Genomic DNA, 288,358 nt, shown 5'->3' with positions numbered 1-288,358 from the left:
TAGATCAACATATTCCCCAAATTACCTTGAATAACATAATACAAAGGTGTGCCTTTAAAAGACTTATTTTCCAGATGTCCACCACCCCTCATATTGAACTTTGCCATAAGACAATTAGACATCATTCTGTGAAAGAAATGTAAGATTACTTCACCTTAGACAAATTACCTTAATGGTCAATAAATTACAATTAACAGTAATGTGCAACATAGCAATTGCATGCAATGTTCAAACATACTCACAACTACTCATCTACCATGTAACATGTGCTATAAACAATATCCTCATCCATAGGTTTTGGTGACAAGTAATGGCTTACACCAGGGGTGTCAAACTCAGTTCCTGGAGGGCCGGTGTCCTACACAGTTTAGCTCCAACCAACTCCAACACACCTGTTTGGAAGTTTCTAGTAATCCTGAAGACCTTGATTAAACGCATCAGGTGTTTTTGATTAGGGCTGGATCTAAACTCTGCAGGGACACCGGCCCTCCAGGAACTGAGTTTGACACCACTGGCTTACACTGAAATTATGATTTGATTTCTTGTTTTCAGTATGGCTGACTGTTTGAGCCACTACGAACTTTAATAGTTCTGAACAAGTGATGTGTGACAGATTAAATCCTGAATTTAAGTAATATAAATTGCTGGGTTAATTATGGTTGTAATCAATATTCCTGCAATATTATGCAGGATTACACAATTCAAGGGAAACACATACCTGTTCATAACGTTGTTCATGCAGTCTCTGATAGAATATCCACCAGCTCAGAAAGTTGCTGGACCTAAATGTGAAAACAATTGAAATAATGTTATAGAAAGATAGATGGAAATATATATACATATTCTTTATATCACAACTTACACAGATCAACTTGTTATCAACATCTTTGATGTATTCATAATGCATTCATAATGCAGAATACACGTCATATAGCATTTCTTACTTCTTGCATTTGAAGCTAAGGCCATAGGTGAAGAATCAGGTAGTCTCCATCCTGTTATTTTTTCGTTGTGTTACCTCACCTGTACAAATATAGTTAATTATATGGTAGTGTAAAATATTAACAGTAAATCACTTCACAGTGTAATACTGCATTAGTTATGAAATCAGATGGCTGTACTTTAGGTCTTTGTGGTTGAGCAATGACAGACATTATAAGCTCTGTATTTGTAACTATTAACTGAAATTCAGAGAAATGTACATGTTTATACTCTAAGCTGTGTTGTCACTAATGTAGTTTCCAGCGATGCATGATAAATCGCATGCGATATCATGCGCATCTCGTCATTGAAGCCGGTGCCTTGATTAGTAGTAAATTGCCATCACCTGCTTTCAGATGGAGCAGCATTTACTACACAAAGCTGAGGTTAACTGACAAGCTGGTCCATATCGCATGTATTGCAGGAGATGCGTCCTCGATAATTAATGCGAAATTGCCCCAATTGTCAGTGAACTAAGGCTTTGTGTAGTAAATGCCGCTCCATCTGAAAGCAGGTGATCGCGATCATGGAACCAGCTTCACTGACAAGATGTGCAATGACAATCACATGCGATATATTGTGCATCCCTAGTAGAATCTGCTTAAAATAAGATGTGACTGTAAAGTTCTCACATACAATGGGATGCTCTCTGGGATTGGAGTGCCTTCTGGTACTGGGGCGTCAATCCAGAATTTGGTATTGTAGACAATACTATATAGACATTAAAAACAAAAGGAGTGAAAAATGACAAGTTATTTAAGGTAATAAAGGACACATTAATGAATGAATAACGCCATAACTGTACAATTACAAAAAATCCTCTTTAGGTGTATGACAATACACAAGAAAACAATACTCTGCCTGTTTCGGTTGTCTGGAAGATGGCTGTTCATTATGTCACCCTGCAAAACAAATTACACCTTGCATGTAATTTCATTAAGTACAATAAACATACACACGCACAATGTATTTAAAAAAAACTTAGTAGTGTAAAATATTAAAATAAATCACTTTTTATATCAAAGTTTTGGGATATTATGTTGACATTCAGGCAAAACCCTGATGGAATAAATGTTTACCTATAAATGAGAATGACATTATAAAGTCAAAAGTGTATGCACTTTGGAGCCAAGCAACGTGTTTGTATAGTGTGGGAATGCACCAAAAAAATAACAAAAAGCATCAGTAGCACGTACGTCTCATAGTGTCACAGCTTATTCTAGGGTATAGATCAATCACATCATCTTGATACCAATGTTTACTGTCATGAAGTGTGCCATCACCTGTGTAAACAAAATACACCAAAACAATTTATATAAATTTTTGAGTTTCATATCGAAATATATAAAAGTCCTTTTTGAAAGCATGATTCTTTTTCAAAGTAAAGCAAAGCAGTCAAAAACTTACAACTTAATGTAGGGTAGACAAAGTCAGGGGTCGGGCACGTCTCATCCAAGTGTGTTGGACACAAAACTTGATCTTTAGCACAAACAAGAAGATATGACACATTAGAACATTAACAAATATGTAGACTGACTGTTTAAACCATATCTACAGTTTGCCATACCTTCTTTTTTATTGTTTGTGGAATGTGCAACATCTTCATTTGGTTTGTGTTGACCACCTTCAACTGTAAACAAAATGAAATTGTAATTACTGATATTAACCCCACAAATACCAACTCCTATGTGTTTAAGTGTATAAAACTGAGGCATTTACCTGGCTTTTAACAGCTTGTTTATTTTTATTTGGATTAGGTTCTGCTCTTCCTTTGTACAAAACAAAAGCAAAGGAAGTTAATCAAACACTTATGCTGAGCTTTTAATACAGAACAGTATTTAACATTTTACATGTGCAATGTGTAGGCAATCAAATCATTCCATCATGCCAAATAACTTTTCTCTTTCAGATGTTTTAATTTCTGAAATAAATTCTCAAAGGCTACATATATAAGCTAAAGTAATAACTTTGACTCTATCATTAAATATATTTTATACTATGGTATAACATGTGTAAGTTCAAAGTACCTTTTAGCCTATTAGCTAATTTTAGCCATACTCAGTGTGGACAATTCTGGCAATGTTTATTTTGGTTCATTTGTGTCAAACAAGTAAAACTTAACCACGTTAATCAAATAATACAAAATGTACTTACCCAACAGTAGATTTTATATAATATATAGACAAAACTCCTTAGTAAATTCCCCCTCTCCTCGTGGTTGCATGCAGAGGATTTTTTATGTCATGATGGACTATAAATGCACCTGTAAAAGACATGCATCCAATTCACATCAGGGTATATATTGAAGTACACGTAGCTAAAAGTCAAAGTAACAATTATACATGTAACCCCATAGAACTATAGACATGTACAAATGTATCTGAATGCATTTTTATGACATGGTTTTTTTTTTTTTTTTTTTATACATATTTTCACCGATTTATGCCGATCATACCGCGACTATTTTTGGCCAGGGCCACGACGTTGCCGTCGGACCAATGTTTGCTGGGTAACTAGAAAAATGTATAAATTTCTATTTTTCTTTTTTCATTTTATAAATGGAAACGATAAATGAAAATTCGATTTGTTTTTTCATTTTTGGTTTTTAATTTTAAAACGAATATGGAATGGACGGAAGATACCCTGATTCACAACGCGTGTCAGACGAACATTTGGAAACCCAAACAAAACAGCACACGCAGTAAAAGACAGAATATAATGCATGCACATTGCACCGTGAAAGCTTTAGCCAGAAACCTTTATGCTGATATTACTCAAACAGAAAGCTGCATCCTCCGCAGGTCGCATATGCAGGATGCATACAGTACGTCATCAAGCCTGCTTTATTTCAGTTAATTAATCATTACATTCGCAAGTCATAAGCATATTACAACAATTAACTAAATTTAAATACAGCTACGATTAACTAAATATAATAGTGTAAAACTTTATAATTGTTAATATTCTGTAACAAGACAGTCTTTATGACGTATGCAGTTTACAAATGCGACCTCCTATGCAGCCTTTTGTTTAAGAAACCTCCAAGAGAAAGGTTCATTTATCAAATGTTATTTTAAAGTATTAAAAACATCGTTGTTTTAGAATTTTTCGAACGAAATGGTTGGTAATTACTTCACGATAGCTGATAGCGGGATGGGGCAAACTGTTCTAGGATTTCATTCTTATGGGGGCTTAGCCCTCAGTGATTATGTGAAGAGAGCATTATGATGCCTTTTTGCAAATTGGGACCAGTATTATTATATTAATAAATTCATGTAGGCTACATATACATTACTCTTCTATATAGTTCCAAGCCCTTATTATTATTAACCTAATACAAATAAATAAAAATTCTCTTGAACAGATATAAAAGGTATAAAAGTTATTTATTACTATTATTTATTATTGTGTATCTTGAATTCAAGTTCATGTATACTATATGTATATTCAAAGTTTAATGAATACTAACAATTTATATGAGAATTTATATTTATACGAGTCAGACTTTTCGGTATACATTATAAATCAGTTTTACTTTCCAGATGTATCATGCATGCTTCTAGCATGCATAACCATATTCATAAACTTACTAACAACAACCTGCAGTGATTCTAAATATGACTGTAATAAATCATACATGACCCCTTTAGTTTCTGATCGGAAAATAAAAGCTGTTATGTTTTAAAACAACATAAGGGTAAGTAAATAATGGAATGATGTATATTTTAGGGGCTAATAATAATAACATTACCATGATGACTATGAAACTGCAACAATCACTTTATCATCTCTTAACGTTACCTGTCTCTGACCTCAGTCTCTCTAACTCTTTCTCCACCTGTTTGCTCTCCTTTCCAGCATTTAAAAAACGTTATATATCCATCTATAAAAGCGAACAAGTCACTGAATGTTGTTTATAGTCTATCTTATTTGTGTGTTTAATTTCGTGGGTTAAACTCATATGACATATTTCTCAATTGCACATTCGATAACTTAGCATCATATTATTCACAGCTGGTATTACTGTTAACTAGAAAAAGGTACAAATATAGACCTTGTAGTATTGCAAAATGTCATGACAACGGCAAACTTTAAACGGCACGGCTTCGGTATGCAAAGCAGTTTTGAATTATAAACAGAGGATACCAACCTATTATTATCTCATTTAAGACGGCAAATATTCTTATATATTTTGTAGACATGACTGCACTCATACAGGTTAGCAAACAAATTAAAACATTAGCGAAAATACCTTCTGAGCTTCCACGCTGGATATTTTATGAAACAACTGCTCCCTCTGTGTGACCTGAAGCACAGGCGCTCGAGCTCTCCTCCACTGACGGTTACGACGCATGCGCAGAACAGCAAAGCTAATCAAATGCCTCATAAACTCGTAATTTTTTTCTAAATGTCTTGCATTTTGCGTTTTTTTAATAATTATCTTCGAATTAATTGTTTTTACAAATAAATAAAACTTCAGAAAAATATATTTGATAGTTTGGTAGAAATATTAAGACTAATTTTAGGGGGGCTAAGATGACGGCAGGGTGGCTGGAGCCCCACTTAAAAGGGTCTAGAACCGCCCCTGGGGCAAATTAAAACTTAAAGCAGAAACTTGCAGTCCCATAACACTATATTCACCATAATCACACCATTGCCAACGAAATATAGTATTAAAAAATCAATATACGTACCCATGCTGCCATCCATTATGTGCGCCAGTGCCGTTTTTTCACACGATGTTCGCGACTTTTTTTCTTCCCAGGATGGCAATACAGCTTGGACCATTGCACTTGGATAGTGGACAGTTGCTAATGTATTATTTTGTTATGTGGTAAATCTTCCATTTTGAGACAAGCCTATTACTTTGTTAGTGAATTAATCATTTTTGTGTAGGCTACGTGCAAGTGTTCCATTGTAAGATTTAACAAATCAGGATTTAATAACGAAATATGGCATGGGCACCCCCACAAAAGTTTCATTTGATCTATTCCAACGGTTTCTGGCTATAATCCGTGGTACGGATGAGGGCCAGATCAGCATAACGTCTCTCAGACAGACGGACCTCACTCACTTCGCGCGTTCGGCTCTGTTCAGTAAACCAGAGTGGAACACACAAGTTTGGAGGTGGTTTGGGTCAATATTACAGATGTGGGCCACATCAGGGAACTGTCTTTCTGGAAGCTTTGGTTCTGATGTGGTAAGTGGATCTGGCCCAAATCTGCTGACTGTAGAAAAACAGCACTGAAAAGTCTAACTGGCACATATACTGAGCCAATTAGCTTAAATTTAGTGTAGAAATGAAGTGGCCATGGGCACATAGTGCACCCTCATGTTTCTAAATTTGTGCCATTACAAAATACTTTTATTCTACAGCAGCCAGCTAGTTGACTTCTCTGTTCAATTACCACCTGCTCCTTCTGCCCATATCCGTATCACAGGTTTGGGCCAAATTAGTGTTTTGTATTTTAAACGCATCTCCTGACTTCCGGTTGAGTTGCGGAAACCGGAACAAATCTGTAAATCGATGAAAAAACAGCTTTGCTAGCAGAGCTGAAATCTTATCAGGTGCAGATCTGGCCCACAGTCAGATACCGTATGTCCGCTACAGACGGATCTAAAGGCTTTCATGCGGATCCGGTCCAAAGGAAATTGCTATCTGGGTACCCACACAAGTTGACACATCACTGATTCTTGAAACTTTGGCAAAAACATGTCTCACTAAGAAAAGTGCTAATTCTGTTGGAAATGAATTAAATTTTCATGAAGAAAAAGAATCAATGTTATAATCAGGGGGTCCTTTGCACATATGTACGGTTCTTTTATAGTTTTATTTTATTTTTGATTAATTTAATGATTATATGCTGGCCCATTGCCTACAAAATCAGCTGTCCTCAGTTAAGAGATAATCATTTCAACTTGATTAAAAATGCCAAAAGTAATAATTGAATTGAATAATATATTTACCACATGAAAGGGTACAATGTACTATGTATTAGAAACTACCAACAGTGAGTTTTGATCAATATTTACTATTATTTTGTGATTGCTCAAAATGTGTCCCACATATTCTTCACCACCGTCAGATATTTATAAAAAGCAATAAAATCAGACAACTACAGGGTCAACTGCATTCCTGAGGAAGCCATTTTCAAACTTTCACCTCTACTGCATGCTTTAAGATCACTCAAGCTCCTGTATGTTTGCTATTTTCTCTTAAACTTGTTCATAATTTTGGACACTGTTACTGTGACAACCATAACATGTCAACACTGTCATCTTTGTAAAAAAAATTATTAGATTAGATTATGAAATAAATGTATAATTTTTAAGAAGAGGTCTGAAGTAGCTAGCAACAGAGGGGAAACAAGATGGCTAATGTGACCCAATCATCTATTTTTATATATATTAGGTTTTTGTCACCACCGTCAGATGTCACCCCCGTCAGGTTTTCTGTCTTTTCTGTCAGGTTTCATGTATTTTAGGAAGTTATGATTTGATATTTGTTCATCACAATTCTCAGGATTGTTATTTTTTTAGACCAAATATTTACATAAAGTGTAAGCAAGAAGCCAATGACTTGAGTGGTATACATTTTGGAATAATGAGGCCAATGTCACCACCGTCAGATTAGTGTCACCACCGTCAAACAGAGTTTTATTTGTTTTAAATTAATATGCTTACAATATGTTACTTCAGTGCTGTTGAGTTATTAAATTAATAGTCTCGGTTAATTATAAAATATGTTTATTAAATAAAAAATCATTACTTTTTCTATTTAGGCTTAAAGTAAATGTTGTATGAGTAATAACTGGAAAAACGCCTATTTTATGAAAAAAATACGAACAGGGGAGGTTGCACCAGTCAATTGCTGAACAGCCAAGACCTTGGTCTATAATGATATACATTAAAATTTTGTAATTTAACTAACTTTTTTTTCAAAGATTTAACCTGTTTTATCCAAATTCCCAAGAATCACTGACATAAATGAATACATTTTGCTTGAAATCACTAAACGTTTTGGGACACTATCTTAAATTTCATAACATATGTTCAGCAGAAGCCTTAATCCCACATCAGAAAAGAAGACTGCTTCAGTTTCCATAGGAACAGTGATAAAAGGATCAATCTACTCGCTTTGGGAAGGGAAATGAAAAATTCCAAGCAAGAAACCCACAAACTATCAGATCTAAAGAAGATTTGATTGCTTCTTTCAAAACCCAAAGAGACTGTTGGCATCTGCTGTATTGTATGCTAATTGTATGTACAGGACTCTTCCTTAAATTTAATATCAAATGTCCAGCAGAAAACTTAATGTATGAAGACTGCTTCAGGAGCCATAGGAACTAGGGATGTCCCGATCCGATCACGTGATCGGAAATCGGCCCCGATCACGTGGTTTCAGACTCGATCGGAATCGGACGTTACCTCCCGATCAGGACTCGGATACATATGCAGGGTTTAAAATCCGGCGTCAAGGTCTCGCTCTGCTCCGCGCCAGTGTACGTGCTGCGCTGGTGCGTGTGAACTGACGAGAAGAGAATAGGCTTGTTCGACTTCATGTGGCGCCACAAGAACCGGCAGCCGGATGACGTCAGAGTTTCGCGAGAGCGATTTAAAAGCAAACTCCTTCATATGATTTCGCGGCTCACTCTCGCGGTAGTTTGACGTCACCCGGCTGTCGATCTTTGAGGCGCCGCATGAAGTCGAACAAGCCTATTGACATGTTTTCATTCATAGGCTTCAAACTTGTGCGTGCAGGGAACCCACGACAAAACCGGGTTTTTCCCGCTCATTTAAATGACGCGTTGGTCGTTTTTGTCATCATGTGCTCAGACGCAGCTCCGCGTCTCACTCAGAACCAAGAACGCGCATTCGCGCAGGGTCATTTGACATTACTCTAGAGATGAGAGATAGATAGAGAGAGGTAAGAATGGTGCCCACGTCGAAAAAACTTAACAGAAGTCTAGAAACAAAGTATTAAAGTATGTATAGCCATGTCACTCATCTCTTTACACTAGATAACTGGATACAACTTATTGTATAGTTTAATAAAATAATGTTTTTTGATTATACAAGTTAATTACAACCTAACTATAGGTATTTTTTAACTAACTGCTGACCAGCTTAGGGAATCTCTATGGCTATTTTATAAGACATATTGCTGAATCAGTATGTTGTTTTTCTTGTAAAATTAGTATTTTTGGGAAGCTTATCTTATGCCTAGAATTAGTCAAGGAGGTTGAGTCTTATAACTTCCTTCAAAGTTTGATCAATTGTGCATAATGACATGTGCAACAAATGCATATAGGGTGTCAGACTCATAGATTTGCATAATTTAAAGTTCAGGTTTTAAAGTTTGGGTCAACATGTGGCACAGCTTTAAAACTGAAACTTAAAATCATATCAGAGGTACAAAATGTCATTGAAACTCACAAGTGGCTTTGCTGTCATCAGGATTAAACATGTTACCCCTCGAACCCTCCCTCCTAACAGAGCATCCCCACAAAACAAATCCCAATTTAACCCTTGTACATATACTATATATATTCTCATAATTTTTTAACACATCTGTAGTTATGCGCTGGCACAGAGTTAGACTCTTTTGACTCCACACAAAAACAGCAACGCGTGCGGCATGACATAAGGAACATCCTAGATCTGTTTTTCGCTCTTCTTTATTCTATTTTTATGTATAATAGAAGTATCGGATCGGGACTCGGTATCGGCAGATACTCAAAATCAAATGACTCGGACTCGAGGGCAAAAAAACCTGATTGGGACATCCCTAATAGGAACAGTAATGAAATGATCAACCTACTCATTTTGTAAAGGCAGAAGAGAATTTGCAGGCAAGAAGCTGCCCACAAAGTCTATGAGGGCAAAGTAAGTGCCTACTTGCCAATGGAGAAGGCCATTGTACCTTGAGGTATTCAAAACTGGGTCGCCCCGATGGGAGAGTTAGTGCTCTAACCACTAGACCACAGAGAATGAGTTGACAGTGGCCAGCCAAAAACAGGTCCTGTGTATTGCTGTTTACAATCAAACTGTTTGCTGGCTTGTACTGTCAGTCACACCCACACAAGTTGACACATACATGAATAAGTTTTGCTTGAAAGCACTAAACGTTTTGGGAAACTATCTTAAATTTCATAACATATGTTCAGCAGAAGCCTTAATCCCACATCAGAAAAGAAGACTGCTTCAGTATCCATAGGATTAAAGGATCAATCTATTGCCTTGGGTAGGGAAACAAAAAATTCCAAGCAAGAAACCCACAAACTATCAGATCTAAAGAATATTTGATTGCATCTGTCAAAACCCTAAGAGACTGTTGGCATCTGCTGTATTGTATGCTAATATTATGTACAGGACTCTTTCTTAAATTTAATAACAAATGTCCAGCAGAAACCTTAAGCCCACATCAAACTACTCCCTTTGTACAGGCAGAAGAGAATTTGCAGGCAAGAAGCTGCCCACAAACTCCATCAGGGCAAAGTAAGTGCCTACTTGTTAATGGAGAAGGCCATTGTACCTTGAGGGATTCAAACCTGGGTCTCCCCGATGGGAGAGTTAATACTCGAACCACTAGACCACAGAGATTGTGTTGAAACCGGCCGGGCAAAAACTGGTCCTGTGTATTGCTGTATACAATCAAACTGTTGGCTGTCTTGTACAGTCAGAGTCACACCCACACAAGTTGACACATACATGAATACATTTTGCTTGAAATAACTAAATATTTTGAGACTGTATATTAAATTTCATAATATATGTTCAGCAGAAGCTTTAAGCCCACATCAGAAAAGAAGACTGCTTCAGTATCCATAGTAACACTGAACAAGAAGCTGCCAACAAACTCTATCAGGGCAAAGTAAGTGCCTACTTGTCAACGGAGAAGGACACTTAAAGCTTGTGGCTATATCTTAAATTTTCATCACAAATGTTCAACAGAATCTTAAAGCCCACATCAGAAAAGAAGGCTGCTTAAGTATCCATAGGAACACTGATAAAAGGATCAATCGACTCGCTTTGGGAAAGGAACAGAAAAATTCCCAGCAGGAAACCCACAAACTATCAGATCTAAAGAAGATTTGATTGCTTCTTTCAAAACCCATAGAGACTATTAGCATCTGCTGTATTGTATGCTAATAGTATGTCCAGGACTCTTTCTTAAATTGAATAGCAAATGTCCAGCAGAAACCTTAAGCCCACATAAACTATGAAGACTGCTTCAGGAGCCATAGGAACAGTAATAAAATGATCAACCTACTCATTTTGTGAGGGCAAAAGAGAGTTTGCAGGCTAGAAGCTGCCCACAAACTCTATGAAGGCAAAGTAAGTGCCTACTTGCCAATGGAGAAGGCCATTGTACCTTGAGGGATTCGAACCTGGGAGTAAGTACAATCAGTTTGCTTGAAAGCACTAAATATTTTGAGACTGTATATTACATTTCATAATACATGTTCAGCAAAAGCCTTAAGCCCACATCAGAAATAAGGCTACTTAAGAAAGAGTTCTGGACATAAAATTAGCAAATAATACAGCAGATGCCAACAGTGTCTTTGGGTTTTGAAAGAAGCAAACAAATCTTCTTTAGATCTGATAGTTTTCATGTATTTGTGGGTTTTGAGTCTGACTGTACCAGCCAGCCAACAGTTTGAACATAGGCAGCAATACATAGGACCAGATTTTGGCAGCCTTGCTTCAACACATCCTCTGTAATCTAGGGGTTAGAGCACTAGTTCTCCCATATGGGAGACCCAGGTTCAATTCCAACAAGTCTCAAGAGGCCTTCTCCATTGACAAGTAATCACTTCTTTATCTCTGATAGAGTTTGTGGGCAACTTCAAGCCTCCAAACTCACTTTTGCCTTTCCAAAGCCAGTAGGTTGTTCATTTTATTACTGTTCCTATGTCTCCTGAAGCAGTCTTCATAGCTGATGTGGGCTTAAGGTTTTTGCTGGACATTTGAGATCAAATTTAAGAAAGATTCCTGGACATAAAATTAGCAAATAATACAGCAGATGCCAACAGTGTCTTTGGGTTTTGAAAGAAGCAAACAAATCTTCTTTAGATCTGGTAGATTTCATGTTTAGAACAATTGCCTCCTCCACAACAATAGCAAAGTTTTGAAAGGTTGGTAATTCGCTAGAGGCGACATCATCCTAAGTTATAGCCAGAATTCCCATTTTAATCCCTCTGGTCTGTCTGTCTATACGTCATTGTCACAAAAGTTGTACATTAAAGGACATCCACTGAGGTGACAAAATAAAAGTAAAAGGGATAGTTCACCTAAAAATGTAAATTCTGTGATAATTTCCTCACTCTCATGTTGTTACAAAACTGTACTATTTTCTTTCTTCTGATAACACAAAAGATATTTTGAGAAATGTTTGTAACAAAACCAATCATGGACCCCATTTACGTCAATAGTATTATTTTTCCTACTATGAAAAGTGAATCGGGTCCACCACATGATGTGTGTTCATCAGAACAAAATAAATCTATACATGAGAGTAAATAACAGAATTTTCATCTTTGGGTGAACTATTCCTTTAACTTTTTCAGATTTCTTCTGAATGTCCAATATAGACGTTGATAAATACTTTGTTCAAGGTTTATTAAAAAATAAATAAATAAATAATTAAATAACAGCCACAGATCCATTCACATGTAGTAAAACACATGTTCACACCTTTGGACAACGTTGCATCTGTAATTCACACATCTTTGTATTGTGAGAGACACCAGATCGGAAGGAAATACTTTTTGGCTTAGCTGGAACACAAACAAAAGACAATGGCCCTCATTTATCAAAAGTGCGTACACCAAATTTCCAGCGTACACCTTGCGTACACCCAAAACCACGGTGACTTTGAGATTTATCAATATGGACGTTGGCGTACGGCACGCTCAAATCCTACGCCAGCTCAGGAGGTGGTGTACGCACATTTTGAGTTAGTGCAGAAATGGGCAAAAACTTCCTAACACCACAAAACGTACTGAAAAACTAAAATATATGATATATTATGACCCACTGTAAAAAACATAGTAATTATAAACTTCAGTGTTTATTTTTATGCAACAATGTTCAATGTTTAATTTGTGAGACTTTACCAAAGCATTTGATTTGTATGCATATGTATTCCTTCAGTTGAGAGCCTGTGCGCTTTACCTGATGTTTCAGAGCGAGCATGTGAACGGAGCTTAGTGGGAGCGGAGCGTTGAGCGGTGCGGTAATATTACCATCAAAGCGCCTTTCCGAAAATTCCACTCCCTCAGCACCGCTCGTTGAACCCAGAACGCCCTTTGATAATTTGCTAGTTCGAGAATCTGTAAAAACGTCTAGCAATAAGTTATGGAATTCAAGCCTTATACAAAAATGTAAAGTAAAAATCAAAGTTAAGATTGAGCAGGAAGAAAAAATTGAAAGGGACTGCGGAGAGACTGTAAAGAGTTAGCAAATATTCTTCCTGGAATCTGAAGCGGCACATTGCAAGAAAGCACAAGGATGTGCTACGAAAACATGGTAATGCAATAAAAGGTAAGCTAGTTACGTACCATTCGATGATAAATAAATACAGATGAGGTAAGGTAAAATGCTTGTGTTGAATGGAGCCGTAAATCCGATCATGATCACATGCGGACAAAATTATGGCCACGAATAATTTTTTATGCTATAGACACTTCTTTTTCTTATTTAGTCTAAAGTATGGCCATAAATTTAGAATTTGTTCCCAATATTCAACAGTTTGTTCCTTGGAATTAATTATTATAATATTTAGAATATTTCGTAATTACTATTACAATTATTATTACTTCAAATTATGAATTAGCTTAGCTAAAACATGTGGATGTCGTGGAAACAAATTGTTGATTTGAATTATATCCGGAGCTCCGTATCAAACTGGATCTAAGATACAGCTAACAAACAACTGTATGTAAATACAGAACAACACACTACAAAAGTTACTACATCATTTTAAAATATTATATAAAAAAAATTAACTGAACCATTAAGCAGACATAGAATTTAGATGTAGGCAACAGTAAATAATAATAATAATAAATAATTATTCTTCTAAATATCAATTAATAATAAAAATAATAAAAAGAATATTACAAATTGTCATCCAATTATTAATGTGTCTTTAATCCCACTCTTTAAACTGCCAAATAAAACAATTTTGTTTCTTTTCACTTCCCCGGATTCTCTTCTTTGCCGTCTTTCGTGTGTCAATGGCGTAAAATGAGGGCGTGGGGGAGGCGGAGACTTGAATTTATATGGGCTTGTTATTCTAATGACGCTCGTTTTCGGCCGCGGCATTTATGAAGGGCAGATATTGCGTACACCTGAATATCAACGGTACGCACAGTTTCATAAATCAGGCGGTGAGAGGAGTGTAAGCATAATCTTACGCCAACATATACGCCCGTTTCTACGCAAGAATGATAAATGAGGGCCATTGTTTCCCACTGAGCCACAATTGGTGATCTTTGCAGATATTTGTTTATGTTTATATGTAAAATAAGATGAAAAAAATTACATCTTACATCTAAACCCCTTTTAATTGTCTATTTCTGTCAGACATCTACTGAATTTCTTATAAAGTCAATCTGGTTAGTAGTAAGTGAAGCTGGTAATGCTGTTTACGGCATTGTAATCGCCCTCTGCTGAAATCTTGAGAGATTTAATGTCTTTTACTTGCAATTAATTTGACAAAATGCTTAATCATCATTTACAGTTTTTTACAATTGTGTGGATTGGAAACAGTCTGAGAGGCAGATGAAGAGTATGAGGAAGAAAAGGACACCAGACACAATGCAATTGGCAAAATTTGCAGTTGGATTGCTGACTTTTTACAAAATACAAGTGATGCTTACAGTAATATTGAAAACTGATTATTACTTGCAGTACTTACAGTAAAGTATTCGCTATATTCACTGAACTAAACTTGTGATTACAGTAATAGAGATTTTTAACAGTATTTGTCAAGTGTGTTGTTATGTACAATAAACATGTATTTTTCTGTAAGCAGATCTCCTGGATGTTGTGTTTTCCATTTTTTAAGGTAGTGTCTAATGGATGCTCTGTAGTGTTTTATATTATAGACTTATGTGTGTATGATTTGAAAGCTTAGTTTGATTTTGAGTACAAGTGAAATGGTTTTGAGGGAATTGTTTGATTTTGCTAGAAGAGTCAGGGGTTCTGTGAATTTTGTTTAAAATTGGGATTTGTGTTTAAGGTTTTGAGAAAATGAGTGATGGTTTAAAAAAATGTGTTTTAGCAATTCAGAAAAACTGTAACTTCAACATGGTTTCCATGGTTTTTATCATTGTGTAGATTGGACTCATAAACACTGAGCGGTGTTCACTGAGGATTTTTGTCCCTGCAATTTTTTTCATCTTATTTTACATTAAAAAAAAAAAAAAAAGAGTCTGCAAAAATCGAACATCACTTGTGGTTCAGTGGGAAACACCGTCTCCTTCAGATCTGGTGTCTCTCACAATACAAAGATGTGTGAATTACAGATGCTATGTTGTCTATAGGTGTAAACGTGTTTTACTGCCTGCGAATTTAACCTTGTACGAAAGTTCCATGACATCTATATTGGTTGGTCAGAAGACGTAAAAAAAAAAAAGTATTCCCGCTCCTCATGTACAGATGATGTCTTTTCAACGTGTTTGTCACAAGTTGTATGTTGAAAAGACGTCTTACAGACATGAGTTTGTTTAGTGGGTTATTTATCCTAAGGTTATGTGCCAATACGTTGTCAAGACTTGACATCTGCAGAAGAATTAATGAAACATACTCACCAGACATTTTTTGAAAAGTGCAGAAGGATCTTCACGAAGAGAAAAAAAGGCAGACCTTCCAGAACTGTTTGCTTTCGGTGATTCACAATATTTGAGGTCTTGAACGTGTCTAAAACGCCGAAAACATCGCGGAGGATTCGTTGCTCAACAGGATCGCAGAGGATTCATTGCTCAATGCGATCACAGAGGATTTGTTGCTCAACTTTCCATAAACAGAGGAGAACAGCTGCGCTGGGGAACAGCGCGGACTGACGAGAACCTTTCCCAACATCCACGTTGTGTCTGTTGCTTCCTCCATTACACGGTAGGCCTGAACTGTTTCAATAAACGCGTCACAAAGGACACGGATGATCGTTCGCTTAATTGTTCTTACTATTTCATAGACTGTTAAGTTGATATGGACATAAATAATTGAACTGTGAACTGATTGCATTTAAACAATTGAGCTGTGAACTGATTGCATTTAAAAGTGAAAGTTATTTTGTTGTTTATTGAACTGTAACACTGTGATTCGGTTGACAACGTGTTGCCTTTGTTATTGTGTTAAAGATCTAAACGGTATCATTTTATTTTATTTTTGGTAACTAAACTGTAAATTTGGGTACTTCACTTGAATTTGAAGTAAAAGAGAAGAATGCTAAAGAGTTTAAAACAAACTAACTGAGACTACTAATAGGAGATAAGTAGAAATAAATAATTAAGCTATATTAGTGATACATTTTATTAAGCATTATAAAATCAGAGGATAACATACCATAAGGAGATCTGAAAATTATAAAGTCAGCTTAAAAAGTCAGTTTAAATAAGAAAAAGTTAAATTAGATTCCAAATAGGAGTAAAAAAACAATAAATAGGTTCCAAATAGGAATAAAGCACATAATATGGAATAAAATTCCTTAAGATAAACAAAGAGACAACACAAAAAGATACGTTTTGATAATTGTTTTTTCCATTTTATTTGTTCTTGTAATTCAGTGATTTAATTATTTCATTTTATTTTTTCCTTTTTGTATTTCTTTTGTTTTTCCATCCATTTCCCTGAAAGAAAAAGAGAAAAGTAAATTTAAAAGACTCAAACACACAAAAATGTATATAAACATTTTCAGTTTACCTTATACTTACCGTGTCTGTCTGTTCATTGATCTCTCTCATTTGGCTCCACACGAACCTAGCAAAACCTGGCCTAAGATTTCCCTCAACATCTATCGCCCTGTATGCATGTCTGTCCGTGGTGTGTGGTGCTCTGAGGGAAAGGGTGGTTAGAACGTGGCGAGCCAGCCAGGAGTCAATTAGTAGAGATATATCCTTGAACAGAGAACAGACAGGCATTAATTTACAGTAATTCATAAAAAGAAAATGGAGGTTATTGAGCATGAAAATGTCAAAGTCCCAAACTCGCTCATTGTGAACGGTGTTACGAATACAGAAAGAGATAATGATTTGAGTGAACATCTCTGCAAATACGGACGTATTGGCAGACTCATTCACATTGATAGCACAAAAATGTGATAATTGAGTTTGACCAGTGCCATTAACTGATGCTAATAGTGAAGCTGCATTTGTTCCACTAACAAGACTGTCAGTACCCAAAGTTACTCCTCCAGAGGTACAACGTTTTGTGGTCAAGCACATTGTGAAAAGTGAGGACACTGCTTCTAGCATGCATGTACCTGTTAAGTTAAGGTTCTTTTCTGGAAAGTCTCCTTGCCCGGGTAATGAAGTGGATTATGATGTGGGGCACAATAGTGTTGAGCTAATGTTACAAGATCCTTCCATCTCTGATCTGGCCCGTTCCAGAAAAATTCTAGACAGCCTTCTGCCTCCGGCGGCAGACATTGTCAGAACGTTGGGCCCACGGGCAACACCCAGGGCTTATCTTGATCTTTTAGACTCAGCATTTGGTAAAGTCGAAGATGGCGACGAGTTGTTTGCCAAATTTTTGAGTACTCTGCAGGACACAGGGGAGAAACCATCCCACTATTTAAAGCGACTGCAGGTAACCTTGACGTTGGCTATAAAAAGAGGTGGGGTGTCCTCTAATGAGGCTGACCGGCACTTGCTGAGACAGTTTTGTAGGGGATGCTGGGACAATGCCCTTATTTCCGAGCTCCGGCTGGAGCAAAGAAAAACAGATCCCCCTCTTTTCTCAGAACTTTTACTGCTGTTGCGAACAGCAGAAGATAAACAAAGCACAAAGGAGTTGCGTATGAGAAAACATCTTGGCTCATGTCTAAGCAGCGTACATCCTCTTATTCTTTGAGTGCTTCCACAGACGAAACATCGACAACTCAGGCTATTGTTTTAGACTTGAAAAAGCAAATTACGGAGCTTCAAGGTCAGGTTAATAGCAAAAAGAAGGCAAAAGAGTAAACTAAAGGTCCTCTAGAAAGTATGGCTCATAGCTTGCAAAATCAAGTAGCCGAGTTGCAGACACAAATGATTGCTGTTAAGCCCACAAAAGCCGAAAAAGCGAAATCTGCGGTAAAGATGAGTAAATCACAATATGTGCAAACAAACCTTGGTGAGACCCCCCATGGTGCACCCTTGACTAAGATGAGTAGACCAAAGCCGTGGTACTGCTTCCAATGTGGCGAGGATGGCCATATTGCGTCCTCATGTGGTAATGTTGCAAACCCTGCCATGGTAGCTTCTAAAAGAAAACTTCTAAAAGAGTGACAGTCTGCTTGGGACACCCAAATGAGATTACTCCGCTCTTCCCCTTTAAACTAGAATCAGCTCTGGTTGCGGGACAAACGGGGGCTGAGAAATGTACCAGGGGTCCCAAAAAGTATAAGAGCAGAGGTCACAACTTCCATATTAACACAAGAACTAAACCTTTTGTCCTGCCTAAGGGCTTGGTTGGAGCAAAATGTACTGCTGAGATTTTTATTTCAGGAAAAAAGTGTAATTGCCTACTAGACACTGGTTCATAAGTGACCACTGTTTCTCAGACGTTTTACAAGCAGAATCTGTCCCATTTGGAAATTAAACCCCTCAAACATCTTCTCGAGGTTGAAGCAGCAAATGGTCAGCTTGCTCCATATCTTGGGTATATAGAAATTGATGTAGTGTTTCCTGAGGCTTTTCTTGGTTCTGAGAGAAAACTTTCCACACTTGCTCTTGTCACTACAGACACAAGTAATAGGAGTCAATGTTCCGCGCTCATAGATTTGTTTAAAGCCAGGCTGCCAAAATCTGGTCCTATGTATTGCTGCCTATGTTCAAACTTTTGGCTGGCTGGTACAGTCAGAGTCAAACCCACAAATACATGAAAACCATCAGATCCAAAGAAGATTTGTTTGCTTCTTTCAAAACCCCAAAACACTGTTGGCATCTGCTGTATTATTTGCTAATTTTATGTCCAGGAATCTTTCTCAAATTTGATCTCAAATGTCCAGAAAAAACCTTAAGCCCACATCAGCTATGAAGACTGCTTCAGGAGACATCGGAACAGTAATAAAATGAACAACCTACTGGCTTTGGAAAGGCAAAAGTGAGTTTGCAGGCTAGAACCTGCCCACAAACTCTATCAGAGATAAAGAAGTGATTATCAGACAATGGAGAACTCCACGTGAGCCTTGTTGGAATTGAACCTGGTTCTCCCATAGGGGAGAACTAGTGATCTAACCCCAAGACTACAGAGGATGTGTTGAAGACACTGCCAAAATCTGGTCCTATGTATTGCTGCCTATGTTCGAACTGTTGGCTGGCTGGTACAGTCAGAGTCAAACCCACAAATACATGAAAACTATCAGATCTAAAGAAGATTAGTTTGCTTCTTTCAAAACCCAAAGACATTGTTGGCATCTGTTGTATTATTTGCTAATTTTATGTCCAGGAATCTTTCTCAAATTTGATCTCAAATGTCCAGCAAAAACCTTAAGCCCACATCAGCTATGAAGACTGCTTCAGGAGACATCGGAACAGTAATAAAATGAACAACCTACTGGCTTTGGAAAGGCAAAAGTGAGTTTGCAGGCTAGAACCTGCCCACAAACTCTATCAGAGATAAAGAAGTGATTATCAGACAATGGAGAACTCCACGTGAGCCTTGTTGGAATTGAACCTGGTTCTCCCATAGGGGAGAACTAGTGATCTAACCCCAAGACTACAGAGGATGTGTTGAAGACACTGCCAAAATCTGGTCCTATGTATTGCTGCCTATGTTCGAACTGTTGGCTGGCTGGTACAGTCAGAGTCAAACCCACAAATACATGAAAACTATCAGATCTAAAGAAGATTAGTTTGCTTCTTTCAAAACCCAAAGACATTGTTGGCATCTGTTGTATTATTTGCTAATTTTATGTCCAGGAATCTTTCTCAAATTTGATCTCAAATGTCCAGCAAAAACCTTAAGCCCACATCAGCTATGAAGACTGCTTCAGGAGACATCGGAACAGTAATAAAATGAACAACCTACTGGCTTTGGAAAGGCAAAAGTGAGTTTGCATAGAAGCTGCCCACAAACTCTATGAAAGATAAAGAAGTGACTACTTGACAATGGAGAAGGCCACTTGAGCCTTGTTGGAATTGAACCTGGGTCTCCCACATGGGAGAACTAGTGCTCTACCCTCTAGACTACAGAGGATGTGTTGAAGTAAGGCTGCCAAAAGCTGGTCCTATGTATTGCTGCCTATGTTCAAACTGTTGGCTGGCTGGTACAGTCAGAGTCAAACCCACAAATACATGAAAACTATCAGATCTAAAGAAGATTTGTTTGCTTCTTTCAAAACCCCAAAACACTGTTGGCATCTGCTGTATTATTTGCTAATTTTATGTCCAGGAATCTTTCTCAAATTCGATCTCAAATGTCCAGCAAAAACCTTAAGCCCACATCAGCTATGAAGACTGCTTCAGGAGAAATCGGAACAGTAATAAAATGAAGAACCTACTGGCTTTGGAAAGGCAAAAGTGAGTTTGCAGGCTAGAACCTGCCCACAAACTCTATCAGAGATAAAGAAGTGATTACGTGACAATGGAGAACTCCACGTGAGCCTTGTTGGAATTGAACCTGGGTCTCCCATATGGGAGAACTAGTGCTCTAACCACAAGACTATAGAGGATGTGTTGAAGACACTGCCAAAATCTGGTCCTATGTATTGCTGCCTATGTTCAAACTGTTGGCTGGCTGGTACAGTCAGAGTCAAACCCACAAATACATGAAAACTATCAGATCAAAATGATTTCAAATGTTCAGCAGAAACCTTAAGCCCACATCAGCTATGAAAACTGATTTAGGAGACATAGGACCAGTGATTAAATTAACAACCTACTGGCTTTGTGAAGGTAAAATAGAATTTGCAGGCTAGAAGCTGCCCACAAACTCTATCAGAGATAAAGAATTGACTACTTGACAATGGAGAAGGCCACTTGGACCTTGAGGGATTCAAACCTGGGTCTCCCCATTGGGATAGTTAGTGCTCTAACGCCTGGACCACAGTGAACGTGTTGAAACCAGCCAGCCAAAAACTGGTCCTGTGTATTGCTGTATACAATCAAACTGTTGGTTGGCTTGTACAGTCAGAGTCACATCCACACATACATGAATACATTTTGCTTGAAAGCACTAAATGTTTTGGGACTGTATATTAAATTTCATAACATATGTTCAGCAGAAGCCATCGGGAGTTCGCCACCTAGTGGCAGTCGTAATGAAATTGTAGTTTAATCGTAAATCTGTCATGGGAGTGAACCTATAATCTACGAATATATTTATAGTTAATAATTTACTTACCAGTAATCAATCGTTTTTAAAGTATTCAAGTGTTACTGATAAAGTGAAACAAAAAATAAGTGAAACAAAGTAAGTGCCTACTTGTCAATGGAGAAAGCTATTGTAGCTATGGAGCTCCCAGATGGGTGAGTTTGTGCTCTAACCCCTAGACCACAGAGAATGTGTTGAAACCAGCCAGACAAAAACTGGTCCTGTGTATTGCGGTATACAATCAAACTGTTGGCTGTCTTGTCAGTCAGAGATACACCCACACAGGTTGACACATACATGAATACATTTTGCTTGAAAGCACTAAACGTTTTGGGACACTATCTTAAATTTCATAACGCATGTTCAACAGAAGTAGTTATAGAGAGCGGTTACTGTCAAAATATGATTTATGACCCCCTGTCCTTCACATTTTGACAGGTAGTGTCTGAGCAGCTGTGCAAGCTGTCCAGTTTTGAGTGACCTATTTTTATGTTTTTTTAGCCGGCGTTCCGAAGCTGCGCGTGTTTTACCACGTGTCAATCAACGTGTTGGTTTTCCTGTGCGTGTGTTTTTTGTCACGCGAATGTTTGTCATATTTATTGATGTGAAAAAAAGTTTGTTGTTTTGGATGTCCAGTTTCTGAACTGTCAGTTTTTACGACCGGTGCTTCTCCGTCCTGTGTGCTCTCCCCACAGACATGCATTCCTTCACAGCGGGGTGTTCAGCGGATCTGTTTCTTTAAACTAAAGCCTTTTTATTTTAAACTAAGTAAAAGTTTAATCGTTTTACGAACTCCACGAGTTTTTTCATGCCCCACTCTCTATGTTCACGCCTTTAAAGCTCGCTCACAGGCGGTGCCAGAGAACTCGCCGGGTGCGTGTCATATCTGTGTCAATATTCAGTATGTGTATAGTTTAAGCAATGCCCTATGCCATAAACTTCGGGGCTGTCAATACTACTTTCTTTAGACTAAAGCCTATTTATTAAAAACTAAATAAAAGTTTAATCGCTTTACGTACTCCGTGCATCTTTTCATGCTCCGCATTCTATTGTTCACGCGCCTTAAAGAATGTGAGCACCGACGGTGGTAGAGAACATACGCGGATGCTAGCTCATATCTGTGGTTTTAAAAGAAACATTTTTATCTCATCTTCTGGTTTGTTTTCATCATGTCTCCTTAAACCCATCTGTGAATATGTGTATACAATAAAGCTAATTCTGTCCGTATTTTAGATTTTAGGATTCATTACACAGATAAACATGTGAATGTTCACTCCATTAAAGATTGCGCACTCAAATATCTGTGGTTTTAAAAGAAACTTTTTAAAAGTTTTATCCCATCGTCTGGGTTGTTTTTAATTAATGTCTCCTAACCTCCAAGTGTGTATATGTGTATTTACGATCAATGTAATTCTGTCCGCATTTTAGATTTAGATTTAGAACCATGTGTCTGATTAAAAGGTGAAACAGACACGCGTATTTATGACAAATACTGCTGAATCTAAACTTTTGTTTGTAACATCAAAAGTTTCTTATAGACAATCAAAAATCAAACATTTAGACGTGTCTGAGTAAACTTATATCTGATAGCACATGAACCACACTGTGTCATGAGTCATATGAATTCATGCATGAATTACAGCCACCTTAACTACACATTAATACATGTTTGTTAGTTAATGCATTAAAGGGGAATTGAAGACTAGACAGTCCAGCCTGTTATCATGGGTAATTTATTTCTATTTTGTATTTTACTTGAGAAAAAAATGAAAATTTGCACGATTTCGATAAATTAGATTGGTAGTGTGTTGAAGCGGAATTTTCGTAACGTCTTTGATTGACTCATTTAACCAGAATGCACTGCGCGAAACGGAGTCAAAAGCTCCACCCACTAACCGTTGAAGACGCAGCCTTCAGCTTCTTTTGTGCTTTCTACATCGCTAAAATATGACTAGAACCTGTGCATTATGTGGATGTAAGGACAACAAATCCAGGCCACCGGGAGTTAGTTTTTATAGTTTACCTCAACGCAACCCTCAACTCTGCACCCAGTGGTTAACTGCAATAAATCTTCCACTTGACACGCCCCCAACACGTTACTCAAAAATTAGAATATGTAGCCAGCACTTTTGTCAGGAGGACTTCGACTACTGTTTTTCAGCTAAGTTTTTGGGAAATGCAGTGTCACATGCAAAAAAACTAAAGCCAGGTGCGTTACCAAGGAACACTACAGTTAGCAGCTCAACCCTGACTGAGTCTCCATCCTTCGACACTGACGTGGAAAGTCTACGCGATGAGCCAACCACCTCCACGCCTCAGAAAGTCTCGCGGACTCAGGTAATGTAAAATGGTCAAAATATCTTAAACATAATTTGGCTTAGTTGTTGTTTGTTTTGTGTAACTACCAACATACTACGTAGAGTAGAGAGGACACTGAGAACAGTGTTTCGCCAAACATAGACGAATTCGTGGCGATTCGCCACAGATTCAACACCGGTCACCACATATGTTTTTTTTAACGCTATTTAAAACACGTAGCGTATTCTTCAGCTGCATTTACTTTCCCTGCTCTCCTGTCTCTCTGTCACTCACGCGTTTCTCACACACACACACACGCACGTCACTCACGCGTTTCTTTCACACACACGCGTCACGCGTTTCTTTCACACACACACACACACACACACACACACACACACACACACACACACACACACACACACACACACACACACACACACACGTCACTCACGCGTTTCTTACACACACACACGTTCTCTTGGTGTGAGTCTATCTGTGTGAGCTCTCTCCCTAGTCGTAACCCTGTGTAACTCTTACATTTCTGATTTTTCACTGAATTATCTGCACTTTACACAATATACAATAAAACTATCACTTGTATTTAAAAAAAAAATACAAGTGATAGTTTTATTGTATATCGTGTAAAGTGCAGATAATTCAAAACAGCGCTCATAACGCAACAATACATTGATGAGAAAAGCCACCGCAGTAAATGCTGATCACCTCATATATCATATATATATGTGTGTGTGTGTGTGTGTGCGCGCGTGCGTGTAATATATTGACAATGATTTAAATTCATTACCTTCTTTTAAATAAAAATTAAAAGATGTTTACACAGGCTATATCATGTATTATCTGTTTATCACTATATTATCTGTTTGGTATGGAGTGTTTACTGTGTTGTCTTTCTGCAGCAGAGAAACACGGGACCTTCAAGAAACCCAGCAGTGCTACTTTCAGAAGATATGAATATCAGCTTTTCCAGTATTGAGACTTTGGAAGCCACTCAAACCACCTACAAACCAGACACAGACTGTACCTCTTCCGCCAGCAGTGTCACAGACGTGGGAATTGCACAGATAAGCTGGCAGGAGAAAAAAGTTGTAGTGCCAGAGTCCAAGGTACTAGAACTGTTCAGATTCTGCCAAACATGTGCCACCATCATAGAAAAAAGAGAAGTGTCCTATCTTGGGTCCCAGATGAGGGTCAAGTGGGAGTGTGCAGAAGGTCACAGTGGAAATTCCCTGCTGAAAAAAACAGCATACCAGCAAGACCAGCATATGTTGTGTTTTGGTACTGGTTTGCTAGTGAAGACCAGCTAAACCAGCATCAGCACCAGCATTAGCACCAGCTAAACCAGCAACAAACCAGCATTAGCACCAGCTAAACCAGTATTAGCACCAGCATCCCATGCTGGTCATACCAGCATATGTTGTGTTTTGGTGCTGGTATGCTGTGACCACCAGCTAAACCAGCATAGACCAGCATATTTCCCATGCTGGTCCATGCTGGTTTGATGCTGTTTTTTTCAGCAGTGTTCAACGTCATGTCCCTCTGAACGTGGAATGCCACAGTCTAACCTCCTCCTTGCTGCTGCCATACTATTTACTGGAAGCACATTCACCAAGTTGGAAGAGTGGGCCAAACTCATTAATCTTCAGATCTTTAGCAGCAGCACATTCTATGACATACAAAACTCTTACTTGCATCCAGTCATTCAGGCTGAATTTGAACTACAGAAAAGCATTGTATTGGCAAAGTTGTTCATGGAGCAGCAAGATGGAAAAATGACACACCTTTCTTCTGATGGCTGGTCAGACAGCCCTGGGTTCAACGCAAAATATACAACTTATACTTTCATGGCTGACCCCGGCAGGGAAATTGTACATTCAGAGTTGGTCCAGGTACGTTACATTAATCAAAATTCAATCAATAATAATAATCTTATCATTATTATTATTATTATTATTATTATTACTATAATTTTAAGAAGATATTTTATTTGTATGTGCTCAAACTTTGTCACTTCTATCTCTTATTATGCCCCTTTTTAGGTGACCAAGACCACAAGCTCAGGGGCTATGGAGACTGTTGCGCTCAGGCGTGGATTGGACCATCTACTTGACAACGGCCTACATGTGGAAGTCTTGGCAACTGATCGTTCCACAAGTGTCAAAAAAATAATGCGCGAGGAATATGAAGAGATCGAACATGGTTCGTTTCAAACACACAGGTCAGTGGTTATGTCTGCCAAATTTTGTCACGGCCGTTCAATAGTCTAGCTTCCTCCCTCACTTGTCTAAGGGGTGTAACCAGCCCTAATAAACATTGTTGTAGCAAGCTCTGCTATTTTAAGGCTTTTATTTGTTAACAATAAAGGTAATCTAATATATATTACATCTCTGCTGAACAAGCAGGTGCCTTTGAAGTATTTCCCAGTTCCCTCTTAAAATATGCTCCAAAGAGACAGTGCTTTTCCTACCAGAGTATGAAGCAGAGAACAAACTTGGCCATCATGCATCACAATGAGAACCTGACTCAGAAACCAAAGCTGGATTCAGAAGGTCAGTGTTAAAATTGCATTTGTGTGTGTGAAAAATATACACTGCCTGTCAAAAGTTTGGGGTCACTCACTCGTTCTTTATTGATATTTTTTCCATATTGCAGAATAATAATTAACTCGTCCAAACTACGTCATAACACAAATGTAACACTGAGAATTATGTTAAAAATTAAAAGCATCCAAAATAAATTAAAACTGTTGTATTTTATCATTTGAAGGGCAGTCACCCTTTGCCTAGAAATTACAAAACCATATGCGTGTAATTTTTTCAAGAAGCTTCTAAAATTTTTAATTAAGGATGAATTTTAAAACATATAGGAGTTTATATTTGATCTGGGCTCTTATTGGGTGCTTTTTCTTCAATTTTCAGTGTAAGTCATCTAATTCAAAAAAATATTTTAAAATACAATTTTAGTTCTCCAATAACAGAAATTAATCTGTTTGGCACAGGTATATTTCTGTCTACAAAAGTAATCTCAAGCATTTAACCATACACATTCAGATTACCGGTAAATTATTTTTAAGATCATAGTTAACATTTTAGGCAAGTGACACTAAACTTTTGAACAGTAGTGTATATATTAAACAGACTCTAATTGCTCTCATTATCCTTTCATGTCTTACAGGAAAACCTGTGATCATTCAAGAATGGAGCAAGCGTTCAAAAGAATGGTTCACAAGAAAGAGGTATCAGCAAACCACAGTCAACTTCAGAACTGGATTGATGCAGTTGGTGTTGGAGAGGCGGAATGATCCTACTGTCATCTTCAGGGACACATCTTCAACTCTTCTTACACCTGACCTGCCTGCTAACATAGGAACAGTCCCCAAACCATCCAAAGATGATGCAGGCCGTAAACACAAGAGTCGTTTTGCTAAATGATTAACTCATTAACCACCAGTGTCAGTGTCTATTTATAATACAAGCCTCTTGTAAAAAATGTCTTGCAATTTGTGTGATTCTCATTACCGTTTGCTAATGCATCAGTTCAGTCATCAGTTTTTTATATAAGCTCTGTATGTGTGGCCTTTTAATAAATATTTATTGAACCGGCAATATGTTTCACATATGGTTACAGAAGTGAAAATAGCTTAGGTTTACAGTCATGTGTATTTACATGAGTAAAATGGTTTTGGCTTACAGTAATTTGTCCTAGATATAAACATATGTCCACATTTTCTAATAATTGTGTGTAGCGCAAATCCAAAGGTGAATGTGAATTCCTTCAAATTAGAGCTGTGTAGTCAAAAACAAAGGTTTTCACATGTGGGCTAACCTAAAGTTTGTTATGCAGAATTTGTCTTAGTTACTTTTGGGGCTAAATGATCAGAGATATATAATTAGTGCATTTGCCGACCGATCTCCTGATTATGAAATAACTTTTCAGGTAAGTGTATTAAAGAAAATAAACACAGGGTCCAAGAACAAAATACATTTTTATTAACAGCACCCAGAAGTATTTACATTTGTTGAGCAGTAACTTAGTCTACTCGATTCCTTCTGCTGCCTCTTTCACTTCGAGGAAACCAGTGTATTGGCCGTCAGGGGATGCATACCGTTGCCTTACAGCATCCACAACGCAGGCGGAAAGAACTGCTCGGCTGTGTCTCCCCAAACGCTCGCCTCTTGGCACCCATTCCACAATTATTCGATAGCCAACCAAACGCAACTGCATAGAAGAAAATGTCTACATTAAACTAGCTTCCTAGCACTAGCTGAATTACATTTCATGTCAAAAATTAGAGATAGTAGCCCTGTAACCGCCTCTGTTTCAGAACATGCACTGTATCACTAGTTTTGCTCAGGTGGCTCAGCAAGTCGTGTAACGTTAATTGTTTTGATATGGGCTTAGCAGCTAACTACATCATCTATTAGCAATCAGCAGACGTAACAGAAATATGATTTACTTACTTGTCTAGTTGACAGTTGTCTTCCTGGGCCCTGTGATCTTCTCTGTTTCCTCCAATTAATTCTCTCCAAGTGGAAAAACGTTTCCAGGACCCCTCTGTCCAGATGAGCTTGAAAGCTGCTGTGTTGGGTTAGGCAGGACAGCTCGGATCCGTCTTCCATCTCCTCTGCCTCTCTCAGCAAAAACTGACCGCGGTTCCATTCCTGACAACAAAGTGACTCCACTTCTGTTCGTTGTTGTGGGCAATGTTGACAGGAGCACCACCAACTGCTGTCAGCTCGAGGACGGTCAGACGCAACGATGGCGCTACTAGCCAGAGCTGCCTGCTGTTGTTCCCTCCGTTGCATTATTTCATCGGGAGAATATTCTGGCTCAAATAAATAGCCTTCATATTCTCCGGCATTATTCTCCTCAGCAACCAAAAAACTGCGGTCGGTATCGTCCATCATTTTTTGTGATGCTCACCTGTCAATCATTTCGCCTTAAGACCCGCCCCCATTTAGAACGTTCAGAACTTGTAGTCTTGCATTTTTCTTCCAGTGATTTGGTGACACGTCAAATCACCATTATTGTAGCAGTTAAAAGCTTTATTTTTTTATATGGAGTTAGTACATTTGATGGAAGCACAACCAACTATATATATGTGATGAAATATAGTGTTGGAGCATAATGTTGTTTTATGGTGGAGTTCCGCTTTAATGAACGCTTTGCGTAACCCAAATCAAACACGCTCTCTAGAACAGTGGTTCCCAAACTTGTGTACGGTGCATTCCTTCGCGGCCCCACAAAGAAAATTTGTGACAAAAAAATGTTCTAAAAATCAACATTTTAATAAAAAAAACATACAATTATACAAAAAAGTAGTGCTTTTGGTTAGTAGCCTTATTTTTTTAGGTTTAATTACACAGAATTCATGATAAATTATTGAGTGCGTTTACATGCACAGTCTTACGCTGATTATGCTTAATAAACTGATAAGATATGGGGTCATGTAAACGCGTTAAACGGGTTTCCTTTATCGGGGAAAGCCCATAAACGGCGTAAGCAAAAACCGATCGGCACAGGTAGTTTTTTGCTCATTACGCCGATTTCACGTGGCATGTAAACACCTTAACTGGCTTTCTCACGGTTTTGTCCATGTGCGCATGTCTCAGCGTGTGAAAGATAAACATCAGACGCGGAAGTAAGCGCAAAGTAACGCATAAAAGTCTCCGCTCGACTAAAGCAGATGGCAGAGAAAATGTTAAAATAGAAGCTCATGTTACATTTACAGGTTCTGCAGACACGAGAAGAGATACAACAGTACAGCTTAGGACAGATATGGCGTTGGCTTTTTGATCGACTATTGTGTACCACAGGTGGTGACGTCACTGCCTGCGAGAAAACTGATAATTCTTCAAGTCCCATGTAAACGCAGTTGTCTGCATAGCCGGCTTATTGATTTCCGCTTATTCTGTGCATGTAAACGTACTCAATGTATTTCATAAAATGTCATAAAACTGGGCCCCCCTGGCACCATCTCGCGGCCCCCAGTTTGAAAACCATTGCTCTAGAAGAACGAAAATAACTTGTTTATGCAAAATGTTTAGGTTTGTAATGCAAAACTGTTTACATTTGCTCCTGCAGCTGAGCTACAAACATAATTGAGTGGCACTGGATTTCTTGCAATATTTACAGTTAACCTTAATCATTAAATGTGCAATTATGCATTAATAATTAAAATGAGTTATTCCACTGCTGCCAGTAAGAGTGATGGAAGCGATTCTTTATCAATTTAAATCAGTGTTAGCCTACAGATGATGGCTATTGTGTGAACTGGCTCGTCTTATTATCAAAATGCACATACAGTATCTGTCTTGTGTTCTTGTTCTTCTTTTAAGCAATTATTGCCCCTTCAAAATGCCTGCACAATTTTCACCTCTGCTCCTCCCCTTTACAAACCACCAAAAATTTGGATTTAGATGAGCTGAATATGTATATAATGTGTACTTGATAACTTTTTAACAATGTACCCCTCCAAGAAATGTCATTACCTACACAATAATACAGTAACAAGTCATTAATTTATGTTAGTTTATTATAAGTTAATGATGAGTTATTAATGATGTGCCCCTTAAAGTAAAGTCTTGACCTAATCATACTTAACAAATCATTAATTTATGTTCGTTTATTATAAGTTAATGATGAGTTACTATTGATGTGTCCCTTGAAGTAAAGTCATGACCTAATCATACTTAACAAATCATGAATTTATGTTAGTTTATAAGTAGTCTGTTTCTCAGTTTGCTGCAGCTATAAGTTACCCAGTGGCGGAGGGAGAAAGTGTTGCGTCCCAAAAAAATTCAAATCGTTTTTTTTTTAAACTTAATTGGGAGAATAAAATGACTCTGTTCTGTCCGTCAGTTGTGTCAATTCAAGTTCAAATGACGTTATTCAATCTAACCGTATTACAATGGCTGAAACAGAAGGCTACATCCTCCGGAGGTCGAATATACAGGCTGCATACATCATTAAGCCTGGTTTATTTCAGTTAAATAAGCATTACATTCGCAAGGCATAAGCATATTACAACATTTTACGATTAACTATTTAAGCATTAAGCGTTTATTTAATTAGCTAAACGCCAGTGGCTTACCTACTGGTTCTGAAACATAGAGGACCCAGAAGCAAAAAATTCAACACTGCTTTATTGAAAATCAACTTAAACAGTCCAGTCGGGCCGTCGAGTCCCGATCTACAAACAGCGAGATAACATCAGTGTTACTGGTGCACACCGTTTTTATTTACAAGGCTTTTCTTTTACACAGTGATCCACACGTTCTTACTCCACACGAATCTGCTCATTGCACCTAATTTCCGTGCTTTGTACAAACCCGCCCCTTCCGCTCTAGATAACAGCAGCGATTGGTGGATGGAAAGCAAGACATTACCGTAATAAACCATATAATGCCAAAAAAGCATGATAGGAGCAATTCAATTTTTTATATCCCCAATGGTTGGAGAGTTACGGTCGATTCAAAGCACTTTCCATGGAAATGATTGGTTGGGCAAGCTGTCAATCCACCCGTAGATCCGCCACTGGCTGAACACTGATCCTGATGCAATAAGAAAAAAAAGAAATAAATATTGTTTAAAATAACATCAAGATAATATCGCAGAGGTTCTCATTTTAATGGGTTTCACAAATAAACTGGTATGATTTGGCGGTTTGATGGTCTCTATATGAGCACTATACATTTGGCATTGTGACTTTGGTTAACGCGTTTGTCTGAGGACTGGTCATAGTGATTTTAACTGGAATATTTTGACAGCGCAAAAAGCAGCAGACTACGGAGCCCCAACGAGCGCGCAGCCTGTTAGGCTCTAAAGCAGGGGTCTCCAACCTTTTGTGAGCAAGTGCTACCACAATGGATAAAACAATCTGGATGGCTACTTTTGGATATTGTCTACTCAAAACCTTTTTGTTTTACTTGTTAATTTTATTTTATTTTACTTGTTGATGTTTTAGTATTGTTTAAAAATAAACCAGGCCAAACTAATACAAAAATCTGTAATGAATAAATATTACAATTGAGACAAGTAATAGAATGTGCTTTGATGAGCACCTCACAAACGTTGTTGGAGACCGCTGCTCTAAAGATTACATTCACCTTTCTTTTGATTTTGCATCAACATTGACAAGCACGTAAGCAAAAAAGGGAACAATTACATAATAAAATACTTTAACAACCTTCTATCTTGGTATTGTGAGCATATGCATTTTAAAAATATATTGTGCATATAAAATTATTAGTTTAACATTTTATGCATCTTTATGTGACCTCAAAGCATCAGATCCTGCAGACCCAAGGTTGAGAACCATTGTTCTAAAGCATGTTTGATTTTGGTTACCCAAAGTGTTAATTAATGCATTAACAAACATGTATTAATGTGTAGTTAAGGAGGCGGTTATTCATGCATGAATTTATATGACTCATGACATAGTTATGGTTAGTTATTGATAAGTCATCATTAGTTCATAGTAAAGTGATTGTTAATTTATGTATTAGTACATGATTATTCATGTACCATTATTGTAAAGTGTTACCAATGATGTTTCCTGAAAATGTGAGGTAGCAGAAAGTTTTCTGTGATGGTTGACAAATCCTGCATGATCTAAACTTTTGTTTAGTAACATCAAAAGTTTCTTTATAGTCAATCAAATAAATAAAACATTTAGGTATGTATGGCAGATTCATACCTGATATATGTCAAATCTAGGTTTTCACTAACGTGACAACAAAGGTTTGACAACGAGGTTTGTGCCTCAGTGATACTTGTGGTTATGTTATCAGATGTCTTTTAAAGTTTTAAATAATTTTTACATAACAAAATGACAGGTCCATCTGTCTTTTCTCACCCATAATTAACTCATTCTTATTTTATGACACTGAACTGTTGCACAGACACTGCTCTAGATGCAGTCTTGTTAAACATGATTGTGTGCTTCCATAAAACTATCTATATTCACAACATCAGCTAGGATGTGGCTCTACATAACATTAAAAGCATGTACTTGCATTAAATAGGTAAACCTTAATTTTTACTAAATAAAATAAAAATATACTATTTGAACATCTTAACCTGGTATTAGGGTAGGTTTAAGATGAATCACTGTCTATAGCTTTAGGACTTACAGCACAGACCCCAGTGGATATGTAGGGGTGTGTGTGGTCTGGTAGTTATCATGTGGTGGGGGCCAAACGACAACTTGTGGGGGTTGAGAAGCGGGACAAGTCCTGCACAGATGAGAAGCTCTTCGTCTGAGCACAGGAGCTTTACCAAAAACGTAACATGGATTAACACAACACAGAACAATTTTTGAAGAACTGTGGATGATTCGCAAACCCCAGAGCCTTGTTTTAGGTTTTCAGGAACTGTGGACACTATTTGCACAAATTAAGGCACGATCCTTTTGTTGCTGCGAAGGTGATCGAACTCGCAAACAAACAATCAAACGCTGTGCAAAAGTTGTCTACGACACTGTGGATTCTTGAAAAAGATGGCACAAAGATCATTTGAATGACTTCGCAATGGCCAGAAGGGGTATGTGTATGGTACCGAACTTTTTAAAGATATGCTTAAAGAGAACTACAAGTGGAAGATGACCAATATTCTATGTATGACAATATACAAAGAAGCCAAGGTGTGCCTGCCACCAAATTATTGCGAAGCTAATGCAGAGTGTGTAACCAGACTCAAGAAGAAAACAGATGGGGTGAAAAGTATAGATGAATCTTTCAATAACATGGTTCAGATGGCTGTTCAGGCCAAAGAGACACCCTGTGTGTTCATTAGAAAAGCCCTAGAGATATTTTATGAATGTGATGATGAAGAGTTTTACATTGTTAACATCATCCTCATGTCTGCATTTGTAATTGATGTATGCGTTGATATGCTTGTAAAGAAACGAGAAATTAATGTTTATGAAATTACAGGAAACGCCATTGATTTCATGTTTGGCAAGGGTCTTGGTTCCTGCAAACACTTTCTATGGTATCTAGACAACATCATAACATTTAATGATGATTAAAAACATGCATGTGAGCCAGTGGTAACTCTTACGCAAGTTTTTACATGATATGTTTTTAGTTTTCCAAAAGTTTTTATCTATGATATTTTCACTCGCCACAATGGGTGTACAATCAATCCATGTCCATCAATAATTGTATACTTTAACAAAAACTACGTTTTAGTAGTTTCAATGTTTTGTCACTGTGGTTTTCTGCATTAAAAATGTTTACTGCATATGTTTTCTTGCTGCTCCGATTTCATGACAACAAAAATATACATGGTTTCTTTGTCTTAATGTCGTGATGTTACCATTAGATGCAGTCATTAGAACATTTAGACATCTTGTTCAGACAATGCGTGACATTGGTCATTTTCATATGTTTTTTCGATTACGCACAGAAAACGTGAAACATTAATAGAAATTACACATGCCTACTTCTCATGTCTTTCAGCGGTGTAAAAAAAAAGTCATCAGCGTTAGTCTGAAAAGCTAAAACCCCACAGGCACAACCTGATCCTAATTCTGTAATTTTGTTGGGGTATCATCAAACATTACTCACTTTTTAGTGTCCGAAAGGTTTTTGTTTATTTTAGTTTAACTCATCACACTAATTCATGCAAACAGAAATTGTCAGGTTTTACGTTTTCAGGTTTCATGTGCACAACACATTGCGATTACTGTCTCAACTCGTTCTCTGATTTATCTAGAATATCTACAAAGTAACGTTTGTTAAGATCTTCATGCTTAGGGCTTACCCACAGAGTGTTTGCTCTGGTCTCATAAAAACAACCATTTACACTCGGTCTTAATGACATCAATTTATTATTTTGTCTACATCATAACCAAAATGTTTTACTATAAGAGCGTGCAAACTGTTTTACTTCGGTCTAGATTTTTATAGAAAGCTTCAGAAAATGTTGGGGTGGTAACATGTACAAGATTGATGAAGCATTTTACCTTTAAATGGCCCAAAGAGTATGCGTTGGTGTACAAGCACTATTTTTATATAAGCACTTATAAAATTTATATGGCCCCTGATTTTAAAAAACAGCAAGCTGTACCCAGTGTTTCTAACACACAGTTCTAATCATATCACAAGCCTAAATGTTTAGAAACAAAACAAAAACTTTTTGAAGACCTCTCACAATAGTGATTTCATCGATCTGGAAAACTTAAAAAAATATACGCACATGAGCTCAAATAGTAAAATCAGTTGCAAGATATCCTAATAATGCTCAACTAGTACATTGTATAAACTAATAGTTTGTATAAATGACATGGCATGTTTGCAGAGGTTTGTTGACATATTTTAGACGCACGTTGTTTATTCTAATCTTTAAACAATTGTGCTTGCCAAAAATTTACAAACTCACATCAGATGGCGTGACACGGAAAAAGAAAATGCAATTACTCCCGAGAGGCACTTTCAATCTCAGTGCATTGATGAAAAAATTGGCATATTTGCAGTTATTTGCAACACCCATACATGTAATAAAAAATACTTGGGGCCCAAACTATCGCTCAGCATGTGAACTTGACCAGTGTATTTTGCATTCAGAGTTCGCCCATAACACTGGGATATTGCCTTTTGAGTGCTGCCATGTCAAATCCCTGTCTTTTTGTAAACAAGTTGCCAACCTCAATGATGCATTGGCAGAGAACAGTCTCTCTCCGCTGGTACAGCAGAAGTGGTTTGGTGAGGCAAGGAAAGTCCAGCTTGTAAAGTTGCAGCAAGAGGCAAATAATGCAGAGACGCCTTTGTCTTTTCATGTCACTGTTGGAGGTCCATCAACAAAGCATTTAATTTCTGTATTTGAACCAACAGTGTCCTATTACAGCAGGATGGGAAGAGTCATGGTGGCTTATGATAAAAAGAAAAATAACTGGCACTTTCCTTGTGCACGACATCGCCAATCATGCATTCACAAGGCTACAGCAAAGTGGCATCTTTTCCAGATGATGCAACAACTCTTCAAAAGGGTCAAGAGTTCAGAGGAGGTTTTCGACACTGCTCATACATGTAATGATGATGCCAGCTGTCAAGATCTTTCATATCACCCCAACTCTCCTACTGTTAGAAGGATGATGAAATATATGCTGGAAAATAAGAAAATTCCAGTGGAAATTCCACATACCATTATGCAAAATTCAAAACATGAAAAGGCTTTTTAATAAATTCCCCAAGCATCTTGTGCCTGAGGAAGTTGAATGCAGAATATGCAGAGGAGTTTTGAGTGACCCAATCAGACCCGGCGTCATGGGCGGGCTTTAGGGGGCCGGGCCCGCCCCCTGAGTCAGCTGTGCCCGCCCTGGCCGAACGAGCCCTTTTTTTAAACTGAGAGCCTGCCACCAATCACAACTTTTGTTTTATACATTTAAAAAAATATAACAAAACAATAAAAAAATATATAATAAAATAATGGATTTGATTGGTTTGTTAAAACTGACGCGTTTAAAACATGCAGCCTGCATGTCAGGCAGCTATCGGAGTTTTGATCTGAGAATATGTAGCTTAAGCGATCATTTAGGCTATGGATATAAGGCGTTTCCTTAATTTGAATCAACGAGCTCCACGATTGGTGGAAGAGAGTGACAAAGACGGCGAAAGTAAGCCTATAGTGAGTAACCTGCCTAACATTAGTTCTAAAGTTGTCACTTCCGACGAAGCTAGCATTAGCCATGGTGCTAGCCGACACTGTAACGCAAAGCAAGGGTCTTCATCACAGGCGGCAGAACCAGGAGACCCTACAGGAACAGAAAATATTTAAATAATTGTGCGTTTCGTCAATGAACTGTATGAGCCAACTGAGCGTCTTCTGATCATTTCCACGACTGACAAGGGGGATGCAGCTACATTGACTGACACAATTATTGAGGAATTAACAAAAGCAGGACTGAGTACCGAAAAAATCATCAGTCAGGTGTATGACGGTGCCTCCCTGATGTCGGGCAAACACGGAGGAGTGCAAAAACTTCTGCAACAAAAACTACACCGAGACATACCATATGTCCACTGTTTTAATCATCAACTTCATTTGGTCGTCATTCATGCTTTGGCAACTGAGCAAGCCTTATCGGATTTTTTCACAATGTGCAACATGCTTTACAAATTCTGCAGAAAACCTACAGTCTCGTTTCTCTATAAAGGACAGACTCTGAAGCGACTCTTAGATCATCGCTGGACTGGTAATCTTGGCACGGTCTCTGTTATTTTAAGATCATTTGATGACCTTGCCAACCTTTTGAGCGAAGTCAACAGCACCACAGCCTATCCCAAAGATGTGCGAGTTGAAGCAACAGGTTTACTGCAGGCCATGTCTGAACCAAGTTTCAGATTCATCGCTGAGATGGTACACAAAATCTTGTCATATCTCGCCCCCCCAAACACAATGCTACAGGCAGAGGACATGGATCTGTTTACAGGTTTGCAACTTGTAAACGCAGCATGTACGTGTGTTGAAAATCTGCGCTCTGAGACAGATTTCATGGCCCTCTTTAAGTGCTGCAAGAATCAAACAGAGCCCGCACAAAAGAGACAGCGCACACCAAACACATCCTTTGCCATGTATGTAGTTGAGGAAAGAATTACACACGAAGATCCCAACAACGAAACTGAGATGCGCAGGTTATATTTCAGTTGTATTGATGCAGTTTGTGGGGAAATGAAGGAGCATTTTGGGGAGCGCAACTGTGCGCTAATGGATGCGCTCAAATCTCTCAACCCGGAGGATTCTACTTTTTTGGATGTGTCCAAAGTGAAACCTTTACTGGACCTTTCAAATACAGGCATTGTGGAGTCGGAAAATACAGTGGCTCGCAGCTTCCTAAATGAGCAAATGAAGGTATCATCCCCACCTGAGGGGGGTAAATGGACAATGAAAAAAGTTTTAAAACACTTCCACAAACCTCTCGAAGCAATGCCGAGCGTGATTGCAGCGCTGAAACACGCTTTGACTTTTGGTGCAAGTAGTGCACTTTGTGAGAACTCATTTTCCACATTAAAGAACATTCTTACTGATCATCGTCTGAGCATGCTTCATCACAGAAAGGCCAATTTAATTAAATTGGCATTTGAAAAGGACTTAACAAAGAAATTCAGGGATGAGTGGAAGGACAGCCTTTTGAGAAGATTTCACTCTGCAGCAAAGTGTCGCCTGCCCCTCTACTAATGGTGAGCTTGTATTATAGAGACAGTTAAAACAAACAGCCTAAAAAAAAAATGAAATAATACTTTTGATTGAGATGTTTAATGATTGCCATGGCATACATTATTTTCCCTTTTATTTATCCTTTTTATCGTTTTATTTATTATCTGTATGGTGGTTGTGCGCAATAGTTGTAAATGTTCAGTGTTAATACTGCGCAGTGAAAATTAATTAACTCTGCTGTTATGCTGTTAAAATACCAAATAAAATCGGTTAAACGTGTAAACTTGTATGCATACATTTAATGCTCATTTGCAATGTAATTAGGATAATGATACATGATGAGGTTTTTATAATTTGTGCCCCCCCAAAAATAACGGCATGCCCGTCTATGAATTTGTGTCTGGCGCCGGGTCTGGACCCAATGATGATAACTTGCCGGGCGAAGATTGCTACATTCAATGGAGTGATTCAGGGTATGACATTTGTTTCATATTACTTTGATAAATATTTTTTGATAGTTGTTGCTTTGATATATGTCAGTTTATTTATTTATTTTTTCAGGTGTATCTACTTACTACAAACTGTGCCATACATGCAACCTCACAAACAGATACCAAGAATGGTGTGATGGTTTGCACAACTTCAACGATAATGTAATCCTCTCGTTACATTTGTGTGTGGTTTTGCGAAATTCTCTACAGGTACAATATTAGAAAATAATATATGTGCTATTTTACTTGCGACTAGCAGGACTCTTTAACTTTTGTTTAAACACTTGTAGTATTATTATTGCTAATGACTCAGATAAGACATATATTTGATACTCGCTTGGGCTTTAAATGACTAGAACTTAACATATAAGTTGAGGGCTCTTATTTTTATTTTTATTTATTTTAACCATTTGCCCTCCTCCTTTCTGTTGTCCTTTCAGAATCACACAGCTGGTTGTGCAGACAATTGAAGTCACAGAGGGAGAGTCCTTGCCCAAAGGTGACCTAATCATGCAGGCGTATCTTCATTTGAAGCGTTATGTGTATAGGAGCCATTAATTTAATTTTGGTTATTATAAAAGTTCTAAATGCATTGTGATAAATTTAAGTTGAAATTATATACCTTTTATTTTATATTAATTATCCTGAATTTGTGTTGTGTCAGTGTGCATGGGTTTCCCTCTGTAGGTAGCAGTGTCGTGTTATCTATTTAAGGTGGTGCAGTGACGCATACCTGGAAGCGTAGCGGGTGTTTCAGAAACAGTCATTGACTGTGTCACCACCGGGTCATCACCCGGTTACCGTGTCAACGTGTCAATGGGGCACGTCTAGCCACGACTTGGGACAAAATAACATTAATTTCAAGGACTCTCTTAAGTTTACTTTGTCAGCATTATGTTTTTTTTTCTCATTTTGGCAATAAATCCACTCATCAAGAGGAAAGAAATAACGTTTTTATCATCCTCATTTAAACACGTGTCAGACACCAGCTAAACACCAGCTACACTCAAGGAAGTGAACAAACATAAGGAAAGTTTAATGGACACAGGAAACATAAAGACTTAACCTGTTTTTATCACTACAATTTGATTTAGACTACATTTACTCCTGTGTGTCCTGTGGATACAATCCATCTACTGTGAATATGGACCTTCATAAAAAAGGAGTGTTCAGCATCCCAGGTAAGTAAAGTTATTGTAGTTGCATTGGTTCCTATTATAGTTTTATGTTTTGGTGTCATGATTTCGGTTTTATTGGCTGCTTTGTCTTTGTTTCACTTGTGTTGTGTTTTTGTTTGGACAGCTCCACACGTGCGCGCCTTCCACCTGGTGATCTCATTATCTTTGACTCTTCTCACCGGCGTCCCACACCTGATCCTTGTTATTGCCCAATCCGGTTTGATTTAAATTCCCCTCGTTCCTTTGTTCTTTGCAAGTTCGTCTTTGTATGTTCCTGCCCACTAGCTTGTCTAGTTCTAGTCCTAGTCCTGTCGTGTCTTAGGATCTGTCTCCAATTATAGATTTTGGATTACTCACCGTGCTCTCTGCTGCCTTTACCCCTTTAGATCCCCCGCCCCGCTGTCAGTCTCTCCCGAGTGGTGTGTCCACCGTCAAGCCTCTGTGTACTCTCTGTCTGTGGATTCTCCGAGCGCCTGTCTACTTCTAGCGCTGTCCAGCCGCAGTGCGCTCTCGGGCGCGTAATTCTGCGTAAGACTCGGACTCCCGCTGTGCGCTGTCCAGCACAGACTCTGCTGAAGACTCTGACCGCCTCTCTCTCTCTCTGTGCCCCGCCAGGATTTCATCTTAGAGGAGTTCGGATGTGCGAGTGGACGTTCTACGGCTGCGCTGTGTTTCCCACTTTGAGCCTTTCCCGAGAAGGATTCCGTTGAGTCTGTCTCTCCTGTGTTGTCTCCTCCTCGCATACATCCCCACGAACACAGAGTGTCTTCTTATATACATATTGACTTTCACAGAGTGTCTTCTATTATACATTATCACTGAGTGTCATCTCCTAAACATCTCTTGCATCTAATAAACACCTCTGCGCTGGGATCCTTGTGTTTGTCGTTCCTAACAGGATGAACTTGCCAGTTATGGATCCTGCGGAGGTTGACGCGCTCCGGAAGGCTCTTACTCAGCAAGGCTCATAGTTAGGCCAACACTCGGCCCGTCTCACCACCACTTCACAAGAGGTCGAGGATTTATCCACACGCATGTCCGACCTTTCCTCCCGTCTTGACCAGGTTCAGCAGAGCACCTCGCAAACCAGTCAGCAGTTAGAGACGGAGCCTCATGCCTCAGCCCCTCCACCGTATGATGGCAATCCAGCCTCCTGTCGAGCGTTTCTTTCACAATGCTCCCTGGTATTTGCCCTCCAGCCATGCCGCTATTCCTCTGAGCGCACCCGAGTGGCGTACGTAATCACCCTTCTGGTTGGCAGGGCACGTGACTGGGCTACGGCCGTGTGGGATGCCCGTGATCCTTGTTGCCGGTCCTTCGAGGAATTCCGCGAGGAGATGGAGAAGCTCTTCGACCGCTCAGTGCGCGGGGACGCCGCCGCGGCTCGGTTGGCTCACTTGGTTCAGGGAAGACAAACAGTCACCGAGTACGCCATAGAATTCAAGACCTTAGCGGCTGCCTGCCACTGGAATGAAGTGGCTCTTCGAGCGCAGTTCGTTGAGGGGCTGTCTGAGGCTCTCCAGGACGAGATCGCTGTCCATGATCTTCCTCCCTCTCTAGAGGCCATCATTGATTTAGCTCTACGGGTCGAGGGCCGGAGGCTACTTCGTAATCAGCGCCGCTCTCTCCGCCAGCCGGTCTTCATGGACGAGCCCACTGTGTCGTCCTCTTCCTCGATCTCACCACCCATTGAGCCTGAGCCTATGCAACTGGGGCGCATGCGCCTGTCACAGAGAGAGAGAGAGAGGCGGCTGCAGAATGCCCTCTGCCTCTACTGCGGGAAACCCGGACATTTTGCTAGGACCTGCCCGTTAAAAGCCGCTGCCCACCAGTGAGTCCGGGAGTCCTGGTGGGCGCCACTTCTAAACTCTCCCCTGTTTTCAGCACCCAGCTCCCCGTCATGCTGTCCTTCGCTGGGCGTGATCATCCGTCCACCGCCCTTCTCGACTCTGGTGCGGAGGGCAACTTCATTGATGATGCTCTGGCTCGTTCCTGGGATCTCCCGGCTGACCCTCTCCAATCCCCTTTGGATGTCTGGTCCCTTCAGGGGCAGCAGATGGCGCGGATCACACATTGCACTCCCCCTGTGAGTCTCTCTGTGTCTGGTAATCATCGTGAGGAGATTGTGTTGCATATTCTTCATGCTTCTCTGTCTCCCATTATTTTGGGGCATGGTTGGCTAGCGCAACACAATCCTCACGTCGATTGGCAGCATAGTGTTATTTTGTCTTGGTCTCAGTCTTGTCATGTGTCTTGTCTTGGTTCTGCTGTTTCTGGTTCTGTTCTCTCTCTTCCTCAGGTTCCGGCGGTCGATTTGACCGGAGTCCCAGCGGAGTATGCGGATATCGCTCAGGTGCTTAGTAAAGCCCGGGCCACCTCCCTTCCTCCTCACCGGCCATATGATTGTGCTATTGATCTCCTCCCCGGCACTTCTCCGCCTAAGGGTAGACTTTATTCGTTATCGGGTCCTGAGAGAGAGGCTATGGACCAGTATATTAATGATGCCCTGTGTGCCGGTCTCATCCGTCCCTCCACCTCGCCCGCAGGGGCGGGGTTTTTCTTTGTTGGCAAGAAAGACGGCTCCCTGCGCCCTTGTATTGATTATAGGGGTTTAAATGACATTACTGTTAAGAATAGGTACCCCCTTCCTTTAATGTCTACTGCGTTTGAGCTCCTGCAGGGGGCGCAGTTCTTTACTAAGCTAGATTTACGCAACGCCTATCATCTGGTGCGAATAAGAGAGGGAGATGAATGGAAGACAGCCTTTAACACCCTACCGGACATTTCGAGTACTGCGTTCTGCCGTTCGGCCTTTGTAACGCCCCCTCTGTCTTCCAGACTCTGGTCAATGATGTGCTGAGAGACACGATTAACAAGTTTGTCTTTGTGTACATAGATGATATCCTCATCTTTTCTCCCTCTATGCAGGAACACACTCAGCATGTCCGCCGAGTCTTACGCCGGTTGTTAGAGAATAAGCTGTATGTCAAGGTGGAGAAGTGCGAATTCCATCGTAAGTCAGTTTCGTTCCTGGGTTTTGTTGTTGCCCCCGGTGAGATCCGTCCAGACCCAGCCAAGATCAAATCGGTGGCCGAATGGCCAGTCCCCGACTCCCGTAAGGATTTATTAAGATTTCTGGGTTTCGCCAATTTTTACCGGCGGTTTATCAGAAATTATGGTCAGATTGCTCAACCTCTTACTGCTCTCACTTCCACTAAGGAGAGGTTTGTCTGGAATTCCAGTGCTCAGGAGGCCTTTGATAATTTAAAGTCCCGGTTTATCTCTGCTCCTGTTCTCTCTATTCCAGATCCGGCTGCATAATTTATTGTGGAGGTGGATGCTTCAGATGTTGGGGTAGGCGCCGTTTTGTCTCAGCGGTCTGCTAAGGATGGCAAGGTGCATCCCTGTGCCTTTTTCTCCCATCGGTTAAACCCAGCAGAGCGAAATTATGACATAGGCAACCGGGAGCTGCTGGCGGTCAGACTGGCTTTGGGTGAGTGGCGTCACTGGTTAGAGGGGACCTCGGAGCCCTTCCTGGTCTGGACGGATCATAAGAATCTCGAATACATCCGTTCAGCCAGGAGGTTATCTTCTCGTCAGGCTCGTTGGGCGCTCTTCTTTGACAGATTTAACTTCACCCTCTCGTACCGGCCCGGTTCCAAGAATACTAAGCCCGATGCACTCTCTCGTTTGTTCGAAAGCCCCGGTTCCGGTGAACCTGATGCGGTGGTCCCGTCTGCGCTGGCCTTCGTCCGTCGTTGCAAACGCACCTGGAGGAAAGCTAGATTTACATTACGTCAGGTTTCCAGACGAACCAAAGCCGCGGCCGACCGTCACCGTAGACCTCCGCCCCGTTTTATCTGTGGGCAGAAAGTATGGCTTTCGTCCAAGGATTTACCTCTCCGTGAGCCCTCTCGCAAGCTGGCTCCACGATTCCTTGGGCCATACAGCATAGTGAAGGTTATTAATCCCGTGACGGTACGGCTCAGATTGCCCCCAGCACTCGGTCGGGTTCACCCGGTTTTCCATGTTTCCAAGCTGAAACCGGTTCTTTTATCCCACCTTAACCCTGTTCCTTGTCGTTCCTAACATTTGGTTATTATTTAATAATTCCTATATTTGGCTTTGAATTAAGTTTCTTTATATCACAGTTAGTGAAATTCAGTCTCCACCTGCGACAAATGATGGTCATGTTAACATAGAAGAATTTTGGGATGCAGTGGCAATGGACATGTTAAGTAGAGGGTTTTACCCAAGTAAGTATTGTTTCTTATTTGTGTCTCACTGTAAGGCTGCATTATATTGTGATTGATATTGTGATATGGCTTACTGCAATTTATTAATTAAATTATTGAAATGATAAGATTATTATTTCCATATTAACAATGCAATATTGAGCTTGATTGGAATTTTGGAATTAGACTTACAGTTTTGGTTTTCTACCAAATGTGTCTGAATGCAAGTTTTTTTTTACATTTAAACTGGAAAACAAGATAAAAAAAGTGTGTGTGTGTGTGCGTGTACCTGGTAATTATCACGTTATGGGGACCAATTGTCCCCACAAAGATAGGAATACCAGTGTTTTTGTGACCTTGTGGGGACATTTTGATGTCCCCATGAGGAAACAAGCTTATAAATCCAACAGAATGATGTTTATTGAAAATGTGAAGTAGCAGAAAGGTTTCTGTGATGGTTGGGGTTAGGGAATGCCCAGATAGCATGGTTACATTGATCCAATGTTGAGTTTTGATCCAAACCATTATTTTGGTTGAGATTGAAATGTCAATGTTTAAAGTATGTTGGATCAGCATTGAAATTTAGATGAAAGTGAACAGCACACATGGGTGAAGACAGTGACAATGAACTAACAGTGATTTGTAGTTGACCAGAAGATCATTCAGGCATGTATCAGTGGAGAACACTAGTGGGTGTTTCCCATTTAGTGGGGTGTGTCAAACCACTTTCAACGGCTTTACCCTATTTGCTGTAAATTAATGGGGGCTTGGTTTAGGGGTGGGGCTTCATAATTTCAGCAGTTCCATTGAAAAACTTCAAAAATTCACACTATAAAACCCATTTTGTTTCTGAATGTGTACATCTCTGTCTAATTGATGCTTCCTTCGAAAATAAAACACACATTTAACAGAAGTGTTATTGATGAACCACCTAACATGCATGATTTCTCTGTTTCATACATTGTGGCATCTATTTTTTATCTTATGTTTTCTTTTGTGAGCTTGTTATTTGCATTAGATTTATTGTTAATGAATTTAATGATTCATTAATTAAGTAAACTATGCAGAAATTAACATTTTTGCAACGTTGTATTTTTATCCACACCATAATTTTCATTGAGACTGAATTTTGAAGTTTAATGTATGTTGAATCAACATTAATATCTTAATGAAACTTAACAGCCAAATGGTTCATAACATAATACAACTTTGCTCAAAGGGCAGCATAAATTCTGCACCCCTTTCAAAAGTGTCAAAGAATTTAAAATCTTAGTTGATCAACAACGATAGCACTTGAAGTAATGCTGGAGTGAGAGGTATTTCAAATTATGAATACATCTCAGGGCCGGCGTCAAGGGGGGGCATTCGCGGGCAGTGCCCCCCCGAACAGGTTTTTTATTACTTTAATATATATCAAGAATAATTAAAATAAATTAAACATTGAATGTTTCATGACTTATATTGTAATCAAATGAGGAAAATATAGTTGATATATGTTTTCTTTAATTAAAATAGACCAGTTTCTCTGATTTGATGTATTGCCGCGTCTCACCCGTCTGACGTCTTTAGCATATTTGTGACTAGATACTAGCAACGTGTTTTTTTCGCGGCATTTTATGGATCGTGTAAAATGTGGATATTAGAACATTATGGTGATTATGGTAAAGCAGCTTTTTTAAAGCTAGGATGCGGTGTTCGCTGCGCTATGAAACCCATTCATTTCAATGGCTTGCACCGCGCGAGGGCGGTTTGTTGTTGCGTCGAGTTTGCGCGAGCGCAGCGGAGCTCAGCTTGCGCTCACGCCGCGGTCGAAGTTCAATAGTTTTGCGCATAGTTTGTGGTCTTTTGCACTTTATACGGGAAATGAGCTGACAGTCTGTACCAGTTGTATGAGTGTGTGCTTGCTGTATTTGTTGTTTTAATGCCTTGTTTTTGCAAGTTATTGTTGCTATTGCGTGCCCCCCTGTTGGAAGCCAAGTGCCCCCCTGTTAGTTATGGTCTGGCATCGGCTCTGATACATCTTCATTTATTCTCTTTTGTCCTTATGTTTCAATCCCTTTGAGAAGACAGAGAAGACAAACACAGATACATCCTATGACATCATGTTTGTTGAAACAATATTCTCTTCCACAATTTTAATCATAATGTTATTTATCAGTTCCTTTTCTTACCATTTAAAAGTGCATAAAGATTTGGTTTTTAGTTTTAACAAAATCTGTTACGTTAAGCTGACGTTTAGAAAACCCATTAGCATGTTTATGATAGTTTAGCCTATGTTTCTGTTCCTCTTTAAATTAGTTTCAAGGCTTCAGTAGGAGGAGTTAAGGCTGATTAGGATGGATAATTAGAGAAATGAGAAGCAGCCTCTTAATGATGGTGATGTTGATCTACTGCTTGACAAACCATTATGCTGTATTGCTTGCAAACTTATCAGGTGATCATTTATATTCCCTCAAAAAGGATCAAATGTGCTGTAAGTAACTCTTTATTAAATTCAAAATCCAAAACATTATTTTATTTAAAGAGATTAATTGGTTTGCATTAGGTAAATGTTCAGCTTTAATTAAATTACTTTAACTAAAAATAATTTATTTCTTCTCACAGTCTGACATATACAATAAGCCAGTTTTTAAAAACTTGAACAGATGCACCACTTGTAGAAATTATGACTTTGCGGTGGTCAAAGAGGCATAAATTTAAATCAATGGTTAAGTCCACAGAGTAATTTGTAATTTGTACGTTTATTTATAAAGCACATTTAAATTCAGCTCTAGCTGACCAAAGTGCTGTACATAACAGGAAGTCAATACACAATAAATAATAAAAAAAGCACATCATAATAAGTAAAATAAAACCATAAAAACAGAAAGAAAGAAAGAAAGAAAGAAAGAAAGAAAAAAAAGTAATTAAAACTCGGCAGGAAAGGCCTTAAGATACAGATGAGTTTTAAGTTGTTTTTTAAAAACCCCAATAGATGACGCGTTTTTTATATTGAGGGGAAGCTGGTTCCAAAGAACGGGCGCAACTGTAGAAAAAGCTCTATCCCCGTTAGATTTAAGCCTTGAGCGAGGGACACAGAGAAGAGATAGATCATTAGACCTTAGAGATCTGGGTGCTGTATAAGGGTGGATGATTTCAGAAATATAAATGGGTGTTTTACCATTTAGAGCTTTAAAAACAGTTAAAAGAATTTTAAACTGTATTCTAAAATTAACTGGAAGCCAGTGTAGAGAGGCTAGCACTGGCGATATGTGATCAAACTTTTTCTTACCTGACAAGAGCCTAGCGGCTGCATTTTGAACTAACTGTAGACGATTTAAAGAGGAGTGTGGAAGACCAACATAAAGAGAATTACAATAATCTAATCGAGATGAGATAAACACATGTATTACCTTTTCTAGATCATTAAAGCTTAGCATTGGTTTCAATTTGGAGATAGTTCGTAATTGATAAAAACTGCTCTTGACAACAGTACTAATTGTTTCTCAAAATTGAGCTCAGAATCAAAGATGACCCCCAAATTTTTTACAGAAGGCTTTACATAAGATGAATAAGGGCCCAAATTATTTCTCAGACCGGTGCGTTTTTTTTGTGGACCAAAAATAATGACCTCAGTTTTATCACGGTTCATTTGGAGGAAGTTATTTTCCATCCATGTCTTAATGCTGTCCAGGCAATTTAATAGGGGCTGTAAAGAGACATTGGATTTTAATGGGATATACAATTGTGAGTCATCAGCGTACAGGTGAAAATAGATATTAAAACTTCGAATGATATTCCCCAAAGGTAGCATATACAAATTGAAAAGAAGTGGGGCTAAAATTGATCCCTGTGGAACCCCGTGAGCAAGAGAAGCAGTAGAAGAGGAATACTGACCTATCGATACTGAGAAAGTCCTAGATTGGAGATATGAACGGAACCAATCAAGAGCTGAATCTCTAATGCCCACCCAGTTCTCTAAACGAGATAGCAAAATGTCGTGGTTCACTGTGTCAAAGGCCGCTGTAAGATCTAATAGAATCAGAATTGCATTTTCACCTGAATCAACAGCTGTCAGAAGGTCATTTGTAACTCTTATTAAGGCAGTCTCAGTGCTATGATGTTTTCGGAAACCCGATTGAAAAGGTTCCAGAATATTATTACGATTAAGAAAAGTATACACTTGAGAAAAAAACACCTTCTCCAATACCTTGGAAATAAATGGCAATTTTGAAATGGGTCGATAATTGTTGTAGGAAGAAATATCAAGATTAGGTTTCTTTAATAATGGTTGAACAACAGCATGTTTAAAAGATGCCGGCACAATACCAGAAACTAGCGATGAGTTAATGATAGCCGCAATTATATGACCAAAAATATCAAAGGCCTCCTTAATGATAATAGATGGTATAACATCATGAGGGGAGGAGGTGTTTTTTATCTCCATAACCACATCTCTCAGTTCAGAAATGGAAACAGGTTGAAAATTATTTAACATCATTGTTCTAGATGACACCGGCGGAAATTCACAGAGATCAGGTGCATTAAAAGAGGAATGGATCACATCAATTTTATCAAGAAAGAATTTTAAAAAGTCTTCACAGACAGTATTCGATGACTCAATTTTTAGTATATTACTAGGATTAATAATAGAGTTTATAGTGCTAAAAAGAGTTTTTGGGGAATTATGATGACTAGTAATAACATCAGAAAAAAAATTGTATCTTGCTGTTTTTGCTGCAAGGAGACAGTGAGATGGTCTTTCTTCCACTTTCTCTCAGCCTTCCGGCAGTCTTGTCTGAGATGACGGACAGACTCATTCATCCATGGCTGAGATTTAAGTTTAGGAACCCTAAACTTAACAGGAGCAACAGAGTCCAGAATGGAAGTGCAGGAGGAATTGAAACATTCAAGTAGCTGATCCGGACTAGAAGAGTCCGAGGCTGGGAGTAAAGAGTTTACGGCATTATTATGATAACTGTCAATAAAAAGATTTATAGTTTCAGCATTTATCTTACGCATAGAATAGCCTGAGGATTTTGTAGAACATAGATCATAGAACAATGTAGTGTTGAATATGATAGGTTTATGATCGGAGAATACAATGTTTTCAATATTAATATCTCCAATTGAGAGACCAGAGGACAAAATGAGGTCAAGGGTGTGACCATGGACGTGAGTAGCCTCCTCAACATGTTGAATAAGGCCAAAGGAATCACAGACCCGGCTAAACTCAGCGACCAAAGGCTTACCTGGGCAGTCAATATGAATATTAAAATCACCGAGGATGAGAAGACGATCATATACGGACATAACCCGAGACAGAAAGTCTGCAAAATCCACGGTAAAGTCTTTATCCAGTCTGGGAGGTCTATAGACGAGGGCACACAGAACCGGAGATGTAGTTGACGTAATTTCCACACATTGTAGTTCAAATGAGAAATAGTACTTGGGTGAGACGGTCCTGAGTTGAAAATGATTTTTAAAAACCACAGCGACTCCTCCTCCGCGTCTTCCGTCGCATCTAGGGGTACTATAATAGGAACAATCAGATGGACAAAGTTCGCCGAAAATAGAAAGCTCATTGGATCCAAGCCAAGTTTCAGTTAAAAATAAAAAATCCAAGTGGTGAGAGATAAAAAAGTCATTGAGGATAAAGGACTTATTCAATACTGATCTGGCGTTTATCAAAGCCATTTTGATAGTTGTCGACCGTCGTACAGGTTTGCCAGCATATTTCACCTGTTGGATATTGTGAAAGTTTGTGCCTCTGGCTCTGATGCGTAATCGCGTGGATCGCAGAGTAGCAAATAATCCCGTTGAGGCTGGAAGAGAAGGGAGATTATAACAAAGTCTTAGATTCATCACGCGTCGCGTCGTTTGAGAGCCTAAGAGTTTGTAATGGTGGCAGAGCGACGGCTGTTTATGATGAGCAGTATGAAAGTCTCTCCTTATCCTCACTAGGACACCTCCACGAGTACCCCTCTTTCTGCGACGTTTCTTAATGTATATGCCGCAAGGCGGATGTTGAAGCCATGGTCCAGATCGAAAAGGGAACGAGGAAGAATGGTGAAGAGAAGGGCAAACACTCGTGTTAGTTCCCAATAAATCCAGGGAGTTTCCAATATCGAGTAAAAACTCCCGATTATAAGTTATGCCGCTCATAGTAGGTAAACTTAAATATTGCAATAAAAAGGCCGAAATAAGGAGCCATTTTTGGACAAATTGAAAGGTTTGGAGAAGACGGCATGCCGACAGGTACACTGGCGCCATCTTGACTCTTGAGAGTCAGAAATACTACAACTATTTAATGAAACCATTCGTACAAACAATTGTATGTCACAAGAAAAAAGTGTTGTAGCAGAAAACAATTATGTTGAGTACCCAAAGGATGTCATTGAGTCATTTGATTCAGATGGTAATGATTCAGTCACAGAGGAATTCTCTTATGCAGTGTCTGATGAGGAGCTGTTGCATTCCCCCATTATGCATGACGTTAAAAATGACAGAGTCGACTCTTCAGAGTTTGACTCTGATACTGAATCAGAAGCTCCAACGAGTGAGTTTCTTTTAAGGTCTTTGCGATATTGGGCCTCTACTTTCTCCATCTCACTTGTTGCACTAAGTGCACTTTTGAGTATTTTGCGAACATTTCATCCAGAATTGCCCAGAGATGCCAGGACAGTTCTTGGCACCCAAACCCATGTGTCTACCATGAAGATGGAAGGTGGGGAGTATTATCATTTTGGCTTGACAAAAGGCATAGTGTCATGTTTAAAAAGTTTAATCCTGCCTGAACAATTTCAAACAATTAAATTGCAATTCAATGTAGATGGACTTCCACTGTTTAAGAGTAGCACACTTCAATTCTGGCCAATTCTTGCTATTGTCAATTGTGATTATACCAAACATCCCTTCCTTGTTGGCCTTTACTGTGGTATGAAAAAGCCCAAGTGTGTATTTGAGTTCTTAAAGCCATTTATTGATGATTTAACTTATTTTTTGAAGCATGGTATTCTTTACAATGGCCAAAACCTATTGGTGCAAGTATGCTCTTTCGTATGTGATGCCCCTGCCAGAGCCTTTCTTAAAAATACAAAAAGTCACAATGGCTATTCAGGCTGTGACAAATGTGTTCAAGTGGGTGAGTGGCAAAATAGAATGACATACCCAGAAACTGGCGCAAAGTTAAGGACTGATTCTGATTTTAATCAAATGGTTGATGAAGACCACCACTTGAACCAAACCCTTTCTCCTTTAGCTGGTTTGGTTAAAATGATTACCATGTTTCCAATAGATTATATGCACTTATCCTGTCTAGGCGTCACTAAGAAACTTGTTAATTTATGGATTAGAGTTAAAGCACACATCACTGGGTTGCCCACTCAAACTGTAACTGAAATTTCAGAAAAATTAAAGCTGCTGAGAGCCTACACGCCTGTTGAGTTTAGTCGTAAACCAAGAGGGTTATCAGAAATTGATCGCTGGAAAGCAACAGAGCTGCGATTATTTATGTTATACACGGGCCCTGTTGTGCTTCAAAACAGCATCCCAGTAGAGATGTATGAAAACTTCATGTTGTTTTCTGTTGCTATGCATTTGCTATTATCCCCTGGAACCCCAGAGGCAATGATTAATTGTGCTCATGAATTGCTTCTCTCTTTTGTACGCCACTTTGGACAATTGTATGGTAGACATGAAATAGTCTACAATATACACCAGCTGACTCATCTGGCTGAGAAGTATCAGCTCTTTGGACCTTTGGATAACGTGTCAGCATTTCCATTTGAGAATTATTTACGACAAATAAAATGTCTTTTGCGCAAGCCTCACTTACCCTTACAGCAAGTTGTAACAAGATTATCTGAAATGCCAAATCCAGAGTCACCAAAGCCTCACAAGTGCAACTTGTCTCAACCACATTATGATGGTCCAGTGCTCCATAGCCTCAGTCATGGCAATCAGTTCAGAAAAGCGTTCCTGCGTTTTTTTTTTTTTTTATTTATCTTCAACACTCTTAAAAATAAAGGTTTATACATTTTTTTTCTAAGCCATGCCATAGAAGAACCTTTTTAGTTCCTCAAAGAACCATTTCCTTTTTTCACATTTATATAACCGTTTTTGATACAGAAAGGTTCTTTAGCTGTTAAATGTTCTTTAGATATGCATTAAAGATTTAGAAAGAAATTGTTTTTCTATGGCATTGTGCTGCACCATTTTTAAGAGTGAATGCAAAGTTTAAATTGGTCTTCTCGTGTTCTAGGAGAGATTCTTTAAGACAAAATGAAACAGTGGTGCATTGTTCAGTTTCAAAATGGTGGCACAGAAATTGTGCCACACTGTTGGCTGATGGGAGAGAGGCTTCTTTGGCCACCATATCCACCCAAAGACACAGCCAAGGTACGGGCTGCAGTTAAAAAATATGAGCAGCCTACTGAGGGATGGTTGACATATTGGCAGACACCTTTTAAGTCGTGGTAAGTCTATAAATTAAAATGAGGATAAATTACATCTAAGGTCAAATTAAAATCTTTGTGTTCTTTACACTAACACAATTTAACTTGCAGCCACATATGAAGAAGCAGAGAAGAGTTTGAAAAGATATCTAAAGGAAAACTGCGACACAACTGACATGCAGTCTGATGGAGAAATGGAGGAGTTTGAAAAAAGAAAATCCAAGTAACACATGAAATGCATTTCCTATTAATTTTAGATCGAACCAAATGTATTAAATGACAAGGAAAATGAGTAATAACAAAAATAAAATAAAGATTACTGGATGTTTCTGAAGTTTGCTTTTTCTTCTAGACCCAATCCTGTCTACAACAAACCATCTGATACAGAAGGTGAAGTTAAAAAAAGGAAGCTCCTCTCTGCTCCTAGAATTCGATTTCCAGGTATAACAGGGATATTTATGTCACTAAGACTGAGAGGCGAAAGCTCTGTATACAATTGTTTAATTTATGTGGACATCCAAAAATTTGCAGCAGTTCTCAATACTTGACTGAGTCCAACGACTCACCACCCCTGCCTTCCTTGTACCCTCGCCAGGAGTCATCTTTCAGTGATGGAGAGGGTATGAAATCTAGAAGTGCTATTGTTTTCAAATCTATTAAATTACATAGTGCCCAATGCCACAGTATTACATACAATTCATGATATTTTAAAATGGCAGTTTGCAGTCAGACCAATAATTGCTTTTACACTATCGCTTTATCTTAGAATATATTTTGTGTATAATATACTGTATAATGTGTGAGTCTGTTAGTAATAAAGTTCCTTGTTGCAGATGCAAGGGATTCCGCAAGACTTAATGAATCCTTATTAATGAAAGGCAAGAGCAAAGAAGTTTTTTTTGATATTGTCTACTTTCCTTTTAAGCACGTTAAAAATATATTTTGAACTGTAATCTTTTATTCTTCCCAAGATGTTGTTTTACAAAAGTTGATTGGAACTGTCACAGAACTTGTTAAAGAAGTCAAGGAACTCCGGGAGGAATGTCAAGATTTTATCAGACAGTCTTTACCTACTTCTAAGCAACCTATGCCGGCTTTGCCTGTTTCACTCCCTCTGCACAATAATGATGAGCTTGACAGTGCAGAGGAGATTCTACAATCCAGTGAAGCAAGGCAGATAATGGTTGGTGCTTTTATGAAGACCATTGATTTTATGGGACATTTGACTTATGTTCTCTCTGTTTTATGTACATATTTTGTATGGCAGGTGAGGCGCTTCAGCATAATTGGAGCTACCTCACTGGAAGTAAGGGTTTGTCGCATGCTTTCCTGTGCACTAACCAATGAGTTGGCATCATAAATCAATTGGGCTGGGAAGATGGTTAAAGGACAGTCAAAGCAAAAGCGGGCATTTAAGGATACATTCTTAAATGTGTGTATATTTGGTGAGTGAATGTCAATGATTTGGATTATCCTTCTACCCAGGGCCGGCCCTGGGCATAGGCGGAATAGGCAAATGCTAAGGGCGCCGCCGACCCCTTGGGGTGTCCGTGCGCCCAAATTATTATTTTTTTTAATATATGTATATAAACATTTTACTATAAATATTTAATTCTGCACAAGAAAACAGCAGTTATTAATGAATTATTAGTAGCATAGTATCTCGGAAGATCGTGCTTGTTAAATAGCTCTATACTGCACTGAAGCGGCAGTTTAAAATATAAACCCAGAATTCAGCGAACGTCAAGACAAAGAAAACGGAAACAACAATCAGACCGAGATGCAGAATTTACATAATGTTACACAGACCATTTTTAAATTCAATGTTTCTGGACAGAAATACCAACTTGTTCACTTTAGCTGGATCCCAAACCGCCTACTTCCATACTATATAGTACGTAAAAAGCGCTACTTGCTGGCTGCGGTGCTGAAGACGCGCTCGGACGGAGTACTGGTGGCACATGCACAGATATTTACGTGCAAGCCATTGGAAACTATTATTCGTTATTATATAATTATTAGGGATGCTCCGATCAGGATTTTTGCAGCCGATACCGATCACCGATTTGTAATCTTCTTGATCGGCCGATACCGATTCCGATACCGATATATATTTTTTAAAGCTGATATGCAAGCTCTTTGATGACTGTAACTTTTACATTTTTTCTAGATAAAATAATACCACGGATGTTGCATTTGTTATATTACTTACAGCAGGGACGTGCACAGACATTTTGAGGGGCAGGGGCTCAAGTGAAATAAAGGGCACTTCTCTTCTTATTTTTTTTTTAAACAAAAAGTATATATATTAACGCAATTCTGACTTCCTTTTAAAAAAAAAATATTAAAAAGGTTAATTAATTTTATCTTCCTCAAACTCACGCAATTGTTTAATTTTCAAAAGATGTCTACAAAATAATCAGTTCACACAGACACCATGGTCTCCTTAGTAGTCTAGGTTTATAGAGCAGCAAAGGAAGCCATTACACAATGTGCATGTTTTGAAAACATTAAATTACATTACAATAACATTAATTACAAATTTGTTAAAATGCTAAAAACAAAGTTGTGACTGCTGAGTTAGCGCTACATGCCAATAAATGCTATATCATATGCTAGCGTTTAGCTGATTAGTTGTTAGTTGTTACTCAAAATGTATTTTTGTCTGATAAGGGCTCAAAATATAAGGTCTGTTTACTAATGTGAGCTTCTGGCATGAGCCTCAGAGCAGAGCCAATCAGAGCAGAGCTCAACATTATTATTCATGACCCTTTCAAATAGGGCAAAAATAGACCATTTAATTAAAATGTCAAATTCTAGGGTTGTAAATAGACATGTAAAAACGTTTCTGGATAATTTTTGCACTTAATAAATATAAAAGCAACATACATTCTATGTAATTGTCAAAGAACAATTTAACATATTATGACAACACATCCTATGGCACCTTTAATCTTAGGTTTCATATTTATTAGGGTTACACATGTCAGAAACATCAAATATAGATTAGGCCTATTTTTTTTTGTATTTTATATTTTACTTTTTTGTGATGTCAGTGAAAATTCAGACTGGGCAAGTAAAATACTGAACCATCAGATTTCTTCCCAATCTACTCCAGCACTCCAGTATAAGACATTATACTTATTTAACAGCCATTACAAAAAACGCAAACAAAAAAGCTTACTACTGCAGTTAGCAATTATTTTATTGTTTGTGATTTATTATTTTATGAGCAGTCTGTTTAAACTACATACACTACACTGTTGCAAGTTTGCAACTCTTCAGGTTAATATGGGATTGCCATGTAAAACAATTTCCCTGAATCGTTATGTGTAACAACGTGTCCCATATTTTGTGCATAAAACTGTTGATATAAGAATGCTTTCTTCCTCACACACTTACCGGTAGCCTGCCTGCATAATCATGCACATGATCGCGTCTCGGTCGGGCTGAGCTTTGGCGCTTGAAGCGCGAATGATGCACCACGAGTGTTGACAAACCAATCATAAAGCGAAGTAAGTTAGAGAGGCGGGACTAAGGAAAGGTAAAGCCAATCATATTAGCGATGTGAATTTTGGAGGCGGGACTCATCTGTTAACCGTTTGTGTGCCACAAATAGCGCTATTTTTTATATAAGAGTTTAAATCTCATTTAAATGATTTCTGAATAAATTCATGTTAAATTAAATAAGCAACAAGTAAAAAACACAAGAAACAGACAGACATCAGTTGTTATACGAATAAAGATCATATTATAATTATTATTATTTTTAAAAGCACCCCAGAAAAAAAGGGCACTTTCTCTCCAGGAATAAAAAGGGCAGGTGCTCAAGCCCCCTTTGATGTCTATGTGTGCACGTGCCTGACTTACAGTAATTAGGTATATTATTGTTTTAATAGAGACTCAAATAAATAAGCACAACAAATATTTATTCTGCAAAGAGAAATTTAATATGGCTTTTAAAAGGCTTATGTCTCCTAAAAGTACTGAAAATAAAACACTTCACAGTCTTTACTGTATTAATTAAATATACACGCATTCGTATGAAGTATAAAAGTTCTTTAGTCAAGAGCAGAGAGTGATTTTATTGAGAGTTGAATTAGGTTACTGCAGCTTTAAGACGTGAGAGAGAGAGAGAGAGATCGCTCTGTTCACGTGCACTGATGACAGGCTGCTGTGTGTGGGCGGCGGCTGAACGCAGACAAGAGCAGCTGTGAGGAAAATTTAAGTTTAAACGCTCAAAACTTTCAAACGCATGCAAATAATAAACTTTTAGCATGAGGATGCAATTGTCCGTTATAGATATGTGTTGTATACGCTGTTTGATGGGGATGTGAAGACGCCTCGCGCTGTTGACCGGAGCACGTCTTCATAGAAAATACACATATCTCTGTAAAGGCAAAGAGAGACATACAAATCTCCACGTCGCACGTGAGCAACGGGTTGTAAAAATGCTCGCGCTACGTAAAAAATGTCTTTAATTGCATCCGCATTCAGGATCCTTTTGATGACAAAAGTAAACAGAAAGATCGGTTTATGAGATCGGCAGATTTAGCGAGCACCGATCGAGTCATTTAATGCCATTATCGGCCGATACCGATCGGCAGCCGATCGATCGGAGCATCCCTAATAATTATTATTCGTTATTTTACTTTATTACTTTCACTGAAGAAGAGTTCTGCACTTTTTATTTCAACATTTCTCTTTATATAAATTCAATTTTGTAATTAAATCTATAATTTCGTTACTAACCCAACGAACTCATCAGTGCTTTCCGATAGGTTGCACGTAAGGGGAAAAGTATAGCTTTCTTCCACTTGAGAAGAGTTGTGCATTTTTAAACTTTTTTTAAAAAAATATCTCTTTACCAAAAACATTTTATTTTATAACACAGCTTATTAATACCAAACAAAGTGAACAAGTTGGTATTTCTGTCCAGAAACATTGAAATTTAAACATGGTCCGTGTAACGTTATGTAAATCCCGCGTCTCGGTCTGATTGTTGTTTCCGCTTTGTTGTTCTTGACGTTCGCTAAATTCTGGGTTTGTATTTTAAACTGCCGCTTCAGTGCAGTATAGCCAAGGTATGCGTGCGTGCATGTGTGTTTGTTTCCAAAATATTTTCAAAATAAAGAAAAACAAGACAAAGCTGTGCAGTTTGTGTTTCTGTATAAGTTTATGAGCAAAATGATTGGAACACAATTGTGATTCTGTGATTCTAAAGGGCACCAGGTGAAATCTTGCCTATAACACTCAAAAAAATGATTCATTGGATTAACTCAATAAAATTGTGGGCAGGATTTCCATCCAATATGAATGTGTACCCCTAACTCATAAAAAACTGCTTTAGACAATAAAAATATATTGAGTTGGTCCAACTCAATTTAAAGTAAATGGCAGTACTCAATTAGTTGGCTCAACTCAATTTAGTGTAGTCTGAATAACTCAATTTAGCGTAGTTTGAATAACTCAATTTAGTGTAGTCTTAAGAACTCAATTCTGTTATTTTTATAAATCGTTTTTATATCATACTGATTAGCATAAGCACATGTTAGCTTGCTAATAATAATAACATATACTTTGGATGAGCATGTGAGAAGTAGTGATGGGAAGTTCGGATCATTTTTCTGATTCGGATCTTTGAATCTTGTTCATCAAAATGAACGAATCTTTTTTTGAGTCATTTCGTTCTTTTCGTTCATTTAAAATATGATTACCTATAATTTCACAAATTACCCCAAAATAACCACTTATGCAAACAAATATGACATTTCTAACAAGTTATGAGAAATAAAAATCCTTATTTCATTATTTCTTGACACAAGCTCTGAAACATACACAAGAGATAGAAATTATTAGCTTACTCCTAAGTCAGTCCTCATGTACAAGTCATGGTAATGCAGCCAAAGCCAAAATATAAGAAACGGAACTCCATATTTATCACATTTGTACGCCTCCTCTCGTGTCTAACTTACAGATGTTCGTGGCAACTCGTCAGTGTCTTACTGACTCTCTGTGTTCGGCCAGGCTGTGCCGTATGATATACAGCACAGGACCGGAAAGAGAAATGATTAGTTCATCATTCTCTCGAGTTCGGGACGAGTTCGAGTCTTTCGTTCTTCCTGTCAGCCTCATAGAGGCTATGCTGTCAGTACCGGAAAGATAAATGATTAGTTCATTCAAGTCTTGAGATCGGGTTCGGCCGGGTCCGAGTCCTTATGTCACATGACCGCTGGTATATCACATTAAATACAACATTAGATTCATATTATTGATTGCGTCTGAATGTATCCTATATTGTTTAATATTTAGTAAATTAAATACAAAATGTGTGCAAAAACATTATTTGAAAAATAAAAGTTCCATCTTATTGAAGAACGAAAGACTCGGACCCGACCGAACCCGAAAGGTGAACTAATCATTTCTCTTTCCGGTACTGGTACTGACAGGAAGAACAAAAGACTCGAACCTGTCCCGAACTCGAGACTCGAGAACGATGAACTAATCATTTCTGTTTCAGATTCAGAGCCCATATGTTGCGCAATGCGCATGCGCGGTCAACACATAATGAACGAATCACTCTCTGAGACAACTCGGTAGTCCCGAGTCATATTAAAGATTCGTTCATGAATGACACACCACTAGTGAGAAGAGACTGATCCTCAAACAGGCATTAACACAGTCAGTGCTCATTGAGAGAAATATGTCACATCCACAACCTAACCACAAGCGCCACTCTTCTGCATGATGGTAACCAAACAATTTGAAAAAAATTACACAAACACTTCTAAATCAATAAGATAAACGGACATTAAACACTATTAAGTCTTTCTCTTTACCTAAAAATGCATAAAATAACACTTAATTTAAAAAAATTACTCTCCAAAAGCAGTTGCATACAAAGCATGCTGGGAAATTATTTTTCCAGAACCCAGACTCAAACTAATTGTGTTAACGCAATTAAAAAGAAATCAATAAATTATAGTACATATTTATTTTGTGTTAGACAAATTAAATATATATACTTATTGCTCTTAAAGAGGTATTTTACATTTATTGAACACAATTTTAATGTGTCATTTCTAAGAAGGGCTTGAATCATTTTTTTGAGTGGGGTGTGGGGAAAGTGTCCCAATTTGATTACAATCAGGCAGTCCAAAAATGGCTTCGCTATGCACCATACCGTGTGGGTGGAACTGCACATAAAACAGCTGCAACTACTCCTCATTTGCCTACAGAAACTACATAATTTTTGCGATTTTTGCCTCACTTTTGTTTTGTTCATGAATGCTTTTGTTTTCCAATTAGAAATTAAGTGCTTTCTGTTGACAGAATTAAAAGTAGAAATGTCTTGAAAAATTTAATAAAAATGTGACTGAACTACTGGCGAAGTGTGATTTTTAGTAGTTTTCACCAAACCTTTTCTTTAATGATGTCAATATTGTTTCAACAATGTATGTGTGTTCTAAACTGATGTTGAACAAATATCACTTTGTGATGTTGATTCAACACCATTACAATTGATTTGGGGTTGAAATATCAATATTATATCAATATTAACTGAGGGTGCAAAACTGATATTGAACAAATATCACTTTGTAACATTAATTCACTGCAATTAGCATTGACACATCAACGATGACTCAATGTCGTTTTAAAGATTGCTTGCTATCTGGGTGGGGTAGGTAAGGGGAATAGAATATACAGTTTGTATGGTATAAAATGCATTACGTCTATGGAATGTCCCCACAAAACATGGAAACCAGAATGTGTGCGTATGTGTGCGTGCGTGTGTGTGTGTGTATCAATAAATAGCTGTATATTTCTCTTCAAGGTGGCAAAGAAAACGCTTTTACAGTTTCACCTAGTTACCACAACTGGTCCCCATGGATAGGTCCAAAAACCAGGCAATCAAGCATGGTTTTAAACACAGAGAGTGCAAAGGTTAAATCATCAAACTATGGGGGTGACATTGATGTGCCTTTCACTGAGGAAAGGCTTTGTGATGAGCTGCTCCACCTGGAGGTAAATAGTTGTTTAAATTGTTCAAAAGTGTTTTCGTTTAAGCTATTATTACACTGTTGGCTGCATAGAACAGTGGTATGTATGTATAGGGTCTCTTCATAAATATTATAATTTTATAGTAATTTATTTTTGCTGAATCTACTCACAAATGTGCATATTTGATCAGGTTTTTTATTTGAAAAAGCTATGTCGACAGTGTGGGGTCGACGATGTTGAATCGAAAATAGATCTCATTCTCAGGCTTCGTAATAAAATGTCTGGAATACATTTTCTTTTTTGGTGATGTTTTTTGTTACTCAATGAAGTTAACAATACAATACTACAAAATAAACATAAAAGCTCCTGTTTTTTCTGTGATCTTAAAGATTTGATTGTGTTTATAGTGGGCAATATAACGTTTTCATGTTTCACGTGTAAAAAACGTGTTTTTTTTACACAATTGACTTATCTGTATAGCGCTGTTTTCAGAAATACGTATCGAGTTCTGATTGTGTAGTTTGTTTAGTGTGTTGTGATTTGATAGCAGCTTAGCTTAGCAGAGCCGTTTGAGCCAAAGCTGGCGACTGAAGTATTCTTGTGGGCGGGGTTTAGTAAAAAAAAACGTTTTACTGAGGTCATTAAAGCAGGAAGTAGTGGGCCGTAGTCCAAACCGGCCGCTTGCTGTAGGCTTTGAAAGAGGAAATCTATTGAAGAAAATATTTTATTTATAAACATTTCTATATTTTGTTGAAATGCAGATTCTCAACTGTTGCCTGAAAGTGGTGGAGACCATAGCAAAATCACAGGTGAAATCGCCATATAAATACTCAAAATAATATTTTGTGCTCATTAACTTTAGCTGCTTAAAGGGATATTTTACACAAAAAGAAAAATTTTCATCTTTTAAGTTTTTCTTCTGTTGAAAACAGAAGATGATGACTGTTAACCAAAGAGTTGCTGGTCCCCATTGTCTTCCATTGTATTGTAAAAAATGGAGGTACAGGTATAATCATACACCAAGATTTATTGGTGAACTATACCTTTAAGCAGCCCCTTGGCTGAAATCCCTTACGAAAATTAACCATGGATTTACTACAGTTAAAACCAAAAAACCATGGTTACTGTAGTAAAACCATAGTAACTACAAAATAACCATGGTTTTGACAATTTTCCATACAGAATGTGAATGTTTTTTCGGCCAGTTCACATCGAATGGAAAAATGGCCAGACAGGATTCTTAAAGAGCAACTTCTACACCTGCGTGTATGTATTATACTAGTTTTGTTAAATCTGAAACTCAGTTACATTTTCTAAATTTCCTTGATGACATCAATGATATTATTGAGCTGGATGAAAACATTGACTGGTTTATCTTCCCAACATGGATACCAGGACATTAGCCTCTTTCACACAGTAATTCTAGTAAATTACCATGAATTTACCAGAATGAATTTACCAGTAAATACAAAAATGTGCTGTTCACACATGCAGTGACGTTCCGTCTTTTTACCAGAAAGACATCATTCACACATTAGTATCAAAATACCGGAAAACTCGGAGAGAAAGCGGAAGTTACCTGTGGCGCGCGGCCGCGAGCTCTGTGTCGTATTTGTACACAATGGCGGGTTATGACTTAATATCGTCGGTCCGTATTTTGTTGTTTGCACATCTGTGGCAAACGGTCGCGAAGTTGCTCGTGACCAAACAACATTGCGTTAGGCGGCGTCAAACGGAACCTGTGTTTGCACATTAGGCTTCACCGAGGGTGTGATAAGGACGTCTGCAATTTGGCAAATAGATGGTAAGCTGTTTTAAACAACTTTGAAGAAATGTGGATGTTAACTTCAGTTGTGATCGACTTTTAAGCAGCATGGGTGTGGAAACGAACGTAAACAGTGCGGTGGTAAACGCGTCATCTGTTTAAAAACGCTCTGATTGGCCCGATCTGTCAGCGCGGTCTGACGTCGTCCGTTCTAAATGCCGGTAATCCTATATTTTTCATTCACACATAGCGCTTACCGGTAAATTACTGGTAATCTTACAACCTGTCTTACTGGTAAATTGGGAGCACTGATTTACCGGAAAGGTTCTGTTCACACATGACATGTTAACTGCAATTTACCAGTAAATTACCAGTAAAAACTGTATGTGTGAAAGGGACTAATGGATGGTTTGTGTAAGTCATTCTAAATCTGTGGTGTTTACTTGGGATAACTTATGTCTGTATAATTTTTAGATACTATTTGATATATAAACTGCAATTGTCTTTCGGTGTATATATTGTGAATATCAACAGATTATGAAGCCTGGAGAGCATGACATTTTTTTCCTTGATCCTCTGCATGGCAAAACATTCAATCAGGAAGAATACATGCTCATCTACAGGTTTTTAGTGCACTGTTCAGAGATTGTGGTCGTTCCTAACCACATTTTGATGAGATTGTGGTCGTTCCTAACCACATTTAAATAAAATTCTGGTTCTGCCTCACATTTCGGTTCTCTTGTATTTTGTTTGATGCAGTGCAGTAACTGTTTTGTTTTTGTCATCACAGAAACATTGCACACACCATGTCTCCTGGGCCTTGGCACGAATACCGTGTCAACGACATTACGGTACCAATATTCATTTAAATAAGTGTAAAAGCATTGGAAATTGTTTTATTTTTTTTAGGATGTATTGACATGCATGACAACATTAACAGGGCCTTCCACGACAACATCGAAGCAACAGCTGTGGTGTCTTTGTTCTGATGGTAAGTTTATAAAGGTAGTGTGTTGCTTACTAGTTGTTTATCCAGTATCTGACCAAATGTATTTGTAATGTTTACTTTTTTTTTTGAAGAAGAAGAAGAATTGCACAGTTTACAGAAACTTACATCTTCGTTATAAAAATAACATATTGTGCATTTTTCAATATTGCAAGTGCTTTAACATAAACAAAAACAAAACAAACAAAACACTAACATCATCACATTTTGCCAAGGGAAGTACAGAACTATAAAAAGATATCAAAATGTTTACACACATTCACAGTTTTTATTGCCATTTGATTAAGAGAATACTTAATTGTGTTAACATATTGCTTGATCTCAATGTTAAAAGCAATAAAAGATGTTTTGGAATGCGCAAACTTACATTTATGAATGTAAAATTTTGCCAAGAGAATAATGAGATTGATAATGAAGGTTTCATTAGGCCTAGTTTTAGTTCTGTTGAGGTCATAAAGGCCAAAAATAACATCCTTCCAAAACAGCTTGAAATCTTTCTAAATTTTTCCTGCAATAAAATTACAAACATCAGACCAGAAATTTTGGACTAAAGGGCAGTGCCAAAACAAATGGGTAACTGTTTCAATATTCTTAGAGCAGAAAGTGCACATTACATCAATGTCTTTTTTAAATTTTTTAACAATATGATCATTAGACTGGTAAAACTTATGAATTATTTTAAATTATATTTCTTTAATTTTGTTGGTCAACAAATATCTGTTGGGTAAGAGCCAGACCTTCTTCCAGTCAATGTTATGCACAAATTTATTCCAGTATGGAACAACATATGGGACTGTGGTAATTTCTGCTATGAACAGGGATCTAATTTATTTATTGTTCTTACTATTGTTACAGGAAAAACAAATCTTACCGACTGAAGTGTCAGTCAGCGATAACAAAGTTAGTTGTGCATGTCCAGTCTTGGTTGAGCTCTATATAACATGCAGACACCAGAAGAAATTGCTCCAAAGACATTGGCATAATCTCTAGGAGACACAGGAATTTTGTATTTTTCTAGAAACTCATTATAAGAGTAAAGACAACCATCCCTGTTAAATAATTGGTCAACAAAAATAATGTTATTATTAAACCAGTAATCAATAAATAAAGACTTATGTTTAAACAAAATGTCTTTGTTGTTCCATATGTAATATTTGCCGGGTGAAAAGTTGTGTTTGAAAATAAAAGACCATGAAAGAAAGGCCTGGCGGTGAAAGGATGACAATTTAATCGGGACTTTATCAATATTATAATAACAGGTTAAGAAGTAATTCAACCCACCCAGTTTGCACAGAATATGAGATGGTATGACATTCCAAATAGAATTAGGGTTTTTAAAGAAATTTTTCAACCAATTTACCTTAAAAGTATTATTAAGAGTACAGAAATCAATAAAGTTTAATCCCCCTTTTTCATAGTTATTTGTTATAACAGACTTCTTCACATGATGAGTTCTATTTTTCCATAAGAAATTAAAGAGTAGCTTATCAATCTCAGTAATATGCTTTTTGTCCACATACAGAGATAGAGCTGGATATGTTAACCGTGACAGACCTTCTGCCATAGACAGTAGGGTTCTTCCTCTAAGGGAGAGATGCCGTAACAGCCACTGGTTCAACTTTTTTCTGGTTCTTTGAATAATAGGGTTGAAGTTCAATAAAGATCTTTTTTGTTGGTCCTTAGTAATTGTGATACCTAAATGAACAAGTTCACTTTTAACTGGGATGGTACAAATAGAAGAATTCCTGCAGTCCTTAATAGACATGATTTCACACTTGTTGATATTCAGCCTTAAGCCAGAGGCCATGGAAAATTTTTCTATGGTATTTATTGCAACAGAGACTTGATTTTCATCTCTAAGAAAAAGAGTGGTATCGTCCGCCAGTTGAGATATAATAAGCTCTCTGCCTAATATATTGATGCCATTTATCTCACTTGATTTGATATGATCGGACAAAAGCTGGGCTACAAATAGGTAGAGGTAAGGCGAAGCCGGGCACCCTTGTCGGATGCCTCTAGAAACATTGAACCTGGGAGACATACCACCTGTTAGTCTAATTGAGCTATTACTATTGTTATATAGACTTTTAATAGCGGAGGAAAAAAACTCACCAAAACCAAATTTTTTAAGGGACTGTAAAATGAATGGATGTTCAACGGTGTCAAATGCTTTGTAGAAATCTACAAATAGCATGAGCCCACCCTCCTCTACCATTTCTGGGTAATCTAGAATATCTAAAATAAGCCTAATGTTATTTCCTATGTGCCTTTTGTTCATAAAGCCAGATTGTGTTTCATCTATGATGGAGTCCAAAACAGACCGTAATCTTCTAGCCAATAAAAGAGCTAATATTTTATAGTCATTGTTAAGTAAACAGATTGGGCGCCAATTGTCTAATAATAGTTTGTCCTTATTTGGTTTAGGAATTAGGACTGTTATTCCTTGGGTCAGAGAGGTGGGGAGGCATTCGTTTTCAATGGATTCTATGAAGACTTTCAGTAAAAAAGGGGACAGTTCAGCGACAAAAGATTTATAAAATTCGGAGGATAGCCCATCACACCCAGGCGATTTGTTATTTTTTAGATGGTTTATAGCTTGCTGAACTTCTTCAAGTGCTATAGGCATATCACAGTGGTCTTTATCTAGATCGCTTATCATCTTCACTGAAAGGGAGTTTAAAAAATTATCAGACTCAGTTCGGCTAAATTGAGAGCTATACAAGTTTTTATAAATGTTTGAACAAAACTCTGATATTTTACGTTGATCTTCAGTGATAACTCCATTTATATTCAACTTTCCGACACTATTGTTGGAGGAACGATGTTTCTCTAGATTAAAGAAATAACGAGAGTTTTGTTCACCTTCTTCTAACCATTTAGAGCGAGATCTGATAAAGGCACCCTTTGCTTTTTGCAGATACATTTCATCAAGATTTATTTGTGAGTAAGATAACTCTTCTTTTTCCTCATTCGTTAGGGAGACAGAATCTCTGCAGGATAATTGTGTTATATTAGAAATAATCTTTAACTCCTCCGCTTTCCTGGCTTTGACTGTTTCAGCACCAAACTTTCTTAGATATTTTCCTATCTCATATTTGAGCAGGTCCCAGTTGAGCCCAAAACAATTTTCTTTGTTTGCTTTATACCAATAGAGAGAAATCATATCCTTAATCTTATGTACTACCCCATTTTGCAGTGCAGAACAGTTGAGCTTCCAATAACTTGAACATGTGGCAAGTGTAGAACCAGCTGCAATATTAAGAGATATGTAAATGGCTTTATGATCAGTTAAGGGAGTTGAGTAGATGCTAACATCAACATAATCCTTGTTTAAACTGTCAGATATATGCCAAAAGTCAAGTCTTGATTGCCTAGAGCCTGATTTATTGCTCCAGGTATACAATCTGCTATTAGGATTCTTCTCTCTCCAAATATCTGTAAATTTAAATCTTCTTATGAAGTCATTCAAGAAGGAGTCTGAGCTGTTATGTGGGGAAGGTGGACTTTTAGCAATAGAACCGTCTAAAATAATGTTAAAATCACCTCCTAACAATATAAACGCATGGGGGAATCTGATCAACCAACCTGTAAAAATGTTTTCAATTGACAACAAAAGGTTCAAATTTTCTTTCTTGGTATTGTAACCATAAATGTTAGAAACTAAGAATGTTGAGTCATTGTATTCAATAACTTGGCAGATAAAATGTCCGTCTGGGTCACATTGTGTGGTTAAGACATTTCCATTAAACCTGTTATTTAAAGAGGCTACCCCGGCTGAATGCTCTGTTCCGTGGAAGAACGTCTCGGTTACGTATGTAACCCTCGTTCCCTGAAGGAAGGGAACGGAGACGTCACGTCGTGACCGACGAATTGGGAACTCGCTTAGAGAGACCAATCTGCTTCGTACTCTACTAAAACGCCAATGAACTTGGCATTGAGATATTTGCATAATGCTGGCGCCGCCCCGCCAGGTGCGTATATAAGCCACAGGTGCAAATATGGAAATTAGCTTCATTTCGCTGAGAAAGCCGGAAAGTGTGACCGGCCGATAAACAGCAGGGAGCAGCCCTGTGGCGACGGGACGTGACGTCTCCGTTCCCTTCCTTCAGGGAACGAGGGTTACATACGTAACCGAGACGTTCCCTTTCAGTCGGTCACTACGACGTCACGTCGTGACCGACGAATTGGGAATCCCTACCAAAACGCCACTGAGGGCTGACCTCTTCCAGTGTCTGCGTAAAGCCCTCCGGTTCCACTTAAGGATAAGGAGAATTAGGTTTTAAGGCAGAAGGCCGGGCACTAGATGTTCCTTTAACCCCACAGTAGTGCTAGCAACTGGGAAGCGCCCTATCTGAGCGGTATAGGGACGCTGCGGAAGCCACCGCCCCGTTAAGGGCTATTGGTGGGCGAAAGTCAACCGTAGTTGAGGTAAAAATGACAGCCGTGGCTGTGTAAGCAAAGCAGTGCTCTGCCGAGGGAAACGTGGGCTAGTAGGATTAACCCCACGGAAAATACTCACAAAGGAACCCGGTGGGACGCAATGTGGATGCCCGAGCCAAACACAGGTTCGCGAGGATGCAGCTAGTGAGAGGCTGGCAGCGGATGCTCCGCAACATCAGGCTGCCAAGGCAGCGGAGGAAGGCAAAACAATTTATTACGCGTTTTTGCCTCGAAGGCCTTCCATACTGAGCTCAGTTTGGAGCAGCAGTCGGAGGCTGCAAGCCGACCTGCGAGCCTGTTCTCTGTGCTTCCCCTAACGAGGAAAGAACACGAGAGGAGACAGGCTCGACACGAACACTGTAAAATCTAATGAACGTATTAGGTGTCGCCCAACCAGCAGCTCTGCAGATGTCTGTTAGCGAGGAACCACGAGCGAATGCCCAAAATGAGGCAACACTTCTAGTAGAGTGAGCTCTCAAATTAAATGGACAAGGAATGCCCTGCAGATTATAAGCAAGGGCGATAGTATCAACTATCCAATGAGACATCCTCTGCTTAGTGACAGCTTTCCCTCTCTGCTGACCACCATAACAAACAAAGAGCTGATCTGAGGTCCTAAGGCTTTGTGTGCGATCCACGTAGATGCGTAACGCTACGGGGCATAATAAAGCCATGGTTGGGTCTGCCCTCCTCCGGGGGGCAGCGCTTGCAAGCTCACCACCTTATCTCTGAAGGGAGTGGTGGGAACTTTGGGCACGTAGCCTGGTCTGAGTCTCAGTGAGACAGCAGGACCAAACTGAAGGCACGAATCGTCAACAGAGAATGCATGTAAATTCCTTACTCTCTTCACGGAGACCAATGCTAGCAGGGTCAGAGTTTTCATTGACAAAAACTTCAGACTCGCAGACTGCAAAGGCTCGAACGCGGAACCTGTAGTAGGGCTTCAGCACCATGGACAGGTCTCAGGAGGAATAGAGGGAGGGCGCGAGGGGTTTAGCCTGCGAGCGCCTCTTAAAATCTAATAACCAAATCATGCTGCCAACTGATCTGCCGTTAATAAGCGAGTGATGAGCAGAAATAGCGGCGATATCAACTTTAATGGTGGAGGGTGACAGCCTACCATCTAACCTAAGTTGAAGATATATAAAAGCACAATGTTAAGCATTCTCTGGGGTCCTCGCGTTGCGAAGAGCACCAGGTGACGAAAAGGGTCTCATTTAAGCGCGTAAGCCCGTCTTGTGGGACGGTGCTCGTACCGCGTCGTTGGTGTTAGATACCGCTTGCGATAAATCACCTAAACCTTGCGCGCACTCAACGACCATACATGGAGATCCCACAGGTCGGGGCGCGGGTGCCATAATGTGCCCCTTCCCAAAGAAAGAAAGTCCTTCCTAGGGGAATTCGCCAGGGAAGGGCTGTCGCGAGGAGCATTAACTCTGAAAACCAATTCCTGGTCGTCCAGTATGGGGCGACTAACGAAAGGCTCTCCTCGTCCTGCCTGACTTTGCACAGTGTCTGTGCGATTAAGCTCACTGGAGTGAATGCGTATTTTCGCGTCCCCCGCGGCCAGCTGTGTGCCAACGCATCCACGCCGAGGCTGCCCTCGGTTAGTGAATAAAAACCGGCGACAGTGGGTATCGTCCGGCGACGCAAACAGATATATCTGCGCACGACCGAACTTCTTCTAAATTAGCTGGACCGTCTGGGGGTGGAGTCGCCATTCACCGGGGCGCGCAGCTCGGGAAAGCGCGTCTGCCGCTGTATTGAGCGAACCCGGGATGTAAATGGCACGAAGGGACCTCAGATGCTTCTGACTCCAAAGGAGGAGATGACGAGCGAGATGCGACAGGTGACGAGAGCGCAAAAACCGCCTTAACGGTAAATAACGCAACAGTCGCAATGTTGTCGGTGTCGGCTAATACATCCTTCCCTCGCATCTCCATAGCGGAGCGTACAAGTCCCAGATATACAGCGCACCGCTCGCGGCAGTTGGGGTGCTATGCACACCCCTGAGACTGCAAGCCCGTCATACGTGGCTGCTCATCCCGTGCTGGGGGCATTGTATGTGCTACAGAATGCCAGGAGACCCGACTCAGGGGCATATCTTGCTATCAGAAATGCTGGGTCTGCCACGGGGTAAAATTGAAATGACACGCAGGTGTAATGGTTACACAGTGTATGCCGTTGCGCCACGCTCTCCTCGAGACTCGATCGTAAAGCCAATGCTGAAGCGGTCTCATATGAAGCAGCTCGAGCAGTGTCACAGCCGCAGCATGCTGCCATATGTCCAAGAGCTTCTGAAATTGTTTCAGAGGGACCGCGTACTTCCCTCGAATTAAACCGAGGCAAGTCAGAACTGACTGGTTGCGCGCTCTTGTAAAACACGCCAATAAATCGATCGAGTCTATTTCCATACTGAGAAAAGGATCCTCTGCACGGGGCAAAGTTGCTCTTTTCCCAGCTGACCTGATGACTTAAACGAGCGAGATGCTGAAGCATTAAATCTCTGTGTTCGCGCACGTCTGCCGAGAACGAGCCATTATAGTTGACGTAAATATAAGCAGAACACGAACAACGCTCTCTCTCTCTGAGATTTTAATGCCATGACTAGCACTTTCATGGAGACACGGGGAGAGAGAGACAGCTCGAATGGTGTACTTAGTATTAGTATGTCCACTCCATGAACGCAGAGCGAAAAACGGTCTAAGGCGAGGGGAGATGGACACATAAAGTACACGTCTACAGGTCTATGCTGCAAACCGATTTGAATATTGAAATACGAGCCTCGGCGTATCATCCTAAAGGATCACATTTGTAGAGCCGGTGCGTAAATAAATCGGTCGTAACCCACCGCGTATTTTGGGTACTATGAGATAAAGGCTGGAAAAACCCTATCATCATTCTCGGTAAGAGGGACCGGCTCGAAACGTCCTTCGCCAGCAGGACATCGACTTTTGCACGCAGTACATGTGCATCGGACGCTTTCACTATAGTGAAACGAATGCCCGAGAATTTGGGGGAGTGCCGGTAATTGTATTACGTAACCGAGGCGGATAGTGCGTAAAACCCAACGAGACGGGCTGGGAACTGAAGCGAAGCATCCCGGGACCGTACGAGGAGAATTAACGACACTACCGAAGTACCCGCGGTGGGGCAGCGAAGCGAGACAGGTGATACTGCCGGTGCGTCTGCTGTGACAGCATAAACATCTACAGTATGTGTGTGTGTGAGACACTGACCTGAGCCCGCTGAGGGTGACGGTCGTCTGGTCTCCTCTGCGGAGAGCGCAGGCTCCGATGAGGGTGCTGGTGGTCCGGTCTGCTCAGTGGAGAGCTCGGACTCCTCAGGACACCCGCTGGCGATAGAGGAGAGGTAGAGTGAGCAGGTGTACGCCCACGGCTCTCTCGATCCTCCGGAGAACCGGAGAGGAAAGAGGAATGCACTCTTATGTGTGGTTAAGTGGGTACCGGCTGGACAGCCGGTGGAACATATGCAAACCAAGGATTTTCCACCCGACCCTCTACCGGGGGAAGGAGCGAATCACGGTCTCCTGAAGAGTGATCCTCTGCCACTCCGGGTCGCCCGTCTCTGGCCACTTAAACTCCCGATTTTCACGGGAAGCGGCTAAGCGGGCGGGGCGAGCTGCTGACGACCGGTTCCCCTGCGCTGCCGAGATGGGGTCCGAGGAGGGGAACGGAGGTGGCCGCCGCAGGACGCGGACGGCGAGAGGCAGATTGAGGAGCCGGCGTTGGTGGACCAGGGCAGCTCTCATCCGCCGGGGCACGACCTAGGAGATCGCCTCAGTCTGCGCAGCGGAGCTGTACGACTCCCCGGGCTCGCCGAAGAGGCCGGTCTGTGAGACAGGAGCATTCATGAAGTTGTTCCGTCATATAAGCCAGACATAGCCAAGGGTGGCGATCTTGAACACTGTGGTGGACATCGCACGACTGAAGGTCGCGGCTTCCCTCGTATATCTCTAAAGCCTCGTTTGGTGAACCTGCAGTACGTTAATGCGTGCAGGGCTGAAGCCGCGTCTCCGCATGCCTGATGGGCAGCGCCCGTAACCGGACGACTGTCTATACAAACACGGGAGGGAAGGGTTGGGTGGTCCCTCCAGGAACGCAGCTGCATCGCAACCCCCCGCTCAACTGAAGGGATCCCCCCTTAGCGGCTCCGTTAGTGAGGGAGATGAGGGGTGAAGCTGAACGGCCGAGACGGCCGCAAATCACGTCAGCTCTTCGTGCCGTCGGGAAAGGCAGGCACAGGAGGTGAGGACCATAGAGGCTCGGACAGCTCCGAAGTACCAATCATGTGGGCGGGACGGTTCGGGCGGAGAGGGATTAACCCCTCCAACTCTACCGTTTCCGCCGCTCGAGCGGGCACGGCCGCCATCTCCGGGAAGACTCCGCCTCGGAGGGAAAAAATGGGCACCCCTCTGATGCTGTAGAAGTGACGGGACCAGAAGGAGGTCCAGTGGATTCGGCAGAAATCGCAGAACACGACTCTGCAGTCTCCACCGGAGCCTCAACCGGCTGAGGATGAGAAGGCCGGTAGGTGAAGGACGCATCCTCCGTCCTACTCAGCATAGTGATGCGAAGAGCGTCCTGCGAGCGCTTGACAGCCGCACCATGGCGGCGTTCAGCACTGCAAAGGCGCGGACGCCGTTCCCGTAGAAACGACAGTCGTCTCCGCAATCCAAGAGGGTTATGCTCTCACAGAGAGAGCAAGAGCTCTCCACGAACGCAGCCTCGGAGTGCTCGATGCCATAGCACGAAGACAGCGCTCGTGACCGTCACTGGAATCCCTGTACTTCTCGCATCCAAGATCGCACGGAGGAAAAGCTATCCTGAAAAGGACGCTGATCTCCGAATATACGAGAGAGTGGCTGTCTTTAAAAAGACACAGAGCTCTCACGTATCACTCTTTAGGGAAATCACTCTTTAGGTGCTCAGCTGATGATGCGCACAGGGAGAGGCAACGCACACACTAAACTCAAAACAAAAAATATGCAGAGCAGTGGAATACTGCGAGCGTCCGCTGTGTCAGTACTGCTTGTCAATCAACTTCAGCAACCGTTCCCAGAAGAGCAGAGAGTAGCTTCTCAGTAGCAGATAATGCCGGCTTTCGAAGCGAAAAAAGCTAATTTCCATATTTGCACCTGTGGCTTATATACGCACCTGGCGGGGCGGCGCCAGCATTATGCAAATATCTCAATGCCAAGTTCATTGGCGTTTTAGTAGAGTACGAAGCAGATTGGTCTCTCTAAGCGAGTTCCCAATTCGTCGGTCACGACGTGACGTCGTAGTGACCGACTGAAAGGGAACCATATAGTATTTCCCCATTGAGACCTCCAAAAGTTAGAATTGTCCTCCTTAGAGTGAGATTCTTGAAAATAGACAAAGTCTGATTTGAATTGTTTTGCAAACAAAAATAAAGCTTTTCTCTTAACACTATTACGAAAACCCCTGGCATTTAGTGAGACAAATGACAACATTAATAAAAACAAAAAATAAGAACTATAAAGATAAAGAACTTAACCTTAGAAAGTCTTTTCAGTACTAGTAGTCTTTAACTAAGTAACAGTGGGCTGTCGAGATCGACACCATATTTAGCATTATAACTCAGCACCATAATATAACCTTTATATCACTCACGTAAAAAAGAATAACGTATATCATATAACCGTAGAAGTAAGAAACGTATAAACATTATACCCTTCTTTTTATATATAAACCAGCAGGAACTTCACCTGCCATCTAAGTAACACAGACACTTTACCCTGAGATAATACAATTCAGAGTAATTATCCTAAAATGACCTGAACATAAGGCACTTCGTGGGCAAACCTTCTGATCTAAGCTTGATAGATCACAGATGAATTTCTGAACCGTTCACTAAACCTTTTCCTCCCACGAAATAGGCAGTTTTTCCTTCATCCCGAGCTTTCTTTATGTGTGGCCACAATTTTTGTCTGTTCAATTCAATTCAATTCAATTTTATTTATATAGCGCTTTTCACAATTTGGTAATTGTATCAAAGCAGCTTTACATAATAGATGTAGTGAAAAGCACAGAAAATCGACAGATAGCATAACATAATACACGATAGCACAAGCAGCTAAATTTGCTGCGGCTATAAATCAACATTATAAGCAAACGTATTACTAATGTAACGTATAGAAGTTAAGCCCAAAAAGGCTGCCTCCCCGGGTTGAAAAACCCCCTAGGAGAAAAAACCCCCCCGGAATTTTAGCCGGGGAAGTAAAAAAAGTCCTAGGAGGAAAAAACCCTTGGGAGATATATATATATATATACACATTGAAATGGAAGGAGATTAAGCGGAGATTAAGCGGGTTCTGCCGGTGGTCTTTGGTCAGGCATCAGCTGGACATCACGTTGAAGAACAGCCAGTAGATCAGAGGTGTGCCGACTTTCACATTTACCGGAACTGGATCTGGATCTGTTTGTCTTATTGTCCTCGGGATTGAGGACGAGACAGGGAGAGAGAAACAAAATCTTATTAGCGTAGGGGCCGTTCACATAAAAAGCAGGTGTCACACAGTAATGTGGTTTTAGTCAGCTCGGTTCTGGGCAGGCTAACTATTGCTGGTTAAGTATTACATATAGTCAAGGCCGCCTTAATGCACGGGCTTACCTGGGCTGAAGCCCAGGGGCCTCCCAAGTTCAAATGCCTCCCAAGTTTGCGTTCATGATGAGCTGAAAAGGTCATATTGTTTTGTAACTTGTCAGGTTTTCTGTCAATCACTCTAATTGAACGTTACATGGCTGCTGATTGGTCCGTTGTAACTTAACATGAAATAAAATGTCAGACGTAACATATTTTTTATTCCGCGTAATGTAATTAAGTGCGCGTTGTCAACTTGACATTCCTGCGTATGACAGAGAAACAGGAAATAATCCACCAACAAATGAAAGAGTAATTTCTGAAATTTCATAATAAGCACTAGTGAGGTGCAGGTCTCTCTCTCTTTCATGCGCTCGCTCGCTCGCTCGTTCGCTCTCTCTGTGCTCGTGCAGCTGTCTGAGTCTCTGGCATGCAGAAGTCTCTTCAAACGTGCACAAGAAACTGTGCCGCTAAATTAAGAAAGGAGTTCCCGCACATAATGCTGTTAGTTGTTATAAAGTTTAAGTTTACTCGCGTTTATATCAGTGACGCGTGCGCAGCTGGAGCGATGTTTGACGCGACGTTAGCTCACAGTACATACATCTGTTGGTTTAGAAAGACGAGAAAGAGATGCAACGGTAAAGGTGCAAGTCTAAGAAAGTAAAGAGCGACAAGACCATCTCAAATGATCATCCCCTGATAGCACCATTATAATCTCATTATCTAAAGATCTTATATACAGGTATGTTCCCTGTCTGTCTTGTGCATATTCATACTTGGTCGTTTTACATTCTTATGTATGCATAAATACTAAATACAATGCATACTATATCTTCAATAGCCTACAAAATAAATAACTGATTAAAAAACAAGATTCTGTCTATAAAGACTTATCTTTTGTTATCATTAATGCATTTTTACTTTAAAACTAACTTTAACTTATTATATTTTTAAAACTGTGGTGAGCATTTAAGCATGAGTGGCAATTTTCTGCAAATTTGTATATTCCAAAAACTATATAAATTTAAAGCTTATAAACATATATACTCTCACACATTTTGGTTTTATTATCACCACATGTTGCTGTGTGTGGTTGTTAAATAAACTGTCTTGTGTTTATGCTCAAGTGGGCTCAGTGATATGTTAATAACAATATTATGGTGTTTTCTGGCTCAAAGAGGGAAAACTCACAGTTGTATGTCTCGAAAGAAACTAATGCATTTTGTGATGTAGATTACCTAGATATTACACTTAAAAAAAAAAAATTAGACTATAAATCGAGGGGAAGGGGGGCCTACAAAACCTCTTAGCCCCGGGGCCTCACATTAGGTTAAGGCGGCCCTGCATATAGTTGATGATTTTAGAAACAGAAACAGAACTCGTTTGACTAAGGCCAGAGGCCCCACTGCCGTCGATAATACTAACGTACAGTGGCAAGCGGTTCTATATGACATACTATTTTTAAGGCCATGGGAAAAGGCCAAAAATTGCAAACCGACCATATTTGGCAATTAAGACTCAATCAACAACCAATGCAAAGTTTCAGCATATTACTAAAGAGTATTAATGACATTTACCATGTTTTGGAATGTTGAAGAAAAAAAGGTTTTAGTTTATTCATTAATTTATTTATTTATTAGGATGTACCAGCTAGCTATTGGGAAATAAGTGTATTACATATAGTTGATGATTTTAGAAACAGAAACAGAACTCGTTTGACTAAGGCCAGAGGCCCCACTGCCGTCGTTAATACTAACGTACAGTGGCAAACGGTTCTGTATGACAAACTATTTTTAAGGCCAAGGGGAAAAAAGGCCAAAATTGCAAACCGACCATATTTGGCAATTAAGACTCAATCGACAACCAATTCAAAGTTTCAGCATATTACTAAAGAGTATTAATGACATTTACCATGCTTTGGAGTGTTGACGAAAAAAAGGTTTTAATTTATTCATTAATTTATTTATTTATTAGGTTGTACAAGCTAGCTATTGGGAGATAAGTACTATTGCTAAAACAAACTATGCGAATGCCTTGTTAAAGAGAAAAGTTTTAAGTCTAGATTTAAAGTTGTCTACTGTCTCTGATTTTCGGACGTCGGTTGGTAAATCATTCTATAGCTTAGGGGCTAAGTAGGAAAAGGATCTGCCACCTTTAGACACTTTTGATATTTTAGGGATTATTAAGAGGCCAGAATTTTGTGACCGCAATGCACATGATGGATTGTATTCTGATAATAATTCTCTAAGATATTAGGGTGCTAGGCCATTTAAGGCTTTGTAGGTGATTAGTAATATTTTAAATTGTATAGGATATTTAACTGGTAGCCAGTGTAAAGATGCCAGAATTGGGCTTATGCGGTCATACTTCTTAGATCGAGTAAGAACTCTTGCAGAAGCGTTTTGAACTAGCTGAAGCTTGTTTACCTGATTTGCATGGCATCCTCCGAGTAACGAGTTACAATAGTCTATTCTAGAGGTCATAAAAGCGTGGATAAGCTTCTCTGCATCTGATGCAGACAACATATGGCGTATTTTTGAGATATTTCTAAGGTGGAAGAATGCTGTGCGGCAGACATTGGAGATATGGCTGTCGAAGGATAAATTTCTGTCGAACATCACACCTAAATTCTTAACCGTGGAGGTTGGCACCACAGTGCAGCCATCTATGGGCAACTTGTAGTCTGTCATATTATATTTGTAGCGATTCGGTTCGATAACAAGTATCTCTGTCTTATTGGAGTTTAGCATAAGAAAGTTATGTGCCATCCAGTCACTTATATCGCTGATGCAGTCTGATAGCTTAGAAAAATTGTGTGTTTCGCTAGGATGTGAGGAGATGTAAAGCTGTGTGTCATCTGCGTAGCAGTGAAACTGTATGTTATGATTCCTGATGATATCTCCCAGAGTTAACATATATAACGATGTTCTCTCTGTCCTCGAGTTAAGTCCTCTGAGAAGCGAAGACTGTTTTTGTGGAGATAAGAGTTGTTTTTAGCTGCTTTCCAAACAGCATCCCTGTATCTTCGAGAGATAAATCTCATGATAACGCCTCGGGGCTTCGTCTGATCTTGTCGGAGTTTCCCCGTCCGGTGCGCGACGTCAATAACAGCAGGGAGCCTCTCCTTTTCCTCCGGTAAAATCGCCTGACAAACACGGATTACTCGAGCTCGCACATCCTCCTCCTTGTCCTCTGTCAGCCCTTGGAGCCGCAGGTTCCATCGGCGGCTGTATCGTTCCAGCTCACTAACCCGGTCAATAGTTTTCAGAGCAGAATCCTCGTTCCTTTGCAACCTCTTCTCAATGTATACCACCTTTGCATTTAAGACTTTAATTTCGCCGCGTACAGATTCCACCATTTTTTCGAGGGTGTCGCTCCTGTTGTTTATAAGTTCAGCCAAGGAGCGCACTGCATCGTCTGAGCCGAGCCCGGCTTCTCTAGTAAAAGTTGGTTTCTTATGGAGCGGAGGCTTACTTGGCGTTATGGGCAAGGGCGGGAATTCTTCTTCGAGGCTTGTTTGCTGGTTGAAATCCATTCCGTCGTTGGTATATCCGTGATCGCTAGCTAAGCAGCTAGCCCCCTCCTCGTTGGATATGGAAACGTTATGACGCTTCTGCCCGGACTTTCTAGGCATTGTAGTCGTGTTCGTTTAGTCTTTCGTTGAGAGTTTATGTTAATCCTTTCTTATAAATTTATTTCCGCTGCATTTGCAGAGGCTGGCTGCCTATAAGTGCTTTAAAATCGGTTTGATGCCGAGAGCTCGTGATGTTGCGGCTATTCACTCTGCCATCTTGCCGGAACCCCCTCTCCTTTGTAATGTTTACTATTTCAGTATTCACTGAGCTTTGTGACAGCAGGGGCCTTTGATTTTACAGAGGTAAGTGAAATATGCAATGGAAACCCCCATATTACTAAAAGTAAACTAACTGTGTTTCTTTTTAACTTAAGCTGACATGCCTTGCATCAAGAGGTTGGAATTTTGCTGTGCTGTTACACTATACATACTGTTCATTGAAGCTTCAATTACCAAATGCTTAAAGGCGTTCTAAGCTAATCTGCGAGACGTTCGTTTTTGTTGACGTTTGAATTGTTTTCAAACAGACGGAGCGTAGCTAACTCCTCCCCCTCCCTTCTGTGCTTTCATGAACGCGCCCAACCCCCACCCCCAAATCATTCTTGTCGTTCATTGGCTGGAATACTTTGTTATGGTTTCTGTTTGTAGGTTTGGCCACTGTGTTGTTATTGCCGTTTGTGAAGCCTGGGCTGTCTACAGAGATCACGTTTTTTTACAGTTTGATCAGCGAACAGGCAGCAAGCAGATAGTGAGGAGATGTTTGCTGTATGTAACAAAAAATCTTTTATGGTCTAAAACGCGTCAATTCGCTTAGAGCACCTTTAAATTAAGCAGTTTAAAATAAGTGTTTTCAACTATAGATAAATTCATTGATGCATGTAATCTAAACAAGTGGATTTCAATTATGGTCCTGAGGATGTCATTAAAATCAAAGTCTTTATGGGACTTTATATTTCAAACATTTGAAGGTGAGACGCTGAAAGAAAACAACTCCGGAAAAAGAGGAGAGCAGAAAAAGCAGGTATTGGTTTGCATTTTAAACCTTAAACCTATACAACAGGGATTTGAAAATGATGCTACTCTTGTTGTACTCTTGCCAATGTAGAGGTGATGGAAACCCCACTGCCTGTGAATTATTTGACCAAGGTAAGTGCAGTATAAACTCTTGTCAATCTATCTGTTACCCTTTTTAATAAGTCGTATGTCAAGATACATTTTAAACTGACAGTGTGCTACTTTGGACAGATGCCACCTGACCTCCTCTGGGGCATCCTGATTGGAGTCGTCACAGACGATGGCGATAATCCTTTCTGGAGACTTTCGCTGACGTGCAAGGTTTTCAGGGACATTTTCAGCAGGCCCAAATTTAGAGAAGAGGCACACTTCATATGGCTGGACAGTAAGTTCTTTAAATCTAAGTTGTGAGTACTGTAAAAGGTACTTGAGAACGTCTATCTATCCATCTATCTATGACTTTTTTTTTACTGGTTTTACTTTGTAAATGAACAACATAATCTCTTAGGTGCTGTACTTTACAGACAAAGCCCAATAACACTCAAGCATATCTTGTCTAACATTTTCCTGTAATATATTTAAAATATATAAAAAAAAGAAATTCCTTGTACGACTCAGTACTATGTTAATGCCTTCCTTCAAAATTATTCAATATTGTTTGTTCTGTATTTTATCTAAATTAGGTGTTGTGAACTGGAGTTAATTTTCCAGAAAATATAGGGAAGAGTTCCGGGTGCCCTACTCATTGACTGCGTGCTTGCAATGCACTGAAATATTCAAGGACTGCCCACCTGGGTATGTGGGTGATGACGGAAGGGGAGTCCTGTAAGGATTTTATTCAGAGAAGGAGTTTCAGGGCTTTTGCTCAGTTGACTATTTTTTCATTAATGGAGGGGAATTTCAGGCTGAGTAGAGTGCGTGTCTGCGCCTGTGTGTGTATGTGATTATATGTATGTGTGCATGTGATTATATGTATGTGTGCATTGTCTTTTAAAAATTTTGTTTTAAAATAAAAGCTATCACTGGTTTGAGTTGGTTTTTTGACTGCATGCATACTATGGGATACAGTGATTGACAATGTACTGTATGTAGTAGGTTTAACTTCAAACTAATTTATTGGCATAAATGTTTTATAATAGCCAATGTAATGAACAAATATAAACAATAACTATACAGATGAATAATTAAAGAAATATATAAGGTGCCATTAATGTTTAAAGTTATTTTGTAATTTACACAGTAAAGTACAACAAAAGTATTTTACATTATAAGATATTACACGATACAACATGTCACAGGGTGACTTAGGGCGGAACCAAAAATGGAGAGGAGAGGTTCCGCCCGGAGTGAATTTTTTAAACACAAGTTTACTTCCTGGTTCTCCATGGCGATGAAATCAGGCTTGATTCGCTACAGGTGTGGGAATGAGGCAGCGATCATTAACTGGGCGGGTCATATGATTACGGCAGACTTAAAAGACGGGCTGAAGAAGCAGAAGGAAGTCGATTTCGGGCGAGTGAACTTCCGCCTTGGGCAGCACAACGAAGACCAGCCTCCGAAGAGTCCGCAGGCTCCGCTGATCCGGCGACCGCTAGAAAGCGGGCGGAAAGAGCGGGGCTGGTCCGGGCAAAAGGACAGCGTGGTCGTGTGTGGGAAGTGACTTGTCAGCGAGAACGCTCATTATTGGAGCTGTGAAAGTTGTGCTGGGTGGACAAACCGTTTCGGTGTGGAAGAGAAAGGACCTGGGCACAGTCACGCTGGAAACAGTAAGGAGGTTGGTTACTGGGAACAAAGCAGAAGAGGAAAACAGAGCCAGTGGCTAAGTAAGTGATAACCCTGAAGAGTTTGGATACGAATGGATTTATGTGCATTACTGTTGTGTTTGGAGCATTGAGGAGGAATGACTTACTGCAAGAGTTGCTGATGAAGATCCGAGTCTGTAGGTCTGTAGGAGAAGGAGACAAAGGAGGTCATTGTTAAACCATTGTGAGTACTCAGTGTTTGATACAGTGTGCATTTTGGAGCTGTCTTGTCCAACGTTGTGAGCTCTTAGTATCCAGGTTGACGGCCCTGCCACGGAGCAAAGTGGTGGGAGAGCCGGGGAGTGACGATCCTGGAAGGAACACGGGGGAACCACAGCGACGTCTATCTTGCTGGTTTTCACTTCCAACGCCAACCGGTCCCAGGTGTAACTCAAGGAAGACGGGGTTGCGACCTTAATGTGCACATAAAATGCTGTGGGTGAGTTTGTGCCTTTGCTGTGAGAATACACTTTGAATTAATGCAGTGGTGTGCTGTATCTGTTTTGTCGATAGCCCTTTCCCTTCACTGAATTCGCCGTGGGAGAACGAGAGGCTGTGGAAGCCGGATAAACTACCCATTGTATATGCTGTGTGTGTCCTCTGTGCCCCAGCTAAAAGCCTGCAGAGAGAGAATCTGAATACCATACCTGTGAAGTACTTACCTGCACGTCGACTAGGTGAGAGTTAAAGCCCCAGTGTCTGTGATGAAATCTTCTGTGTTATAGCTAAAAGCCTGTAGAAGGAGAGAGAACCTGAATGCCATACCTGTGAAGCACTTACCTGCACGTTGTCACGAGCTGACTAGCTACGAGCCTGCAGAGAGATGGAGAATCTGAGTATCATACCCGATATACCCTAGTGGAACGCAAAGCGTTAGATCAGCCTGTCACCGGGAAAACACTCAGGTATACTCAACATTGGACCAACACTTACCCATTGTTTTAATCTGCCTCCAGGAGGAAAAGGAGGGCGCCACGAGATCAAAGGAACCAGGCGTAGGAGTCTGGCCTCGTTGTCCCTGCCTTACCTGGAGGACAGACGGAAAGACTTTTATTTTAACTTACCCTTGCCCCTTTCCTTATTTAATTTTAAATAAATTAAATAAAGTGTCTTTTAAATTTTACTTACGCTTGTGTTGTCTGGTCCTTGGGTTGACTTTGGGACCTCCTCGAGGTGAAAACTAGGAAGGAGCGCGCCTTGTTTACATCTGTGGTCCGCCCCGACCTGTGACAAACACACTTAAAACTAATGTGTTAAAATAACACATCTTGTGTCTAATTAAGGATAACACTTTTAATTAGCTGTCTTTACCACATCGCTGTGTTATTTTTTTTTAATACAATCAACTGTTAGGAATCACACAACACAGGAATCCCAGCGCAGAGGTTTTAATCAAAATGTATAAAAGAGAACACTCAATGTCATCTGATGAAAATGTATAAGAGAAAACACTTGGAGAATATGTATAATAGATAACTCTCAGTGTCCGTGTGTGTGATGAATGGATGGAGGAAGAAACACTAGTGAGGCGGACCACAGCGATCTCCTCTGGAAAGTCTCAATGTGGGAAACACAGCTGGGCTGTAGGACATCCACAGAACAGTAAGCAAGAAGATGTAATCCTGGCGGGCAGACAGAGAGGTTCCTGGCGGGCAGACAGAGAGGTTCCTGGCGGGCAGAGAGAGAGAGAGGCGGTCAGAGTCTTCAGCAGTGTCTGTGCTGGACAGCGCACAGCGGCAGTCCGAGTCTTATGCAGAATTACGCGCGGAGAACGCACAGCGGCTGGACAGCGCTAGATGTAGACAGGCACTCGGGAATCCACAGACAGAGTGTACACAGAGGCTTGACGGTAGACACGCCACTCGGGAGAGACTGACAGCGGGGCGGGGATCTAAAGGGCAAGGCAGCAGAGAGCACGGTGAGTAATCCAAAAGAAGCTTGACAAGACAAGAGCTAGACAAGACAGGAACTAGACAGAGCTAGCGGGCACGAACACACTAAGACGAACTTGCAAAGAACAGAGGAAACGAGGGCAATTTAAATCAAACCGGATGGGCAAATAATAAGGATCAGGTGTGGGACGCCGGTGAGAAGAGTCGGAGATAATGAGGTCACCAGGTGGAAGGCGCGCACGTGTGGAGCTGTCAAAACATAAACACAACACAACACATGGTGAAACAAAGACAAAGCGGCCACTAAGACCGAAATCATGACATCAACACGAAATGACACGTGTTAAAATAACATTGTGACTTCCGGTGTGAGCATGTAGCGAACAGTCATGTGAGAAGTGGCTCCTGAAATACTTTTTATTTTTTTAATCGTTCTCGTAGGTCTAATATGCGAGTTGTCGGCATTCCGGAGTATATGGAGGGGCTGGATACAGTTAAGTTCATGACTGAATTTTTCGAAGAAGTCCTGGGTAAGGAATTCTTTCCGCACCCCCTCATTATCACCCGCGCGCACCGAGTGGGACCCAAACCGTCCGCCGACTCCGGCGCTAGCTCCATACGGCCGAGGATATTCCTCGTTCTCTTCCACAATTTCCAAAACAAACACCGCATAATAACGAGAAAACGAGTGCAGTTGTTCTTCAGGGGACACAAGGTATTTTTTCACGAGATGTCAGCGCTGAACTCGGTAAGAAACAAGCTGCTTTTAAAGAAGTGAAATCCCTCCTGTATAAGAAGAACGTCAGGTTCACTCTTATCTATCCGGCCCGGCTCCGGGTCCATCATGACGGACAGATGCTGATTTTCGACACTGCGGAGAAGGCCAGAGAGTTTTATGATCTTCATTGGGGGAAAGTAACCTAAATGATGCTGGAGCATAGAATATTTGACAAAAATGTGAAAGTAAGCCTAACTTTCAGCTAAGACACTTTGATTCCTTGGGACTATTTGTTTTCGTAGTTAATTACAAGCTCACAAGTAGCCTAATGCCTACGTTAATGTGGTTTTCGTACATGTTTACGGTATAATAACAACATAGTGGCCTCTGTAATTTAAATATATAACAGTGTTTTATTTTTCCTTGAGCTGGATACATTTTATTTTTACTAGGTCAGGCATTTTGATTTATTTTACATACTTTAATTGCACAGTGAGCACTGGTAATCCAGATGCAAGTTAGGGACATTTCATATTACTTTAAATTTTATTTATTGATTTAGTTTGGTCCCTTTTTTCTTTATTCTTAAGGTGAGCCGAATAGATAATTGTATATAGGTAGAACATTAATCACTTACTGAGAGAGGAGCCACCCTCAGGTTAGGATTGGAGTTATAGGGGCTGTCCACACGGAGACGCGAATCACTGTATACGTATAAATTTGTTATCGTATTGGCGTTTCATCCACACGGATCCGGCGTTTTGGGAGACTGAATCCGCTATTTTTTGAAACCGGGTCCTAAAGTGGATAAATCTGAAACCGACACCCTTGCGGTTTCGTCTGTACAGCCAATCCATATATTTTGTGAAGCGAAAACGTCATCACATCACGTGTCGGAAGCGTCACACGTAACAGCAACAACAATAACGGCGAACTACGTGATTGTGTTCGTGCTACAGAAGCTACTCCAGCCTACTAGCTTTATTACAGCAAAATCTATTGCTTCTATGCAATTGTGGTGACCAACAAGCGATAATGGACAACACCATACGTTGGTCATGCGCATGCTCAAAGTCTTCTTCTCCGTGTATAGTGTATATCTGTGGCAGAATTACAGCGCCCCATACTGGTCCGGCATATATACTACACCGCTACAGTCGGTTTCAGTGGTTTCGTGTTTACGGATTATTTTTTTAGAGCAAGGAAAAAAATGATCGGATAGGGAATGCACCGGCTTCGTGTGGACATAGCCATAGACAACATTAGATGTCTTGGAAGTTTTTTTTGTCTGGGAATTCCTGCGGTTTTCTTCGTTTGGGGAAGAAGATCTAGGTTTGGGGTGTTCAATGGGTTTTTTTATTTTTTTATTTCAACTTAAGTTTCATGAAAACTGGGGAACATTTTATTTACATGGTAAAATCTTATCTCCGAAGGAGGCACACAGCTATGTTAAACAGTCATTTTAGTTCATTATTATTACTATTTCATTTTTCTTCTACACAACTACACACAGTGTGTGTTGACATCACTTATGGTGGTTCAGGTCAATCGTACACATTTTGGATGTCTCATATGATAAATAATGCAGGCTGTACAGGCCCAGCAGGGGGAGCTGCAGAGCTGCAGTTAGGTTTCTACCCTGGAATGTTAATGGATTGAATGGTCCCGTGAAACGCTCTAGGATTTGTTCCCATCTTAAACAATTGAAAAGTGATATTTTATTCTGGCAGGAGACACATTTACGGTTAGAAGATCACACTAGACTCCGTAAATTATGGGTTAATCACATTTTTCATTCCAAATATAATAATAGATCATGAGGGGTGGCAATTCTGATTAATAAACGAATCCAGTTCTCACCAAACGTAGTTATTGCAGACCCCAAAGGTCGATATGTCATTGTCTCGGGCCTTCTATTTCAAACACCCGTTCTTTTGGTAAATGTGTATGCCCCCAACTGGGACGATGCTGAATTTGCCAATAAGCTTCTGTCATCTCTCCCTAATTTAGATACACACAGACTGATCCTTGCAGGAGATCTTAATTGTACAATTAACCCATTGCTTGATAAATCTAGCCCTAAATCTACCCTACCTTCTGCAATGTCTAGGGTCTTTTCAGACTTTATGAGACAAAATGGCTGTGTAGACCCATGGAGGTTTCAAAATCCGACCTCCAAACAATTCTCCACCATTCTTTCTCAAGAATAGACTTCTTTTTTATAGATAGCTCGTTCATTCCTGCAGTTAAATCGGTTGAATACTTGGCCATCACCATTTCAGATCATGCACCACTCATCTTAGACCTTTCTTTTACTTTGAATGTTAGAGAACAATCCTTCTGGAGACTTAATCTCTGCTACTCTCAAACGAGAAATTTTGTGAACATGTGGCTACTAATATAGATGCTTTTCTAGAAATTAACAAGAAAGAAGGTATATCATATTCCCTACTTTGGGAAACCTTAAAAGCGTACTTAAGAGGACAAATTATCTCCTACAAAACAAGACCTGACAGATTAAATTTTTAATTTAGATCGTAAATATTCTGAAAGCCCCTCCCCAGAATTATACAAAGAACGGATAGCACTACAATCCAAGCTTAATCTTCTTTCCACTAACCAGGCTGAATATTTATTACTGCGGACCCGGAGTACTTACTATGAGTACGGAGAAAAAGCTAGTCGATTGCTGGCTCACCAGCTGAAACGTCAGGAGGCTTCACGGCTCATACCCCAAATAAAAGATCAGGATCAAAACATAGTCACCAACCCAAAGGAAATCAATAATACTATTGCAACATTTTACTCTATACTTTACACGTCCGAATTCCCTTCAGATGTTACGAATATGAATAGTTTTTTAGATAATTTAGAATTACCTACTATTGAGCCTGGAGACAGGGAAGTGTTAGATCGACCTCTTGCACTGACAGAGATCGCTGCAGCTATTGGAGACATGCGAACTGGTAAATCTCCAGGACCCGACGGTTACCCCCCGGAATTTTTCAAGAAGTTTAAAGATAAACTTGCTCCTATTATGCTAGAAGTATTTAACGAATCATTAAGAAATGGCTCCTTGCCCCCAACCCTCACACAAGCTAAGATCACACTACTCCTCAAAAAGGATAAGGACCCCACTAACTGTGGCTCTTACCAGCCTATCTCCCTCCTAAATATTGATATAAGGTGATGGCATACCGTTTAGAATCCGTTCTCCCTAAAGTAATTTCTGAGGACCAGACTGGTTTTATAAGGGGTTGTCACTCTTTTTTTAAATATTCGCCAACTTACTAACGTGATCTACTCCCCCGGTCCCTCCTCGACTGCAGAAGCTGTAATCTCTCTGGATGCGGAGAAGGCTTTTGACCGGGTGGAGTGGAAATAATTGTTTGCCGTGTTGAAGAGGTTTGGGTTTGGTGACAGCTTTCTGGCATGGATTCGTCTGCTCTAATCATCCCCACAAGCATGTATTCAAACTAATCAATCTCATTAAAAATTTTTCCCCTTGACACGTGGGACACGTCAAGGATGTCCTCTATCCCCACTACTATTTGCAGTGGCAATTGAGCCTCTTTCGCTTGCTTTAAAGTCGTTGTTGTTATTTCGGGGGGTTGGATGTGGGACTGAGGAACGTCGCGTCTCTCTGTATGCAGACGATCTTTTAATCTATGTAAGCAACCCAGAAACTAGCACCCCTGTTATTTTCTGGCTATAAACTCAATTATCAGAAAAGTGAATGTTTCCCCATTAATGATTTGGCAATGCAAATGAAGCAAGAAGTAATCCCCTTTCACTTAACACATTCCGGTTTCAAATATCTTGGAATAAATGCTATGCGTTCTTTCACCTCTCTGTTTAGGGCTAATTTTACACCTTTAGTTAACCAAATGAAAGTTGACTTCCAAAGGTGGAGCTGCCTACCTCTGACTATTGCAAGAAGGGTACAAGCGGTGAAGATGAACATACTCCCAAAGTATTTGTATTTGTTTCAATGTCTACCATTATTCCTGACTAAATAATTTTTTTAATCAGTTAACACATCCGTTACCTCCTTTATCATAGAGTTTAGAATAAAGTTCCTAGAGTTAATAAAGGCTTACTTCAGAGGGGTCGCGATGTGGGGGGACTGGCTCTCCCAAGTTTCTATTGGGCAGTTAACTTACAGAAAATATTATTCTGGCTTCATGTGCCAGACACCGATTGGTGTATACTTGAGGCACACTCTTGCCACTCGTCATCTCTTTCTGCTTTGGTGTACTCCTCCCTGCCCACAAAGTGGTCCAGGTATACCTCCAATCCCATAGTACTATCCACCCTTAGAATCTGGGCCCAGTTCAGAAACCATTACAAATTCACCTCTCCCTCTCCCCTTAGCCCTATTTGTAAGAATCACTTATTTCCAGCTTCCTCTCTTGACTTAACATTTGCTCAGTGGGGTAGGAAGCAGCTTTCCTGCTTTAAAAGCTTGTACTGTAAAGAAGGGTTTGATAGTTTTGATAATATATGCCAGAAATATGATCTCTCACGCAGTAACTTTTTTAGATATCTCCAAGTACGCCACTGTGTCAAAACATTGTTCCCTACCTTCCCAATCCTCCCTACTGAGGCACCATGGGAAGAAATGACCCTCCTCTGTCCACAAAAAGGACTGATTTCACAATTATATTCTCAACTTATGTCTCTGGAAAACCATGACCTTTCAAAAATTAAGAACAGGTGGGAGGATGAGTTGATGGTTGAGTTGTCAGACAGACATTAGGAGGATGCACTACAAAGGATTAACTCATCCTCATCGTGTGCACGCTTGGGGCTCATTCAGTTTAAAGTAGTGCATAGGGCTCATTTCAGTAGGGCTGGGCTAGCAGACATATATCCAGGAACGGACGGGAGTTGTAATAGGTGCTCCCTTTCTCCAGCTGAATTAACACACACATTTTGGTTGTGCCCCAGATTAAATCAATATTGGTCATCTGTTTATCAAACTTTATCCGAAGTCATAAAAATCCACATTGAGCCTTGTTCGTTCATTGCAATTTTTGGTATTCCAAAGGAGACTTTTACTTTGACCCGGGACCAATTGGACATTATCACTTTTACATCACTTCTTGCCCGTTGCAGAATCTTACTGGTCTGGACATCCGCCACCCCACCAGCGGTGGCCGCATGGTTAAGGGATGTTTTGTCTTTTCTTAAATTAGAAAAAGTGAAATTCACGCTGAAAGGGTCCATCCAGAAGTTCTACTTAAAATGGCAACCTTTTGTGACATATTTTGAGAATCTCAAAGTATTGCCTGAAGTATGAGTCTCCTTAATACTTTACAATTTAATTCTTCCTGCCTTTGTTTCCATATTTTATTATTTCTTTTTAATTTTTATTTATTTATTTATTTTTATTCAAATTAACGGTCAATTGCCTTAATGTGGTGGGAAATGAGTAACCTGACTGACAATTTCAAAACTGTGAATTCAAAGCCCTGTTAATCAACTGGGGCCGAAATATGGATATTTAGTTGTGTGCTTGCTTTTAATGTGTAGATCCTTCAAATTTTTTGTTATTTGTTTTTTGAAGTACTGTGTAACAAACAAAATGAAAAAAGAGTGTTCTCCCAGAATGTTGTCAAAATATGGGGGGCGGGTAGGGCTGGATAAATGTGTTGGGAGGGTTCTGTTTTTTTTGGGGGGGGGGGTTGTCTAAGGTTTTAGTTGTTTAAGATAAAAAAAACTGGAGCACTGTTTCACTTTCTGTAAAATGTAACATCCTTGATTCTCCAATAAAAAGATTTACAAAAAAAAAACATTGTAATAAATAGGATAACACAAAACAATGTGTTACAAATTAACACATCCTTTTGTGTACAAGTTTACTTTAGATCAACCACAGTTAAAACTATGGTTCCCTTTCACGTGATAACTACCAAACCACACACACCCCTACATATCCACTAGATTTATGAAAGCACACAATCATGTTTAACAAGACTGCATCTAGAGCAGTGTCTGTGCAACAGTTCTGTGTCATAAAATAAGGATGAGTTAATTATGGGTGAGAAAAGATGGATGGACCTGTCATTTTGTTATGTTTTTGTTCTAATGTGAACAAATAAGTTTAAGAGGTAAGCTGTGTACGTATGTCTTTAGACGTGCGCGGTGAAAATCGTTATGTAAAAATTATTTAAAACTTTAAAAGACATCTGATAACATAACCACAAGTATCACTGAGGCATAAACCATACACTATATGATTCTATGTTCAATTTTAAAGCAACCTTTGTTGTCACGTTAGTGGAAACCTAGATTTGACATCTATCAGGTATGAATCTGATCATACATACCTAAAGGTTTTATTTATTTGATTGACTATAAAGAAACTTTTGATGTTTAAAAACAAAAGTTTAGATCATGCAGGATTTGTCATAATACACGCATGGGCTGTTTACCCTTAAAAACATGCCTGTAGCTTACATGTTTTAATCACGACCTATGTGTGGGGTTCACGAGACCCTAAGATAAATCTTTCTTTTGTCAAAGTGTATACATACACACGCACACATTCACACACACACACACACAGGTTTCCATGTTTTGTGGGGACATTCCATAGACATAATGCATTTTATACTGTACAAACTGTATATTCTATTCCCCTTACCATAGATAAACACTTGCTACACAATAAATTGTGCCATTCGGGCTTGGCCCCTAATAATAATACTAACAATTCAAATAGGTGCCTCAGCAACTTCGGTGCTTGGCCCTTAATAATAATACTAACAGAAACAATATGTGCCTAATAAAAAGATAATAGATTGCTGGCATCTTGTTACAAAAAGAATGTCAACATAACAAACTTTGACAGTTACTAACCAAGAGCTTATTGTAAGTCTTGAATACATGAATGTCCACTTTTGCAAATAAAGACAAATCTAGTGGAGACTAGAGTTTAATGTCTTTTATAGCCAGTTACATAGATAGACATACTGTATGGCAGCATATTTATTGTAGCTATTTTGTTTACAAATTAGATGTTTAATAACCACATAGTTATTTGAAATAAGCACAACCTAAATTAAAGCTTTATTTCTTTAAGTTATATGCAACATGAAAGGAGGTGAGTGAGCTAATATCTATCTATTCTTTGCTTTCATTTATTTTTTTTACATAACCAGTAACCTTATTTTTATATTTTTTTCTTAACCTTCCTTGCCCTTTCTCTCTACTTATTTATGATATTTGTATAATATATAAATGCCTTATGCCAATACAGGTCTCTATGGCACATTTGTAATGTGTGTAAAAATATAGGCTTAAAAGCAATTCACCAGAAAACAAAGAAAAAAGCAATTGTGCCCAAAAAGTTAAAACACCCAACATTTACTTTTTTTAGTATTTCATTATCAGTGGCGTAAATGGTGTCATACATCTAGTTTTACACATAAATCACTGCAACTGAATGCACAGAAAATGATATGACAAAAACAGTAAGAGCAAAGATAAACAGAACATCATAAAAACAAGCGCACTACATAACACTGTAATGTGAAAAATATTTCTTTCAGGGTCTGAAAGTCACACAACAGCCCTATTCAATCAGCAGAGGTACCACAGCATCCTCTAATGTCTCTCCATTGACAATGTTCTTACTTTGATAGCAGTACTGTACAGTAGCATTTCACCAGAAAACAAAATTTGCTTCAATAGTGAAGGCTGATCAATATTTCCTCACAGTCTCTATAGCTATGGTGCAGATTTGTGATGGGGTCAGTGTTGATGGGATGGTGTTCTTGATTTTGCCATATAGGTAGCAGTGAGGACATCAGAGGCCAACAAACAGGAAAGTTGTCCCAAATAAGGTTCTTTATGATATAACCTTCTCATTAACCTGGGAATGAGGGACTCATCCATAAAAAGTTGTTCTGTGAGTTTTAGTCAGACTTTGCCAAAAAAGGTCTATTCATGTTCTCTTTGAAGCAGACAGCACATAGTCACACTTTGTTTTAGATAGAAACCAGCGAATAAGTTATTTCTTGTCCCTTCACGTTTCTTGATTTTTATTCACACCGTCACGGATGTAAGCAGAAAGAACGCTGGTGAGGTTTTCAATCTGTGTACGGAGGAACATGCGATCTTCCTGCAGATCCTGCACCTGTTTCTCTAGGGCCTCAATTTTCACCTTATTGCATTCCAGCAAACATTGCTGTTTGGTCATGGTCAGCATCTCACTGGTGAGTAAACTCTCCACCGGAGTCGTCGCTGCTGAGAGAAAAGAAATAATCACGAGTTTTCACGAGTTTAGTTAGATAGTTAGATACTTTGACAAAGGGCACAATGACAGTAGATATAACATCAGATCATCAACAATACCAACTTATTACAATACGAGCCACAAACTTTATTTCATCTTGGCTTTGACAAGGTATTTAAAACCCCATGTTTATTCAAGTATCATCTTAAATGTTGAAGATGCTAATAAGCTATTGATTCAGTAAATAAATAATAACATACTGGAGATGGCATTGCTCAATGTGATGTCCTGTTCAGCATCAGTGTGGACTTCAAAGTTCATATTTTCCCACTCGATTATTTCATTTTTTGGTTCTTGTTTCATCCAGCTGCTCACAGGACTCTCGTGTGTCGCAGAGCTGCAGTCCGTCTCACTGCTGGCTGAGTTTATAACAGATTCCTGCTGACATTGAGAGTTCACCTCAATATGGCCACTGCAAGAGGACAAAATCACACAACAATCATGTTATAATTATAATTATAAAAATAAAATAATATGTATATTATTATATTTACAGATCAAATAAATTATTGATCCAACACTAATAAAATAAATATGTTTAAAATTAAAAAAAAGTTGTTTTGGGAATAAAAAGAACAAAGAGTGAACATTTTTAATGAATGTTCTGGTGACTTTGTAAAGTGTTTAAAGACATCTGACATCCAAATAACATCAACCCCCCCAAAAAAACAATAGCCAGACAATCAGAGGTAATATACCAGGACTGTGATGTTATAGTTCGAATCTTCTCCCTTTGAACTTTCTTGTATCGTCTCCAGTTCTGCCTCATTTCTTGCTGTCTTGTCATAGAAAGTTTTGCTATTGGTGAATGTTTTATCTTTCCCTCTCGCTTTCTTTGTTCATAACTAAGAACAAGAAAGAAAACGTTTACAGTTAAGGTTTCTGTAAAAACTCTTTCATATGCTTTCTCTCTTTCCCTCTTATCCTCTATCTTCTCTATTGGCTGTCTACTTGGACAATAGTTGAATTTACTTAAACTAAAATGTAATAGTTGCTTAGCTAATTAACAATCATTATTCATTGTAATACGCGCACAAAACTATAAACAATATAAGACAAAGATGTTTTGCGATGTATTTAGTAGGGCATAGTATTACCTCTCTCTTCTTCTTGCAAGGTATCTGGCTCTGGAGATGGGATTTGCGTTTATTCTTGCTCTGTGCCGAGCTGCTTTTTCCCTGTTTAATAGCGGTTGCTATAAGAAAAAGCACTTTATTAAAACCAGTTATAATACACTATAATAACAATCATGTTCTTCAAAAGACATTTTCATACTTCATAATGTCTAGGAACCGTAAATTATGATGAACCTTTTTATATATTTTTAAATGACAAAAACAAATATTGAAACTGTGTTAGACACATAGGGCCCTATTTTAACGATCTAAGCGCATTGTCTAAAGCGCACGGTCTAAATGGGTGTGTCAGAATCCACTTTTGAGTGGGGAAAAACCGCAGACTTTCATCTTTCAGCGTGGAAAAAATCCACCAGCCGCTGGCTGTTTACAAAAAACACTGCACTTCCATCGGAAACAATAGAAAACATGCGCCGGGCCGCAGACTTAAATGCTTTGGTGTGTATTCCCCCTTAAGCTGCAATTCATCAACGGGCCACTAGAGGTTGGCTCCAAAATGGAAGCAATCCTATTGATCCCCCATTTTAAAATGGCCAACTTTACACCAGAAATAAATATGTTTACAGACTGGAACAGAAGGGTTGTGTTTTTGGTCTATATAGATAATTTTGCATTTGTGACAACTGTGAGTTTTGTAACCAATCCGTTTAAATTATATTAAGCCTTATTAGGTGTAAACACAAAACACAAAACGCAAATTAAATGATTTGCGTGTGTAGATTACATACAAAGTCAATGCAGAGACACTAATAGAAGTGAACTCGCGTTGGGCTATGCGAATGACACAAACTGGGCTGCGCGATTGCTGTGAAAACTAGGGCTGCAACAATTAATCACATGTTCCATTAAAAATGTTTCATGCACAGCTTGTGCGTGTACTTCGGCATTTGGTCAGAAGAAAGTATTTAGGATGTGCCGGGATTTCATCGTAATTCTTTAAAATTCATTCATTGAGAAAACGCACATTTGCATGATTAATCCTAGTAAAACATGCGCTATTTGCCTCAAACGCCTCTTTGCGCAACACGAAGTAAAATCCCAAGAGTAATCTGGGGCAAGGAACGCGATGCCTCGCATTTGGTGTGTACGCAGTATTAAAGTTCTGCATAATTAAGGGTGTGATCACTTGAGTGACTCTTAAAGTAGGCGTTGCCTGCCGTCACCAATCATTCGCTGTTACGGCTCTTGCCGTGTGTGTGTGATGTTTTTCCTGTTTTCTTACTTGTGTTTTAATTGTAGGTCCATCCCTGCGCACCTGTTTCAAATTAGGTTCGTTGAGGGCGGCTATATTAACTCTTTCCCCGCCATTGACGAGATATCTCGTCAATCAAGAGAAAACGCTTCCCCGCCAATGACGAGATTTTCCGTCTTTCCGCAATACCGCTATTATCCACCAGGTGGCGCCCTTCCGCAACTTTTTAAAACCGGAAGTATTGCCCTATGGCAAGCTGCTGCATGTCCGTGTCTGTTTTAAAGATCGCTCTGAATGTGATCTCTATGAAAAGTCCGTCATAAAAATGGAATTATCTCTGCTTTTTGCTCAAAATGTGGTGTTTTTGCAGAAACCTACCCATATTCAAAAGCTGATTGCAAAAGAACCACTAAAGGTAGGATGAAACGTTTTTTTTTTTTTTTTTTTGAAAGCAGAGGGTCTGTTCTTTCATTTGGTATATTGTATGTTTATATATTTAAAGAAGAAAATTTTCTGGAAGGCATTAAACTTTGATGAAAATCATGAAAAACGCTGGCGCTGGCTGGCAACTTTTTTTTAAAGACGCTGGCGGTGAAAGAGTTAAGGATGCTGGTGGAAATAGCCAGGAGAGCACTCACCAGCAGAATCCGCACCAGCAAACATCTTTTTCCTTGTTTAGTTTTCTTTATTCTTCTTTCGTTATTTGTAAGTTTTATTAGTTGTTTTGGGTTGAGGTTTCAGGTATTTAGTTAATATAATTATTGGGAGTAATTTGATTATTTTTTGTTAATTAAGGACTTAATTTTCAAGGTTGGTTGTTTCTTTTGATGCGTGTTTCCTTTTTAAATAAATATTTTGCAGTAATTTGGTTTCACGTGTCCTTCCTTTATGTTGCTTTTACCCCTTCTTTATGGGTTTACTTAGGGGTTCGTAACACAACAGATAACCGAAAATCGGTAAAGAGGCAGGACATGGGTAAAGCTGAGGTGGCTGGTTGCTGAAATCATGCCCGTCTAGCTCGAAGTGACCACGCCCTTAATTATGAAGAACTTTAAGGCTTAGTAAAATTTAAACGGATGAGTTACAAAAAAATTCACCCCCTCACAGTTGTCATTAAGAATAAAATTAGCTATATAGACCAAAAACACTTTTTGTACCAGGCTGTAAACATTATTTTCTACTGTAAAGCTGGGCATTTTAACATGGAGGTCTATGGGAATTGACTCCCTTTTGGAGCCAGCCTCAAGCGGCTAGTCGATGAATTGCAGTTTAAGTCACTTCCGTATTGGCTTCGTCAGAGGCCCTGTCCCAAATGGCGCACTTCATGTGGACTTTCGGTCTTGTGGCCTTAAATTGCGCGTTCTCGCTTAGTCTACGAGTCCGTAGGGTGTCCCATCTGTCATTTTTACGCTTTGAAGTGTGCTCATCAGCGCCTCCTTTGCCCCCTTGATGCGGTCTTCAGCGAAGCCCGCACTGCAGCAGGCTTCGCGCACTTTGCCAACCCAGAAGTCCTTGCGAAAGGGCAATCAGACCAATCAGACAACGGAAGGGAGGAGTTCACACTGACGAGCAACTTCTCTTCCTGTTTCCCGTGTGATGCTCGAGTCTGTCCCAAAATACGACTCCGGTGCACCCACGTGGACTCGCATCAAGGGTCCCTAAAGTCTGGACTACGTGATGTCATCAAAGTGTGGACTCTGAGGAGGACCACAAGTCCGGAGTGTGCCATTTGGGACAGGGCCAGAGAGATCGGAAGGTTGCCCCTCGGTTTTAACCATAGACAGTAAGGTTTCAACGCGGAATTAATGTATGGATGTGTATACATGCCCCGCCCATTGAAACAGTTTTTCACTGAAACTGAATATCACATAAGACCGTGCCCAAAATTTATTAATATGTTACTTACCCTGTAACTTAATGTAAACAACAATTGAGAAAATTGCTGCTGCTTTTTACGGAGAATACTTGAACAACACCCAGCACCAAATTAAAAGAGACAACGCTGTTTAGGAACACAAAACCTGCAGTTGGGTAAATGAAAGTTTGTGGAAAAACTGCAATTGTAACTTACCAGTAATTCGCTAAATTGCAGTAAGTGATTGTGGCGCAAATGGGTAAACATGTTGGAGGTGTTTCCACGTTTCGCAGCTACTTCCTTGCCACATTCTTTACAAATAGGAAACCCGTCCTCGACTATCGATCCTTGTGCATTTTTCCGATATCCGAAATATTTCCATACTTCGGACTTGACCTTTTTAGCAGGGGGATAAAGACTCGGAAGCGCTGGTTCATCCGCCATATTACCTCACATTGGTTTTGTTTACCTTTTCCGCGGTAGTAGCAGTGGACAGAGGAGTACGCATGCGCCATTTTACTCACCAGTGGAGTCAGTCATGAAGGCAACGTGAAACAGCGCCGCCATATGAGTCCTGCCACTGTGAACGATGAGCTCGCTGCGCTTTTTCTGGATTTAAAGCACAATACCATTTATATTTCTCAACTAAATTTATTTATACATGCAGTGCAAAAATCGTATCTTATTATTTAGTGTTTCGAAAATATAATCATCATTGAAAGGAATTGTGCCTGTTATTTATTTACGGGCACTAGATGGCACTACGACCATAGATATGTATATAAAGGCTAGATGGCTCAAGGCGGAGTCAGCTGTGTCGTCACTTGGCGGCCATCTTAGGTCAGTGCTGCCAAAGTGCTGCTCCCTGCTGCTGTGGACGGAAGGTGAGTGACATACGCCAACTAAAATGCTCGTAACTTGCTGAATTCTTGACGGATTTACAAACGGTTTGGTTTTTTACAAACGTTATTAACGTGGCTATAATTATGGATGCTTTAACATGTTTCATGAATTTTTTATTTATTTTTAGTATACGTATTCAGTGTCATAGGTACATCTTTGACGTTTATAACAAACCAATCCGTTTGAAAATCGGTAAAAAATTAAGCAAGTTATGGTCATTTAAAAGTACCTGCATCATTAAAACTCAATGCTACGAGTGAGCGAGCGCCCTGTCCTAAGATGGCCGCCAAAATGCGGACGTTCAACTCAATTGGCCATCAGCGCGGACGAGCCATCTAGCCTTTATATACATATCTATGACTACGACTACGTGGTAAGAGAAAAACAGACTTCAAAACACATCAAGAAAGTGTGACTTAGCGGATTATTTTTGGTACTTTATTTCACAAAATATCTTTAAAAAATGGGAGGGCTTAACTTTTTGTTGACTTGTAACTTCTCTTCCTCTAAACTCCCTACAAAACTCTCTAAATTCCATGAACAAGTTCTGTTTAGTTCACAATTTCTCCCCACATAAAGTGAAACTATGGAACAACGAAAGCATTTAGTAAACAAGTACATTTTTTAAGAAATGGCATGAGAAAGGTATTGATTATCTTTGTGATATGCTAGATTCACAAGGGGGAATGTTTACTCTTATTATGATTTCATGTCTAAATACAATTTCCCAATTGTCCATAAGGAATTTCTTACAGTAGTTGAAAACAAGAGTATTTTGGACCGAAAATGTAGTAGGCTAACAGAAATATAAGAAATGTGTTTCGGTCGAAGAAAAAATTACTCAGAGTGGAATGTTTTTTTTCTAATTAATATTAATATAAAATTAATTGGGAAAAAGCATGGATACTACCTTAAATGTTGTGTCCCCAACAAAGTTAAAGAATTACATTTAAAAATTTAGCATAACATCTACCCCACTAATGAGATTATATCTAAATTTATTAACACTAATTTGAATTGTATTTTTTGTATTTTTGCCACTGATCAGTTGATCATCTTTTCTTTAAATGCCCCCTTGTAAAATAATTTTGGTCTGATTTGTCAACATTTCTGGGTTCAAAATCCAAACTGATCATTGATTTAACTATATGTCTCAAATTTGTGAATTTTAATAATGATTTGATGAATGTTACATAAGTCACTTATAAACTTTGTATTTTTTTTTTTTGTGCTTTTTCTTTGTTTTCAAATAGTTGCCTTTCATCACTGCTTTATACTTATTGTATCTACGCATCCAAAATTGTTTGATACTGTATCAGTATTTTTGTTTTACACTTGCAATAAAAAAAGGTAAAGGTATTTTATACCTGTTGTCACAAGAGGAATAAGCAAGGACCACAATGGAAATAAGTTTTTTAGTGTTATCCTTGACAAAAAGTGTGGTGCAGATGTACTGCTACTTTCTGTCTAATAAACTCAATTCAACAATGGCTTAGCGGAAACTTATTTTATTCACATTTTGTTATTTTTTTTAAAATTAATAGTTTGTGTTTTTTGTACACAGCAGCAGTTACAAAACTGCTACAACTTAAAGTCTGTACTTAGGAAGTCACTGAATTATTTATCTGACCCCAAATGAGCCAAGAACTGGAAGATCAACTTGACTGTACAAGCCAAAGAGAGAGTTAAAAATGCCGAATTGTACTGTTGATTCCTAAAATAAAACTTAATATAAATAAATACTAAAATAAAATGTGTTTTTGGATAATGCTTGATGAGTAGGATTGAAGTCAGTGTTGGGCAATAAGCAAGTTTATCCAGGCTGTTGCAATCTGAGTTTAGTACAGTTGTGGTTTTTTAGTGCCTTTTTATCAGCAGTGATGTTTAAGCAAAATTTTATATAAAGTAATACTTTAAAAGAGTGTGGTTTTAATCAAAGGCTGTTCTGTTGTTTATTGATATATGATTTTATTGTTCATGTCTGTGATTTTAGTTGGTATTACTAGGGGAGAAGACCAAATTAGTCAAGTGCAAGAGATTTTTCTCTAAAAGATTTACTTTACGTTTTAACTTTATAGAACCCTTACCAGTTTTGTAAATATATATGAAAATTACCCATGGGTAATTTTTTGGCTTTTTGTAGTAAAGCCATAGTATCTGCAAATTTACAATGCTTACAAAAGTAATTTCTTAACCACATGTATCTTTACCATGCTGTTATAAAAACCTGTGCAGAAGACCCATTCAGTGTAAAAATAAATATGCAGTACAAGGAGAAAAACGTCATTACACTTTAATAGAACATTAGCTAATATTAACCCAAGCTACCATGTTAGCAAATATAATGTTACCTAGCTAACAGTCATTGGGGCGGTTTCCCGGATAGGGATTAGACTAGTCCTATACTAAAATAAATGTGAGGGCTTTCCAAACTGAAAACAACTTGCACTGACATATCTTAAAAAACATCAGTGCCCTTTGTTTTGCATCAAAATGCACACAAGTAAAGTTTTAGTAAGGCATGTTTTTTTAAACTAGTTATATTTCCTAATTAAACTAAGGTCTAGTCCTGGTTTATGCTAATCCCTGTCCGGGAAACCACCCCATTATGTTTAAAAGTTAAGTTCAATTTTCATTTCTTGATTGTTAAGAACATTGCAATCAACACATGGTTTTGGAGACCAGACAAATTTTTGTCTGTATTATTTGTGTTTATAATAATTATAATAGGGCTCTTGAGAAATGTCATGTTTATTGTCCCTCCCAACTGTTAGATGAGTTTAACACTTATGGTTGCATTATGGGCCGTTAACATGAGTTGTGCGCGTGATGAGCTTCACTCACAAACTCTGTCACTTCCTAACCAAGCATGGTCAAAACTAAAAATCCTTTGAATGCTACGTGTTATAATTATCACTTGTAACACACACTTGAATTATGAGTAATTTACAATGACACTTTGGTATATAGAAATTTAATGTTCTGACGAGTGACACTAATGTATGTTTTGATAATCAAATTAAACATTTGCTTATTTGCAGATTGTCTGTTAAATGTTTACATCCACTTATGACAATTCATAATAACATCAGACTGAACTCTAACCTACTCGACTTTATTTGTGTACTTCATCAACCCTTGCTATACAGTTACAAATGACCATAATCTGTCCCATAAGCATGTGATTAATATTTCCTTACAGTCTCAGAAGAACAGTCTCTATAGCCTTTAGATTTGTAATGGGGTCTGTGATGGTGTTCTGAAAATATAGGTAACAGTGAGGTCATCAGGGGCAGACAACCATGAGCATTGTTTCAGTGACGGACTTTGACAAAAAGGGTTTTGCATTGTTTAAGGCAGACAGCACAGTTACACGGTTAAAGATAGAAACCAATATATAAGGGAATTCTTGTCCCTTTACTTTTCTTGATTTTTATTAACACCTTCACGGACGTAAGCCGAAAGAACGCTGGTGAGGTTCTCAATCTGTGTACGGAGAAACTTGCGATCCTCCTGCAGATCCTGCACCTGTTTTTCCAGTGCTTCAATCTTCTCCTGTTTGTTTTCAACCTGACCCTGCAGTTTGGTGATGGTCAGCATCTCACTGGTGATTAAACTCTCCACCTGAGTCGTCGATGCTGAAAGAAGATAAATCATCACTTTTCTATACTCCAAATCTTTCCTATCCCTATTAAACCAATACAAACTCATTAGACATGCCGTTTTGACTCTTTGGTTATTCTGATGTCACACTGATAATGCCCCAGCCACAGCTTCTGACAGACTGGTTAATTTACTCCAAAATATTTTCTAAATGTGTATGTTAGCATGTTGTAGTGCTAATGCCGAAACAGTTAAAGGTACACACATGAAGAGAGCTTTTTATAAAAATCAATTAAAGAAATAATTCACCCAAAAATAGAAAATAAGCCTTATATTATATATCCTCAAGTCATCCTAGGTGTATAATAATTTTCATTTTTGGGTAAACTATTCCTTTGAATGAAATTTTGGAGATGCTTATTGATAATTTGTTAGTGAATAATAACATACTGGAGATGACATTGCTCAATGTGATGTCCTGTTCAGCATCAGTGTGGACCTCAGAGTTCATATTTTCCCACTCGATCATTTCATTTTTTGGTTCTTGTTTCAACCAGCTGCTCAAAGGACTCACAGAGCTGCAGTCCGTCTCACTGCTGGCTGAGTTTATAACAGATTCCTGCTGACCCTGGGAGTTCACCTCATTATCATCACTGCTGGAGACAATATTACATGCAATCATGTTAGAAATATTCTGGAAAATTATCCAAAATACATATATAAACATTACATTTAAATATAATAGTATAATGTCTTGTTATGTTAGATAAAATGTATTCATAAACCAATACCATCACAATCGATGACATAAGAAATTTCCTGATAAAAATGCAAGTCGTAAGGTCTGTTTTATTTGTATTCCATTTGCTTTCATATATTTTTGGGATAAAAACAACACAGAATGAACATTTTCAATGAATGTTTGGGAGACTTGTAAACCTTAACGAGTATCAAATGGTGTTTGCACACCAAAAGTGAATTAAATTATTTGCGCGAGTAGATTACATACAAAGTCAACGCCAATTTGGCAATGCGTTTGCCGCAAATATGCAATATTCACCTCAATTACATCTTTTTCAAAAATGTATCAATTAGTAAAAATAGCGTCCATTTAACTCCAACATTTGCGGAGATGTGAGTTCCAGGCGATCAATAATTCTATAATTATTGTCCAGCATGAACAAAACAAGCAATAATGTAAGACAAACATATTCATTCACATCTGCTCCGCTGTGTTTGTGATGACAGTGCTTCACTGACTGAATTTAAATCCAAAAAAATTTATGGAAATCTAGTTGTACTGACGAATGTTTACTAAACATTTATTTCGACAGATACATGTTTTCTATTCATTTTCCATTAAATGATGTGATCTAATGAGTTTAAGGCTCCTTTTTATTTTGATGAGTTTGTTTACTAATTTTTGTACAAATGTTTCCTTAAAGTATACATATGTTAGGCATAAGGATATATTTTATAAGCATTCACAAGCATACACTTTGTCACACACCGTGCTTGGGTCCAGCGCAGGCCTGGTGCCATGGAAGGGGGAAAGGGGGGCTTGACTCCCCCAGAAATAATTTTTAAGCCCCTAGTTTTCTTAACAGACATAAATTAAATTGGAGACCTAAATTCAGTCATATACTTCAATATAGCGATTTTGTTATTAACATATGTAACTGAATTCATCCAATGACTGCAACTACCTAATGTCAGGCGAGTTTCCTTGATGTTTCAATCTGCGAGGTTTTAAACATTCGTTTCTTAAATGCAACTCACACAAAGTTTTCACTATCATCCTCAAACCGAACTGCAAAGATAAATCAGCACTAATAAAGTCGATTACTACAGGAGGGCACAGAGACGAGGATAGAGTCAATCAGGTTCGCTATTTTGGGAGATTAGTCAGAACAGGAAACAATCCAAAGGTAAAAGCAGACGAAGAGTCAGACTGGCAGCAGAGAAATCAAAAAGCCATCCAGGATCAAACCAGGAAGCGCCATCGATGCTGAATAACCTTATAAACAGAGTTTTTCCGTTTTAGTTTGAGAACTCAGAGGTTATGCTTGCAACTGAGAATATGCCCAAAATAGTTCAACCCTCTAGAATAAACGTTATAACAGATTGTTTTAACATATTCTAATAGAGATGTCAGTTTTATATTTATTTTTCAGTATTGTTGTGTTTGAATCATAGACTGTAAAAAATATGGACGTAGTGTCCGTGACGTCACCCATTGGTTTGTGAAGATAGTTTTTGAAGATTAAAGTAGGCGTTGCCTGCTGTCGCCATCTTGGCTTCGCACCGCGAATCACTCGTGGAAAACCGAAAATGGGTAAAGAGGCGGAACATGGATAAAGCTGAGGTGGCTGGTTACTGAAACCATGCCTGCCTAGCTCAATTCTAGTAACAGCAGTGGCTGTACAACCGTCACTCAAGCGGCCACGCCCTTAATTATGCAGAAATTTAAGGCTTAATATAATTTAAACGGATGAGTTACAAAAAAATTCACCCTCCTTACAGTTGTCATGAAGGGCAAATTAAGTTATATAGACCAAAAATACGTTTTGTACCAGGCTGTAAACATTATTTTCTACTGTAAAGTTGGGCTTTTTTAACATGGGAGTCTATGGGAATTGACTCCCTTTTGGAGCCAGCGTCAAGCGGCCAGTCGATGAATTGCAGTTTAAGTCACTTCCGTATTGGCTTCATCAGAGAGATCGGAAGGTTGCCCCTCGGTTTGAATATTGTTTTTTGTAGCTTGTTATGAAAGACAGACTGTAACGTCATATATAGGGCGTTGTTATGGATTGAATGCCAATATGACAGGAGAAACGGTGTGTGCCGTATATGTTGTTAAATTAAGATCTTTACTAATAGCAATAACGCATCTAGTCAACTTACGTTGTTGAAGTTTGGTGTTGCACCACTGGAGTAGACACCATTATCCTTCCCTCTCTCCTTATTTGCTGATAACTAAGAAGAAGAAAGAAATAACACAAAACAAGTGTGTTTTTTTGCAATAGATTATTGTACCTAAATTATTTATGGCGACATGCAGTGTGAACTTAAAATAATATTAACTTACCTCCTTGCCCTGGAGATAGGACTGTTTATTCTTGTTCTGTACTTTTGCTGTAAATATAGTGTAATTCTGCATATAATAACATTCTGCATAGTCTGATCATAACGGACTTCACTTAATCATTTAGAAATGTAAAAATTAATTATAAAACAGTTATTATAACGATATTTGCACACGTTTAAAAAAAAAAAAAACTCTTGGAAAAACAGTATCATTGTTACTTACCATTATCTCTCTGAATTGTATCGGGTGATTTCTGCGGAGATGGGTAAACATGTTGGAGGTGTTTCCATGTTTCGCGGCTATTTCCCTTCCGCACTTTTTACAAATAGGGAAACCGTCCTCAACCACCATTCCCTCTTCATCTTTTTTATAACCAAAATATTTCCATACTTCGGATCTTACCCTTGCAGAAGGGGGATAAAGATTCTGAAGCTTTCCACTTTCCGCCATATTTTCCTCCACGTTGGGTTTGTTGACGTTTTCGCGCTAATAGTAAGCTGGGATACACTGGAATGCGCATGCGTCATATACCCCGCGCCAGGAAGGTGGGGCTCCAATTCATACGTAGGCCGATAAACGTTTGCTAGAAGGGATACAGCTAATGTTTCGACCGAAATCTCGCTTGATGAGCGAAATTTCATCCTAAAAATCCTACCTTCAACCCGACCTTTTACGGTACTTAGGCCGTCCCTTACAATAATTAACCATGTTTTTGTGGTAAAAGTGTAGTAACCATTTTTTGTTTGTGTGTGTTAATAACTATTAGCAAAGTCATGGTTTTACTACACTAACCATGTTTTTATAACTGTAGTAAAACCATGGTTAATTTTCGGAAGAGGTATCTGTATCTTATCTAGCCAATATAACCCTTAGCCCAACATCTCGCGAGATTTGGCCGTGGGTGTATCCCCTCTAGCAAAGAGTGTGCTTCTATACTCTTTGCCTCTATTTAGAATCTGGTCAGATTCGTACGTAAGTCGTCCGCCATATTGGAACGGTCCAAGGCGGTATGTAGTGTTGCCAAGTATATGGTTTCCTGCGGAATCAGACTACTTTAAAACTGTTTACCGCCAGTTAAATGTAACAGGATTTTGTTCATCGACTGTCAATATCAAGATAATACTATTAATGAATGAAAGTAAAATTTTGGTATTTCGGAAAAGATCAATGGGATAGTCAGAGATTTGATTTTTATGCAAATCTGGCAACCCTACGTGAACATATTTGTGTTTATCAATGCTCCAGTGTGTGCTATATATGAACCTAACGCTATGCAGCATGTATATGCTATGTAGTTAAAAAGGTGAGTTGTTAAGTAGGAAGACTTTACCCCTCACTCAACCACAAACTGCTGCAATACGTATTTGTATTATAAATGCAACAATAAAATATATAATGCAACGTAATGTATTATTTTTCTACTTTAACGAGACTTCCTCTTAGTTACACAAACAGTGAATTTTCCTTAATAAATGTAAGATGAATTCCTGTAAAATGGAAAAAAAACAGCAAAAAAAAAAAAAACTTCAGATATAGGGGAGAGTGGGTTGAGTTGTGCCAGTTTGTACTCAAAGTGACTTTAAAGTCAGGCCATGACAGTAATGCCTTCAACTTAAGGATGTACATATATTTCAGGATGTTGTGCATCCCTGAGAACAATAACTTTGGATCTGAAATAAATTGTTTCAGAAATATTGCTTTTGGGGAAAAAGTGGTCTTGTGGCACAACTTGCCCCTGGTGTGGGGTAAGTTGTGCCTTTAGGGAAAATAAGTTAAGTGGGGTAAATTGTGCAGATGATTTCTGAAGTAAAACAGAACATTTTAATGTTATGAACTGTAATGCTATATTAAAGTAAGACCAATTCAATACACAATTACAAATCTAAGGTTTATTTAGATATTGTCACTCTATTAAACTGTTGGAATAAGTCATATTTTGTAGTTTGTGGAAAAACACAACTTAAATACACAATATATGATATTTCTGAATAATTTCAGGCAAAATGGCTTTGGCAATAGATGACTGTTGACATACACAGAACGATGTCTGTCACTTATGTAGTATATAAGAATAAAGTGAATAGACTAACTTCTAAACATCCTATTGTGACTTGGCCACTTAAAAACTTAATAAAACTTCTCTTTAATAACATAGTGCAAACTCAAAACTGAAATCAATGTTAACTAAATGAAACAAATGGCAGGTGGGCCTTAGTCAAACACTAATGAGGCATGTCCATCTCCTCACTTCTCCAGATTATCCCCTGTGATTATGTAGGTCTAGGCGGTCTGGATCTGGCCTTCTATTTAACATCCCACTTGTAAATACTGCAGGGGAATATAAACTTATGCTGTCTTTTGGCTGTACCACCAAGTTTTTGGGGTGTGGGTAGTTTCTTGAGCATATCACCTCTGGCACAACTTAACCCAGGCCCCTTGGCACAACTCACCCCAGACCTACAAGTTTGATCAATTAGCATGATCCAGCAGTTAAGAGCTAACATTATGCTAACTGTATAGACTCATTGTGTATCCTGCTAAAGCATTAAAACGTGTGAAATATTTTCAAACATATCTATAATTGTTTAGAAACTACAATAAAAAAACCTTAATCATAGAAATTTTACTTTGAAAGGAAAAAACAGTTTTTGGAGCTAAAATGTGCTTACCTCTCATGCCATGTGTCTCTCTTTTTGAGGATAAGTAAAATTGATGGCTTTTCAAAATTATGTGGTCACATGACCAATTTCTTCTATGGTTTTCCAGAAAAATGGGTGGAACAACTTCCCCCCTGGCACAAATCACCCCACTCTCCCCTATTCACTAACAAAGAAAATCTTTAGGCCAAAAAACAAGCAGCTTAAAAAGAAGTAAAGGAAAAGAGAAACAGGACAACAGTAGATGGTGGAAATCAGAAAACATCTATAATATACATACAAAACAATATTTACATTTCAGTTACATTTATGGGAGGGGTACTGATTAGGTTTACAAACATATTTTGTGCAATTTATGGAAAAATGACTAAGAACCATATCAAAGAAATTTATACATAACAGATAATCACTAAAATTAGTATTCTGAGCAATAAAGTCATAAAAAGTATACACAAGATTTGATAAAGTACATCCTTGTTAGTGATTGTATGTATGAGAATAAAAAAAACATGCCCAAAATTCACTTTGTCTGCGTTTCGTTACACCACACTCAAAATAATATGTTAAGTTTGAAAAGATCTGTGAATTTATTACAAAGATCACTTTTATGATAAGAAAAGTGTGCATGGTAAATCATTGGATAAAACTCTAAGCATAACAGAATACATCAAAAACATATCAACAAGCATGTTTTATATCACCAATTATTTTCTATATTTCTTTCCAGGACCAGACATGCACAAACAGTCCTGCCCCTTCATATGTTTAATCAGAGCACCGTCTTATGTCCAAGCATGGAAAATGTTCATGCTTCTGTATCAGTACAAGGCAGAGGTTCATCAGAAGCCTTCATCTGCCTCATTGAGATGCATAAACTCAAGTGTGGAGATACTGCTGGACGTAGCTGACCAACATTTCTTTACAGTCCCACCAGAGGAAGAGTGTTGGATACAATTCTGTGTTGATGGTTGCATTCTTGATAATGCCGTACCGGATAAAGTGCAGTCATATAAGAAGGACAACCAGGTGCGCTGTCTCAACTAGGTTCTTTATGACATAACCTTCTCATTAGCCAGGGCACTAGGCTCACCCATAAAAATGTCCTGGGTGCTATGAATTTCAGTGACACTCCCACTCATGCTCCTCTTGTTGAAAGCTGAGATACCTAGTCATACTGTACACATCCTGTTTAGAAAAGATTAAAATAGTTCAGAACAACATCCTTTTATACGAGATTCATTTACCACTTTAACAGCATAGTTCTGTAAGTGTAGAAGTGCTATATGTTGCATACCTCTCTTTTGTTTTTTCTTGTTATGTCTTTTCTTCTTGATACTGTTCAACTCCTCAGATGAATCAGTGCTAATGGACCCATCAAAGCTCTCATCACTGTCATATTGGTTAGACATAGTTTTCTGATGTCTCTTATGTGACCTGGGTTCTAAGAACACAGATGTGCTCGCTGTAGGAACTGAACATAGTAAACAATATAGAGTATGTGATCAAATAGCAGGAAATAGTTGAAAACCATTTAAATAAATACTTGAGTGAAGCAATAATTCTGAATTCATGACCAATAATTAATCTCAATAATGAATTTTAATAAATGCTTTAATTCCTTCAAAAAATACAATCCTATGACCCTACCTTTATCTCTGTGTTGGATTTAAAGCGGGCAAAGTGGCTTTTTTATTTATCTTTTTTATTCGTCCAAACAAAATTAAACACCGCAAACATCAATGGCAGCTTTAACTTGTTTTTTTTTTTACTTGCAAATGAGAATGGTATAAATGGAATAATCCATGGCTAGCTGTGTAATAAAGAGCACATATTAAGCAAAATCCACTTTTACAAGGTTGATATAAATGTGTGTTGGCAGTGTGTAAACACAACAACCCCACAATGAAAAAAATTCCATTAAACCAAAGCAGTCATTAGACATGCTATTTTTATTTTCTTGTTAATGTGTTGTCACATTGAAAAGCCCAGCTACGGCCACTTTTTAATTATAACCCAAAAGCTTTTCTAAATGTGTTTGTTGGCACACAAATGGCAAATCACGTGTTTTGGTAACAGCCCTGACATGTGTAAAGCCGGGTACACACCAAAAGATTTTTTCAATCTTATTAGATATTCAAAATGTGAGAGACCACAAACATGATGAAAAAAACTTTGGACTGTGCATGGTGCACCATTAAGTCGTTATGGTTTTATCTTTCATCTGCTCGCTTTCCGATTTAGTATCATTCGGTTTCTCGCGACAGTTTACAGCATGTGTGCGTTTGTCCTTGGGGCTTCCCCCAAACAACAGGATCTCTGCTTGTAAATATTAAACATGCTGAATATTTATGATTTGCGATCGGAGCAGCCCCGACGTGCTTCTGAGCAGATTCAGACGCTGTTAACGCACCACGCTTCACAGGTACATCTGTTGAGATAATCGGTGCAATCACGAACACGATCGGGACTGTACCTAGGATTGTCGTAAGGGGGGAATCGGCCCAAATTCAGACTGAATATCTTGTGGTGTGTACTAGAGGTCTTCACAGGTCCACTTAGATCTGAAAACCCGAGATCCGACCCGATATAATAGCGGCACCGGGTCTCGGGTAATTTAAAATGAATCAGTTTTTGCTGAACGGACCCAAGAAGACCCGAACTCTCTCGCTTGTGTGTGTCAATGTCCTTTTCAAACCTCTCATCTGTTTGCCAAGAGCGCTTGCGACATTATGTGGCTGGCGGTACGTTCATTTTCATTGAGACAGACATGTCAGTCAAATTTAAATGTAAGTTTTAGCGGTTACCTTGGTGTCGTCGTCAGATAACAAAGTGAAATGAATGGAGCAGCTTGCCAAATTGGTTGCGAGGCCACCGGAGTTTCTTTCTGTCTGACTGCTGCGTGTGAGTCTGCAGAATGCACACACGTCAGTGCCGTTTACATATGGGTCCAGGCGGGTTAAAAAAAAAGCTCGGGTCTAATTTTCTCGGGTTTGTCTCGGGTCGGGTCTTTCTTAAAAAAAAAAAAATTATTCATGCATGTTGGGTTCGGGTATAAAGTGATTCGGGTCATTTCGGGTCGGGTACATTTCTTTGGACCCAAGAAGACCTATAGTGTGTACCCAGCTTTACGTTCATTTACCTGAAGTCAAACCCATGTTAGGCACAGGTAAACCCACCAAATATACACTCATGAGAAACATATAAACAAATTTTAACCTTCTGGGAACTGAACCACCCGAGCACTGGTGAGGTTCTCGATCTGCGAGCGAAGGAACCTGCGATCTTCCTGCAGGTCCTGCACCTGTTTCTCCAGTGCATCAATCTTCTCCTGTTTGCTCTCCACAAGGCACTGAAGTTTGGTGATGGTCAGCATCACACTGGGGGGTAAACCCTCTATCGAGGTTGCTGCTGCTAAGAAAAATAACTTGTCACGTCTTAATTTTGCATATAAATATTAAATACTGCGGTATTTTTATACATAAATACACTTAAAGTGCACTGACTCTGTAAATGAATGACATACCAGGGATGGCGTTGCTCGCACTGCTCAACATGTTTTCCTGCTCGGCTTCAGCGGGAGCTTCAGTGTTTATATTTTCCCACTCGATTATTTCGTTTTCTGGTTCCTGTTTCATCCAGCTGTTGCTGCTGACGGGACTCTCCTGTGTCATAGAGCTGGAGTCAATCTCACTGCTGGCTGAATAAGGAGCAGATTCCTGCTGCCATTGAGAGTTTGTCTCAATATGACCACTATAGTGGAACAACATCACACAACATTTATGTTAACATTGCTCTTTCAAAAGTTTTAATATCTACATTACGCTTTAGTCATGTGACGCATTAAAGCCACTAAACAGTGTCCTTTGACTCAACTGGTAAAGCAAAGTGTTAGCAACCAAAAGATTGTAGGTTTGATTCCCAAAGAACACACATACTGAGTACTGACACAATGTATAGCTTGAATGCACTGTATAATCTCTTTGGATATAAGTAAATGACCAAGAAAAATGTAATGATATTTGATGGTATATATACGTTTGATTTGGGATGTGTATAATAGAGCCTGAGCGATATGGGTTTTGGGGGGCGCTGCAGATACTGATATTAGAGTCTGATACTGATATATTGCTCAATATTCTTTGTTTGTATATAAAAGTACAGTACCGGTGAAAAGATTGGACCACTTCTCATTCGTGTGTCCAAATGTTTGACTGGTACTGTACATAGGATACAGTATATAAATAAACAGAACATATACATACATAAACACATTTTCTGTGCAATGGTCAATTAAATGTGGTGATCAAAAACTTGAATAATGATGTGACAGAAATATGTAAGCACAAAATCCTAGCGGAAAGACTGTTTCTGGAAAAAAATAGCTAGTGATGGCAGAATACTCAAATACATTCTGTTGTGCTCCTATGCATGGTGTTTAAATATTGTATGTTGTGCTGTGGTTGCTAAGACTATTAAGAAGTAGTACTGATAACAGTATAGATAAGAACTGGAATTGATAATGAATTGTGAATGAACAAATTAATGAACATAACACATTGGGTGACCTGGGTCGCCAGTAGCAAAGAAAGCAAAACAAAGCAAAGCATGCTCTGCTGGACAAACTTGTGTAATTACCCATTTACAAGCATTTTTATCTGTGTATATGTTCTGTAAAACAAAAAATTATATTGGTGGCATATAATGGTGAATATTCGCTAATGCAGATATATCTGCAACAGGATCATATCGGCCAATAAAATCTGCAAAACGACAAAATCGGTCAAGCTCCGGTGTATACAGTAGGCATGGGCCGGTAAAGGATTCTGGCGGTATGATAACCTTTAGCAAAAATACTACGGTTTCACGATGTTGCAGTATTGCCATTGCAACACTAAAATACGTTGTTTTTAAATGCCAGGTAAAAATAAAGCCTTTAAATTATAATATGCTTTCAAAAACATCAAATCAATCACATGATTTAATTAACTTTGGAGACGGTATCACAGAACATTTTAGCGGTTTTGAAACCTTGACTGTTTAAAACCTTGGTATACCTTGAAGCCGGTAACCGGCCGAAGCCTACATGATTTAATTTTAGCCATGGTCAAGATTCTCACTAAATAACTAACCCACCATGACCTACCAATTAAAGGGACCATTTAACATGTCCGCCCAAAAAAAAATCAATTCATACTCCACACGCCAAACAGACGGGGGCAGTATACCTCCAGAAAAGTGAGTTGGTCTATTTTAATTTAGCAGCTGCAAATTCAGCAGCATATATAAAGTTTGATTTACATTAGCAACTAAGTTATCATTAGTCACAAAAAAAACATTCTGTCTCATTAAAATTGCAATGTTTTCCGCTACGTTTCGTGCGTCCTTTTGGTGTTCATTATAATCGAAGACATTTCAAGCTTCTTAGCTAATGTTACATTTTAGCATCAGCTTGGTAGATAACGGGTGAAAACCGGATCGGATCCGTGGGTAGAGCTAACTATTAAACGTTAACAGCTAAGGATGCGCAATAATTTGCATGCGATAGTCATTGCGCTTCTCGTCAGTGAAGCCGGTTTATTGATTAAAAGTGAATCGCCATCAGCTGCTTTCAGATGGAGCCACATTTACTGCACAAAGCCGTAGTTCATGTACAAGCTGAGCATAGGTTATGGCAATGCCTATTATAAGTGAACTTCTAGCGAAATACTAACAGCATCTTACTTACCAATCGAAAAGAAAAGTTGTCATTTCGGAGTCGAACCTCATTTCTTTCATGTTCATTAGTTGTCTCCAGCGATGAAAAGCTGTGCCAGTATTTACTCTGGTTCGGTTACTTTATTTATCATATTTTATTTGTGATTCCGAGCGCGTTGTTCCCTGCAGCAAATGTTTGTGGTAGTGGTAAATGTCTCTTGCTTTAGCCATTCTTCTGCTCTCTTCCCTGAACTGAAACCCGTCCGAAACCCCTATTGCAAGGCAGGAAGGCATCAAGGCATGTCCGAATCCATGGCTGTCCGAATTGCATTTCTCTGAGCTGCATTCATAAATCTTAAATCAACAAGTCAGCTGCCTTAGTTTTCGGACGCAGCGGTAGTAGTAGAGGGCTGTACTCCCACTTATTCGTGTATTGCAGTTTGGCTGGCGGTTATGTGCGTGGCCCGCATACCGCCTCCCATGGTCGAAACTGGTATTACAACACCAGTCGGGCTGTAGCTAGTAATTTAGCATGCTAATTCAGATTGATATTTCTGCAGCACTATACCTTGTCATTTTTTTAATGACATCTTTGCCCTTATTTCTTCTCATTCTTTTGATGCGTGTAACTAATTTTTAAAAATCTTTTACCTCAATTATTACAAATGGCACCTTTAAGCTAAAGAAAATGACAATGTAATGTAAAAATGACTAAAGTTTTGTTTTGGGTGAACAATGCCATTGCCAATTATGGATGCTCTGATTGTTTGGACGAAGATCGGTATCGGCCGCTAATGGAAAAAATGACTCAATCAGTACTCGCTAAATTTGTCAATCTCATGAACCGATCTTTCTGTTCACTTTTGTCATCACAGGGCTCCTGAATGCGGCTGCAATTAGAGACCATTTTTATGCAGTGCGAGCATTTTTATAACCCGTTGCTTATGTGCGACATGCAAATTTGGATTTCTCTCTTTGTCTTTACAGAGATATGTGTATTTTTTATGAGGATGCGCTCCAGTCCTAATAGTGCGAAGCGTCTTCACATCCCCATCAAACACATATCTATCGCAGACAATTGCATCCTCATGCTGAAAGTTTATTATTTGCTCTATTAAAACAATAATATACCTAATTACTGTACGTAATATAATAAAGGCAACATATGTGGTTTTACTTTATCTGAGCTTGCATATCAGCTTGAAGGATCGGATCGGCTGATCACGAAGACAACAAATCGGCATTCGGCTGCAAAAATCCTGATCGGAGCATCCCTATTGTCAATGTTCATGAAATGAAATGTCAGGACACCGATGTGGTGCCAAAAATGACTGCTGTTAAATGATGACTCCTCTTGTCCTCTCTGTGAGGTTAGGATTAGCTAATCAGGTAACAGAGTCTTTATTTTGTAGGGAACACCAGAAGTAGCCGTGTATCAAGAAAGAATGATAATATCCATCCAGCCAGTTGTTATCGCTAGTGATGGGCGATTTCGAAGCACGCTTCATGAGGCTTCGAAACATTTACGAATCTTTTGTTTCGAATCATTGGTTCGGAGCTTGTTTTAAACTGGCCAAAGTCACGTGATTTAACAAACGAGGCTTCATTACATCATAACTGTTTCGAAACATTTCGAAAATCCGACGATTCACCACTAGTGGGAGTTGATCACAAATGACCAGTGTAGGTGAACTCGGGTCAGTTTTATTGTAAAAGTTTATAAAACATTCATCCTTCCGAGTAATAACACTACCATTTTAGTCTACTTTTTGTTTATAGACAGATTTAATTACAAAAATGTGCATAATTAAAAAGAGAGAGTTGGTTTTAATGATTTGTTTGCCATAAATAAAACTAAAAACACAGAATACACTTTTGATTATGTTTTAATTAAATTAAATAATTAATGTTTCTTAAAAAAATATTTTTAGAACAATGTTGCTATTATTTTATAAAAAGTGTAAAATGTTTGGACAGATCTTGCTGCTTTGACACTATTTTGACCAGCAGGTATCGCCAGCGTGTATGGCGTTTCGAACGCCTCGAAAAAACTGAATCAATTTACGAAGCAATTGGTTCAATTGATCCAAAGCTTCGAAAAGCTTTGTTTCTTCCATCACTAGTTATCGCTAAACAAAACCTGATCAACCTATGAGTTTATTGTGCTATAAAAGCCAGATGGCTGTACATTATACACTTAAGTTACGTAACAGACCTGTCACCACTGACCAATCAGAATAAAGTATTCCAGAACACCATATGTCATCAAAATCTCATCTTTAATGTATGTCTAGTCTATATGCTCACAGTAGGTTTGTTTTTGCAATATGAACATGAGAGTTATGTTATTCTCATTATAAATCCAGGCAATAACCAACTTACAACGCCATTTGCTGGTGTTTGTTAGTTCAGTTTTTAGATCAGTCTGAATCATAATCTTATACTTCGTATTTGTTTCTCATTTAGTGTTTTTAGTAAGATGTCACACACTGAAGTTACAGTACTGTATTAATTACATTGTTTTAAATACATCCTATAAGGAGTTTGCAAGCAAAGGATATATCTGATAGGGACTTAAAAATGTTTTCTTTAGAAATTAAAGGTGGGCAGTGGAAAAACGTTTGGGAACCACAAAACCAAGACCCTTATTTTTTTACAGAAATTATTCAGTATTATTTCGAATAATGGACACTGTTTTTTTAAACCAATAATTTTTGTCTTATACCAAACTGTAACAATTTTGTGTTGTGTTAAGCATCCTTAAAAAAATAAATCCAGTTTATATGTCTAACATAATTCTACTCAATATTATTGTTGTGCAGTTCAAAGGCAAACCTTAGGCAATGTTGGGGCAATGGGGGCCCCAGGCCCTTGGACTTTGCTTAGGCCCCCCAAAATGGTAAACACGCCATTGCCAAGACAGTATCAGTTTGAACGTCTTACAGTATTTAAGGTTCAACATACCTGTTCACACACACGGCCATGATCTCCCTCGAATCAGACAGCTTTCGTATCGCAGTGACCCGTAGACTGTGGTTAGTGTAGATTGATTGCGTCCCGGCCTCTTTGCATATTTTGGGCAGCATTTGAGACAGGTAATTGACTCCAAGAGGTACCGCTGTATACCAGAAGTCATTAGGGACCACATACCTTTTGGGCTGAAGGTAGAGCGCTTTTGCAGCCGGTGGGATTTTGCTTAGATATTTCTCCAAAGAGGCGACGGGACAGAGTGGATTGCCGGGGTCTTCATACATAGCGCTCCCCCTCTTTTTCTTGTCTTTTTCGAGCGTGTTCTTTGAGATCACAGTGAATGTCATCGTGAAACATTTTAACCCGTTTTCGTCCCGCTTAAGCATAAACGAGTCTGGCTGCAGGTGTCGATTGCCCTCCTTGCCCCGGAGTCCGAAATGTAACTGGATATCAAACCAGACTTTATTTAATAAACCTCTGGGGTTGCCAGGGTCTAGTGCTGGAGAGTGTTTAAGTATTTCCTGGTCTTCAGGTGAGATCGGCGGGTAGTGTGTTGTTATGTTCCTACCTGATCGTCGGATCTGTTTAACGATGCCCTTAAAAACGTTATTAGCGGGCCTGAATTCAGGGTCCTGCATTAAATTCCACGCACGCCCAATAGGAGGGTCGTTCATAAAACGATTTAATCCAGCCCGAAGCCCAACATAGCTGCTGATACCGTACAGCTCTCCTTTACTTGTCCGTATAGAACCATAATATTCCCGCAGCACTGGGGTCAGTTCGGATTTCTCCACGGTTTTAAAGTCAACGGTGAGCTGCTTTTCACGCAGCCAGGCTTTGAAACAGTTGACCGCCCATATTGTTTGTTTGACAGTGCTGGCTTCGCTGCGGCTGTTCTCCAGTTCGTCCAAATCTGCCGACGAGACGTTTGCACACCTGGATATTTGTGCTGCTAAACTGGGATCACCTTCCTCCGTTCCTCCATCATCATCTGTCGAGCTTTCACACTTTAGGTCAAACATTGTATTCATGAATAAAATATTCCACCTTTTCTTTATCGTAAATCTTCAGCGTTTTCTTGAGGTCATACTATCTGAGATTACGAAGGCAAATCTTTTTTTTTTTAACAGATCGACATTTATTTATATTTTCGGTGGTTTAGTAAACCATACACACACGCACGCACAACGACTCCTTCCAATGTTTCTTTGTTCTTCTTTGGAGATATTGGTGAATGGAGAGCATTGGACACACACCGCCCCTACTGTTCACTTAATGTCACAATCTAACAAAACACTGGGGATTTTAAAGGGATAGTTCACCCAAAAATGACTCTCATGTTGTAACAAACCTGTATACATTTCTTTGTTCAAGATATTTTGAGGAATGTTTGTAACCAAACCGATCATAAGCCCCATAAGAAAAAAGAATACTATGGAAGTGAATGGGGTTTATGAACGGTTCGGTTACAAACATTGCTCAAAATATCTTTCTTCGTGTTTATCAGAACAAATACATTTATGTTTGTTGAGTAAATGATGACAGAATTTTTGCGTGAACTATCCTTTTAAGGATAAAAATCATATTATGATAGCCAGAGCTGGGTAGTAACGGATTACGTAATCAGATTTCAAAAATCGAGGACTTGTAATTGGATTAAACTACATTTTTAAAATACTCGTAATCAGACTACTGTTACTTTTTTATATGAAGGGATGCTAGGACATGTCCCTACCATATTCCAGGGAACACTGAATTGTCCCTAGCAATAATTTCGACCAAACAATGAATCTGTATGTACATATAACCACTGATGTCCGTCTGTTTTTTATGTATTACTTTTATGTTTTTTATGCATTACTTATTAAAAATAAAGCAGATCTGGGAGGAAACATTTTGGTTCAGTTTTTAACTTGCATGTCAGAATTTTTACTGGCATCACAAAAAGGTTCAAATTAACCAAAAATAATAAATAAATAGAATTATTGTATATTTGTTGTTTTTGGCCTGTAACCTTTATAAATAAGATTATGATAACAAAAAGACTATTTTAACTATTGTTCAAGTAAACAGCAATAAACCTTAATGAAACCTTAATTGGCTCTGAAGAAAAAAAAATTATTTCCCCACCAATGTAAAAAAATCAAACTTACTGGATAGACGCCATTTCATTTTTAAAGAAACTTGCTGTTTAAAGAAACTCTTCAGTTTTATTTGTGAGGTGCAAATTTTAGACCTGGCAGTGTTGTTGCAGTGAATTTTGTCAAATTCAATATTGTTTTTTGCAATGTAGCTGTTTTTATTTACTTAAAATTAAGTAAATATGTTTTAAATAATAAAAAAATAATATTTTGAACACCATTTTGAAACAATTTCTTCCATATCTATGTCTACTGTTTCTCTTCAGTATTTTTGCTGTAAGCCGATCTACAAGCTCATTACACCTATAGGCCTTTATCAAATGCACATCCTGATCACCTTGTCTGGGTTTATTTTGTGATAACAACTCGCTGGCTGCACATCATCCTTATCGACCCGTTAGGCACAAAACAAATGGGGGAAGAACCAATGGTCATTCCAGATAAGTACAAAATTATTGCTCCCTTTGTCAAATAAGTTTCGAACGGACACATCATGAAACACACTGATTTCCCAAGACTCGAATTGATGCCAGGGATGATAATTTCAGATTGGTATTTGCCTTTAGTTTTTATTAGTAGGCCTAGGTTACGTATGTATTATAAATACATTTCCAGACATACTTATTTTTAGCCATGTAAACAGGTCTACTTTACCTCACCCTGTCACTGCACTGCGTCAAACATCTTACGGTTTCATGAATAAACATCTAATTGGTCTCCTGATTATCCTGCTATTTTGCAATAATGGCTTCTGACTGTAGTCCTAATTCTTTATTATGATTTTTTAAATAATAAAATAAAAAGCAAAAGACTGGTTTTAAGCTAAATTCAAATTAATAATTACGTTAGGTTGCCTATAATAAATCAGCGCTCATTATAGAAAAAGCTGAGAATGTCTCTGTTGACCAAACACAAACAAGTAAAAAGTTTCCCACATCTATTTACTCTTCCAAACTTAAGTGGGTAACACAGTGTTCCTGTAAATTAGCTCTTAAAGCATGCAAAAGCTTTTGGATATAAGCATCTGCCAGATGTGTTAATGTAATAACACCTTTTGTTTTTATTGGACATTTGTATACTAATAATTGTAATTATTTAAATATATTAATTTTAAGACTTCAGCACCTGACCTAAAACTAAAATAAAAGAATAAAAAACACTAAGAGACTTTAATAAGTACCTAATTGCAAATACACAGTGAGTTAAAAAAATAAGATATTATTTTAATCAATCATTTGCAGACCCATCATAACTCCTCCCATTTCACTTTCATCTCAAGTATTTTTTATGAATGAAACGCATGTAAAAAAATGACAGAATAACATAACCAGTGTTTGCAAGATATTCCTTGAAACTTTGTACTACTTTATTTTATTTAAGTTAATATTTTCAACAGTGCTATTTTTGTTAATACACAAGATAATTCAGATGTAGTTTTCATCTGATGGTAAATTAAATGTGTGGGGTCATCTCAAGTAACAAGTGTTGTCTTGAATATTTCAGTAACACTGATTACACACAGGCAAATAACATGTTGTCATATTCCTGTTGTGTGTGCGACTATTGTATGTCTTTAAGCAAACAATTTTGATTCACGTATTTAAATTATTTCATATGTATTTTTATGTGTTTCATATACATAAAAATGAATATTAAAGTACATTTCTTGAAAGGACAATAGTAACTCAAATAGTCTGCCTGTTGGTCATTTATGTTAAAGATATTTTAAAATAAACTGTAAGTTGTACTAAAATATATTATGTAAATAATATAAATATGGATGTGTTCGTTAAAATATTACTGACCAGGTAAAAGTACAGTCACATCATAATACTGCATCGTTTTACCATATGTGGAAATATTTGCATATTAACTAAAATATAGTTTAAGTTTATAAAGTATTTGTTGACTGTAAATCATTACACTCTTAAAAATAAAGATGCTTCACGATGCAATAGAAGAACCATCGCTGTGAAAAACCTTTATATGTAAGAGAGTACATGATGATCTCTCTTTTTCACATGCTTCATAAACCATTTGGAGAATTCAGAACTCACTAACCTTGCACTAACCTTTTAGTACAGTTTGTAAAACTGTAAGGTAAAATCTGTGCAAAAATACTAACATATCTCACGATAGAAACACAATGCTGGCCTTGCATCCCATTAGAGTATCAATCTGCTGTGTAAGGGATAATGTAGAGGTAGCATGTTGTTATCGCAGAAAATTCGCAGACACTCCGTTTCGTGTTGGGTCCTGATCGCACTGTCAGGGCTTATTTCTGTGATAACAACCGATTGCCTCTACGCAGCTATTTACCTCATAAGTAAGTATTAATTTTATGAGCTAATTTTTTACGAATGCTGAACTTCCGCAAGGAAAACGTTCAAATGTCACAAACACACTATTTGGTTTAATCATTTGTAAATATTATGACATATGTTATCAAAAGACATTTAATTTTTGTGTAATAATAAACTGTAGCTGTCAAAGTAATTTGCAGCATTCAGGTAACCATGTTATTAGTTTTGAGTGGTTGATATTTGGGAATAACAAACCTGCAAATGTGCGACTTGCCAATCAGAATCTAGCATTTCAATGATCATTATAACAACTACAACCTCAAGATTCCACTTTGCCTGTATAAAGTCTAAGAAATAGTTTACTGGTGACAGATACAGTATTCCTGTCCCTAAAAACTTCCTAAGTCTTTTAAGTTTGCCTTGTTTGTAATAGTTAAAGCTCCATTGGTCCACAGTGATGGTTGGATTGTGTGTGTCTCTTAGTGCAAGATGGCCAGCAGGAGGCGCTTGAAATCTCCACCGCATTCGGAGCAGATGGCTTCTTTAAGAGACACATCATATTTCTCCAGGTACATGTCTTTAATGGTCTCCAGATCAATCTAGGCAAAAGAGTGAGTTATCATTAATGATGGACTTATCTCATGAATTATTACTGTAGACTCCAACCATTGCGCGTCTTTAGTAAATCCCGACAGTCTTATTTAACGCCAAAATGATGGTTTGCACTGATGCAAGCTTTTAATCTGGCCCTGTATTATGATTTTATTAGAATTAAAATAAAAAAGTGATTGGTTGTCACTAGGCAGACTTCGCTAGGCCATCCAGTAGCAAAACATACTATATATTACATTTACTAGTATTAAAAAATGTACAAATTATTTATCACCAACCCCGAACCTAACCTTTACCCATAGATGTAAGGTTTACAGTTGTATCCACCTGTAGTGACCAGTATTATGTTTAATGAAATTTAAATTACAGAGTACTTACTAAAGATTTTCAATTCCGATTCTCGACTCGATTTTTAACCTCGATTCTCGATTCAACTCAATGAATATAGATTATATAGAATATTATATTATATTATAATATATTAGAATATAGACTTAATGAATGAATGACAGGCTCGCCCTCTCGGTCTTTGGTAACATCGCGCAAGGCAAAAAAAAGGGTGACATCTAGAGGAGAAGACTAGTAATTAGATTAATGTTAATCTTATGTTCAATGTTTGTGGAAATAAAAGGGGGAAAAAAATCGATTCATGGCCTGTGAGAATCGATTTTGAATCGACCACGGGAAAAAAACGATTAATCGAAAAAGCTTTTTTTTTTGCCCAGCCCTGATAATAACTTCATCAAACATGTATGAAATGAGGACACATTAATTTATTTCATACCGTTTTAGATACTATTAAAGCATAGAACATACTACACAGTGTATAATACAGAGTAAACAGTACACTAGCATTACATTCTAACACTTCTATAATTATGATTATTAAAAAATATGAATCATACCTCTGAGCGACACACAATAATGCGGATAAGGGTGTCTTCATCAGTTCCCGCCCCTTTCATGGCATCATTCAGCCTCCGAGCAAAGAATAGCTGGGGGTTCTTTGCACACCTAACTGTATGTAAAATAGGATGTGTTAGTCATTTGTTTCCTTTATTCAAGAAAGTGTTCATGTCGACTGCAATGCTACCGTATAAACAGAAAACTCCAGAAATATTCAGGTTTTCAAAGGTGAAGTATATGCTGCAACAAATAAAATCACAAATTGAACAAGATTTTATTATTATATATAAGTAAGCAATGAAGGAATAAAATCCCACCCTCCCTGCAAAGTGCCATCTAAACGGATCCAGTGATTAAACATTTTATGGTCCTATGTCCTCAACAGATAATAGGAATTTATAAAAATACATTTAGATGACACAACATGATTGCTTTTAGTATATGAGGACACTTTCAACCAGTTGAGAAACTTTCATTCCTAGTTGAGGAATTTTTCGGGAAATAGGTAAAGTGGTCTGGCTAGTGGCAGAATAACAAATGTTTTGGTTTCCTAAAGATGAGGAGAGACAGCAATGTATATTAAGGGAGGTTTAGTATAATTGTATACATGATATAGTACACATTTATATAGTAAGATACGCTTTAGCTATGATTTGAACTAAGGTTATCTACTTGTTGTTTATTTAGCTTTTATCAGAAATAAACTACTCTAAAAGGACTCTGTTATCAGTGATTATTTGCAGAGTTTACCGGAAGTTACATTTGTTTCACAAAAGCCATTTGTTTATGTTGTTACTGTTGAAAGAGTTTCAATCTAATATTGACCCCAAAGACCCTAAGTTCAAACAAGAAAGGGGACAGTATGAGGGTAAATCTTTCTCAAACACTCAGCCCATCTGATCAAACAAACATGTGATCAATTCCATTGGTTGAGTCAGAAGTTGTGATGTCAAGATATTCAAACAAAAAACAGCTGTCTGGAAACACCACAGTGTTTACACTGGTTAGTGTCAACCTACTATACAAATGTCTTATTTATAGTTGTCTCTGCACACTAAACAGGAATAGGATTTTTAATAGGGCTGGGTATCGATTCAGATTTTCCAGATCGATTCGATTTCGATTCACAAGCTGCCAAATCGATTCGATTCTCGATTCAATTTTCGATTCTGGTTCTCGGACCGGTTTTTATACTCTATTCAACTCAATGAATATAGATTTAATACAAATACTATATTAATAAATATAGGTTACAAGTAGGTAATTAATAAAATCGACGAAGCACCTGAAACCGCCATTTTAAGCACTGAATGAATGAATGACAGGCTTGCCTCTTGCTCCTTGGTAACATGCGCTAGACAAAAAAGAGGGTGACATCTAGTGAAGAAGACTAGTAATTCGTTTAATCATTGTTAATCTTTCGTTCAATGTTTGTAGAAATAAATATGAAAGAAAAAAGAATCGATTCTGAATCGACCACGTTTTAAAAAACGATTAATCGAAAAATCGATTTTTAACATCAACAAAATTACATGTTTCATCTTTAAACTCCTAAGACCGAAGCTTTGGTTTGTCTTTTTTCAGATTTCTACCAGCTATTTTGGGGTTAAGAAGAACCAATAAATATAATAACCAAATATTTTTCTAAGAACACGAAGCAGTGTATTTGTCATGTTTGTGTACACCAGTGGACATGCATTTACACCAGCCGCGGTAGAGGCGTCAAGCGCGAGTGATTTCAAAGTTAAGTCAATGTGAAGACACGTTGACGCGCGTATGGAGGTCTCGCGGTGCGAATGAGGCGTTAAGCGTGGAATCAAGTCTACTGCTCCACGCTTAACGCCTCATTCGCATCTAGTTTGGCGCGAATTGAGCGTCTGGAGCGGTTCACGCGGTATGCGAATGGTGCATTCGTTTGACGCGAATTCACGGCTGACGCCCGAGTTGACAAATTTGAACTTTGGCGGATTTTCGCGCCCCGTTAACCAATCAGGAGCCTGCTTGCTGCTGTGTCAGCAGCCCTGCCCGGAGTCACTCATTCAACATGAAGGAACGCTTGATATTGTCCGTAAGCAGTCACCCAGAGTTATACGACACAAGTTCTTATTTCTATAGAGACAGGAATAAAAAGGAACTCGCTTGGAAGAGTGTCAGTGAGGACATTGGGCAACCTGGTAAGTTGTAAATACACATTTCACTTTTGAGTCACGTGACGTTTATCTACCCTCTGCATTCCAGCCGTTTTTTAACTATTTTCCCCCTATAGTAAGGTTACCAAATACAAACCGGTAACTCTCTCGATGAATGCATGATCAACATCAACCATCTTGCAAACAGACAACCGCATCGCACTTGCCCCTCCCACAAGAAGCGGATTTCGCCTCTGACTTGCGTCAAATGCTTGCTTTTTCCGCGCATCTACTTTGGAAATTCAAAACAGAATGCATTCAAACTGTTCAAGCGGCAAACTAGGCTCAGTAGACGCAATTTTGACGCCTCAAACGCGGCTGGTGTAAACGCAGCGTTAGGAGGTTAAGTATAACAGTATGTTTTAATACATACCAAGTGTGGTGTAGCAGTCCTTTAGAGTTCCAGAGGTTTCATTATCAATTGTATCTAAAATCTCTGTTCCAGAAATCTGGGTGAGAATAAGGTCAAATTCAGTACAAAGGCAATCTTGTATTTCTATGTTAGACAAAACTGTACACTTATTGTTGTAAAGCTGCTACATTGAGCTCAAAGGAAAGCACACACTTACAGCTTCGTAGGCTTTGAATGTGACTTGCAGTTGCAAGTAGTTCCTGGTGGCCAAAATGTAGCTGAAAGTCGACTCATCTGTCCCAAAGCAGCCCTCTCCAGCCTTTAATGATAAAGCATGTTTAATGCATTGACAGAGGTCTAAAAATGTGAGTAAACTCATTTTGTTATTTCTATCAAATTATTATTATTATTATTATTATTGCTATCATATGAATTATATCGCCCTGGGTCATCTAAAAGTGTACAATTTCTTCTATGCATGGACAGCCACTAGAGAGTAACATATCAACATGTTGATAGGATTTATATATGTATAACTTTATAAATCTTCTCAGAACCAGAAGTGTTTAAACTTTTCTATTACATAGCTCTTTGGAATGCTTGATTCTGATTGGCCAGTTGCGACATTTGCAGGTTTATTATTCCCAGATAACAACCAATCAAAACTTATAACACACAGTAAACCGGATGCTGCAAATCATTTTGACAGGTACAGTTTTATATTACACAAAATTGAATATAAGTATTTTAATAATATATATGACATTATATTTAGAAATGATTAAACCAAATAGTGTCTTTGTGACATTTGAACGTCTTGTCTAATCTTAAATTCGAAAGTAAATGGGTAAGGCTTCTGTGGCTAGTGATGCAAAAACTTGATCAGATAGTATGACACTCATTTAGCAATAAATAATAATGATGAGAAAACCTTTTTAAATACCAATGTATTTTTTAATTAAAGCGACACCATCTAATTTTTCAACCTTCATAATACATTTTCAAGACCCTTGTGATAGTACATCGACTTTAAATAGGTTGAATGACATGTCTACCATAGCCTGACGGGGTCTGTATCGCTTTTACTCATACTTTAAAACTTAGGGTTTCGGGTAGTAACCAGAGCACAAAAAAACGACAAAATTGGACTGCTTTACGGCATACGTCACTTCCTCCACTCCCTCCACACAATGTTTTTTTTTAAGTGAATTTTGCTGGAGGCTACTTAAGGAGTGTAGCGAGCAACTTCTATTATGTGACTCTGTGGCACTGTGTTAGTGTTACAGACCTATGACACGAGCGACCCGGGTTCGATTCCCCTTTAAGGCAATTTTTTATATAAACTCACGATCTTGATTCATACATAAATGCGATCTTCTTTATAAATGATGGCGATTATCTTGCATATAGTTCCCTGTATTCATATGCTGCATTCACGTGTTCACGTATTTACCTTTCTTTTACTGTCTATGGTATTTACATTACAATCCAGGATGCTATAGCAGTCAAACTTGCTCAAACTCACACAGTGTAAAACCAAACCTTATTCATTCACCAATCCCTATTCATTCACCAATCAGATCCGAGCGTTTCTCTCTTCTCTCTTCCTCATTTGCTGCGTTCCGCTGTCACTCGCGTGACATATTACAAAGCGGCAGACCTAAACACATCGGTTTGCTAGGATTTGGAGCGACAATTTTCACACAAAAGAGAGGAAAAACAAGCGCCATTGCGGAAAATCCTGGTGGCGAGGGAGAGAGGGACGATGCAACAATATGTGTTTTGAAAAAGGCAAGGAAATACTTCTGATCGTTTCTCAATTGGAAGGCTGCAGCCTCCGGAGGTCAAATATGCAGGCTCCATACGTCATCAAGCCTGGTTTATTAAGGTAAACTGAGCATTAAATTCGCAAATCATAAGCATACTGCAACAATTTACGATTAACTAAGTATAATAGTCAACTTTATAATTGTTAATATTCTGAAATAAGACAGTCGTGATGACGTATGCAGCTTAGAAATACGACATCCGGAGGCTGCAACCTTCAGATTGAGAAATGGCTTCTGCCACGAGTTCCTCATCAGAAAGTTGTAACATGACTGCGTTTCTCCCTGATGCCTCAAAATGTTGATCGTTTAGCGTTTAGTTTTTAAAGGTTTAGTTTTTAGTTTAGTTTTAAGTTTTAAGGTTGGCCAGTTCTTTTCCTTTGCGAAAGTGCTGTGTCGCTTGTGGCCTCTAGGGGCGCTAGGCGTGAAAAATACATGTCTAGCTCCCCCTAGTGGCCAAAAAGTTCCGCGGTGTGCCTTTAAAGGGTCATGAAACCCCCCTCTTTTAGCTCAAGTCTAGCTCACAATCTTTTTGAAAAATGCAACTGAAATGGGCGTGGTGGCTGTGAGAAGGGGGAGGGGAGTGTGTGTTGTACGGCAAGGGAGAGGAGAGGGGAGGGGGGAAACTCTCATCGCCAGTAGCCCATGCATATGGACTGTCACTAAAAATAAGTGATAAAACGTGAGGAAATACTAATTAAAAAAAAAACCCCTGGAAAAGTTAAAATCTAATTAAATGACACTTTATTTTTGTCTTTTCAAGAGTTACTGAATGCCCTGCTACATATATCCTACAGTAATCATAATTCTATTTAAAACATATTAATGTACATGAGTAATTACAGTCATTATAAAATATAAAGTTGTTTATATACACACTATGAATGCATATATTTGAAAAAAAAGAACGCTTAAAAAAACATTGCGTACATAGCAAAAAAAAAAAAAAAAAAAAAAAATGCGTAAGTTACATAGCATAGATCTACGCGCCCGCTGAACCCCAAATAAAGATGGACAGTGACATAGAAATTTGCAGTGGCAGCAGTACGCAGGGCTCTGTGGAGGTGGAGGACTTCTCTCCTCCTGATTCCCCAGGGCTAAATGGAGACATACTAGATGGCAGTGCAGGTCCTCTGCCGTATCAATTTGAGCCAATAGCCCCTGCCGTGACTGTGGACGAAAACATGGACGAACCGGAGGCTGCGCGGATGGGAGAAGTGTCAGAATGGTAGCTGGATGTGTCCGTGGTTGATGGCCAACCAACCGCCCGAAGCCAGAGTCTAGCCCTGGCAGCATCGCGGGGAAACATATGCAACCCATTTGAACTTTTGCACCACGAAAACAAACACTTGCGTCCCATGATCGCCTCACTCATCTACTGCGCGATATCACAGCTTGCTTGACAAGTCTGTCGTTGGGAAGATCCGCGTGGTGTCATGAATAATTAAGAGATTGTCTTCTCATTGGATAAAAAACTCAGTCTCGTTAATAATTATGAGACAACGATGAGTCGTCAAGTTACTATCTGTGCTCTGCCCCGTCACAGCCTGTGACGTGAACTGGATGAAGATTTTAAACCCGGAAGACGAAAATAGCGTATAAAAACTAAAATTTAACCATTTCCCCCCTACTATTAAATCTAACAGCTGCTAACATTGTCTTCAGTGGTGTTCAACACACATACCTCTGTTAAAATCTCAGAAATTTTGGTTCAGGGGTTTCATGACTCTTTAAACTGACCACTAAAAGCTTTATTATGGCTATTATATACGTTTTATTATAATATGTTTTATAAATAAAAGTAATTGTTCAAATCTTTAAAGTGAAACACAATCAACAATGTCCCCCCTATTTTATTCATTTATATCTGTGTGTGTGCTGTCACATTTGTTTTTTCAACATTAATAAATGTGATGCAAATCTAATGTGTTACGAAGCTGTCCTTAGATATTGATGTTTCAATCACGTGCCAGCACAACATTATATGGAATATACTACAGAGATCATGCTTAATGTCTCCTACCTCAAACATTGAGACAGCATCTTGCTCAGCCAGCGCTTCATCCACGTCGTAGCTCTCATCTCTGTTACCCTATGAGAGAGAAAGTATTGAAAGAGAGTGAAATTCAATCTGGATAATGTCACAGCACCCAGGCTCTGTTTCTCTGATGACAGCAAGAGGAAGAGGGAGGGGCGGTAAACACACTGATACTGAAAGCTGTATTTTACCTAGAACTGCAGTGTAGTCATTTTGTTAGAAGCGACCATTTTGAGGAAACTTAATAGGTGTTTACCTCAAGAAGTAAAGTAAGCAGCCTCCTCACATCCCCACTTGTGTCTCCTTCAATGTCTGCCTCCAAATCTCTGTCATGCACTGTAGACAAGAACATACATGCTTGACACTGTATGTGCTTCTTACTGTTAAAAGAGCCCACCAAGCGTATGGTAATGAAATAAAAATACACAGATGGAGCAAATAAACATTCATTGCCATAACATTTCTTCTTATTATGTGGATAAGTAGTTCATTTTGTATTGGAATATTACTTTGATGTTATTTTCGATTTTAAAAAAGTCTCTCTTTGGGGTTTACAATTGATTAAATACAGGGTTCCCACTCAAAGTAAATGTCAAATTCCCTGACTTTTCCCTGGCTTTCATTGACTAAAAGCTGAATTTCCATGAAATATGTCAGGATTTCGGATGTAATGTACACCTTGAGTTTATAAAAATGTAGCTTAAATGCATAAAATTGGTTTCTTGAACATGACAATGAGTTCACTGTACTAAAATGGCCCCCACAGTCACCAGATCTCAACCCAATAGAGCATCTTTGGGATGTGGTGGAATGGGAGCTTCGTGCCCTAGATGTGCATCCCACAAATCTCCATCAACTGCAAGACGCTATCCTATCAATATGGGCCAAAATTTCTAAAGAATGCTTTCAGCACCTTGTTGAATCAATGCCACGTAGATTTAAGGCAGTTCTGAAGGCGAAAGGGTGTCAAACACAGTATTAGTATGGTTTTCCTAATAATCCTTTAGGTGAGTGTATATAAAAATGTTCAAGAAAACAACACATAGACATATAAAAAATAATAAAACTTGATTTTCATCACAGGGGAACTTGGAAGCATTGTGAAAGCAGATTACTCTTACCGTAGGTGTAGGTCTCTTTGTAAGTTCTTATTTCCTATTGGAAAACAAAACTGAGTAAATGACTCATTTTAAATTAATGTCTGTGACAAACACAGGAACTATCAACAAAAGTACATACATCATTAGTAGCAGTACACAGAATCTCAACCAGGACATCCTCATCTGTCCCCGCACCCTTCATGGCCTTCCTGAGCTCCTTAACAGCAAACACATGAGGAGGGTCCAGCATTGCAATAATGGCGTTCTCAAAGTTTCCTGACAGCTCTTTTTTCAAAACCTCCTCCAGCTCCTGCAGAATAAGACATCATACTTGATCTTAACTTATTTTGTATATTTTTATAATACAGTTTTATAGTTTTGTACGTAAATTTTGACAGACTGCTCACATCGTCATATTTGTCAAAGTATGCCTGTTTGATTTCCATTCTTTGTACTGCGCTTCGATTGGCCAGGATGTTTATTATGGCTTGCTCATCAGTTCCTTGAATAAAGATTCATATAATTTATTACATAAGAAGAAATACAATACTCTTTGAATGGCAGATGTCATGGATAACCCTTTAAGATTGCAATTAAATGTGAGATTGTTAAAACAAATACAGTAAGAATGACACAGATAACTCACCTAAACCTTTGCAGGCTTTACGGATGGCCTTTATGTCAGCAACAACATCAAAGTCTTCATAAGGAAAAATGGTTGGCTGGCAAATAAAACAACACAAATCACTTCACTTAATCCCAATCACTGCAAATAATGTATGCTAGTATCATGTATGTTTAAATCACTAAAACAATAATCGGCATGATTTTGTTGATCCCAATATAACACAGACAGTCTTTAACCTTGACAGAAGACTGTTAGAGGAGATTGTTAAAGAGAGATAAAGAATTTAAATTTTTTTATAACACACAGACTACCTATATCTAATATATTCTGTGAATGCTCTGCAGGCAACATGTAATGTGGCCAACACTTTACAATAAAGTGGTATTTGTTAATATTAGGAAATGCATTAGCTAACATAAACTATGAACAATATAGTTTTTTTTAGCATTTATTAATCTTTGTTAATGTTAGTTAATGTCAATACAATTATTTATGTTAGATCATTGTGCATTAATTCATGTTAACAACTTTTTTAAGGAATATTCTTATATTATTTTTATTTCATTACAAATCCTGCGAACTTCACAACATATTGGATGAAATCGAACATCTTCAGCAATCAAAATGTGTAAACTTTTACGTTGTGAAAATTCTTTACAGAGAATGTAGTAGGGTGTCACAATTGCCCTATATAAGCCCCCCATATGAACATTGACTCAGGAATGTTTAATGGATCCACCCAGTCCAAACTCCCAGTAATCCCAGATGGAGGCCACTGGACTGCTAGAAATGAAACTGATTTTCCCCAGTCTCCTCCCACGGGATTTCCTCTGCTATAAACTCACATAACGGGATTATGATCACACATTTATTTCGTTTACCTTATTAAAAACAATCCAAATGTGTTAAATACATAAGATGCGCGAAAATAAATTACATTTAGCCTACGTTTGATTCCTTGCGCGAATTACCCTGCGTTAAATACGGAGCGTACATTAAATAATAAAGTAACACATCACATGCAGATCTGAACCTAACAGATATATCATATACCAGTCGCGTGCAGATTGTTTATGTCCTTCTTTACTTTAAAAGAGCCTTGTTTGCTGGATGAATGCGACAGTCTCGTTATAAACCTCGCGGATGATGTTAAAGTCTCTCTCTCTGATGTGTATCTTAAATTCAAAATCATAGACTGTATACACACCTGACAGTTTCCCATGTTGATTTCGCTGTTGTGTGGCTCGGATAAAAATATTTGCTGGTAAGATGAACTGAAGCAGCTGACTGCGGTCTGAAGTCTCAACTAAAGGCCAGACACCAGAGACACGCTGCAGTTACGATAAATGACGTCAGCACGTAGGCAAATAACGGGACGCTGTTTTAAGCCCTACTGAGAAACAGTTCGGTGTTCGGTCGAAATGTGAATGTTCCCTTTATGTTTCTCTTTAGTGTAGCGTTTTAATAGCGTTTTCATCGCGTTACGTTTATAATTTAGATATATTAATGACTTCTCTACTGAGTGCATGTATGTAATGTATCAACATAAACAACAAACAGTAGAGAAACAAAGAAAAAGACAGGCTATATAAGGTTAAAAGAAATATTCTTATAGAAACTGGAAAAAGTATAAAATATTTAATAAATTATTCTAGAATACATTATATTATTGCTTTTTTAGTATAACCCATTCAAATCTTTAATCTTTCAAAATATATAAAAACATACCGTGATGAAAAAGCTATGAGAAACGCTACACTAAAGGGAAACTTAGAGGGAACAAACTTTAACAGAACACCGGCATTCATGATTTTGATTTATGAGTGCGGTGCAGAAGAAGGGCATTACAATCAAAAATAATATGTAACAATTTCCTAACGCTTTAAATGTGCCATATAATAAAAACTGTATTTACCAAGGCATAGATGAATAATAAGAGTTCTGTAAATGGTAATGACATATCGTGAGCCTTAAACGTGTTTGTTTCCTCATTTTTATTTAAACCTCCAGCACGCAAAAGAAAGCTGGAAAACAGCCCAATCTCAACATAACTCCTACTGTGATGTCACAGTCAAGATGTACACCCCCAACATTAAATTACACATTAATTTGAGCTACTTGCATGAGCCTTAGAGCAAAGCAGAGCAATCAGAGCAGAGATCAACATTATTATTCATGACCCTTCCAAATAGGGCAAAAACAGACCATTTCATTGAAAGGACAAATCCTATAAATGGACATGTAAAAACGTTTCTGGATAATTTTGCACTTAATAAAGTTACATACCTTCTATGTAAATATCAAAGAACAATTGAACAGATTATTTCAACGCATTCTTTGACACCTTTTATATTACAATAGGCTAATTATCACATTATAGTACTATTTGTGATATTGCCTTATTAAAATCTATAATATTCAAACACAATACTGGATTGCAGTTACACATTTATTACCATATAAGTAAAATCAATGAGTGAAATCCAACTTTAATGCTCTTAATTGCATCATTAGTTTGCAGTTTATACACCTAAACATTAGAGAATAGCACACTCAAATTGTAAACCAAAACTAAGGACTTCATATGCGAGGGTAAACAGGTGCATTCAAGTTTATGGCACACTATCAATAGAAGCAAGTATATTAGGCTATTTTATATATTTATAAATATAGGCTATTTAATATATGTAGCCTATGCTTTATTCTGTCAAAGGATATTTTTTAACTGTAATAAGGTTGATTTGTAAATTGATTTGTCTGTGTTTTATCCCAGATAGCACACATACATCTCAGAGACATCTATTGGATGTCTGCATTTAGCCTACATCTGCAAGATGTATTTTTTGTTCATCTGCAATACCTCTCTGAGAGGTTTCCTGACAGATGTCATAGAGAAGATGTCTGTAAGATGTGTATGATTAGGCTACAGTATGTGGAACTGCTGTTTCTAAAAGTTTTTACATAGCAGATCCAGATCCCCAGATCTTCAGCATACAGACGTATCTGCGCTATCTGCGTTGTATAGGCTTTGCAGCCGTGAAAAGCACTAAGCTGCAAATAAACATGAATTGAATTGAAAATGTGAATGAAGTCATTTTCCTGTTGATTTTTATTCCCTGAGGATTTAAAAACAATAAAAAACAATGTAAAATAGGCAAATGCCTTATTTAGTCGACTTAGGCCATTTTGTTTCCATGGTAAAATTTCTTTGTGGATCCAAAGGTGGATAGGTGTAGTAATGGATTTTAAGCTATTATTTATTTTCCCCCTTTAAAATAAAGCTAAGAACTGATGCTAGGTATGTCATCAAATGTTTTTGTTATTGTTAAAATTGCAAAGATAATTAAATTAATTTCATTAGATGTCTAAAACCAGATTGAGTGTTATTATGTGGATTTTTTGTTGCAAAAACTGTTATTGGTTTTCTGAATATTAATTTGCCGTATGAATGTTGCGTTAGCCATTGCACCTTATGGTGACTTTACTACATAATGCTTTATTTTAGTGCCAGACAGATCCAAAATCGAAAATGACCTGTAGTGGTAATTTAGCTGTCCATCACTTTAAACGATCTGCAAAGTAGCTAAACCAAAAAGTGCACGATTAATAAAGTCATTGGCTTCATAGGGAGTCAACTCTGAGTTGCTGAAATGATTCGTCACATAGTTTGAATCTTCTGCCTGTCTCTATATGTAGATGTGAACAGTGGCGTGTTTACCATTTTGGGGGCCCTATGCAAAGTCCAAGAACCAAGGCCCCCCATGCCCCAGCATTGCCCAAGGTTTTTCAATTGAATTGCACAACAATAATATTCTGTATATAGAATTAAGTGAGATATATATAAACCGGGTTTATTTTGTTTTACACTGCTTAAAATAACACTAAATTGTTACAGTTTGGTATGACAAAATTCTTGGTTTAAAAAAAAAATTTTGCGCCCCTCTCAGATATATCTTTTGCTTGCAAATGTCTTATAGGATGTATTTAAAACAATGTAATTAAAACTGCAACTTCAGTATCTGACATCTTACTAAAAAAAACTAAATAAGGAAAAAGAGGAAGCATTAGATTATTATTCAGACTGATCTAACAAACTGAACTAACAAACACCAGCAAACAATATTGTAAGTTGGTTATTGCTTGAATTTATGGATGGGAATCACATAAAACTCTCATGTTCATATTGCAAAAACAAACTTACTGTGAGGTACAACAAAGCATATAGACTAGACATACACTAAAGATGAGATTTTAATGACAATGATGAGATACAGAATATGAATGATTTATGTATTTTAGACATGATTTAAACCCCTGCGTGGTGTCTTTATCATGTTTATACCTGTACGAGTGTGGAACAAAAGATGCGTGTCACCGATCAAACCAAACCACCAATCACAAGTGTGAAGCCCAAAGTCTTTAAAGTAAACTTGACCATCGAGTGAATGTTGTGCAGTTACGAGAGCACAGTGCGAGTCGAGCGAGCGCTCATTCCAGCACTTGTGTGGCTGCTTTTGTGCGCGCTGTGCAGAGGTGCGCTGTCCCGTAGTCGAGTTCGCTCATGAAGTAGTCTGTGCCCTCGTGAGGATGCACGCATATATTATTCTGCGTGCATACTTGCAGATCTCTCGCTTGCGCGTGCTTTATCCGTGCCTTAGATTTGGGTCTGAATAAACGTAACATACTTTCGCGCACCTTGTGGCCAGTAGGGGGCCCCCCAAGCCCGCGAGGCCCTACGCAATTGCGTGGTTTGCGTGGTGGGTAAACACGCCACTGGATGTGAAAAACTTTGCATAATAATCTCCATCTACAGGAGAAACAAAATCTCTGACCTGCCCACAGACACTGCAGCTAGTTAGTGTGTAAACATCATGTCGAGAAGACACTGTGTTTCAGCTGTAAAGGAAAGTTTGTGTTGTTTTCACTACCAGAGGATGAAGTTGTGAAGAATCAGTGGTAAAATTACTTTTTCAATGAGGGATTTACTAAACATTTGGCAATGAAAGACGGTTCTGTTCCCACTTCATTTGGAACAACATGCGTCTTCTAACCACAACCTATGATTATTACATTATGTGTTTATTTTCCTCAGAGCAATCTAAAATGTCTAGTTTACTGTAATGTCAGTAAGTCGCGCAAGCAACTACTGTTTAGCTGTGGCCCGGTTAGCTTACATCAGGGGTGTCCAAAGTCAGTCCTGGAGGGCCTGTGTCCTGCAGAGTTTATATAAAACTTCCCTCAACACACCTGCCTCAAAGTATCTAGTCTGCCTAGTAAGACCTTGATTAGCTGGATCAGGTGTGTTTGATTAGGGTTGGAATAAAACTCTGCAGAGACACCGGCCCTCCAGGAACAGGAGTGGACACCTCTGGCTTACATACTTGTTGAAATGAGTGTAAAAATGTTAGTGTCTGTCGTCGTTTTTATAACTTGGACTAATGATGAATGATGTGTATTGATGTTGGTGTTTAATATACTGTCAGTGAGTCACGTTAGCAAGTTGCTAACGCATACTGCACTGTCGCTAATGTCTTCTCAGTAAGTCATGTTTGCACTAGGTCAATGCATGTTGCACTGTTGTTGGACTGTGCAGAGACTGTGTCAGTTGACCAATCAGGGCAGAGTAGGCTACTGAAAGGTGGGGTTTAGGCAGACTGAGTCATTGAACGGCTTCACACGAATCGTTTGCCGATCTCCAAGAAATGGGGTAATATTCAATTTATATTTTGAGAAAATGACACGTTTTTTTTGACCTTGCATGCATTTAAACCTGTTTTTTGGGGACTCCTTAAAGGGATAGTTCACCCAAAAATTTTGTCCTCATTTACTTACTCTCACGTTGTTTCAAACCCGCATAAATTTCTTTGTTCTGATGAACACAAAGAAAGATATTTTGAGAAATGTTTGTATTCAAACTGTTCGTGCACCACATTTACTTCCATAGTAGGAAAAAAGAATACGGAAAAATATGGAAGTAAATGGGGTCCACAAACGGTTTGATTACAAACATTTTTCAAATTATCTTCCTTTTTGTAATCAGAACAAAGCAATTATACAGGTTTGTAACGACATAAGAGTGATTAAATGATTACATAGCCTAGTTTTAATTTTTGCGTGAACTATAATTTTTGGGTGAACTAGCTTAGAAATTGCACCTGACTGGCACTTCAAAATAAAATTGGATGTCTTTTGGTCACTGGACGAGTTATTGTGGACAGCTGTAGACTTTAAAGGCAAAACTTTTCAAACAAATCGTTTAATTGATTTGCAGTTCGCTTTTGAGTCACCAGGGGTCTCATTTATAAAACCGTGCATATGATCCTTACTTAAAGTCTACATATACACAAAAGCCAAAAATGGGATATGCAAAAAAATATTAAGATTAAAATAAATCAATTTTCCCTTTATAAATCAAAGATCACCTGCAAGTGCATGTACATGAATTATCCTCACATCCCACCCTGCAAGCCCATTCTCCCATCAAGTTTGTTTTTTATAGATCAAAACCTTTGTGTGGAAAATGGCACCCTTTATAAATAAGACCCCTGATCATTTGCCTAATGTAATATTTTTTCAAGTATTCAATGCTGGTTTGTTCCAGTAGATGGCAGTACATGTCAACTGTTTCTGGAGGAATTAAAGCCATTCCATCCCAGTTTGTACTGTTTCTGTTTTCATAATGACTATGCAGAGGTGTCCTGATCACGTGTACCATTTCTGGTGTGGATGTGCTTTCTTTGACATTATCAAACAATAACCTTATCCCTGTACTATGAAAGGGGAGTTAATGACAATTCACATTTCACTTTAGTTTAGAAAAATAGCATGTATCGATAGCAGTTTTAGTGTATAAAGCTTAAAGTGAATTGCTTATAAAGATAATTATTTTTGACAGACATCAACATTCAAGGCAAGCACTATATAACAAAGGGATCTGTGGCATCAAATTTTAATCCCAATACTGGCAGACTCAAAAGTATTTACCAGCAAAAAGTCTGAAAGTGGGCACCATACCCCAGTGAGTTGGGCACCATACATAGTGTATAGTAAACCACCCTGCATTGGCACATAAACTCAACAAGACAAGTTTGCATTACAGTGTAGCATACAACTCACACATTTTGTAAATAGTTGTGTATGAGTCTCTCTATTGTCCTCAGTGTGAAAAGATAAATCTTAACGTCCTATAGTCAGACATTTTGCAGATTCTGCAAGAGGTATGTAAACTTTTGAGCATAGCTTTATATATGTGTGTGTGCGGGTTGGTATATGTGGTTTATTGGTTCATCTGACATGTTTATTATGCTATTACCATGGTTTACGGGGACACAGGACTGGGGTAGGTAAGGGGAATAGAATATTATATAACAGTTTGTACAGTCTAAAATGCATTGCGTCTAAGTAAATGTCCCCGTAAACCACATATGCCAACATGTGTGTGTGTGTGCGTGTGTGTGTAATAGTGTAGCTGTGCTATTGGTGCTGACAGCCTGGTGCAGATTATTTTCTCATGGAAGTAATGTTCAGCATAGAGAAGGCCTTTAATTGGGTGAATATGTCATAAGGGTTCAGAGTTAATCATAGCAAATAGAGAAGGAGAGAAAGTTTATGTCGTCTGGGAAATCGTGAAGAATGTGGGCTGTTGTAGCTGGGTTTTAGGACTGTGCGCCATGCATAATTGGTGTCTGAATTTTGTAGATAACCGGATCTTCTTTCTCTATGTGATTGAAGTAACAACTTTTTTCAAGCCATTATTCTTCAATGCCTCTTAGATGATAAAGACAGCTGGTTTATATACAGAAGAAAAGAGTACACACAGTCCTGTAAGCCTGTAAATAGTGACTCACATACGGCTTTACTTAAAAGAAAGATGAAGAATTATGGAGAACATTTTGAAGGCACAATTTATGCACAGTATGTGCTTGCATAAATCTGAAAAACTGAATTCTTCTGCCAAATAAACTGCAAGGTTTTCAAAAGCTGGCATTTTTAGATCTCTCTATATTAAAACACTTGTGTGTGTGTGTGTGTGTGTGTGTGTGTGTGTGTGTGTGTACCTGGTAATTATCACATTGTGGGGACCAATTGTCCCCACAAATAAAGGAATACCAGTAAATTTGAGACCTCGTGGGGATATTTTGAGGTCCCCATGAGGAAACAAGCTTATAAATCAAACAGAATGTTGTTTCTTGAAAAGCTAAGGTACAATAAAGTTTTCTTTGATGGTTGGGGTTAGGGTTTGGGCTAGGCCTAGGGGAAGGGAATAGAATATACAGTTTGTATGGTATAAAATGCATTACATCTATGGAATGTCCCCACAAAACATGGAAACCAGAATGTGTGTTACATGTATTTTTAAGTATGTTAACCCATACTCGAAATGTGACGTCTGCATTTAACCCATCCTAGCAACTACAAGCCATGATCACACACACCCACAGCAGTGGGCAGCTAACCCTGCTGTGCCCAGGGAGCAATTGCCTTGCTCAAGGACACCACAGTTGCAATCTTCCGGCCGTGAGACTTGAATCAGCCACACTAGGCTACAACTGCCACAAAAAGCATATGGTAGCAACTCAAGTTTATTTCATGCTGTGTTTGTCTTCTCCAGAAATATGAAACTGATGACACAGCCATAATCACATAAACAAGCAATTTTGCCAGTATAATGGTATAGTTACGGTTATCAGTATAATAGTCAGGTGTGGCTCGTCTGTATGGGCAAGTGGGGCAGTGCCCTTCCCAGTCATCCTCATTCACTCCACCCACTCTTTCTCACTCTCCTGAGGTTCAATTATCACCACCTCATCACCCCTACCCTTTATATACTGCTCATTCGCTGCCACTCATTATCTGGTCTCATCAGTTATGACACCGACTATACCTCTCTACTTACCTTAAGGACTTACCTGTCATTCCCTCGTCGTCATCTGCTCCTCATTCCTCTCATTATCTTCATCCCAGAATCCTAATCAATCATCTGCAACCTAAGAGACTCTGTTTATACTCAGCTAAGTTCCCATCTGAAGAACTGTTACATAATGCTTACCATTATCCATTTAATATCATCTGTATTATCAATAAACTACATTTTACTTACCATCTGACTGCCTGCCTCTCCATTGTGTGACACACCACCTAAATATTAATCCACTTAAAAATACCTAACTAAATAACCTTAATCAAATCTTAATTGAGGTGGTGATGGCACAGTGGATAAGACACTCGCCTTTGATGTAAGAGACTAAGGTTCGAATCCACTGTGACACATCATTGTGTCCCTGAGTAAGACACTTAATCCCTAGTTGCTCCAGAGGTGTGCGACCTCTGACAAATATATATAGTATTTGTAAGTTGCTTTGGATAAAAGCGTCAGCTAAATGAATAAGTAAAGCTAAACTGTTAACTTACAAATATTTCTAATATTTTTCAACAAACATTTTCAAAGTCTCTAGACCAGGGGTTCTCAAAATCCGGACTCCGGTCCGGATTCCGGACCCGAAGGGAATTTGATCCGGACCGGCGTCCACTTCAAATTGCAAGTGCATTAATCTCTATGTGATTGATTAAATGTGTGCATTTACTACTTTAAAAATGCATATTAAACTTGTAAACTACTCGTTTATTCCTTGTCAGAAAAAAAAACGTGTTATTTAAAAGTGTCCTGTGTGACGCTGTAGCCATCACACCATGCATCACACCCAGATATTTTGCACAGCTATTTCATGTACTACGGCTTTTGATCAGTAACTCCTTACATGCATTTGAAAAGGCAACACTCATCAAAAATAATCATTAGACATATTCTTTATTATCATGAAAATACCTGAAAAGGTTTGAAGAACAGCAATATAAATATATCCTTAAGACATTTCCTGGAGCTGCTTGTCTGTGGTTCTTCGTTTGCAGCACATATTGAGTTTCTGCACAAGAGCGCCCTTTGGCTTTTGGATGTAACAGCATTTCACCGTATTTCATTGAGAAGCATAACAAGCATCTTTGGCCACTATATACTGTAGGTGCACCCCTAATTTAGGTCAGTGTCTTCGTCTACCAACCACACCTTTTTTGCCACGGTTTATGCATCTGATGGAAGACAAACTCTTCCATTTCTCTAATTAGGTTGCTTTGTATTTTGCTTATGTTTGGCATACTTCTAATGTTTCATGTTTACATTTTTTTTACTTTAAATATACACTTGTTATGAATGTACTTTAATGGACTACTTTTTTACAAATTGTTTGTGTTGATTAGTTATATAAACAAATGATTTACATCATCATTTACACAGTTTTTGTAATAACCAGTTTTTCCGGACCTATGAAAATGATGAGAATTCAGATTTGGACCTTTAAATGTAAACTTTGAGAACCCCTGCTCTAGACCATTTTAAATCGTGAAATCAATATGTTTAGAAATTAAGTGCATGGCTTGATTGGCTATTGTATTTATAATGATCGAGCTGAGAGGAGCAGAGGCTGCCTCTGCCCTCCTGAGCTAAACAGCGCCCCACATTTTTCCCATGGAAATTTGTGGTGAAAAATTTAAATGCAGCGAGCCCTAATAGAGAGCCATATGGGCAGATTTTAATCTGCCCTGTTAGCTTATAAGTTACTGAATGTAGTTCAGGTCAATGCTATATCATTCCGAGTAAGCAAAGTGCATATCGGTTTCTGCTTCTGTGTGAAAAGTACGGCTGATTCTTCAGGTTGTGAGCATTGCGAGTGGTACAAATCAACCCGATTGTAAAGCTTTTAAAGGAACACTAAAGAGTTTTTGCTCTTTACTCCCCCTACAGGTTGGAAGCGGAATTGTCCATTAACACTGTTGCAAATAATTTAGCCTGCAGCAAAGCTGGCTTTGTTTGGATTGTAGGTCTGCCGTTAAGCAAGTTTTTGTAGTTTTCACTCGAACTACAGGACCGCGACCCGACTGTTGGAAACTTCTTTAATGCGGTTTTGGCCGATAAAGGGCTGCAAAGTGAATGTGAAAGTGCCGTTCACCCTGTTTCGAGTGGATGAACGACTGAAACTTGTTTGGAAACGTTATTTTAAGGTAAAAAAAACTGTTTGGTGTTGCTTTAATCGAGACATGGTGCGATTTTCATTGCCCACGATGCAAGTAGGCATTTTTGACGATACCAAATAATACGCAACACAATCTGCTGTAATGACTTTTCTGACCCCGACATGTGCAGTGGGAACTGTGAAGGGGTCTATAGGGCATTTAAAGGGTCATAGGATGACATAAAGCTTTTGTTGTCTGGTTGTACTAAATAAAGTGTTTTATTTCCAATGCTTACTTTTTCATTTTCCTAGCACTTATCTAAAAGGCTAAAACCAAATCCAGTATAAGAGCACCAACATCAGTCTACATTTTGGAAGGACACTAGATTCTGCTTAGTGTTTGCATGCGTTCAGTCATTTAAATGTAAAACGTATACCACTAGCAGTTAATCATAGGCAGTTAATCATAGGTTAGTCATAAAGTCTACAATACAATCCAGAATCTGCCCCTAAATGTATAGTCAGGAGCCACTGCTGATAATATAGTTATTGTTATTTACCAACAATGGCTAAAACCTTCACCTACAGTATTGAATATGTAAAGCCAGTAAGCTGTCCATTACAACTCATCCAAATGCTTCCGCATTAGCGTGACCTATTTAATATTTATTGCCTTACCCTATTAAGATTCATAAAATCGCCTCAAGAACACCTTGATACGTAATAAATTGTCTCAGTAACAAACGTGTGGCTCACTGTATGCTGCCCAGGGAAATAACAAACTAGTGTGGGTGTCTTGCTTTGGATTTATCTTCTCAGCACAGCCAGAGCTACAGGGATTTAACTCACTTACCCGTGAGCACTGCAGACACTAGCCCACCCAATGTGATGGTCAGAAAGAAACACAAAAAAATCATCTAGATAATTTAGCAGATTATACATCAAAATGTTTGAGCTGTAATGCTTTCATTTAATATGCCATCTGTGTGATTGATTGTGAGAAAAGCAGTTACAATGCATCTCTGGAAGACGGATTTGAAGACAGAAACATGCAGAAAGACAATTTACAGCATTACCATTAGAAATCGGATGATGACAAGTTTAACATGCTTCACAAAACTTACTTTGTTTATGTATTGATCTTCTTCTTTATTAATTACAAGCTGCTAATTCAATTCACAGTGCAGTTCACATAATGTAAATATTATGTAAATAGTAAATAAAAAGATAATTGAAATAAAGATAATAGACAGTTTGGAGAATAGATGGATGGATAGAATGAATATTAAAATGATAAAGAATGATAATGAATTACAATATTTACACTCTTAAAAATGAAGGTTTGTAAATGTTCTTCACTGTATCGTTTCATAATAAAGCAAAAAGCCCCAATAAGCAGTGACTTACAGTGAGGTTTAGAACTGCTGGGCGTTGTTAGGCACAACATGTCGTGGAGGTACCCTTTAAAAAGTTCTAATAGGAACAAATGCACTCCTGGGTTATACAGTCAAGCATGGTGGAACATCAATAAGTTCAAATCTTATTAAAGAGACACTCACCGTTTGCATTAAGCTTTGTATAGTTAGAACCCCAGTCATGTTTTTAAATGGTCGTGCATCATTCCCTCAGTTTCCCCTGAGATGGGAGAAATATTGATGATTTCAGTGTTGCACTTTCTTCTTTCAGTGATGTAAAAATCGTCATTTTGCGTCTATAAAAGAAGGAACGGCTGTATCTTTGTTGAGGGTGTAAGACTACAGACGCTCATTCCTCATTTTTCCAAGGTGGGGGTTATGGGTGGGACCCACTCACGCTACAAACCTATAACAGATCAGTGGGTGGGACTTACAAAAATATACAAACACAGACGAAAAAAACGATCAGCTGTCATCTTTATGCTAAGCTAAGCTAAACAGACGTTGTGGAGCGAGCCAGACTTCATGTAACAATAACAGCGGAAGGTAATAGGGAAGACGACGCAATCCTCTGCGTAGAGAAGCGCGGACTGGCTCGAACTTGACTGACTAGTAGTACCTGTACTCTCAATGTGCTTTCTGTATAATATTTCTGCATAAAAGAGGTACTTTGCACGTGTTTGGGTGTGTTTATTCAACAGACGTATTTTGGCTTACAAGCACAAGCGCTAGCCAGCGCATCTGTGGAGTATACATATTGTGCGGTGCAGGATGCGGCATTTTCTTCTTTGGGAATATATATGTTTGGCCAAGCACTTTCAAAAATAAATCAGAAACTTAATGAAGCTTGCTCCTACCCAAGCTTCATACCTTATATGGACAGCGGCTTCCTAGTTACATATTATGGAATCCTAAACTGGAAGCGACAGCCAAAGCCTGCAGGGATAAACGGATGTCTGACTATAAAGTAAGTTTTTCTATTTTCTTTGTTATACTAACGTGGCATTAATGTACACAATAGCATATCTGAGCGGTGTTCCTATTAATGGGAGTGGCTTGCAGAGCTGTGCATTGTGGGAGTTGTAGTTTCACATACAAATGCACCCTAAAGTCACGTGTAGTGGAGGACTTTTATTATGCTTTTATTTTCATATTATTATGTTTTATTTTTCATCCTATTTTTCATTTTTTAATAACAATCTGAAGCTCACAAATTGTGATTCATATGGAGATCATGTTTTTCTGCTAACGTACAGAATTATGCTCTTTCTGTCTTTTCAGCAAGTACAATGTCCAAGGAAGGACTTAAACATCATGTACCAGCATGTACTGTCCTTTATGATTATGTTTAACGGTTTTTGCTCTTAATCACTGACAACTGAAGGCTATCTTCTAAATGACGTAGAAACGGATGATTGTACGTGTTTCAGCATCTTACTATAAATGTGTCTTCAACCTTGTGATCGGGGCTCTTAGGTTTTTAAACTTCTAGCACCACGGGGGTGAGAGCCTATTCTGCAGAATATATAAAATTCAGACAAAGAAAATTCTGTCGACAGTGTGTCTGTGTGATCCTTGACTTTGACTCTTAGTGAGTATTATTTGATGCGGCTAAAATTCCACGACAATAATGGCGACGAGGATGCGGATTCCACAGCTGTAGACTCCAGGTTTGGGAGAGACTGACTGATCACCCCTGAGACAAGAGGTCTCGGGCTCCGTACCCCAGGCCTAAGGGAAGGGAGAGTCTCAACCAGTTCTGAAGTCAAGGCTGACGGAATCTGGAAAAGAACCGTTGTGGTGGCATCTGAATAGATAATACGGTAAGCGTTATTTCGTTCGTGACCATGGGTCATGGTAATTCGAAAGGGAGTACAAATTCAATGGATCTGGAAAATGGCGTGTATGCTCGAGTGATCAAATCGAAGGGCACGGGGGCGTTGGAAAGCGTAAAATCTGGGAGAAAAGGTATGATTTTCCTCCTAAAGGAACACTGAGTGTAAAAGCACTCATTTTATTAAGGGAAAAATCATTGCGGATGGCAGAGAAATGAGAGCACAGAGTAAGATAAAGACCAAGGACGAACTGACTCAGACTAAGTCAGAGCTAAACATTAAGCAAATGTTTTTCCTACATCAGATTCATTACATGATGAACCTAACTTTCTTTTTTTTTCCCCTCCTCCCTATGCACCTGCACGTACCCCACCTGGGGTACATTTCCAATTCACAAGGGTACCGCTTCTGGACGATGACCTCCAACCCCCTCCACAACGTCGCCCTCCACCACCACCTGCTCAACAAATCGCACAGATACAACAACCTGCTCAATAAATCGCACAGATACAACAACCAGCTCAACAAGCCGCACAGATACAACAGCCAGCACGACAAGCACCACCTTCTGCACCCCCGCCATCGCCGATGCAAGAACTGCCACGTGGACCAGAATCAGAGATCATCCACATCCTTGACAGCACTTTTGAAGAGGACAAAGATGATGTTCAGATAAAGACGGAACGGGAGGCAAGGCCTAAGGAAACAGCAGAGAAGCCGTTCACCAGAGAAACAGCTATCTTCAGCTTTTGCCAAGATAGGAGAATGGGCACAGCCACAACATAACAACGCAATTTCTCTTCGCAAGGACAACGCTCCCGAGAGAACGGGCAGCAGAGAGAATGAGAGAAGAGGAGAGGAGATCCGAAAGAAAATGTTTGCTGGTATTGCGGACAGAAAGGACATTTGAAAAAACAATGTTTCCATTTCCTGAAAACTAAAGGGACACCGGAATCCCAAGGGAGCGCGGGAAACCTGCCGGTGTGTAAAGAAAGGGGCGAATGAAGCCAGGAGGGGGAAGGGGAGCATCGTACGGAGGCGGGTAAGTCCAATCTTGTTTTTTCTGCGGTTCAAATGCCATATTATCTGCTTGCTAATTCTGTTTTTCTGATGTGTGTGAAAGGGAAAGAAACGCTCTATGCAATGAAGAACTTGCTTTGCTTGATGCTGAACGAGAGGCAACATCTCTAAACTGCCTCTCGAAGAAATAATGTTTGAGGGACAGGCATTGTTGTTTATGGTAGACTCTGGTGCAATCAACTCTGTCATACGCAAAGATGAATTCCCATTTGTCACCTTGAGTGGGCAGTTTAACTCATCTATGAGTGCTACGGGGCATATAGTGAGGGAAGAATTTACTGCTCCACTCTGTTGTATGCATGACGGTAACAAGTTTATGCATATGTTCCTTTTATCTGACGCGTGTCCGGTAAACCTCATGGGGAGGGATTTGATGTGTAAAATTAATGCTAGCATCTTATGTAACAACCAAGGCCTGAATATTTCTTGTTGGGATCCCAGAATGTCATGTATGTCTCTGTTATATGTGTATGAATGGGCGAATGAAGAGTTGCATGCTGAAGGGAAGATAAGATTGCCACAAGCCAGCGAGGTCATTCCAGCTGAAAACATGCATTGCACAAGCTCATGTTGTTAACATAACAGAAAGAGAGTGGCAAGAGAGATGGTTTTCTGTAAAGACAGAGGGTTTTGACTTTAACCCATATATGCTGGAATGACTCATGGTGTGTGGCACTCGTTCAGTTGACAGGAAAGCAGGAACAAATTTTTGATTTTGACAATTCTGTACCCCACATCTCCATTGCAAAAAATACTAGTCAGCCGTTAGAAAAAGCAGGTGAATTTGCAAAGGCCTGCAGCGAGGCTGTTGATTGGGAACCATTGGCAGATAGCATACAGTTCTCAGAGCAGTTATCAGCACACAGAAGAGATTATGCTGCTTTTTCATGGCTGAGAGAGAGAGAGTTGTAATACAGAAAGCTGTTTCTGCAGATTTCAACTCACAAAACAGTTTGTCAGTACACATGACGTGTGCTAGTATTGATTTACCGCAAAAAGTTCTTGACAATGTACCTGATTACCTGTGGGCTAAAGACAAGTATGATGTGGGCTTGATTAAAGGGTGTGAACCAGTAACTATCACCCCAAAGAGTGATTATAGACCATGTAAACCCCAATATCCTCTGAAAAGGGAGGCGCTTGAGGGGATAAGGCCAGTATTTTAGGCCTTATTGGGATAATTATTCCCTGCCCACACTCACCTGTGAGAACACCCATTTTTCCTGTACAAAAGGTCAGGGATGCAGGTCAGCCCACAGAGTGGAGGTTTGTTCAAGATCTCCAAGCAGGAAATGCTGTGGTACAAGCAAGAGCACCTCACGTGCCAAACCCTTACACAATTCTCTCACAGATACCAGCTGATGGCCAGTGGTTTTCAGTGTAGTGGATATTTCAAGTGCATTCTTCACAGTTCTCTGTCCATTCTGATAGCCAGTTTTGGTTTGATTTTACATTTAAGGGGTATAGCGAGAGCCGCACTATTTACAAACTCTGCATTGCATTGTTCATTACAGACACTTGTGTTGGATGATGATGTTGCTTTATTGCAGTACGTGGATGACCTCTTGGTGGCGGCACCGACTCAGCAGTCGTGCACAGACAACACCATACGGCTGCTCACTCATCTAGCTGAGGAGGGCCACAAGGTCAACCCCAAAAAGGTACAGTGCTCTGTCCAGAAAGTAACCTTTCTAGGACACGAAATTACACCTATGGGTAAGTTTCTCTCTCAAAAGAGAATAGAGGCAATAGCTAACATACCAAAACCCATTACAAAGAAACAGGTGATGTCATTCTTGGGTATGACATCATATTGCAGGACTTTTATTGCTAATTATTCTGAGATGCAACAACCATTGCATGACATGATTTATGAGAAACCTTTGGCACCATCAGAGAAGGTAGAATGGACAGAGAAGGCTGAAAGGGCATTTGTGGAACTAAAAAAGACATTACAGCAGGCACCCACTATGGGGCTGCCATATCCAAAAAATCCTTTTATTCAAATGGTGGATGAAAGAAATAGCTGTATGACATCTGTTTTGTTGCAAGAACATGGTGACAAGTTGAGACCAGTTGCATATTTTTCAGGACGCCTTGATGCGGTGGCCAGGGGCCTACCAGGATGTCTCAGGGCTTGAACAGCGCACATCTCACTTGTCTGCAGCAAGATGGATGCGTTATTCCTGTGCATTGTTTCAGATGTCTAATGTCACAGTTGAAAGATGTACAGTGCTAAACCCGGCGACATTGTTACCTACACCTGATGAAGGTACACCACATTGTTGTTTGTCTGCCCTACGGGAAGTATGCACACCAAGGCCTGACCTTGCTGACACACCCATACCTAAATGCACCCTCACATATTATGTGGATGGTTCCTCTTCCAGAGATGACAGAGGCATAAATAGGATGGGGTGGGCAGTTGTGTCTGACTTTGAAGTAGTGAAATCCGGATGCTTACCACCTCACAAATCTGCAAAGGTGGCTGAATTGCATGCACTAACACAAGCTTGTCAACTTGCTACTAATCAATCTATAACCATTTACATTGACTGCTGATTTTACTGACAGTTTCTCTCCTATAACAAATTTTACTCCTTTCTCAAATAGCTGTGTGCAAATGCAAAGCACACACCAAGGAACAGGACGTGATCTCCAGAGGAAATGCACACACAGATGCGGAAGCATCTCTCATGACTACTAACAAAAACGTTTCTCTTACACAGATTTCCCAGGAAAAGGAAGCTGAAACACCACAGGAGTCACTAATAAGCATGCAAACATTTTCTCTTCCAACAGAAATAGCTCTATGGAAATCGTGTGGAGCAACCAAAACTCCTGAAGGGATTTGGATGGGTCCAAATCAAAAACCTTGCTTACCCAAACATTTTTATTCCCATTTTGCTAGGTTGACACATGGGGACCACGGTGACATGCGATACTCTTCAAAATGAAAATGACATATAGCAATATTGTATTTCTATGTCCTCTGTATTTCAAAATATCTCCAAAGCAGGTTAAATCAGCCCTACCCCGTCCAGTAGAAGAACCATTACACAACATCAAACCAGGGGATTATGTGGTGGTAAAGAACCTCAGGAGAAAATCCTGGAAAGCCAGACGGTGGGAGGGGCCATTTCAGGTTCTGCTGACGACTCACACCGCTGTGAAGGTCGCGGACCGTGCCACATGGGTGCACGCTGCCCATTGCCGGAGGGTTGGTCCTGGACTGCAAGGTGTAAACCAAAGGGAGGACGGCTAGTCGACTGCTACGGACCACTTTTTCGTATTGGTGGGAACCACAGATAACTGTATACTGCAAGTTTATACGAAGAACGACACGAGAGAACTGCAACAGCTCACAAAGTATTGGAGGACGACTCCAGTATTCTGGGTTTGGTTTGGACACACGCACACGACATCTTTAATGTGGGTAATCGACACGACGCTTGCAGCTTAATAACTGTAATTACAACACCAGCTTTGAGACCCCACATTAATTTAGACACTAAGATAATTTCATTCGAACAAGAAAGCAGGATAGCTTGGCACGACTGCACCGTGTGGTCCTACCAAACCCGAACCTACAAAGGAAATTAATCAACAAGGGCTCACGACCCCAACTCTAACTGTGCTCAGGGCTCACGACCCCAACTCTAACTGTGCTCAGGGCTCACGACCCCAACTCTAACTGTGCTCAATCCGGAATCATCAAGGGCTCACGACCCCAACTCTAACTGTGCTCAATTTCTTCAAGAAAACGAACTATTTTTCTTCTTTCAAAAATGAGATTCATGATCATACTATGTGTGTGTGCATTTTTACTTTTGCAACTGCACAGAACTATATGTACACTATGGTTAAGGGTAATAACCAGAGCTACGTAACGATGACAGTAAATGAAGTTATGAATAAATCATAAAAAGGGAGGAGTGTAGTGGAGGACTTTTATTATGCTTTTATTTTCATATTATTATGTTTTATTTTTCATCCTATTTTTCATTTTTTAATAACAATCTGAAGCTCACAAATTGTGATTCATATGGAGATCATGTTTTTCTGCTAACGTACAGAATTATGCTCTTTCTGTCTTTTCAGCAAGTACAATGTCCAAGGAAGGACTTAAACATCATGTACCAGCATGTACTGTCCTTTATGATTATGTTTAACGGTTTTTGCTCTTAATCACTGACAACTGAAGGCTATCTTCTAAATGACGTAGAAACGGATGATTGTACGTGTTTCAGCATCTTACTATAAATGTGTCTTCAACCTTGTGATCGGGGCTCTTAGGTTTTTAAACTTCTAGCACCACGGGGGTGAGAGCCTATTCTGCAGAATATATAAAATTCAGACAAAGAAAATTCTGTCGACAGTGTGTCTGTGTGATCCTTGACTTTGACTCTTAGTGAGTATTATTTGATGCGGCTAAAATTCCACGACACACGTTCTGTTTTTTCTTGGTCAAAAGTCACAACATTTTAAATTTATGTTACATTTCGACTACAAATATGACCCACTTTTAATAAAGATTAATTTTTCTACCGGTGAAATGGCCCTTTAAAGAGGACATTTCACAAGAATTTTTAAGATGTAAAATAAATCTTTGGTGTGTACATATTTAAAGTTCTAGCTCAAAAAACCATATAGATCAGGGGTTCTCAAAATCCGGACTCCAGTCCGGATCCGGACCCGAAGGGAATTTGATCCGGACCGGCGTCCACTTCATATTTCAAGTGCATTAATCTCTATGTGATTGATTAAATGTGTGCATTTACTACTTTAAAATGCATATTAAACTTGTAAACTACTCATTTCGAGTTTTTTTTTCTCTTTAGATTTAAGAGTAAAAAAATGTGTTATTTAAAAATGTCCTGTGTGACGCTGTAGCCACCACACCATGCCCATCACACCCAGATATTTTGCACAGCTATTTCATGTATACTACGGCTTTTGATCAATAACTCCTTACATGCATTTGAAAAGGCAACACTCGTCAAACATAATCATTAGACATATTCTTTATTATCATGAAAATACCTGAAAAGGTTTGAAGAACAGCAATATAAATATATCCTTAAGACATTTCCTGGAGCTGCGTGTCTGTGGTTCTGTTTCATGTACACAAAATGAAATGGTCTGGTGGTAAACCCAATTTATTCCATTTTATCAACGAATTTAAGCAATATTGTAATGTTGTAAACAAATGTAAAAATAAAAAAGCTTTAAGGGCTTCTAATATTATCTGCAAATTTGATATAGACAAGTAATCTGCACCACATATTGGGGGGGGGGTTGTTTTTTGTTTGTTAATTTTCTCTGGATATTTTTATGTTATTGTTTTACTCTGGATTATATTAATCATTTACATATGTACACTGACAACATTTATTTACAACACATTGTTGTAACACCGGTTTGTTATATATGTATGTATGTATATATATATATTTTCATATGCAATAAAAAAAAAGTGTCTGTGGTTCTTCGTCTGCAGCGCATATTGAGTTTCTGCACGAGAACGCCCTCTGGCTTTTGGATGTAACAGCATTTTACCGTATTTCATTGAGAAGCATAGCAAGCATCTTTGGCCACTATCAGGGGCGGATCTAGAAAATTATTTATGGGGTGGCAAGGGGGTGGCATGAGAACTACAAGGGGTGGCAATGAAGTAAGCGTCCTTGCATGGTTGTCGTGGATTCAAGAAATTATATACTGTATATACTATATTCGGTGAACACTGGACCTCAAATTTTTATAACATTAATAAACGCAACAACAAATGTTCCTATAAGTAAGTACCCAAGCAGCTACCTTTAGCATCTCTACTGTAGCACCCTTTGTCTTAATACTAAGTTAATATATACAGCTTATCAATATCTAAAAACACTGACTGGTTGAACATAATGGTATAAAGACTGTTATATAAATAAAATAGGTTTGCCTAGTTTATATTAATGTAAAACATATTTGAAAGGCACACATCTCATAACCCTCTTCTTTAATCCTTTCACTCACTTCATGATGGATTTCTGTCTTTTCACTTCTTTTTAGATCAGCCTTTCTTTTCATAATATCCTGGAAAATGCAGCATTGAGTTTTGTCTTTCAAGCTTTCTAAACATACACAACACTGAATAGTTTTGTCTCCTTAACGAAGACAAATAAAAACATCAGACTATATCATAACGAGTGATTTCATATGCACGTATGGAATATTTAGATGGCTGCAGTAGCTAATAAGACATGACGGGGTGACTCTAGAAAGAACTGCTTAAAAGATATTTACTGCTTACACAAACCTGCAGTTCAGTTGTTTTAACTACCAAGCAACTACCTCGTGCAATATTTAACATCAGTTTAATTTTTGTATTTTTATCGTGATGCAACATTTATCTGTAAAATATGACCGTATTCAGTACTCTGATTTGCTGATGTGATGCTCAACTTAATCACTTTAAGACACTAAAGAGAAACCACTAATGTTTTAGCAGCATGTGATGATGTGAGGTGCTTTATCAGAATTACTCGCTACAGACGTGAAGAGACTCTTTCTTCATGGACATAAGTTGCACGTTCATAAACATTCTTGCCTTTAACCTCAACGATGGAAAAGTAAAGTTTGTGCTTTTTATACTTTGTGCTTGCGTCCGCTACCTTTGTTTTGAGATCGTTGTACTTGCCATCGCTCTGTTGTTGCGGGTTTGTGCGACTCGGAAGGGATGGACTGCAGCGCGAGAACCGGGCTGCGTGTGAGTGCCTTGGATGGGGCGATGCATCCTTTCACCGCAGTTCCCAAAAGTCTCCAACCACGCCAGAAAAGATCGCTAGATTTGTACTAGTCGCTTTTACAATAAAGTCGCTAAAGGGGTCTAAAAAGTTTCTTAATCTAGCGAAAAAGTCACCAAGTTGGCAAGACTGCGCAGACTTTTTTTATACTGTAAAAGACTTTCTGCTCGGACTGACTGCATGCTTGTGTATGAACTCTGCTGCCTCTGGTTGGCTAACGATGGAAATTAAGCCAATCACCATCAGCTATGTGGTTGTCCCACCCCGTCTAAGACACACACATCAATCATCGTCAGATATGTGTCTCCCACCCCCAAACACACGCAGAGAAAAACTACATTGCCTTTCTGGTTAAAAGAGCCTACTCGGGTATATATTATATATATTAAGATACCCGCGCTGGGGTGGCATATGGGGTGGCAATGCTTTTATTTAGGGTGGCAACTGCCACCCCGTGCCACCCCGATAGATCCGCCCCTGGCCACTATATAGGTGCACCCCTAATTTAGGTCAGTGTATTTATTATAACATGTTAAAATTGCCACTTTGTAGCTGTGAGCAAAAATGTGTCGTTTTTGGGTGTGTCCTTTAAAATGCTAATTGATCTCTGAACTAAATAGCAGTTCCGTGGTTGGATAGTGCAGATTAAGGGGCGGTATTATTATAAGATCTCCTTCTGACATTACAAGGGGAGCCTTGGAGGAGTTATTTCTTCACATGCTTGCAGAGAATGGCTTACCAAAAACTAAGTTACTGGGTGATAAAAGCACTGGGGACCTAATATGTCCCTTTTAATTCTTATGTGTCATGTCCTTTTTTATATGTTATATTAAAAAATACAGCCTGGACAGAGTAACTAGTTCTGTAACTAACTCATAATAATTTATTAAACATATATATTAAATAGACAAGACTTGCAGTGACCCGTAGGATATAGTGATGTGATATGTGATAGCTATTCTGGAGTATTATTCTTCTTCATTTGTGTCCATGTAAAAAGACGCCGGTCTCACAGTATTGACTGGCTGTTCGTTCCACTGACAGAGTGCTCTTGAAAAGACAAATCAATACTAAAATGATTTGTTTATACTCTTTCAGTATGCTTTTACCTTACATTACAGCTCATCGGGTCTCACAATCCATGAAGTTTACAGCGCCAATCATTAAACTTTTGTATTAGAAAGACACATCTATTTTGATCTCAAAGTTATTTGGAAGATGTGGAAAAATTGCTAGTTTGGTTCTCCTTCTCGGCTACCGTTGATCATTTAGACAAACTTTACAGAATGCCCAATAAATATGAGATGGAGTTTTTTATAAAGAGAGAATGCTAATTTAATTTTAATTGAATTATCATAACAGCAACATTAATTAACATAACTGAAAAGACCAAAATTTTATTATATGGTGAACAGTAACAGTTGCTGAGGTAAGGCCAGTGACAGCTTGGGGCTCAGCAAATGGCAATTTACAGAGTGACAAAGTTTGGGACCATTATTGGATGTCTAGTTGAATGCAGTACTGGAATCAACAAACGGTCCCTGGCTGGGGCACTAACAATTTAGAAAGCACAACTTTGCCCCCAAAGAGTTCATCGAGGTACCTCAAAGTAGGGGTGGGCCGGTACGGTATTCAGTGTCGATATTAGTCCGATATTGGTGAATAAAGGCTATATCGAATAAGCCGGGGAGTACAATCCGATCCAATACCAACACAGACCTTGTCAGGGCAACTTGGGGTAAAGCGCGACTTGCTGAGCCACATGAATTGGTACAAAATTTGCACTTTAAATTGTCCAAAGTTACACCTTAAATTTCATTTTGAATATTTGTGCTGACTAACTAAAAATGTTGCTGCTAGTCTGTTTGAAACATTTTAATAAAAATGAAGCAGCAATATTTCACAATGTTTCATTGAGTCTTGAATTTGCAAAGTCATTTGTTGCACAGTAAAATGTGTGAGTTCTGTAGCTCCGCTTAAGCTTTATGTATGGCTAACAAATGTGTTATTTGCAGCTTAATTGATTATAAGGGCGATAGAGATGGTATTGGATCGGTATCGATACTTAAGGTTGTGGTATCGACATCGGTGTCAGACATGAAAAAGTGGTATCAGCCCAGCCCTACCTCACAGGAACATATTGGTATTAAATGTATATTGTAGGACTTGTTTCATAGTGACAGCTATGGAGGCCATTTTGTCCATTGAAAGTAAAGTATTTGTACCATATATTTTTAAAGCAGCTGAATGCATGGATCCACTGGAGCTTAGCTATTGACAGGAATATAAAAACCTGATATCCTGATGTCTTTCTCCAATTGATCTCTGTCAAAAAAAAAAAAACTTACAGCATTTCTGTAAAAGCTTTTCAGGAGCTCAGCCAAAACATGCATATGAATATCTAAAGTGGTAACAATGTGGAGGGCTTTTAAAGGCTTCCTTTAAGTTTAAAGTAAACAAACCATGGAGAGAACTAAGACTGCAAGAATACAAATTTACTTTGAGAATAAGCCATGACCACTTAGGCTGGAGCCTTTCTGGTGAGAGCAGTCATTATTAATGAAAGTAAAACTGCTGACACTGTAACTACAACCAAAATATTTTTGCTGATGTAATTATATATAGGTGTCTGAAAAGTTTTTTAAAGGTTGAATAAATGGGAAAACAAAGTTGAGATTTATTTCGTATTCTAAAGACTGAAAAGCACATTCATCAAATCTCTGTGCTGCTTATCTTATGTAGGAGTGCTGGAGTCTATCCCAGCATATTTTAAGCCGAAGGCAAGGAAACACTCGGTAGAGGTAGTTTGATTTGAATCTCGTCTGACTGCTGGCCAAGATATATTGTAAGTTTGGTATATAGATTTCCAGACCTCCTACACAAGCATTTTTCTGAATAAACTGATTGCTAGACTTGCAATTAGACAAAACCTTTCAAAGCTAAATTAATGTATAACACCACATACATTTCATGGTTTAAATTCAGTGTATCCATTCAACACAAAACTTGCTTTCTGTAGAAATATTTATTGCAGAGGAGGTATTTTTTTATGTACATGCTATCACAATGTTACACAATATAAATCTACCAAATATCTCCATATGTGTATGCTATAAGCTTGTCATAGAGCATTTAATATAACAAGCACATAATACAGTGGGTAGGGTACAGTTTTACTCACTATACAACTCGTAACAGTCCAATAAAGTTTCTTTTTTTAAGTTCTATCAAGGGCAGTGAAACATCGTCTTACTAATTTCTTATTATCATGCAGAAGCAACGAGAGTAAGAGCTAAGACAATACCGCGTTTAAGTAGTAAGAGTGTCCCGGACACCTAGCAGTGATGGGACAAGGGTGGGGTCCAAGTAAACAAGCTAAATAACCCAAATCAATTCGTAAATAGATAAATAATCACTTCCATAAACTCCAAAAACCAAACTAAATATTGCACCAAGACAATAACATTAACAGGTCATGGCTTGGGTGTACGTAGTTGCAGATGGGTAAAACCTGTAAACTAGTGGGATGCACTACGATACAACAACCATTCCCAGAAACATTCTCTAAGTAACAAAATTGGTCAATTTTACACATCCATATATGCATACATTAATAACAGACTCTAGAAAGGGTTTCGTTCTCACCAAAGTATGGGATGAATACACAGTTTAGGAGCAGCACAACTTGCTTGGTGTGTGCTCCCCTAAATATATTTATAAATCCTGATGAGGATAACAGAAATCAGTGATCGAACTTATAAAAGGATCCATTATTATAAATCTGGAGAGGGCAATGGCGCGTTCTTGACTAGTGCTTTGTTCATTGGTCATTTCTATTATGCAGTACATTTTCATGTTCTAAAAAATGCTGGGTTAAAATAAGGACAAGCCTATTAAATAAATAAACATAAAACCTTTATATCCAACCCTCACTCAAAGAAAAATAAAGGTGCTTTACGATGCTATAGAATAACTCTTTTTGTTTCTAAATGGTTCCATAAAGAACCTTTAACATCTGCAAAAATGGTTTTGTTTTAAAAAAGGTTCTTCAGATTATTAAAAGGTTAGAAAGAAATGCTTCTTTAAAGACCCTTTGACTCACTGAAAAATTCAGATGGTCTATTATTACCTATTACTAATTGAAATGGTCATAAATAATAATGTTGAGCTCTGCTCTGATTGGCTATTTCACAGAGCGGCTTATTTCAGTAGCTCTGTGTGTGTGCAAACAGACCTTATATGTTGAGCCTGTATCAGACAGATTTTAAGGAAAAATCAATTATTCTGACAATTGAAATTGACTCTCTAAGTGGTAAATTTGTGTTTGTTTATTATGGACCTGCAAAATTTAACTGTACTGTCAATACTGAAAAAAATTGCAGCATGAAGTTAAAAACAACTTGGTTTTGCAAGTCAATTCAACCTACTATTTTAAGTTTTGACTTCTGATAACTTGACATAACTTAATTCGTTAAAATAAATTTACATAAAATATATAATATACAAATTTTTGACACTGTAGAACTTCAAACTTAATGCTAGCATATAGCATTAACTGGCATATAACGGTAACTCAGTGGTCACAACTTTGTTTTTAGCATTGTAACAACATTTTCATTAATTTAATGTTGGGGGCATACAACACAGTAATGTCACATTTGGTGTTAAGGTGGCTTGTTTTCCAGTGGTCTTTTGCATGCACAAGGTTTACATAAGAAAGAGGAAACAATCATGTTTGAGGCTCACATATGTCATGTACAGAACTCTTATTAATTATCTATGGCTAAGTTTTACATTGTAAGCCACCTTTAACAAATTCAGCTTGTTTGTATAACCCATACAGCAAAAAAATGTATTTCTCCTATCAAAAATAAATTTTAAATATATGCTAAATACATTTTGTAGAATGTTATGCTCAATTGAATATGTTTTTAAAATTTGGAATTATATTTAGTTTTAACCATCATATATCAATGTATGTTAAAATATATTCTTATACATGTTTTAAACATATTTTTTAAAATGTATTTCAAGGGTAAGCAAATATATTTAAATTTTAAATCCCATATGGCAAAAAGTATTTTTTGCCTAAATATATTTTAAATATATGCTAAATACAAGTTAATTTTATAAAGTTTATTTTTGAAGTTGAAAATGTATTTAATTTTAACCTTTTTTTTTTAAACTGTTATGTTTACAGGTTCGTAACAAAGTTTTTCTTTCAATGTGACATCAATATATTTTCTTGGATTGAAATATATAGGGGAAAAAATATTTGTAATGCTTTAAAATTTATTTTAAAAATATTTTTCAAAATATAAAAAATTTGGCCAAAAAAGATATTAGTGAAAAATATATTTTTGAAAACATATTCCAAAATATATTTCTGCAAATTTATTTTTTGGCCATTTTTCTACAATTTGAAATATATTTCAAAATATATTTTTTTGCTGCATGGGAAGTTAAATCTAAACTTAAAACAGTATGTTGAATTGACTTGCAAAACCAAGTTGTTTGAATTTCACTGCCTTTTCTTATAGTATGAATGGTACTTTGAAAAATGGTTTTTCTATGGCATTGCTGTAAATAACCTTTTAAGCACCCTTAATTTTGACAGTGCAGTGGTTGGATTTGCCATATTTCACCCAACCATGGGTTTAAACTAAAATTCTTTGCGGGTCCACTTAGATTGAAAGCCTGAGGTCAGACCCGAGACCTGAGCGAGTTTGGGTCGAAAAGTTTAATGTGTGCCTCAAACACGAGTTGGGTATGATATTAACGGCCTCATTTATATAATGCTGCATAAAAACCATCCTACATCCGACACTTTACGATCAAATCTGTGCATACGCACACTTAATAAATGAGTCCCCTGAACACTCTCGCTTCTTGCATCGAGTCCTTTTCCAACCCCACACTGTTTGCCAAGAGAGCTTGCGTTTCTTTTTGTCGGGCTGCAGACTGCACACACGTCAGTGCTGTTTACATTAAAGTCAAGGTGGGTAAAAAAAATTGCAAATTGGTCAGGTCTGACTCTGGTCTAATTTGTTGGGTTTTTCTTGGGTCAGGTCTTTCTTTAAAGGTCCCCTTTTTCCTGTTTTTTTAAGCTATGATTGTGTTTATGGTGCACAATATAACGTGTTCATGTTTCATGTGTAAAAAAGAAATGCAGTATTTTTCACACAATTTATCTCTATACCGCTGTTTTCACTGCCTAAAAACGGGCTGATGTCTTTCTTATTATTTGAATTCCCTCCTTTAGAAATACGTAACGAGCTCTGATTGTGTAGTTGGTTTGGTGTGTTGTGATTCGACAGCAGCTTAGCTTAGTTAGCGACTGGCATATTCCTGTGGGCAGATATTAGTCCAAAACTTTTATACTGACATCATATATCCAGAATGTAGAGGGCTGTAGTCCAAACCGGGCGTTCTCTGTAGTCTTTGAAAAGTGAATTCTGTTAAAGCTGCGGTCTGCAACTATTTTGATCATTTTTTTTACCATATTAACCAACACTATGCTCCGATAGAACAACATAAATTAGACTGTTTAAGAAAAAAACCCGCGCTTCTAGCTCCACCTAGAGCCTGTTATTTGTTTTGCAAAAATCCACCGCTCCCGGTTTATTTGGTCCAATCAGCACAGGCCGGTTCATTTGGTCCAATCAGCGCAGGGCTGTGTAAAATCTGCCTGTCAATCACAGTACCTGCACGCGCCACAGATCCCCCTCCCCCTTACGTGCGTTCGATACCACGTGCATCCGTCTGAAGTTCACAAGCGTGTTGGATTGAACGCAGCGTAATGGCGAAGAGAACTTTCACCAACAAACTTCTGATTCCTCGGTTAACAACCAGAGCTAGGAAAACAACCAATGAAAAGAAGGAAACAAAGATAGAAAGCGACCGTGACCGTAATAAAACTAGGATCAGTATCGGAACCAGCATTTGAACGGTGGAGGAATCTATGAGATTTTAAAGGGTTCAAGCTGGATGCAGAGCTTGCCACATTTCTTCTCTACAGGTAATTGTGCTTTATCAACCATTGATTGTATTTCTGAGTGTTATGTAAGTAATCTAAGTATTCTTGCTAAGTATGCGTTCACAATAATTCTGGTGCACATGAGCTGACGAGGACGAGCTCGAGAAGGGAGGTTGCTCGGTGGTAGTGGGGGAGGGACATGAAATTGTAAACATTTGGAAACTGCTCAATCCTCCAGAGTTTCCGACGGCAGCTTTAAAGAAATTATATCGCATTAAACTATGAGCTTTATAATTTTGGCATTTGGTTTTATTTATGCTCTAACAGCAACTTTAGACACCAACTTAAGTTTGAAAAATTAGATCACGAAAAACATCCACTTAAACAAAAAGATTTATGCATGTCAGGTATGGGTAAAAAGTGATTCTGTTCATTTCGGGTTAGGTAAATTTTTTTGGACCCAAGAAGACCTTTTAGTTTAAACAACCCAGAATATGTTGGAATGAAATTGTATGCTTAATATTATATATTAAATTACAAGGTTTAAAATATTCTGCAAAAAAGAAATGACCTCTTTACCATGTAAGTACTAGGGCAGAGACTGAATTGCATTACAATTGTGACTTAAAAGTTACTGGTAGATTTACCCCACTATAAAGAAACTGGAGTTTGACATCATTTGATTCTTTCACAGAATATAAAGAATAATATTTTTAGACATTTTTAACCTCTTTGGTACATGTAACATATATACATGGTTGAATGCTTCTTCTGTACTCTTGCTAATTCATAGTGTGCACACTGCGATACAGAACAAGAATATTTGTCATTACATTTATAAAACCATCTAGTTACTGAACGATTGGTTTGCAAACGCAATATGTGAAAGCGACATTTTATACAGACATTTCACATATAATTAGTACGAGGCATTATACTGTACAACAGTTCATGCCTTGTGTGCAGGCCCACATGGAAAACGTGCAAGCAAAACTTCACAGATTCCAGCATTATTGGAATGCCAATAGCATTCAAAAAGTTGTATAATTTTATTATGTGGATGCTATTACAGTCAGCTCCAATAAACATATTTTACTACACTTTTAAATCCATTCAATATAAATTTAAAAAACCTGCCAAGAAAATGCAACAAATCTGCAGATTCCATGTAGGCCCGCTTATGTGTGACACCATTATGTTGACATCATTACAAATTACCAATGACCATGTGCTAAGAAGGCATACAAGATATGTTCACATTCCAACAGTAATTTAAATGCATTGATGAATTCACAAATTATCAGTGGTCACACTGGGCATGTTTCTAAATATATGTTTCAATAAACTGTCCAAAAAACAAACAAACAAAAAAACTTTAAATGAGAACAAGGTTTTACTTTGTAAATGAACTGATGTCATCACCATAATAAAATACTTAAGATTACCAACTATGTAAGCTTTATGTTTGGGTCAGAATCTGATATGAGAGAGAATAAATTTTGACATATTTTTATATTGTCAAGAGTGGTCTACTTGTAAAAAAGGAAGGACATTAGAGGCAAAGACAGGTAAACCGTAATGATTGTGCCCTACGCCAAGAGAAACAATATTTTATGGTCCCGTAATCTAGTATTGGACATTTTTTGTCTATACTGCACCCCATTCAAAACGCTTTTACAATTTTGGACCAAAGCTAATATACAAAGTAAATCTAATTTTTTCCCCCCCAAAAAATAGATGCTGATTTTTACTGGGTATGTGTAACATGGGCTATGACAAGGTTTTACATCTTCTAATACAAAGTAAGACTGGTACAGGACTATTCAAGTAGGCACATTCAGGATAATATATCAGCAAATTCGGAAGCATTAGAAATGTCTTTTTATAGTGAGGAAAATGTATAAAAGAAAAAAAAGGCAGACGTGCACAATATGTTCAAAGTGCCCTAAAGGGCCAATATTATGCCAATTTTTACAAGTTTTTTATGCGTCTGTGAATTTTCAGCTCAAAAATGTGTGTACCTTTAAATGCAAATGAGCTACTGCTTTCGGTTAAAAATGTATTTGATTTCTGTGAATACAATCTGGGACAATAGTATTTTTAGCCGCATTAGTGCTACAACATGCTAACAAATACATTAAGAAAAGCTATTAGTCAGTGAGTGTGGGCGGAGCATTGTTAGTGTGACATCACATTAACAAGAAAATCAAAACAGCATGTCTAATGAGACTGCTCTGGTTTAAGGGGGATTAAAAATGAAGAGTGGGTGGTTTTTTTTTCTTTGCGGGGTGTTTGTATCCACACAATGCCAACACACATTTATGTCCAAACACCTTGTAAAGGTTGATTTGCATAATATTGGGCCCTTAAAAGAAATAAAACGCAATGGCAAAAATACAAACTAAGGCAGATATAAATAGTTTTATGTCCTGTAAACTGTCTGTCCAAGTATGTTATATACTAAAGTGCTACAGGCTAGTTTTCCCAGCGGCCGTATGCATGCGGCACACTGTACATGAGTGTCTCTAGGCTCTGCTCTTGAGGTTCGAGTTCTTGGATTTATTGGATGTTACCTCTATCTTTGGCAAATATAATTTTTTGCGCAAACCAAATCATAGTGTATGAAACCAAACATAAAAGGAAAAGGACCAGGCTTACTTATTGACACTTCATGCATGGTCCAAATAAAGACCTTCCTATAGAACACAACTTGTACAATCTTTTGTGGAGTCTAGGAGAGGCTACAGATGCAACTATTAAGATAGTTAATGAGGATACATGTGATGAGTATAGGCATCATTTTTTTTACATTGCACATAAAGAGTTGCATAATTGTAAACTACTATTTCTATTTAAAGGTTCAATAAATACTTTAGATTCTGGAATGCCTGCTGAGTTGCAATTTTTTCGTTTTAATTTTTATTCCAAAAACACTAAAGGAAAACAACATTGAAGAGAAAGGCAGCTTGTGCATCTTGTTGATTTTCTTCTTTAAATCAACATCTATTAAAGTTTCTATTCCATGGTGTATTTATTAAAGAAAAAGCACATTTAACGGGGACTAACTAATGGTTCACTAAGGTAAAGTGTCATGCCTTTTTTGTCGACGTTTGGTCTTCAAAGTCCCAAGGGCAGACATCTGACATGTTGATATCACTTGTAACTCTGCCTTTGGAATTTGGACTTTTCTGTTTCCCAGAAGATGAACTGGTGCTCCTCTTTGCCTCTTTACTTGTTGCTGCATCTTCATAATCCCAAGGGCAAACATCTGCTTGCTTGCTTTTTGCTATTGCAACATTTGGGCTTTTTTGTTTTTCCTTTGAGACAGTTTCCTGACTACTATCAACATCCCATGGACATACCTCAGCCAGTTTCAACTGGCTGGCAGGTCTGTCTTTAGTCTTGCCAGAGGTGAGATTTTCTTTTACTTGTGGTTTTCCTGTTTTATCATCTGCACCCTTAGTCTTCTCTTTATCTGTCTCTAATATTCTGACAGGGGAAGTTGCCTTCTTCATAGCATGGGTCTCCTTTGTTTTCGAAACCTGAGAAGAACAAGAGGTCTTTTCAGAGATGGGAACTGTGACAGTTTCAAATTCCCATGGGCACACCTCTGTCTTTAATGGTGGGTGCAGTGAGCGGCCTGTGCATTTAGTGGGCTCAGACAGATTTTTTGCTCTGCCCTCTGTAGGTGTATTACCCTTGACTTTGACTTCAGTAGGCGAGGAGACTTTTTTGTTTTTGATCTCCATTGTTGTGTTGCCTTTTTTAGGTCTGCTCTGATCAGGGGGGCAAGCAGAGTCTTTTGGCTTGCTCTGCACTTCTTCAAAGTCCCATGGACAGACATCAGCTCTTGCAGCCTTGGTAACCTCTGCAGATGCTTGAGACTGGGATGTGGCCGGCTTACTACTGGAGAGAGGTTTTGACCCAATCGCGTGTCCATGGACCTCATTTCCTTCCTCCCACTGACAAGTGTCTGTTAGGTCTACAACCTTTGGGTTTGGATGTCTGGCCAAAGAGGGTGATTGCTCTGTACCTTTCTGTTTCTGTTGCTGCTTTGTCACCTTTTTGCTGCTTCCATGGATTGTAGTTGTCTGTTCTGGGGCAATGGACACATGTTTCTGGACTCTGTTTTCTGAGGGAGTGGGTATGTCCTCCACCTCCCAAGGGCAGACCTCTGAGAGATCATACAAGTCTTTCCCCTTTGTTGACTCAGAGCATATGGAGGGTTGGCTTCCACTCATCTGTTGCTTCATTATACCAGTTTTGGCAGCTGTCTGTTTGTACTCCACTGACTGACTGACAATCATCTTTGGATAACCTTCATTGTCTTCAGCTTCAGCTGGGGTCTTGGCATCCTTGTTCTTTTGATTAGTTTTCTTTGTTGGATCCTCTGCTGCTTGGGTCTTTCCTGTTAGACCAAGAGTCTTCTCTTTGGCACTAGCAATAACGCTTAGAGACTTTTGCAGCATGGATGTTCTCGGGTGAATGGGTTTCTTATCAGCTGCCAGATTGTGGGCACTAGCAGACTTGCACACCAGGGGAACCGATTCTGTTGACTCACTTGTCGCATCAATTTTCTCAGAGGACTTCTTGACCAACTTCTTACCCATTAGGGTTTCAAGTAGAGAGCCCTCTGTGTTTGCGACTTCCATCTTATCAGTTACCGAGCTACTAGAATCCTCACTATGGTCACGAACATGGTCATAACTGCTGTGGGATTTTTTAAGAGAGAAAACTTTGCTCTTCAAGGACTCTTCTTTGGCAGGCTTTACAGAGTGTGATGGTTCAAAAGGGTTCTTCCTCAGGACACAGATACTGTTGCGGTTACTCCCGTGTTCACCCAGGTCCTTGTCCTCACGGCTGCACTGACGTCCCATCGTCTCTGGGATCTCTGTGATGCGCCTCATGAGGGAGCGTCCTAGGCCCTTTTTGGAGCTACGCTTCTTTTGCAGGTGAGGATTGTTGGCCAGCATCTTTTTTCTTTTATAGATTTCCAACTGGGAATAGAGTTTCTTCAGCTCTTCCTGTGGATTTGAAGAACAAATGGTCATTAACTAAAAGCAGTCTAGAATGTAAAAGTGAAATTGTTATATTAACACAAAGCAGACGTTCTATTGCACAGAAAACATGCAGAACTAGTCATCATACGCAACTACAGACAGTGCTTTAGAGACGTTAGACCAAACCAACATGCCGCGCCACACGATTTAAAGACAGGACAGTCTGGGACGAAAATTTAGTGTTCTATTGTTAGGTCTGAAACAGCCTCTGAAGAACATTGTTGGATTCAGTGCGATCTGGTCTTGAAGTCATCAGCATGTATAATCCCAAGAGCAGAACTTTATTAATATCCCGTTAACAAAATTCCCTTCCTGTGAACAAAATTTGAATCTTCGGTGAGAGACTTCTTCAGCTCTAACAAACAGATAAAAACCTCTGCTCACGTTTGTACGTTTTTCCCAAAGACTGTCGCAAGACCTTACGCCACAGCCATTAATAGAACTTAGCTGGCCCATTTCCTCTGGTGTCTGCAATAAAACACTGCCATGGCTCAGTATGTTTGTCAGCTATAGGACAAGGGGTCAAAAATTATTTGCAGATTATGCAGAGTCAGTTAATTACTAAGGCAGGAGGGAGTTGAGGGAAACAGGAAAAGACAGGTCGGAAAGCAGGGCACCTACCCGAATGTCTTCTGGGTCAAGACTGTGTTCGCTCCAGGCAGACGTAATGCTGCTGTTCAAGTATGACCCTGACCGTCCCATGTCCAATTCATCTTCGTAGGCCTCTGTAGCAATGTCATCCCTTAGATGTGTCCCCGCAAATAAAAACTGCGAAAACATGAGCATTTAAACAAATGGCTTACATAAAAATGTTAACTCTGGCATTATGTCTTGCATATCATTGCAAATCCACATCTTGTTATGTTTTCTTCAGAACATCCAAGAATTTCGAACTAGCTCTTTTTCAAACTACAACAGTTTAAAGTGACCACACCTGTCAAACTCAAATTTTATTTAAAAAAATATTTTTAAAATAAATAATTTAGACTGGATATTGAATAAAAAGCAGCCAATAAGAGCCCAGATTAAACTCCTTCAATATTCTTTAAAATTCATTCTAAGGTGAAACTTCGAGAAGCTTCTTAATAAAATGACACGCAAACTCACTCGTTCTTTATTTTTATTTTTTCCAAATTAGAATAATACTAAAATCATATAAACTATGGCATAACACAAATTTAACTGTGAGAATTATGTTGTGAATAAAAGCATCCAAAATTAATCAAAACTTTTTTGTATTCTATCATCTGAAGTGCAGTCCCCCTTTGCCTAAAATTGCAAAACCTTACTCTTGTCTAAGTTTTTTTTTTAAATAAAACTGATGCATTTTAATATATGTCAGTGCAAGATGTTTTCAATTTGACACATCTTACATTTATTTAAGTCTACGACTAGTCTAATAATTGTCCGGGAAAAAGCCCCATTACTATTCCTTTAAAACATTTAAATAAATTCGATGCACAATGTAAGATAAAAACAACAAAGACGAATTGTGGGCTTACCTTTGGCACAAGCAGTAACCCTAAAGTGACAGTCACTGTCAAGTGTGTATGAGCAAAGAAAAGCAACAGCATCCAGTCCGGGTGAAGTTCTGAGGCAAGAGTGAACCTGTGGTTGGATTAACAAAAATATATATCAATTATATTTATCTCCACTTCACAAAATATCTTTACAATATACAGCAATAATCTGATGAATCGATACAATGTCATCTTTAACTGCAATAACATACAGACAATAAAAATCAATAAAAAGACATACCTAACAACCCATGTGATTGCAACTTACTTAAATGTAAAAATTCCAAGTTTAATACTACATTACATATAGTTTAAAAACAATGATCCACCAGTCACATAGTAGATTTTACTAGGATGCCTCTATTTCCTTCAGTCCTAAATTAAACATTTTGGACCCAGAAATTCCCATAAAATTGGCAGAGAAAAAAAGAGAGGGTGTGGCATAGTAAGGACGCGTGTGTCATCACAAACTTAATGGTTCAGCTCTTTGACACAGGGATTTAAACGCAGATTTACATTCACAACGAGACAGCGAGATCAGGGAGCTTGTCACTATCCACGTTGATCATTCAACAGCAGGCACGTGCACACATAGACATCAAAGGGGGCTTGAGCACCTGCCCTTTTTATTCCTGGAGAGAAAGTGCCCTTTTTTTCTGGGGTGCTTTTAAAAAAAAAAAACATCTTTATTCATATAACAACTGATGTCTGTCTGTTTCTTGTGTTTTTTACTTGTTGCTTATTTTAATTTAACATGAATTCATTCAGGAATAATTTAAATGAGATTTAAACTCTTATATAGAAAAATAGCGCTATTTATGGCACACAAACGGTTAACAGATGAGTCCCGCCTCCAAAATTCACATCGCTAATATGATTGGCTTTACCTTTCCTTAGTCCCGCCTCTCTAACTTACTGCGCTTTATGATTGGTCTGTCTACACTCGTGCTGCATCATTCGCACTTCAAGCGCCAAAGCTCAGCCTGAACAAGACGCGATCATGTGCTTGATTATGCAGGCAGACTATCGGTAAGTGTTTGAGGATGAAAGCAAAGCATTCTTGTATTAACAGTTTTATGCACAAAATATGGAACACGTTGTTACACATATTGATTCAGGGACATTGTTTTCCATGGCAATCCCATATTTACCTGAAGAGTTGCAAACTTGTTACAGTGTAGTGTATGTAGTTTAAACAGACTGCTCATAAAATAAGAAAGCACAAACAATAAAATAATTGCTAACTACAGTAGTAAGCTTTTTTGTTTGCGTTTTTTGTAATGGCTGTTAAATAAGTATAATGTGTTAAACTGGAGTGCTGGAGTAGATTGGGAAGAAATCTGATGGTTCAGTATTTTACTTGCCCAGTCTGAATTTTCACTGACATCACAAAAAAGTAAAATATAAAATACAAATAAAATAGGCCTAATCTATATTTGTTGTTTCTGACATGTGTAACCCTCATAAATATGAAACCTAAGATTAAAGGTGCCATAGGATGTGTTGTCATAATATGTTAAATTGTTCTTTGACAATTACATAGAAGGAATGTTGCTTTATTAAGTGCAAAAATTATCCAGAAACGTTTTTACATGTCTATTTACAACCCTAGAATTTGACATTTTAATTAAATGGTCTATTTTTGCCCTATTTGAAAGGGTCATGAATAATAATGTTGAGCTCTGCTCTGAGGCTCATGCCAGAAGCTCAAATTAGTAAACAGACCTTATATTTTGAGCCCTTATCAGACAAAAATACATTTTGAGTAACAACTAATCAGCTAAACGCTAGCATATGATATAGCATTTATTGGCATGTAGCGCTAACTCAGCAGTCACAACTTTGTTTTAAGCATTTTAACAAATTTGTAATTAATGTGTAATTTAATGTTTTCAAAACATGCACATTGTGTAATGGCTTCCTTTGCTGCTCTATAAACCTACTACTAAGGAGACCATGGTGTCTGTGTGAACTGATTATTTTGTAGACATCTTTTGAAAATTAAACAATTGTGTGAGTTTGAGGAAGATAAAATTAATTAACGTTTTTAATAATATTTTTAAAAAAGGAAGTCAGAATTGCGTTAATATATATACTTTTGTTTAAAAAAAAAGAAAAAAATATACATAATTATGAGAAGTGCCCTTTATTTCACTTGAGCCCCTGCCCCTCAAAATGTCTGTGCACGTCCAAAACAACGCATCCTGCACTCATTATGATCTTGTCAAAAATTGAAATTGCACGCACACAAGCTTTCTAGAAAGAGAAATCATGGATACTTCAGAGGCTGTGGAAAAAATATGTCACATGTCTTTACGGGATCTTTACATTATGTTTTCTCTGGTTCGGTTCCCCATCTGTGAAATGATCTGCTGGTTGCAACAAGATCTGCTGACTCTGTAGCAGTCTTTAAGAATCTTCTAAAAACCCATCTGACTTGCTAATATATTTTCTTTTTTCTATCTTTACCTTCTATGTAAAAAAAATACTAACGCTTGGCTATGTATATTGTGTTAGACTTGATGAGACTAGTTCTTGTGCATTTACTGTTTGTATTGCTGTTTTTGTGTTGCTCTTATTGCTTCTGTTGTTTTCTGTGTGAAACTGGCTTACTAAACAGCCATATCAGAACATCATGAATACCTAAATGCTTTTAAATCAAGAAGTTTGAAACTTATTGCCCCATGACCCAATAAATCACAGGAACATGTTTGTATATGTATAAAAAAGACAGTTTTCCTCTTACTGCTTCTCATGCATCAAATGAACATTCAGCAAAATACATATACTTTGCTAATGCTTCACCATGGATTTTTACTACATTCAGTTATTGTGAAAACAGTGGAGAGATGCAGTGTGGCAATGAGGCAGCTCTTAAAATCATAAGCCTGGCATTTGAAGTCCACCATCATCTTGTATTAGTGTTCAATCTAATCCCTGCTTGAATGAGAACTGCATTACAGAATCTGCAGCCCTAAACTGAGTTGGACACAAAAATATTACTCCATAAGAGAAAATTGCTTCCTACACTCATTTTCATACAACATAAGGCACAAAGCCTCCATAAATATAGTTTAAATATTGAGAAACTTTAGCATATGGCACATGAGATTTACTAAACAGAATTACAATCTCAAAATAACTTCCAAACAATTTTTTTTTTTAATGGCTCATGCCTCTTGGCAGTTAATTTCCAAATGCCTGAGGATAAAGACCCTTAGCTGTAAAAAAAAACAGTTTAAATCAAAATAAATTTACATTAATTTTTAAGGGTGGCTTATGCTGGCAATATGTAGAAAATACAAACGGTAGCCTTTTTGGTAATGCTGTATGATCAAGGGCTTCTGAATTCCATAAACTTGCATGCTGCTCGTTTGGAACACCGCTCAGGACATGATGGGAAAACTGTCTTAGGTTACTTATGTAACCTGGTTGCCTGAAGGGAACAAGATGCTCTGTAATAGTGTTAAAACTATGGGAATGCTTCTGGTGCGCTTCAGTACACAATTGCATTAGTACAATTGTGTTTATTTATAGGCAGATGGAGGTCTGTAATCTGACCTCCTGGGCACCTGCATTAAATGTCATCAAATTCTGATTGCCTGAATGAAGACATACAGAAATGCCTGATGTATGGAAACGAGGCACAGCATCTTGTTCCCTTCACAGAGAACCGGGTTGTATACCTAACTTGAGATGTTCCCTTTTGAGGGAACTTAAAGCGGCGTCGTGGTGTTGAGATTAATACCAACTACGCCATACTGAAAAATGCCTGCCCACCAAAAAACATGCTTGAACAGAGCCTTAAAAGCCAAAGAATGGATCCACTCAGGAAGATCTGAGCATATGGGTTTACATCCTTATCCAAACTATAGAACATTATAAATGTGTGTGGAAACGCCCAACCTGCTGCAACACAAACTTTACGCTTGCTTATATAGCGCCTTGGATAAGCCCACACTGCTAGTGGAATGAGCCATAACATATAGAGGCGAACACAGTATGTGCACCTTATAGACCAGGGTTCCCCAAATCTTACCTTGGAGGGCCAGAGCACTGCAGAGTTTAGCTCCAACCCTGATCAAACATACCTGAGCAAGCTAATCAAGGTCTTCATGATCACTAGAAAGTCACAGGTGTGTAAGGGTTGGACCTAAACTCAGTAGTGCCCCGGCCCTCCAGGGTAAGATTTGGGGAACCCTGTTATAGACCAAAGAAAATGTATCAGTGATCCAATGCAATACTGTATATGCTGCTATGTGACTGCAGCCCTAATGCTGCAACCATCAAAGCAAAGTCCAATTGGTTGGATTTACAGCAAAGACCTGAGTAGTCCAGACGTAGAGGTTCCACATCTCGACTGACTATATAAACTGCTCTCAGTTTGCCATATGCTACAGCAGGGTCTGCTATGCCAATCTGAACAAGGGACCAAGATATAGTCTACCCTAGTGGTATGTAGGAAAATTCCACTGTGGTGCTGTATAGATCAACACATGATGTTCATGTGTGGGAGAAGTTTTTCTTTTCTGAAAATACAGCCCTTGACTTCAGAGTTTGGACAGAAAACCTGCTGGAGACTGCGGTTCCCTGGCAGGGTTGGTAACACAATCTCCTCAGGGTATCAAGGACAAGTGGGTGCATAATGGTGTTATAGAGAGGGCATGCCCTCACAACTTTGAGCACACTGGCAGGACGGTTGCTTTTTGGCTAACAGAGAAATTATGATTTCATGTCATCAGGCCCTCAGGTTCGACCCTAGCTTACTGACTGCAATGTTATGACCTCCAGCCTTTTGAAGGGTGACTCAGGTATAGGGTTGGGGACTGAGAACCTGTTTTTAAAAGTAACCGGAACAGCAAAAAAATTCTTAAGTTTTGGTTCTAAAAGCGATTCCAATGCGTTAGCACTGGGAGCGGTCACTTTAAATAGCCATGTCTTATCTCATGAATATTAATTACGTTGAGCCACTGTTTACAGTCATGCAACCAAATTAACGCGTTGCTGAGGTAAGCTTTGTATACTTAGTGTTAAACATGTCTAAAAGAAATCCAGAAGTGTGGATTCTAGCGCTGTTGATCGTACAGTGCGACCCACGGTGGTGTGCACGTCACAAACTATGAAAAATATAAATTACAGTCTCACCCAACGAGATGACTTTAAGTTCGCGTGAACGCAAACGACCAGCAGACTAGAGTTAGTGCGCTATAAACTGATATCAGTGATGACCCGCTGGCTTTGAGGCGGAAGATATTCTCTCTTGGTCAAGGTTGTGAAAAAGTATCAATTTGCACTACCAGCAATGTTCCCTCTAATTTTTTTCAGCACTGAGCAAATTATTTTTTTTCTGAGCACACATTTCAGTACTGTGAGGAATTCGCAACCACACGACCTGCCGAAAATGAACACGAGCCTGCGTTAACCATAGGAGATTCAAAGAGATGACAGTGTAGCGTGTAACGGGGTTTAGTGTATACACACGTATAATGTTCAATGTGGGCCTGTGTATAAATCCCAATACATGTAATTAACACTCTCTTTGAATTTACCAGGTACCTGGGTTTAGCAGATTGAACCGTTCACCTCAAGCTGAAAATCAGTTCTCATATACTACAGTGCAAATAAATAAATAAATAAAATACTTGTAAAAGTGTAACACTGTTTCATTTTGTTTGTAATCCAAATTCATGATTCACTTAAATGACTCTGTTGGGTTGAATTCATGAATCAATTGATTCGGTTCAAAGGACCGTTTGTTCCTTTATATAGTTCAAATAGTTCAGTTCAAAGTCAGTGTCCTTTAAAGAAAATCCAAGAAAATACGGAAAATGAAGTTTCAGCGAATTCACGTCCTAGTAGTTGTCCGAAACAAAAAGGAAAAATATCCTCCTACCAGTTCTGATGAATTCAAAGCACAGCTCTGGTTGGCTCGCCTTTTTGTATACACCTTCACTTAATTGTCTCGCGTGTCCAAGATGGAGCAGGAGAACTTTACAGATGTTCGAAATTCTCACAAAAAACCCAGCCTTGTAAAAACACAAGGCAGAACAGTAATTAATCTTCAGTTCAACAGATTTATCAATAAGCATAATGTAAACATTTCAAATAACAACCTAACTCAGGGTTTCAACACTTATTGAACATATTGACACTTAAAATTTTATTTTTTAATCACATTTACGTTACTTGACTGTTAACTTTCAAATGTAAATAGCTTCAGCTCGTTCGTTATATACCAACGGCCAATGTAAACAAACTAATAAAACTCATAGTTTGCTGCCAAATTTGCAACACTTATGCCACAATGTCAAGTTAATATTTAGAATATAACTCACCAAAGCATACATTTTAACTTCTTATTTAAAAGAAGAAGTTCATTCGCAGTGTTTTGATGCTCTGTGATTCTGCATCTGCCTCCGTTCTAATTCTCTATTTTGCTCTCTCCTCACTCTAGCGACAGCTTTTCCAAGTTATCGCATCACTTCAGGAATCCAATAATTTGTTTTAAATCACTGTTTTGAATCTGAACTTTTTCCTCTTAATAAATATTTTAGTTTCTTGAGATCGACCCGTGCAGCTGCTCATCTGGCTCGCTCTCACTCTGTGCTCGTGCGTGCTGGCAGCGTCACTGTGTGAACTGAATGCGCTGCTACCATTGGCTCATAAAAGTGTCTGTCACCGTAGCAAGATCAGCGATTGGTTGAAAGTTTCTTCTCCTTCTAGAACACTCGCCTTCTCTCTCTCTTAATTCTTTTACAACAGCAAATGCATCAATGTTTATGTGCGGTCTGAAAAATGTGCGCGGTCTGACAAATCTATTGCGCGGCCACTTTGGCTGGCCTGCGCGGCCGCGCACGCGCGCAGCTTAGAGGGAACATTGACTACCAGTACAGCATTAGAATGCGTTTTCAGTGCGGATAGAGATATTATAACTCCAAAAAGGTTCCTCACTTGAACCGTGTGTTGTTTCACGGATGAAAATGATACAATAAACAAGCAAGCGCCGATCCTGTGGGTGCTCAATTTCTTAACATTTGCTTCACATTTCATGTCTAAAACCACTCGGAAAATGTGACCGCGCCGCATTCCTCACCTTCAAAAAGTTTGGGCGCTCCAGAGCGTCTGTCGTTGCTAACTAACCTAAGCATTGCTTGATGTTGTGACAAGCACCCACCGGTGGAAAAGAAATTGGCGCCTATGAACACACCCGTTTGTTAAGAAACGTATACATGTATCTGATTCGCGTTTACATTTTTATATTTCAAAATATATGTATGCATTACAGGGCCGGAGTGGGGCCACTTTTCAGCCCGGGAGTTTCAGGCCCAAGACCGGCCCACTTTTTCCATAGTGTTATTCCAAATTAGCACTTTTTTCAAAATGAATAAATAAAGCAACAGTTCAGCTCTTACTATAGTTTTTATTAATATCATGGTTCAACAAATAAGGTAAAAGTTAAATAATATTTCACTTAAGATAAGAAGTTAACAAAAATATTCCTCTACACTCTAAAAAAGGCTGGGTTACTTTTTACCCATAATGGGTAAATATTGGAAAGAACACATGCTGGGTTAAAAAATACCCCATGCTGGGTTAAAAATAACCCAATTTTGGGTTGTTGTTATGCAACCATGGATTATAATAACCCAACAGTTGGGTTAAAACAACCAAGCAATGGGTAAATTTTAACCCAGCAGCGGGTTCTGTCCAATATATAAAATATATAAATAACCCAGCCCTTTTTAGAGTGTATTCCATAAGGAAAGGTTGATAAATTATTAGCATTGCTAATGCTATGAGGCCGATGATTAATGCAAATAGAAATATAAAAGTCCTAATTATAAAAGAAAACAATTTGACAAAAATATTGAATACAATATTGGGTAAATGGCATAACAAGTGATTTATAAGCTTTTTTAGGCTGGTCTTTGACTGGGAAAACAAAAGGTGTTAAAGGGTTCTGAACACAACCTGAGGGTTAAATAACTTTAATTTATATTGTTTACTCATGGCCTCCTCATTTTCAGCGGGGGACTGCTCAGAAGCTGCTTGCATAATATTTGCAAAGTCAATGAATCGCCATGTATACACAAAAGGGTAATATTTTAACAAAAAAAAATGTTTGGCTTGTAAATAGTTTGACAACGGTATTAGCCGAATAATTACGTTGCTAATGCTAATCATTACTAGGCTTATTTCTCTTTAAGTTACCTGTTATCACATTTGTTTGTCCTCTTGAAAATAAATCTGTAAGTTTGGCACATTTGGCAGCATCCTCCTCCAATGGATTTTTTCTTCAACCTGTTTTTTACGCCCTCCTCCTCTCAGACGCGTATTGTTACGGTAGGGCCGGCCCAGCCTACCAGAGAAAAGTTTTCTTGGACGTGCTATGGACCGAACCAACTCTATGGGAGGGGAGGGAAAAACTCCCTCACATGGTACAACCCATGCAGGCTGCGCGCTGCAGTGTCAATGCGAAACGTGTAAAGTGTCATTTAAGAGAAGATAGACTCACTAACGTGACAAATGTAAAAAAAAAAAAACTCGACCAGCCCAAAAGTGAAGCGGCCCACCGGGAATTCTCCCGGTTCTCCCGATTACCCACCCCGGGCCTGATGCATTATATATAAGCCTATATGCATCAATGCACACGTGCGCATGTCCACTTCACCAGGTAGGATCTTACGAGGACTACTTCAACAGGAATAAATTATATAGGGACTGAAAATATTAATTCACTTTACATTTAAAATATTTTGACAGTGATTAATAAACACACATGGAATTTTTTTTATATTGTGCATTATTATTCATATTTCTTTTATTATATGGAACTGGAATCAGAACCGGAAATCATTAGGCAGAACTGAAACCAGAATTGGAACCGGAAAATTTCTTACGATACCCAACCCTACTCAGGTACACTCCCAGAAAAAAGGTACACAAGTTGTCACTGGGACGGTACCTTTTAAAAAACGTCTTAATTGGTACTGTTAAGTTACATACAGTCAGCTCTATTAATATCGGGACAGAGGCACATTTTATTTTATTTTAGTAAACCCACATCATGTGGTTCAGGGAGATCTCCATAAAAGTCATACAAATCATATTTAGGTTTCAAAAACACAATCAGTCCATCAGTCAGATAGGAGGAACATTAGCTGTTTGAAATTTTATTGAAGATGTTGTCTGCTTGTATCATAAGATGTTCTTCGCCTTCTCCATTATTTGTATTCTCATTAGTCTTACACAGGTTGATATTAGTTTTATTTCTCCAAATAAGGTTTTTATAAAGCTTGTCTGACTTTTCTAGGAGTCTAATCTCCTATTCTTAAGGCTTTTGCATCTTGTGGTGAACCCTCTGTATTTCTCCTTTTACCATCTTCTCTTTATTGTTTTGATTGATAATGCTATTGTTACCTCTTGTAGAGTGATCTTCATTCGTCAGGACATTTTCTTTATCATGGAAAGGATAATGTGATCATCCACCATTGTTATCTTATATGGACAATCAGGATTTTTTTGCTCCCCAGTGTGTTTTTTCACAGATTGTACCAAATTGTTGATCTGGCATCTGCTAATATTCCTCCTGTCTGACTGATGGATTTGTTGTGCTTTTGAAACCTAAACAGCATACCATTGCTCATCTTTATCAAAGTTTGTTTTGCCCTCTAGCGAAGAGCCAAAACAAAGTTCGCTCGAAGCATATTGGAGCCTTTTGAACTTGAGCCTGTAAAACTGACATGGTGTACGTGGATGCTTTAAAAGGGACCTCAAACTTGGGTCACAAACTCAGATTTTTTCGACCAGGGCTCGAAAACTGGCTGTATAAACAGTACATCACAACTTCTTGGTCCAGCGAGAGAAAGAGCGACAGAAAGGATAAAACTTGTCTCTTCATTCTTTATAACTTTTGAATCCGATTATTCTGTTGCTGACTTCTCAGGACTGGACAGCCAAAAGTATGCCTTTAATCAGATCAGGAGGAATCACAGAGCAAACTAAGAGAGTAAGCGAAATGGGGATACCAATCCCAAGAACCACCTTCACCAAGCCTAGCATATACAATATATTAAAATATTTGTGCTTTCTGTGTTGCTTGCTAAAATTGTTATTTTGTGTAAATAAATGTTTCTTATTGAATGACTGCAGTTGATCTAGTAGTTAGAGCTTACTGTTCTTTGCTAACCCCAGCAAAACCCTCAACCCATGAGACCCACAGTTAACACAGGAAGCAGAGCCTCTACTGCCTCATTACCACCTGTCCTAGCAGTAACCTTGGCATTCCTCAGGAGGCCTTTAATCCACATACTGTCCAGGTTCAGCCTTGCTTAGTTTCTTTGCAAAACCAATCATAAGGTGGGGTCACTAGCATCCCAAATTGAGGTCCGGCATCCAAAACACAACATGTGCTTGTCTTTTGGACCACTAGTCCACATGCCAGCAAACACATGTTCCAGGATAGTCTAGACAGTTCAGCACATCACCATCAGGACCAGTTGGAGGAATTCAGACAGAGCAGCTTGTAATAGACGAAAATGCACGAGCATCAGTACGACATAAAGTACAGAGCATAAAATCAAAGCTGTGGCAGAGGAAACCACTCTGACCTCCTGAACTGTCAAGAAGAGTGTTAAGTTAATCTTGCTTTTGATATGTGTGAAAAATATGTTCAGATTGTAAAATATTTATTTTCTGGTAAATTAAAATTGGCAGGCTTGGATTAGTTACTGTTACACAAATTGCTGATTTGTTGCTTTTGTAATGGTGCAATGGTGACATTCCAAGATGGCGGCTCCCTGTGACATGCAGTTTGTAGCATGCAGTTACTTAAGAGAGTTATTGTTTTGAGACAATGATAAAATAATACTAAAGTGATATTGTTATTGAAATAAAAAGTCAAACAAAATGGCACCAAAGAAAATCAGCAATGCAGTTGAGGAAGAGTTGGAGGAGATTCGAAAATCCTTAAACTTCATGTCAGATGAGTTGAGCAAAGTTGCTAAACAACAAGTTATGCTACTTGACCTGATGGAAGAAGTTAAACAACTGAAGAATCTTGTAAAAGAGAAGGATAAGAAAATTGAAGGATTGGAGAGAAGGATTGATGATCTGGAACAATACACAAGAATGGAGGATTTAATTATAAATGGATTGGAAACAACACACCGAACGTATGCCAGTACTGTGGCCAAAGATAAAGTCGGCGAAGACGCCCTACCAGAGGAACTTCAAACACTGGAAATGCAAGTAATAAAGTTCTTTGAAAGTAAGAATATGAACATTCAGAGTGATAATGTTGTGGCCTGTCATACCCTTCCCCGAAGGAACAGCGGAGCAAAGCCTGTCATAGTTGTTCGGTTTGTGAATCGGAAACACAAAACTGAGTTACTTAGGCAAGCTAAAAAGTTGAAGGGTACAGGGGTGTATCTGAATGAACACCTTACAAAGAAGAACGCCGAAATTGCTAGATGCGCACGCATACTGAGGAAACAGAACAAGATACAGGCTACATGGACAAGGAATTGTAAAGTGATGATACGGTTAAATGGAACACCAGAAGAAGCCAAAGTGCTCACAATAAGAGAACTTAAAGAATTGGACCAGTACGCATGACGGAAGTCTACTGTATGTGGAGAAATATTCGTGATAAATGACAATTCTGTGTTACAAGTGAAGACGGTGGAGTAATATCAAATGAACTCACTTACTACAAATGATGGACATTGAAAAGGATTTTTTGTTCCCATACACAGATATTGATGATGGGGAGTTTGTTACTATTCACAAGGACTGTGTGTCAGACTACTCAAAAAATCAATACTGTAAGTACGAAAATTTGAATTTAAAGACTTTCAATCATACAGACTATAAAATGTATGATATTGAAAATGATATTGACCCGGAAAATCATTTTTACAATACAGTAAATATTAATTGCTGTGAGTATTATACAGAAGAACAATTTAATAAAAATGTGGATATGGAAGGGGCATTATCAATACTACATTTCAATAGTAGAAGTCTTTATAGAAACTTTGTTCAAATTAAGGATTACGTGTGTCAGTTTAACAAATTCAATGTGATAGCTGTGTCAGAGACTTGGCTTGATAATGAGAAAGTATAGAATTGGAAGGGTACAAATTGTTTACAATTAACAGAGTGAATAAAAAAGGAGGCGGTGTTGCTTTGTATGTTGACACAGCGTTAAGATGCAAATTGATTAAAAGTATGTCATTAACTATAGAAAATATCCTGGAATGCTTAACCATAGAAATTGAAATTGAAAGATCTAAAAACATAATTATTAGTTGTGTGTATAGAACACTAGGAACATGTGAAAAACATTGTTTGTCTAAGAGAATTGTAAAGAAGCGCAAAAATGATGATAAACCTTGGATTACTAAGGGAATAGAGAAGGCATGTAAAAAGAAAAATGCTTTATATAGGAAATTTATAATAACTAGAACCAAACAAGCTGAAGATAAATATAAGACATATAAAAATAAATTAATAAGCATTATAAGATTTAGTAAAAAAGATTATTATCAACAAATATTGGAAAGGTATAAGAGTAAACTCAAGCAACATGGAAAGTACTCAACAGTATAATTAAAAAGAAAACGGTAAAGGTGGATTACCCAAATTATTTTGTAAATGATGAGTCAATAATTATAAATGAAGTGAAGGATATTGTCAATCAATGTAATGAGTATTATGTAAATATTGGATATAAATTAGCAAAAGAGATTGTGGAACAGCAAACTGGAGACAGGGTAGATGAAGTAAATATTTCTAGTAATAAATGTTCAATATTTCTTAGGGGAACTGATGAAATGGAAATAATAGACATTGTCAATAACTATAAAAACAAAACATCTACTGATTGTAATGATATTGACATGTCATTATTAAAAAATATTATATTATACATAGTAAAACCATTTACATATATTTGCAATCAGTCATTTTTAACAGGCATATTTCCAAGTAACATGAAAATAGCCAAGGTAATCCCTATTTTTAAAAATGGTGATAGACATCTTTTTTCCAATTATAAACCCATTTCTCTGCTCTCCCAATTTTCAAAAATCTTTGAGAAATTATTTGTGTGCAGGCTTGATAATTTTATAGACAAACATAAAATATTGAGTGAACATCAGTATGGCTTTAGAGCAAATAGGTCGACCACAATGGCAGTGATGGAACTGGTAGAGGAGATTTCCACTTCTATGGATAACAATGAATATACTGTAGGGGTGTTCTTAGATTTAAAAAAAGCTTTCGACACTATTGATTACAGTTTATTAATGAGGAAATTGGAGAGATATGGTATAAGAGGAAAAGCCTTTTCTTGGTTAAGCAGTTACCTTGAGGATAGATATCAGTTTGTACAAATAAAGAATATTAAATCGGATCTAATGAAAGTTACATGTGGTGTTCCACAAGGTTCGGTGTTAGGTCCCAAATTGTTTGTATTGTATATAGATGATATTTGTAAAGTGTCTAAAAAATTAAAAATGGTATTGTTTGCTGATGACACAAATTTATACTGTTCGGGGAAAAATTTGGAGCATCTCCTGAAAACAGTTAAAATTGAATTGATGGCTTTAAAAAGTTGGTTTGATGATAATCGACTTTCATTGAATTTGACTAAAACAAAGTTCATAATATTCAGCAATCGACAAAGTAATATCAAAGCTAAAATTATGATTTGTAAGACGGAAATAGAAAGAGTATATGAATATAAATTTTTGGGTGTTACAATAGACCATAAATTAAGCTGGAAATCACATATAAACCATGTAAAAACAAAAATGTCTAAATCCATTGCGATATTAAATAGAATAAAACATATTTTAAATGAAAAAACATTATATACATTGTATTGTTCTCTCATAGTTCCATACATTACTTATTGTGTGGTGGTGTGGGGACATGCATATAAAACTAATACAAAACCAATATATATGTTACAAAAGAAAGCAATAAGGATTGTAAAACGGGCTGACTATTATGAACCAACAAACAAATTATTTATAAATTTAAAAGCTTTAAAATTTGTTGATTTAGTTAACCTTTATACTGCACAGGTCATGTATAAAGTTTATAAAAATTTACTTCCAAATTGTGTACAGAGGATGTTCAAAATAAGAGAAAGTCATTATATTCTTAGAGGAATGTATATGTTTATAAAAGTAAGGGCAAGAACCAATACAAAAAACAGATGTATATCTGTTAAAGGAGTTAAACTATGGAATAATTGTGACAAGGAATTAAAATTGTGTACATCACTCACTACATTTAAGAAAATGTTTAAGAATAAGGTAATAAATAACTACAAAAAACTATATGAATAATTAAGTACGATATAATTTATATATATTTTTTATTATTATTTTTTTATTTTTTTCTATTTGTTTTCTCTTTGTGTACCTTTGTATTTATATCTTCATAAATTGTCTTTTGTAACTGTATGTTTATTTTGAATGTACCAGTTTTGCTTATTGCGTAATTATGTATAAAGGGTAGGCAAAATAAGCATAAGCTTCAGCCTGCACCTTTTTCGGTTGATATGTATGTATACATTTTGTTTGTTTTGGAAATTATGTGTGAGGACCGAAATAAATTTTGTTGATTGATTGATTGATTGATTGATTGTGTCAGAAATTTTGGGGAGACATTCTTACTGTTTCCTTTTGTGGAAAGGCTGTAGCTACACCCTAGGTTATCCGTAGCCTGACATGCACCTTGCCAAATTTTTAACAACACAAGGACCACGACCGCTGTGATTGGTCCGCTAGAACCCCTCCCGTCAGGTAAAAAACAAAGAAATATGTATTTCCGTTTGTGACGGTGAGAACAAAGATGGGCCAAGTTGAAGAGGGATTTAGCTGAAACTCTAACAAAAGTCGCTGTTTATTTACTTCCATCACTGCTGGTCTTCTCAAAACATACACAACAACCTGCTGTTGCTTCTACGTTTGTGGGTTAAATTGACCAAACTGCTTCTTCATTGACGGTCGCGCTGCTAATGTGGTTACACGCGTGTATACTGCCTACCAGCGGTCTGCATGTGTGTTTGCACGTCAATGCGGACAACAGCGCAGAAGTATATATAAAAAACTGACGAATATCCTATGCCGTCGCAGCCATAGATATGTATAATAAAGGCTAGATGTCTTACAGCGGAGTGTCTAACGTCATCACCTGGCGGCCATCTTACCTCAGACAGCTCGCTCACTCGTAGCATTGTGTTTAATGGTGCAGGTACTTTTAAATGACCATAACTTGCTCAATTTTTTTACAGATTTTTAAACGGTTTGGTTTCTTACAAACCTTATTAACATGACAATAATTCTGAGTCCTTTAACATGTTTCATAAAAATTATTCATTAAGTATGCAGTGTCATAGGTACATCTCTGACGTTTATAACAAATCAAACCTTGGTCTGCAAATTGGTAGAAAAAGTTATGGTACATGCTCCATTAAACACGATGCTACGAGTGAGCGAGCGCCCTGTGGTAAGATGGCGGCCAAATGCGGACGTTCCACTCAATTGGCCAGCAGCGCGGGCGAGACATCTAGCCTTTATTATACATATCTATGGTTGGGCTATGCCGTAGGACGTTCGCACAATTATAATTAGCCCTTTACATAATGAAGACCCAATAAAGAACATAGAAATTGATGTTGTAAGCAATACCAGTTAGTGCCACAAACCTCTGCTAAATGGTGACATTAGTTTAGCTCCATGTGTTTAATATTGCTTTTATTATAATGGTCCAGCTACAATCTTATAGACTTCACTATTTCACTTACTGTCAGTGCGATGCAAACATACATTTTATAGCACTATTTCAATTTCTGTGTGTTACAATCCCATTCTTATATAGTTTTCTCTTCTTTTAAGGGCAATTTCCTTTCATTTCCATGTAAGCTGGAAAGGCATGTCTGGTTACTACACTTATGGACTACCCAGAATTCAAAAAGCAAGATCCACCAATCAATCTTCTTAACTTTTCTTCTGCAAGAAATAATTAGTTCACCTATATCTACAAACTATTTATTTATTAGAACAATTTCATTTAGTTCAGGATGATCTTTCATTATTATTTATTTACAGTTAGTTAAACCTTAAAATTAATGGATTTCTAGAAGTTAATACATTATTGTTACAAATGACTTTCTGTACGGAGAAAATCAAAGGAATTTTATCCTACTGTGCTGTATTTACTCACCTTATAACATGAAATATGGCTGAGAGGATGAGTTCATTGTGCACAGCGATGGCCATGTAGCGTGGCTCATGAAACGCTGAGGGGACAGTCCTCACGGCGTAACACAGATACACACCCCACAACAGGAACAAGAACTCAGCTGTTTGACAGAATGAATAAAGCGTTACACCAACTGACCAGCACTTCCAGTGACTGTAAAATCTTCTGTTCAAATCAAACCATATATACAAAACAAACCAATATAACACTAGATTGAAAAACATCAGCAAGATATAGAAAAAGACATAAATGCAATAAACGCCATCTAGATTGCCTGTATTCTCTAGACGCTGTCTGATAGACAACTGGAAATGAAGCTGTGGAAAGCCAGTGCAGAGTTTTATACCTCTCTCATGCCTACTGGCACATCCTATACAATGCCAGCCAACCAGATAGCAATAAACATCTGTTTACCCCAGTGAACATCTGTCATCATGTGTGTGATGTGTACTGGTCCAGGTGTTGGAGTGGACACATTCAAATGTGCCATGCTTGAGGATAAGGCACCTTATATAAAGGAATAAACATTGTGGCTGGGTCCTATTCGTCCCAGTCCTGGGGCCTCATTTATTAAGCGTTTTACGCACAGATTTGATCTTAGACAGTGCGTACGCTCAAATCCAAGGCTCATGGCCCGGTTCCCCAAAACGTTCTTATCACTAAGTAGTTCTTAACCTATCCCTTAACCTCTCTCTTAACTCTATGGCACGATTCCCAAAACGTTCGTACGCTAAGTATATCTTCAGTAAGTCACACTTTCGTAAGGTTGGTCTGGACCATTCGTAAGCTCTCTCTTAGCGTTGTTTGAGCGCAAAACACTATCTTTAGAAATCAGCGCAGCGCAGTACAAGTCAAACTATGTTATGCTGACAGTGATTTTATGTTATGGACATTTTTAAGACTTATAATAAAATATGTTTGCAATGGATATAGGACTATTAATGCAGTTGACTTTATTTGGTATCAGAACTAATGAATCAAAGACGGCGCCTCATTGAAGTCTGTTCCCTCTATGTTTATAGCATTTTCATCACATTACATTTATAATTTATTTAGAAAGATTAAAGATTTCAATTGGTTATACTAAAAAGCAATAATATCATGTATTCTATTATACAATTTATTAAATATTTCATATTTGACAGTTTTATGTCTTTTATATATAGCCTGTCTTTTTCTTTTCTTTTTTTTCTCTACTGTTTGTTTTAAAACTGTTATGTTTCCAAAGATAATAAATATATATTATACATATAATATGATTCATACTGTAAAAATAATTGACTTACAATCAAGAACAGTCAAGATACATTACATAAATGCACACATATACATCTCAGTAGCCATTAAAACTTTCAATGTATATAAAGAATAAACGTATAATATGATAAAAATGCTATAAAAACACTACACTAAAGGGAAACATAGGGGGACAGACTTCCACACAACACCGGCCGCGTAACTGTTTAGTCCATGACAATTTTTTTATTCGTCAACCCTTAAACCTTTTGACATTTTGCCTGACGTGGATAAATAAAAAAATTGCCTTCCAAGACAACTCATTATGGAGCTGCTAGATCTTCTCAGACCATATTCTTTATCTAACTAGGTTGCTTTTTATTGAAAACATTAATGGTAAGCAATACCGCATTAAACAGAAATACTGCAGCTGCTTGCCAATCAATTCTGATTGTTAAGTACCTTAACATTCGTATAAAAGTGTGTTACATATTTTTTTAAAGTCAAAACCCATGTCAAGAAGCGGCACAAGTGGCACACAGGATAAGGATCATTTAATTAATAGTCTATATTTTACGGATAACTTAAACTATGTTAAAATAAATGTGACTGGAATAATTTGAGTAATGTTCCATTTGTATATAACGTGTTGTCTTTCTTAACTCGCGTGAAGTGGAAAATCGATCCCTGAGTGATCGATCGCAAATAATTCAGCACCTTTACTTGGGACAGCGCCACTGTACGTCGAACTTAGAGGCAGCGTGTTAAGAAGCTTCCTAAGAGACACTTCGGGGAACACACTTAGGAACATCAACAACTTTGGTAAGATATATCTTTTTGAGTCTTCTTAGCACGCTAAGAGTGAACGTTATCGGGGAACCGGGCCCAGATTAATAAAACTCGTCTTTGACGTGGAAAAGTACTTACCTCCACGTCAGGTTCTGACTTGACGTACGCACGTTTCCTTGTGGCAATATTGCAGGTAGGCATATTGGAAACTTTTACAGGGTCAACATCATTTGTATTAGAGCTTAGATTGGGCCCAAAAAAACATAACCGAAGCCCCTGCACGTTGTGTCCGAGCCCGGCCCGACACATTAACTGTAATTATAAGCCAGTTTAAACCCAACAATGTTTTAATAGTGCGCCGTGACGTTCTCAACTACAATTCAGAGTTGTTTAAACTACAGAAATCTGTTCAGAATTATCTTAATGAACTAATGAAACAAGGACGAAGCAAGTAAACGGCGCTGTTTGTTTATTCAGAATGGAAACGTAAAAAGAAACATGCAATAACGATGCACATTCTACAGAAAATGAACAAAGAATTAACTGTGGATGTCCTATAGGAGAAGGCCTACTACTCCGAAATAATTTAACAAGGTTTTAGAATATATTTTAAACAAAATATGTTGGCCTATTTTGATATTTTAAAATGAAGGCCTATTGTAAAAATGTAAAAAGGTGGCGCCCAAGCTAGGCCTATAGGTTAAGGAAACAATTTTCTAGTTCGTCATCTTTTTAATAAATATAAAAAAATATAGCTAAATTGTTTCGCGGTGATTAACACACATGTAAATGTTACAGAACATGTGCTTTATTGAATGAAAGTAAAACTGATGGAATTCAATGATTAAAACGATGTGAAAGGAACTACATTGTAAAGCCTCAATGTACAATAAGGGACATGCGACATTTAAGAGTGATGGGTATTTCAAAAATTAATATAAATTATTCCCATGCATCGATTTTAATGTTAAATGGCAAATGAATCCATATGGAATATATTCCGACAGTTTAGGATACGATCTTTGAAAATTAAAGTCAAAAATATCTTATTTTTACACAGGGGCAAACTGAAACAAAACTTTAAAGACACAAATATTACGTTTACGTGTAAAAACTATATTTAAATGAAACCTGTGAATTAAAAGGTCCACTAATAATTAATCGAGTGATGTCAATAAAGTTTCCATGTTTGAATTTAAAAATACTAAAAACTTAAGCAAACGACAACAAATATGTTTTCTTACCACTCGCCATTGTAGCAGTCAGAGAATTTGGCCTTTGATAATTTAATATTTATATGCTAATGAATTAAATTGGGGGCGTTTACAAGGCGGAGTTCTAAGAGCATTCAGCTGCGCACAATTTCAAGATCATTTGTGATTTATAAACCGCACATCTGGAAACACGTTTTTTTGGTGAGTACGCTAATTTTCTCTGAATCACACGTATGATCATTTCATAAATGGTCTTAGATTAATTAAAAAATTACCATAATTTTACTGAAAACTGTGGTATTTGAGGTATGGTCAATAGAAGTTCATCAACAAATACAATCCAACATTAGGTCCCAATTTAGCTAGACCCTATTTCATCTGTAACCCAGTTTACTGTTCCCTCATTTTTTCATGAACTTTTTATGTTTATTTAATACCAAAGAAGGATTTCTCGACTCGTGTTGTATACTGTATATGTGACTGTGAAATCCAGGCTAAAGTCTTATAATCTAATTATGAGATTTGGTGCATCAAAGTTTGATTTCAAACCCCGAGTTGGCAATTATTTCAATCTTCGATATAAATTTACTCAGTCAATATAAAAAATATCAAAGTTATATTTTCAAAAAATGTTCTATACGTTATAGTTTTTTTTATGTAAATCACAAAAAATGACTTTACGTGGCAAGTAATGACTTACGTGCTTACGTACTCACCCACAGCTATCATGTAGTCCCAGCGGTCCAGCAGACACATGCTGAACTGCAGAGCATCAGTGGTAAAGCCCACAGTGATGAGAGCGAGATGTCTGTTCGGGTTCTGACACACAGCGGAGGTCCAGGCTATCGCAAACCATAATACAATGAGTAGGATGACGCACAGCAGACGTAACACTCTCCAGCTGGTCATGTAAGGTATCCGCTGGGCTGTACGTGAGAGGAACACCTTCAGGACCCTGAAGAACAATGACAACAGCCATTTTATTGTTATCACCTCCATACTGGAACTGATGTTTGTAATTTAGTATTTTAATGTATTAATGTTATGCTTTTACAAAATAGGAGATCTGACCAGGAAAAGTAGGGTGCGGTGTAAGGGTTCATATTAGCAAATAATTAGCAAAACATGCAGTGATGAATAATTTACAACAGAATTTGTATATTTATGCATTTTGATTTCATGTTGACTGCAGGATCATTAGACATAAAAATAATATCTTTATTAGTAGTGTCCTGCTTATTTTATCTAAGTCTGTCTCATCGAATGAACTTTCTGGATGATGAATACGAGACATCCTCATTATCACCCGCTCTCTTTATGTCACATTGACAAAACATCATTTACACCCCTGTAATGAGCTTCGAAAAAATAAAACATCGATCTGGGCAATGTGTTTACTTTCACCCCATTGAACCGCATCCCATTTCTGTCCAAATCAGCAGTGTGGCCATTCATCTCTGTTGCTTCAATTACCAATCATTAGATCTTTTTGACATTACCAGCAGACATCAGATCCTCAAGCCCATTTTTTGCTATTAAAGAGACAGTTAAAGGCGGGATGCATGATTTTTGAAAAACACTTTGGAAAAGGGAGTCGGGCCGAGTACCAAAACACACTTGTAGTGGCAGTAAGGGGCAGTAAGTGGCATGTCTACTAACTAACATCATTGCCTGGGTTGTGTATGTGCGGTGCGGATCTATCAAAAGAAGGTCCAGATTCTGTTGGGGTAGGGGTGTGTTTGTTTAAAGTGATTTCAAATGTCAACATTGGCTTTCAGAGATCATGTACCCCACCCTTTAACATATCACCATCATTTACACACTTTCAGACATGTATGATTTTGTACAACAGAAACACTTAATTTATTCAAAACAATATCTAAATAATGAAAGTAAATCTTTTTTTTTTTCATTTATAGGTGAACCATTTCTTTAAATAGCAGCAGACTGAAACATTTTCTGTTTCTCTTTTCTGGATGCCAAACCCTCATAGCCCACCAAGCAGCCAGTTCACGTTTGTTGCTTTTGTTGTCTAAACTATTCAATAAAACGTAATACACTGCGACCATTTCGGCCTAAGTGCCTTCAGTTATTTGTTTACCCACAACGATTTAAAGTAAGCATTTCTCTATGTAGTTTAAGGATGCTGTGAATCTTTTTTAAAGCGTACTTTACCCCTGATGAAGTAACCGTAGAGCACACAGCTCTGACACTTTGTAGGATGCTTACTTTAATGGGAAATTAGAGATAATACAAAGTTTAGCAGTGCTTAAAAGGATATCACAGCAACTCAATCAGGAGAAGTTGATTCTGGAAGGCTACAAGGGGATGTAGCCATAATATCAGTAATAAGAAGTGCATTAAACTGCCACTGCAGATATGCTGACCTGCATCTTAAGTTGAACCATTATTGAATTACAGTCTGAATTAATTCTGACTGAACTCTCTATCAAATATAAGCATAAAACCCCATTTGCAGATTTTTGGTGACCTGAAAATGATTAAATTATATTCTTTTAGAAAATGTTCAATGGAAACCTTTATCGTAATGCTGCGTTTACACCAGCCGCACTTGAGGCGTCAAAATCGCGCCTAGTTTGCCGCTTGAACAGTTTGAATGCATTCGCGTGTCTAGAGCGAAGTAGAAGTGCGGAAAAAGCAAGCATTTGACGCGCGTCAGAGGCAAAAAACGCTTCTTGTGGGAGGGGCAAGTGCTGTGCGGTTGTCTGTTTGCAAGATGGTTGATGTTAATTGTGCATTTATCGAAAGAGTTACCGGTTTGTATTTGTCCACCTTACTATGGGGGAAAATAGTAAAAAAAAAACGGCGGGAATGCAGCAAGTAGACAAACGTCACGTGACTCAAAAGTGAAATGTGTATTTACAACTTACCAGGTTGCCCAATGTCCTCACTGACACTCTTCCAAGCGAGGTCCTTTTTATTCCTGTCTCTATAGAAATAAGAACTTGTGTCGTATAGCTCCGGGTGACTGCTCACGGACAATATCAAGCGTTCCTTCATGTTAAATGAGTGACTCCAGGCAGGCTCCTGATTGGTTAACGCGGCGCGAAAATCCGCCAAAGTAAAAATTTTTCAACTCGGGCGTCAGCCACAAATTCGCATCAAATGCAAAATGCACAAAACGCACCATTCCCAAGTACCACGCCAGATGCTCAATTCGCGCGAACGAGGCGGAATCGCATCTACTATGCTAAACACCTAATTCGCCCCTTTACATTGCGCGTCTTCACATTGATTTAACAATGAAATCACTCGCGCTTGACGCCTCTACCGCGTCTGGTGTAAACGCAGCATAATAGGTCACTTATTCAGTTATGTGGCACAGTTGACATGCTTTATTGGATTTGATATAAATGTTGATGATAGTGATATTTTCCTAGAAAACAGTTGGCCTTTACAATGTATTTTCAGTAAGTCACATGATGAGGTCCTCAGGGACAAATGCCAGATTGACATCAAATGCACTGAAGTCTACAAAAGCATACAGTATGAGGAGCTCAGATGCAAAAGCCGCTTAATGCCACATCTGCCAATAAAGAGATAATGATATGAACTGAAGCTCTTTGTATCTATTATACATCAAATAGTTTAAATCCATTTAATTCCCACCTCAGATCATTTAAAAATACCATTTTGTTGGCAGATTTTTTTCCAGATCTTTCAAGTCCTCAAAGTGCACAGAAGATGAATATAAAACAACAGTGGATCACATTCAAAAAAGTTAATTACTAACTAATTACATTTTCATTGCCATTTAAGTGAAATGACTGAACCTAAACATAAGATAAAAGCCTGATAAAAATGCTCTTATGTTAAAAAAAACTTTATATTGTGATAGACATGTAAATGCTGTGAATGTTCATGCAAAAATTTAAATAAACATTTTAATGAATGTACGATATGGTCATTATGTCCCTATCCCCCAAAGTGGCATCCCAATGTGTCCAGTATGTTTCATTTCAGTCAATAATTGTAATTTTGGTGTAGCACATAAAGCTCCAACATGAAATCTTGCAGAAAATATATATCAGGCTCAGCCTTTGGCCTTCTTGCACTATAACCAATGTTACCTGCCACCTCTCTATCTTCTTTGTTTTTCTAAAATGGCAAAGATCTCAGTGGGTACCACCTCATGGCCATATTAGGAAAGAGCAAGTTGTGACATTTAATAACATCATGGATCATGAGTCACCCAGCATGTGTTTGCGCATTACTGTGTGAGTTGGTCTGTCTAGTGGATGTATCTGTTAGGCAACAATACTGAAACTATCATTGTGTGTCATTCGCATATGTCATATGAGTCACTCACCTCAATATCTCATCCTAGCAATTTGTAGAATTATGATTATGAATCTAAATAATCTATTACTGTTAACACCGTGACCAAAAATAACCTTGTCCTCCAGAATGAGTCATCTTTAGTAATTTAATAAATGTAACCTGTAGAGTTTGAGGGTGACCGTTCCGTAGACTGTGGCAAATCCGAGCAGACGAACCCATCTCAGCAGGATACAGCGGAAAACACTCGGATGGAAATACAGAATCACAACCTGGAAAACAAACAGGACCTCAAATTAAACATGCATTGCTTTAATAACTGAATATTTGAACTTTATTTGTCGGTTCTGGGAAAATCAATCGTTTATTTTGACAAGCAAAAGAACTGAACATACTGTACAGTTATTTTATTAATTGACAGATTAATTGGATATTTAACTCTTTCCCTGTCAGCGTTTTTTTTTTTAAGTTGCCAGCCATTTTTTTGTGATTTTTACAAAAGTTTAATGCCTTCCATAAAATGTTCTTCTATAAATATATAAACATACAATATATCAGATGAAAGAATAGACCATCTGCTTTCAACAAAAACTACAAAAACTTAAATATGGAAAGGTTTCTTCCAAAATGCAAAAAAAATACCAAAAAGATGAAATAATTGTCTTTTTGTAAAGGACTTTTGTAAGAGATCCGATTCAGAGTTTTACTGTTTTTGGATCAGTGGATGCTTTACTGTGCTTTCACACCGCCACCGGTAAAAGCGACAAAGTGGCGGGAAGGCATTCATTTTCAATATGAGCTGGCAGCAAGCTCCGTCGAGCAGCGGCGCAACGCGTCATGTGCGGTGTGAGCGTCGAGGAGTGTTGAAATCAGCTCAACTTTATGGTAATGAGCTATGACACCAATCAGAAGGTGGAAACGTTTTGCGGCAACCAATCGGAAGGCAGAAACCTCCACTTAAAAGGAGTTTAATGGTGCATTCAAACTAACCGCGGTAAAGGCGGCAAAAACGCGTTATGGACGCTTGAACATTTGAATTTACTTGCTTCATTCGCGCATGAAATTCTAGTCATTCTGGTGCATTCCCACCAGCCGCGGTAGAGGCGGCAAAAACATTTGAGTTCACTCACTTCATTCGCGAGTGAAAGCCCCACATTAAATTCTAGTCATTCGAGACATTCACGTCGAAATTCACGTCATGGGAGGGGCCTCTGCGACTCCACTGAGACTCCGCCACTCCGCTTGCTTCCTGTTATCACATCACTACTACAGCAAGGTCCTGATTGGTTAACGTGGAAACCTAATCGCGTATTTGCATTGACTTAACATGTAAATCACTCGCGCTTGCCCCGTCTACCGTGTCTGGTGTGAACCCTGCATTGGAGAATGCATTCAAGCATCAGAGCGTCCACTACACCTTTTCTATAGCGTTGTTGGTAGGGCACACTCTCTGAAAAAAAGGTTTAAAATTTTGCCTTTTCTGTCACTGGGGTGGTACCCTCAAAGGTTCAGTTTTGTACCTTTTTGGCTATACAACACATTGAAATATTGTACCTTTTGGGGTACAATATTATACCTTAAGGACCTATTGTGTACCTTTTAAGGACCAATTTTGTACCAAATAAATGTTAGTGGTACAAAACATTTAACTGTACCTTTAAAAGTACAAAATAGGTCCTTAAGGTATAATATTGTACCCCAAAAGGTACAATATTTCAATGTGTTGTATACCCATAAAAGGTACAAAACTGAACCTTTGAGGGTACCACCCGGGTGTGTCTCATAAGCCTTGAAAAGTGAAGCCTCTGGCTCTTTGATCGCCCCCTGGTGGCTGGCTGCAGTACAAGTCATAAACCCCGCCCTCTCCATTCAAACGAATGGGACTCTGCTCTAAATAAAAAAATATTTACACTTCCATTAAAAATTTCCGAAAGATGGTTTTGGTCCTTTCAAGTAGTTATCACGCTGATATATGTTCAAGTGTTAATTATTGTGGTAAGTTTCATTTTAGCTAGTAATTTGATGCTATAGAAACATGGCGTGTCGTTATGATTGACGTGGTTGAATTGGTCGCGCCAGCGTTTGGGCGGAAGTTTTTATTGACGCTCTCGTCTGTGGTGGTGTGAAATCACAGTTATTGTTTTATTAGTTGTGAAAGAGGTAGCTACTGTATGTATCTGCACAAGCAGTTTTGTATATTTTTATTGTGTGTGTAATATTACATTTAGAAGGAAAACATTATAAGATCTTTAAGTCTAACAAAAAAGTAAACCCCCTCATGCTCATGAATCTATTCAAACCTCACTAAACCTATTAGGAGAGAGAGAGAGAGAGAGAGAGAGAGAGAGAGAGAGAGAGAGAGAGAGATTTTTGATTTTTCAAAAACCACCACTACAACACATCACCTAATTCAGAAAGGGCAAAGAAATCATCTATACAAAAAGGAAAAAAAACACAACTCTTCTTCAAACATCTCACAAAGGATTCCATTTATGCACCAAATTGACTCAAACAATAAAAGATCATGCATTAATTTATAATAATAGAAGTCAATCAAAATCCTGGATTTTACTAGTCTTAAAAAGACAGCTAGAGATAGAGAGTGTCAGGATTCGGAATGCGGAAGAACCCAAGCATGGACGTGGATAGACAAAACTAGACTTTATTAACAAAACTAGGTAAAAAACAGGAAAATAAAACCCACGAAGGGGCAAACAGAACAGGGCAAACAATAATCTAACAAGACAACACTAAACACTATCACTTAAAAAAAACACTAAACATTAACTGGAACACAAGATATTCATTGCAAAACTCACTGATTAACACTTTGACGAACAGAGTAACAATAACAAACCCGCACTGGACGACAAACACAAGGACTCTTAAATAGGGAGAAAATAAATTACATACACCTGTAAATCATTACATGTAAGGGATCGCGGAAAAAGTGACAAGAACCTGGAAATGCGTGGTCAGAATAACCAAATACTAAAACTACGCATCTCCCACATAAAACATTGTACTGAGACGCCACCACTTCTTTCCTCCTATTCTTCTTCCTGTTCCTGGGTGCGGAAGGTGCAGAGGAGAAAACTGGAGTAGGCGTGGGTGAGGCAGATGTAAGAGAGGCCCCCGGGGTCGGAGAGGCGGGAACCGAATTCATCAGCCTTACTGACCCCGTGATGAGACCCCTAAGCACTGATAGCTGAGGGCCGACTGCCGACTCATTATCCCGGGGTCGTTGCTGCGGGTCGAGATGGTCCACCATTTCCCAAAACGGCAGAGAAATGAGAGCCGCTCGTTCCGAGACAGGAGGAGGGTTATCGAGACCGGCAAGGAGGTACCTGTTAACCATACGGTCCATACGAAAAACAAACCCTTCTGTCCAGGACCTTCTGGGCATAGCTCTGCAGGTCAAGTCCCTTCTGTGGTGGAAAAAACCCAAAACCGGAACGTGACTCAGCGGTAAGGGCATTCCACCAAACTGGATCCTCGGCCATAGTCCGCTGGGTTCTGTTTTGGCGGGTTCGTACTGTCAGGATTCGGGATGCGGAAGAACCCAAGCGTGGACTTCGTGGACAACACTAGACTTTATTAACAAAACTAGGTAAAAAACAGGAAAACAAAACCCACGAGGGGACAAACAGAACAGGGCAAACAATAATCTAACAAGACAACACTAAACACTATCACTTAAACAAAACACTAAACATTAACTGGAACACAAGATATTCATTGCAAAACTCAATGGTAAACACTTTGACGAAAAGAGTAACAATGACGAACCCACACTGGACGACAAACACAAGGACTCTTAATTAGAGATTAAATAAATTACATACACCTGTAAATCATTACATGTAAGGGATCGAAGAAAAAGTGACGAGATTCGGGAAATGTGTGGTCAGAATAACCCAATACTAAAACCACGCATCTCCCACATAAAACATTGTACTGTCGGAACCCTGCCATGCTGAACTAGATCTAAATACAAACAAGGATCTGGCAGAATCTTGACAATAACAAAGGGAAAACAGGTTAGGGTAATGAACTAATGATTAAATGATAAACTGGAAGAACAGGGAGGCGGAGACAAGAGACGAGACACCAGAGGCACATGACCCAATATACAAGGCCATGAGCCTCCACATAGAACATAAGGCTGTCAGAACCCTGCCATCATAATAAAACATAAATATAAAACAAGATTCTATGGCAGGATCCTGACAGTTATCCTGTTAAATTTTTCATATTTAATGCCCTCGTGTTTTCAGTCCTGAGCACGTTCGTTTTGTATCACTTATGTGTTATCTTGTATAGTGTTTGTACCGTTGTCAAGTTTAGTCTAAGTCGTCTGTTAGTACTTCGTGTTTCATGTATGTTTTGCTCCCATGTGGGCTTTTGTTTTGTCAGTGTTAATGAAAGTATTTTTTGTTCACCCTCTACATTGCCTGAATTTGGGTTCATCTCTCCAGAAATCCTCTCATTACGATCTTGCCACAACTGAGCCCAGCGGATGATGGAGGTCCTCACGTGGATCGATCCATGTCAGAGGGTGGCCGTCTTGTTTACCCTCACGAGCCGGGAAGCCAGGGCAATGGATGTCCTGTTGGCAGAGGTAAGGCAGGAGCCAGCGCAGCCGGAGCCAGCGCAGCCTGTGCAGCCGGAGCCAGCGCAGCCTGTGCAGCCGGAGCCCGCGCAGTCGACCCGTCCCGCGCAGCTGAAGCCACAGCTGCACCCACGTCCTGCGCAGCCAAAGACACAGCTGCGCCCACGTCCCGGGCAGCCGAAGACACAGCTGCCCCCACGTCCTGCACCCCCGTGGACTGTCTAGTGCCTTGTTTGTCTAGTTTAGTTTAACATTGCTTTATCTTGTGTTTTCCCCTGGACTCACTATTATTATTTATCATGTTTGAGTTTATTATCTAGTCTTGTCCTATTTTTTTGTGGTTCTTGTCTCGTCTGGTAGCCGCTCCTTGGGGGGGTACTGTCAGGATCCTGCCATAGAGTCTTGTTTTATATTTATGTTTTATTATGATGGCAGGGTTCTGACAGCCTCATGTTCTATGTGGAGGCTCATGGCCTTGTATATTGGGTCATGTGCCCCTGGTGTCTCGTCTCTGTCTCCGCCTCCCTGTTTGCCTAGTTCATAATTTAATCATTAGTTAATTACCCTCACCTGTTTTCTCCTTGTTATCCTGTTTAGTTTTTCAGATTTAATGCCCTCGTGTTCTCAGTCCTGTGCATGTTCGTTTTGTATCACTCATGTGTTATCTTGCATAGTGTTTGTACCGTTGTCAAGTTTAGTCTAAGTCATCTGTTAGTATTTCGTGTTTCATGTATGTTTTGCTCCCATGTGGGCTTTTGTTTTGAGAGAGAGAGAGAGAGAGAGGGAGAGAGAGAGAGAGAGAGAGAGAGAGAGAGAGAGAGAGAGAGAGAACTGTAATTGAAGCGGAATCTCACAGCTGTGCTGCTGCCCCCCTCCTCTCTATGTGTACACAGAAATGTGGTGCTACACTATGTGTGTAATCTCATAACAGCAGTCTGCTCATTTCTCACAAAGCTCTATTATTAGATTGATTATGAAAAATACTGATTCTGAGATGAATTGCCCCATCACTGATTAATCTGTCATAACTAAGTACAGAACAAATAACAACATAAATAATTACACATTTGTACATTATTTCTTATCTGTCTTTTTAAAATGTTAATCTTTCATTTATAGCATTACCAAACAAAACTGCAAAACTATTATTTTACACTTTTTGGGGAAAGAATCAAAGAATTTACATTAAGGAAAAATCTTCCCACAAAAGCTTGCCTACATTTTTTTGTTTTGTGTTTTCTTTCTGTGTTTGCACTTTTAATCCAAAGCACTTTAAGCTCTTTCTTCTTCAAAATGTAAAAATGTTCAAAGCTCAGCAGGGCTGTGTGTAATTTCTTACTGTGTTTGTGTGTGTTTGCTTAGATGTGATGTGTATGCTTGTATATGGAGGCTATTTGTGCTTAAAGAAAAACGAAACAAAATGCAAATCTCTTCTTACCAACAGCTAAAGAAACATTTGTTTCACCACAAAGCAGTGTACTGTACCAGCTGATATTTTATCAATCATAAACCACAGAGAACCGAGAAAATTAAAGGACATATAAAAGTATTGTAACAACCAAAAGAACAAATAAAAAGGAAATTGACCCGAAAAAGGAAGAAAGCAAACCAAAGACATAAGCAGGTTAATGTCTCTATTTCTTTTGGTTTTCAAAGTTACAATAAATGTCACTGTGCGTGTCTCATAATGGGGGTTAGAGAGTTAAACTGAATGATATTTGGTCATGTGATCTCAAATTGGCAGCCATTGTAAGGGAGGAGCACTTTTATGCAGAATTAAACAGTATTTTCATGACCAATGACCAGAGTCTCATGAGTGGACATAATTCTGGAAATTTTACTTTTAAGATCCAGAGTATGTTTGTGTGTGTTTGGCAGGATTGTGGTACATTTATCAGGGGAAGATCCAGTCGGCCAGCTCTTAATTAGAACTGGGAGTACTGCACGCTTCCAGCAAAATCAGACAGTGTCAAACCATGCAAGACTAACACTCCACATCTCCTCATAAATATAAAATGCAGAGTAAATAGCATGATTAATTCACTGTCAGCATAATATTCGCTCCAGCTAAACTGACATAGCTGTTGAAAGATCTGTTGTACTTAAAATGGCAAACAATTTGTAACACAATAAAATTATGCAATGCATTTTCAGTATTGCTGCAAAAAGCACATCAGTCTTTGTGCATGAACCAATTTGTGCATGTAGTATGAGACAAGATGCAAAACACAGGATTACTCAAGCAACAAAATAGTTTTATTACACTGAAAGGTCACTAACCATGTTGTTAAATGTATTCATTATAAGTGGACCTCAGAGAACATTAGAAAAAGTTTAAAAAATGCAGTTCATGGAGCTTTTAAAGTGTAATTTAAGCATGCATATTGATGTCTGTAGCAGATATAGCTGCTTAATTTGAGATGATTTAAGACATAAGACAGTTTTACTGTGCTTACTGTAGTACAAAGCAAAGCACACTATCAGCAGGCAAAAACCCTCAAAGAGAAGTTTTGTCGGTATTAAAGAACTGTCTCAGTGAAAAACCATTAGCACAAAAAACAAAAATCACAACTCCATATTGCTTTTCTCTAATCACACATATAATAAATACACCTGATAACATGTGATATATTTGGATTTAGCATTTTTGCTTACAATATAGCTCAAAATATGCTGCAGAAACTCTTCTAATGGTGTGACTTATTTATAGCATATGATTGCAGTGCAATCTAGCTCCTCATATTACTTGACCTTAGTGCAGCCTTTGACACAAAAGATCATAAACTTCTACTAGATTAGAATGACTAGAAACTTGTCTTGGCATTATTCGTGAGGTGTTAGCCTGGTTTAGGTCCTATTAACCAGACTGCTATCACTTTGTTTATGTAAATGAGGAAAAGTCATGCTATTCTCGGGTTAAATATGGCGTGCCACAGGGATCAGTTCTAGGCCCTATCCTCTTCAAACATTATAAGGAAACATAGCATAACACTTATTACATTAGTTAAATAAGAAATACATTTTTAATAACTCCATGTAACTTTAAATACTTAATCTTAAACTATATTTAAAAAATGAAATGTTTTTGTTGTTTTTTTGCTTTTCTGTGTTTTCTTTGTTTCTATTTCGTGTTTCAAAGCTGCCTTTGGAACAACATTTGCGAAAAGCAAAGTCACTTCCCCTACTTTCCATTATTTTTTATACTGGAACTGAAAGGTGTACATGCTGTACATTGCACATTTTGGCAAACGTATTATGTGATTCAGGTATTGTATCATATATGACAGAACTTAGTAGTATGGTGATCCTTTTATTTCAAACATACCCATCATAAGTAACTGCAACTCAGCCAAAATGAACCCTTTCCATAATGGATTCAAACTGATGACTGAGTGAAAGTTGATCTGAACGTACAACATCCCCAAATCAATCAGCATTAAAGTAACCTGACCTTAGTGTAAGTGTGTGTATGCGTGTGTGCTGACATCAGGGCCACATGCAAAACATCAAAGACGAAGAACAAACATATGAGGCTGCGTAATTATCAGTGTGTTGCAGATGTGCCGTGACCCCCCCTTACGGGACCGTTCGTGTTAATCCGATTAGAAGAAGCATTAACCATCGTCCCACAGCAGAGGAAAAAGATGCAGGCACGTGCTTATTTTGGCTCAGTAGTTCTGAGGGACGTGGCATAACTCACGAGGGAAAAGTGAAGAGGAGACGGAGGAAGTCAACGTTGCCCGGATCGGTGAGGCGAGACCGTATTTCGCATGCTAGAGGAGCAAAGTCTCATCGCACCAGAGTGTTACAAAACACACGAGGCTGATTCCTTAGAGGGCTTCAAGAACACAAACAAAATGCAGTTGCCGTGGTGAGAGACGGGTGAGAAGTGGGGCGGTAACCAGGTTGAGAAAAAAACAGATTTAAGTTTGGCAATAACTTTGAGTATATCTGGATATTTCCAGGCTTTTAACAAATTTGAATATAGTTTAGTGCATTGCTAGTCTATTATAGGTGGTTGCTAGGGTGTTGCTATGTGGTCACTAAGTAGTTCTGAGTGAGTTTAGTGCATTGCTAGGGTATTTTTGGTGACTGCTTAGCTGGCCCATGTTGAAGAAGCCCACCCCAGGACCCTCTTTCAATGCAAGATTGTTTATTTCCAGTTTTATTAGAAAATTCCTGGCTGTGTCTGTGAAAATTATTAGCACTCATCCTAAGGCATTCTTAACAGAGTGTTGGGTTAGCAATGCAAAGGTCATTGGTTTGATTATCTTGTAACACAAATACTGATAAAAATGTATAGACTTTTTTTAATTAAAGCATCTGCCAAATGAGATTTATATTTAAATTTAGAAGTTTGGTTCAACTAAAATATTTTTTAAAAGAAAAAATTTGCCATGCAATGACTAAGATAACCCACACAAGTCACAGCAAAAAGTACTAGAAGCAAACAACTGTTAGGAACGACACAGAGGAATCTGATGCAAATAGAAGATTTATTTAGAAAAGAGGTAGCGGACAGAAGACAGCAGCAAAAATCCCACAAAGGGTCTTAGGGGTAAACGGTAGAAAACGAACTCCTCGGAAGTCAGGTGTAGCCACGCCCACTACTGGTCTCAGGGTTAAACTGTAGAAGATGAACTCCTCGGATGTCAGGTGTAGCCACGCCCAGCACGGGTCTCAGGGTTAAACTGTAGAAAACGAACTCCTCCGATGTCAGGTGTAGCCACACCCACCACGGGTCTCAGGGTTAAACTGTAGAAGACGAACTCCAGCGGGAAACGCAGATAGTAATTCTTAGTACCAGTGAATGCTCCACCGGATCCAGTCTAAAGGCAAGACACACCGATGAGCAAAGCAGAGAAAAAGCCAACAGGATAACCGGGAGAGCGTGATGTAGACAGCAACGGTGGCGAGACACGCAGACAGCAGGTGAGAGAATCCACGGAGGAGTAATCCACTAGAGAGACACAAATATCCAAGACAGAGAGAGGAGATGCAAACCGAGGGCTTCGCACAAGTCTTAACCGAGTCCTGGGGACAAACAGGAGAAAAATTAACAAAACAGGACTAACAAATACCAACGAGAGTCGGGCAACCTATGGCAGCGAAGACCCGGAAGTGCACGGAACACAAGACATCCGGACCTTAAATAGAGGAGAACAAACACAAAACAGCTGGAGAAAACAATCAGGGATAACAAGAGCAACCTGATCTCACGAATTTCCGTGGCATAGTCACGGAATTTTGTGCTCATTTTTCCGTGGCATTCTCACGGATCTCCGCATTTTTCCGTGGCCCTGCTACGGACTGTCTTTTTCCGTGGCATTCTCACGGATTGGTTACTCAACTGTTTTGTCCTATTTTCTTACCATTTTCGCTTGGGTTTAGGGTTAGATTTACATGAAATGACATCCCTACCCAAACCCAACTCTAACCCCAACGCCAGGCGACAATTGTTTAAAGTTTAGAAAATATAAAAGAATAAATCAGAAAAAAATTATATAAACCAATAGTTAAAGTGACATACTAATGCAAACACCAAATCTAACCCTAAACCGAAGCGAAAATGGTTTGAAAATAGGAAAAAGCAGTTGAGTAACCAATCCGTGAGAATGCCACGGAAAAAGACAGTCCGTAGCAGGGCCACGGAAAAATGCGGAGATCCGTGAGAATGCCACGGAAAAATTAGCACAAAATTCCGTGACTATCCCACGGAACTTTGTGAGATCATGTTGACAAGAGGGGAGGAGAGAGTGAGAGTGCACACATGGGATACAAAAGGTAAACAAACAAAAGTGCAATCGATCACACAGGGGTCCTGACAGTACCCCCCCCATGGCCGGCACTGGACGGGCCAGGGAGGGACCTACCCTGTCATCGGCGAAGGTCCTCGATCAAACCGGGGTCCAGAATGTCCCGAGCCGGTACCCAACACCTCTCCTCCGGACCGTATCCCTTCCAGTCCACAAGATACTGAAAACCTCTACCCCTACGGCGAACGACTAGCAACTTCCTGACCGAGCAAGCAGGAGTACCATCCACTAGAAATGGGGCGGGGGGATGGGGGTAGAGACGGGGGAATTAATGGGAGCAAAAATCACAGGTTTAACCTTGGATACATGGAAAACAGGGTGAACCCGACCAAGAGAGAGAGGCAATTTGAGCTTAACTGTCACCGGATTAACCACCTTGACAATACTGAATGGCCCCAGGAATCGCGGAGCAAGCTTGCGAGATGACTCGCTTAGAGGCAGATCCTTGGAAGAAAGCCAAACCTTTTGTCCACAGATATAACGAGGCGAAGGTGGCCGGTGACGGTCAGCCGCAGCTTTGGTCTGTCTGGAGCATTGTAACAAAAGTGTTCTAGCTCTCCTCCAAGTGCGTTTGCACCTCCGGACGAAAGCTAGAGCAGATGGGACCACCGCATCGGGCTCTTGTGATGGGAATAGGGGAGGCTGATAACCAATGGAGGCCTCAAAAGGAGACAGATTGGTTGAGGAAACGGGGAATGAATTATGAGAATACTCGACCCAGGGGAGCTGTTGGCACCAAGAGTTAGGATAACGAGACGACAGACAGCGGAGCGTACGACCGAGATCCTGATAAGCCCGTTCACATTGGCCGTTGGTCTGCGGATGATAACCAGCTGACAAGCTGGCGGTAGCGCCAATCTGTCTACAAAACTCCTGCCAGAACCGCGAGATGAACTGAGGACCCCTATCTGAAACCACGTCTGTGGGAAGACCATGTAACCTAAAAACATGGTTGATCAGAATCTGAGCAATCTCTTTGGCAGACAAAAAAACAGGGTGGACCCGACCAAGAGAGAGAGGCAATTTGAGCTTAACTGTCACCGGATTAACTACATTGACAATACTGAATGGCCCCAGGAATCGCGGAGCCAGCTTACGAGATGACTCGTGGAGAGGCAGATCCTTGGAAGAAAGCCAAACCTTTTGTCCACAGATATAACGAGGCGGAGGTCGCCGGTGACGGTCAGCCGCAGCTTTGGTCCGTCTGGAGCATTGTAACAAAAGTGTTCTTGCTCTCCTCCAAGTGCATTTGGACCTCCGGACGAAAGCTAGAGCAGATGGGACCGCCGCATCGGGCTCTTGTGATGGGAATAGGGGAGGCTGATAACCAATGGAGACCTCAAAAGGAGACAGATTGGTCCTCGGAAGTCAGGTGTAGCCACGGCCACTACGGGTCTCAGGGTTAAACTGTTAAAGATGAACTCCTCGGATGTCAGGTGTAGCCACGCCCACCACGGGTCTCAGGGTTAATCTGTAGAAGATGAACTCCTCCGATGTCAGGTGTAGCCACGCCTACCACGGGTCTCAGGGTTAAAGTGTAAAAAACGAACTCCTCCGATGTCAGGTGTAGCCACGCCCACCACGGGTCTCAGGGTTAAACTGTAGAAGACGAACTCCGCGGGAAACGCAGATAGTAACTCTTAGTACCAGTGAATGCTCCACCAGATCCAGTCTAAAGGCAAGACACACCGATGAGCAGAGCAGAGCAGAGAAAAAGACAAAAGTTCACTGGATAACACTGTATCGAGAGAGCGTGATGTAGACAGCAACGGTGGCGAGACACGCAGACAGCGGGTGAGAGAATCCAGGGAGGAGTAATCCACTAGAAAGACACAAATATCCAAGAGAGAGAGAGAGGAGACGTGAACCGAGGGCTTCACACAAGTCTTAACCGAGTCCTGGGGACAAACAGGAGAAAAATGAACAAAACAGGACTAACAAATACCAACGAGAGTCGGGCAACCTATGGCAGCGAACACCCGGAAGTGTACAACAAACGCGCACGGAACACAAGACATCCGGGCCTTAAATAGAGGGGAACAAACACAAAACAGCTGGAGAAAACAATCAGGGATAACAAGAGGGGAGGAGAGAGTGAGAGTGCACACATGGGATACAAAAGGTAAACAAACAAAAGTGCAATCGATCACACAGGGGTCCTGACAACAACTGAACTGTTTAAAATGATTTGTGATTGCTTATTTATATATGCTATTATTAAATAATGCACTCTCATAATTAGATCATAGTTTTTATAAGCACAATGTTCATATAAAAAGATCATTAAATCATTGCAATATTAATGATGTTGGCTACGCTTACTGTCCTGTATATTACCAAATAATATATATATATATATATATATATATATATATATATATATATATATATATATATATAAATAAAATAATATTGTATATATAGAGCTCACCATGTAGAATACAAGCTAACACCTAACAAAATACCATTTCACAAAAACAACAGTTTAAAAATGCTCCAAAATCTGCACTCTTGACATGTTGGGGTTTAGCTGAATGTCAGGACATGAAATGAAAAAAACTAAGAGGGGGAGAGAGACAGGCCTGACATTTTCACAGTTTGCCTGGAGCACATCTATCCCCTCCAAATATTAGTGATGAGAGGACCTTAATGATGAGAGAGCCCTTCTTCCCAGATATACTCTATTACTCTAACTTATAATGAATGAGAGATGCAGAGGGGCAACTGACGCATGTCTGCTCTATAGGGAGAGAACACAACTTTATCCATGAGAGAAACAAGCTGTAGACTCACATTCATGCACTGTCAGCACTCACTTATATTACTGCATATTCACGCCTGCATCTAAACTGTACGACATGTTCTAGAAAAACGGCAGTAGTGTCATATTGATCTTTTTATTTATTTATAACCACAGACTGTAAAAATATGAACTTGTTGTCTATGACATCAACCATAGGTTTGTGAAGATCTTTTTTGAAGCCAAATAGTTGGCGGTGCCTATCGTCGCCATCTTGACCACGCGTCACCACTCATCACTCACGGATAATCAAAAATGGGTAAAGACCCAGGACGTGAGTGAAGTTGAGGTGGCCGGCCTGCTGAATCTACGCCCGCCTAGCTCGACTCTGCTGATAGGAGTGGCAGTTTACCCCGTCACTCAAGTGGCCACCCCCTTAATTATGCAGAACTTTATATAATTATAATATAATTTAAACAGAGAAGTTACAAAAAAACTCACAGTTGTCATGAAGGGCAAAATTAGCTATATAGAACAAAAACACAGGCTGTAAACGTATTATTTTCTACTGCTAAGTTGGGCTTTTTAACATAGGGGTCTATGGGAATTGACTCACTTCTGGAGCCAGCCTCAAGCGGCCAGTCGATGAATTGCAGTTTAAATTACTTTGTATTGGTTTCCCAACAGAGAACCTGACAGGGCAACTGAAGGTTGCCCATCGTTTATAACATCAGTCAAGGACTCTTGCATCAAAAACAATCATAATTTACTTTTCTCATGATCATTTTCCATCATCTCTACTAAACCCTCTGATTTAGCTACTATAACTTTAAGATTGATATAGTATACGTAAGAAGCAAAAGGTACTTCCGCAAATAATAGGTAGGCTACTTGGTACTAGACAGACAAGTCAAAAAACATCTGTCTGGCATATCAGTGCAAACAGCTTCACTTTCGAAATTTGGTGGCACAAATTCGTGCAGATTAGTCAACTCATAAAAAACATGCATACAATTGCCATAAGATTATGTTGGTGTGTCAGCATGAATGATGGAACTGTTTGGTCATCGTAAACAACTAGTGGTCAGACACAAGCAACACATCATTGGGAGTCAAAACTGAAACACTCTAACTATAATCTTTGCTTCAATTTATACTACAAGTGCCTGTGAGTGACACAGGTCGCAGTCACAGTGTAGATCTTATTTTTCTGTCTGGTCCTGAAATGTTGCATTTATATTCGAGCATAAGCTATAGAAGTACTATAAAGTTATGTTTACCATTAATGCAGAGAATATCATGCACATTCAATAAAAGGTCTACAGACCCCTAAAGCTTGTCAGCAGTTCTGGTGAAAACCATTAGACTGCCTGTTTCCTTCTCAGCGTTATTACTGGAAAAATAAGGATTACACAAGCAAATGCCAGCACATATAAAATTGATCTCTCCCTCTCTCTTGTTTTCAAACTCTCCATTAATAATCAATGCCAAGTGCTGGGAATCGCACTAACATTCCTGCTTGTCCATGCATGTGGTGGATAATACAAACTGATGGGTTGGACCGCACCTTAAAACAGTTCAAGTGTGTTATAGGGGTTATTGGGAACAAATGTACATCACAAAAATAAAATTTACCTTTTAAATTAACAAATTAACTAATTTAAAATCATGTCCGCAAAATGTTTTTTTTTCTGGATCTCTATTTAAAAACTTAAAAACAAAATTATATCAAAAGTATCCTGTATCAGGTATCCTGGCGAGGTTACGTATCTGAACCCCAAAGTCTCAATTCCGGGGTGCCTCAAGGCTCTGTGCCTGGACCACTGCTCTTTTCGATATACATGACATCCCTGGGTTCTGTCATTCGAAAACATGGCTTTTCCTATCACTGCTATGCGGACAACACTCAACTCCACTTGTCATTCCACCCTGTTGATCCCACGGTTTCTGCCTGCATCTCAGCATGCCTGAGGGACATCTCACTTTGGATGAAGGATCACCATCTCCAGTTTAACCTTGCGAAGACAGAACTGCTTATCATACTGTATCATCTGAACCAAAGATTCAGCACAACCTTTCCATTCAGATAGGTTCCTCGACCATCAGGCCATGCAGGACAACCAGAAACCTGGGAGTGGTCATTGATGATCAGCTGTAGCTTTGTGGCCCATGTTGCCAACACTGCTCGCTCTTGTAGATTCATCCTCTACAATATTAGGAATATTAGACCTTTCCTAAATGAGCACGCAGGTCCTAGTCCAAGCTCTTGTCCTGTCCAGGCTGGACTACTGCAATGCACTACTGGCTGGACTTCCAGCCTGCACAACCAAACCCCTTCAGATGATTCAGAACGGAGCGGCAAGATTGGTCTTCAATGAGCCAAAGAGGGTGCACGTCACTCCTCTCTTTGCCAAGTTGCACTGGCTTCCTAAGCTCGTTTCAAATTTAAAGCTCTGCTCCTGGCCTTTAAAACCAGCACTGGGTCAGCACCCCCTTACCTTCACTTGCTCATACAGCCTTATGTACCCTCTCGATCCCTGCGCTCTTGTGGTGCCATCTCAAAAAGGAAAAAAATGATTATCGCGTACCTTCTCAGGAGCTGTTCCACAACTGTGGAATGATCTGCCGGCCGTGACAAGATCTGCTGATTCTGTAGCTGTCTTTAAGAATCTGCTAAAACCCATCTCTTCTGCCATTACCTCACTTCCTAGGACTTACTATCTTTATTTATTTTTCCTTTCTCTTTATCTGTACATTTCTTTAAAAAATACTAACCAACCCTTGTCTATGTATACTGTGTTGGACTTTATGAGACTATTTCCAGTGCACTTATGTATGTATTGCTGTTCTTGTGTTGCTAAAATTGCTTTTATTAATTACCTCATTTGTAAGTCCCTTTGGACAAAAGCGTCTGCTAAATGACTAAATGTAAATGTAAGAAACTATGAGAAAATGTATTGATAAAATTGTTTCCATGACAGAAAAGCTCACTAATTCCCCATCAGCATTAGGTCCAGGGTTTAAATTGGGCCGGGGCCGTCCGGGGCTAAGCCCCGGCACATATAGGCTGAAGGTCGCGCTCTGCTCTTGCCAGTGTACCCGCTGCGCTTGTGCGTGTGTACTCGCTGCGCTGGTGCGTGTGCACTGACGCAAAGGGAATAATGCGTTTTCATTCATTATGGGGCATACTCACCAACGCAAGTTCAACGATTTGCGCGAGCAGATTACATACAAAGTCAATGCAAAGACGCAACCTGGCGCGTCCTCGCATGGGGCGATGCAAATGACGCGAATTGGGCGCCGCAATTGCCGCGAAAACACGCGCGTTTCCCTTTAAATGCGTCTTCGCGCAAGTTATGCAACTCAAGCGAAAAAACTCAGAACTTCAAGAACGCGCTCTCACGCAGGATCATTTGACGAGAGAGAGAGACAGAGAGAGAGACAGAGAGAGAGAGGTAATGGTGCCCACGTCAAGAAAACTTCATAGAAGACTAGAAACGTGTAAAGGATTAAAGTATGTACAGTCTTGTTCAAAATAATAGCAGTACAATGTGACTAACCAGAATAATCAAGGTTTTTAGTATATTTTTTATTGCTACTTGGCAAACAAGTTACCAGTAGGTTCAGTAGATTCCCAGAAAACAAACAAGACCCAGCATTCATGATATGCACGCTCTTAAGGCTGTGCAATTGGGCAATTAGTTGAAAGGGGGGTGTTCAAAAAAATAGCAGTGTCTACCTTTGACTGTACAAACTCAAAACTATTTTGTACAAACATTTTTTTTCTGGGATTTAGCAATCCTGTGAATCACTAAACTAATATTTAGTTGTATGACCACAGTTTTTTAAAACTGCTTGACATCTGTGTGGCATGGAGTCAACCAACTTGTGGCACCTCTCAGCTGTTATTCCACTCCATGATTCTTTAACAACATTCCACAATTCATTCACATTTCTTGGTTTTGCTTCTGAAACAGCATTTTTGATATCACCCCACAAGTTCTCAATTGGATTAAGGTCTGGAGATTGGGCTGGCCACTCCATAACATTAATTTTGTTGGTTTGGAACCAAGACTTTGCCCGTTTACTAGTGTGTTTTGGGTCATTGTCTTGTTGAAACAACCATTTCAAGGGCATGTCCTCTTCAGCATAGGGCAACATGACCTCTTCAAGTATTTTAACATATGCAAACTGATCCATGATCCCTGGTATGCGATAAATAGGCCCAACACCATAGTAGGAGAAACATGCCCATATCATGATGCTTGCACCTCCATGCTTTACTGTCTTCACTGTGTACTGTGGCTTGAATTCAGAGTTTGGGGGTCGTCTCACAAACTGCCTGTGGCCCTTGGACCCAAAAAGAACAATTTTACTCTCATCAGTCCACAAAATGTTCCTCCATTTCTCTTTAGGCCAGTTGATGTGTTCTTTGGCAAATTGTAACCTCTTCTGCACATGCCTTTTTTAACAGAGGGACTTTGCGGGGATTCTTGAAAATAGATTAGCTTCACACAGACGTCTTCTAACTGTCACAGTACTTACAGGTAACTCCAGACTGTCTTTGATCATCCTGGAGGTGATCATTGGCTGAGCCTTTGCCATTCTAGTTATTCTTCTATCCATTTTGATGGTTGTCTTCCGTTTTCTTCCACGTCTCTCTGGTTTTGCTCTCCATTTTAAGGCATTGGAGATCATTTTAGCTGAACAGCCTATCATTTTTTGCACCTCTTTATAGGTTTTCCCCTATATTCAACTTTTTAATCAAAGTACGCTGTTCTTCTGAACAATGTCTTGAACGACCCATTTTCCTCAGCTTTCAAATGCATGTTCAACAAGTGTTGGCTTCATCCTTAAATAGGGGCCACCTGATTCACACCTGTTTCTTCACAAAATTGATGACCTCAGTGATTGAATGCCACACTGCTATTTTTTTGAACACACCCCTTTCAACTAATTCAACTACTTGCCCAATTGCACAGCCTTAAGAGCGTGCATATCATGAATGCTGGGTCTCATTTGTTTTCTGAGAATCTACTGAACCTACTGGTAACTTGTTTGCCACGTAGCAATAAAAAATATACTAAAAACCTTGATTATTCTGGTTAGTCACATTGTACTGCTATTATTTTGAACAAGACTGTATGTCACTCATCTAATTACATTATGTTAACACTGGATATAACTATTGTATAGTTTAATAAAATAATGTATTTTGATTACACAAATCAAACCTAACTATATGATTGTTTTAGCTGCTGACCAATTTATAAGATATGTTGATGATACAGTACTGTGTGTTGTACCTTTTCTTGTTAATTTAGTCTTTTGGGGTAGCCCATCTTATGCCTTGAATTATTATACTTCCTTTAAAGTTTGATCAGTTGTGCATAATGACATGTGCAACAAATGGATATAGGGTGTCAAACTCATAGATTTGCACCATTTAAAATTCAGAAGCTCTTTTTAAAATATTTTGGGTCAACCTCTGGCACAGCTTTAAAGCTGAAACTTATCACACAGTAGTGGCTTTGCTATCATCAGTATTAAACATATTACCCCTTGAAGTACCCCTCCCCGCAGAGCCCCCCCACATAACAAATCCCAATTTAACCCCTGATTAGGTCATATACAGTACTTCACACAATAAAATCAATCCATATAATATTCAGGGTCTTCTAATGTCATATAGCTGCAGAGAAAAGATTAAAACTTTCCCTTGGTTCCTTCTGTTTAAATATTAGGACCTGCATGTAAGATTAAAAGAGCACCTATTACGTTACTTTGTGTATTTGGTGTAATACAATGTGTTCATGTGGTTTATGTGTTGTCCAAATACCGTACGCACATTATTGTTGCTTATCTATGGCCTGCCTCTATGAAACGCATTGATTTTGTAAAAATGTTGTACTTACAGGTTTAAAACATCAATAAGTTGCCATATTATTAATTATTGGACAAACTGTTCCTTTAAAACCAAAAGACTTTTGCCCAGTGAAATTCAGAGGGAGGTCTTGTCGTGCTGTTTGGCTCATCTGTGTCTGTGGCACTCTGGAGTGCAAACCCGAGAACATTGTGTTTCTGGATCCTCACACATCATACGTACACTCACAAATCTCACATGGGTATACGGTCATACACACACACACACACACACACTATATTAAAACCCTTAGGATTTCAAATCCACTCACAGGCCAGAGCCAAAAAGAAAGCATTTATTATTTACTTTTACATAATAGTCCAGGCAGATTTATCTTAATGCTTCCTGCCTGCATTTTTTCTTCTCGTATTTTTCTTCTCCCCCTGCGGCCCCCTTTTTATTCTGAATTTTCAAAGAAGATTCCCCATTACGTAAACGCGTCTTTTTCCCCGTGTGCGTCTTTGGGTAACACGAAGAGAAAGAGCCAAGTGGGAGCCGCTGTCATGGAGTGTTTGAACACATACACACAGTCTTGCACACTAACACAATGATGAATCAGAGATTGATAGCACTGTAGTCAATCACAGACGCTGTGGATTTCACACAACCAACAGTTTTATACTCATGTTGTGGAATTCACAGATTCTATTAGTGCTGTCATTCAAATCTCAAACGAACAGACGTGACAAAGATACACGGGAAACATAAAGTATGGCAAACGGGTAGTGTGCAATACTGGAAGAGAAGAAGATCCATCTGTGGCTATTTTGGGAACAGCATAATACCATATAGCGCTCTTACTACAATTACTGCAGGGTCATAGTAGAGGTATATATGCATACAATCAAAGAGGTCTTTAATAATCCATTATAATATCTAATATCCATTTCTTTTCATTTTAATAGCACAATGCAGACCCAAAATAAGTAACCTGCATGCTGCTACAGTACTGTATGTTTGCAAAATACTCAACCCATGGTTTGGGTCAAATATGGACAAACTCAACTGTTGGGTTACAAACAAACCTATACTGGGTTGTATATAGTGTATGGTGCTCCAAAGTTACCTCAGTCCACATAAATTAAAATAATAATATAAATATCATAGCACATTTTGGTACAATAGGGGACAGCATCTAAACTTCCTCGTGTTTGAGAAACACCCCATTTTAGTGCACTTCATTGCCCATAATCCTCTAGCTGAGGTCGTACTAGACCTAATTTGCTTTGTTCTTTTGTATTGGTGAGGTGTGGGTCTGATAATGGACACTCAACCCTGTGTGTTTGAATCCTTGATGTGTTATGTAAGTTTTCAATTGTATTTTTAACTTGAATTTGATTGGGTGTATATTTATAATTAGTAGGTTTATACATAATGTTTGATGTTGTATGAGTTTCACCTTTATTATTATTTTTGAGCCTGATTTTTTTGTTGTATTGTTTGTAGTGACCAAAAAAACATCTTTACCATCCTAACCATCCTGTGAAACCTGTGTTCTGTGCATCCCGTTTACTGTCAACTTGAATGAATCAGAGCAAAGGATTAAGTTGTTCTGTGCTTCAACTAGACACACCACCAAGTACAACATGCCCAATGAACCTTGGATACTTTCAACATCTGTTTCCAACTATGTCTTCCATTTACTGTATGTGAATGTCGTCTTATAAATGTTTCATAGAGAAAACGTCTGAGTTAGCATGACTCAATCTTTTGAAACTCTTGTCTTAACAAGGCAGCAATCTCACAATTTGATTGATAAAGAACTTCCGTTTCCGTGGACCGCTGTGGCTTCAACAGCTGGGCTGTGAAAGCATGGGCAGATGAGATGACGTCTGTAGCCCTCTATGTGAATGAATGCTGTTATTTATTACAGTCATGCATGATCATTAACTGACTTGTGTTTCTCTTCACCGCCCCTGCACCAATCTACAGGCAAAGGCCACGGATCATGTTGATGTTAAATGCATCTGTGCAAATACGGACCCATGAATCAGAGCTCCCATGTCTTTAGCAGATGAATTAATGAGTGGCGGTAGTACAATGTATGTTAAATGCATTATGTTCCTGCAGCACTGGAAATGTTATAGGTTCCAGGGAACATATATAAAAATGTATACTTTATTGAATGTGCTAAAATTCGCTTAAGATAAAAGCCTACAACACAGTTTACATCAAGGGTGCCCAAACTCGGTCCTTGAGGGCCGGTGGCCTGTAGAGTTTAGCTCCAACTTGCCTCAACACACCTGCCTGGAAGTTTCTTTGTTCTACGTTAAAGGGGCATTCCACTTTTTTTGAAAATATGTTAATTTTCCAGCTCCCCTAGAGTTAAACATTTGTTTCTTATTGTTTTGGAATCCATTCAGGTCTGGCGCTAGCACTTTAAGCATAGCTTAGCACAATCTATTGAATCTGATTAGACCATTAGCATTGCGCTAAAAATAACCGAAGAGTTTCATTATTTTTCCTATTTTAAACTTGACTCTTCTGTAGTTACATCGTGTACTAAGACCGACAGAAAATAAAAAAGCTGCGATTTTCTAGGCAGATATGCTAGGAACTATACTCTCATACTGGCGTAATAATCAAGGACTTTGCAGATGTAACATGGCTGCAGCAGGTGTAGTGATATTACGCACTGCCCGAAAATAGTCTTGGTTACTTTCAATAGCAGGGGACTATTTTCGGGCAGTGCGTAATATCACTACACCTGCTGCAGCCATGTTACGGGCCCTATTTTAACGATCTAAGCGCATTGTCTAAAGCGCACAGCGCAACGTCTAAATGGGCGTGTCCGAATCCACTTTTGCTAATTTAACGACGGGAAAAATGTTTTTTGCGCCGAGCGCATGGTCGAAAAGGGTAGGTCCTATTGTAATGGGAGTATTTTGGGCGTAACGTGCAGTAAACCAATGAGAGTCACAGCTCTCATCCCCTTTAAAAGCCAGTTGCTCTGGCGCTATGTCTAATCCCTATTTAGATGACGGACTTTGTAAACTGAAAAACTAAGCGGAGGAAGAAGATCCCCAGTTTAAGATTAATGTTAAATAATTGTGTTGTTTTTCACTTGTATTGAAATTGTTATTTTTTTATTAAAACCTTTAAAACCCGTTTTCTTTTAGTCATGGAAGTAAAAAGCAGGCTTGTAATTGCTTTAAATGTATGGCTATCCAATATCATCAAAAAATAATTTACAAGTATGTAAGATAAGGTTTGTACTCTAAAAAATACTTTATTTGTAACAAACAGGAGATAAAGAATTTGCAAACGGCTCTCCTCACGTTTCAGCACTTTGGACAGAGTTTTTTTAATCGTTACTTAAAAATGTTTCTCATCTTACCATATCCACAGGTACAGAGTAATCATACTGTATACAATAAATCCGTGAGGTAGCATTTAAAAACAGACGCATTTGTTCAAAGCAAAGCATTTATTTACTTACCAGGCTGCAGGTGAAGCAGCTCTTTGTGCCTTCTAATGTCTCATAATTAGTCCTCATTTATGTCCAAGAGACTCAATAATAATCTTTTACATTCAATCCTTTAATCTTTCATATTTAAAAGCATTTTTGTGCTGCTGCGCATTCATGTACCTTGTGATAAGCAAACCCGCGTTGTCCTCCCGTGTATAGGCGCATTTTACTAATGCGCTCTTTAAATAACATAAAACACATTGCGCCATTGACTTTAGACTTTAGACCAGGTTTTTGTTGGTCAATGGCGTAGTCTATTTTAGTTGCCTCAAAATAGCAACGCGCCAACAATGCACCTGAACACACCTCGTTTTCAGACCAGAACGCCCATGGGCGCAAAAGGGGGCGCAAATGCATTTACTATTTAAACAACGCGGCGCTAAACGTGAAAATTAGGGTGGAAACTAGCGAAAGACACTTGCGTCGCGCATTGCGCTGCATTGCGCCGGGTGTAAGATAGAGCCCTACATCTGCAAAGTCCTTGATTATTACGCCAGAATGAGAGTATAGTTCCTAGCATATCTGCCTATAAATCACAACTTTTAAGTTTCTGTCGGTCTTAGAAAACAATGTAACTACAGAAGAGTCAAGTTTGAAATAGGAAAAATACTTAAAATCTTAAATAGAAAACTCTTTGGTTACTTTTTTGCCTGATGCTAATGGTCTAATCAGATTCAATGGATTGTGCTAAGCTATGCTAAAAGTGCTAGCGCCAGACCAGGAGATCAGCTGAATGGATTCCAAAACAGAAAGAATCAAATGTTGAACTCTAGGGGAGCTGGAAAATGATATTTTCAAAAAAAGTGGAATGTCCCTTTAATTGACTGCTTCAGGTGTGTTTAGTTAGTGCTGAAGCTAAACTCTGCAGGACACCGGCCCTCCAGGATCGGGTTTGGGCATCCGTGGTTTACATTACACAGCAAAAGTGCTTTTCTTATTGATGCACAGGTGTAAAGATGCGATTGGGTTGTTGCTGAATAGCAAAAACAATAAAGCAGACTACGGTAGAGATCGATGAGACAGCTCAAGGTCACAACACAAACCCTGTAATTATTGATCCATGTAGTATTAGTTCTCATAGCATGCTCTTTACATTCTAAGAAATTGCTTCATGTTCTGGGGCATGGTGGGAAATAAAGAGTGTATGTGTATATATTATAGCACAATTAATAATGCAAAAGTTTCCTGTTCTCCAGACGAACACAGGAAACATCGTAAACATCGCTTTTTATGTGCGATCCTTATGTTAGCCAATCCATTTTTCCTAATCATTGGGGAGACTGTGTATAGATGTTTTTAAAGGTCAAACTGAGTCATCTCATATCGAGTTTTCTAATGCCTATTTCCTCTCAGTGTCCATCTTTGACCCTTGGGGGTCTTATATATGGGGGTTCTCATATAACAGGACAAATCCAGGACCGGCTTAGGCTTTTAAGCTTTTACACTGCAGATTAGAGCGAGTGTGTACCTCTTTCCCAAACACCATCAATAATTGAGCGCTGGCAGACTTGGGTCATTCCTGAAGCAGGTCTAATTAAGGATGGAGGTGGAGCGTGGAGTCTGATGGTTTCTGAAGGCATGAAGGCAAGGACAAAATTGCTCATCTGGGCTATAAAAACGCTTCCAGTGCAATGTCAGTGCAATAGGATGCTGTGCGAAAACTACTTCGATAGCATTTAGCTTAGCCCCATTCATTCAATGGTATCAAACAGAGATAAAGTTAGAAGTGACCAAACACATCAACGTTTTTCCTATTTAAGACGAGTAGTTATACAAGCAAGTTTGGTGGTACAAAATAAAACGTAGCGCTTTTCTTAGCGGATTTAAAAGGGTAACTATATTGTATGGCGGAATAGCACTTTTGGGAGTACTTTGACTCGCCTGAAAAATCTGCTCCCCTTCTTCCTCTCATAATGGGACAGGGAGAGTGTTACTGCGCCGAGTCGAAGTACTCCCAAAAGTGCTATTCCGGCATACAATATAGTTACCCTTTTAAATCCGCTTAGAAAAGCGCCATGTTTTATTTTGTACCACCAAACTTGCTCGTATAACTGCTCGTCTTAAATAGGAAAAACGTTGATGTGTTTAATTACTTCTAACTTTATCTCTGTTTGATACCATTGAATGAATGGGGCTAAGCTAAATGCTATCGAAGTGTCGCAGCGCGCCCCAGCGCTTACGTGCACGCACTAAGATGATAGAGGGATGTATAAACTCTTCTTAGTTAAGGTAATAACATAGTTTAATATTGAAAATGAGTAGACTATTCCTTTAACCTTTATGTGTAAACTATTTGGGCAAATGTTTGAGAGTGATTTTGGACACTTGTTAGCAGCCCAACTAGCTAAATGAAATGTATAGGGGTGGAGCAAGTTATTAAATTTTAATGAAAAACACTAAATTAAAGTTCATAACAATGATAAATTATGCGCATCAGACCAACAACACATTTCACTTTATAGCAAGACCCCCTAATATTGTTTTGCACCAAGAAGAAAACAGGTTTACTTCATCATCTTATCTGAGATCTGTGAGGTACAGATCTATTTTTAGTCTTAGCTAACATTAATTTGATTGGTGATAATGTGAAGAGGCAGCTTTGGGAGGAAAACTGTCATGAGAGTCCCATCTCTTTTCATTCCTTCACAACTCGCTGCATCGTTTCTCTTCTGTCCTCTTTTTTACTTTCATCACATTTGGTCATTCTAATCTCTGTCTGTGTGGACAAGTCTTACAAGTACAGACATGAGGGGTGACACCTCTATCCCACATGCATGGGCAAGATTGGGAGTTAATGGTTAGTGCTATGTCCCCTGAGCCTTTTGCTGTATAAATTACATCTAGTTTGGCCTTTGTGGAGTCAGGGTCTCTGTCTCTTTTAGAGCTGTGGACCGTCCCTTACCCCATCATCACCAAATCCATAGAGATATTTCTGATAACATTAGGTTAAAAGGGATGTGACGCATGCTTTTTGTGTGTGTGTGAAAAAGAGAGAATGAGAAATACAGGAGGCGGAACAGTGTAAAAGTATGCTGATTAACTGTACTGTCCTGTATGTGCATAAGAAATATCCCCATTATAACCATAAAATATCAGCATTCAAATATCAGCATTAATTCTGCTTCACTTTGCAGTTCATGCTGACCAAAATGAACTAACCGCTTACAAAGAGTAATCATAGTTGGATTGGAAGTTTTTTGAGAAGGTGTTTGAATCATGTCAGTTAGCTGGAGTGCTATCACAGACATTGCAGTCTTGACATTCATTCATTATAGTGATTGTCAAGTATGGTAACCCACACTCGAAATTTAACCTCTGCATTTAACCCATCTCAGTGAGGAGTAAACAGTGGAAAGCTAAAACTGCAGCGATGGGGGAACAACTAAGCAAAGGGTGCCTTGCTCAAGGGGTCCACAGTCATTGTTGCTGGCCGTGAGAATCAAACAAAATACTGCTCCATCTGCAACGTTTTCTGCAAAGTTATCCTTTCTACAACAGATAGATACCGGCATGTTTCACTTCCATTTGTACAACGTGAAAATTGACTGTAAGGAATGCCAGCATTCACTAATCAAACAATTCATTTATTGAGGCACAGTGAGGTTGGAGAAGTCAATGGATTCTAGCAACACACACTTGAGAGTAATAAGAGAGCCTACATATACACCTCAAGGAAATTTAACATTTACAGTACAGTACAGCTTATTGACAGTTTGCTGTCAATCTATACAGAGGTATTTCCAGTCACCATTTTCTTTGGTGTGTATATGCATAAAGTATGGTCAACTTTGCAATTCGTCTTGTAATCGTCATGTGTCAGCCACCAGCCAATGGGGGGCACCAGTTTTGAGACAGTGCAAGCATTTTTACAGTTACTTGCGCATGTGCTAACAGCAAAATTGGACTTTCTTCTAGTTGTTCTTTCACGTTAAAAGACAAGTAGATTGTGACCCCATATGTTTGCATTGTCTGAGGTGGCAGCACGGGACCAGAGTCGTATAATAATAGAGTTACGACACTCACATAGACGTCCATTGTAAGAATGGAATGCGGAAGTAACAGCGTTTCATGTAGTGACCGGTAGTGACGCATAGTTCCAAACGCAGCACTGAAGCCCATTCATTTCAATGGCACCTGCCGGTAAATCGATGAAATTACCGTTTCTCTTTACATTTTCGGACATTTCATTAATATAGTCAACAGTGATATTTTATGAACTCTGCTGTAGGTAATGATTATCGTTAATAATAACTAGTAAAATGTTTATATTTTAATGAGTTGTGTATAATGTGTGAATAATATAGATTTAATGGTTTAATATTTTATTACTGGTGGCCATCTACTTTATACTTATCTTTTTTATATATTACGAGTAACACCAGGGGGCAACAGCGACAAGCTATATGCCTTAAGAAAGTCACACTGCTTCACAATGCTGCTATGTGTTTCATTGTGTTTGGTAAGTAATACGAGTGATGTATCCTCGAAAATCATGTATAATTATATTAACATTTAATGTGTACTATAAATACAATTAAATATGAATTTAGTGTGTTTCTGTTATGCTTCACTGTTACAAATAACCGCGTTGGCGATCTTTTTTGTGATTTTAATATAGTAAAAGTGTAGGAATTATGTTTTTAGCAGATTGATAGCCATTTATATAGCCATATTTTGCTACAAAAATAAAAGATAAACTGTGTTGCTGTAGTTGGTATAGATAACCACAGTTATCTTTGGGTCACAATTAACTGTTTATCTTTATTAACTGATTTACTGTATTTCCATCACTCCCTAGTAAAAAAAAACGTTATAAACATAGTAGGTATAGTGATCAATTCCCATTACAAGCTAATATTTACCTAAAATAGCTGAAAACCTATGCAAACAGATTGACAGCCCTGCTTGGTTTGGAACTGTAGAACGTTACATGAATCACGTGACCGCGCGGCGGCGAGATCAAAGCGTTTCGTAACTCTGTTATTATACGACTCTGCACGGGACACCTGTGACAAATACGGAATTTGCAATCGGGGGTTTACCGCTCATTTGCACCACGTGTCAATCATTTTATGAGTCTACATAGCCCCACATGAAGTGGAACACATCTGGGGTGCCTTTCCCAAAAGTGTCGTTGCTAAATAAGTTAGCAACTTTGTTGGTTGTAATGCAATTTCCCATTTTCAACCAACTTGCTAACAAGTTAGCAACGATGTTTTTGGAAAACGCACCCCTGAACACATCTCACTCAGAACCGCGAGAAGGCACAGGGTCATTATATCCAGTGTTTTCCAGACTGCATATTGTGATGATAGTTTTAATGAATGTATATATAGTTTAATAAAACCATGCATGTTCCTGCAAGTAGTCAATTAACCTAACTATAGTAATTGTATACTAACTGTAGCTGCTAAAATCAGCATAGGGAATCTCTATGGCTAATTTCAAAGACATCTATATGTTGCTAATATCTTATAGGCTACCTTTAGTTGTAAATTGAGTCTTTTGAAGTATCTTATGGCTAGAATTAGACAAGGGGGTTGTATGATTCTTTGGTTCACAACTTCCTATTCTGAATTGAACATAATGACATGTGCAATAAATGCATACAGTAGATTCAAGGCTCTTTTAACAAAGTTTTTGTGGGTAATACAGTTATTTGGGGGGAAATATGAATAAGTGAATTGCGGGCTGATTTATGGTGTCCCTTTTCTGTGTTCAGTGAGGGGCTACAGTGCTCCTAGTAAAAAAGTTAGTCTGGAGCCCTGCAATGACTAAATGGCCAGGTAAACTTTTTTCCGCGTCTGCGTCCGGCTCGCATGTTTTTACGTACGTGTTCGACGCGTATGCAATACAAATGATTTTTTATTCAAATTATTACTACAAGTGCTGGGATTGGTTCGTTAGAACCCCTTCCACCAGGTAACAAAAATCTGAGTCGCATTTCTTCATAGGCATTTCTGCTTGCGACTATAAGAACAAACATGAGTGATTTAACTCAAATTGCAACAAAAGTCGCTGTCTATTTACCCCCATTACTGCTGGGCTTCTCAAATCATACAGGACAAGCTGCTTCTTCTTCTTTTTTGGGTTTTCTGGCCAAGCTGCTGCTTCTTCGGCTATTGCACTGCTACTGTGGGTTACACGCATGGATACTGCCTACTAGCGGTCTGCACATGTACAGTAAGTGCACGTCAACGCTGATGATGATGCAGAAGTATAGAAATAAAACCTAATGGCCCTTTCCATTGCATAGTACCCCACGGTTTAGTTTAGCTTGGGTCGGGTCAGCTTACTTTTGGGAGCTTTTCCACTGGGTGCAGTACGTAGTACCCCATACTTTTTTTAGTACCACCTCGCTCTGGGTTCCAAGCGACCTGAGCTGATACCAAACGTGATGCGAAAACCCTGTAGATTACTGATTGGTCTGAGAGAATCGTCACTACCGCTATAATGTAAAAAATTTGCTTTACCTTCATGCTAGCTTGGGCTGTCTCGAGTAAACCTGTAGTCATCTGTGCTTTGCTGTAATTTCCCAAACTCCCTTTTAGCAATAAAAAAAACATCCACAGGTTGTGAATCAGTAACACCATAACAGTTTTTTCCAGACTTACAGTTTGTGGCGGCACATTCGTAGCACGCATGTCCGCATATATGCTTTAATGCAACTTAAATGAGGCTCAGTGAAGCGCCGTCGACTGACGCCACGGGTGTTTGAACAGAAACTGTCATGTGAGACAGAAGTAGTGATTAAAGCAATGTGCAAACATCTATTTGTGGAGGTCAATTTTAATTTTGTGGAGGAATAAATAAATTAATGTATGGGAATGTACAACAACACTCTCACATGATGAAACAGCAGTAGGCAGCGCAAATATAACGACATGCCTATAATCCCTCCCACTCCGAAGTGTTACTAAACTTGATGAAAAAGCTAAAAAAGTGAGGTGAGCTGACCGACCTGACCCAAACCAAACCGTGGGGTACTATGCAATGGAAAACCGCCATAACAGCAACAAGGGTACAGCCTTGAACTTATGCAGAACTATAATGAGCCCATAAAGGTCTAGTGTAATCCAGCCTAGCTGAGAGCATAATACAATGATGTACATGCCATAAAGGAAAACTTTCTGTTTCTACAGTAAGTCAAATGAAGTGAAATGGTTTTAGATACAGACAGGCATGGAGACAGGAGAGCTGTAGGTGAGTAGGTGTTTTCTAATCCACTTAACTCCTCAAACAGCAGTAAATTGGATAACCGAAAACTTAAGGCCAGACCTCATCCTGAGTCGGTCAAAATGTCTCAGAGCATGGGAATGCTGTTTGTCCTTGTCTCCTGATGGGTTGGCCCCAGAAACAGGATGGCAGCAGGCCATTTGAGCATAAAGGTGAGAGGACAGTTGGGAAGAATGAAGAGGAGAATAGGGTAGAGACTGTTGGTAGATATCAGAGCTAATAAACACGATGGACAAATAGATGGACAAAGAGAGGTGGAAAGGACAAACACTCACAATAAATGAAGTTTGTGTGAGGTTACTGTACTTCCCCCCATGGTGAAAGAGGAAAAAAACAGACAGCCTTATTTGAGTCAGATGTAATTTTGTTTTTGGCAGCCCTTTTAGTTTTAGTCTTAGTGTTTTGGGCAAAAATGCTTTTTAGTTTTAGTCACTTATAAACTTGAAAGTTTTAGTCGACGAACCACAAAAAAGGTTTAGTCAAGTTTTAGTTGATGAAAACGCAAAAAGGTTTTAGTCAAGTTTAAGTCAATTTTAGTACAAAAAAGTAGTCTTTAACAAATTAATTTAGGTTAAAAAGTGTAGTGTATTTAATACTATTAAAATGTGGATGTTTTAGTCAGTGTGCCTTCTGCACATGTCATACAAAAAGTTGAGCCTGAGATACCCTCATGTTGAGTTTGTGTGTTACGCTGAGACCTCGCTTATAAAGTTGAGAAACGTGTGCCTTGCCTTGTTATTTAAATACACCACAAAAAGTATTGGAAATGGTCTTAGGTTTGACAAGTAGATACATGTAAAACCTTAAGCTTACCATGCAATGTGTCATAAGCTGAATGTTGAGTAAAATTGAATGTATATGATATGTTAACAGCGTGACTAGTTACGTTTAAAACATATTAGCGTGATGAGCCTTCAGGTGGCGCTTGAGGTTGGTGGTATTCTTATCACCTAGTTTGTGGCCACATTTAAGTTACCGTTGTCTCCCAATATGCATTCCGTTTTTTCTTTCTAATGGATTATACTGAAAGTATGTCCATAAATCATCTCGTCGTTTCCGTTTATTGGCGCCACCGCCATGGTCCTCCGAACTCGCCACAGCAAACAACAAAGGTGTGTTGTTGTTGTGTGAAATCTAGTGCACGTCATGGCGGCAGCTGGGTGGTGGGCGTGAGTGAGACTGTGGTGACCCAACACAAGAATAGGAAGCTGCAGCATTGCTGATACTTTTTAAAACATGCATTCTGAACATCAAACTTATAAACATTTTCGTTCCGTCTCGTCAACGAAAACTCGAAAGCATCTCGTCATGTTTTGTCACCTTAGAGACATTTTTAGCTAGTTATCGTAGCGTTAGCATCATAGAAAAAGGTGCTTCAACTAAATCATTTTGTTATCGTCATCGTTGACGAAAACAACACTAATGAAGATCGTAAGCTTAGAGACAATGTGGGAAAATCTGCAATACACAAGCTTGTCTTCTAACAACCACGCAAGGCATCATTTGAACTTTAGCAGATCCTCTCCACTAAGTCTATGTGCCTGAAAATACATTGAGTTGCTGTCACGTGATTTGTTGATTAGATATTTGTGTAATGAGCAATTGTACAGTTTAATCCAATGAAGTGAGTGGTGAGTGTATATTACACCAGTGTTGTCTTCAGTCTACTGCACATAAGTTATAACGTAGTAAATATTTATAGGTAATTAGTATAGGTTGTCAAATCATGGTGGGCTTATGTAGTCCAAGTAAATATATTACCAAACAATTACAACAATAAATTGCACTCCATGTTTTTAAAACATATTGGGAAATTAAAAAGTGAAATTCGACCCAATAAATTAAGTATTAATAACAAAAGTAAAAAATCTACAAAAACTAGAATTGTATATGTTTGACCCAGAGACTGATCCAGAATCAGCTCTACAATTACAACAAACTCAGCAAAAATCCATTCTGGTATGTAATTCCCAATAGAATCCCTTCCTAGATTTTATATTGATTATCCTGAATTATTACACAGCTCTCCAGAATACTTGATTCTGATTGGTCAGCATTGTAAAAAAATGCAGCATGAAGTTAAAACAAGTTTTCCAGGTCAATTCAACCTACTATTTTAAGTTATGACCTGTGATAAGTAGACATACTTATAAAACAAGTTGAATTTGTTTAACTTCATTTGTTAAGTTAAAGTAACATAAACAAGCAGTCACTGGGATTTAAACCTTTTAAAAAGGTCTAATGTATTGCATACGTACACATGCATGAAGAAATGCATACGTACAGTATACATTTGTACCTCTGATGTATAAACTCTTTAGGTACAAATGTGTACCACCCCAGTGACAGCTTTTGTACCTTTGTTTCTGAGAGTGTACAGTACAAAGTCAGCTATTTCTGCAATAATGACTGCTAAAAAAAAAACACTGCACTGCTTATCTGGGTACTGGCTGGTACTACTTATATGATTAATGTATCACCTATTTCACTTACAGTATCTGATCTGTAAAAACTATACATCCCTTACTTACTAAGATATAAGATCACACCTTTATTGCTGTTACAGGCACACATAAAATGGTAAATGCTGCCAAAGCAAGGCTCATTTGTAAATTCATTGACAAAGGTGCCATCTCTGTCTCTTATCGTTGTGTTTGTGTAACCAACATTCAACGACTAACTGCAAAAATGTGTGCGCCAGGGGTGTGTGCATGTCCCCCCCTCACTCCACATCCTCCGTCTTATTCCAGACAATGAGGGGTGAAGTTATTGCATGTGACATGCTCAGCAGCAAAAGTGGGGTGCGGTTGAAAATTTGTATTACTCCACAAAGCGGAATGTCAGGGGAACGAGATGAGATGCATCTCTGCTTCTTGATAACACTGGAATTATTTAAAGTAGAAAAGAGGCTGGAATGAGTGGAGAATATTTTCCGGTCTATATTTAGATTGGGAGCACTGAGAGGCGGTGCTTCTATCTGTCTGAGATGAGCTGTAGGATGTGCTGTGAGCAAGCACAGGTTTAGATTAAACCAACAAGATAAACCAGAAATAAAAAAAACTGTATGTACAGATCTGAGATTTTCTCATAGGCTCTATTTACAATTCATCACCCTGTTTACACTGACGACTACATTTGCGATACTGTAATAGCTTGCTTGTTGTTGTCCAGTAGGTTTGTACTGATGTTGTACTGATTGAAGGGTCATTTAAACACTTTGTAAAAGGTAACGTTTTATGCAGTTTGGCTTTTTCACTTTTAGTAATAAAACTGCCTCATTGTCCATCTAAACAAATGTTTGCCATCCTGATTGTTTGTATTTATCATTCTTTAGAAGAACAGAAGCATGCGTATGCACTATAAATGTGCATATAGTGTTTCAGTACAGGGTAACAGGTAGGGTAATAATTGTCTGGTTCACGTATTACAGCGTAATTAGTCACCTTTTGTGACCTTTTGTAAAGTGTGTCTTTTTGACACTTCGTGTACATTAAATTTTTCAAAAACACAATTGATAATCTTTTTCCTTTTCTTACAACATCTTTGTCTTATAACCTTAGTCTTATGCCAGTTTCACACTGCACGCCTGAGCACTGTAAGCTGCGCTTGAGGAGAGCGTTTGCAGCGCCTGGCCATTGTGCTTTTACACTGGCTGTGTTTGCAGTGCATCAAAACAATCGCAGCAGTGCTGCTTCAGTGCCGCTCCTGCTATGCAAGCACGCGCTGCTCATGCGTGCCGGCTTACCCGCCGCTCTTGCGTTAAATATTTGCTAATAATTACGGATAATTTGTTGTGCAAATGTGAGAGATTTATTTTATCTATAAAACAAACAACAAATAAGTAAAAAATGTTTTGCCCTTATTGTTTAATTCACATGCAATTCTCATGCTCCCCAAAACCCAATTGAGAGAAATCTGTCTAATTGGTTATTGGTTTAATTACAGGCCTGTAAATCAGTTCACATTAATTCCATTTATCCATAACAGCAATCCCATAGTTTTGAGTGAATGCCACTAAACTGCACTTACTGTGAGCCAAACTTTTCTTACTGAATGAAGAGCACAATCTTATCTGTCTTAATCAAAATGCTATTCACATACTGACTGTGTAGCCCATCTATACTGCCGTCCAAAGCGAAAGCGCAGTAACTACACACTTGGTCGAAATTGAGTTAAGGCTTGAAATGAGCTTTATGACATCTGTTCTGTCTTGTGACAAAGTCTCCTGGTTCAATTTTGTCCCGTTTCAGAGAAATGAGGGTGTCAAAATTGCAGTAACTACAAAATCCATGCTAATACCAAGGCAAACCGCAGTAAGTGATGTTACTGCGTTCTGGCTTTGTTTTTCCGGCTTTGATACCGCAGATACTGCGGTTTCCCCCGATCGTAACACACAGAAACAACAAACCATGGCACAATCCCGCGGCCAAATGATGGTTGAACTCGCGTTAAAACGCAAATAAACAAATACTGGTAAGGAAGATAGCTAAATAATAACTCATGCTAAGGCAAATTACAGCTTTATAAGTAGTTAACATTGACTAGCCAGCTGCTAGCAAGTTTTGACCTACCTGTGCTCATCCATTGAAGGCAATATCCTCTGACAATAATGATATAATCCGATTCAAGCGCATTGGTGTTTGTTGATTCGAACATCTCTCCACTTTTTAGGCAGCTAATCAAATTGTATTGACAGGGGTTACTCCTTCAAAAGTTTGATAAGAGTCTGGTAAAGTTTTATTGTTAGGCAAAGATAGCGGAGCCCAGTCAACCTGACGAGCGCAGCCGGGCCAGCAGAAAGCACACTATGTGAAAAAGTACACTTCCATAATAAGTGCTCTTTCTCCACGAACTAATTTTGTAGGCTACTTAATATTAAAACATTTAGTTTAGTACTTCTTAAGCTAATCTTAAAAATATCTAAGTTTACATAACTGTGCTACTTTGAGATGAAAATTAACTAAAATGTACATACTGTTAGTTACTACTTATAGTACATTTGAAACAATAATATCTCTGGGACAAACATGTTCTTCTATTTTTAAATTATGTTAATTTTTAGCTACTGTTTTAAAGTAAACCTCGTCTAATGTAATTTTTTTAATAAATAAAAATTAATAAAGTGAGTTAAATACTCTCTTTGTGGTAAAAGGAGCATTTTTAGCATTCACAAACATAAATAAAACTATTACAGTTATTAAAAACAATCAAAATGTATTAAGAAGCATGAGAAAAAGTTGAATGAACACATTTAGTTCGTAGATACTGCACTTTGCTTTTGCAATAGTGTTTTAGTTGTGTAAGGTCTTTCAAAGGCAGAGTGCAGTATCTGCATTTTGGGAGTCAAAGGTCACATCGGTGGTCATGGTTTTTATCTTTAAAAAATTTCTTCCTAACAAGGCATTACATGAATGCATTACCACTAATCTACCTACAACATGTTTGGCTGGCTAGTGTAAAAACTTTAAAGCCATTTTTCTCAGTTTCAGTGTTTGCGTAGATACTGCACTTAGGCTTTGGAGGGCAGTATACTTAAATAGCATCTAAACTTCAACCTTTATTTTATTCAACAATGCTTCAGTGCATATCATGCAGCATACAAATACTGTATCATGTTGTGATTTTGCTGTATTTAAAGAAATACACTGGGTTAAAACGTATTTAAAAAACTAAAAAGCTCATTAAACATCATATTATAATGCATTCACAATAAAGATCTATGGCTTTGACTAATCTATGACAAATCCAACTGAACTTCTGTGGTTACTGAAAGCAGTGGCGGTTCTACACGGAGGACAAGGGTGGCCCGTGCCCCTGTAGACATGTCCCTGGCCACCCCTGTGGCCACCCCGTGTTGACCAAATAAAAAAGTATAAATTTATTTTGATTTTACACGCGAGCGCCAAAAGCTGAACTAATGCGACGCAACGTTCTACACGGGCAAATTAGAGCGGCGCACCCAACCACTGCACTGTAGCTGGCTGCGGGTGCTGCTCGGCGAGTGTCTCAATTCGTTCCCAACCTCCCGATGTTGAGAATGTGTATGCAGGTTTGGGCACTAGTAAGGACTCTAGCTGACTTGACATTGGGACACTGTTCACTTGTTCTCCTGTGACGTGGCTGCTTAAGCGCGTTGTGATCATTCACAGCTGTTACTCATCAACAACCGGCAAAACCAACATCTCGCTAACTTTTAAAGTTTACACATTGTAAAAAGCGCTGTAATTATGCTCTTACATATACGTGCATACAATTGGAGGAATATAATTAAATGCTACATATACAAATGTTTACAATTTAAAATAAATATTATTTTAAATGTTGATTAGATGGTGGTGCCTAACTGTCTAGCAATGTGTGTTTATATGTAAACTAAAACAAACGTTTGTCTTTATAAAAGTTTGCATTTCATAAAGTTTATTGAGTAGGCTTGCATGCTTTTCGGTTGGGAGGCTTTAGAAAAGAGCCCAGCTCCCCTTTTCCACCTGCACTCACTCTTGTATTAAATAAAAAAGTATATGATTGTAAAGTAAAATAAAGTTTACGGGGTAGTTTCCCGGAAAGGGACTAGTCCTAGATTAAAATAAATGCAAGAGCTGTCCAAACTTAAAAAAACTTGCAATGCCATATCTTAAAATACAGCTTTGTTTTGCTTCAAAATGCACACAAGTAATGTATAACGTATGTTAAAACTAGTTATATTTCCTAATTAAACTAAGGCCTAGTCCTATCTTAAACTAATTCCTGTAACCACCCCAATAATCTTTAAATATAATTTCTTGCCATTTTTTTATGTACCCCTCTGGTAAAACACTGACCCCTCCTTGGCCCCCCTAGTGAAATTTGTCTAGAACCGCCACTGACTGAAAGCATACCTTGAATTGAACCCGGAACTTTCCTTTTATGCTTCAATTGGTGTTATTATGAAGACATTCATCTTTTAATGGATACTTGAATACAAGAATATTAGTCACCACTGATTTTACGCTTCAAAAAGTTATTAAAAACCTACCGGAAAGTACAGAAGAAGTGCTCCAAACAAGATGGCCTCCAGTAGGATGAGTCCTGATGCTCTGATGCTCTAAAACACATCAAAAACAACATCACATTAAAAGAAAACTATACTCTTTCTTTAAATGGGTCAGTGAGAGTCATAAATAGTTATGATTATAGAATGACTTATCCCTTAGGTTGTATAAATGCATTTTCCTTTGACTATTGTAATGTGTTCATAAGGGTTGCTCTCTACAGGCAGAATAACATTTAGAACTTCATTAAATCTTGTGTCTAAAAGAAGAGCACTTTAATAGACTTCCACACTACATAAGCTTCTCCATGTCCATATACGGTTAACTACAAATGAAAGTTTTGCATTGCTTGTAGTCAAATTTGAGTAATGCTAAGGTGCTATACGCCTTATTCAGCACGCCCCATGTTGATTACAAAACAAGCCTGGTTGTTTTGTATTGGGATGCTGGTCATTCAGCCATCAAAACACAGAAAATACATAATTTCACAAATTTCCCCAGACAAAGAACCTCAGAAAACTTGGATTGTTAAAATTAGAAGGGACATTAACTAATTTGAGGCGAGAATAGCGCATTGTGTATATAATATAAAATTTCGTTTTTATGTGTATCCAACTGTTCAAAACTGTATAAAGTATCTAAAAGTATCTAAAATTGTCACCACTGAAACAGTCACGACCAAAACGTGGTGAAGCTTCAATGACTTTGAGCCCGTTGCTAGGTGGTTGTTAGAGTGTTCTGAGGCGCACCTATATTAGGGCTAACCCAACCGCACCGTGCCCAAGCGTGATTGCCCCCCCATTCCCCCAGAAGCAATCACTAACACTGTACTTTGAGCGATCTGAGCCCGGGCACGCTTTCATCACTAGGATGCGATTGTTCTGAAGAAAACAGGAAGTAAATAGTTCGTTTGTGTTTTTTGTCGTTTGGTGCGTGATGACACACAGCCCTCTCACATGCCTATCATATTGCTTAGTTGCGTGCGCAGCTCAGACCTTCACGTAACCCTGCTGCGTGCATAAGAAGGTTTTTATGAAGGCAGATGAAGGTTGAGTGGTTGAGCAATTGACGTCTCTCCTTTTGAACCGCACTCTAGCCCAACTCTGCAAGTTAACCAGAGCACGATTAACCAAACCGCGCCCAGGCACGATACAGGGCAATCACACTACTCAAGCGAACCAGGCTTTGGGGATCTAGCGCTTGGGCACAGTTTGGTTGGGATAATGTAATTGTACCAAGGTTTGCACTAAATATTTAGGATTAGGAGTTAATGCAATCCATTTGGGTAGTAATTGCATAATAGTAATAGTAATGCTTGTCTTAAAGCACCACACATTAAATCAAATGAAGAGTTTGGTTCCAAAACGCAATAAACGCCATTTCTGAAAAAAATTTGTTACTGCCAGAATCAGTATTATATCAAGTCAGTTTTTAAAAGTAAATTCTTAATTTTACGCAAAATCCAATATCCGCTGTGTTATTCTGTCATCTTTTCTCCCTTTTTTCCCAAAACGCAATAAACGCCACTCCTCCTTTTCCACAGAATGCAATAAATCCGCTCCACAAATTACAGCGCACCATTCCACGCAATGTAAACAAACAATGGCGCCGCTTTGAGTACACAGAATCCCAGTGTTCCTCATCTACTTTGTACTCCGTGATCAACAAACAAACAAAATCAAAATAATACTTTAATGGCATTGATAAACCTGTGATGGTTTTCTGTGATGGGAAAAAAATGTAAGTAATCAACATCTAATAATTTACGCGAGAGGCACTCGGGAGACGGGTGCTTGTTTGAAAATCGATTTATGGATTTGAATTTTTTATGTTTTTATAACCTAAAGATGCTATGTGAAAGTTTTTAACAGAAAATAGTGGTTTTCATCTTGTCACTTTCTTGGTATAGAAAACATGTTTTTACCGAAATTTGTCAAAATGGATTTATTGCGTTTTGAAACCAAACTCTTCAAATACAGTAGGTTATCTGAAGGTATATAAGTTGGCCAAAGTGCATAAATTTCCTGTTTGTACATATATTCTGGTCGTCTGCTCACTTAAATCTCCTTTAGAAAAGAGAAAATGAAAATTCCATTACAATGCAACAGATGAGTGTCAAGCACTTTCTGAAATCAAACGGCCAATAGAAAGAGTCTGACATTGGGAGCTGAAACAGAACTAAATTTCTAATCCTAACTCTGTCGCTTTCATTTAGACCTCTCCAGCATGTATGGATCGCTTTCAGACAGCGCCCAGACGGAGCGTGCATCCAGAGTAAATTAAAATGCTGCCACTATCAAAACTGAGTGCCCTACATATTGACAGCCTAAACCGAACCTCGCTGCAGGAATAAATGAACCTCCACAAATCCAGCCGGCTATAACTCAGACTGCAGGCGTACTGTATATATGTTTATGTTGAAGCCGTAGCATGTGCGTGTGTGATATGTAGTCATACTTATGATCCATTCTCTAATCCACAGAGAGCTTCAGATTGAGAAAAGCCCCATTAATGAATCCAATTACCAGAGACACAATCCAGTGTTCAGGTGTGAATTTAATAGGTAGGATCTCAGAACAGCTCAGTGTTAAGCTTCAGGTTGAACTGCACTAAGGTCATATATCTTACATTGTGATTTTACAAAAGCAGAAAACTCAAGATTATTTAAGTATGAATGATTACACTGTAAAAAATTGCTGTAATTATGCAGCTGGTTGCCAGTAACTTACTGTAGAAAATAAAGACTTTGAAAAAAATGTTGCCAGTAAATAACATAAATGTAAAATCTACAGTAAGTTACAGTAAGTTACTGGCAGCCAATAATACTATTATTTCTACAGAATTTTTTTACAGTATACATATCATTCACTAAGTGATATAATTGGTACAAGCACTCATTGAACTATACACTAGCCCAAATGTCTATGATTGTTTGCAGCGCATCTTGGTTTGATATTTTGTTATAAAATTTGATGACATTCATTCATTTTCAAAGTGTTTTTTTTGGGCCACCTTATGTACTATATACTATGGGGATATTTGGAGAGCAACTGTACACTCCAAAGCTGTGCTTAAAACAAGCAAAAACAAAGGAAACTTTCTTATTTTTTTAAATCAAGTATTTAAGAAAAAAGTTCCAGATTATTTTATAGCCCATTGGCAGATTATTTAGTTTGTTTTAAGCACTTAAATGTTTTTTTTTTTTTTTTTGTCTAAAAACTAGACTTATTTTCTTAGGCCATTTTGCTCATCAAGAAAATGCATCTTGATTTAAGAATTTTTTAGATATTACTGAAAACAAGACAAAAATATTTAATAAAACAGGCAATTTTTGCAGTTCATGTGTGATTGTGATATGCATATAAATTTACTTATAATGGCAAATGTGAAGCATTGTAAGGTTTTGTCTTGTCTTGTGTTCTGTTGTGTTTTGTACTTTTATTTTGACACCCTGTTCTGTTCCGACTTTTATTTTGAAATATCATCATGCCATGCTTCACTTCCCACTTCCTGTTTGTCTAGTATAAAGCCACTTCCTTTTGATCATATCACTGCTGATTATTACTTTGTATGTTTAGACCATTTAGCCTACCTGTTTGCCTGTATCCTGTTTTCTGTTTTTGTTTCTGCCTGTTTTTGACCCGTGCCTGTTATTTGGATTTTGATTGTTTTCTGCCTGCCCTGACCATTTGCCTGTCTTTGGATTGCCCCTTATTGGATGTGTTTGCTGGCCCTTTTGGGATTTATTTAATAAACCCTTTTTGCACATGGATTCTATTCTCCCTCGCTTTCTTTAAAGCGCACCCACGTTACAAGCATCAAATACTACATCCACTTTTTTATTTCTACAGTATGTAATGCTAAGGTAAATGGTATTACTACAAATTATATATAATCTTCTCTTCTTTTTAAGGGCTATTTCCATTTAAGCTCATTTCGTAGTAATGTGGGAAAGGTCATGCGTGACCAGTGTTGGGGGTGACAGATTACAAGTAACGTGCAATACCTAATAATATTACTTTTCTAAAGTCACAGGAAAAGTAACGCATTACTTTTTAAATGTTCACTTAAATATTTGAGTTTGTTTAAAAAAAAGTAATACAAGTTACTTTTTAGTTTAATTAATTTGATTAAAAAATATATACTGAATTAAACTGAACATTACGGAGCCCTTCTGATGTGGTAAAACTTTTTTTTACGTTTTAGTAATTCGTTCCCTCGATTAAGCTAAATCGTGCGCACGTTTTAGTAATTCGTTTCCTCGTTTAAGCTAAATCGTGCGCACGTTTTAGTAATTCGTTCCCTCGATTAAGTTAAATCGTGCCCACATTTTATTAACTCGTTCCCTCGATTAAGTTAAATCGTGCCCACGTTTTATGAATAAGTGCCCAGAATTTAATTTAAACCATCGGAATAGTGACGCTTATCGCAGCTCAATGCATTAATACATTGCTATTAAGTATAAAATTCATACACCTTAGGCTCGTGTATATATACAGTTTTATTAACTCCTTCCCAGAATTTCATAAAAAATATTGGGACATAACGTGAGCTAACGCATTGATACAGTGCTATATAAGAATCAAATTCATACATCTTGGGTCTTAAACCGTTTTATTCATTCCTGCCCGGAATAATAAAAAATAAACCATCGGGGCATTAACATGACGCTTAACGCATAAATACAGTATGTAAAGATCAAGATTGATCTATATACCTTATTAATGAGCCATACTTCATATACAGTTTTATTAATTCCTGTGCAGAATTAAAAAAAAACTTAACACAACCGACATTAACATGACGCTTAATGCAAAATCACTTTATTAATAAGTCACATAGTCCGTTTTATTTATTCCTGCACAGAATTAAAAAACATATTGGGACATTAACGTGACCTGGCTCATGATACAGTGCTATGTAAGGATCAAATTCATACACCTTGGGTCTTATACAGTTTTATTAATTCGTGCCCAGTAGGCCATTAAAAAGTAGGGACATTAATGTGACGCCTAACGCATTAATACAGTCAGGGGCGGAGTGGGACCAAAAAATCTATCGGGAAATTCCGTATACCACCGGCCCTCCGTGGTAAAAAAAAAGGTCTTGTATTTAAACTAGGGTATACAAATCGTAATCAATCTGCAAAAAAAAAAAACATTTTCATAATAATAATAAAATCATTAAATCATGGATAATTTTCCTAAATGAGTAACTATACAAAATTATACCTGTTCGAAAGACGGAGTTGCGCACCTGTCAATCAGCTATTACATAACAGAGCCAGGCCAGAGATGAACGTGTTCATGAATAATGTGTGCATCTTTGAATAACTTTAAATATAATTTTTGTCATATAAAGTTTTGATAGATAATAAAGTTTTTTCCACTGTTACTGCTCATTTACCTCAGAGTTTATTTCAGTTATTTTGCTGTTTTTCCGGTAATAACGTTGTAATACAATTTACATGCCAATCCTGCTTCCTTGTCTTTTTATTAATTTCATTATGCTGTTATTTGAAGTTATGTGGATATTTATTGTCATATAAGACGTTCATTGCCGTTATATACTCTCGACTAATATTTAAATCATATGCGGAATAATGTGTGCATCTTTGAATAACTGTAATAATACAGTTCCTTTGAAAATAATTTTTGTCAAAGTTTTGAGAAATAATAATGTTGTGAGGATATTGCCATATTGCAGTTGAATACTCTCGTTTATAATATGAAAATCACTTAGTAGAAAATATATAATGTGATACTGCAAAGTTACCCTTCTTATTTGTATTTATTATATAGCCATATGGAGACAAACCTCTGCAAATGTGCTGATTTGATCCATTCATGTACTGACCACCAAGCTAATGATTTTAAACATCCTTAATCCACACTTTCTATCAAATAGTCTGTCTGCTTGATGGATCAATCCAACCGCATATGTACTGCAATAAACAAGCATTCAGCGGCGCGGCTTTTTACATCAAAGGCCGACAGGCTATGCCATTTGGGGAGGAGCCGTTCAATGATCCCCATATATTTTTAAAAATCCCTATGGTTGGACCTGCCGAACAGGTTGAGCACTTTTATGTTAAGCAAAGAGGCTGCACAGTTTGACCAGCGATGCTAATGCATGCTAATGCATTAAATACAGTAAAAGATCAAAATCACTATTAATAAGTCATATACATATTCTGTTTTATTTATTCCTGCCCATATATTACCGTGACGCAGTAATTAATTAAACTAAATAATTCAGAGGCTTAAATATCACTAAAATAAAATAACTTAATAAAATCTCTTATGTCACTTGGGTGATTTTTTTAGTTGGACAAACCAAAATAACTGACAAAATTAATTACTGCGTCACATTAATGTCCCAATATGTTTTTTAATTCTGTGCAGGAATATGTGACTTATTAATAAAGTGATTTTGATCTTAAAAGCACTGTATTTAATGCATTAGCATGCATTAAGCGTCATGTTAATGTCCTAAAGGTTGTGTTAAGGTTTTTTTTATTCTGCACAGGAATTAATAAAACTGTATATGAAGTATGGCTCATTAATAAGGTATATAGATTAATCTTGATCTTTAAATAGCACTGTATTTATGAGTTAAGGGTCATGTTAATTTCCCGATTATTGTTTTTTTATTTTTCCGGGCAGGAATGAATAAAACGGTTTAAGACCCAAGATGTATGAATTTGATCCTTATATAGCACTGTATCAATGCGTTAGCTCACGTTATGTCCCAATATATTTTATGAAATTCTGTGAAGGAGTTAATAAACTGTATATATACAGGAGCCATAAGGTGTATGAATTTTATACTTAATAGCAATGTATTTATGCATCGAGCTGCAATAAGCGTCACTATTCCGATGATTTTAATGAAATTCTTGGCAGGAATTTATAAAACTGCATTAAGTATGCGTCATTAATAATGGCTAGAGTGAATTTGATCTTGTTAGCGTTGTGTTAATGTCCAGATGGTTTAAACAAAATTCTGGGCACTAATTCATAAAACGTGGCCACGATTTAACTTAATCGAGGGAACGAGTTAATAAAACGTGGGCACGATTTAGCTTAAACGAGGGAACGAATTACTAAAACGTGCGCACGATTTAGCTTAAACGAGAGAACGAATTACTAAAACGTGCACACGATTTAACTTAAACGAGGGAACGAATTACTAAATCGTGCGCACGATTTAGCTTAAACGAGGGAACGAATTACTAAAACGTGCGCACGATTTAATAATTCGTGGGAACGAATTGCTAATTCGTGGCCACGATTAAAAAAAAAAGTTTTACCATGTTATCAGAAGGGCTCCGTAGAACATAGTCACATTATGCACTCTATGCGTACACGCCTGTGTGGGAACAGTTTGAGTCAGAAACTGAGATGGCAGGCCAGAGTATACATTTTTGTGATGAAATCTGCACTTTCTATGCAACTCTTTAGCTCAAATGTCTATGTCTATGTCTATTTTTATGCAATGCAGAACTTTTCAGTCATAAAAATACCTGCAAGGCCTGAAAAAGATCAAGCCTCAGCCAAGAAAAAGTAACGCAAAAGTAACTAAAAAGTAATGTAACGCAATTAGTTACTTTTTTGGGAGTAACTTATTGTAATGCATTATTTTTAAAAGTTACTTTCCACACTACTGTGCTTAACATGGATGGTGTTTACAAGTGTCGAGAAGGAGGACCGTTCAAAGTTGTTGTATGATGAATACAACAATTACATTTTATTATACATTATATAATCCATCTTGGATGACATGGGGTAATTTTAATTCTGAAGTGAACTAATCCTTTAATGAGGGCCATGAAATGTGCAATAATACCTTGTATTCTATTCTGTATGCATTTTATATATTTAGCTTAATATTCTTCCTTTATTCTGTGTTTTTCACATAAAGCTGTTTTGAAACAATGCCCATTGTAAAGCGCTAAACTGTAGATAAATCTAAGTGAATTTGACTGAATCTTTAGACTATAGTTATTTAAAATCTGGTCTAGACTGAACTTCATCTCCGTATGGTTTTCTCCTCCAAAGTTTGTCTTTCATAATAAAATAGTGCAATCTATCCTCTCTGTCCTTTATCAGTCATGACTGTGTCTCTACGTCTCCTTGTTCCAGATATCTCTCTAATTAACTCAGATAAGAAACAAATGTACCATTTTATCTTCTTGGCATGCCATCTACTGTACGATCTAATAATGAAATCATATCATTCATCCCGGATTACCAGCACTGGAGCCAAACCAGTAAGATACTGTGAAGTACCACAATTTAGATTGCATCGCCAGACAGCATCAAAAGCCCTCTACTTTCTAATTTAACTGAATAAAAAGTGTTACCTAAAGTAGACTCGGACTACAACTGTCTAATAGTAATGTGGAATATCCCAGTGTGGAAAAGAACAGGATGTGCTTTATGGAAACAGTTGCCTGTTGTCTTAATTAGCTCCCTCCGGCAGCAAACGCTCACCTTGTTCCTGCGGAAATGGTAGAGCAACACCATACTGATGAAGTCTACCAGCATGCACAGTCCCTGAAAGGAGAGAATCGCCATACGCAGGGCGTCATCACCCCTAACCACACAGGCCGTGTCGTCCTTGCAAAAAGCACAGCCTTCCTGGCATGGCAGACATTGGCTGGAACCTTCTGGAAGATCACTTTGATGTGACAACCCCACCGTATCCTTTCCATTTGATTTTCCTGAGGAAAAATCATTGCTGAGTTAGTCCTACTGTACAGTATCCAGCACTGTCTTCTTTATTGGGGAAATATAAAAATCTTAATTGTTAATGTTAAATTCATATTAATTTTAAATCATCACAATATCACAATCAATAAAGTAATTAATAATTTGTAATAATTACTTATTTTGCTACTCTGCTTTCAGCAAAGGTTGCCATGTTTTGCTTTTTTGTCCCTGACTTCTACAATGAAAACCTAGCAATTAAAGGGGACATACAGTATTATGAAAATCTGACTTTTCCATGTTAAAGTGTTATAATTGGCGTCCATGGTGCTTCTATCAACCAAGAAAATGTAAAAAAAAAGAACAACACAGTAACTTAGTTTTGGTACACCACTCTCTGCAAGCATGTGAATAATAGGTAATTAAAATTTGGCTCCCCCTTGTGATGTCAGATGGGGATAATACCGCCCCTTAATCTGCACTATCCAACCACGCAGTGCTATTTAGTGCAGAGATCAGATCATTTTCATTTGAAAGGACACACCCAAAACAGCACATTTTTGCTCACACCTACAAAGTGACAATTTTAACATGCTATAATAAATCATCTATATGGTATTTGAGCTAAAACTTTACATGCATACTCTGGAGACACCAAAGATTTATTTTACATTTTAAAACAGTCTTGTGAAATGTCCCCTTTAATGACAAAATATTTACATGTTGGTGTTTATTACTTTCTTGTTTTACCTTGTACCTTTTGCATTAATTTGCTTACATTATGACCACACCAGCAAAAATCCAGTAAATGTGCAGCATGCTAATGACATGTACATTATAGCTCAACTGTTAGAGCTTTGCAATAGTAGCATAACTGTCATGGGTGCATCTTATAGGAAACACATATGAAATTATATATGTCTTGATTACACCGTACGTTGTTTCTGCAACTGTATACGTGCTTCTCATTGGTGGACTCATGTGTAAACAGCTTGAACTGTTTCATGTTCTAGCCAGGGTGAGTTGGGTGTGTACACACCATCTGTGCCATCACTTTTATGCACCAGTTGTTTTTGCTCTAGTAACACATTTTACACCACCTATTTAATTGTATTTAACATTTTTAGTTTGTCAATCTAAGTGCAGATTGTGTATAGCACTGAAACATTTAAAAGCTCAAAGGTCAACAACAAAGTCGATCATCTACTTATTTGAAGTGTAGGTTGACTGTAGCTGTAAGACTTTAAACAACCAAACATAACAACTTCAAGTTAGTCAGTGGTTAGAGGGGCGGGATTATCTGTTTAATGGCATAATGTTCATTTCTAAGTGTACCATTCCTTTAAGATAAACTATAAACTATTAGATTTACTATAATCAAATAGCATAAAAGTCTAGCAGATAAAGTTAGAAAATAAACATGCATTACTATATTCATCTTCTCCATTAATTGTAAGAACATAAAACACTGGGACTGATGGTTCGGTGGAGCAGATAAAAAAGATGTGTACCCAGCCAGGTTCTCAGAGGAACATACTTATCACAGATCATTGGAGGAGAGCCAGAGAGGAGCTTTTACAGATGGACAGCCTGTGGTGATGTCCACATGTCTGTCTGCTCGCTCTCTATCACTCTCTGCTTCAACACAGCGTTAAAATGTGACCAAACTTTTTAACTTTAATCCTACAACATTCCTTTACAAAAAAGATCATATTAGTACAGTATATTGCCTGTAAATATTTGTCATGGTTTTATTAGATCTAATTGTAATTTTACAATACAATACTGTATCTTTAAGCAATTACATATTATTGTGTTATGATATTTTGTAGCTGTTTTTGGCTGTTCTGGGTGTAGATGTGAAGCGAATCTTTTCATTTATTTGTATGAAAATGGTTTGGTGTATTTATACCTCTATTCATCCAACATAGACAGACATTAGAAAAGTTTATTCTATCAAAATTAAAACTAAAAACAAGTAGTGTGTACAGTGTTTAAAGTCTTTTGTTTAGGGCCAGACACTGTCAGCATTATACTGATCATCTTTCTGTCTATATTCACATTAATTCAGATACATTTGAAAAATGCTATAGAAAACATGATATTAATATTGTTTTGTCTGGTATTCACTTTGATAGTGTTTCACATTTATCCAGAATAATGTGGACGTACAGTACAGTGGCCTCAGGTTTCAATTTGTAGTGGAATACAGTAACACAATACAGTATTACACAATCTGATTTCTGCTCCATGCTGTTTTATAATTACTTCAGCACAGCAAGATCCCTCATGTTTGCTTTAACAACACAAATTTTTGATTCCTAACATTTTAACTTACAGTATTACTTACTTTTAAAGCCATTGACTGCAACTCTGCTTGGATGGTAAAACCCGCTTCTGCAGTGACATCTGTATTTGTCCAGCACAAATCCATGACCTGGAATGGGCAAACACTGTGGGAAACAGAGAGAAAAGATAGAAATCACAAAACTGTACATTCACGGCTGGATGCAGGGAAGATATACTCCGAAAAACAGCCTTATTGGGCCATAAATGTGATTTATAAAGGTATCTGCATATTAATAATACTTTATTATAGCAGCCTGGGCCTCAAAGCAGAGACGCTGACCCGGGGCTCAATTCTGATCCACTTCAGCACACTCTTAACAAGCTATAGAGGGCCAAAGTCTTCACATTTGAGCCGAACAGCTGCAATATCCCCCTTAATGAAGCACAGAAGTGTAGGACACTTACACAAATCCATCTTTAAAGAGAAGAAGGCTCTATTTCTGTCTGTCATGCTTCTATGGGATCAGGGTCTAAAGCCTCAGGAGAATAACCTGAAAACATTATGGGCTTATAGCTCAAAGAGAACAGAGCTAAAGAGTTTAAACTAGTTTGACAAATATATTTGATTGCTTGATTGCACAAGTTAGACAGGTCACACACTGTTGATAAAACCTAGTAATCGACATCATCAACCAATAACAAGACCAGGCTTATCAAACAATAACAAGCTAACCAAGTCATTGCAATGCAATGTGTTACATTTTATTCCAAACAGAGGAACAAATTTTACGAATAAAAGTCGTAAACAAAGGATGAGATAAAAATATACCAAAAATAAAATTGAATTGGAAAAAATATCTTACATTTTTAAGTTTAACCAAATGTCTTGACTAGTAAGGCGTGGCTATAAATTATAAAAAATAACTTGAATTAGCTTAAATTATTTCAACTTTAATTTATGGCAATTCCTTACTATTGAAGAAAGTTGAAATGAATTGTAAATTCAAGTTGATTAAACTTAAATATTTAAGTGCAACAAGAAATGTTTACAGTGTAGAAAGTGTTACCCAGTCAGTATAAATTTCAATGTTTGAAATGGGTCATTCTACGGAAATGTCAATTTTTCTGTCCCAAGCCTTTACAGAAATATTACACTTGAAACACCCTTTAGGGTTAAAATTTTTAATATTTTAAAATGAAAAAATATTTGAACAATTACAACGTCTTGAGCCATCGATGTAGCAATATTAAATTGTTATTAATTAATCAGAATTCCAAGCACCACGGAAGTGCTCGTCCCCACAGTCATGTACAGAGGGAAAATGCTTTATTTTGAGCTCAAAAACAGTGTTTTTAGCGGTCCCCTGGAATTTTGTCACTGGTGTTACCATTTAACAAAAAACTCTTATTTTTAAACAAAAATAACACTCATGACATCACTTGACTTTCTTCTTTCAATTTCCTGGAGATCTATGAAGAGAAGCCCATATAAGTCCACTGTCTCTTTTCAGTTATCAGAAATCTTCTCATTTATCTCATGATTTCATATGAAGCTTTTAGTTTAAGTCACTGGTATGACCTCCTCTATTGTTTGGGAATTGCCACTGGTGTTATTGTCACTGGTGTTACCTTCCTTGCCATACCAAAAGTGGACGTTTCTGTAGAATGACCCAAATATGAGATCATATAAAAGAAATATAGGGGTGGTTTCCCAGACAGGGTTTAGAGTAATCCAGGACTAGGTCTTAGTTATAATAGTAGGATATTTAAGTAGATTTTTCAGACAAACTTTACAAAAAAACATGCAGGTGTGCATCTTGAGACAAAACAATGGCACTGATTTGTGTTAAGATATGTCAGTACAAGGTGTTTTCAAATTATGGCAGCTCAAACATGCATTTTAGTCTGGGATTATGAAAAAACCCTGTCTGGGAAACCGCCCCAAAGTGTATATTGTTTGAATGAAGATGCCAAATGAACTGGAGATGCCAAATTGTCCTTCCCCAACTTGTACATCAATCAAACAGCTCTTGTCATGAATACAGCAATATATGCTGCTGCTGGCGTTAATAAATAAATCTTAAGTACATAGCTATTTATTAAACTTCTAAAAAGGTGGTTAAGGGAAAACTCTCAGTATGTTAACCCTGAAATAAGGGAATCTCTGGGTTTTCAGTTTCAGAATGGGAGGTATGTTAAACCCAAGACAGCGGGGTAAGTCAAGCCTGTTTCAGAAGGAGTAACTTATGGTCAGAGTCTTTATTCAGGGTAAATTACTCTCTCTGAACCTAACCTGGGGTGCGTTTCCCAAAAGCAGCGTTAGCCAACTACTGCCGTAAGTTTCGTCATTCCTGACGAAGTTCAACGATTTGGTGTTTACCGAAACCATAGTTTAACCGAACATTCCAAACTGCATAACAAACTTTTATGGTTTGAACGACAGCTCTTCACCTGTGGTTAGAAGCATAGTTCATTGTTATTATAATATGTAGACTTACATTGATCATGCTTTTGAACAAAATAAGCAAAAAACATGTAGTGCATTCTATATCCATCATTCTAAATATATACACATTTTATTTTAAGTCTTTAAGTTTGTAAACAGAATTGAAGTGCTTTATTTGAAAACATCTACAAGCTTTAAGACCTTGAGGAATCCCTGGGAGAAGTGACGTAAGAGGGAACTTGCACATTAATTAAATATCTTAAAATTAAACAATAAAGAACTAAATCGGGGTAAAAAAAATCAGTTTTCCGATGCAATGTACGTTATTTACAGCAGTTATCTGACATTAAATCGATTTGCAAAGATTAATTAGTACTTCACCTCCCATGTGACATCATCAACTATGTTGTCAAACAAACATGGTTCAAACAACAAATGTGCGACAAAGTTACTATGTTTTTGGGAAACAGTCTTAAGTTTTTCCAACTATGCATCATACAACGGTGGTTCAGCAGCAAGTTAAGTCGTTGTTTGGGAAACACACCCCGGGAGCATTATTCTGTAACCTCAGAGTTCCTGGCAGTCTCCTCCTCTTTTTAAATGAGTAGCGGTGATTATCTCGTTAGTTCATTTAGTACATTCATTAATTGCGTACATTGTATTATGTACACCGTAAAAATTGTTTAGCTGTAACTAAACTTTTAACAAAAAATTTTAACAGTAAATGTAAATTTTTTCACATCCACATGCATTTATGTGAGCGGTATTATTTTTCTTTGTAGTCATTTTATGCTGTCTATCGATTTTTCTGTGTTTTCACCTGCTTCTATTAATGTAAAGCTGCTTTGAAACAATTACTAATTGTGAAAAGCGCTATATAAATAAAATTAAATTGAATAATTTTAGATATATAAATTTTAGTTTTATTAATGACAAACATTTGTAAAGTCTTTCATTTTAGCTGAGCTGCTGTCATCTTCTTTTTGTCCATGTGATTGCATCTGCATTAAAATTTATATAAGGTGTAAAAACAGTTCTCAGTTTATGTACTTCTAATATTTTAACCGTGATAAAATGTACGCATCAAATTAAATGTACACATTTACTAGAGTAGCAATTTCCAATAACAACTTTTTTCTTTTAAATTCATGCTCGTAGTTGCAAAGGATTCAGACCTCTTTTTTACGTGTTGTTGCCATGGCAAATCGTAAGGGGCTGGACACACCAAAACTTTTAAACGCAGCTGAAAACGCCTTGAGGACGCCGAATGCCAGCTGTTTTTCAGCTGAGTGCCAGCTTTCTTCAGCTGAGCGCTTTGGTAGCTGTGATACTTCAGCTGCGAGCCGGTTGGTTGCTGTGGTAATGTCCCGCCCCTCCTCCACTGTGATTGGGCGGCCGTGTGAGAACTGACATTGACGAGCGGAGCTTATCTCCCAAAGTTGAATCTCTTTCAACTCACGACGCTCAGCGCCGAGCGCGGAAAAACCGCCGAGCACCGGTTTTCAGCGCGGAAAAAACACGCTAGCTGCTAGCTTATTTGAAAAACGCAGAGCTTCCATTGGAAACAATTGAAAACATGTGAAAAAAGTTTTGGTGTACACAACCCCTAATATCGGTGGCTCCATTGATGATGGCTTATCATAGTAGTTGTGCATGTGCTTAACTCAAAGTTAACCGAAATTTTTTAACTAACTCATTTCAGCTGTTCTGTAACCGAAAACTCAAGAGTAAGTCAGTGGTGTAGTCTACGTGATACGCAGGTATACGCCGTATACCCACTAGAAATTGTCAAGGATTTCCGTATACCCACTAAAAATAGCGCAAGGATGCGTAACAGCATGGTTTTGTGACATTTTTAAAGTTAAGTCATAATATAGATGTGAAGCATTGACCATTAGCATGCTATACTTGCTACTTTAGCGGGTTGAAATACATATTAGGCTATATACTTCATGCCGAACTGCGCAATCCGATCGGCGTATGAATTTCTATGAAATCAGATTACTATAGTGACGCGAAAGTAACTGGGGAGCAGACTGGCGAGTGACAGCAAAGTACCGCGAGAGAGACTCCAGTTATCACATGGAGAAATCTGCTTTGACTCGCTCTCGCGGTACTTTTACATCACTAAGAGGTCTGCTTAGCGCCAAATGAAGTCGAACCTACAGTGTAGCTGCTCACGCGACACTGTAAACAAACAGTCCAGAGAAGTGAACGAGTGCTGCAACATAAACTCCATAGAGTTTACAACGCACATGTGAGTAAACAACATTTAAATCATCAGTACAGTTTATTACTTTATCTGGAGGTAAGGCTCCAAATGCAATAAAATAAGCCCGTGATTATACCCTGATGGTTTTTAGCTGCCTTCATATCCTCTGCATGTTTGCTTGTGCTTCACAGTGTTAAACTTCCCTTCTCTGTGTTCATTTATATATCTACGTTCAAGATGTATATGATCTTAAACTTCTGTTTGGTTTGGGTGTCTAATATTAGGCTACATGATGGTCTTGTAATAATAATTATGTACAAGGCCGCCTTAATGCACGGGCTTACCTGGGCTGAAGCCCAGGGGCCTCCCAAGTTCAGGGGCCTCCCAAGTTCACGTTTATATTGTTTTGTAACTTGTCAGGTTATCTGTCAATCACTCTAACTGCACGTTACATGGCTGCTGATTGGTCCGTGGTAACTTACCTTGAAATAAAATATCAGACGTAACAGATTTTTCTATTCCGCGTAATGTAATTAAGTGCGCATTGTCAACTTGGCATTCCTGCATGTTAGACTGAGTATGACAGAGAAACGGGAAATAATCCACCAACAAATGAAAGAGTAATTTCTGAAATTTCATAATAAGCACTGCAGGTCTCTCTCTCTCTTTCGCGCGCGCGCTCGCCCGCTCTCTCTGTGCTCGTGCAGCACCTCATATCTGAGTCTCTGGCATGCAGAAGTCTCTCCAACTGTGCGCAAGATACAGTGCCGCCAAATAAAGAAAGGAGTTTCCGAACATATTAATGCTGTTCGTTGTTATAAAGTTTAAGTTTACTCGCGTTTATATCAGTGACGCGTGCGCAGCTGGAGCGCTGTAGTTTGACGCGACGTTAGCTCACAGTACCCACATCTGTTGGTTTAGAAAGACGACGCAACGGTAAATATGTTCCCTGTCTGTTTTGTGCATATTCATACGTGTTCGTTTTACATGCGTTTGCATAAATACTAAATACAATGCATACTATATCTTCAATAGCCTATAAATAACTGATTAAAAAACAAGATTCTGTCTATAAAGACTTATATTTTGTTAACATTAATGCATTTTCACTTTAAAACTAACTTTAACTTCTTATATTTTTAAAACTGTGGTGAGGATTTAGTTAGTGAGTGACAATTTTTGCAAATTTGTATATTCCAAAAACTATAAAGCTTATAAACATATATACTCTCACACATTTTGGTTTTATTTTCACCACAAGTTGCTGTGTGTGGTTGTTAAATAAAGTGTCTTGTGTTTATGCTCAAGTGGGCTCAGTGATATGTTAATAATGATATTATGGTGTTTTCTGGGTGAAATAGGGAAAACTTACAGTTTTATGGATTGAAAGAAACTAATGCATTATGTGATGTAGATTACCTAGATATTACACTTATTTTTTTTAAATGAGACTATAAATTGAGGGTATGGGGGGCCTCCAAAAGATCTCAGCCCCAGGGCCTCACATTGGGTTAAGGCGGCCCTGATTATGTATAAGCCTATTTTCATTTTTAGACAATGCTTATATTATATGCAAAAATAAGCTTTTATATCAATGACTATGCAAATTAGAGTTAATTCATGGTCATCTTAAATGTGTATTAATTAAAAACATTTACACCATTAAATTACACATGGTAATGTTATCAATAGTTGGCAGATAATAGCTATTGAAAGAGTGGATTTTTTTCTCCTTCAATGTATGTGTTGAAGATTGTAAACAGTTTATTTAATTTTTATTAACAGTTAAGTAACTTTTGGCCCTGAGTTAGATGTTGATTAACACTAAACCAGTCTAAAAATCAGTCCAGTTTCCCCAGCTGTAAACCCATTGGCTGTTAAAGTCTTTTTTTCTTATAAACTGACATGATTATAACACATTCAGTTTATGTGTTTATGAGTACACTTTCAGAATGCTCTTAGTTACATGAATATCTACTGTATGCATCTGTGAGTGTGGTGGTGCTTATGAGGTGTCGCGCTAGGACGAGTAAGCATAAGGGTGAGAGGGAAAAATCACAGTATACTCACTACAAAAATCTAGACTACACCACTGGAGTAAGTCAACTCAGGGTTCAAGTTTTAACTTGGAGTTGGTTGAACCTCTTTACTGAAACGGGCCCCTGATGGTCTCTGAATTCATTATATAAACTTTTGTCCATTTGATAGTTTGATTGTAAACAGTGTCTTTCATCCAATGCCAGTTACAGCCTCACCTCAACTAATATTCATCATCCTCTTTGAGCACCAGCATGTTAAAGGGATTGTTCACCCAAAAATGAAAATGTTCTCATCATTTTCTCACTCTCATGTTGTTTCAAACCTGTATACATTTCTTTGTTCTGATGAACACGTAGGAAGATATTTTGAGGAACGTTTGTAACCAAACTTATGAGCCCCATTCACTTCCATAGTATTCTTTTTTCCTACTACATACAGTAGAAGTGAATGAATTCCTCAAAATATCTTCCTCCATGTTCATCAGGCCAAAGAAATTTATACAGGTTTGTAACAACATGAGAGTGAGAAAATAATGACAGAATTGTCCTTTTTGGTTGAACTATCCCTTTAAACTTGAGGCAATTCCTGCAATAGAAATCACACAACAGATAACAGCATCCGTCTGAAGTGAGGATAACAGACTCTGGAGTTTCTTTCTCGCCATGCTGAGAAGAAGGGACTGTGTCTTCTGATATAGCACAAGCTGACAGCAGGTATTGAGCAGGTGAGATCTTCAGCTGGGAACACTCTATCCTAATTAAAGCCAGACAGACTGAGGCACTGCCAGATCTCAGCCACTGGGAGGATACGGGATGATTTTAGGGGCTCTACTCACTGTCAGATGGATCACTTTTAATCAGAGCGAGAAAGACAGTGAGATGTAGAGACAGAGAGGAAGTAGGACAGAAGATTTGATTATGGATATACGGGTTGGGTCAGACACAAGCACCTGAATAGTATTAACTGTTTCTCTCGTGTTCTTAGGCACAAATCTACATAATTTATTTTTTAGCAACAACGTTACAATGTTGAATTGTGCACACTCTCTGGTCGAGAGCAGAGAGAAATTCATAAAGCGCTGAGAGCGAGCATCCAATTTTGACTTAGCAGTTGTCATTAAAATTTTGACAGTTTGTTTCATTCATATTTCTAAGAGGTTTTATTTGTTTTTCGTTATTTCAGTACAAACTCCTTTATCCTTTATCAGAAGTTAAAAAATACAGGAAAATGGGACCTTTAATAAATATTTTAAAGGGGACATGTCACAATAATTTTTTAAGATGTCAAATACATTTTTGGTTTCCCCAGAGCACATATGTGAAATTTTAGCTCCAAATACCATATAGATAATTTATTACAGCATGTTAAAATTGCCACTTTCTAGGTGTGTGCAAAAATGTGCTGTTTTGGTTGTGTCCTCTAAAATGCAAATGAACGTATGAAGTGCAAACACTGATCGCAATGTTTGTGGTTTGATGCAATTTAAAATCAATTGTGCTGTGAAACATTTTCTCTTTCTCTTTCTCTGTCTGCACTAAATGGCAGTGTTGTGGTTGGATAGTGCAGATTAGAGTTCTCAACGGGTCGGGCCGGCCCGACAAACCCGACGGGACCCGCGGATTCAGGCCGGGTTTGGGTCAAAAATATAAGCAAATGAGTCGAGTCGTTTTTATTTATTATTGTGTGATTTTTGTTTAAGGCATATTTATATAGCCTATATTTAAAGTTTATTGTTTCAGTTGTTTGTATTGTTAAAAGGCGTGAACATTAAAGCTTGATTTGAATTCCCATCTGCTGTTCATGATAATAGCCTACGTGTATGAGGAAAAAAAAGGCAGGGGGGGTCGGCGGCGTCCAGATAATTCACGGGTCGGGTTCGTACAGATAATTCACGTTGATGTGTCGGGTTACATTCGGGTCCGGGCTTTAATAGCAACGGGCCGGGTCGGGCAGGTTGTAATTTTCAGGCCCGTTGAGAACTCTAGTGCAGATTAAGGGGTGGTATTATTATAAGATGAGCTCCTTATGACATCATAAGGAGAGACAAATTTCAATGACCTATTTTTTCACGTGCTTGTAGAGAATGGTTACTGGATTTTCACATTTTCTAGGTTGATAGAAGCACTGGGAACCCAATTATAGCACTTTTTTTATGCCATGGTCCCTTTAAGTTATTTGTTGAGATTGTTTTGTGTTTATTTGTTTGTTAATCTTATACACCCCTGCACCAATTGTATTATATTCATTAGAATGAGCATGTGAATATTTGTTAGATGTTGCTGATGAGAGTGGGCAGGGAGAGGTTCGTCAATATGATTTTCATCCATTTGTGCTTTTCAGTAGAGAGAAAGGTTACAAAGTGACATACTGGTTTTGTATTGGTCATAACTCCACGTTATATGAATTCGCAGGTCAGAGTTTAGAGTACTGGCACGATAATCCCAATCTCAAAACTATCTTTATACTGATGCCATCTGACATCAATTTTAGGGATTGTAAAGAATTGCTCTTGCTGTAATGCAACCCTTATGTAAATGCTAATAGAGTAGACATTTGAAACTGTGATTCACAGTTTAGAAAGGTGATATCGATTGAATTAAATCAATGACTCAGACATCCACCTGTTTCCTCAAATGTTCTCTCTAGGTGCATTTAAAACCGCAAGCACAACATTTAAAGGCAGTCTCATCAGAAGAAACAGGCTTTAAAGACCATGTATTGTGTCCAATGATTTCAACAAATTTAATTTAGCTTTTGATAAGACTAAGCAGATATACTACACTAGTTCTCAGCAGAAATAAAAGTTTAGTAATAAATCAGCTTGTCTCAGTTGCATTATATTACATTATAACAAGTTATAGTCTTTTTTTGAGATCTTCTTCTTTGAATGCACTGAGCTGAGTGCAAGGGATTGTGGGATATTACATGTGCAGCGAAAGATACATCTGTGTTTCTTTCAAAATCTGAGAAGATAAAGTTGTCCCAGTGCACAAGGATGTCACACATGTTTTCTCTGTATTCTGCCTTTTTTTAGCATTGGGCTGCAGCCTCTGACATTCATATAAAAACTAAGACAAAGGCACAGCTGTGTCAGCTGTCACTCAGTGTGAGAGAAAGAGAGGGTAATTGGCCCAATGACAGCACTGACAGTCAGATAGAGGTTTTAATGATGGGTGTCACAGTGTCATGCCAGGAGGCTCAAACACATGCTCATGTCCCGCACACACCTTCACCAATATTATTGCATGGCTCGTTGGAATGCTCGATTCCGATTGGCCAGCCACTCAAAACTAATATCACACATTAACACAGATTTTACAAATCATAAAGTCAACATCTTCTTTTTCATAAACCCTTTTGAAGCGTCTGCAGTAGGCATGTATTTTGACATGACGTGTGATGCACATAGGTTCACATGATGCACCAAACACATTCTGACACGCCAAACGTCAAGCACATATTTAAGTCACTGCACATCACTGTTTCCGCTACACTGGAGAATGTATCGGCATGGCCGTAGCCGGGGTTTGAAAATTACCGAGGTCCAGGGTGCGGTGTTAAGAGTTAACAAATGCAGGTGAAAAAAGTGCACTTAAATAAAATACACTTAGTAAATGTACTATTATTGTGCACTCATTTTGTGGCTTATATATTACATTTGTTTTTGGTACTTCTTAAAAGTAAGTTAAGAACATTTAAGTGTTATTTTGAGACTTAAACTGAAGTACTGCTCAAGTAGAACTTTACTTTAATAAATATATTTGTAGCATAACTTTACATAACTTACAAATGTACTTGCTAGTATTTAGGTGGTTTAAGCATACTTTATTTTTACCTGGGATCTAAAATATTCTGTCTTAACCTTTTTACACTTTGGCTACAAACTCTGTTTTGGGGGATGGATTGGGACTGCTGGATTATTTATTACTTTTTCATGCAACAGTTTTTATTTTTGTAATAATTTTAATAAGCAATATTATAAAACAAAAACATTACAAGATTTTAAACATGAACTTGTTTAGTGCTCTTATTGTTTTCAGCATGACTTTGTTAAAGGTTAACTTCTAAATTAAATTAAATAACAGAATTCTTAATGCTTATGTTTTGTTGAGATTAGCTTTAACGTTTTACGCTACGTGTTTTAACATATTTGGCATATTTTATTTAAACCCAACTACATCTTTGTACCAGAGTTATTTTCTGTTTTTCGATAGTGTTGTTGATACTATTGATACTCTTACAGACACAATTATGTGATTTACTATTGTGAGCACCAGCAACTGTGGGGACATATCATGAAAATCTGACATTTTCCATGTTTAAGTGCTATAATTGATTTCCCAGTGCTTTGATAAACCTAGAAAATGTGAAAAAGAACAACCCAGTAACTTTGGTTAAGATTTGGTAAACCATTCTCTGCAAGCATGTGAAAAAATAGCTAATTGAAATTTGTCTCCCCTCGTGATGTCAGAAGGGGATAGTACCGCCCCTTAATCTGCACTTAATCCAACCACAACACTGCCAATTAGTGCAGAGATCAGCTCATTTGCATTTTAGAGGACACACCCAAAATGGCACATTTTTGCTCACACCTACAAAGTGTCAATTTTAACATTTTATAATAAATTATCTATGGGGTATTTTGTGCTAAAACTTCCCATATGTTCTCTGAAGAAACCAAAGATTTATTAAAAATTTTTTAAAAAGTCTTGTGAAATGTCCCCTTTAAGAGGTCAATATATCATTATGTTGTTTTGTCACTATTCTTTGGATTTACCACAAAAACCTACATGCACAGTAGAGGTCTTCACAGGTCCACTTAGATCCGAAAACCCGAGGTCGGGTTCGCTAAAAGTTTCACATGTACCTCGGACGCGGGTCGAGTGTAATATTTGCGGCCTCGGATCATTTAAAATGAATGTGTTTTTGCCGAACGAATCCGAGAAGACCCAAACTATCTCACCTGTGTGTGCATCGAGTCTTTTTCCAACCTCCTTCTGTTGTGTAGTGTGGCTGGCGGAATGTAAATTTTTGTCAAAACAGACCAGTCAATCATTTTTAAATGCACATTTTAGCAGTTACCTCACTGTTGTCGTCAGATAAAAAATGACAAAACAAATAGAGCAGCGGGCAAAACTGGATGCGAGGCCACCGGGGTTTCTTTCTGTCTGACTGGTGCATGTGGGCTGCTAACTGCACACAAGTCGGTGCAGTTTACTTTCAGGTCTAGTCGGGTTAAAAAATGCCACTGGGTCTTTCTTTTAAAAAATTATTTATGCACATTGGGTAAAAAGTGTTTCGGGTCATTTCGGGTCTGGTATCTTTCTTTGAACCTGAGAAGACCTCTAATGCACAGCAGTTGTGTTTGTCTAGATGAACTACAGAAACGTAGCTCTCACGAAGCAGTTTATTCAGAGACAAGCAGCTATAAAAAATGCATTAAGTATACATTAAAATACCAATAAGTTTGTCTAGAAGCATGCAAAGATACAAATTATAAATCATTATCAGCGGTTCACTTCTTCAAGTTGATCAGATTGCTTTCATATTAATGTGTACTGATGGTGAACCATATTCCACACTACTTTTTTAGGTGGAAATTGGTGCAGTTTGCTGGTGTACACACAAGTTTGTGCACACAAAAAGCTTTTGCAGCAACCAAAAAAGCATCCCGACAGAATCAGGTCAACGACAAAAACTCTAGTTTACTAGCAACATCACGTTTGATGAAAAAGATCCTTTCACATACCGCTGTGTGTTCATAACAGATTGCTTTAATTAACCTTCTATTGTTGACAATTATGCTCCCTCACGTGCAAAATTTAGAGGATATGCCAGCATAAGCAAACCGCTCTTTTCCTCAAATTGGCCTGGGAATACAGAACAATAATGCTGTGCTGCTGTGGATCTATTTTTGCAACGCTCTGAAACCGCAGGGGGGGCTTTGAAAGTGCTGCTAAACATAGAACAGCAGCGCACAGCCCATCATTTCTCCATCTGTGTGGCCGACAGGTCTGAGAACAGTGTAAGGCAGAATGGCGCGCTGGGACGGAGCGGTAGGCCAGCCTGCAGGGTCAAACGCTGGCCATACTGAGAGAAGACGTGAAATGAGCTGAAATTGAGCTTTAATTTAGCTCTACAGCTGATGATGGTGAGAATAACAGAATTCCATCTGCTCCATACGCTGATGTCTAACAGCTTACAGCTTTTATTATAAACAAAAGGTAAATCGCAACATGAAATAAGCTTTCTGGTGTCTTTCGACAGCTTTCCCAGTCTGTTTATCCATGTCTGCTTATCAGGATTTATTGAAGTGATACTGTATGTGTAATTTTTCATATCACAGCTTAATATCCAGTGACGACTTCAAAACAAACCATTCACAGGTGATTGTCTCTGAAAACATTCATTTAAGCATTTTGGCCAGTGTGTTCAGAGTGTCATGTGTTTTGCACGTGTTTTCAAAATATGTGTTTTTGCGTCATGTGAACCATGTGCTAGTGTTGGGCGATATGCCCCATTTTGAGATCGTCAGCCTGTGAGATTGGCGATACACGATAGTATCGGGGGGCGTGGCAGTAGTTTACTCATTTATTTATTTGTTCATTTATTACTTATTATCTAAGTCTTAAATTACTTATTATACAAGTCACTTGATTGGACAAAAAAGAACAAGAACAACACCGTCATGACCGCAACCTTTTTAAAACTGATGCCATTAATCCGAGCACATCATTAATGCCCAGGCGCTCTTTCCTGCGTGCCAGGGAGTGAGAACAAGACGTGCGCTGGTTTTAACCCTTCTGCGCGCCAACAACTTATCTAGTGCAAGGAAATGTCAGAGCTAGGGCTGCTCAATCACATGTCAAGCAGTGGTGCTCTCAGAGGTGCCTTTTTAAACACATTGGTCCAGCGGAACGCGATCATATTTTAAACAAGAGGGATGTATTGCTACAACTCCATGAAATGCATATCATAAGCAGAATTACTACTTAGTGACTTGACTTCGGACAGAGCGCAGCTCTCTTCACTTGCGCGAGAGTGAGAGAGGGGCCAAGATGCAGCGGGTTATAAAGGAATAGTTTGCCTCAGCTCGCATGAAACACATTAAACTGAATAAATACATAAGGATTACTACTTTTGTTTATGTTTAGACTTCGGACAGATGCGAGAGAGCATGCACATGAGACAGAGAGAAGCACGGCTGCCATTGACGAGCTGGATTTATTTCGGTGCTAGAAGGAGTCCAAGACGCGCGCATTAAGTCCACGTCCGTGCAAGAAGGAATCTTAAACAACATTTATTGTGTCACATCCACAAACCCTCATGCGGGGAAAGCATGCAATGTGCATGTTAATGTAAAACTATGATGATAATAATACATTCGCCATTTATCGTCATGACTATCGCCATGAAAGCCTGCCATTGGCGATATGTTTGAAGATCGTCGATACACGATACTATCGTCTATCGACAAAACCCTACCATGTGCATAACATGTCTTGACAAAATAAGTGTCTGCTGCCCACTCGTCAAAACCCTTAATGATAAAAGAGACACTAACGTTTACAAAATACTCGCAAGACACTCACTTAACAGTAAACTCTGATTATGCATAAGATTATGCTAGTATCTGGCAAATGCGAGCGACTCTTTTATCATAAACCCTTTAGACATGTGTGCAGCAGGCACTTGTTTTGACAAGACACATGATGCCCATGGGATCCACTGGCGCTACTAACACATATTTTGAAATGACGAATCACACATATGACGGGCTACATTGCGGGACATTACCACAGCAACCAACCGGCTCACAGCTGAAGTATCAGAGCTACCAAAGTGCTCAGCTGGCATTCGGCGTCCTCCAGGCATTTTCAGCCGCATTTAAAAGTTGTGAACAACCCCTTACCGTGGGTTCACACCAGCCGCGTTTGAGGCATCAAATTCACGTCTACCGCTTCTAGTTTGCCGCTAGAACATTTGGAGTTTACTCGCTTCATTCGCGCGTGAAAGCGGAAATTCATGTCATGGGAGGGGCTTCTACGACTCCTGTATTCTGTAATTACGTCACTACTAGCGCAAGCGCCTGATTGGTTAACGCGGCACGTTTTTCCGGCAAAGTTCAAATTTTTCAACTTGCGTGTCTGCCGCGGCAACGCTTAATTGGCACCATTTGCGTGAACTAGACGCATCTACCACGCCATGCTAAACAACTTATTTGTGCCGCGAGACCTCCAGACGCGCGTCAACATGTCTTCACATTGACTTAACATTGAAATCACTCGCGTTTGATGCCTCTACTGCTCCTGGTGTGAACGCAGCATTACAGGCATTCAAAATTAGCTGTAAACTCTGTAAAATCTTTGCAAGCAAATATAAGTAAAAGGGGCAGTCACACTAGGCTTTTAGCATGCAAATATTTTTTAGACGTTACTGAGAATATAGGCGGGGAGCACTTTGTCCATCATTGCTTTTCAGTAGAGAATGCGTATGAATTGAAGTCAATGAAACAAAAAGTGTAGTGTGACCATAAGCCAGCCAATCAATTATTGTTAGGATAAATGTGCTCAGAGAACTGTCATCATATATATTAGATCTTAGTACTATAATGTACAAAGACAGGAAATGATAACACAAGCTTAAAAGGGAAGTGTGTTTTGGACTACATGTATATAAGCTTTCAAATTATTTCCCAGTAAAATCACAGCCAGGTCCATCCTCCATACAGCCAATTAAGAAGAGCAGTGCTACCAGAAAGCCTGTGCAGACACGGCTGGAGGCTACACTTCAACAAAGACACATTCTGACAAACATCATTAGTCAGGAATATCTTGTCTTCTTTAATTGCAGCATCAGGCTCAGCTGTGGTGACCCTTTTAAAGACGATGAAGTGGATGAATATTTCACTACCAATTGATATTGTCTGAAATTATTATTAGCTCATAGCCTAAATGTCACAGTGTAGTGAGATTTCATAAATACCTGAAAGATAATTTATTAAGCATGTTGTTCAGCAATAGAAGTTGAACTTACCATAAAAGGGGTTAGGGGTGTTAATAGGACATCACAAAACGACATTGATTCTCTCAGCCTGCGATACAATGTCTGTGGTTACTTGTACGAATGATCTTAAATATTTGTAAGTAATAAATTAGATGAAGTACCTACTCATTGACTGCTAAGAAAGTAGGTACTATATAGTATGAATATGGATAGCATGAATGAACTTGGACGTACTACATCCGCCATGTTAATACATCACGTGGCATCAGGGGCGTAGGCAGAAATTGTATTTTGGGCGGGCCGGAGCAAAAGTGAGTGGGCCTATAGTTTATCAGAATAAAATTACTTAAATAATAAATAAACCTTAGAGTGGAAAAAAACAATAGACAAACTGCAAAAACAGTGACATCTTTACTTTTCAATTTTTGGCGAAGTCAATAATAAAACACTGTCTAAACATGTTAAACCAACAGAGCTCAATAAAGGCTGAACAAACCAGGCTTATTCAGGCTAGTCAGCAGTGCAAAAACAGTTCACCTGAAATAAAGTAGGCTAAAAATAAATTGAAATGACGAAAACTCTCAGCAGAGCACGGTTTGAAATAAATAACAACACACTGCCTAAGTTATGTTAAATCAACCATATACAGTGCAATCAGCCTGTTGGAAATTAAGCTTTTGTGCCAAAAATAGCAACTCATTTAAATTAAACAATGTAAGTTTAACCTATAAGGCTGGCATACATCTATACACAACACACCACTTAGTTAAATCACTTCACGAGCAAAAATAAGGAAATTAGTTAAACAGCATGCCTACCTTTGTTGTTTTAATTCTACAAAACAAGACGCAAACGCCTGGGTTTGATGTTGAAAACAGAAATGATCTCATTATAGTCCGAAGAGTCACAGAGTTCTTTTTCAAAAAAACAAAAGGTTGTTGAGGCGGGTAGTAATCATGGATGCAAATTGGGTTGTGAAGGTGGTTCATCAATTGCAGTTAGATCGGCGGGTAACCTGTGTCAGACTGACCGGGAGAGAGCACTGGAACTGCCGCCAGGGAGCAAGCGGCAGCCGGCGCCACCAGCGTCTGAAGAACTGGGCTGGTAATACTCGGTAGATGGAGGCAGTGGCGTATCTTCTTCGTCAAATCTTGCTTTTTTAAATAACACATTAAAGAAACTTTAGCCATTATTGTGGCAATGTTAATATTAGCTAAAAAAGCAGTTAGAAAAGTTAGCTGGCAGACTGCCAGAGCCCGCCGGCCGCCGCCCCCCACAGAGTCTATCTACTGTATCAGAACTCCTAGCAACCAAGCAACCAATTACGTTTCGGAAGCTTCCTACAACTTGCTTCAACAATTCCATTTTATTTAGAAAGCAAATTAAACACACACCAGTCAATAATAAATCCGGTTTATGTTAATATATTTTATTAAATACATTTGAATAATAAAAATAAACTAAAAATGTATTTTGGTTAAACTTGCCTGGGCGGGCCAGGGAGTTATGTGGGCGGGCCAGTGCCGCCCTGGCCCATTACTGGCTACGCCCCTGCGTGGCATACATCATCATAAAAACAAGTTTGTTGTTCAATTAAGCCTTGTTTCCGCTTTCGGAAATTTAAAAAAAAAACAACGCATATCCTTCTTCTTCTTCGTTGGATATTCCCTTTCCCAGGGGCTCATGGGATAGTAAAGGGTCAATCGAATTAAAACTTTGTGATCTTGCCAGAAGTAGTACTGTACTGTAGGTCATCTGGGTACTTTTCATCTGTTTTTGGAATACTATGATATTGGACCTACTACTTACCTCGCCTACTGCTTTTCGCCTACTATATAGTATGGAAGTAGGCGGTGCAAAGCAGCCTTGGACTCTATTTTTTTCAAAATAACAAAAAATTAAAGAATTTAAGTTAGTCCTGCATCTTATATCTGTCTTTTTACATTTTAAAAAACAAACAAATGGTTATATGATTAGAAATGCAATTTTTTTTCAACATCGTTAATATATGAATGTCAGATGTGGAATCACAGGCAGAAAAGGCAATGTCAGATGCTAAAACAACAACTTTTAATGACTTTAAGTGTGCTTATAAAGTATCACACAACAAGCAGCAGGTTTTGTCAAAGGGAGTGGACTATACTGTAGTGTTTGACTGTCATGATGAGTAGGCTACTGTACCCTCGGCCATATGGGAACCCTGGATGCTGTATGACGTGATGTTTGCAGCACTCAAAGTGTCCCGTGAGACTGGATGACATTAGGCTATTTTTACTGCATGGACCTGCAGTTGACACTCACACCAGCGGAAGATCTCACAGTACAAACAGTTTCTCAAAATATTTACATAAAAGCCACTACACCTTCACATACAGGTGTTAGTCATATAATTAGAATATCATCAAAAAGTTGATTTATTTCACTAATTCCATTCAAAATGTGATACTTGTATATTAAATTCATTCATTACACACAGACCGATATATTTCAAAGGTTTATTTCTTTTAGTTTTGATGATTATGACTGACAACCAAGGAAAATGCAAAATTCAGTATCTCAGAAAATTAGATTATTCCCTAAAGGGGCTGTAAGTAGGATTTTCCCCCATCTAGTGGTGAAATTGTATTTTGCATTTAAACGAACAGTGCTCTCAAGCGCCTCGCTTTTCCAAATGCGTGTTGCAACTACGGTAGCCGTTATGTAATCACTGATCTCCTTGTCCATTTCAGCTGGTTCCTGTGTTCTGAATGAAAACGTGTTGTGGAAACGCATTGGTAGGCTGTTGCTTTTCGTCCCTCTCTGCTATTATAGTGTATCAATATGGCGGAACGAGATGGAAGCCTCCTTGGACTTACCCGTTCAATGTAAGTAAAGAGAAGAAATTCTAAGCTTACAAAGAAAAGTCAGATCATTGGCAGAGGTCATTTGACACCAACGAGGACATATTTATGAATAAAGACATTGATTTTGATTAATAAAACACTTACAGTCCCTTTAAGACCAATACAAAGAAAGGATTTTAAGAAATCTTGGCCAACTGAAAAGCGTGAACATGAAAAGTATGAGCATGTACAGCACTCAATACTTAGTTGGGGCTCCTTTTGCCTGAATTACTGCAGCAATGCAGCGTGGCATGGAGTTGATAAGTCTGTGGCACTGCTCAGGTGTTAAGAGACCCAGGTTGCTCTGATAGTGGACTTCAGCTCTTCTGCATTGTTGGGTCTGGCATACTGCATCTTCCTCTTCACAATGCCCCTTAGATTTTCTATGGGGTTAAGGTCAGGCGAGTTTGCTGGCCAATTAAGAGTAGGGATAGCATGGTCCTTATACCAGGTACTGGTAGCTTTGGCACTGTGTGCAGGTGCCAATTCCTGTTGAAAAAATGAAATCTGCATCTCCATAAAGTTGGTCAGCAGCAGGAAGCATGAAGAGCTCTAAAACATCCTGGTATACGACTGCGTTGACCTTGAACCTCAGAAAACACCAGCAGATGACATGGCTCCCCAAACTATCACTGACTGTGGAAACTATACACTGGAACTCAAGCAACGTGGATTGTGTGCCTCTCCTCTCTTCCTCCAGACTCTGGGACCTTGATTTCCAAAGGAAATGCAAAATGTACTTTTATCAGAAAACAACTTCAGCACTGACTTCAGCTGCAGTCCACTCTTTGTGAATCTCCCCCACATTTTTGAATGAGTTCTGTTTCACAATCCTCTCCAGGGTACGGTTATACCTATTGCTTTTACACTTTTTTCCTACCACATCTTTTCCATCCATTCGCCTCTCTATTAATGTGCTTGGACACAAAGCTCTGTGAACAGCCAGCATCTTTTGCAATGACCTTTTGTGTCTTGCCCTCCTTGTGCAAGTTGTTAATGGTCATCTTTTGGACAACTGCCAATCAGCAGTCTTCCCCATGATTGTGTAGCCTAGAGATGTGAAATGTTTCATGATACATTTCAAAAAACAAACAATGGTCATGAGGTTGTAAATTATTGTGTAGCCTACAGAACTAGACTGAGAGACCATTTAAATGCCTTTGCAGGTGTTTTGAGATAATTAGCTGATTATAGTTTGGCACCAGGTGTCTTCAAAATTGAACCTTTTCTTTTTATGAGATACTGAATTTGGGATTTTCCTTAGTTGCCAGTTATAATCTAAATATAAAATTTAAAGACATAAACTTTTGAAATATATCAGTCTGTGTGTAATGAATGAATATAATATAATATATAAGTTTCACTTTTTGAATGGAATTAGTGAAATAAATTAAATTTTTGATGATAGTCTAATTCTATGACCAGCACCTGTATATACAGTATACACAATGCACTCTTTTTATTCCAATCAGAGGAAACTTTAAATAGTTCATAAAGTGTTGGATGAAGTGTTCCCAAGTATTCCTGTAGCTTAGTCATTAGAGCTTAATCACTAAAGGTCATAGGTGTGTTCGACATCAGCTGTGGCTGGATGTAACCGATCGGCGAAATTAGCCGCGTGCAGGCGGGGAGAAGCTGAAAACGGATGAAGTCCTCATGTGTTCGATCCCAAAGAATACAACATGCAATTGGACTCCAATATTTGATTATCTTCCTTCACCAGTTTCGTGTCTTCAATCATCCTCACCTGCCAACGATCATCCTCATCCTCTCCTACCCATTTAAGTTTGCCTGTTTATCACATCATTTGTCCGGTCTTACTTGTATTTAGTGTGTGTTTCCATGCCTGGTAACTTTTTTGTATTATTTTAATTCAAGTTTATTGTCTTGATCGTATCTCCAGTCTCCTCCCTCCCTGACAAACCAAGGCCATCAGGACATTTAAAATAGATGCTACAAAATTAAGATATATTACTGGTTTTGTTTGTTAATATTGTTTCCTTTTGGTATTAAAATTCTTAATCTTTCTAAAGCAGCATCGGTCTTAGGACAAGAAAACAGTGCTTTGTTTTGGGTGGTAATTCGAATAGCAGGGCTCAGATTGAAATGGCATTAGTCAATTACACGCTGTTCTGTTGACACCTATTTTAATATGGCCAGGGCAGCTGCCGCCACTGCTGTCAAACGCATAGTCTCTCTCTCCTCTATGAAGACGAATGGCCCTATCGCTCTCCTAGTCAAAGGAGGACACCATCACAGCCAGACAGCCGTGTGACCGGTGAAGAAAATGAAGCAGGCTAAGTGATGCTCAGTCAAACGAACTGAAGCCCACAGTAAACAAACATGTTCATCCACAGACATTTTCCAGGCTCATTAAATCATGTCGGAAAGGATGGGAACATCACAACGTGCTGACAGGGTGTAAAGCTATAACCCTATCCAACAGCGGATAAAACTGCTTAAAGGTGAAGTGTGCAATTTCAGTGTCATGAGCGCCACCAAACAGAATTGTAAAAATAAGATTGCAAATTTTCTAAAGAAAATGAATGGTGCATGTAAAATCTCACATCACATTACTACATTATTGTGATAGTTGGCTGAGTTTGGCTTGGTCTTTTTTGTGAAGTTTTATTTTAATAACATGAAAATGCTGTTACGCTCAACAACTTAAAAAATGGACCAATGCTGTTTTTGTTTAACAGAAGAAAGTAAGTTAGATATATTTGGAATGGCATGTGGGTGAGAAATCTTAAACGATTACTTTAAAATGCTAAGAAAGAAGGTATTTTAATATAGAAATGCATGCTTGCCCTTTAAAACAGATACTATTTAGAACACTATACCAAAATCTAACTAGATTTAGTCTCTGAACATCTGCAGAGCATTATGACTGGTATTAAAATGTGTGACAGGTGCAAGATATAGACGGTTTCATCGGAAGCACGCACATTCTCACGGTTACGCGTCTGGTCGGAACTTTACTTCCGGTTTCTGTTTGTTTAATGGTCTGACTAGTTGCTAAAATTAACTCTTGAGAGAATCCCTCGTCAAAAATAATAAATGTTAAAGACAGGCGAAAACGGCGATCATAAATCACCGCTATGTGAAGGGAGGTCTTTTTTATACACTTTAGCTAAAAATATGAACTAAGGTAATATACTTGTTTTTTTGTGTTTTTTTGCTTGTTATCTGAAAAAAAATACTCTAAAATGACTTTGTTGTTATTGATTTTTTAGGTCATTCTACAGAACCGTCCACTTTTGTATGGCAAGATGTCTTAAAATTGATTTCTTTTTCTAACATTTAAACTTAGACCATATTATTAGATTACTCTTTGACTTTATGAGTACACATAAATGACAGCTTTATGTTTGTGTGCATGTACTTAAAGACAGTATAAACCTTTTATTTTGTCACTGGTGTTACCTTACTTCTTCAGCAATATTAAAGGTGTTTATGAAATATATTTTTTTTTTAATTAGCTTTAAAGCTTGATTCTTAAGTGTAGCAGAATCCAACTAATTAAAATTTACCATCATGTCACATGTAAAAGATTTTATTTAATGTGAAAGAAAAAAGTCACACAATTGATACAACAAATCACCAGTCACTGGTGTTACTGATCGTCACTGCTGTTACCCATAAGGAAGATAACACCAGTGACAGTAACACCAGTGACAATTTTCATGAAAACTGAATTTTACAAAATTTCTGCTGCAAAGTATCAAACAACATGTTGTCAATCATTGTATATTCACTAAATTAAGTAGTTTCATCCATTTGTATTCTAGTTTTTTTTTTTAAATCACAAACAATAAGGGAGGTCATATAAGTGACTTAAACTAAAAGCTTCATATGAAATCATGAGATAAATGAGAAGATTTCTGATAACTGAAAAGAGACTTATATGGGCGTCTCTTCATACTGTAGATCTCCAGGAAATTGAAAGAAGAAAGTCAAGTGATGTCGTCATTGTGATTTTTATTTATAAATAAGAGCTTTTTGTTAAACGGTAACACCAGTGACACAATTCCAGGGGACCACTACTTTCATTATATATTTTATAATATCTATTTAGCATTTTGTCTTTTAACCATCATATATTTGATAGTTATGGACACATTATTGTATTTTAAATGGACTCTGGGGACGAGCACTTCTGTGGTGCTTGGAATTCTAATTAATAAAAAAAAATTGCTACATTGATGGCTCAAGAAGGTGTAATTGTTCAAATAACATTTTGTTTCATTTTAAAATATAAAAAAATTGTAACCCTAAAGTGTGTTTCAAGTGTGTTTCAATATTTCTTTAAAGGCTGGGGACAGAAAAATTGACATTTCCGTAGAATGACCCTCTTAGTGGAGTTTACCGGAAGTTACGTTTGTTCCACGAATGCCGTTTGTTTATGTTGGTACTGCTGACACCGTCTATACACTGAAGGAAGTCAGTCTTTGACATGTGGAAGATATTTGGTAGCTGGCAGTGTGAATTTTTTTCACTGGGTGGGTAAAAGTAAAGTTTGCACTAGTCAGTGATCAGTTACACTGTAAACAAACTACTGCTGTCAGTGTGTGCCAGAATCTCATACTGCATTTATGTTAAAATCATCATTATCATCAATACTTTACACATACTGTTACTGTTTAAATAAAGTAAAAAATGTTTTAGATACTTTATTATAATTAACTGGTACTGTAGCGGCTATGAATTTCCTAAAGTAATCTTACCACAAGTAAGCTGTGTTCATAAAAGATTCACAAAAATAGTATTAACAATTGCATTAAAAAATAAAGAGTTCAGCTGCATCTGACATGTTTTGTTTTTTTTTTGTAAATGAGCATTTATTATCAGGCTCTTATGTTTAGTTTCTGTAATTTCACTTTAATTGCAATGAAAAGGTTATTAGTCAGAAATGGAAATGCATTATTTTCACAAGTATCAATGCTTGCCAGCTTTTTTGGCAAAATCCTCCACTTCTACAAAAATCCACTTTGGACAAGATAAACAGATACAAAATCACTAAAGATGCAACTACAAACATTGCTAATGATGAAAATCAGAATTCAAACATTTGTGGGTGCTGTGATGCATGTGGCTTCACATTGAGGTTGTATTTAGGGCTGGGTAGCCTATTGGCAAGGTCCTCGCGATATGATACATACATGATGCATGATACAATGTATCACGGTACGATGCAATATGCTTCATATTGCGATACATTGCAATACTTTTTTTATCAAAAATGTAAAAAGGAGATTTTTTTTTTTTTTTTTAAAGCCAAAGGGCGCTTCCACACGTTGGTTTTAAAAGCTGCAGGCTTTTTTAAATTTTCTGCCATTTTCTCCCTCTTCTGAGACATTGGCCGAATGACTGTATATGACAGACAACTGGACAGCGACAACTACAGCAGCGGCGGAGGAGATTGTTTGACGCACACAGAGGGATTTGATGGTTTTAAAATACCGATACTAGAGATTGAAATATCGATACACTATCTTGAAAAAATTATCACAATAGTTAGTTGTATCTGTATTTTTGCACAGCCCTAGTTGTATTCAAGTCCAAGTCTCAAAAATCAACGTGGCATTTATCGCATTCTGCCAAAAACAGCATTTCTGAATTTGCCTGAGCCTGGGATTGAGCGGATTTGAAGAAAAAGTATTTGATAGACATATAATACGCCCCAAAAACATTCAGTTAATATCATTATCTCAATTTAATGGAGGTGGTGTTATCGACTTTTGCATCTGAGCTCTTCAAGTAATAACATTAACAGCAATTTATCTACCAATCAATATAGATCATGTAACTGGCTACTGTTTATTGTATACTAGTGATATACTGTTATTATTGGCCATATGTTGTTATTCTTATGCTGATGCTCACATTGATTTCTTACCCGGAAGAACCATTTACAAGATTTATTTTTTAATATTTAAATTCACTCCTCTTCCTGCTTTTTTTATAAAGGCTACTTTGTTACTGTATGTAGGCTCTCTTTATTAGTAAACTTAATATGTGCTTCTATTTTTAGAGGAGAGTTGCATAACCAAGCACAAGTTTCTCATAAACATTCATACCGCAAGATTAATAAGAAAAATCATGCTTTGAAAAACACTACACACACAGGTCTAGGCGGGTTGCTATTCAAGCAACATTATCTTGTCAGATTTCTGCTAAATTCCTCACAAAGCTCTGCACCTGTTTGACCCCTTTGCATGTTTATTTTTTCAGCTATAGTCAATATTCAATGAGTATATTTAAGTAAATTTGATCCTTTTATTTTTAGATTGCACATGAAACAACAAATCTGACTTTACAAGAGTGTTCTAAGCAGTCAAAAAAGTGGGGGCCTGTTGCCACACATTCATGATTGATTGTCATATATTAAGTACTGTATGGCGGCAGTAGTTTTGTCATGACCTGATCGATGTGATTCATGTGGTTTTCCGGTTATAGCTTACATTCCCCCACATGTGCTTTAGAAATGGAGCTGTACTCGCCCTGCCGCTGTCTATAATACCATCAAATCAGCATCCTATTCATTTACACGGTCTATAAATAGAGACGTTATGACAGCAGAGAGATGGGGAGAAGATAAATTCATCATGAATGAGAGCAGGACGTTCACACGATACTTACAAACACCGTGAACACAAAAACTAACATGTAACTGTAATGTAAAATCTTGACATTAACTGTGGAAAAAAATACATAACCCTCAATGACTTTTAAAAAGGAGATTTATTAGTAATGAAGGCAGCGCTTCACTATTACTATATTGGAACCACATACTATAAAAACAAGCATACTGATTTAGGCTAATTTGGGGCAGTAACCAACCAACTAAAAAGACCCTAACAACCACCTTAAATGCTTTATCAACCACCTTGAAAGCCCGAACAACACCAGCAAAGCCTTAGCAACGATCCAGGACACGCTAGCAACCACACAGGATGTCTTGTAACAACACTGCAATGTGCTAAATGCTTCAGAACATCTCCGCAGCTGCATAGCAACCACCCACAAGACTCAGCATCATGGCTATGAGGTTTGCATGGGCAAGCATAACTCACATTTTCTTCTTCATAAAAGTACAAATCTAGTTTTATATACATTTAAATCCACTCATCTTTATGAATCCCGAAATGATCTTCCCACACGCACCCTCTCGAAATTGGCAAACAAGATCTGTGCTTGCTTCAACTTTCAGTGCAGAATTGCATAACCAAGCATAGGTTCCTCGTAAACATCCATCAGCAAGATTAATAAAGAGAGAGGGAGAAACATGAGGGTGTGAAGTATATTTTACTTCCTCTCTCTGTGCTTTTATCCTCATTAGCACCGAAGACTATAGAAACCATACATCGCTGTCATAAAGCCGGCTACTCTAAACGTATTTCCTCTTACGCTTAATGTTTATCCTTTAAGCGACCTACAGAGAGACATAAATGGGGGGAAAGTAATTACTCCAACTCCAATGTATTTCTAAATATCAAACTTCAGAGGGGGTTCAGGCGTGCAGGCTCATCTGTTAAGTTCAGTGGCTTAAAGTAGCAATAACAGCAGCGTATGATCAATGCGAAACCAGCAGGTGTGTGACTCACCAGGAAAAGATAAATTCAAAGTGCCTCTGAAAATAGCAGGGTACCGCACCGAAATAAACGTGCAAAGAGAAAGTGGTGTCTCTCAGTCACGGATGTTTTTGTCTATTGTGCTTTTCTTGCTTGCTGCCGCCTATTCATACTGCAGCAGATATCTGACTGTCTGGTCTAAATCTGGCTTGATTGCATAACTAACTATACAAATACTAGAAAGGATGTGTGCTCTAGTCTAACTGTGTGTACAGAAAAGACAAAACGGAAGAAAAACTACATTTGAAATTCCCTGTGGTGTTTGTCATGCAAAATGTTTTGCTACAACATTATGCATGGTTGGCTGCTAGGATGTTGCCAGACATGTACAGTATAGGTCCAAGTCAGCAAAGCTCACCAACTCTGACATTTTGGTTTCTTACAGGTTCCTTCTATATAATATTTGGGATAAAAATGAACAAAAATCAGTTACTAAATAAAAAAGTGTTAAATATGGTCTCCTTACCTTCCCACGATTTACAATCTTTTTATATTGATTCATAAATAATTTATAAGCTGAGCTGTCAGTTCAGATTTTGTCAGAAACGTCAGTGGTTAGTTAATACACACAAGTATGTAAAGTAACCTGCAATTTTATGTTTAAAACAGAGATGGCAATATAGAGGCAAAAGTTACAGTAATGCTTAAAGGCACAATAAAATGTATACATTGATATAAAAAATCACTATCATGGTGTAATATATTTTGTTCATGTGTGTACTTCAAGATGTAATGTGTAAGATTTAGGTACATCTAGTTTTAAAGTTGCGAATTGCAAACAACGGCTTATCCCATCGCTAACCCCTTGGAAACGCATCATTAGTCTATACGGTGGCTGAAGCGGGACAAACATGTCAGAGTAGCCAGCCAAACAATGAAGGTTCTTTTAAAAGATGAATTAAAATAGTTTATAGTTAATTTTCAGCAAAACAATGTTATTGGGAATATTATTATTACTTGTTTATCACTGTCAGTATTCACTGACTTTAGGTGTGGTTTTAGCAACCAGCAAGCTCAGCTTCTCCACGTCCTGCCTCTTTACCCATTTTCAGTTATCGATGGCAGACACCGCCTACTATTGGCTTCAAAAAAGCCATATTTTCAGTCCATTTCTATATTTTTTACAGACTATGCTATGGTATGGACCTGAAAACATAACTGTAACGTCAATAGTAGAACTTTTTTTGCTAACATATTTGCTAATTATTTTATGAGATTACAATAATTATGTAGGATATCAATACATTAACAGCAATTTAAAGCCTGCTATTTTTACTTTTATGACTGAAAAAAAAAGGCTTTTAAAGGTTTTAATCCAAAAAAAATGTAAATTTCAATAAAAATGAAAAAAAACCTTTTTTATTATTCTTAAACTGGTGGTCTTCTTCCTCCGCTTAGTTTTTCAGTTTACAAAGTCCGTCATCTAAACAGGGATTAGACATAGGGCCAGCACAATTGGCTTTTAAAGGGGATGAGAGCTGAGACTCTCATTGGTTTATTGCATGTTACGCCCAAAACACACCAATTACTCATTAGGAGAAAATGAACAACCCTTTTTTACCGTGCGCTTAGCGCACTAACCATTTTTCCGTCGTTAAATTAGCAAAGGTGGCATCGGACACGCCCATTTAGACTGTGCGCCGTGCGCTTTAGACAATGCGCTTAGATCGTTAAAATAGGGCCCACAATATGTCATTACCATGTACAGAACTCTTTTTATTTATCTGTGCCTAGGTAATACGGTTTTACATTCTACGGCACCTTTGAAGTGAGTTTGTTTAAAAAAAATTGTTACCATGTGTTATTTTTTAAGTAGATCTAACTTTTACTTTTTTACAGTGTATAATGCCCATGTTGTTGCTTCTATCAATTCACGCTGTTGGCTTTGATTATAATATAATGGTTATAAAACTTTATATCATTACTCAATCAATGAGCGTGGCAGTGAAGGTAAAGAATACATCAGCTACACTGATGTTGTTTAGCGACCGACCTCTAACTGCGCACTAACAAGAATACTGTCGTATTGGTGCTTGCATTAGTAAACACTAAATGTAATTGAAGAGTAGAGCTGGTTCATTTTGCATCCATAATCAAACCAAAACCAAACTCCCAACCACAATACCACACAGAGAAGTCTTTGCTAATGGTTTTCTTGGTAGGATCCAGTAGAAAATCTCTGGTGTGGATTGTATTCTGCTAATATAGCTGCATTGGGCATAAAGAGGATCAGTAACATGTGGGCTGCTGTTTCGGCATCAGGCAATCGAGATAATGACAGTGAATAACTGTATTTTTGCCTACAAGGGCCCTTTGGTACAAAGCAGCTATATCACATCACAAAATCCTGATTGCGCTGCAGTTTTGAGCTCTATTTATATCCAGTATCACTGTGAGCGAATGCCATCATTACACCTGTGCTATGTAAGGTGGATTGAAGCTATTATGACAGAGGTCACAGCTGAATTGCATAATAAACTGAAGATGCAGTGTTGCTATGCTGGCCTGCGTATCGCACGTGCTCATACTGTGCAGTATCCATCGGGCGGTTGAGCACACAGAGCGTTCTCAATTATTCAGTGCACTCTGTGCAATCTATTACATCACATTCATTATGAAGGAGCCCAGGCCCTAAAAATCTATTCTCTTAATAATCTCAATCCTCCATGCATGAGCATAAAGACACTGAGAAAAATCATTCACTGTTGGGCCAGAACATCAAATGAAATAATTTCGGCTTGCTTATTCAAAACAAATTCAGAATGAAGACCACAAATTAAAAGAGGAATCGAAAATGAAAGATGGCACACTGTTGTGATTATGTGATCTTTGCACTGTTTGCAGGAGGTTCACAAAAGTTTAGATTGTTTGAGATTATTAGATTATGTTCTGCAGCAAACCAAAAATATTAAAGGAACATTTTAGACCAAAATGAAAATCTGGCATTCATGATCCTTCTTGGGGCTACCGCAGAGCATTGTGTTAATAACAACCAAATTATATTGAATGAAAAAAAAACTTTCAATATACAGTAGCACACAAGTTGTGCTTTATGGTACTTTTATAGTGCTTTTTGTTTGTTTTGGATCTCAATACATTCATTTTGTTATATGAACAATAGCAAGTGTGAACAGTCTGCTAAACTGTATTTACATTCATTTTATTTAATATTTAGTTTGTATGGCTGCTACCTTGGCCAGGTCTCTCTTATAAAACAGATCACTGATCTCAACGGGACTCCTGAAAAAATAAATGTAAAAAAAGTTTGTGCCTCATTAAAGGAATACTTCACTTTTATAAAACAAATCCCGATAATTTACTCACCTCCATGTCATCCAAGATGTTTCTTTCTTTCTTTGTTCAGTCGTAAATAAATTAAGCTTTTTGAGAAAAACATTCCCAGATTTTTTCCATATATTGGACCTCAACAGTTCACAGTTTCAATGCAGCTTTAAAGGGCTCTAAACGATCTCAACCGAGGCATAAGGGTCTTATCTAGCAAAACGATTGTCATTTTTGCAAAAAAAAAAGTACTTTTAAATCACAACTTCTCATCTTGCACTAGCTGTGTGACTACCAGTGCGACCTTACATATTACGTAATTACGTCGAAAGGTCACACGTTATATATGTGAAACGCACACTTGTGGATCATTTAAAACAATAAACTGACACAAAGACATTAACTTTTTCCCTGCCAATGACGAGAATTTCCGGCTTTCCGCAATACCGCTATTATCCTTAAACAACCCGGAAGTAGCACCTCACGTGAAAGAGAAAGAACTCCGTGTATGTTTTAAAGATCGCTCTGCATCTGATCTCTTTCAAAAGTCCCTCACAAAAATGGAATTATATCAGCATTTTGCTCAAAATTTGGTGTTTTTGAAGAAACCTACCCATATTTGAGAGGTGATAAAAAGGGAACTAATGAAGGTAGGATGAAACGTTTTTTTTTTTTTGAAAGCAGAGGGTCTGTTCTTTCATTTGATATATTGTTTGTTTATATATTTAAAGAAGAACATTTTCTGGAAGGCATTAAACTTTTGTGAAAATCATGAAAAATGCTGGCGCTGGCTGGCAAAAGAGTTAATTAGCATCATTCCACATACAACAACCTCGGAACGGTCCTCTTTCTCCACACTTGTATACAATGGAGCGATAGTTTTTCATACGTTATGTACAACCATTTGACCTGATAATGTAATACGTAAGGTCACGCTGGCGCATCACACGGCTAGTGTAAGACGAGAAGTTGTGGTTGTAGTCATTTTTTTTTTGAAGGGGGGTGTCAAAAATGACAATTGTTTTGCTAGATAAGACCCTTATGCCTCGGTTGAGATCATTTAGAGTCCTTTGAAGTTGCATTGAAACTGCAATTTTAAACTGCATTAAAACTGTGAACTGTTGAGGTCCAATAAAGTCCACTAAATGGAGAAAAGTCCTGATGTTTCGCAACTGAACATAGAAAGATATATTGAATGACATGGGGTGCGTACATTAACAAAAAAATTATGAAAGTGAAAGGAAATAAAGAAAAAATAAGGTAAAAAATAAGGAACAAAAAAGTCATACAGGTTTGAATGACATATGTCCCTGCTTTTAATGGCCATTTCCATGTAAAGGCATGTCTAGTTTAATATGACGCTTATAATTTTACATATTATGAAATTAATGAAAAAGTATATACCATTAAATTAAAATTTATTATTATAATCTATTAATAAGGTCAACAAAATGTGCAGTAATACAATATATTCTATTACATATAATTTAAAAACTCTTCCTAATTTTCTCAGGTTTTTTTTCTTCATCTGTCTTGAAAAGCTGCTAAAAAAGCACTATAAAAATACATTTGACAACTTAAGTACTTAACAGAATTTCTATATTAAGGGGGAAAATATTCCCTAAAACTAAAGAACAGAGGAACAGCTTAACATCAAAGTCCGACACCAATTATCAGGTCACAAATGAGTCGACTGAACTGCCACCTGCATGTAACAAGTTAGCAAAGCCTGGTGTTTGTTGAAGTATTAGGTCACTGGAAACAACGGCTTGAAGATGAACTCACCTCCATAGTGGTGAGGTTGCACCTGTGTGTTCCTGCAAACCAGCCATCTGCAGAGCACTGATCAATGTCCACATCCTGCAAGCTGACGTCCACACGAACAACACCCCTATATGATATTATAGAGGAGCACAGAGACACAGAAAGAGATTGTTCAGCAAAACATAAATCTCAGACACAGATACAGTGCAGTCCTTAAGTGCTTTAAATACATATAATGAACACTGTAAAGAAGTACAGCTGATGCTAGAAGTGATAAAGGAATAGTGATACACACACACACAAAAAAATGTACAGCAGCTTTGCATCACATTGACACCAATTGATTAAAGATATACAATTTTTGACACGTGTTTTGATATTTTGTGGCTGTCGTATCTATTACAAGATATTATTTTAGCCAATTTGTTCTTGCTCCATTCACTATAAAAGTAAATGACCATAATGGAGTGACTATGAATACTGGCAGTGAATCTCGGATCCATTAAGACTTTGATGTTTGTGCTTTGTTGTTTGTACCCATTGAACAGCCAATCATCAATAGGCTCATCAATACGCTCATCAATAAAGTCTTCCTGTCACCCCTTAGCAGTAGATGAAAAGAGGCTTTTATTTTCTCATCAGCAGTCATGAATAAAAGCAAAAGCTTTAAATCTCCAGCATTATACAGTGCGTACACACTATATATAACAAGCCCTCTCCATAGAGGAGCATTAGAGAAGAAATAGCTTGGCATTCTAATGCCACTAAAGCAAAATGAATCTGAATGAATGCCGAACCCTTAGGGCTAATGTGGAGAGCTACTGTACTGTATGTAAGGTCCATAAACATGATGTATGCACATATCTATTTTAGGCTGATAAAAGAGAAGCTTTGATTTAAAAAGCTTTATCATTTGGATATTGTCTGGAGCTTTAAAGGCTCAAAAATGAAGCAGAGTGACGTTGAATGAACCTTTAATGGCATCTGTCTTCGGTATGTTTATTTTTATTTCTCACAGCTGTTTGCACATCTACCATGCTAGAATATCCCAGAACATCAGCCGAGAATAACTGCGTTATAAAATGCAGGGGCCAATGCAATGTGGTTTTAAATGGATATCCCCAAATCTATATCAACATTTAAGGAGGTCCATATTAAAGCCACACTCACAAAAACATACTACCTCCCAAATTACCATGGCTTTGCTCCTGAGCCTTATTATCTAAGTTCATAAGTATGCTTTAATAATGGACACTAAATGAAATTACACTACAAATCATGTTGTAATGAGATGAGTGCTTTTACTTATGATTTGTACCTATTAAATAAACCTTTTTTGCATAAAATCACATATGTTACACATTAGCGTGCAAAAAATGGGTAAAATCGTAGTTTACAGTAAAAAAAATATATATAACAGTGTGAGAAAAGCAGCTGCAGTAATATAACATCACTTATTGTCTACTGGTGGTTGACTGATAAAATAGCTGATATTGATGCCTAGAGCTAATAGCTGATGTAATGTCATCATGTACATAACACAATTAAGTAAAAGCAAATTATATTCACACAAATGTAGTTAAATGAAAACTTATTAACTGATACAAATGTTTCTGCTAATCAGTTATGTATTGTCATCTAGTGACTAAACAGTTAATGCTGTGTTTTACTGTTACAGTGGAGCCCTGTTATCAAAAAGTGTGCAAAAATCAACTGATCAACCTAACCAACTCATCTGTGAATACTATCGATTTTCTTACAGTTTCAACACAAATTGCAAAAGCGCTGTTGCTCCAGAAAGCCCACAGCATGATCACACAAGCTTATGTTTAAGTTCTTATAGCTAAAGTGGATGAGGAGCATCCAACAGGGGAGTCAAAGACAAGCATGACCCTCAGCATGCCCTCCATCTGTTTGAATTATTTTATTGCTTTAAAAAGTCACCAACCTAATTTTAAATGTGATTTAGTTTGAGCAAGTGGGCAAAAAGGTGAATGTTTTTTTCATTGCCTGAAAATAAATATTTAATTTATAGTGGTGCGTGGGGCAAAAACTAACGCGGGGTTAGTTGTAACACGGACTGTTCAGATTGTTGCACAAGGTTGAGCGTTTTGCATTTCTGGTATTTTTTCACGCTGCCGATCTCCTGCAAATTATTGGAAATGTATAATGTTTTTCCAGAAGAGTTATTGATGAAAGAGTGTTTTGGTGGCATGTAAGTAAACTTTTTCATGATTTTTTTATTTTATAGTTTTTAATCATTTTGAAATATGTCTGCAGCTCTTAACAACTTTTTGTTTGGGCTTAAAAATATTTTGACCCTGCGGGTTTAATTGTAACGCTGTGTAACAACTAACCCCTCAGCACTTACGATATGAAAACCGCTAACGTTAGCGTAATTTTTGCCGTTTTAGGCCATTTATAGGCTACACACGAATGATTGCTGGCTGCCAACAAAATAAAAGTGCCTGTCTTATCAAAAATCATGTGTCAAATGTATTTTTGTTCACATCTTTAATATTGATTGAATAAGGTCACGTCAAAGATTGAAATCATAATGAAATGAATGGCTGCAGACTTTGGCCCAATCCCATTTCTCTGTCTTCCCCCTTCCCCCTACCCCTTAGTTTTGCACATTCACGTGAATTATTACAGACTGGGTCACATATAAAAAAAAATTTGTCATAATTGTGCTGCTTTTTCTCACATATTTAGACATTTCTATCCATTTATAATTGAACTATTGTTAGAAAAGGGCTGGATGAATGAATACATTGTGGATACCTGTCTATTATAGACAGATATATAAACAATATCCAACTAATATTACAACTAACCCCCTGTCCGTTACAATTAACCACACCTATTGGGTAAGTTGTAACGTTTGCACTTCTGCCATGTTTGGTGTAACAGTCCAAGAATAGTAAGTAAAAGAAACAAACTTTAAATGTTCATTTGTGGCAAAGATGTGTGTGTTGCTTATGTATAAATATAATTTATCAAACTCAAATATTTTTTATTGAGCCAAAACCAAAAAGTGTTGTGCCTCACTCTCCCCTGTATTGCATTTTTCACATTGCAATAATAAAAGTTTTGGGGGGGGGTGCATAATTGTTTTTAAAATTATGTGACAATGCAAAATTCTTAATAGTCTTAAAATTGATTTAGGGATAAATGATGACTTCATTAATACAATTTACCCCAAGAAGACAAGCATTTGCTAATGGCGCAGATGGATTTTCAGTCTGGTTTAAACTATCACTGTGGTATCAGTCAACACTGACATCTGATCAAAGACATCTTTATTTCTCCATCTATTTCAATTCTCTCTATTGCTCTCCTCCTCTCTCTCTCTCTCTCTCTCTCTCTCTCTCTCTCTCTCTCTCTCTCTCTCTCTCTCTCTCTCCCTCTCTCTCTCTCTCTCTCCCTCTGCAGTCACGGAAAAACCTCCTATCACCTTAATTGAAGCCTTGGCCACACTAGTGTGCTAATTTTAGTTTCTGTGTTCGTTAAGCACAGCACATCCTTCATCCAAGGTCAAACAGGACCCGTGGCTCTGTTTTTCCATTATTAACTCAGAAGACTGAATGTTGATTGGTTAACAGTGCCATCATTTTCTCTTGATGATGAAAAGCCTGCTGATTATTGTGATTAGTTTAAATTGACTGTAATTACGGTAGTAGACTTTGTGATATTGGATTGTATTTCAGACTTCTGTGAGATTGAAATGAGATCTGGAGAAGCTGGGGAGACCCGAGGAGAACAATGTCATGCCAAACCAAAACAATGCATAATATCTAGGTTTTTTTTTTTTTTTTTTTTGGGGTAAAACCAACATTATGTTTGAGTGTTGTGGGTGGTTGCCAGTGTGATGCTAAGGTGTTTTAGAGCGTTGATATGCTGTTGCATCTTTATTAAAATATTTAAGTAAAAAGGATACTGGACATAATTTTTGGCCATCACTGTATCTGAAAATGGTTGGAAGTCTAGAAGTAAAGTAATGACACATAAAAACTTTTTACTGGCATTAATGGACACCTGCAAAAATGGAAAACAATGTTAATGTTTGCGTTTTTCCATGAAATTCTATGCACAAAGATCAAAGCTTTTAAACTATAGCACGATCAAGGCAAAGATACAGAAGCTCCAGAAAAATAGTCCATATGACACATTAGTCCCTTTCCCTTAAAGGAATATTCCATTTTCTTAAAAGAAAAATCCAGATAATTTACTCACCACCATGTCATCCAAAATGTTGATGTCTTTCTTTGATCAGTCGAGAAGAAATTATGTTTTTTGAGGAAAACATTGCAGGATTTTTCTCATTTTAATGGACTTTAATGGACACCACCACTTAACACTTAACTCAACACTTAACAGTTTTTTCAACGGAGTTTCAAAGGACTCTAAACGGTCCCAAACGAGGCATAAGGGTCTTATCTAGCAAAACGATTTTCATTTTTGACAATAAAAATAACAAATATCCACTTTTAAAGCACAACTTCTCGTTTAAATCCGGTCGTCATGCGCTAGCGTCACCCGACGCAATACGTCATCACGTCAAGAGGTCACAGAGGACGAACGCGAAACTCCGCCCCAGTGTTTACAAATGTGGTGAAAGAGGACCGTTCCTACGTTGTTGTATGTCAACTGATACTAATTAATGTCTTTGTGTCAGTTTATTGTTTAAAATAGTCAGCAAACGTGAGTTTTATATTTGTAACACGTGACCTCCCTACGTCACTACGCATTTACGTTAGGTCGCGCTGGACCGGACCTAAACGAAAAGTTGTGCTTTAAAAGTGTATATTTGTTATTTTTCTTGTCAAAAATGACAATCGTTTTGCTAGATAAGACCCTTTTGCCTCGTTTGGGATCGTTTTTAGTCCTTTGAAACTCCGTTGAAAAAAAATGTTAAGTGTTGAATTAAGTGTTAATTGTTGGTGTCTATTAAAGTCCATTAAAATGAGAAAAATCCTGCAATGTTTTCCTCAAAAAACATAATTTCATCTCGACTGAACAAAGAAAGACATCAACATTTTGGATGACATTGCGGTGAGTAAATTATCTGGATTTTTCTTTTAAGAAAATGGAATATTCCTTTAAATCCATTCAATCCATACCCAGTTTAGTCTTAGGAACAAAGCACAAGACGGCAATAAGAGTCAGTAAAGTATAAAAAAAAAAATTACTTGCAAAGAATTTCTATTCAGTTTATATTTTGCCGAAACATCTGTTTATGGGGCGGTGTAACAGGGTCAGGGGTGGCAGAGAGTGAAATGTGAGGGCACAAAGAAAATGAGTCACAGCGCTCCGTGACATTAAAGATCACTGAGCTGTCTGCTTTGATAACTGTCGACGGTACTCTACAAAATGACCCCAGGGTCAAAGAAGAAGAAACGCTGTCCGGCCGGGGACGAGAGTCACATTAGCCAAAACTCATCCTGTCAACAAAATGAATTTCCATCACACTTCCTGCATTTTGCTTCCTTAAAATAGAAGCATAACACGACATTGAGAGATCACAATAAAACGTAATGCATCAGTGCAGCTGATTTATTAAGGGAATGCTTTTAAGAGCATCTGCCATTTATGTGCTTTTAAGGGGCCTAAGGCTCTGTCTTACTGCTTGAACAGATATACTTAAAAACTACTCAATGCATCGCACATCTGTATAGAGTCCACTGCTAAATAACAGTTTGCTCTTTGAAAAGGGAGTATGTATGGCAGTCTCTTTTTCATTGTGCGCGTTTTGTTGGCTAATTGAATTTTATCTAACTGTCTTCCTTTTGGATTGCATTAGCATAATAGCGCTCGCAGCGAGATCCAGCTTCTCTCTGGATGAAAAGAGGTGACATTCGTCTCCATGTGCATTCTTTTTAATGAGCTCCCCTTTTTCATACTAAACTGAAATTCAAATCAAAACAGAGCAGAACAGCGGCGAACCGTGTTAACGCTTATTCTGGCAAACACAGGACAGGAGATGGATAGATTTCTCCCAGCAGACTGAATTTCTCCAGACAGGAGGTCAGAAAGGACATCAGAATATATCTGATACTAGACATTTCCAATTCGTTTATTTTCATACTAATTATTTTCCAATTCGTTAAAGTCTGCCAACTCTAAGATATTAAATGCTGAGCACAGTGTTGATTAGCACATGGATAAAATAGTTATCAAAGGAACATTAGGAAACACAATAGCTACAATAAACATAACATTAGAAAGTTTCAAAGACAGCACATATACACTCTAAAAAAACAAACGGTGCTATATAGCACCAAAACAGTTGCTTTGGATCGTAACGATAGAAGAACCATTTTAGTGCCATATAGCACCGGTGAAGAACCAGTGAAGCACCAGTGAAGCACCAGTGAAGCACCAGTGTAGAACCATATAGGGGCCATATAGCACCACATATGGTTCTACATAGCACTATATGGTTCTACACAGGTGCTTCACTGGTGCTTCACTGGTGCTTCACTGGTTCTTCACCGGTGCTATATGGCACTAAAAATGGTTCTTCTATCGTTACGATCCAAAGCAACTGTTTTGGTGCTATATAGCACCGTTTGTTTTTTAGAGTGTAGGCAAATGTGCATTAATTGTTGCCTATTGTGTTTTTAGCAATATGTTAAATCATAGTTGTTTCATACTGTATACACTTTGCACACAAAAATGGCAAAATGTGCCAGCATTTATGAGCTGGATCTGATAAGCATTTATGAAGAGAAACTAATCACTGGGTTTGGCAAGGTTATTGAGATACATTTTTGAAATTTACTCTATAGGGTGTTGTACGGGCGTTGCTTTGAACGAACTGTGCCAATATTGTTTGATGTTGGGTGGAGCAGACTATCACAATTTGGCACACATTGCTGGGATTACACAGCAACACTTAACATGTATTCATAATGTGTACTAAAACTTATTATTGAACCAAATAGCTCAAAACAAAATATGTCAGATTATAATTTGTTATATATTGTTACGCCATCTTCCAGAGTCAAGAACCTAAGTGTGATGTTCAATCTATCATAGTCATATCTCCAACGTCTCATGCACAGCATTCTTACATCTTAGAAATATCTCACAAAATACACCATATGCTGTCTGCATCAGATGCAGAGAAGCTTATCCACGCTTTTATGACCTCAAGAATAGATTATTGTAACTCGTTACTCATGGGGTGTCAAGCAAATGATGTATGATCACATAAGCACAATTTGGGCATCTTTATTCTTATTGCATATGCATACATTTTAAAATATTGCTAGTCACCTATAAAGTCTTAAATAGTCTGACCATAATTTCTACATTTTTAAATCCTTATTAAATCTTAATTTCAAGATGGGGCCGAGCAAGGCAGTCTTGTTGCATGCTTCTTAGTGTATCTACTGTGTATTGTTGTAACTTGTGCACTTATTTTTGCAACTTGTGTACTTAGTTTTGTATTTCAATTTTTAGTGTATTTATTTATTGTATTTATTATTTTTTATTTCTTGTACACTTGTGTCAAAGATGTGACAATCAGTCCCTCCAGAAAAACGTGATTATGCGATCACATGATTCAACGCATAATCAGCCAAAGTCCGCATATTTATGAGGGGCTGCATTTTTACAAATACACGCACTTTCACAGCATAAATTGGAGATTTCCGTGTGCAAAATATGCGGTGCTTGCATGATTTCATAATCCCTGCATTTTCATAGCAAAAATCACATATATCTTAAAGAAAAATGTTGCGTTTACTTCACACAAGCAAAGCCATGTCCCCTGTTGCCATAGGAATGTTATGAAGTACATCATTGTACATCACTGAAAAGCTGCAAAAGCTGCAGTTTTTGCAAGTTCCCGCAATTTTTGCAAGTTTCATTGCATAAAACTGCATAAATATCCTGCATATTCCATTGCATTTAAAAAAAAAACATGCCGCAAGATCAAGGATTTATGCCCGCAACAATCACAAAAAAACTTTGCACTTTTCTGGAAGGACCGGACAATAAAGTATAGTATTTTTTAATATATAGTAGGCTATATAATATATATAATAATATATATAGTATTTTTTTCAAACGTCTGTCCAGCAACTTTTAATCTAAATGTTTTAATTCTCATAAAATGTATAATATAATATCTAATAGTATATCTTCTATAGTATCAGCTAAATATGGCTCTCTCTCTCATGGGTTTTTTTCTCCCAAGAACTTTTTCCTAAATGTGTTTTCTCCTATGAGTTTTTTTTTTAACCCCTAGGGAGTCCCTTCTATACATCACGTTAATACTATGCTCACTTGTAAGGTTTAATCTTAGCGGATGTACTCTGCTACTTTTGATGTCCTCTGATTTTTCTGTGTTTTCTCTTGTTTTTATAAATGTAAAACTGCTTTGGAACAATTAAACAATTGTGAAAAGCACTATATAAATAAATTTGTTTAAAGTAAAAAGTGTTAGATACCGTGATATATATGGTTTGGCACCTGCGCTTTAAGAATACCAGGTCACATCTAAATGGCCAGTTCCCTAGTCAGCCTCCAGTGGGCTTTTGAGGAGGGCTTGTAGGTCAAAGGATCTACACTTGATGTGGGTTATGACAGGAGACTGGATTTATGTATCCCTAGGGGACCCCTTGCAGACAGGGCCACTTTAGATAGAGTTTACAAGAGCTCTGCAACTTACCCTCATTCACATATGACCACAGAGACATTAAATAATACATGCATATAGTGAATCCATTTATTGCATGCAAATGCATGCGAAGTACTGTGAAATATGTGAAGTATTCATGCTGGGTCAGAGAAACACTTTATAATCATGAAATACAAAAGTAAACCTTCCATTACACTTTATGATCAAGAAAAACCATATAAGCGACATAAAATAGCAGCCATGAGTGAACAACATAGCTTAACTATACAATCTCTTATGTTGCACACAAGCTTGTTGTATTGGATGAAAGCTCTACAGGCTATAAAAGGTAAAGAAGGAATGGTTCTTTAAAAAACCTTTGGCTAAATGATTCTATGGGGAACCATAAATGGTTCTTCTATTCCATCACTGTGAAACCTTTTTAACACTTTTATTTTTAGAGAGTAGAGACAATCACAGCTCCTCATCAGCAGTGAAAAGACCAAAATTACCCTCCATCTTCCAGTCACACAGACTTTAGTCACACTGGCATGTGATAATGAGAAATGCCTAAAATCTTAAGGTGTAACAAACAACAAACAATATATATTTGCAGCCTGCTCTCACTGTTAATATGACTTAGTATGTAACTTTCAAAAAACACAAAATTATATTTTTTATTTTTTTTTGCATGTTTAAATAGATGCTGAAGCATAAAATGTAGATGTAATTGCAACATTTAATTAGTATTATTAGTAGTATTATTACGCTTTTACGGCTACAAAACAAAACTTTCATACCATATGTCACGGCGTGGTAACACCGAAAAAAGGGAAAATAACAGAAGAACCCAAACGCAAGAGATGTATCAAAAATAAACTATGTATTTAATAAACAGAACAGAAAATACCCACGTGGGGGTAAAACAGAGGATGAACTAATAATAATGTGATAGAACACAAACATAAACACGGGAACAGATCTTCTAGTACATGAACACATGAACATAGAGATACATCAACGAACGCGCACACGACAGAGAACAAGAGGGCATTATAAAGACACCACATCAATGGGGAACAGGTGAACATAATTCATTACGTAAGACACGAGTACATAAGGGAGCAGGGTAAAAGTGACGAGACACTGGGAACACGTGACACAGATACATAATGTGAAAAACACGTGTTCCCACACAGACCACAATGCTGCCATGACCTTGCCCTCAGAACATAGACCTGAACATATACTAAGGTCTGGCAAGATCACGACAGCGACAAGACACTAGGAACATGTGGAAGCCACACACACAATATGACTCCACATGTCCCCCACACAGAACATAATACTGTCATGGTCCTGTCAGATGCACTCAGACCTAAATCTAGCACGGAAGGTCTGACAAGACCATGACACCATAAAGATTGCTGTATAGACGGTTTCATTGGACGCACGTGATACATGTCTGGATCCGAACCTTACATTTTTTTAATGGTCTGACTAGTTGCAAAACTGATCTCTTGAACAAATGCCTCGTCGAAAATATCAAATGTTTTGGTTTGCTAGGTAATCTATGTGTTCTTTTTTTGCTTGTTATATAAATAAACTACGTTTAAAGTGCTTTGTTGTTATTTATTCTTAGCGGAGTTTACCGGAAGTTACGTGCGGACCGCGACAGCCGCTTGTTTATGTTGTTACTGCTGAAACCGTCTATAACTTCCCTGTAAATGAATATATATGTATAACCATACCCCAAACTTACCCTTAACCCAAATCCTTTTATACTAAAAAATAAAAATATAATGTATTATTTTATATTATGCAACGTAAAAGACATAAATGTGTAGAAAATTTAAAAGATATTTTAAGCCGCTAATAAAATCCTATCCAAAACAGTTTATTAAAATCTTGTACTGTTAATAAAAAGCATAAGAAATAAAAAGCATAACTGTAATCACAATAATTTATTTATTGCAAATTTTAAAAGCAATACCAAAAGTAGTTAAAATAAGGATGCTCTTCTCTGTGAAGTACAGGGAAGTATTAATGTTATTTACCCACAAGAACGTTAATCCGTCTTCTTGTTATGAAGGCGCCCATTTCAAATCTACAATGTTTCAAATCTGTGACGTAGCACACAAGATCCAATAAGCGTTTGATATTACCAGGGGGCGATGTAAAGGGGGAGTAAACAATGACGAGAAAAGCCCCCAAAATTGTGGTGCTTAAAAATATTTAATAGTAAAAATTATTAACTTTAAATTATTCTATTTGCTGTTTCCTAGTATCAAAAAAATTTATTTGTTTAGGAAACACAAACGTCCGTGGGCCGGGCCCCTTTCCCCCCTCTCAATTATCATAAAATGGTTCAGTCCGCCCAAATTGTATGATCCAGGCAACACAGCTTGACTTTACTTTTAGCGCCGACAGAATAACAACTTGACTGACGAGGAAGTGAAAATATCTAAAAATTCTTAAATTCAGATGCTTTTTCTTGATGAGCAAAATGACCTAAGTAAATAAGTCTAGTTTTAAGACAAATTAATATATAATTTAAGTGAAATTGTCCTTAAAACAAGCAAAATTATCTGCCAATGGGGTGAGAAAAAAATTGTGAAATAAGATTTTGAAATAAGGCAGCCGTTGTCGGCATCTTTGTACGAGGCTCCGCCGGACCCGCCCACTTTCAGCACCCTGCTGTGGTCCACGCTGTTGCACCTGTCTTGCAAGCAGTCTCACTTCATGATATCTCATAAAAATCCCCTTCCAGCTACTGTACAAACTACTATCAGCTGTTTGTGAGGTTTCAGTGCATCTCTTGGAGATGATGTGGAGTTGTAATACTTTCACATTATCTGATTCAGACCGACTCGGCAAAACTCAATTTAAACAGCACAAAATGATTGACTGTGGACGTTATAGATAGAAATGAATATATTTCTGTTTTTATTCACACACTAAATATTTAAACTAGTTTTAATGAAAATTCATGTAGTTTTAGGAAAAGTCACGGGGCAGCAAGGCTTTATGATTCCTTTAGACAAAGTTATTGACTATGCAAATTTCAAAAAGGTCAAAATGACGCCTTGTTCGTTCTAGTGTTAAAGATAATTACCATAAGTTTAAATGTTGCGGTTAAAATGACTGCTGGTGGCCGTTCTAGTGTTAAAAGTGCATGAAAAGGGAACTCAATCAAAAGAAAACGCTGGAAAAAATAACAATACACAGTTTTAGTTAAACGTTCAACACTGCAAAAAATGACTTTCTTACTTAGTATTTTTGTCTTGTTTTCAGTAGAAATATCTAAAAATTCTTAAATTAAGATGCTTTTTCTTGATGAGCAAAATGACCTAAGTAAATAAGTCTAGTTTTAAGACAAATTAATATATAATTTAAGTGAAATTGTCCTTAAAACAAGCAAAGTTATCTGCCAAAGGGGTGAGAAAAAAATTGTGAAATAAGATTTCTTTTTTTCTTAAACATTTAATTCAAGTAAAATTTTCTCACCCCATTGGTAGTCAAAATACAATAAAAGCGCATGATTTTATGTAAATTAATATGAAAAAGTCTCAGCTGTGTTGGGGGCCCTGTCAAGATTCTTTTCATGGGGCCCAAAATCCTTAGCAGCGCCCCTGGATATCACTGCCATAAAGCAATGTGTAGAAAAGCTTCTTAAGGCGCAATATTTGATTTTATAACAAACGCGATGTTTGACGTTTACAGTTGCTGTTCCTCGCAATCGTAAGAATCAACATATTTTGTGAATTTATGTTGTGTTTTGGTCTAATTACTGTTTCATTAAAGAAAATTCCTTTTGTGTTTCATGGGAAATTAACTAAATATTGCAAAATGGTTAAATGATAACATAAATGTTATTAAATTTAAGGTTTTAAATGTAGTCTTGATTAATTTTGTGTACTTTTCTAAAAGTCATGAACATTTCATTAGGTAAATGAGTAAACTGTCTTAAATAAGTCTGAAAATATGACTAAAAACACGTCATTAATATGATTAAGAAACACCAATGCTTTGATATGTTAATATTTATGAAAAGGAATACATACAAATCTGTACTGTCTGTAAAGCTGTTAATACATAAATAATAACTGAATTAGTCCTGTCAACACATCAATATTATACATTTCAGTGTGTATGAGAACGTAAGTATTGTAAATGTATGTGTAGTTCAAACACACTCAAAAAAATGACCCCTAACTCATCAAAAACTGCTTTACACAATAAAAATATATTGAGTTAGTCCAACTCAATATAGAGTAAATGGCAATATTCAATTAGTTGCCTCAACTCAATTCTGAATAACTTGATTTAGCGTCATTTGAATAACTCAATTCTGTTATTTTATATAAAACGTTTATATCATACTAATTAGTATAAGCACATGTTAGCATGCTAATAATAATAACATATGATACTTTGGATGAGCACGTGAGAAGAGACTGATAGATTGTGTTAGTCACATCCACAACCTAACCACAAGCGCCACTCTTCTGCATGATGGTAACCAAACAATTTGAAAAAATATAACACAAACGCTTCTAAATCAATAGGAGAAACGGACATTAAACACTATTAAGTCTTTCTCTTTACCTAAAAATGCATAAAATAACACTTAACTAGTAAAATTACTCTCCAAAAGCAGTTGCATGCAAAGCATGCTGGGAAATTATTTTTCCAGAACCCAAACTCAAACTAATTGTGTTAACGCAATTAAAAAGAAATCAATAAATAATAGTATATATTCATTTTGTGTTAGACTAATTAAATATATATGCTTATTGCTCTTAATGAGGTATTTTAAATTAATTGAACACAATTTTAATGTGTCATTTCTAAGAAGGGCTTGAATAATTCTTTTTAGAGTGCACACTTTACGTAAAACACACGTTAACTCATGTGAGCACTTTGATATTTGAACCTTTGTACCTAAACAGTTCATAACAGAGATCCATGTTGGTACCAAATAGTGCATATTATTTCATAACTATGATAGACATTGTACAGTGTGTTGTAAAGGTTGAAAACCACATTTAAAAGTCTGGGGTTCAATTTTTTTTTAAAGCAAGTATATATTGACCATGTTAACTCATCTGTGCAAGGGTCAAATTTCCTTGTCTCTGAGATGCACACTTGATGATATTTTTGTGAGTGTTTTTCTTGTGCAGCTGTAATATATAAAAATTTTAATATATGCATATTCATTTTTTTTATAAATTACACTGCCAAGAACATATTTGCATTTTGCAATTTATGTGTAATATCTACTAAGTGGTGTTCACGAAGACAAGACTTGGCACCCTAACAACAGCCTAGCAAATGCACAGTGCACAGAACACCCTAGTAACCACATAAAATATCTAAAACATTCAGGACTCTTTAGCAACCTAATTACAACACCAAATCATCCTCCCAAAACACCCGATGACAAATTCTGCATGGGAAAACACCACTTGAATTCTGTTCAAAACATTTAAAAACCTATTAAACATTAATCATGTGCGCTCCAGATATCTATTAGCATGAGATTAACTGGTCAGAGTAATGACTCCACTACTAGATATAGTTGATATTTCACCTGTCAACTGACACTGAAGCGTTTTGGTTCATCAAGATCAGGTTGTCTGCTGTTATAAGAACATCCAAATATAAAATTTCCAACATACATCATTAATCTAAAATGTCTCCAAATGCATGAGAGGTGCCTCTTGTTGCTGTTGTACATCTTTCATTATTTATTCATTATCGTATTGATTGAAAGAGATCCTGGAAGTGAAGGCTGCAGGCATTGCATTAGACAACATCCCTTCCCCCATCATTGCCCCCCTATAAATATGTGTAGGTGGCAAAGAGTGGGCCTAAAGACAACCGCATGGATCTACCTGAATGTCATAGCCAGCAAGTGCTTCGGTATTCATTACTCTGGGGATACGAGCAATCATAAGACGAGCCCTGGCCAAATATCGACCTGCACAGAGAGGTTACAAATTACAGCATAACTACTGAACAAACCCACGGAGACAGCGGCTTCCTCTGGCTTTCCTCGTTTAGACAATCGACTGGAGAATTTGAAGATGACAGTGTCTAGATATAACTGTGTGAACACTTCGACGCATGCTACAAATTGAGCTTAACTGCACGATCACTTTAACAGTGAAATACACGGCATGCCCCTTAATTGAGACATGACACAGTCCAATAATGCAATTGAATACACTTGCAAGAATGATTACTGTAGTTTATAAGTGTCTGGAGTTTAGGATACAGGGTCGGCTTTTAAAGAACAATTCTGGATCTAAAACCTGTGTCTGTGGTACCAGTGGGATTAATTAGTAAACAGGAAACAACAGCAGCCCTATTCCTCATCCCTGAGCTCCAGTGTTACCAATGCCCCTTAACACCTCTTTGAGCAGAGTCAAGGATCCCTGTACGCAACATTTCCACCATGTTAGCTCAATAAATCCAAACTCTCCAATGTCCAAGGTTATATATTGAGAAGCAAACTGATTGTTCAGGGGCCAAGGGGTTTCTTGCTATGTAACCAGCATCAGTTATTTTTAGAAGCAGTCATTACACCTGCATCCATGCTTTGCCATAATAAACGACAGCATACTGTGGCTCAAAATACTAAACAAATCGTAAAAATAACACTATGAAAACAATTATTATAGTGATTAGAACTGGTAAAATTCTAAAAACTCTATTCCTACCTAATACAAATATTAATATCTATTGATAACCTAGATTGCACCAATGAGCATCTGCAATATAAATTTGTTATGACATGATGCAAAAGTTACCTGAAATCTGGACTCCGGTTGGGTTTAAGGCCATAGAAGCCAGCAGACAGTGTCAAAAGCCATCTGGGAATGAAATTCCCCTTCTCACACTCTAAATAAGGAGCTGACCAATGAATCTGTGTTTTGTCGGTGACATAACTTTCTCCACTGCGCAAGGAGGCATCATATGAGACAAAATCTTGACTCAGCACGCGTTTTTGAAGATGGACCTTCTTTTTATTTTTATGCTCATGGTACCATTCGGTGTCTGCCGTTCTGTTTCTCAAAATACGGTGGGCATTGCTGGATAAATCCTGGAGAATTATCTCTCCACCTGCCCGGGTGGCCTGAAGGTAAACAGGTGGCCCTTCAAGTGTAGACCCTGCGCTTAGGGTGACAACAGCTCTGTAAATCTTTAGGTCTCCCTCCAGGATACTCCTGACCAGGGCATGATACCACTCCATATCACGTATGGGGCTCTGTTCTTTGCTGGCTTGTAAGATCATGTTTAAGAAGTTTGTGGCGTGAACAACCGTGTCCAGCACGCCGCGCATGGAGTGATGCGCGTCTCCGTGCGTCCTTCCCCGCAACACCCCCAGCTCATATCTCCTGGAGCAGTTGGCGTATTTTAAGGTGGAGATATCCCCCGTGTGCAGAAACGCAGTCACCACTTTAGGTACCTGGTCCTCGATCTTCTGCGTTGAACTAGAATGAGGTTTCCGAAGATGCGCTTGCTGGTTGTTATGCGTATTATAAATGGCCAGCTTTGCTTGTAGGTCCCGGTCATGTTCCACGTATCTATAACTTGATCCTATAACAAATCCTACTTGCAAGAGTAACGATATCCGGATAATGGCCATATCCTTCAATCCCTCTTATACCTTACCAGCTTTAGTTCCTCAAATCTGATGCGAGAAATCACAGTTGGTACATGCGGTCAAATAATTTGTTCACCTGTGGATCTTCTGCCACAGGATCCCCAAACAGATGATATTTATTGTATCAGTAATCCATTTCTCATCTGAGGTGCATTAGTGTTGTTTATAAGTATCCGCTCGTAAGTGATGCCGGTTCGGTCTCGTATCTCCACAGATCCCTGCAGGAGTGCAGCAGATGTTCCGGATCCCCGACGCTTTCCTCCCAATGTGATGCTGGGCGATAGCAGGCGCAATCGGATGAGAGAGAGAAAAATCCTATTTTTCGGAGGCAGGCAGTCAATACTTCACACTTGGATGACAAACACACTCCGCCCTCTTTCGTCCACTCCAGTTTTAAAGCGGCGTGAGAACCATACCGTTCGCTTTAACATCTAGTGGTATCCGATCGCGAAGGTCTCGTTTGTTTGGTATGCTCTTTGAATCGGTTCGCGCAATGAACTAAGCAATTGACCCGATCGGAGCGATTTTCGATTCTGTCTAACTGAACCGTTCAAAAGAACCGATTCTTAGAAATGAATCAGACTTCTAAGAACAACCAATATCCCGTCTTCCCCGTCACCTTATAGGGCTGGGAAAAGTGTCCTTGATTGGTGTATGGTCATTCATGCTGTCAATCATTGGATAGAGGGCGCGTTCGGTAGGGAAACCGAATGAGCTGTCCAGTGCTGAAAGCAAAACACACAAAACCCCGAGCATAAATCGCATTAAGGGTTGGGTTCAGGTTAAAATAGACGTCAGGAGTACATTTATTAAAGCTCTGCTATAAACGTACATAGACGTCAATTGGGAAAGTCTGTATACAAGACAGGGAAAACACACTGAGGTAAACGCCATGCACGAGCGTGCTGTAAATATTTATAGTGAGGAATAAATAGAACGAAATCGTTCATTATAAAACACATCGTGCGTGGTTCTCTTTTGTGAATTTTGTGGTTCTCTGCGCTATTTTTTAATTGTTGGTCTTTGCACGCATGCGCTAGACGAACGTCTGTGTGGATATTGCGTCGCGCGTCTCGCGCCATTGGCGTCGCGTTTTTAAATTAGAAATAGTGCGCACATTATGACATCGGTTTTGTCCAGTCTGTATGTTGTTGAACGCAGAAAAAACATGCTGGGCTGTTTACGCCCAATGCGTTATCCTCCTCCATCAACGCTGTTTTAATTGTTGGTAATGCGTCAGACTGACATGTGCGGGTCGCTGTCGCTCTAAGTGCGATACATGTTTATAGTGCCTCGTCAAGTTATCATCGGTAGTTCAACTTATAAAAGCGCGTCTCGAGAACAATGTGAACAGCACCTAACGTAAACAATGCCGTCCTGCTCTCTATTTAGCATTAATAATGAATTAAACAAAACTGGTAAGGTTTGCTTCGAGTATTCACGGTGGTCTTTAACTGGAGGAAACACTGCAGTAATGCGACCATCACTGGATGGATGCATGCGATTGCAAAAGGCTGTGAATCATGCTGCAATATGAGTCATCAACACACGAGCGCTTAATCCAGACCTGTAAACAATGAAATGCTCTGAAAGCGAATGACTCAAACGTGTGAATCATGAAATGGCCCAGAACAAACGTTTGGTGATGCAATGACTTTTTGCAGATAAGCACCGTGATCAGACGAGGTTACAGGAATGTCTATGAATCATCCTGACAAATTACGATCATAAATATCAGTAGAATCTGCTGTATTAACATGGACCATATATTTTATCTAAGTAGATAGAAGTGACTGAGGCATTTTAGCTCTCCCTTTGAAAAGGATTATGGTAGATAGAGGGCTAAATCTGTCAAGATGGCAATCTTAGTTTTAAGTATGCTGTAATTTTCCTGTTCTAAAATGTTTTCTGTAAGGTGATGTGCAATAATTTACTCTTTACTCAAAATTAAAATGAATTGATTGCTTAAAAATTGTTTTGTTTCAATAAAAAAATTATAGTAGGCTACCTGTTTGGCTAACAAAAGAACACAAAACAACACTGGCATGTATTACAACAGTTTTTAGTTAAGGCAGACTATAACCAACAAAACTAAGCTTTTTAATTTCAGGAGCAAGTTTAAATACAGATGTTTTTAACTTTAGATATACTTTAGATGTATGACTTACCACATATAGATTGGCATGCCCCTAAAGTACGTTAAAAGGTCAACATATTTTAAATGAACCTTTCATCCCCAAAGGAATACCAGTGGAAAATAAGATATTTTAACCAATATTTTATGCTATAGACTTTCAACAGCAACAACATAAACAATGTGGTTTTGTGGACTAAACGCAACTTCCGGTAAACTTTTGCAAAGAATCAATAGCAGAGTCCTGTTACAGTTTATTTCTGATAACAAGGGAAATAAATGACAAGTAAATTACCTTCATTCATATATCATATCTAACGCAACTGTAACACTGAGCTAACCTAACCAACCAAAAAGTTTCCTTTCAGCAAGCTTTTATATTCTTTGGTACAAATTAAAATAACTTTTTAAAACGATAAATATTATTATAGTTGATTTAATATGCTTAAACAACCGTTTTATAAAAATGCTGCATTTAGTACAAAACTTACTAAACTTTTGACTAAACACTGAGGGGCGGTTTCCCGGACAGGGAAACTTAAATATCAGTGCCCTTTGTTTTGCCTTAAAATGCACACGTGTAATGTTTTTAGTAAGGCACGTTTGTTAAAACTAGTTATATTTCCTAATTAAACTAAGGTCTAGTCCTGGCTTAAGCTAATCCCTGTCCGGGAAACCACCCATGAGTATCTTCACTTTATGGAGTGTAGGCTTAACACATCATATGCAGACAGGAAAAGAATAAGACAGGTGAGATAAGGGGTGGCTGGAGTGTGTGTGTTTGTACCTGTGCCTGATCAGGTGCATTAGGCTTCAGCAGCCCTGAGTATATTTTTTAAAAACATTAAATTTATTCTCTGCAATTGTGAAAATGTTTAACTTCAACAGTATAAACATCACTTAATATTTTGTGTTTTGGAGTTATTTGTAAAAAAATGGTTTTCTCAAATATTTACATAATTTAACTTGTCTAATTTAACTGTTAAACTGTTAAAAAATGTTAATTTTTAATGGCGTTAAATAATAATAATTTATTATTATTATTATTATTATTATTATATTATATATCATTATAAATACTAATATAGAAATAATATTATTATAAACACTAATATAGAAATAATATTGTAATATTTTTCCAGAGTGCATCTTTTGCATGGTGGATTGTTAAAGGGATAGGAAAATTCTGTCATTATTTACTCACTCCTTGTTACAAGCCTGTATACATTTCCATGTTTTGATGAACACAAAGGAAGATATTTTGAGAAATGTTTGTAACCAAATCATTCGTGAACCATATTCACTTAGGAAAAAACAATACTATGAAAGTAAAAGGGGTCAACAAACGGTTGGTTACAAACATTTCTCAAAATATCTTCCTTTGTGTTTATCAGAGAAAAGAAATACAGGTTTGTAACAACATAAGAGTGAGTAAATGATGACCGAACATTTGGGTAAACTATCCCTTTAAGATCAATATTTCAAAGCCATGTACAGTAGTGATGTATAATGTGGGCATGAAGCTGTGCAGGATAATTTACAGTCAGCCAAACATCTTTTATGGTACAGTAATTCAAGATCTATCTACTGCTGGGTCCAGACAGCCATGTCTGGGTTTATTTTATGACAACAAACTGTTCATTATCCATCACAAAAACATGGTAAACATGTTCTGTTTTTCCTTATTCAAGTAGATAGGAGCTATACTTGTGGTCATATATGCAAATTAGAGTAAAGCGTCTTTTTAAATGCACAAGGAATTTATACTAACAATTGCAACCACTTATGTCATGGTCAATCAAGAGTTTATACACTCTAAATAAAGGTGATAAAAAGCAGTAAAATTGGTTCATAAGGGTTTGTCTTGTGTTCTGTTTGTTTTGTTGTCAGGTCTTTTATTTTGTAACCTCACCTGGTCATGTCACACTTCCCTTTGTACTTCCTGTTTGTGCACTATAAATCTAGTTCATTTAGTTCAATTCCCTGCAAAGTATTGTATGTGTAAAAGCTGCATTTTTGTATCTTGTCTCCTGTTTCCGGTTTCATGGTTCGGTTTTTTGTTCATGGTTTTGACCCTTGCCTGTTTTTTTGAATTACGATATTGGATTACCCTGTTTGGATTTGTTTGCTTGCCCTTTTGGGATTTACCAATAAAACCTTTTCCGTTTGGATTCGTCTCTCTCTCGCTTTGTATAAGCAGCCCACGTTACAATCATCAGGGGAACCACTTTAGGTGCTATCCTAAACCTTTTCTTAGATGGCTTTGCTAAAGAGTGAAAATAAAAGGAAGAGGTTTTAGCCAAATACAGTAGATTTTAAATAGAATGTAGATTTTTCATGTGAAGTGTGTTACTTTAGAAGCAACATACATTTTTTACTTTTATCTTTGTTGTTTTAATTGACATAAAAGAAAATCCATTAAAAATCATACATGGTGTCAACTTGTAAAAATGTACAATTTCACTAAAAAATTATAATTGAACCATTATAAACATTTACAAAGACATTGTACAGATAAAGACTATTATATAAAATGGATAATATAAAGGCACTCCATTTCTATGGGCAGTCAGGGTCACGGCACCAACTCGGAAGCATCTTATTATATGAATTAACATATAGTAAAGTATTTTGTGTTTTAACAGTTTGTGTACACATGTTGTAACTGTTCTCAACAA

At 38.2% G+C, this 288,358-nt stretch overlaps 5 protein-coding genes and 2 long non-coding RNA genes across 14 annotated transcripts in view; 1 reads left to right on the top strand and 6 right to left on the bottom strand.

The window, feature by feature from the left end:
* Positions 1-5,699, bottom strand: part of LOC135745250 (uncharacterized) — a 7,422-nt gene extending 1,723 nt beyond the window's left edge. The window contains exons 1-11 of one of the 2 annotated variants that reach the window (XR_012335784.1): positions 5,676-5,699; positions 3,136-3,244; positions 2,701-2,750; positions 2,549-2,611; positions 2,389-2,460; positions 2,178-2,264; positions 1,843-1,883; positions 1,618-1,692; positions 945-1,023; positions 719-782; positions 26-126 (exon numbers count right to left, since the gene is read on the bottom strand). This is a non-coding gene — a long non-coding RNA (uncharacterized lncRNA). The other variant, XR_012335783.1, reaches the window with a different exon arrangement.
* An 84,393-nt stretch (positions 5,700-90,092) lies between these two features.
* LOC135785289 (uncharacterized) lies at positions 90,093-96,169 on the bottom strand. Of its 3 annotated transcripts, none has more exons than XM_065294649.2 (5): positions 95,860-96,169; positions 92,558-92,655; positions 92,159-92,305; positions 91,661-91,872; positions 90,093-91,408 (listed from the first exon to the last, which is right to left on the bottom strand). In XM_065294649.2, the coding sequence occupies exons 1-5, from the start codon at positions 96,085-96,087 to the stop codon at positions 91,191-91,193; spliced, it is 903 nt and encodes a 300-aa protein (XP_065150721.2). In that variant the 5' UTR covers positions 96,088-96,169; the 3' UTR covers positions 90,093-91,190. The 3 variants fall into 3 exon arrangements, with proteins under 3 accessions (XP_065150721.2, XP_065150720.2, XP_065150722.2); XM_065294648.2 differs by having other exon boundaries at positions 90,093-91,411; positions 95,860-96,166; XM_065294650.2 differs by lacking the exon at positions 92,159-92,305 and having other exon boundaries at positions 90,093-91,411; positions 95,860-96,156.
* A 3,110-nt stretch (positions 96,170-99,279) lies between these two features.
* Positions 99,280-103,763, bottom strand: LOC135785288 (uncharacterized). Of its 2 annotated transcripts, none has more exons than XM_065294646.2 (5): positions 103,460-103,763; positions 103,238-103,284; positions 103,054-103,125; positions 100,600-100,805; positions 99,280-100,184 (listed from the first exon to the last, which is right to left on the bottom strand). In XM_065294646.2, exons 1-5 carry the CDS (start codon positions 103,685-103,687, stop codon positions 99,964-99,966), a joined length of 774 nt encoding a protein of 257 aa, XP_065150718.2. In that variant the 5' UTR covers positions 103,688-103,763; the 3' UTR covers positions 99,280-99,963. The 2 variants fall into 2 exon arrangements, with proteins under 2 accessions (XP_065150718.2, XP_065150719.2); XM_065294647.2 differs by having other exon boundaries at positions 100,600-100,802.
* Positions 103,764-104,764: 1,001 nt separating this feature from the next.
* Positions 104,765-115,795, bottom strand: LOC135785287 (uncharacterized). Of its 2 annotated transcripts, none has more exons than XM_065294644.2 (5): positions 114,553-115,795; positions 109,418-109,644; positions 109,111-109,305; positions 107,189-107,365; positions 104,765-107,079 (listed from the first exon to the last, which is right to left on the bottom strand). In XM_065294644.2, exons 1-5 carry the CDS (start codon positions 115,587-115,589, stop codon positions 107,060-107,062), a joined length of 1,656 nt encoding a protein of 551 aa, XP_065150716.2. In that variant the 5' UTR covers positions 115,590-115,795; the 3' UTR covers positions 104,765-107,059. The 2 variants fall into 2 exon arrangements, with proteins under 2 accessions (XP_065150716.2, XP_065150717.2); XM_065294645.2 differs by having other exon boundaries at positions 104,766-107,079; positions 109,111-109,302; positions 114,553-115,794.
* A 2,232-nt stretch (positions 115,796-118,027) lies between these two features.
* Positions 118,028-130,001, bottom strand: anxa13 (annexin A13). The gene is made up of 11 exons (XM_065294643.2): positions 129,861-130,001; positions 128,672-128,747; positions 128,433-128,527; positions 128,165-128,335; positions 128,047-128,080; positions 127,182-127,261; positions 126,911-126,979; positions 123,279-123,380; positions 123,083-123,158; positions 120,520-120,632; positions 118,028-119,601 (listed from the first exon to the last, which is right to left on the bottom strand). The coding sequence occupies exons 1-11, from the start codon at positions 129,873-129,875 to the stop codon at positions 119,482-119,484; spliced, it is 951 nt and encodes a 316-aa protein (XP_065150715.1). The 5' UTR covers positions 129,876-130,001; the 3' UTR covers positions 118,028-119,481.
* Positions 130,002-146,973: 16,972 nt separating this feature from the next.
* LOC141281378 (uncharacterized) lies at positions 146,974-147,921 on the top strand. The gene is made up of 2 exons (XR_012335672.1): positions 146,974-147,421; positions 147,532-147,921. It is a non-coding gene; the product is annotated as an uncharacterized lncRNA (long non-coding RNA).
* A 5,869-nt stretch (positions 147,922-153,790) lies between these two features.
* Positions 153,791-284,014, bottom strand: gpr158a (G protein-coupled receptor 158a). Of its 3 annotated transcripts, none has more exons than XM_065294640.2 (12): positions 282,690-284,014; positions 267,267-267,372; positions 236,041-236,143; positions 233,475-233,704; positions 224,964-225,032; positions 188,318-188,427; positions 184,573-184,811; positions 180,579-180,717; positions 164,319-164,424; positions 163,438-163,584; positions 163,201-163,323; positions 153,791-162,780 (listed from the first exon to the last, which is right to left on the bottom strand). In XM_065294640.2, exons 1-12 carry the CDS (start codon positions 283,526-283,528, stop codon positions 160,846-160,848), a joined length of 4,146 nt encoding a protein of 1,381 aa, XP_065150712.2. In that variant the 5' UTR covers positions 283,529-284,014; the 3' UTR covers positions 153,791-160,845. The 3 variants fall into 3 exon arrangements, with proteins under 3 accessions (XP_065150712.2, XP_065150713.2, XP_065150714.2); XM_065294641.2 differs by having other exon boundaries at positions 163,201-163,284; XM_065294642.2 differs by lacking the exon at positions 163,201-163,323.
* Positions 284,015-288,358: the final 4,344 nt, after the last annotated feature.

Source organism: Paramisgurnus dabryanus, chromosome 22 (assembly GCF_030506205.2).
Source record: "Paramisgurnus dabryanus chromosome 22, PD_genome_1.1, whole genome shotgun sequence".
Lineage (NCBI taxonomy): Eukaryota > Metazoa > Chordata > Actinopteri > Cypriniformes > Cobitidae > Paramisgurnus > Paramisgurnus dabryanus.
Note: the sequence above shows the minus strand (reverse complement) of the source record. Positions and strands in the feature narration are given on the sequence as shown.

Coding starts and splice junctions, on each gene's coding strand:
- LOC135785289 (XM_065294648.2), bottom strand. CDS start 96,087: ATGGCGGATGAACCAGCGCTTCCGAGTCTTTATCCCCCTGCTAAAAAG. Junction 92,656..95,859: donor TGCAATTTAGCGAATTACTG/GTAAGTTACAAT, acceptor TTTTTCTTATAG/CAACCGCTATTAAACAGGGA. Junction 91,873..92,158: donor ACTATAACATCACAGTCCTG/GTATATTACCTC, acceptor GTCCTCTTGCAG/TGGCCATATTGAGGTGAACT.
- LOC135785288 (XM_065294646.2), bottom strand. CDS start 103,687: ATGGCGGAAAGTGGAAAGCTTCAGAATCTTTATCCCCCTTCTGCAAGG. Junction 103,126..103,237: donor CCTATCTCCAGGGCAAGGAG/GTAAGTTAATAT, acceptor TCTTCTTCTTAG/TTATCAGCAAATAAGGAGAG. Junction 100,806..103,053: donor CAACACCAAACTTCAACAAC/GTAAGTTGACTA, acceptor TATTGTCTCCAG/CAGTGATGATAATGAGGTGA.
- LOC135785287 (XM_065294644.2), bottom strand. CDS start 115,589: ATGAATACAATGTTTGACCTAAAGTGTGAAAGCTCGACAGATGATGAT. Junction 109,645..114,552: donor ATGGCCGTGTGTGTGAACAG/GTATGTTGAACC, acceptor GTTCCACTATAG/TGGTCATATTGAGACAAACT. Junction 109,306..109,417: donor TGCGAGCAACGCCATCCCTG/GTATGTCATTCA, acceptor TATTTTTCTTAG/CAGCAGCAACCTCGATAGAG.
- anxa13 (XM_065294643.2), bottom strand. Junction 128,528..128,671: donor TAAAGCCTGCAAAGGTTTAG/GTGAGTTATCTG, acceptor TCTTTATTCAAG/GAACTGATGAGCAAGCCATA. Junction 120,633..123,082: donor GGACTGCTACACCACACTTG/GTATGTATTAAA, acceptor TTTTACATACAG/TTAGGTGTGCAAAGAACCCC.
- gpr158a (XM_065294640.2), bottom strand. CDS start 283,528: ATGGCCATTATCCGGATATCGTTACTCTTGCAAGTAGGATTTGTTATA. Junction 267,373..282,689: donor AACCGGAGTCCAGATTTCAG/GTAACTTTTGCA, acceptor AATATCATATAG/GGGTGTTGTTCGTGTGGACG. Junction 188,428..224,963: donor CACTTCTTCTGTACTTTCCG/GTAGGTTTTTAA, acceptor TTTGTTTTCCAG/GTTGTGATTCTGTATTTCCA.